Source organism: Pseudophryne corroboree, chromosome 2 (assembly GCF_028390025.1).
Source record: "Pseudophryne corroboree isolate aPseCor3 chromosome 2, aPseCor3.hap2, whole genome shotgun sequence".
Lineage (NCBI taxonomy): Eukaryota > Metazoa > Chordata > Amphibia > Anura > Myobatrachidae > Pseudophryne > Pseudophryne corroboree.
Window position 1 is genome coordinate 906,953,638 of NC_086445.1, and position 288,358 is coordinate 907,241,995.

General features: G+C 47.2%; 1 protein-coding gene across 4 annotated transcripts; it reads right to left on the minus strand.

Annotated features, from left to right (window-relative positions):
- Positions 1-62,617: 62,617 nt before the first annotated feature.
- On the minus strand, positions 62,618-222,316 carry INPP5K (inositol polyphosphate-5-phosphatase K). Of its 4 annotated transcripts, XM_063956083.1 has the most exons (14): positions 221,899-222,314; positions 215,911-215,980; positions 140,289-140,396; positions 136,358-136,466; positions 120,102-120,218; positions 117,623-117,798; positions 115,873-115,984; positions 100,240-100,349; positions 98,474-98,500; positions 94,365-94,557; positions 90,204-90,341; positions 74,235-74,318; positions 73,556-73,660; positions 62,618-62,908 (listed from the first exon to the last, which is right to left on the minus strand). In XM_063956083.1, exons 2-14 carry the CDS (start codon positions 215,970-215,972, stop codon positions 62,813-62,815), a joined length of 1,437 nt encoding a protein of 478 aa, XP_063812153.1. In that variant the 5' UTR covers positions 215,973-215,980; positions 221,899-222,314; the 3' UTR covers positions 62,618-62,812. The 4 variants fall into 4 exon arrangements, with proteins under 4 accessions (XP_063812153.1, XP_063812155.1, XP_063812154.1 ...); XM_063956085.1 differs by lacking the exon at positions 140,289-140,396 and having other exon boundaries at positions 221,899-222,316; XM_063956084.1 differs by lacking the exon at positions 98,474-98,500 and having other exon boundaries at positions 221,899-222,313.
- Between the last annotated feature and the right edge of the window lie 66,042 nt (positions 222,317-288,358).

Here is a 288,358-nt window from a genome sequence, read left to right on the forward strand (position 1 = left end):
GTTTCAGTATTAATGGACGGGTTAAAGGAGGCACTGAGAACAAGACTGCAGACCTCTCTACCTAACTGGAGAGGTATCTCGGTGGCTGCATTGAGAGAGTCCGCTATCAAGCACGATAGGAACATCAGTAAACACAGGGAGTCACAGGGGGATAAGCTGATGACAGTAAGTATACAGGCTCTTACAACAAAACCACATCAGCCAAGACCCCAGACCCCTGATGGTAAGTCACGTGTAGTAGTATGCTATAATTGTCAGAAGGAAGGACATTACCCAAGGGAATGTAGGAATAAAGGGACACATAATGTATACCGACCCCCTAGACCAGGATATGAACCGCGCTATAACACACATAATTGGGAACAGGGACCACACAGAGGGGAAACACGGAGGTATCCACCTAGGAGGGACTGACAGACCTCCAAAAACTCTCAGTTATCCCCTTCACATATTGTAGCTGCCAATGCGCTGCGAGAGGGTCCCACTACACAATAGGGGTTGGGCCACACCTGTAGTCTGCTGCCAGTGAAGTTGATTGCTAGCCTTGGTAGTGAACCTGAGTTCACGGTTGATGTAGCTGGTGTACCATTACCTTTTCTTGTAGATACAGGGGCGGCCAGGTCAGTGTTGAATTCCACATCAGGTGTAAAGACCACTGGAAAATTATTTTGGCAATGGGAGTAACAGGAACGGTGCAACAATAACCTTTGAGTAGACCTGCAGAGATTACGATAGGGCCCTTGCAAACCAAACATTCTTTTCTGCTGGCTGCATCGGCTCCGACTAATCTACTCGGCAGAGATCTATTGTGTAAAATGCGGTGTGCCATATACTGTACTCCTGAGGGTGTCTTTTTAGATATACCTGAGAGCCATGCTCAAGAAGTACAAGATTTACTAGACACCCCTCAAAGGCTAATGTCGCATTCTACTGTTATAGACACGTGTCCATCAAAGGTAGAGGAAATGATCTCGCAAATACCGGGTTCCCTTTGGACCAAAGATGGACAGGATACTGGATTGATGGCGAATGTAACTCCAGTAGCAGTACAAGTAAAAGATGGTAGGATAGCTCCAAAAATCCCTCAGTATCCTCTGAAGCCAGAGGTAGAGTTAGGAGTGTACACTGTCATAGAGCGGCTGCTACAGCAGGGCATCCTAGTCAGGACGTCCAGCACCGCCAATAGTCCCATCTTCCCTGTGAAAAAGAGTGGGGGAAGGGGTTACAGGCTAGTGCAGGATCTAATGGGGATAAACAAGATAGTTGAGAGCCAATTCCCCGTAGTGCCCAATCCAGCTGTCATCCTCATGCAAATTCCCTCTACTGCAAAATTCTTCACTGTCATTGACCTCTGTTCGGCTTTCTTTTCTGTCCCTCTTCACCCTGACAGCCAATACCTTTTTGCCTTTACGTACAGGGGAGTACAGTACACCTGGACTCGTCTTCCCCAAGGTTTCATTGACAGCCCGAGTATTTTCTCCCAGGCCTTGCATGACTGTTTACAATCCTTTCAACCTGAGAGTGGATCAGTGCTAATACAGTATGTCGATGACTTGTTGTTGTGTTCTGACTCACTCGAATCGTCCTTGAAAGATATGAAACAGCTTCTGTTTCATCTTTCCCATACAGGACACAAGGTTTCAAAGGATAAGTTGCAGTTGTGCCGGACCAGGGTCAAATATTTGGGACACTGCTTGACACAAGGACTTAGACACCTCACAGCTGATAGAATACAGGCGATTCGTCACATGACTTTGCCACAAACTCAGCAACAGATCCGCACTTTCCTTGGAATGTGTGGGCACTGTCGAAACTGTATTCCAGGGTTCTCTATACTGGCTTTACCTTTGCAAGAAATGGTCTCTTCGAACAAACCGGAACAGATCTCTCACACAGATAAGTCCGAACTGGCGTTTGAGAGACTCAAACAGTGTCTATCACAAGCACCTGCACTAGGTCTGCCAGATTATGAGAAGCCCTTCGAATTGTACGGTACTGAAAGTGCTGGGTGCGCAGCAGGAGTCTTAACACAGAGACATGGCGATGCCAGCAGACCGGTAGCTTACTACAGTGCACAGTTGGACACAGTAGCGCGGTCTCTCCCCACTTGCTTGCGAAGTGTTGCAGCGATAGCTTTGCTGGTAAGTAAAAGTGAGGACGTAGTGTTAGGACATGACCTGACCATCCATACACCTCATGCAGTATCAGCCTTACTAAACTCCGCCCAAACCAGGCATGTCTAATCTGCTCAGTTTACAAAGTGAAAATTATCACTGATGGCCCCGGTAAACATCACCATTAAGAGATGCAGCTCACTAAATCCTGCAACCTACTTGCCAAGTGTGCCTGGACAGGCACAAAGAGTGGAGGATGAGAATGATGGTGAAGGAGGATTTAGTGCAGATACTGATACGCATGATTGTATGGAATACCTGAATCAAACTTTTACAGCGAGACCTGACATCAGTGACAATCCACTGGAAGGAGTAGACTTTACCTTCTACACTGACGGTAGTTGCCACAGACAGACGGAATCAGGAGATTTGTGCACTGGATATGCAGTTGTAGATGACGAAGGTATCATAGAAGCTGAACCCCTTGGCCCACCGCACTCAGCACAAGTTGCTGCGCTGGTCGCCCTAACCAGAGCGTGTGAATTGGCCAAGGTTAAGTCAGCTAATATATACACAGACTCTAGGTACGCCTTTGGAGTGGTGCATGATTTTTGGGCCCTGTGGCGCCTCAGAAATTTCATGACGGCAGCTGGCACACCTGTAGCGCATGCATCCCACATCAAAAGGCTTTTGACAGCAATACAAGAACCAGACAGAGTGGCTGTTATCAAGTGCAAAGCACACACTTACAACCAAGACCCAATTTCACTTGGTAACAGCTGGGCAGACGAAGCTGCTAAATCAGCAGCAAGCACCCCCATACAGATGAACATCACATCACTGATGACATTTAACACGGTCAACACACAACAGTTAACTAAAATGCAAAATTTGTGTTCCCTACAGGAAAAGGCGGTCTGGAAGTCAAAGAGGTATGGTCAGGAGTCCTCAGGACTTTGGACAGGTGGACACGGTAAGCCAGTAGCCCCCAGAGCATATCTTCCAAGTCTAGCTGAGGCGGCACACGGTCTGACTCATCTGGGCAAAGAGGGTATGTGCAAGCTGGTAAGAGCCTACTGGTGTGCACCAGGATTCTCTTCTCATGCAGTTAAGAGAGCAATTACATGTTTTACTTGCTTGAGGAAGAATATTGGTAAGACAATACCAACAGAGCCATCCCATATCCCTCCGACAGATGGACCTTTTCAGGTAATACAAATCGATTTCATACAGTTACCATCCTGTAGGAATTTGAAATATGTGTTAGTATGTATTGATGTGTTTTCCAACTGGGTAGAAGCGTTCCCTGCTGCCACAAATACTGATACATTCACTGCAAAGAAAATTGTGCAGGAATTTGTGTGTAGATATGGTATCCCTAGAATGATTGAAAGTGATAGGGGTACCTATTTTACAGATGAAGTCTGTCAGGTCATGTGCAAACTGATGGGAATTAATAGCAAGCTGCATACTCCGTACCGGCCACAGGCGATTGCAAAGGTAGAGAGAGTGAACAGCACTATTAAGAACAAGCTGTTAGGGTCTCCTGCCCTGTGCTGCCACGTCGTCATGGCAACCGGGAGACAAGTGCTAGCGGAGTAACCTGAGCGCAGCTTATACTCCGGTTCGGGTCTTTTGCTGTGCAGTGGTTACAGGCTCTGTGCACGGCAGGGGATCCGGTGCTGGTTTTTGTGCTCACAGTCTGTGAGGTCTGAGTGGGGCGTGGACAGCACCTGCTTTATAAGGCCTCTTCTCAGGTTAAGCAGATGCTGCTGAATCTTTGTTGGTTAGTCAGTTCCTGAAAGTTAGCCAGTACTGTGTAGCTTTGTATTTGTTGTTGCTTACTGCAAATAGGCCTGGGGATTTGGTACTACACTCTGCCAATCCAGACCTAGCAGTAAGACTGGAGTCAGTCGTTTAGCTTGCTGGGGTTCTTTTACTACTCTGTGAACTTAGCAAGTTTGCGGCTGTATTCTAAGACTTGCCTGCCTAAATCCTGTCTCACTGTGCAAGGTGTCAGGTGTCAGTTTAGTGGCAGTAAGCTGAACCTGTGCACTGCAAGTGAGGATTAGGATTGTGGAGACTCTCCTTGTGTCTATCATTCCATCTCTGACCAAGGAGTTTACTGCCACACCCGTTGGTAACCCTTTAGGGTTTTGCTGTTGCCCTTAGCAACAGCATTTCGGGTTCTCTATGTATTAAAACACAACATCTTGCTTTTCCCATCTGAGCATTACTAATACTAGGGAGACACCCAGTTTCTTAGCCTCTGGGCTTCTCTGTTCACTTTGTGTTATTTTGTTACCCTATCACCTTCTGTGTAAGTAATGTCATATTCCCCAGTCTGTCTGTGAGTTCATTTGTTTTGCATACCTATCCGTTCAGACACCAGTACATTCCTGCAGGCACTGGTGTGCATAACAGTTCAAACACCAGTACATTCCTGCAGGCACTGGTGTGCATAACAATTCAAACACCAGTACATTCCTGCAGGCACTGGTGTGCATAACATATTCAGCAGCCTAATACTCCTGTTGAAATTTTGTGGGAATATGGAGCATACCCCTCAAAATACGTTGCAACAGGTGTTCGATCAGGTGCAGGTCCTGACTCGACAATTTAATGATTTGTCCATTAAAATGCACACCTCCCAGGCCGTTGGCGGAGCTCCCGCAGCAGCAGCACCTTCAGGGGTTAAGGAGCCGAAAGTAAATCTCCCGGATCGTTTTTCTGGAGATCGCTCGCAGTTCTTTTGTTTCAAGGAGAGCTGCAAGCTATACTTCCGGCTTAGGCTTCAGTCTTCTGGGTCGGAGATTCAGCGGGTGGGCATAGTGATTTCCTTGCTACAAGGAGACCCACAGGTCTGGGCATATGGGTTGCAGCCTGACTGTCCGTCGCTTAAAAGTGTTGATGCTTTTTTTACGGCACTGGGCATGTTGTATGATGACCCTGACAAGACGGCCTCAGCCGAGGCTCAGATTTCGATCCTTAAGCAAGGGCGAAGGCCAGTTGAGGTTTACTGTACGGAGTTTCGGATGTTGGCCCATGATACCCAGTGGAATGACCCAGCCCTGAGACACCAGTACCGAAGAGGTCTTTCTAACCAGATAAAAGACCAACTGGTACAATATCCCTTGCCTGATAGCTTGGATCAGCTCATGCAGTTATCCATCCGGGTGGATAGACGGCTGAGAGAGCGTAGGCTTGAAAGGGAGACTGAGGTTTCCTTCTTTCCCAAGGGAACCTCAGACTCTGAGGAATTTTCCGAGGAGCCTATGCAGATTGGGGCTACCCGCCTCTCCTCGCGTGAGAAGACGCGGAGGAGACAGCAGGGGTTGTGTTTGTACTGTGGGAATAAAGGTCATGTGGTAGTATCATGCCCAGAAAAGCCGGAAAACTTCAGGGCCTGAGGGTGATGGGAAATATCCTGTCAGGCCAGAAGTCAGAATTTCCCAAGAAGACTTTTATCATTCCGGTGACCTTGAAGATCCTCGGTCAAACTGTCAAGACTGAGGCCTTTGTGGACAGTGGGGCCGACGGGGTTTTTATGGACCGCCAATTCGCCCTGAAACACTCTGTTCCCTTAGTACCCTTGGCATCGGAAATTGAGATTTGTGGGTTAAACGGGGAACCATTATCCCAAGGTAAAATTACCTCTTGCACTAACCAGATTTCTTTGTTTATTGGAGCCACACACTCTGAAAAATTGTCCTTTTATGTGACTGTCTGTACTTTTGCCCCATTGGTGTCGGGGTTACCCTGGTTAAGGGCCCACAATCCTCAATTTGACTGGGTCTCTGGGGAGATTCTTAGTTGGGGTACTGATTGTTTCAGGAGTTGCTTGAGCCTTCCAGTCAGGCTCTCGCAGCTAAGTTTGCCAGGATTGCCAGGGTGTTATGCAGATTTTGCGGACGTGTTCTCCAAAAAAGTTGCAGAGGTACTACCTCCCCATCGCCCCTATGACTGTGCCATTGATTTGTTGCCAAATGCTAAGCTTCCCAAGAGCAGGTTGTACTCCCTGTCACGTCCTGAGACTCAGGCTATGGCAGAGTACATTCAGGAGAACTTGGCTAAGGGATTTATCAGACCTTCACAGTCTCCAGTTGGGTCGGGGTTCTTCTTCGTGGGTAAAAAGGACGGTTCATTGCGACCCTGCATCGACTTCAGGGAATTGAACCGTATCACGATTAAAAACTCATACCCACTGCCTCTCATTTCGGTCTTGTTTGACCAGCTTCGTACTGCCACCATTTTTCCTAAGATTGACCTACGCGGTGCGTACAATCTAATCCGAATAAGAGAGGGGGATGAATGGAAGACTGCCTTTAATACCCACTCAGGGCATTATGAATATTTGGTGATGCCTTTTGGGCTCTGTAATGCCCCGGCAGTCTTCCAGGATTTCATGAATGATGTGCTCAGGGAATATTTGGATAGATTCTTAGTTGTATACTTAGATGACATCCTAATCTTCTCCCATTCCCTGGAGGAACATCGGAAGCATGTACGCTTAGTCCTCCAGAAACTCAGAGACCACCGGCTTGTGGCGAAGCTGGAGAAGTGCGAATTTGAAGTTCAGCAAATCGCATTTCTAGGATATATTATCTCCCCAGAAGGTTTCCAAATGGAGGGTTCCAAGGTACAGGCAGTCCTGGATTGGGTGCAGCCCACTAGTTTGAAGGCGCTTCAGCGTTTCCTGGGCTTTGCGAATTTTTATAGACAATTTATCGCTGGATTTTCGTCTATAGTGGCGCCCTTGGTGGCACTCACTAAGAAAGGGGCGGATGTTGCTCACTGGTCTTGTGAGGCTAAAGCGGCTTTTGCCCGTCTCAAAAGGGCATTTGTATCGGCCAAGGTGCTGCGACACCCAGATCCAGAGCGTCCTTTTGTGGTGGAGGTGGATGCCTCTGAGATGGGTATTGGGGCAGTGCTTTCTCAGATGGGAGTGTCTGATAATCGCCTTCATCCCTGTGCTTACTTTTCCCGTAAATTTTCGCCTGCCGAGATGAATTATGACGTGGGTAACCGGGAATTGTTGGCTATTAAGGATGCACTCGAGGAGTGGAGACACTGGCTTGAGGGGGCTAAGTTTGTGGTCTCAATTCTCACCGACCATAAGAATCTGGCATATTTAGAGTCAGCGAAGCGTCTCAATGCCAGGCAGGCACGATGGGCTTTGTTTTTTGCTCGCTTTAATTTTTTGATAACATATCGCCCTGGGTCAAAAAACATCAAGACTGATGCGCTCTCGCAGAGTTTTGCTCCAATCCAGGAGACCACCGAGGAGCTGTTGCCCATTGTGTCCCCATCATATATTAAAGTGGGCATTACCCAGGACCTCTTATCATTAGTCCTTAGAGCACAGGAGCAGGCTCCTCCAGACCTTCCGGTAGGTCTTTTGTTTGTGCCTCCTAGGTTAAGACAGCGAGTGTTCCTGGAATTCCATGCCAAGAAGTCGACAGGTCACCCGGGTATTGCCAGAACTCGGGAGTTGCTATCTAGGGCGGTGTGGTGGCCCTCGGTGGCTAAGGATGTGGATCAGTGGGTTCGGGCATGTGACATCTGTGCCCGAAATAAGACTCCTAGAGGGGTTCCTGTTGGCCCATTACATCCACTCTCTATCCCATCTAAGCCATGGACCCACATTTCAATGGATTTTGTGGTGGACTTGCCCAAATCCTCGGGGATGACAGCCATCTGGGTTGTCGTTGACAGGTTTTCGAAGATGGCGCACTTCGTTCCACTGGTTGGGCTGCCATCGGCCAGACGCCTGTCTGAATTATTTATGCTGCATGTTGTGCGTCTCCACGGGTTGCCACTTGATGTGGTCTCTGACCGCGGATCCCAGTTTGTGGCCAAATTCTGGAGGGCATTTTGTTCCGATCTCCAGATTTCTGTCAGCTTGTCGTCAGGCTACCATCCGCAGTCTAATGGGCAGACTGAAAGGGTGAACCAGTCCTTGGAGCAGTTCCTCAGGTGTTATGTCTCCAAGTGTCAGACTGACTGGGTTGCTCATCTGTCCATGGCGGAGTTTGCCTATAACAATGCGGCTCACTCTGCTACAGGGATCTCTCCCTTCCTTTGTGTGTATGGGCATCATCCTAAGGCCAATTCTTTTGACCCCCTGGACTCCACGCCTGGTGGTTCCTCTGTGGTTTCGGTCCTTAGAGGTATTTGGCGGAAAGTGAAGAAAGCCCTTGTGTCTGTGTCATTAGTGACCAAAAGGGTTTTTGATAAGCGGAAAAGACCCTGCAGCCTCAAATTAGGAGACTTCGTCTGGTTGTCTACCAAGAATTTGAAGTTGAGACAGCCATCTCATAAGTTAGGCCCCCGGTTCATCGGCCCTTATAAGATCACCAGGGTTATCAATCCGGTGGCATTTCAGTTAGATCTGCCCCGTTCTTTGGGTATCAATAAAACATTTCATTGTTCCCTTTTAAAACGGGCGATTAGTAATCCTTCTTCCAGTGGAAGACCTTCCCCTCTTCTGATACGTGGCCAGAGGGAGTTTGTTGTTGAAAGGATTCTTGACTCCAAGATGGTTCGGGGTCGGCTGTCATTTTTGGTGCACAGGAAGGGGTATGGCCCGGAGGAGCGGTCGTGGGTGCGCAGTTGTGATCTTCATGCCCCCAGACTGATACGCTCTTTCTTCTCACAGTTCCCCGATAAACCCGGTGGTAGGGGTTCTTTGACCCCTCGTCAGAGGGGGGGTACTGTTAGGGTCTCCTGCCCTGTGCTGCCACGTCGTCATGGCAACCGGGAGATAAGTGCTAGCGGAGTAACCTGAGCGCAGCTTATACTCCGGTTCGGGTCTTTTGCTGTGCAGTGGTTACAGGCTCTGTGCACGGCAGGGGATCCGGTGCTGGTTTTTGTGCTCACAGTCTGTGAGGTCTGAGTGGGGCGTGGACAGCACCTGCTTTATAAGGCCTCTTCTCAGGTTAAGCAGATGCTGCTGAATCTTTGTTGGTTAGTCAGTTCCTGAAAGTTAGCCAGTACTGTGTAGCTTTGTATTTGTTGTTGCTTACTGCAAATAGGCCTGGGGATTTGGTACTACACTCTGCCAATCCAGACCTAGCAGTAAGACAGGAGTCAGTCGTTTAGCTTGCTGGGGTTCTTTTACTACTCTGTGAACTTAGCAAGTTTGCGGCTGTATTCTAAGACTTGCCTGCCTAAATCCTGTCTCACTGTGCAAGGTGTCAGGTGTCAGTTTAGTGGCAGTAAGCTGAACCTGTGCACTGCAAGTGAGGATTAGGATTGTGGAGACTCTCCTTGTGTCTATCATTCCATCTCTGACCAAGGAGTTTACTGCCACACCCGTTGGTAACCCTTTAGGGTTTTGCTGTTGCCCTTAGCAACAGCATTTCGGGTTCTCTACGTATTAAAACACAACATCTTGCTTTTCCCATCTGAGCATTACTAATACTAGGGAGACACCCAGTTTCTTAGCCTCTGGGCTTCTCTGTTCACTTTGTGTTATTTTGTTACCCTATCACCTTCTGTGTACGTAATGTCATATTCCCCAGTCTGTCTGTGAGTTCATTTGTTTTGCATACCTATCCGTTCAGACACCAGTACATTCCTGCAGGCACTGGTGTGCATAACAGTTCAAACACCAGTACATTCCTGCAGGCACTGGTGTGCATAACAATTCAAACACCAGTACATTCCTGCAGGCACTGGTGTGCATAACACAAGCTGAGCAAAGTGATGGCTGAGACTGGATTACTGTGGCCAGAAGCTCTGCCGTTAGTGTTGTACAGCATCAGAACCACTCCCAGGTCTCCGCATAACTTATCACCCTTTGAAATTCTTTTTGGTCGACAACCTCATGTAATGATAGACCCCCAGGATGATTTGAAATGCAATAATGAAGTGACTGTGAAATATTTGGTTGAGATGAGCCAGCAGCTGAGAAATCAACAAAGAAATCTAAAGCTGGTGATTCCTGACCTACTGAACATTAATTGTCATGACATTGAGCCTGGGGATTATGTGATGATTCGAAAATTTCTTACGCTCAGGTTGCCTCATAGACAGGTGGGAAGGACCGTACCAAGTTTTGTTAACCAGCACGAGGTCGCCGAAAGAGAGACTTGGGTCCACTCGTCCCACTGCAAGAAGGTCGCTGACCCGGAGAGAACTCGTGACAAAGAGCAGGGTGAAGAGAACCTCGTATCACTGGAGTGTTTGCTCTGGGAAAGTTGGGAGGCAGGACTGTTGAAAGGCACCTGAGCATGGAGAGCAACAAGATCTAGGACGGTTGTCGCACCAATCTTTTTTTTTCCACCCCCCCCCCTGCATTTTCCTTCCTTTTCTCCTCCTTATTTTCCTTCTTTCCCCTAACAAAAAAGACTGCGTTTCGGGTTCTATTAGTAATTCCATTTTTGATCAGGACAATTTGTTTCGGTGAGGGTCCCAGGGAGGTCGAGCAGGGATCTGGAATGGGTTCTGATGGCGAGTACGAATTTGTAGGATCTCAGGAGCAGCACATCACTTGAGTAAAGGCTGGTATCAGTAAGCGCTCTGGTAGTCATGGAGCTCGGAGGCAATGTGAGGGGTCATTGTCTGATGAATATTGTATTTGTAGGAATTGTGAGAACATAGTTGAAGATGGGTGCATCCAGAGATGTCAGTCTAACATTAATATCGACATGGACCGACATCCGTTGAGTGATTACCACTCATTAGTGGGTAAGGTCTTAAACCAGACAGAATGTTGGGTCTGCTCACATGTACCTCAAGGTCAGAGTAAGTCAGGATTAGTACCATACCCTTTAGCAATAGATGAGGTACTCGAATTACGGGGTGGGAGACCGGTGGACAAGAAATTCAATATCTCCAGGCCCCCTAGCCTGAAGCTCCACCAGTATCATGTAGACAGGTCCTTATTGTGTTTTAATATTTCCAATTACCGAAAACCAGGAAATTGGGAAGTGACATGGAATAACCAGACAATGACCTTTCCACACAGCTGATAAGATACCAATTGACTCTGAACTTGTACGCCAGATAGCCAACAGTGGGAGGTATTTTCGGTATAGGTATACATGTGGAAGCAAGACCATGTGGGTTGGAAAAGTATCGTCAGGGTATTGTGCCCATGTCATCCAGCCCGATACTTATACTGATCAAATGAGAGAACTAGGGATTGGTTTCTTTACATGGAAAGTTTGCAATATGGTGAGGTTACATTTTGTCCCCTATGTTCTCCCAGATGATGCCTATTTCATATGTGGGAGGAAAGCGTACAAGTGGCTTGCCCCAAGTTCTGAGGGATTGTGTTATATTGGGAGGGTACTACCGGAGGTCATGACCATAACCCACGATAAAATGAAAGACGTTCACCGCAGTGCTCAGGCTCCTTATACTCATAGGGGGTAATTCCAAGTTGATCGCAGCAGGAATTTTTTTTAGCAGTTGGGCAAAACCATGTGCACTGCATGGGGGGCAGATATAACATTTGCAGAGAGAGTTAGATTTGGGGGGTTATTTTGTTTCTGTGCAGCGTAAATACTGGCTGCTTTATTTTTACACTGCAATTTAGATTGCAGATTGAACTCACCACACTCAAATCTCTCTCTCTCTGCACATGTTATATCTGCCTCCCCTGCAGTGCACATGGTTTTGCCCAACTGCTAAAAAATTTCCTGCTGCGATCAACTTGGAATTACCCCCATACTCACTATGAACACATCATCAAGAGACACCTCATAGATAGGGCAGAGCACGCAGCCTCTGATTTGATCCACGAATCCACCGGGATTCAGTTCCTTCTCGCATTAGACATCACCCGTACTGCCAGAGGAACTATAAATTATAGGTATATCCATGCGCTAGCGAACTTGATAGATAATATCACTGAGATGTATGATGACGCCTTCAGGTATACGGGAATGGAGTTACAAGCCTACAAGAAGGAACTAATCCAGCACAGGATGGTCCTTAATTATGTTACAGCAGTGACAGGGGGGTACTGTGTTACTCTGGTGACTCAATATGGTGTGAAGTGCTGTACATATATTACGAACAGCACTGACGACCCCACGGAGATCATCGATCAGAAGATGGACGAGATCTTGCAGTTGAAGTGGGAGTTCAGGAGGAAGCACAACCTTACCTTAGCGACTGTGGGTAATGAACTGACCGGCTGGGTCTCATGGATGAACCAACGCAAATGGTTCTCAGGTTTAGGAGAGTGGGCTCAAAATGTCATTGTCACGATCCGGGTATCTGGACGCCATTTCTTACCCATCAGATGCCTCCTAAGGCTGGCTCAGCGCTCCAGGACCGGATCCCATCTGTTATCCTGATGTGTACATTCCTGTATCCTCTCCTGTCACTCTGGGACGCTGTCACAGTAAACGCCATATTACACCTGGCATGGCGTCTCCCGCGGCCTCCGCCGCCGTCCCTGAACTTCTGCATGCAGAGTGTCCGCGTGGTTGGATGTGCATCTGTCAGCCTGGCGCCTCCTGTCTCCGGTGGCCGGCGCCGCCATTACTGTTTTCATTACCACATGGATTACAAACCAAACTTCCCTCCAAGTGTCTGCATGGGCGCAGCCATCTTGGATTCAGTCAGCTGATCATTTCCACCAATCTGTTCTCAGTATTGATAATCTGCATAATTGCCTAGCCAATCCCTTCCTTGCTGCAGGTATAAATACACTGTGCCTGAGCAAGGAAGGCGTCAGTGCTTTGGTTGTCAAACCTAGTTCCTGTTTGTCTCTCTCCTGTGATTGTCTTCCAGGTTCCAGCTCCTGTCTCAAGACTTCCACCATAGAGACCCGCACCAGCATTCCACCTGCGGTGTAGCCTGACTCTCCAATCCATTGTGGATTCATCTGTTTCCAGCTACAACATTACCTGCTTCCAGCTCAGCTTCCAGCAGAGTACAGCTTCCCTTAAAGGGCCGGTGTCGTTTCTACACTTTACCACTCTCCACCGGTATTATTATTTCTCCGCTCTCAAGTTCTACATTTCAGTTCATATTTCATCGCTCCCAAGTTCATTTATTATTTAACTGGTTCCAGCCAGTATCCACTCCGTGCTAACAACAGTCTGGTTCCAGCCAGTATCCACAGCAGCTGTTTTATCTTCAGCAACCCAGCTTTTCCTGGAACACCAGCTGGCACAATCCTGGGTTATCTCCATTGCTACAGTCGGGCCTGGTAAGGACTTTCCATCTAGAAGATCTTAAGAACTATCTCACACTACCAGTGCCCTGTGGCTCCTGCCATCCTGTAGTACCCAGGAACTGTATTTATTCTTTGCTGACTTTTACATTTTCTTTTACTGCTGCTGTGTTGCGGAGTTGTCATAATAAACATCATTGACTTTTATCCAAGTTGTCGTGGTCACGCCTTCGGGCAGTTATTATTCATGTTACTTACATGTCCAGGGGTCTGATACAACCTCCCAGGTTCCGGTACATCTCAGCCCCTACAACTGAGGCTGCCTCCCGTCAGCTCAGGCCCTCAGTTGTGACAGTAAGCACTGACCTAATGAATCCAGCCGGAGACCAGGATCAAGCGGCCAGGCCGATGCAAGAACTGGCAGCCCGACTAGAACATCAGGAGGCTGCACAGGGCCACATCATCCGCTGTCTCCAGGATCTCTCTACTCGGCTGGGTGGGATTCAGACAACTCTCCGTAGATCAGGCGCGTCTGGTGCGTCAACCACAGTGACTCCAGCTATAACCCCACCCACCTTACCCATTTCTGCTCCACGTCTTCATCTTCCAACGCCAGCAAAATTTGACGGATCTCCAAGATTCTGCAGGGGATTTCTCAACCAGTGTGAGATTCAGTTTGAGCTACAACCTGGCAATTTTCCCAGTGACCGTACAAAAATTGCCTACATTATTTCTCTTCTCAGTGGCTCAGCCCTTGATTGGGCATCACCGTTATGGGAGAGGTCCGACACCCTGCTATCTTCCTACACTGCCTTCGTGTCAACAGTCAGGCGCATCTTCGACGAGCCAGGCCGGGTAACCTCAGCTTCATCCGAGATTCTCCGTTTACGCCAGGGGTCACGTACTGTAGGACAATATCTGATACAGTTCCAGATCCTGGCATCCGAACTGGCATGGAACGACGAGGCCCTGTATGCTGCATTCTGGCATGGCTTATCTGAGCGTATTAAAGATGAGTTAGCTACCAGAGACTTACCTTCTAAGTTAGATGAGCTAATCTCACTCTGCACGAAAGTTGATTTACGTTTCAGAGAGAGAGCAACTGAGCGTGGAAGATCATCTGCTCCAAAATCTTCTGCTCCTCCTCGTCAACTGTCACCATCTAAAGATGAGCCCATGCAACTTGGCCGTTCCCGTTTAACTCCTGCTGAGCGCCGAAGACGTCTCTCCGAGTTTCTCTGTCTCTATTGTGCAGCTCCGTCTCACACCATTAATGCCTGTCCCAAACGTCCGGGAAACTCCAAATCCTAGCTCGCCAAGGAGAGGGCCGGCTAGGAGTAATGATCTCCTCTCCATCTCCTCAAGATTGTAATCTCCCAGTCTCGCTTCAAGTTGCTCAACGTTATCGGAACGTCATTGCCCTCCTTGATTCCGGAGCAGCTGGGAACTTTATTACCGAAGCCTATGTTAAACGGTGGTCCCTACCCACCGAGAGACTTCCTTCGTCCATTTCTTTAACTGCCGTGGATGGCAGCAAAATTTTTGATGCAGTTATTTCTTTAAGGACTCTACCAGTTCGTCTGAGAGTGGGAGTTCTTCATTCCGAACTTATTTCTTTTTTAGTGATTCCAAGAGCCACACATCCTGTGGTCCTGGGCCTTCCATGGCTCCGTCTTCACAATCCTACAATTGATTGGACGACTACGCAAATCCTGGCATGGGGTTCCTCCTGTGCTGAGACATGTTTGTTTAAAGTATTGCCTGTCTGTTCTTCCTCCCCCAGGTCGTCTGATGTTCCACCTCCTCCATATCAAGATTTCACGGATGTGTTCAGTAAAGCTTCTGCTGATATCCTTCCTCCTCATAGAGAATGGGACTGTCCGATTGATCTCGTTCCAGGGAAGGTTCCACCTCGAGGCCGAACTTATCCGTTGTCTCTGCCTGAGACGCATTCTAAGGAGGAATATATTAAAGAGAACCTAGCAAAGGGGTTCATTCGACCTTCTTCTTCTCCAGCCGGCGCAGGCTTCTTTTTTGTAAAAAAGAAAGATGGTGGTCTGCGGCCGTGCATCGACTACAGAGGTTTGAACGACATTACCATCAAGAACCGTTATCCTTTACCCCTGATTACTGAGCTCTTTGACAGAGTTAGCGGAGCTACCATCTTTACAAAGCTGGACTTGCGAGGTGCATACAATCTCATCCGGATCCGTGAGGGTGACGAGTGGAAGACCGCCTTTAACACCCGTGACGGACATTATGAGTACCTCGTCATGCCCTTCGGATTGAGCAATGCTCCAGCTGTCTTCCAGCATTTTGTCAATGAGATCTTCAGAGACATTCTATACCGTCATGTCGTGGTCTATCTAGACCAGGGCTGGCCAAACCGGTCCTCGAGATCTACCAACGGTTCACATTTTCCAGACCACCTAGCTGGTGCACAGGTGTAGTCATTACTAATTAAGATGTGCTGCATTCATTCCTAACTGACAATTCTACAGATCTCCAGGAGGCCTGGAAAACATGAACTGTTGGTAGATCTCGAGGACCGGTTTGGCCAGCCCTGATCTAGACGATATCCTCATTTTTGCCAACGATTTAGAGGAACATCGTTTTTGGGTTAAAGAGGTTCTGTCCCGTCTCCGTATCAATCATCTCTATTGCAAATTAGAAAAATGCGTCTTTGAAGTCAAGTCCATTCCGTTTCTAGGGTACATTGTGTCCGGTTCCGGACTAGAGATGGATCCTGAGAAACTACAAGCAATCCAAAATTGGCCGGTACCCTTAACCCTCAAAGGGGTCCAGAGGTTCTTAGGGTTCGCCAACTATTACCGAAAGTTTATACGAGACTTTTCCACCATTGTGGCGCCTATTACTGCTTTCACTAAGAAGGGTGCTAACCCGTCCAAGTGGTCTGAAGAAGCCATGCAAGCATTTCATCTTTTAAAACAAAGGTTCATCTTGCGCCTGTTCTGAAACAGCCTGACATCGACTCTCCTTTCATCTTAGAGGTGGATGCCTCCTCCGTTGGAGTAGGAGCGGTGTTATCTCAGAGGGCTAAAGATGGCCATTTACACCCTTGCAGTTTCTTCTCCCGGAAGTTCTCCCCAGCTGAGCGCAACTATGCCATTGGCGACCAGGAGTTGCTAGCCATCAAGCTCGCTCTAGAAGAGTGGAGGTATCTGTTGGAGGGAGCTTCTCATTCAATCACCATACTTACAGACCACAAGAACCTTTTATACCTGAAGGGCGCACAATGTCTCAACCCTCGTCAGGCCAGATGGGCACTTTTCTTTTCCAGGTTCGACTTTAAACTCCAGTTCTGTCCGGGCTCTCAGAATCGCAAGGCCGATGCCCTTTCCCGCTCATGGGAGCAAGAAAATGAGTCAGAGTCTTCAGACAAGCATCCTATTATAAATCCGTTGGCATTCTCCACGGTAGGGATGGACTCTACGCCCCCATCAGGGAAAAGTTTTGTGAAGCCGATGCTAAGGAAGAAGCTCATGCATTGGGCCCATGCTTCCCGTTTTGCCGGACATACAGGTATCCAAAAAACCCTGGAGTTTATCTCTAGGTCCTATTGGTGGCCAACTCTGAAAAAGGACGTCTTGGAGTTTATTGCATCTTGCCCAAAGTGTGCCCAACATAAAGTATCCCGCCAGTCGCCTGCGGGGCAACTGGTTCCACTATCCGTTCCCCGTCGACCATGGACCCACTTGTCGATGGATTTCATTACAGACTTACCCATGTGCAACAAGTTCAATACCATCTGGGTGGTAGTTGACCGGTTCACCAAGATGGCACACTTCATTCCTCTCACCGGTCTTCCGTCAGCTTCCAAGTTGGCTCAAGTATTCATACAAGAGATCTTCCGACTCCACGGTCTTCCTGAAGAAATTATCTCAGATCGAGGAGTTCAATTCACAGCCAAATTCTGGCGAAGTTTATGTCAAGTCCTCCAAGTCAAGCTAAAGTTTTCCACGGCTTACCATCCTCAGACCAATGGTCAAACCGAGAGGGTGAATCAGAACTTGGAGGCCTTCCTCCGCATCTATGTGTCCTCCTCTCAAGATGACTGGGTTCAATTACTTCCCTGGGCCGAGTTCTGTCATAACAACCAGTATCATTCTTCATCTGCTTCAACACCATTCTTCACTAACTTTGGATTCCACCCTAAAGTCCCTGAGTTCCAACCGCTTCCAGCAACTTCTGTTCCCGCAGTGGATATCACCTTGCATCAGTTTGCCAATATCTGGAAGAGCGTACGATCAGCTCTGCTCAAGGAATCGTTCAGGTACAAGAAGTTTGCGGATAAGAAGCGTCGAGCAGTTCCTGCTCTCAAGGTGGGTGATCGGGTATGGTTATCCACGAAGAATTTGAGGTTAAGAGTTCCCAGTATGAAGTTTGCACCTCGCTATATCGGTCCTTTCAAGATTGAACAAGTCATCAATCCTGTTGCTTACAGACTCCAGTTGCCTCCCTTCTTAAAAATACCCAGGACATTCCATGTTTCCCTGTTGAAACCGCTGATCTTGAATCGGTTTCATTCCTCACTTCCTCCAACTCCGAAAGTCCAAACTCAACGAGGCGTTGAGTATGAAGTGGCCAAGATCCTGGACTCACGTCACCGTTACGGTCAACTACAATATCTTATTGACTGGAAGGGTTATGGTCCTGAGGAACGTTCATGGACCAATGCTTCTGATGTCCATGCTCCTGCCTTGGTCCGGAGATTCCATTCCAAGTTTCCTCAAAAGCCAAAGAAGTGTCCTGGGGCCACTCCTAAAGGGGGGGGTGCTGTCACGATCCGGGTATCTGGACGCCATTTCTTACCCATCAGATGCCTCCTAAGGCTGGCTCAGCGCTCCAGGACCGGATCCCATCTGTTATCCTGATGTGTACATTCCTGTATCCTCTCCTGTCACTCTGGGACGCTGTCACAGTAAACGCCATATTACACCTGGCATGGCGTCTCCCGCGGCCTCCGCCGCCGTCCCTGAACTTCTGCATGCAGAGTGTCTGAGTGGCGATTACGTCAGCCGCGGCCTCCGCTGTGTCCGCGTGGTTGGATGTGCATCTGTCAGCCTGGCGCCTCCTGTCTCCGGTGGCCGGCGCCGCCATTACTGTTTTCATTACCACATGGATTACAAACCAAACTTCCCTCCAAGTGTCTGCATGGGCGCAGCCATCTTGGATTCAGTCAGCTGATCATTTCCACCAATCTGTTCTCAGTATTGATAATCTGCATAATTGCCTAGCCAATCCCTTCCTTGCTGCAGGTATAAATACACTGTGCCTGAGCAAGGAAGGCGTCAGTGCTTTGGTTGTCAAACCTAGTTCCTGTTTGTCTCTCTCCTGTGATTGTCTTCCAGGTTCCAGCTCCTGTCTCAAGACTTCCACCATAGAGACCCGCACCAGCATTCCACCTGCGGTGTAGCCTGACTCTCCAATCCATTGTGGATTCATCTGTTTCCAGCTACAACATTACCTGCTTCCAGCTCAGCTTCCAGCAGAGTACAGCTTCCCTTAAAGGGCCGGTGTCCTTTCTACACTTTACCACTCTCCACCGGTATTATTATTTCTCCGCTCTCAAGTTCTACATTTCAGTTCATATTTCATCGCTCCCAAGTTCATTTATTATTTAACTGGTTCCAGCCAGTATCCACTCCGTGCTAACAACAGTCTGGTTCCAGCCAGTATCCACAGCAGCTGTTTTATCTTCAGCAACCCAGCTTTTCCTGGAACACCAGCTGGCACAATCCTGGGTTATCTCCATTGCTACAGTCGGGCCTGGTAAGGACTTTCCATCTAGAAGATCTTAAGAACTATCTCACACTACCAGTGCCCTGTGGCTCCTGCCATCCTGTAGTACCCAGGAACTGTATTTATTCTTTGCTGACTTTTACGTTTTCTTTTACTGCTGCTGTGTTGCGGAGTTGTCATAATAAACATCATTGACTTTTATCCAAGTTGTCGTGGTCACGCCTTCGGGCAGTTATTATTCATGTTACTTACATGTCCAGGGGTCTGATACAACCTCCCAGGTTCCGGTACATCTCAGCCCCTACAACTGAGGCTGCCTCCCGTCAGCTCAGGCCCTCAGTTGTGACAGTCATTATGAGTGTGGGGAAGTTTCTCCTTTGTATCCTGGGAGTCATCATAATTATTGGTTTGATATTTAGGTGTGTTCAAATTCTAACGCGGCGCAAGCACGGCACAAATTTGATGAGTCTAAGGAGCGAGGGCGCTGTTACAGCAGCAGATTCAATTTATGATCCATCCATAGAGACAGCGTTATGATAAGGATTGCAAATGAATATCATGGCCTGTTTCTTTCACCCGTTTTTCTTTGTCTCCCCCTCTGCCCAGATACATCCAACCGTAAAAGACGTCAGCCCTACCCAAAGTGTTTATGTGAATGTATTTTTATATATGTGTCTTATCTTCATCTCTGCAACCTCCAGTTAATGGCACACATAGTCGACAGGTGATAGCCACATATACTAGCACGCACATATGTTCCCCCTCCATGTATCATCAACTAAATGTGCACCCCATTTGTTGGAACAAGAAGCCAAAAAGAGCTCGGTAGTGTTTGTTTGCCCATTTACAGACCCTTAATACGGGATGAGAAGGATTTAATGTATACTTCGTAATACCTCGAAGCTTATTTAGAACATATACGGCACAATGGTACATGCCCCCCAGACATGGATTCATACATACATGCTTTTTACTATCCCACTAGGTCATACATTTTCCACCTACAACTCTTCCCCTATCATCCAAGCTTCTATATATATTGTATAGATATTTTTCTGTTTATTGATTAGTTAGTGGCAGTTATTGGTGACTGCCAAAGGGTGGACTGTCGAAGTCGAAAAATATTGCGGTACACACATCACGTACAAACTACACACAGATGGCCTCCGTGCACGTACTTATTCTGCCGTGCGTGTACATATTCGCAATTTGCGTATGGTCGCTCCCGCGGTCCTGCGTATTAGCACGTGGTATGAGTAATTGTGGTAGTGTTTGTAAACGCATGGAAAAGCCATAAAAACACATTACATATTTAATCCAAATAGTGCACAATGTACACATAGTCTCCCTGCACTACACCAGCAAGTTACACTAGTTTAAATGGTATCAGAACAAAGGGATTCACCTTTACAGGATAGGAGGGGATAGAACTAGGTTATAAGGTGGTGTTTGATATCCAGCTGTAGGGTATATTAAGGGCAATATTCTGGTGTTGGTTTGCAGAAGATCGCACGCTCCTGCGAATAGTTATACACAGGAGCAGAATATAAATATTAACTGTATTTACTGTACATTTGGTATGCGGCGGGAACCCAGAGGAGAACACCTGCAAGTGCACCTGGAACAGACATCGCCCACCTATTCAAACCGACCTATGACCTCTCCTGTACTGTAAATGACCATCCCTCTGTCCAATGGACAAAGAGATTACAGTTTCCATTGTGTTAGGTTTTGGACTATTGTATAAAAAGCCAGCTGCATGCCCGGTCCCGAACAGACTCTGAAGGTCATCTACCCTGATGACTGAGGACCGGGCCGGGAAGCGCAGGCGAAACCAAAACGTATGTATGTATGTATGTATGTATGTATGTATGACTGTAGCCATTTTTCTATTGTATTGTTGTTTATTGTAACCCCCTTTCAGCAATTATATGTTGGTGTGTCGGAACCCAGCATCTTAAATACAATCTGGTGTCGTGTCTCTTTTCCCTGCTAAGGTTATAAGTGTATTTCAGTCACCCGTGTAGCTGCAGAGTGCTCACGGCGTGTCTTTGGGTGTGTACGCACTGCGTGTACTTTGTACGGCCAGCGCGGCGTTTGTACGCAAAGTACGTACGCGGTATGGGGCTTTGTACGCTAACGGTGTAAAAAGTACGTAGGCTAAGGTTTGATCACAGCGGCCGCAGCGGCTACATTTTAAAGTGTATTTATAATGTGTTTTTAAAGTGTTGCTATTAGTCCTGTATGTAAATCAACATTTACACCCCCATAGGCGGATTCAGATTGCACGCAAGTCTGTTTTGCAGGAACTTACCATTTTTGATCTGTGCTTGCGTCCGAGCAGAGCGTACGCAACTTTGAGCGACCAAGGGGCCCATTTATCAAATAATATTTGCGGCTATGTCCCCGAAACTGCCCATTTTCGGGGCTTAGCCACAAGTATTATAGATCTACTGAATGTATAAAGGAGGGATCACAGCAGGTATCTCCACTCCATTTCATAGTTTTCTATGGGAGATGCAATGCTGCCCGATATTATCAATATCCGGTAAGATCTCGCACAGATCGCATCCATATGGGATCGTTGATAAATGGGCCTTCAAGTGGGATCAGAGCCATATACATCTCCATCGGCAGCTGAGTGGGTGTAACCGGGCGGCAACAGGGCATTTGAGTGTAGCATAAGTGTTCCGTGGCTGTGTAGATGGAATCTCTTACACAGAGGATAGGGCACATGCACTCTGATAGCAATGACTACTTTCATAAGCAGAAGGACAGGGGCAGGCAATGAGGCCGGCTTGTGTGCGACCTTTTAATCAGTATCTTATACGGGTCATGTAGTATACTATTAGAGTTGTTACAGACTAGTATGGCTGTTTGTTTTTTTACTGTTGCACACATATGCTATGGGCGGGATGTAATGAACTCCGAGTCCGGCGGCTGTGCTGGATGACGGCTGAACTCTGACTTTTTTTTTAAGGGGCAATCATGTACAAAGCATGGTTTAACTTGTACAAGATTGCCCCTTTAAAAAAACGCTGAGTTCGGCGGGCATCCCGCACAGCCGCCGGACTCGGAGTTCATTACATTCCGCCCTATATGTTTTATGTAGGCAATGCAGATTCACGTAGTGCCACACTACCATTCACTGAAGCTCGGGGCATGAGGCCACGCCCCCTACCTGCGAGGCAGCCCCTTTAATGCCATCGCGTGACTTCGCCGCGTGCATTGCATTACTCCCTCCACTCCGCTTCGGATGTCACCTGTGACAGTGACGCCTCTGGCCCTACTGCCAGGTCTGATTGTCATTGTGATTCTTCCAGTGACGTGCAGTGAGGTCAATGGCCAGGGAGGCACTGCTGCACTCACAGTATGCAGACAGCACACGTCCAGCCCAGCTGCCCCCTCTCTCACCTGAGTCCTGGGCAGACTTGTCCTGTGCAGAGACCCCCGTCCGGGAGAGAGCTGATGCTGCTGCCACTGGCTGGGACGGCTGAGGAGTCTGAAGGAAAGGGAGGATCGCAGCCGCACATCCTGTACTGCCTGGCAGGTGACTCACCACCATCTCCCGGGCCTCGTTGCCGCTTCCCCACGCCGCATATGACTGTGTTTGGAGTGGACCCCCATCCAGGAGAGAGCAGGTGTTGCTGCCGATGGCTGGGACGACTGAGGAGGCTGAAGGAGAGGAAGAGCGCAGCTGCCGCACATCCTCTACTGCCTGGTGGGTGATTCATTCTGCCATCTGCCGGGTCCCTTTGCCGCTTCCCCATGCCGCATATGTGTGATTGGACAGTGGATCCAGCACTGGATCCGCTGTCCAATCACATGTGCCTCGCTGACAGGGGCATGCTTTGATGTGAGCTCCCTGTCAGCGAGGCACTTGTTTAAGTGCCGCTTTCTCAACTTTTTTTAATCTTTGTATAATACTTATGACACACATTGCTGTAAAAAGCCCAGTACTTGGCCCCACCCCCCGTGTTATCCCCGTTTCCAGTGCCTCCCAATCTAATTTAATAGAACAAAATGATTAGATTAATATAAAGAAGGTACTTATGACACAGAATGTGTGTCATAAGTATCTTCTTTGTATTATTTTGATCATTAATGACAGTGGAGGCACTGCCTCCTCTGCCTCCCCTGACTGCACGTCCCTGGATTCTTCTAATTGTACATTGGGGGGGCGAGGGGCTGGACTGCAACAAGAGGTGCTACCATGTGGGATTTGTAGTTCCACACAGAAAAAAAGTGAGAAAATACCAGTGCACTCTCTAAAAATAAGAATTGACAGTTAGAACAATTATAATAAACTCTGAAATTTAGCATGGGGTAAAATGTAGGTTCTTAGCATAATTTTTGTACAAAAAAATAGGGGCCCACCTACCACGGCCAGGTATCCTCATCAGGTGGGTCCCTAACATTCCTAAGCAGGGATTAAAGTGAGCCGGAATGGGGCGGAACTGCGTTCCGACAGTTTCACTTGGAGACGGAACGCAGTTCCGCCTCCCCCGGCACACCTAACCCAATGTCCCGGCGCTGCAGGGAGATGCCGGGCGCCCGCTGAGATTGCGTTACCAGCGGGCGCCCGTCTCCCTCTCCACAGCGGCAGCCGGAGGCAGGAGCTCACTAATGAGCTCCTGCTTCCGGCTCTGTCAGTGCGCACTATGGGAGAGACGTCATGACGTCTCTCCCATAGTGCCCAGGAGCGGACGCCCAGAGAGGACTGTGGCGGGAGCGGGGCTTGGTGAGTATGGTGCCTCTCCCCCCCCCATATGTGTACTAGTAGCGACGCTTCTACTGTGGGCAAGTTACTGGGGGGGCTTTACTACTGGGGGCAAACTACAGAGGGGCAAACTACTGGGGGGCTTTACTACTGGGGCAAAATACAAAGGGGCAAACTACTGGGGGGGCTTTACTGCTGGAGGCAAACTACAAGGGGGTAAGCTACAAAGGGGCAAACTACTGGGGGCATTACTACAAGGGGGCAAACTACAGGGGGGCTAAACTACTGGCAGCATTACTACTGGGGGCTAAACTACAAGGGAGCATAACTAAAGGAGCTAAACTACTGGGGGTATAACTACAAGGGGGCAAACTACTGGGGGCATTACTAACGGGGGCAAACTACATGGGGGCTAAACTACAGGGGCCAAACAACTGGGGGCACAACTGCAGGGGGCATTACCACTGGGGGCTAAACTACATGGGGCAAACTACATGAGGGCAAAACTACTGGGGGCATTACCACTGGGAGGCTAAACTAAAGGGGGGGGTAAATTACTGGGGTCATAACTGCAGGGGCATTACCAGTGACGACATGACTACTGGGGCTAAACTACAGTGGGCTAAACGACTGGGGGCATTACTACAGGCAACATTACTACTGGGGGCAGTACTACACAGGGGCATTACCATTAAGGGCATTACTGATGGGGTGCACTGCTAATGAGGGCATTGTAAAGGGGGCACTTCATAAGGGGCACCACTCCTGGGGACATAAGGGGCACTACTATTGTGGGCATTGCATAAGGGGCACTACTACTGTGGGCATTGTATAAGGGGTGCTACTGTATGGGCCGACAAAGAAGCTGAGCTCCCGGTCCGCCCTCCGTCCCTATCATCGCCGCCGCACTGGAAGCCCTGGTTCCAGACTCCCAGCTGCAGTGGATCTAGGACCAGGCCGGCTTTTTTATCCCTGCCGCCGCATCGATCTCCTGTGACTGCGGCGCTACTAGTTAAAATCTGTCGCTGATTGGCTGCCGGTCCACAGCAGTTTTGAAATATTAGCGCCGTGGTCACAGGAGCTCGATGCGGTGGCAGGCATAATAAAGCCATCCTGGTTCCAGATCCACTGCAGCCGCCCTCAGCCTCCTCTGCCGCCCCGCCCTCGGACCTCTACATGCCCACAGCCTCCTCCTCCGCACTATCTCTGAGGCCCACAGCCTCCTCCACTCCACACCTACCACAGCCTACTCATCCACCGCACCGCAGACCACTGCCACTGCTAAACAGGTAATCTTACCCTGCTGCCTTTCTCTCCCTAGTCCCTACTGTATGCCCTTGCTGTCACTCTCCATGTCCCTGCTGTCACTTTCCATGTCCCTGCTGTCATTTTCCATGTCCCTGCTGTCATTTTCCATGTCCCTGCTGTCACTGTATAATGTGAATTTCGTCTCATACCGTGTGCTATAATGTGAATTTTGGCTCATTCTGTGTGCTATAATGTGAATTTCGGCACATACCGTGTGCTATAATGTGAATTTCGGCTCATACTGTGTGGTATAATGTGAATTTCGGCTCATACTGTGGGGTATAATGTGAATTTCGGCTCATACTGTGTGCTATAATGTGAATTTCGGCTCATTCTGTGTGCTATAATGTGAATTTTGGCTCATACCGTGTGCTATAATGTGAATTTCGGCTCATACTGTGTGCTATTAATGTGAATTTCGGCTCATTCTGTGTGCTATAATGTGAGTTTTGGCTCATGCCGTGTGCTATAATGTGAATTTTGGCTCATTCTTTGTGCTATAATGTGAATGTCGGCTCATGCCTTGTGCTATAATGTGAATTTCGGCTCATTCTGTGTGCTATAATGTGAATTTCGGCTCATACTGTGTGCTATAATGTGAATTTCGGCTCATTCTGTGTGCTATAATGTGAATTTTGGCTCATGCCGTGTGCTATAATGTGAATTTTGGCTCATACTGTGTGCTATAATGTGAATTTCGGCTCATTCTCTGTGCTATAATGTGAATTTCGGCTCATACTGTGTGGTGTAATGTGAATTTGGCTCATACTGTGTGGTGTAATGTGAATTTGGCTCATACTGTGTGGTATAATGTGAATTTCGGCTCATACTGTGTGGTATAATGTGAATTTCGGCTCATACTGTGTGGTATAATGTGAATTTCGGCTCATACTGTGTGGTGTTATGTGAATTTGGCTCACACTGTGTGGTGTAATATGAATGTGGCTCATACTGTGTGGTATAATGTGAATTTTGGCTCATACTGTGTGGTATAATGTGAATTTGGCTCATACTGTGTGGTGTAATGTGAATTTGGCTCATACTGTGCGGTGTAATGTGAATTTGGCTCATACTGTGTGGTGTAATATGAATGTGGCTCATACTGTGTGGTATAATGTGAATTTCGGCTCATACTGTGTGGTGTAATGTGAATTTGGCTCATACTGTGTGCTATTAATGTGAATTTCGGCTCATTCTGTGTGCTATAATGTGAATTTTGGCTCATGCCGTGTGCTATAATGTGAATTTTGGCTCATTCTTTGTGCTATAATGTGAATTTTGGCTCATGCCTTGTGCTATAATGTGAATTTCGGCTCATTCTGTGTGCTATAATGTGAATTTCGGCTCATACTGTGTGCTATAATATGAATTTCGGCTCATTCTGTGTGCTATAATGTGAATTTTGGCTCATGCCGTGTGCTATAATGTGAATTTCGGCTCATACTGTGTGCTATAATGTGAATTTCGGCTCATTCTCTGTGCTATAATGTGAATTTTGCTCATACCATTTGCTATAATGTGAATTTCGGCTCATACCGTGTGGTGTAATGTGAATTTGGCTCATACTGTGTGGTGTAATGTGAATTTGGCTCATACTGTGTGGTGTAATGTGAATTTGGCTCATACTATGTGGTTTAATGTGAATTTCGGCTCATACTGTGTGGTATAATGTGAATTTCGGCTCATATTGTGTGGTATAATGTGAATTTCGGCTCATACTGTGTGGTGTTATGTGGATTTGGCTCACACTGTGTGGTGTAATATGAATGTGGCTCATACTGTGTGCTATAATGTGAATTTCGGCTCATACTGTGTGGTATAATGTGAATTTGGCTCATACTGTGCGGTGTAATGTGAATTTGGCTCATACTGTGTGGTGTAATATGAATGTGGCTCATACTGTGTGGTATAATGTGAATTTCGGCTCATACTGTGTGGTATAATGTGAATTTCGGCTCATACTGTGTGGTATAATGTGAAAGGGGTCCTACTATTGTGGTGCATAATGTGTATAAGGGGTATATGGTGTGGTAAACTACACTGAAGGTCACGCCCCCTTTTGCATGGTCACGCCCCCTTTTCAGGAGCGCGCGCCTTCGGCGCGCACATAATTACAACCTTCACTTTTCCATACCCCCACTTCAAAATTTCCACTTGGGTGTTACTACTGTGGGCATTATTACTATTGTGTGACCACGTCCCTTTCTTTTTGAGACCACACCCCCTTTTTGCCAATACCTTTATCACATGGGCACCGTCGGGAGGGGGTGAGTTCCACCACCTCTCTAGGACCCCTTTAAGCACTGTTCCTAAGGTTCAGAACACGGGACTCCCGGGCTACCACAGCCCAATCGCCCCAAGGTATCACACAAGTGAGAAGTAGCAGCTTGGGTCTTCTCATTGAACTAGTGTCTGCCACATTACACTGTGTGAGGCAACTCACTTCTAGTGAAATCACGTCCCACTATTTCCTGAAAACATACTGTACATGTTGTCATGGCAATGACATTGGACAAACGGACAGGGAGCCACAACAGTCAGTTATCTCTGTTTCATCTATTATTTCAAGCTAGACAATGATAGCAAATATGTAATTGCTTTCTATGAGTTACAGGACATTATTATTATTATTATTATTATTATGTTTTGGAATGTTACAGGACATTATTATCTATTTGTAAAACAATGGTAAAATCAGCAAGGTAAAATGGCATGATGAAGCTGCTAACAGTGGTGTTCCTGTACTCATACTTGCATTAGTACCTGGTGTGTGCTGATGTTGTGACTGTCATCTGGCAGCATGCACTGAAGTCATAGCTGTCGACATAAAAAACACTGATGTGTTAAGCCTGGAGAAGGCATAAGGAAGTGTTAAAGCAGTGATAAGCGCAATGTGATAACGCACCAGCCAATCAGCTTCTGTCATTTTTCAAATCTGTAATGATTGGTTGGTGCGTTATCACCTTGCATTGGTTTATCACTTCTTTATCCCTTCCCCAGGTTAATACATCTGCCCCAATGCCCTCTATTAGATCCTGGATGGGATGTGCATGGGGTACAATTTGCATAATAGGGGTGTGATTAGAATGATGCTATTCATAAAAAAAATTGCATCATCAAGCCCCCAGACCACTCTCTGCACTGGGGAAGTGAGCAGATCCGGGAGCTGGTATACCCTCTATAGTTTGCGGAAATTTAGGAGTCTACTGGACATTCCAGAATAGGCAAATATGACTACAATTGGTACCTGTCTGGATTGCTGTGGCAACTGTCCAATAGGGTTCCACTCTTCAGGCCAGTACTCACGATTTGGGAGAGATGTGTGCTGAGCGAACTGCTCAGCACACATCTCTCCCACCACTCAGCACAGCGCGATGTGTGCTGAGTGTGCAGGAGGAGACGGGGGGGGGGGGGGGGGGGGGCCCAAGCAGGTGAAATGAGCGAACTGCTAGATTGGCGGCCTGTAAGAAAATGTGAAGGATATATTGGAATGTATATAATAAACATTTTATTTCAATAAAAAATACTTTACTAGCGTTCACTCGCACGGATGTCTGCTATTGCTCAGCAGAACTAATTTTACAAAGACAGTAGTGCCATCTAATAGTGATGTATATTTTATATTGTACACATTGGTTACAAAATGTCCTTGTAAACAACATTTGCAGTTTTTCCTTCAGGAATTGACACAAAAAGATGCCATAGTTCATAAACAGTCCAAAGAAGTATATTTCTCATAAACCCCCCCCCCCAAAAAAAAAAAAAAACCCCAACAACAACAGCAACTGTTTACAGACACAACCCTTACAGTTGTATTATGTGTATAGATAACAAAAAAATATATGTATATACTGTATATGTAGACACTCTCACAGGGCCGTAACTATGTACCGCACGTACCGCTGCAAGGTAGGTGGTGCTGTTGGCAGCTCTTGTCAATTATCTGTTTTAATTACTTTCACTTGTAGCTTCCTCCCTGTTTGAAGCCCAGCATCTCCTGACTGCTCCTATCTCCTACCCCCACCCCTTCTGTTGCTAATTCAACTTTCATGAACTTAACTTGAGAGTTGTTTGTTATTCAATCACACTGTACTTTATTACATTTCAAGATGCTGACATACCCGGGATTCAAACTCATTGCCCATGGTATTGCAGTCAGACACTCTATTCATTGAGCTATCTGCCCTTACATAGAAAGGTAGATGATTCTAACTATTTGAAGCTTACCTTGTACTGTGTGAAAAAATGATCAGCATTGCAACTGAGCAGATCTTTGTAGTGTGTGGCTGCAAGGGATTGGATGTGTAGTTGCATACGACATATATTTGCTCAATTGCAATGCTGATTATTTTTTTTTACAACTGGCAAGTAGCTTCATATAGTTAGAAATCTCATAGTTTGAGTGGAATGCAACAGGTTATGGGCTTGAATGGCAATATATTGAAATGGTATCCGTTTGATAGATAGACAGTGTCTAGTTAGACAGTCAATAGATAGACCCCATATGTTAGACAGACATTAGGTCGACAGGGTCAAAAGGTCGACATGAAAAAGGTAGACAATACAAAAGGTCGACAGGTCAAAAGGTCGACATGGTCAAAAGGTCGACATGAAAATGGTCGACATAAAAAAGATAGACACATGTTGTTTTTTTTATGTAACATGTTTTTGGACTATTTCATACTTTCTCTATCCATGTCGGCATAGAGTTGGTTATAAACCTTGTGGCGAGCGCAGCAAGCCACCGTGCCTGAAGCGTGGCGAGCGCAGCGAGCCCCGTGAGGGTATGCCTTTCTACAATTGGGGATCCCAGATGACAAAACTATCCACACAACCACAAAAATGCAAAAAACATGGCGTCTACCTTATTCATGTCGACATTTTGACCTGTCGATCTTTTGACCCTGTCGACCTAATGTCTGTCTAACATATGGTGTCTACCTATTGACTGTCTAACTAGACACTATCTATCTTTCATACCGGAACCATTGAAATGTGTTATTTAATAAAGGGGGGGGGGGGGGGGGGCATTAATTATCTTTCTGGCACAGCGACAAAGTGTCTAGTTACACTCAGAGAGTTAAGCTTATTTTTAGAGTACATCAAAGTGACAAGGTACAGTGATAGAAAGCAGCAGAAACCGCATCCCGATTATAGTATTACAACGATGTAGCATAGAGTAGTGGTGACTTCAGATCTTACACAACAGTAAATACTGCTTTTTAGTACAGATATCATGCAACACATATACAGAACAGCCACAAATTAAAGTCTTTTAATACGTAACACGGTGTGGAAGAGGACTTGTCAATGTGGTAATAATGCAGACTAAACAATGCAGACTAAACATGAATGTATTGTTTTATGCAATAGCTGGAAATGTCCTAGGAATATAATAGTCAACATACGATTTGGAAAAACATGTAGTTCCTTGTTGACTGTTTTCCTTATATTAAAGGAATATTAGTTCCAGTAATGGTGCAGGTATTAGCAGTGTTATACAGTAGGCGCCGTCCTCCTAGTACTAAAAGTAGAAATACATTACTGGTGAGGCTGGTGTGTTATGAGTTGGAGCTTCTATAGATGATTAGCAGGTGCACCGAGGTATCATGGATTTATCACATCTTTTTTCCTCCATCTGACTTTTACCCCTTAATTGGGATGGTATGGTCCTTTACTGGGCAGGAAGTGGTGACTTTTGGATGACTTCTGCACCTATGTGATACCTCTTCTGATGTGAATATTATGCCGGCATAATGTAGAGTAGTGGTCTATGTTTTACCTGAGCACTGACTTCTTCTTCAAACCTATGCGTTTCACCTGTAAAGGTGTGGGCTTCATCTGATTTGTGGAAGTAATGAGGAGACAGTGTTTAAGTAACTATTTGCCGACCAATAGACACGAACAGAAAGCCTAGCAACACTGGATTTCCACAGTTAGGATTAATATTACCCAATGGCTACATACATCCAGCTTTTTGGGGACGTTTGTAAATGGTGTTTCAGTTCCAACAGTGATTGCAAGGTAAGAGAAGGGGTGGGGCATAAAAGGCTTAATAGGGAAATGCCATTGTGAGTACATTCCTTCTATAAATTACTTATTGGCAGATGTCTTTTTTTTTTAAAGAATTCTACAAAATTTTAATAAATATAGTGCATTCCCTGCTAGCCGTTAACCACCTATAGATGTAGCCATGCTCATCTTACTGCGATACGGCATGCTGCATGGTGTGCCAGGCTGTAACTATTCACAGCCAGCAATCGCTTCATTAATTCCTTTAGGCTGTGAATAGTCGCAGCCTGGCATGCCATGCAGTAAGCTGTGTTGCAGCATGCACTATATTACTCGCCTCATGCCATGACAGATTATTATACATGTTAGCGCCGGGTGGCGCGCCTCCCAGCTGTTGCTTAGGAGCCGGGACACCGCACCTCCCGCTGACCCCCGCCCAGTGCCTAGGAATGCACGGACGCCGGGCGCAAAGCCTTCCAGTCCTAGCTCCTAACAACAGGCAGACGCCGGGCGCTGAGACTCGCCGGATCCATAGCAACGGGGACGCCGGAGGCAAATGGCAGCAGGGCATCTGCATGAAGTTGTTAATTTGAATTCAAGCATTCTGATTGGTGCAAGCACCATTTATATTCTCTTGTTGGTCACTCCCAAAACGCTGGTGATAGTTTCCTGCCCTTGTGAGAACTTGTCAGCTGTTATGAGAACCTGTCAGCCTGAGCAACACCCTTGATTCTGAGACCCTGCCTGACCGATTTCCTGATCTGATCCAGCTAGCCTTGCATTTAGGTTTTGGTGTGGAGTTTCCACACAGGCTCTGTCTTTGCCTACATTTCTTTATTGTCTACATCCTGTGCATCGTTGCATTCACAAATCATTTGTGTATACAGTCTCATTGTTAATAACATCCTGTTCATTGTTGCATGTGCATACTAATGTGTTAATTTGTATTTCAACCGGTGCACGGTCGCACTCACGTGCATAAGGTTGTCTCCCTGTCTGTGTGTGGGGCAGCGGTATCTAGGTAGGGTTCAGTGAACGGCTCACCGTACTGCAACCTACTCTTGCCCAGCCACCAATAGCCGCCTTGTCTATACATAAAACCTGGGGGCATCTGAGTACGGGGTGGACCTAATTCGCCCTGGAAAGGCGGCTGCTATAGGTGAAGTCTTTGGCTGCAGGAGGCTAAAAGACTGCTGGGCAAGGGTAATTGCGTGGGCGTCACCTAGAACCGTAGCAAATGGTAGTCCACGTAACAATACATAGTTACAAGTAGCATGAAGCAAAATAATACTTTAAGGGGCCCATACATCAGGCATCTATCTAGAGTCAGGGTCTTTTTTCATTCTGGAAATTGGTGGTGCCCAGGAAATCGCGATCATCAGAGTTGGATCAGCATTGGGGAGTCACCACTTAAGTTGGGTACACAATAGAGAATTTGTTTAATGATGTGGCAGATTCTGATGGATCGCGTCTATAAAATCGTTCACATCGTCTAGTATGTATGCTCTATTTGCGCACCCTCATGGTCATCAGCGATGTCTTCTGGCCGGCCCTACATGCAGCTTAATCTGAGGATATCGTCAGCGACAGCATGCTCCTGGAGGTGGCCACTGACGATACATTGCACAGTATGTACACACTATATAGTTTGTCCGGGAGTTCAAGTGAAATGGTTGACGACATCATATAATGTGGGGTGTGGCTTATTAGATCTACACTATAAAGGTCTACAGTCAATAGGTTTACGACTAATAGTAGACATGCATTAGGTCAACAGGGTCAAAAGGTTGACAAAGAATAGATAGACAGTAAAAAAGGTTGATAAGATCAACAGGGTAAAAAGTTCGACATGTAATTAGTCGACACAAAAAAGGTAGACAATTTTTTAAAAATGTTTTGGGGAATTGTGTCACTTTTCTGCCACAAACAAGTCCAATTAGTGTACCGCGTCCCCTCGCTTTGGGCATGGGCAGGTTATTATTCCCAATCGTAGTCCACGAGGATGGTGACGTATAAAAAAGTTGAAAAAAACTTGTGTCGACAATTGTCATGTCGACATTTTGACCCTGTCGGCCTTATGATCTGTCTACCTTTTACATGTTGACCTTTTGACCCTGTCGACCTAATGCATGTCTACCATTAGTGGTCGACCTACTGACTGTAGTCCTTTTTAGTGTAGATCTATAGGGGGTCATTCCAAGTTGAACGCTCGCTAGCAGTTTTTAGCAGCCGTGCAAATGCATAGTCGCCGCCCACGGGGGAGTGTATTTTCGCTTTGCAGGAATGCGAACGCCTGTGCAGCAGTGCGCCTGCAAACACATTTTGTGTAAAACAAAACCAGCCCTGTAGTGACTTATCCTGATGATTGCTGCGACGAGTGACACGGTAATGACGTCAGATACCCGCCCAGCAAACGCCCGGCCACACCTGCGTTTTTCCAAACACTCCCAGAAAACGGTCAGTTGACACCCAGAAACTTCCACTTCCTGTCAATCTTCTTGCGACTGCCAGTGCGACTGAAAGCGTTGCTAGAACCTGTGCAAAACACCGATGCTCAATGTACCTGTACGTCGCGCGTGCGCATTGCGGCGCATACGCATGCGCAGATTTGCCGTTTCTTTGTTCACTGATCCCTGCGCTGCAAAAAACGGCAGCGAGCGATCATCTCGGAATGACCCCCATAGACCGGATACCCTAATGTGTACCCAGATTTAGATGTATGACTGCATAACTGATTCCATGATTAAAGTATTAGCTAAATAGACAATTATCGTGATGTAAAAAAGGGACATTATGGGCAGCTATGTGCCCTGCCATCTTCCTGCCATATAGTGCCACTTTACAAAATACTTTGGTGTTGGTGTATGATGTCATCAGTTTAAAAACCATAATGTGAATTTATATTTAAAATAAAAATGCTTTTAACAGCTGCCTTAGTTTTCCTCATTCCAGACACACCCTTGAGTATGGGAAAAAAAAGGGGGCGTGGGAATTTAAACATGTTTTTTGGGCCCGAATACTTACCAAACCAAAATGACCCACATTCCAATATTATGAGTGCCTACAGTGTAACTGAGTGCTCAGGAATGAGAGGTTCTGTGCACCAGACACGCCTAAGCAAAGCTTCACACTGGAGACACAACACTGACCTCTGCTGGTCAGAGCTATGCTTCAACATTACACAAATTCAAAAGTATTTACTGTTGCTATAGAGCAGGCATTCCCAACCTCATTCCTCAAGATACACTAACAGTGCAGGTTTTAGCGATATCCAGACTTCAGTGTAGATGGTTAATTCAAAATAATGGAGGTACTAGTTGAACCACCTGTGCTCAAGTATGAATATCACCAAAAACCTGGACTGTTAATGTGCCTTGAGGATTGAGGCTGGGCATGCCTGCTATAGAGAAAGCCAAAATACATGACTGTCAGGAAACTCTGTATAATGGACCCTATGGTTGCTCAGAATGTCCGTCGCAGCTAAGCCACCAGGACCAGTGAAACTGTGTACAAGGACGCAGTCGTTGACTGCATTACATCAGCAAAATGGTCGTCACACGCTTGCATTTTTCTAGACAAACGGTCACTGTCTATCAATCATTCTGCGCCCTGATCCGCATCACGACCACCATCGCTGGTCATACACAGTGTGGCTCACGCGCATGATTCTGTCTGAGAATACCATGTATTATATCCAGTAATAGGACATGAATAGATTAAAAATACTATTGCAGGTAATCCACTGTCTTTGGGAACTTCTCCAGCTCAAAGCCCCATATCCAGCGACAAAAACTCTTCATACATACCAACAATACAGATTTGCTGACCTTTAAAGCTATGAAGCTTCTGAGGAAATGGGAGTCATTGAGTAGGAAATGTGCAAGATTTTGTGGAATGCTATACGGTTTCGCAGAGCCGTAACAAAACTTTTTGGTGGTCTGTGCCAGAGAGAGAATTGGTGTCCCCCCCCCAGATAGATAGATAGATTACACACACATTTATAGAACACTGCAAGTAAATGAATTTGGACACAAATCCTCTTTATACCACATTCATGCACTTACCTTGAGAGGTCGTTGTTATTCAGTTACAATACCCTTTATTAAATAACACTTTTCAATATACTGCCGTACCCAGGATTCAAACCTATAACCTGTTTAATTCTAATCAAACACCCGACTCATTGAGCAATTTGATCCTACTGTACATAAAAACTATGAACACTATATGAAGCTACCGGTACTTTGCAAAAATAATAATAACCAGTATTGCAATTGAGCAGATCTATGTAGTGTGCAGCCACACACTACATAGATCTGCTCGGTCGCAATGCTGATAATTTTTTCACAAAGTACATGCTAAGCTTCACATAGTTAGAATTCGCTAGCCTATATGTTGTATAGGTATTAGCGACAGAATGGGTCAGGGTAGGAGACAGGGGTGGTCAGGAAATGCTGGGCTTAAAAAGGGGGGAAGTTGTAAGTGAAAGTAATTAAAACAGATAATTGATAAGTGCCGCCAGCAGTGCCCCCTACCCTGCAGCGCTATGTGCTGTGCCCCCTCCACACACACCTAGTTACAGCCCTGCGGTTTTATACATTGGCGATGAGCTTTGATCAGGATGGGGCTTATTTTGGCCCAGTTTTGTGTTGTGTGGCTAGATATTGGGAAGTATGCTAAGGTAGTTATAGGCAACCTGCCGCTCTCCAGCTTTTGTTGAACTATGTGTTCCAGCATGCCGCCATAGAATACATCCTAGTTAACTGTGCATATATATTCATTTTGTATTTTTTGTGTCGGACATGATTGAGTAAATTCAATAAAATGCGATGTTGGATGCTATCTGCAGCTGCATACATTGATACTCACGGTCACCCAACATCACTCATTTACCATACCTCCCAACTGTCCTGTTTTTTTGGGACTGTCCTGCTGTCCCACTCGCGGGCCGCAGTGTCCCGCGATGGGGGGGGTCAGTTGGCAGGCTCTACAGAGCAGCAGTGAATAGACGCTATGCGCATAGCGTCTATTCACGAGTGACAGAGGGAGAGGGGGCATGCAAGCAGCTCACAGAGCGCTGGGCATGCCCTCTTCAGTGACAGAAAAGGGAGGTGCGGCTTACAATCACGGCATCACAAAACCACGTCCCTTTTTTGAGGGCACGCCCCTTTTTTGGTAGTGCGCAGGGCCCTCTTCATAGAAGAAGAAAGTTAGGAGGAATGCATTTACTCATACAAATAATGACAATATTTGCGCTAAATACTGTCACTTTTTGTATGTATATGATCGTTGATGAAAAGTTGGGTGACTTTTTTCCAGTGATAAGGTGCATACACACTGAGCGCTTTTCCCCCCTGGCCAGCGATGTCAGCGGAGGTGAGCGGCTTTCCATAGCAGGACGCTATGGAAAGCCGCTCACTCCGCCGTTCATCTACTGGTAATACCAGTAGATGAACGGCGGCCGCTTGAAGCGGGAGCGCGCATCAGCGCTCACCGCTCTTCGCTTGTGCATACACACTGGGCGGTTTTGAGCTGAAAGCAGCTAAACACACCAAAAGTGACCTGCTTTCAGCTCAAAATCGCCCAGTGTGTATGCGCCTATAGTGTGCAGCTGTTCCTTGTTATTGCGCCAAATAGTTCTGTTTCAACAACCTTTTTTTTTTTAACATATCACTAATTTTACTGCACCCCTCTATGGTGGTGTAAGGCAAAATGAGCAGTGTTGGGGTAACCACATGCTACCATTACGACCGTTCCTACTCAGTTCTAACAGCACATTGCCACCACTGCATTTAAATTAACTGAACTACTGTGCTGCAATGATAGCCTCAAACTCTGTCTTGTTGCTAACCTGAAATTGACAATGCTGAATTCTGTAGAACTTATTGAAGATTCAGTTGACTTAAACTTTATTAGGTTCTCTTTGGCTAATTGAGTGTTAATATTTTCTTTTACATGTCTGCCTAATCAAAGGGAATATTTCCAAGAAGTAAAAATAGCTTGGGGCTGCGGCCAGTAACTGGTGAGTCACAAAACGGAGACAGTGATTACAGAGGCTGAGATGAGTAAGCAGAGCACTATGTCCCATCAGAACATGCTTTTCCCAGGACATTTTTGGATACTGGGTTAAACAAGTACATCATAGTGTGGGCAGCATGGACGGTGTAATAGTTAGCATTACTGCCTCACAGCACGGAGGTCATGGGTTCGATTCCCACCATGGCCCTAACTGTGTGGAGTTTGTATATTCTCCCCGTGCTTGTGTGAGTTTCCTCTGGGTACTCCGGTTTCCTCCCACACTCCAAAAATATATTGGTAGGTTAATTGGATCCCAACAAAATGAACCCGAATGTGAATGTGTGTGTACATGTGATAGGGAATATAGATTGTAAGCTCCACTGGGGAATGGACTGATGTGAATGGCCAAATATTCTCTGTAAAGCGCTGCAGAATATGTGTGCGCTATATAAATAACTGGTAGTAATAATAATAATCAAACCACTGTATGGCAAACCTGCATCCTGATCAGTGTTTTAAACTGGCAGTATAATCTAGGAATTGGCACCATAGTTGCCTAATTATATGGACTGCTATAAAATGGCTTTGATCAATCAGAGCAGCAGTTGATAAAGTGGGGCTTGCTAGTTAAATCTGGACATTGGGCAACTAGGCTGTTATTTAAAGATTTACACTTCGAGTACACACAAGCAGAGCCGGATTAAAAGGGGTGCTCTGGGGGTAAGTACCCCGGGCCCCCCTGTCTGAAAGGGCCCCCTGCCACAGATCGGATCTCTGTGACCGATCTGCGGTGCAGCGCTGTGCTCCCCACTGACAGCTGATAATCACAGCCGCCGGCGCTGCGCTCCACCTACCCATGCCCAATAAGAACCCGCCCGCATGTTACGTGAAAATACTACGCCGTACGTGTTCCGCTTGTGTACAGCGTCTTGCCGTCTCTCCCGTTTAGCTCTCTCCTCCTTTGCCCTCTCCCCCCTATTCCAGCTCTCACTTCATGTGCTCTCTCTTCTGTACCCGCTCCTCCCAATCCTAGGATGCCAGCCAGGTAAATGGTAAATGTGATGCTATGGGGGAGTATGTGTAAGGGGAGGGGGAGGGGGAGGCGGGAGGGATTGTCAGAATTATTTTGTCGAAGGAAGTTTGATTTTCAGGCTAGTATGTAACTTTTGTGTGTGTGTGTGTGTGTGTGTGTGTGTGTGTATGTGTATATATATATATATATATATATATATATATATATATATATACTTTCAAACATAGTGTCTTTCCTGATACAAATGTCATGTCCCTGTATCTTTCCCTCAGCACCCTTCCCCACCCTGTAACACCCCCTCAGAGTCCCTGCCCTCAGCACCCTTGGTCTCACCCACCCTGTATCTCCCCCTCATCGTCCCTGCGCTCAGCCTCCTTGTATCTCCCCGTTAGCATCCCCGCCTTCACATATTTATATATATATATATGAACACTCTCTTTTCCAAAAGAAAAAGAAAATAGAACAGCACTCACGTTTTTGATGTAAGCAAAAAAAGGTTTATTCCTTACAGACCATCCATCTGGGTATAGTCCTGGTACTCAGGGCTGCCATTAGAAATTGTGGGGCCCGGGGCTGACAAAATAGGCAGGCTCCCCAAACCCCCCCCCCCCCCCCCCTCACCTAGTCAGATTGCTTAGAAATGAAGTAAAAATCGCTCCATGTGTACCCCGCTTAACAGACGGAAAAGTACATGAGGGAAGAGAGCCCTGCACGTTAAAGCTTACATGACAAATTTTAGATAACTTATTACACTGAGTAACATGAGCGACACTTAGTGAAAATGGTGCATCATAATGGTGTAACTGTCCCTGCATTAGTCACACACAGACGCCACCATAAACTCTGCCAGCGGCAACATTATCCCTACAACTTCCCAGAGCTCAGATATATTTTTGTACTTTTTCAAATCAGTGTTGTAGTCTTCCGCATGATCTCCTATAACTAATTACAATGTGCTACTGTATATTACATTGTGCTGTACTGTTACAGTAGATTATAAGGACTTCTATATGGAAAGCCAGACTCAGGAGCTGTACAGGGTGATCAGTGATGGCGGCCAGCGACTGACCGCTGTTACCAGGCAAATATTGTCAGTATCTTTTATTCATATATTCTACAGTGACTTTGGGTTCCATTAGGGCAAAGTAGATACATAAATGAGCTGAATATTGAAGGTCACATTGTTAAACAGCCAGGCTTACATATAATATATTCATAATGTGCATATTTCCCAAACAAGTTAAACTAGGTCACCTAGACCAGAGTCTCCCAAACTCAGCTATTACAGTTCAGGTTTTAAGGATATCCATGCTTGAATGCAGGTGACTTAGGGCCTAATTCAAACCCGTGTGCTGCAATGACAGTGATCGCAGCCTGATGCCCTTTGTGTTGTGAGTTGGGGTGTGCCAGCAGCATTTCAACAGCGTTGGGGAGGCACGGTCCAGACAACACAGGCATGTCTGGACCGTTGCTGGGGCGGGCCGCAGTGGCTGGTGATGTCACACGCAGCCACTGTGACCCAAAACATAGTGACATGAGACCCTGCGTAGGGAGGGACATATGAACCTGCGTAGCTACCTGCCGGGTCCAAAAGCAGCGCGGGGGAGGGCATGACTAGCCCTGTGCTGGGTGTTCCCACGCATGTCAGAGATTCTGATCGTAGATGTGCCTCTGAATTGGGCCCTTAATTAGTACCTCAGTCAATTGATTTAACCATGTTGACTCAAACATGGCTATCCTTAAATCCTGGACTGTAATGGTGGAGTTTGTGAAACTCTGCCCTAGACACAAACATGTCACACTCATTCTTCAGGCACAACTGCACAAATTGTACCAAACAAGTCACAAACCGCAGGCTTCTGGTGTCTGAAATACAGGACTGTCCCAGGAAAACTGGGCAAGTTGAGAGAAATGCTTGGAGTCCATCTTTTCATTTAAGAAATGTTTATTCAGCTGACAAAAATAAGATTTTACTCACCGGTAAATCTATTTCTCGTAGTCCGTAGTGGATGCTGGGGACTCCGTAAGGACCATGGGGAATAGACGGGCTCCGCAGGAGACTGGGCACTCTAAGAAAGATTTAGTACTACTGGTGTGCACTGGCTCCTCCCTCTATGCCCCTCCTCCAGACCTCAGTTAAGGAAACTGTGCCCGGAAGAGCTGACATTACAAGGAAAGGATTTTGGAATCCAGGGTAAGACTCATACCAGCCACACCAATCACACCGTATAACTTGTGATAAACTTACCCAGTCAACAGTATGAACAACAACAGAGCATCAACAATGGATGCCAACATAACATAACCCTTTATTAAGCAATAACTATATACACGTATTGCAGAAAGTCCGCACTTGGGACGGGCGCCCAGCATCCACTACGGACTACGAGAAATAGATTTACCGGTGAGTAAAATCTTATTTTCTCTAACGTCCTAGTGGATGCTGGGGACTCCGTAAGGACCATGGGGATTATACCAAAGCTCCCAAACGGGCGGGAGAGTGCGGATGACTCTGCAGCACCGAATGGGCAAACACAAGGTCCTCCTCAGCCAGGGTATCAAACTTGTAGAACTTAGCAAATGTGTTTGAACCCGACCAAGTAGCTGCTCGCCAAAGCTGTAATGCCGAGACCCCTCGGGCAGCCGCCCAAGAAGAGCCTACTTTCCTTGTGGAATGGGCTTTCACTGATTTTGGATGCGGCAATCCAGCCGCAGAATGAGCCTGCTGAATCGTGCTACAGATCCAGCGAGCAATGGTTTGCTTTGAAGCAGGAGCACCCAGCTTGTTGGATGCATACAGGATAAACAGCGAGTCAGTCTTCCTGACTCCAGCCGTCCTGGCTACATAGATCTTCAAAGCCCTGACTACATCAAGCAACTTGGAATCCTCCAAGTCACGAGTAGCCGCAGGCACCACAATAGGTTGGTTCAAATGAAAAGATGACACCACCTTTGGCAGAAATTGCGGACGAGTCCGTAATTCTGCCCTGTCCATATGGAAAACCAGATAGGGGCTTTTACATGACAAAGCCGCCAATTCTGACACACGCCTAGCCGAAGCTAAGGCCAATAGCATGACCACTTTCCACGTGAGATATTTTAACTCCACGGTCTTAAGTGGCTCAAACCAGTGAGATTTCAGGATCAACACCACGTTAAGATCCCAAGTTGCCACTGGTGGCACAAAAGGGGGCTGAATATGCAGCACTCCCTTTACAAACGTCTGAACTTCAGGAAGAGAAGCCAGTTCCTTTTGAAAAAAAATGGATAGGGCCGAAATCTGGACCTTTATGGACCCCAACTTCAAGCCCATAGTCACTCCAGACTGTAGGAAGTGCAGGAACCGGCCCAGCTGGAATTCCTCTGTATGGGCCTTCCTGGCCTCACACCAGGCCACATATTTTTGCCATATACGGTGATAAGTGTTTTGCTGTCACGTCCTTCCTAGCCTTTATCAGCGTAGGAATAACTTCATCCGGAATGCCTTTTTCCGCTAGGATCCTGCGTTCAACCGCCATGCCGTCAAACGCAGCCGCGGTAAGTCTTGGAACAGACAGGGCCCCTATTGCAACAGGTCCTGTCTGAGAGGCAGAGGCCATGGGTCCTCTGTGAGCAATTCTTGCAGTGCCGGGTACCAAGTCCTTCTTGGCCAATCCGGAACAATGAGTATTGTTCTCACTCCTCTTTTTCTTACGATTCTCAGCACCTTGGGTATGAGAGGAAGAGGAGGAAACACATAGCTGTGGACGCACTAGTAACACAGTGGGTGTTCCAGTCGGTCTATCGCCTGAGGGTCTCTTGACCTGGCGCAATACCTTTGTAGCTTTTTGTTGAGACAGGACGCTATCATGTCCACCTGTGGCAGTTCCCATCGATTTGTAATCTGAGTGAAGACTTCGTGATGAAGTCCCCACTCTCCCGGGTGGAGGTCGTGCCTGCTGAGGAAGTCTGCTTCCCAGCTGTCCACTCCTGGAATGAACACTGCTGACAGTGCTTGCACGTGATTCTCCGCCCAACGAAGAATCCTGGTGGTTCCGCCATCGCCACTCTGCTTCTTGTGCCGCCCTGGCGGTTTACATGAGCCACTGCGGTGATGTTGTCTGACTGAATCAGCACCGGTTGGTTGCGAAGCAGAGGCTCCGCTTGACTCAGGGCGTTGTATATGGCCCTTAGTTCCAGGATATTTATGTGCAGACAAGCCTCCTGACTTGACCGCAACCCTTGGAAGTTTCTTCCCTGAGCGACTGCCCCCCATCCTCGGAGGCTCGCATCCGTGGTCACCAGGACCCAGTCCTGTATGCCGAACCTGCGGCCCTCGAGAAGGTGAGCACTCTGCAGCCACCAGAGAAGAGACACCCTGGCCCTTGGGGACAGGGTGATCAGCCGACACATCTGAAGATGCGATCCGGACCACTTGTCCAACAGATCCCACTGAAAGATCCTCGCATGGAACCTGCCGAAGGGAATGGCTTCGTACGCTGCCACCATCTTTCCCAGGACTCGCGTGAAGTGATGCACCGACACCTGTAGAGTCACGAGCTCCTGAGCCTTCTCCGCCGGGAGAAACACCTTCTTCTGGTCTGTGTCCAGAATCATGCCCAGAAAGGGCAGACGCGTCGTAGGAATCAGCTGCGACTTTGGGATATTCAGAATCCAGCCATGCTGCTGCAACACTTCCTGAGAGTGTGCTACGCTGATCAGCAACTGCTCTCTGGACCTCGCCTTTGTGAGGAGATCGTCCAAGTATGGGATAACTGTGACTCCTTGCTTTCTCAGGATCACCATCATTTCCGCCATTACCTTGGTAAATATTCTCGGTGCCGTGAAGAGCCCAAACGGCAACGTCTGGAATTGGTAATGACAGTCCTGTACCACAAATCTGAGGTACTCCTGATGAGGTGGATAAATGGGGACATGCAAGTAAGCATCCTTGATGTCCAGAGACACCATAAAATCCCCCTCTTCCAGGCTTGCAATGACCGCTCTGAGCGATTCCATTTTGAACTTGAATCTTTTCAGATAAATGTTCAGGGACTTTAAACTCAATATGGGTCTGACCGAACCGTCCGGTTTCGGTACCACAAACATTGTGGAATAGTATCCCCTTCCCTGTTGAAGGAGGGGAACCTTTACCACCACCTGCTGGAGATATAACTTGTGAATTGCCGCTAACACCACTTCCCGTTCCATGGGGGAAGCTGGCAGGGCCGATTTGAGGTAACGGTGAGGGGGCATCACTTCGAATTCCAGCTTGTATCCCTGAGACACAATCTGTATAGCCCAGGGATCCACCTGTGAGCGAAAATACTGGTGGCTGAAATTTCGGAGACGTGCCCCCACCGGGCCAAGCTCTGCCTGTGGAGCCCCAGCGTCATGCGGTGGATTTAGTGGAAGCCGGGGAGGACTTCTGTTCCTGGGAACTAGCTGTATGGTGCAGCTTATTTCCTCTACCCCTGCCTCTGGCAAGAAAGGACGCACCTCTGACCTTCTTGCTTCTTTGTGATCGAAAGGACTGCATTTGGTAATACGGTGCTTTCTTAGGCTGTGAGGGAATATATGGCAAAAAATTTGACTTCCCAGCCGTAGCTGTGGAAACTAGGTCTGAGAGACCGTCCCCAAACAATTCCTCACCCTTGTAAGGTAAAACCTCCATGTGCTTTTTGGAGTCGGCATCACCTGTCCATTGCCGAGTCTACAGGACCCTTCTGGCAGAAATTGACATTGCATTTATTCTAGAGCTCAGTAGGCAAATGTCCCTCTGGGCATCCCTCATATATAGGACAGCGTCTTTTATATGCCCCAGGGTCAGTAAAATGGTATCCTTGTCTAAGGTATCCAGTTCCTCAGACAGATTATCTGTCCATGCTGCTACAGCACTACACATCCAGGCCGACGCAATTGCCGGCCTCAGTAGAGTACCTGAATGTGTATAAACAGACTTCAGGATACTTTCCTGCTTCCTATCGGCAGGATCCTTTAGGGCGGCCGTATCCTGTGACGGCAGGGCCACCTTCTTAGATAAGCGTGTCAGAGCTTTATCTACCCTAGGGGAGGATTCCCAGCGTAACCTGTCCGTTGGCGGGAAAGGGTATGCCATAAGTAACCTTTTGGAAATCAGCACTTTCCTATCGGGGGAATCCCACGCTTTTTCACATAACTCATTTAACTCATGTGAAGGGGGAAAAGTCACCTCTTGCTTTTTTCCCCCATACATATAAACCCTCTTGTCAGGGACAGGGTTTACCTCTGATATGTGCAATACATCCTTCATTGCTATAATCATGTAGCGGATGGCTTTAGCCATTTTAGGCTGCAATTTTGCATCATCGTCATCGACACTGGAGTCAGAATCCGTGTCGATATCTGTGTCAACAATTTTGGATAGTGGGCGCTTCTGAGACCCTGACGGCCTCTGCGCTGTAGGATCAGGCATGGGCTGAGACCCTGACTGTCCCAATGCATCAGCTTTATCCAACCTTTTATACAAGGAGTTTACATTATCATTTAACACCTTCCACATATCCATCCAATCAGGCGTCGGCGCCGTTGGCGGAGACACGTCATTCATCTGCACTTGCTCTGCCTCCACATAGCCCTCCTCGTCAAACATGTCGACACACGCGTACCGACACACCACACACACTGGGGATGCTCTATATGAGGACAGGACCCCCACAAGGCCTTTTGGAGAGACAGAGAGAGAGTATGCCAGCACACACCCCAGCGCTATATGACCCAGGAATCACACAGTAACTTAGTGTTTACCCAGTAGCTGCTGTATATATGATTAATGCGCTAATTATGTGCCCCCCCCCCCTCTCTTTTTACCCTCTTTCTACCGTGAGTCTGCAGGGGAGAGCCTGGGGAGCTTCCTCTCAGCGGAGCTGTGGAGAGAAAATGGCGCTGGTGAGTGCTGAGGAAGAAGGCCCCGCCCCCTCAGCGGCGGGCTTCTGTCCCGCGATTTTGTGTAAAATGAATGGCGGGGGCTCATGCATATTACAGTGCCCAGCTGTATATATGCTGCTTTTGCCAGGAGGTAATCAATTGCTGCCCAGGCGCCCCCCCCTGCGCCCTGCACCCTACAGTGACTGGAGTGTGTGGGTTAGTGTGGGCGCAATGGCGCACAGCTGCAGTGCTGTGCGCTACCTCATATGAAGACAGGAGTCTTCTGCCGCCGATTTTGACGTCTTCTTGCTTCAACCCGCCGGCTTCTGTCTTCTGGCTCTGCGAGGGGGACGGCGGCGCGGCTCCGGGAACGGACGACCAAGGTTAGGTTCCTGTGTTCGATCCCTCTGGAGCTAATGGTGTCCAGTAGCCTAAGAAGCGCAACCTAGCCGCAGTCAGTAGGTTTGCTTCTCTCCCCTCAGTCCCACGTAGCAGAGAGTCTGTTGCCAGCAGAAGCTCTCTGAAAATAAAAAACCTAACTAAAATACTTTCTTATTAGCAAGCTCAGGAGAGCTCACTAAAATGCACCCAGCTCTGTCCGGGCACAGATTCTAACTGAGGTCTGGAGGAGGGGCATAGAGGGAGGAGCCAGTGCACACCAGTAGTACTAAATCTTTCTTAGAGTGCCCAGTCTCCTGCGGAGCCCGTCTATTCCCCATGGTCCTTACGGAGTCCCCAGCATCCACTAGGACGTTAGAGAAAGTACAAACGTAATTTTATAAGGTGCAGAATGAAGTACTTTATTTGCCATAGAATATATGATAGTACCGGCACTACTCTGTTGCCATAACGATATTTTGATACAGATGAGGATGTTTCTATCTCTCGTCTGAGTATGAGAATGTGAGGCCCAGTGCAAAATACTGTGGATCACTGATGTTGCTGTATATGGAAAGGTGACCTGTTATAAGGAATGTGCTTCTCTGTATTTCATCACTCCGTTACATGGAGATCCAGGGCTTTTCTAAGTGGCTTCCCAGTCTCCTTTCAGAAACTCCATATAGAAATTGACGAGTACATGTGAAGGTCATGCTATGTTTTGTTATTTTTTTTAATAGCAACTCATTGTAATACACCCAAAACTTCATTTTCGTTGGAGTAATTATTTCAGATCACTTTCTTGGTACCAAAACAGTTAGTAACATTTGTGGCCCAGTAATATGATGGCTGCATAGTGAGTTTCTTACATAGAAAAACACATGCCTATGGGGGTCATGCAGAGTTGATCGCTCGCTAGTAATTTTTAGCAGCCATGCAAACGCTATGCCGCCGCCCACTGGGAGTGTATTTTAGCTTAGCAGAAGTGCGAATGTTTTTATCGCAGAGCGCCTGCAAACAGTTTTTGTGCAGTTTCAGAGTAGCTCAAAACCTACTCAGCGCTTGCGATCACTTCAGACTATTCAGTTCCGGATTCGACTTCACACACCCCGCCCAGCATTCGCCCAGCCACGCCTGCGTTTTCCCTGGCACGCCTGCGTTTTTCCGAACACTCCCTGAAAACGGTCAGTTGCCACCCAGAAACGCCCACTTCATTTCAATCACTCTGCGGCAACCAGTGCGACTGAAATGCATCGCTAGACCCTGTGCAAAACTGCATCGTTCGTTGTGCCAGTACGTCACGCGTGCGCATTGCCATTTTTTTAGCCTGATCGCTGCACTGCGAACAAATGCAGCTAGCGATCAACTCGGAATGACCACCTATGTACGGGAAACCACACAAATCTCCTACTAATCTGCAGATACATGAATACCATAAAATCGTTAAGGGTGTAGCACAATGGGGGTCATTCCGAGTTGTTCACTGCGCAGCGATCATTAAAAAAAACGGCTAATCTGCGCATGCACTGCAATGTGCAAGCACGTCGTACGGGTACGAAGTCCTTTGTGGTTTTGCACTGGTTCTAGCGATGATTCCAATCGCACAGCCGAACGCAAGGAGATTGACAAGAACAGGGCGTTTCTGGGTGTCAACTGACCGTTTTCTGGGAGTGTTTGGAAAAACGCAGGCGTGGCCGGGCATTTGCTGGGCAGGTATCTGACGTCATTACCGTGTCACTCGTCGCAGCAATCATCACACAGGATAAGTAACTACAGGGCTGGTCTTGTTTTGCACACAATGTGTCTGCAGGCGCACTGCTGCACAGGCGTTCGCACTCCGGCAAAGAGAAAATACACTCCCCCGTGAGTGACGACTATGCGTTTGCACGGCTGCTAAAAACTGCTAGTGAGCGATATACTCAGAATGACTCCTAATAGCTGTAAAGCTGGGTATAAATGATCAGTTAAATGCCTGTCATACTGACATTTTATCTGACAGCCAGAAACTGGCAGATACGGTGGCCATACATTGTGAAATATCTCATAGTGTTTAGCCACACGATATCTGGATTCCTCTCCTAGGGAGAAAACATTTCCCCATTCCTCCACTGTGAAGAAAAGGGAAATGTTGGGAGTCGTCCTGTAGCAGTGCATACACTGCCCGATCCGTTTGACTTGTGATCTGATCAGTCAAGTATGTTGAAAGATTTCACAAGCCTGACTGTCCAATCATAGCTGATCACTGTACACAATGGGTCTTGAACCTGTGGCCCTTCAGCTGCTGTGGAACTACACATCCCAGCATGCCCTGCCTCAGTTTTAGAATACCTTAATAGCAAAACTGTGGCAGGGCATGCTGGAATGTGTATTTCCTCAACAGCTGGAGGTCTGCAGGTTGAAGATCCATGCACGTACACTATTAGATTATCGACCCAATCCACTGATAACTGCCGGATAGGGCTGATAACTGCAGAATGAACGCCCAGCATAACTAGACAATGTAGTTAATTGTGATATATACCAAGGAAAAAAAAATGTCAATTGATTGAATGAGAGCAGAAGAATCTGTCACATGATCAGTTTTCATTCATTCACATGCCATCCACTTCAGACCCAAACAGGATGCAGTTTTCAATATTTACAATGTCATAGCCAACCATCTTAACTATAGCAACTGGTTGTTTAGTAATAGGGGGTAAAGGAGTTGTGCAAACAATTCCAGACAAGAAAATGAAAATGAAGACACATAAAGAAAAAACAAACTGATCAGTCAAAACGGTATTTTAATAGTTAGTAATCAATACAGCATAAAGGTCGAAAACAATGCATGAATTTGATAGAACATTTAAATCAGGGTTGCCTGCTTTAAATAGCTCCTCTCTGGGAGAAGCCCGGAGAGGAGACACAGCAGGAGACTTCAGGGGGCGGGGGCAGGCTGTGACATCATTAAGCCCCACCCCCACATCAGGAAACGTTGCGATTCGCGGGTCCTAGTGATGCGGGCAGGATGAAGAGATACACTGCCGTATTCGCGGGAAAAGGGCGGGGCTAAAATGACGTGATTCGCCTCATTTTAACCCCTTCCCCACCCCACGGAATCGCGAATATGGCAGTGTATCTCTTCATCCTGCCTGCATCAATAGGGTGCGAATAGGATGCGGGAGACCTGCCTACTCTTCCAGGGGTTTGGGGGGCTACCCAAAAAAACGGGAGCCTCCTGCAGCTTCCGGGAGAGTAGGCAAGTATGATTTAAACACAACATGAATCCTAGCTTAAAATGGTTTGAACCATTGTTTTAACTTGTGCATGAATACACATTTGCAAAAAGACAATAGAAGAGATTTGAGAGACAAAACAATAGCAATAGAAAAAATATAAAATATGTGCAGCATAGTCCACCGACCGTGAGTGCACAGACTGCTCTGCAGACCAGCCCCCCGGTCAGTCAGGCTATGTTCTATGCCATAGAAGACAACAGTGCCTTAGCTGATAGACAGCAAACTGTACTACCCAAAAGACATAAATGTGTGTGTGTGTGTGTGTGTGTGTGTATATATATATATATATATATAAAAATAAAATACTCTTAATATTGCGCTGTATGTTAAGCAGCACTTGAGATGGAACCCGTGAGAACCCAAGACAAGCATACACTCGAAACAATATCTCTGTGCACTAAATACAGTATGTCAAACTGTACATTCAGTCCAGAGTAGAGGTATTCGCCGCAATGGAATGATCCAAGGTTCAATATATCGAGGTTTTTCATGTAACCGGAATGTCAGAACAGGGGCCCTCATTCCGAGTTGTTCGCTCGGTATTTTTCATCGCATCGCAGTGAAAATCCGCTTAGTACGCATGCGCAATGTTCGCACTGCGACTGCGCCAAGTAACTTTACTATGAAGAAAGTATTTTTACTCACGGCTTTTTCTTCGCTCCGGCGAACGTAATGTGATTGACAGGAAATGGGTGTTACTGGGCGGAAACACGGCGTTTCAGGGGCGTGTGGCTGAAAACGCTACCGTTTCCGGAAAAAACGCAGGAGTGGCCGGGGAAACGGTGGGAGTGCCTGGCCGAACGCTGGGTGTGTTTGTGACGTCAACCAGGAACGACAAGCACTGAACTGATCGCACAGGCAGAGTAAGTCTGGAGCTACTCTGAAACTGCTAAGTAGTTTGTGATCGCAATATTGCGAATACATCGGTCGCAATTTTATGAAGCTAAGATTCACTCCCAGTAGGCGGCGGCTTAGCGTGTGTAACTCTGCTAAATTCGCCTTGCGACCGATCAACTCGGAATGAGGGCCAGTGTTCCCTAAAAATAGACCCTCTCACCAAAAGTCACCCAGAGAAAAGAAAAATCATGCATATGTAGTACAAAATTTTCTTTTACGTCTTAAAAAATTATTTAAAATGACATACACTTCATTATAAAACCAATACATCCATACACATGACTGAGTACATAAGTTGGAATTTATTCCACCCTCACCTTTAGCAAAAGGTGTGAACTCTGGGTGGAATTTACATACACCAAGACATAGCAGGTATTGATTGGTGAACCCTATGCATTTCGTCTCTATGACTTCATCAGGGGTATACAGCAGTTGAGTTTCAGGTTTACCGCGTAAACACACTTATTCCTTGAATGGGTCTCGGAGACCATAAATCAAAAGAAGTAGTGGCTCTGTTTCTCAATATTAAAGCTGCTGTAAGCGTAATTAGAGGATGGTACCCCTTAAAGATGTTCTATGTAAATATAGCACCTCTGATTTGGTGACCAGAAATAGTAATACACCAGTCTGGTGACCTGCACACAAGCTTAGACTTGGAGTCTGTTCATTGTAGCGTTGGCATTTCACTACAATTGTGACTGTTCTTCGGTATATTACTATTCCATTGAGGCGAAATACCTCTATTCTGGACTGAATTTACAGTTTGACATATTTAGCGCGCAGAGATATTGTTTTGAATATAAAGATAGATAGATAGATAGACTGATTTTATTTTAGTTTTTTTTGGTGGCAAAAGGGGCCGTGTGCTCCAAAGGAGTCAGAGATGCTCCAAAGGAGTCAGAGATGCTCCAAAGGAGTCAGGGATGCTTAGCTAGTAAGCCCAGGTAAAGTCATGCATTTGAAGGATAAAATGTGTGTTTTGTCTGTCTGTTGTTTTCACTATGCCCCTCCCTATAGTTTGGCAGCCTGACTGGTCCAATCAGAACACCTCTGAAAGCCTCTCTTTTAAAGACAAGGAGTGAGTGTGGGAGGAGGACTCTAAATGGATATAAGGCCTGTTTGTGCCAAGTGTCTGCATGACCTATACCAGATAGTGGCCGGTGACTAGGGAGTAGAACTCTGTTAGTGAGTGACAGGGCTGTGTACATTCTACTTTGTGAAAGTTACTATTTTTCTGTCATCCAAACAAAATAAAACAGTGGTGAAGGAGTCCAGAATCAGAGCGCGTGTGTCAACTGTAAGGCTACTTTACACTATACACACACACACACACATGTAAATATCTCTAAATACACACACACTAAAATTCAATAATAAGTACCATACAACTAATAAATAATAAACCTACTTTTTAAGAAAATAATTAATTCAATATTTCTATTAACGTAATAAAACAAATACACTGCAGACCATAGCTGTTACTCCAAAACGGCGACTGAAGTGTAGCAGGGGAATGTGATTTTTAATAACGGGCGAGATTCAAGTCACTGTGTGCAACAGAATGAGATAAGAGGCTAGAAATCTGCCGTAATCACTCTGCACTGACTACAAGTAGTGTCCCCATTTCTGTAATGTCAAACATGCGAGTCGTCAGATGTAATAGCCTGTGACTAGTAAACTTGGCAGAAAAACTCGTAGAATAAGAGTTGCCTCTGACTAGCGAGATTGCTGAAACTACATGCAATATATGTGATCTGTAAGGGCAGAACATAACATAGAGTAACATTAAACATACGTATTACTTTGTCACCACATAATACTTATCACTGACCTGGTTTGGGAGTGTTGTGGACTCGGGGCTTCTTCCGATGACCGGGAAGAGGAACCGCCACTGGGTCGTAGTAGAGATGGCCGGATGTAGGTCTTCCTCATGCAGAACTAAGACGGCAGGCGGGAGGCCCAGAGGAATTCTTGTAGGTCTCCTGTAAGACAAGACTTGTAGAAATAATGAAGGCTGGGGTACTGAGATATTGGAGACACTGTGGTATTGAAGGCACTGAGGTACTGGGAGTACAGGGAGTGCTGGGAGACCCTTGGAGGCACGGAGGTGTTTGGAGGCACGGAGGTGCTTGGAGGCACGGAGGTGTTTGGAGACACCGAGGTGTTTGGAGGGACGAGGTGCTTGGAGGCACGAGGTGCTTGGAGACACGGAGGTAACTGGAGGCACGGAGGTGCTTTGAGGCGCGGAGGTGCTTGGAGGCACGGGGTGCTTGGAGGCACGAGGTGCTTGGAGGCACGGAGGTGCTTGGAGGCACGGAGGTAACTGGAGGCACGGAGGTAACTGGAGGCACGGAGGTAACTGGAGGCACGGAGGTGCTTGAGGCGCGGAGGTGCTTGGAGGCACGAGGTGCTTGGAGGCACGAGGTGCTTGGAGGCACGGAGGTGCTTGGAGGCACGGAGGTGCTTGGAGGCACGAGGTGCTTGGAGACACGGAGGTAACTGGAGGCACGGAGGTGCTTGTAGGCACAGGATGCTTGGAAGCACAGGTTGCTTGTAGGCACAGGATGCTTGGAAGCACAGGTTGCTTGTAGGCACAGGATGCTTGGAAGCACAGGATGCTTGCAGGGACAGGATGCTTGGAAGCACAGGATGCTTGCAGGGACGAGGGAGCTCTGGATCATAGCTTCCACAGGAGAAACGAAGATACTCAGGCATCGGATCTCTGCCTGGTATCTGATTTTAAATTCCCCGCCCTAGCCTGATTGGCGGAGCAGGCAGGTGACGTCAGACCTGCTCCGCCTCCTTGCCCTTGCTTGTGATGGCGGCGCCCTTGCTTCCGGGAAGCCGCCGGAGAGCAGCGCCGACCCGCCGCTGAAGCCGGAGACTGACAGGGGAAGAGAGGCGCCGGGCAGACCAGGCCACCCGCAGGGACAAGCGCGGTCGCCGCTGCCCGAGGTTCGTGACAGTACCCCCTCCTCCAGGAGTGGCCCCTGGACACTTCCCGGGCTTAGTCGGATGTCTGGAGTGGAAGATCCGAATCAGACGAGGAGCCGTTACTTCAGTAGCCCCAATCCAACTTCTCTCCTCAGGTCCATAACCCTTCCAGTCCACCAAGTACTGTAATTTTTTATGAAGATAACGAGAGTCCAGAATAGCTTTGATTTCAAACTCCGCTCCAGCTTCTGCCACTACGGACGTTGGCCTTGGGAGTGCTGAGTGGAATCGATTCAGTATGAGGGGACGGAGTAGAGAAACATGGAAGGCGTTAGGTATGCGAAGATGGGCAGGCAAACCCAGTTTACAGACCACAGGATTTAAGACTTGTAGCACAGGGTAAGGACCGATGAACCTTGGAGCGAATTTCATGGTGGGCACCTTCAACCGGAGATTCCGTGTGGACAGCCATACCCTGTCCCCAACTTTATATTGAGGTGCGGCTTGCCGTTTCTTATCTGCAAAGAACTTGTACCGAACAGAAACCTGCTTAAGATTAGCATGAACCTTTCTCCAAATTTGTCCAAAGTGTCGTAGAGTGGACGCTACAGCAGGAACCTCTATTATCGGAAGGCTTGGAAATTCCGGAACACGGGGATGGAACCCGTAGTTGACGAAAAATGGTGATTCCCCAGTGGAAGAATGAAACAAATGGTTATGGGCAAACTCCGCCCAAGGCAACAACTCCACCCAGTTGTCCTGTGAAGGAGAGAGATACAACCGAAGAAAAGTCTCTAGATCTTGATTGACTCGTTCCGTTTGTCCATTTGTTTGGGGATGATAAGCCGACGAAAACTTAAGTTTAATGTGTAGAGTTGAACAAAGGGCTTTCCAAAACCTGGCGGTGAACTGTACTCCACGGTCAGAAACAATCTCTTGTGGCAACCCATGCAAACGAAAATGTTCTCGGATAAACAATAGAGCCAGTTTCGGTGCTGTCGGAAGACCAGTCAAGGGCACAAAGTGTGCCATCTTCGAAAAACGGTCAACGATAACCCAAACGGTGTTGCAACCCTTGGAACAGGGCAAGTCAGTGATGAAGTCCATGGAAATGTGAGTCCAGGGTCTCACAGGGATAGGCAGAGGACGAAGTAACCCTGCAGGAGGCAGACGAGGAGATTTATGTTGTGTACATTGGGGACATGAATTAACGCAATCTTGTACATCCTTCCTCATGGTGTTCCACCAGTAAGACCTTTGCAGAAACTTGTACATCTTCTGAGCGCCGGGATGACCGGAAAACTTGGAGTTATGGACCCACCGTAGTATTCCTGGGCGGAATCTAGCTGGTACGGACATTCTTCCAGGAGGAGGAGCTGGAGTAGTTAAAGCAGCAGAGACAGAAACTGGATTCAGAATTAAACCCCGCTCCGGAGGTTCATCCTCGTCTGTGGGAACCTGTGAACGGGAAAGCGCATCTGCTTTAATATTGAGAGTCCCGGCACGGTACTTGATAATGAACGAGAATCGGGAAAAGAAAAGTGCCCATCTCGCCTGGCGAGGATTCAAACATTGTGCGGATTTGATGTACAGTAAATTCTTGTGATCCGTGTAGATGGTAAACACATGTTTAGCCCCTTCTAGAAGATATCTCCATTCTTCCAAGGCAGATTTGATTGCCAAGAGTTCCTGGTCTCCAATAGAGTAATTTCGTTCGGCTGGAGAGAATTTACGAGAGTGGAAGCCACACGGATGTAATTTCTTATCAGAGGAATGCTGGGAGAGGACAGCCCCCACCCCGACTGAAGATGCATCAACTTCTAAGAAGAAGGGTTCCTCGAAATTTGGTTGTTGGAGAACTGGAGCCGTCGTGAAAGCTAACTTTAAGCGAGAAAAAGCTACAATGGCTTCCGGAGGCCACAAACTAGGATTAGAACCCTTTCTCGTCAGGGCAGTAATGGGTGCAACAATGGTGGAGAAACCTTTAATGAATTTCCTGTAGTAGTTCGCAAAGCCCAGGAACCTTTGTATTGCTTTCAGGGAAAGAGGCTGAGTCCAATCACGAATGGCCGACAACTTTTCCGGATCCATGCGAAGCTCCGTCCCCGAGATGACATAACCGAGGAACGGAATAGATGTTACTTCAAAGGTACATTTGGAAAGCTTGGCGTAGAGATGATTCTCTTGTAAACGGTGTAGCACCTCTTTGACTTGAGTCCTGTGTTCGACAAGATTCTTGGAAAAAATCAGTATGTCGTCCAGATATACCACAACGCTCTGATACAGCATATCACGAAAGATTTCGTTGACGAATCCCTGGAAAACCGCGGGAGCATTACTAAGACCAAACGGCATCACCAAGTATTCGTAATGCCCATCTCGGGTATTAAAGGCAGTCTTCCATTCATCCCCCTCTCGGATGCGTATAAGATTATAAGCTCCTCTCAAGTCGAGTTTTGAAAAAATGCGGGCACCACGAACCCTATCAAATAACTCTGTGATTAGTGGCAAGGGGTATTTATTCTTAATAGTAATGTCGTTTAGGCCGCGGTAGTCGATGCATGGTCTCAACCCCCCGTCCTTTTTCTTCACGAAAAAGAAGCCTGCACCAGCAGGGGAGGAAGAGGGGCGAATGAATCCCTTGAGCATATTGGACTTAATATACTCCGACATGGCTTGAGTCTCGGGAAGAGACAGAGGATATGTGCGACCACGAGGTGGCGTCTTCCCTGGGACAAGGTCAATAGGGCAGTCCCAAGGCCTGTGAGGTGGTAACAGGTCAGCAGCTTGTTCCGAAAATACGTCCTTGTACCCTTGATATGCCTCCGGAATGTGCTCTTCATCCGTTTTGGAGGTAACACGGAGCGGACAAACAGGAGTAAGACAATTAGTGTGACAAAAGGAACTCCAGGACAGAATTTGTGACGACTTCCAATCGATGTGGGGGTTATGACTTTTCAGCCAAGGCATTCCAAGAACCAGATCATGGGGCATTTCTGGGATTACCAAGAGTTCCAAATCTTCCTGATGTAGAGCCCCGACCCGCAGCTTAACTGGCCCCGTGCGCCACATTATGAGACCTTTGGAAATTCTAGTCCCGTTGATAGCCGTCAGTGAAATTGGCCGCTCGATAGGCCGTAACTTTAAACCCAAACTTTGGGCACAGAAGGAAGAAACGAAGTTCCCTGCAGCTCCGGAATCCAATAGGGCTTCACAAGACCTGGAGACTGAATTGGAGACTAGAGTTACTGGAAGCAAGCAGTCCGAAGTTGGAGAAGCTTTTGTCGTAACTCCCAGCTTGACTCCTCCGGAACAAGCTAGGTCTGCCCGTTTCCCGGACGGACTTTACAAGATTTAAGAAAATGATCTGCGGCTCCACAGTAAAGGCAGAGTTTACCCTCACGACGACGCTGTCGTTCTTCCGGAGACAGTCGGGAGCGGTTAATTTGCATGGGCTCATCTGAGCTAGGTGAGGCCACCGGCCTAGGAGTAGGATTCCGGAACCTGGAACGATCCGAACGGTTACGTTCTCTTCCACGCTCCTGCATCCGAAGATCCACCTTGACGCAAAGGGAAATCAAATCTTCTAATGGATCCGGCAGATCTCTAGTAACCAGCTCGTCTTTCAGCCGGTCGGAAAGACCGTTCCAGAAGGCAGCTCTCAGGGCATCATTATTCCAGCGTAGTTCGGAAGCAATGGTCTGGAAATGAACCACGTACTGGCCCACGGAACGGGCGCCCTGCCGAACACGGAGCAAATCGGAAGAAGCAGTGGTCATTCTGCCGGGCTCGTCGAAAATCCTTCGAAAGGACGAGATGAAGTTGGTGTAGTTGGAAACCATGGGATCAGATCGTTCCCATAATGGAGACACCCAATCCAAAGCAGAACCTTCCAACAGAGAAATAATATATGCTACCTTGGACCGGTCTGTAGGAAAGTTGTGTGCAAGTAGCTCGAAATGTACCTCGCACTGGTTCAAGAAACCACGACAATTTTTGGGATTCCCATTATAGCGGGACGGAGTAGGCAACTGAAGGCGTGGAGTGACACCGGCCGATGGTTGAACATTGCTGGCAACGGCAACTGGTGCGACTGCTGGAACAGGAGCCGGAATTACTGAGGCCAGAGACGCCTGAATCTGATCCAGACGCCCGGACAACTGCTGGAGGTACTGCATCACCTGACCTTGTGCTGCTTCCTGACTTTGCACTCGAGAAGCCAGGTTCTGGATGGCACTAGAGTCCGTGTTCCGATCCCCCGAGTCCATGAGGCCTGAGTATACTATCACTGACCTGGTTTGGGAGTGTTGTGGACTCGGGGCTTCTTCCGATGACCGGGAAGAGGAACCGCCACTGGGTCGTAGTAGAGATGGCCGGATGTAGGTCTTCCTCATGCAGAACTAAGACGGCAGGCGGGAGGCCCAGAGGAATTCTTGTAGGTCTCCTGTAAGACAAGACTTGTAGAAATAATGAAGGCTGGGGTACTGAGATATTGGAGACACTGTGGTATTGAAGGCACTGAGGTACTGGGAGTACAGGGAGTGCTGGGAGACCCTTGGAGGCACGGAGGTGTTTGGAGGCACGGAGGTGCTTGGAGGCACGGAGGTGTTTGGAGACACCGAGGTGTTTGGAGGGACGAGGTGCTTGGAGGCACGAGGTGCTTGGAGACACGGAGGTAACTGGAGGCACGGAGGTGCTTTGAGGCGCGGAGGTGCTTGGAGGCACGGGGTGCTTGGAGGCACGAGGTGCTTGGAGGCACGGAGGTGCTTGGAGGCACGGAGGTAACTGGAGGCACGGAGGTAACTGGAGGCACGGAGGTAACTGGAGGCACGGAGGTGCTTGAGGCGCGGAGGTGCTTGGAGGCACGAGGTGCTTGGAGGCACGAGGTGCTTGGAGGCACGGAGGTGCTTGGAGGCACGGAGGTGCTTGGAGGCACGAGGTGCTTGGAGACACGGAGGTAACTGGAGGCACGGAGGTGCTTGTAGGCACAGGATGCTTGGAAGCACAGGTTGCTTGTAGGCACAGGATGCTTGGAAGCACAGGTTGCTTGTAGGCACAGGATGCTTGGAAGCACAGGATGCTTGCAGGGACAGGATGCTTGGAAGCACAGGATGCTTGCAGGGACGAGGGAGCTCTGGATCATAGCTTCCACAGGAGAAACGAAGATACTCAGGCATCGGATCTCTGCCTGGTATCTGATTTTAAATTCCCCGCCCTAGCCTGATTGGCGGAGCAGGCAGGTGACGTCAGACCTGCTCCGCCTCCTTGCCCTTGCTTGTGATGGCGGCGCCCTTGCTTCCGGGAAGCCGCCGGAGAGCAGCGCCGACCCGCCGCTGAAGCCGGAGACTGACAGGGGAAGAGAGGCGCCGGGCAGACCAGGCCACCCGCAGGGACAAGCGCGGTCGCCGCTGCCCGAGGTTCGTGACAATACTCTATTAGGGGCCCCAAAAAATAAGACATAAATTGATGGGGGCATCATTTTTATTATTTATTATTAAGACAATAATGTTAAAAACAACATTTTAAAATTATTAAGACAATAATATTTTATGTTATCTGATTCCACATAAAATTAATGATATAAGTATATCTATGCTGGCACTTGTAGTGACACAAATTTATAATGCAATTGGTCGGTCTATCATTAATTAATATAGCCCAAACTGACATAAAGATATTATTGTACTTATCGTTTTAAATATTATTTTTAAACATTATTGTTTCCAATAATAAAATATTTAAATAATTATGGCTCATTATAATATTGGAGCAGTCCTTATTTGAGTAATAATTAGTAACAAAGTAATACATATGTGTTATGTGGTTCTTTAGCATATTCTGTCCGGATAGATAATGCTGTTTTACTGGCGAGTGTTCTAGTCTCAGGCTATTACATCTGACAACTTGTCAAAGGCTGAAGGACAAGCTGGGACATGTAGTTCCACCACTGCTGGAGGGCACAAGGTCTCCTTCTTCCTATACATGCTTATTTTGACACCAGGAATGTCGGCACATCGATTATTAATTATAAACCATTTACAGAATATCCAACTAAGAAAAGAAAATAAGTCAACCAAAATTCTTACCATTATTAAATATAATAGTTTAGCATCATCTCACTTTTAATCTCTAAATAATAAATAAAATAAAAACACTGGAATAAGCTTATTATCTGGATATGTCCATTATCTTATGGAGCATACAGAACATTGTCTACATAATGTTATTATGTTTCATGCAAGAGTTTATGTTTTGGGAAATACACATCTTCTGTGCAAACCAATGACAGTTTTGTTTCACATCATTCCAAAGCATCACAAATTAACTTTTATACAACAATTAATTTATTGTGTTACTATTATGCGGGTGAAAAGGTCATTCATTTAAACTGTAATTTTAAATGTTTACATTTAAAAGTTCATTTTAACCAAGTGCATGTATACAATCGTATATTGAAATATCTGCATACCATAATGTGATATCTCGGGGGTGGGGACCCAAGTCTAAACACAGAAGGCATTCATGTTTCATATTTACCTTATCCAATTTTATTTTGTAATTTTATAGAATATTTTTATTAATTTTGTGCATGAAACAAACTTTGTGTACACCGAACCATCGGAAAGTGAAGGTGTCACTATCTCAGTCACACAAAAAAAAATTGGGAATATTATAGATATCAGATTTTCTGATATGGGAAAGTCAACCTGTAGTAATATTGTAAAATAAATAATATTTACAAAATAAATCAGATTGGTATTTTGTTATGCAGCCCTTCCTCTTCAGCAGATGAGCTCACTAGATTATGATGATCTGAAGTATTAATTGCTAAAATAAGGTTTAAGGGAAAACCTGGATACAAAACTGTTTTGCACAGAAAGCAATTCCAACAGTGACACACTGAGGCTATTATAGGGTACTGCATCGAAAACATCATTACAGATTTGCAATGTATGAGTGATACATAATGTTCCAATACACTCCCGGCACTCAGCCCATCATAAATCTCCCTACAAATGCTCCACATCCCTCCTTGGTCAGCAACAACCATGTACAAATACAGGAGAGATAGGTGGCACTCAGGAGACTGTTCACTGCGGGATCCCGACAGACACTCAGAAGACTGTCCGTGAGATCCGATGGTCAGAATCTAGTCAGAACCCAGAGGTAAATACTGGAGTTAGGATTAGGCTACATGGGTGGGGGTGGGTGGGTGGTAGGTGCGGGGTGTTGGTGGTTAGGAGTAGGCAGTGAGAAGTGGGAAGTTAGGGTTAGGCTGCTGGAGGACTGGGTTATGGGTGAAAATACTTACGGGATCCGTCTGGATTCTGCCTGATGGGATTTTGTACATACGTATATGAGTATAATTTTTTTACATTATTTAAAATTGTTTTTGTAATCAGGAATCATTAACTGGTCAAAAAGAAGAGCAACATAAATGAAACTTGTATGTACTGAATAATCAAACAAACATAGAAGGGTTGGGTACGGGTTACTGGCAGCCAGGATCCCGACGATCAGTATCCAGATGCCAGCCGCGGAATGTCGGTGGGGAGTGCAGGCACGGTGGCGAGACATGGTTCTATTCCCACTCTATGGGTGTCGTGGACACCCATGAGTGGGAATAGTCCCTGCTAGTCGACTGTCGGAATTAGGGGCTGGCGGGATGTAGGTGCCGGTAATGTGACTGGTGGTCTCCTGACCGCCGGTCACATAACTACATCCCACATAGAAGTTTATTCATACATAAGGTATATCATTGTTAATCTACTGAGCACACAAACATTTATAGCACACTCCACTGAATGTTAAAATGTATATTGTAAAGCTGATCTCCAATCACAGCCACCGTCTCCCTGCAGCTGCTTCTAAAAGTGAAAAGAGGTGATGTCGCCTATAGCAACCAATCAGATTCTCACTATCATTTCCTAGGATGCAATAAATAAATGATAGGGAGAATGTAATTGGTGCTATGGGCAACATCTCCTCTTTTCACTTTTAGAAGCTTTAGTAAATGTACCCCCTAGTGTAAGAACAGCCAGACACTCTTCAATCAAACTTTGCGTGTTGAGCATGTTTTACAACACTCTACCTGAGGTGCATTAAGACTTATGGCAGGCAAATAAAGTAATTAAGCAAGCGTAGTGCTCACTGCTATGATCATGAACACACACAGCACTGTTGTTGGCTATAAGGCACAAAGGCTAGCTGGAGAGTGTCTGACCATTCTGATGCTCGGGTTGGTGCCTCCTTTACATGCAACTTTTCTCCTAGTATAAGGTATACAAACAATTAAACACATGTAGTACCATTCTATCCCATTATTATTAGATCTGCCAGCAATTTCTAAAGATCTCTATAGGCTACTATGGAACTGCATTTATATTTCATCCGTATATAGATTGCCTTCCCCCAAAGAATGCTGCCTCAGTTTGCTTTACACAGGTCCAGATCTTATGAATTACATTTCCAAATATATTCAAGCCTTTCACGCTGTGGTAAACACATTTAAACATATCATGTAAACATACCTATGAACTAGCCCTACACATATTCTACACACTACCCAAAGCTTACGGGAGAAAGGCATTAATTATCTTGTGGTCAAATTCCGCTAACAATCCAGATTTCTCCAAAACACTACAAGTGGAATAAACATAATCAGCGATAAAAGCATAATCTGGCCAGAACAGGCACATTGTGGAGTTGTGATAGCCACTCACAGCAAATAACGGTGTAGCTTTTCCCATTCCCCTCCAATAGATAAATGACTAGTAAATAGACAGATGGCATTCAGTCTATACCTGATGAAAGTACATTAAAACAATGAAACATAACCATCTTTGACAGCCCTACCGCCATTTAATTTTATCTCTCTCATCTCTATTCCCCCACCTTCCCTAATACCCGATCTTTCATTTCTACCCCACTCTTATCTCTGTCCCCTTCACCCCCGTCTCCCTGTATCTCATCTCTGTCTCTCCCCGTGCCCCCTTCTCTCATCTCTATTCTCTTATTTCCTCTTCTACCTGGTCTCATTTTTGTCCTCCTCATCGTCTCATCTTGTCCCCCTCATCTCCCTCCCCACCTCTCATCTGTTCCCTTCACCCCCATCTCCCTCTCTCGTCTCTGCCCTGTCGCCAATCTCCCCCATCTCTGTCCCTATTGTCAGTCTCTCTCATCTCTGTTTATCTTAAAAAAATGTACATTTATTAGTAACAGACCTGGCAATATCCTCTATTGTATATAATCTCAAGATATCATACTAGGTACAAACAAAGGACTTTAATATCAGGCCTAACACACTTGTGCGCCTGAGCTATGGTAAAAATAAAGCTGTATTTGAGCTGGATGCATCATGCATGTAAGGTCTTTTCAAATGAGGAAATAGGTATAATGTATATAGACAAGCCGCCAGGGGACAAACACAGAGCCACTTGGCAATGCTATGCCATTTGTTGCATGCATGCATTGATCTAAATCTGGACCTGGACCAATGCTTGATGGCATGCACTGGACCACTGGGTATGGGTCGTTGGGTCGACTCAACTTGGGTCGACAGTCATTAGGTCGACCACTGAAGGTCAACATGGGCACTAGGTCGACATGTACTAGGTCGACATGTGAAAAGGTCGACATGTGAAAAGGTTGACATGAGTTTCTGAACTTTTTATAGTGTCGTTTTCTTTGTAAAGTGACGGGGAACCCCAATTAGTGCACAGGTTACCGTTCCAATCATAGTCAAGTATGGAAAAATAAAAAAAAAATTAGAAAAAAAAAAAGTAAAAAACTCATGTCGACCTTTTGACCTGTCGACCTAATGACCATGTTGACCTTCAGTGGTCGACCTAATGACTGTCCACTTAAGCTGTGTCGAACTAACGACCGTATCCCGGACCACTAAGCCAAACCCTCCCAAAAAGAAGCAGCATGTACTGGACTGAAATGAGTTGGACATAAAGCACAAAGGACATTTTCTTAAAAAAGGATAAAGAGCTAAAACCCTGATTATTATTAGACAAGTGACTGCATCTACAGTATATATTTTGTCTGTACATTAAACACAATCCACTCAGTCAAGCATTCAGAAGTGTTAAAGAGAAAATATAAAATTACAATAAAAACTTGGTCTTATAACTGAAATAATCTAAAACAAGTATCTGTAATATAGGCCATAGCTTTAACCAGTGTCATTTCCATTGATGGAGTAAACAGATATTCTAGATGAGGAGCAGCACAATTAAGTACATTCTGTTTCTGCACTGCACATTCTCCAACACAGCAGGACATGTCATAGAAAGGATGACTGACAGGTTGTCTTATCACGCCACCAGAGTTCTAGAAGCCAGCTCCCATGAACATATCAGACTTGGCAGATTCATCATTCTTTTCTTGTATGCCGTCTTTGGCTGGTAAGGTCCGGCCTGGCTGTATCTGCATAAAATATAAACACAGACAGGATGTAGGGTAGGCAGAGGGAAGCCTACTATATGTGTGCCTATCACATACCATGTAACAAGCATTCATATACAATCTGGGCTGTCTTCACAGCATTGTAGGTCCTGGGCAAATAAATGCAATAATAACGTACCCCTACTGCAGTCCCACGCCATCTCTCCATGTTTCCATATAGTGAATGGCTGTCAGCACTCTGATTGGCCATCCATCAATTAGCAAGCTGACAGCCATTCACTGCCTGGCTGTAGGCTGGAAGGCAGGTAGAGAATGCTGCCTGTAACTCTGTAACTCACTATCAGATGACCCGGGTAGCAATCTCTACATTGGGGGTTTTTTATCTGCGCACCGAGTCCTGCTTCGGACAAGCTGCCGTACTAAATAGGTGACCACCTACGTACGTAAATCTATAGACAGGTAATTGTACTGCGCTCAGTCCTATGTTCATCTGTAGATGATGAAAGTTTATATATTGATAGTGTTCTGTGTAGTTGATAAGGGTAGTAGTAATAAACGATAACTGAAAAAGAGATTTTGTGTCTGTGTGTACCGTTTGTAAGTTTAATGAACAACAGACCTGAAAGAAGAAATTAATAGGATTTTATTCTAATCATAAACTGACCTCCGTTATGGTGAACTTTGGATACCAACGTTTAATAGACCTTTTTTTGAAAATCCACACTACCCCATCATTCCGGACTGTGAGCATTTGCTCAAGCACCATTGTTTTTTTCTATTTTTTTCTATTTTTGACCTGTTTTTTATTCTTGATTTATCTTTGTTTTTTCATTTTAGAAATTTGCATTAATATTTATCATTTATTATTATTATTTTTTTTTTTTATTTTTATGTTTTCATTTTCATTTTTTTCTGGTACTAAAACGCACCATAACGGAGGTCAGTTTATGATTAGAATAAAATCCTATTAATTTCTTCTTTCAGGTCTGTTGTTCATTAAACTCACAAGGCAAACGGTACACACAGACACAAAATCTCTTTTTCAGTTATCGTTTATTACTACTACCCTTATCAACTACACAGAACACTATCAATATATAAACTTTCATCATCTACAGATGAACATAGGACTGAGCGCAGTACAATTACCTGTCTATAGCAATCTCTACATGACTCCCAAGAAGCTCCGAAGGCAAATGCCCCCCAGGCCCGCCTGCCCCTGCACAAATGCCCCAAGAATTGTGGTGACCTGGTCAGCTGCCCAGTGTGCCTGTACGTTAAGATGGCCCTATATAAATTCCTTGCATGGATAAAAAGGAATTTAATACCTCCCGGTAATTCCTATTCTCGTACTCTGTAGGGGATACTGGGATGACATTAGTACCATGGGGTACAGATCAGGTCAATTGGAGCCTGGCACTTTAAGAAAACATTAGTGTGTGCTGGCTCCTCTCCTCTATGCCTCTCCACCAGACTCAGTCTAGGAAAACTGTGCCCAAGTAGACGGACATACCATGAGAGAAGGAATATATAACAAGATGGCGGTGAGGTAACGAACCAACACACAACAATAAGAAGGATAGCATCGCTAACCAGAACAGAGGACAGCAACGCTACCACAAACAAAGGCAGCAACACTGGCCAACATGGAACAGGGACAGCAACAGCAGACCCAACCAAGAACACTTACAACCAGGTAAGCAGGAACAAAAAGCACTGAGAGGGGCACCCAGTACCCACTACGGGAAAAGGAATTACCGGTATTAAATTGTATTAAATTCCTATTTTCTTTAACATCTTAGTGGATACTGGGGATGACATTAGTACTATGGGGAAGTCCCAAAGCTCCCAGAATGGGTGGGAGAGTGCTGAGATCCCGCAAAACGACCTGACCAAACTGAAGGTCATCTCTATCCAAGGTGTCGAACCTATAGAACTTAACGAATGTGTTCGAACCAGAACAAGTAGCTGCACGGCACAACTGTAAGGCCGAGACGCGCCGGGCAGCCGCCCAGGAAGAACCCACCGATCTTGTGGAGTGGGCCTGGATAGAACTCGGCAGTGGCAACGCTGCTGAAGAATACACTTGTTGAAAGGTCAACCTGAGCCAACAAGCAATTTATTGCTTAGAAGCAGGACGACCAATTTTGGTAGAGTCATAAAGAACGAAAAGGGAGTCAGATTTCCTGTGATGAGCTGTCCTTTTGACGTAAATTTTCAAAGACCTCACAACGTCCAAGGACTTTGGAGCAAGTGATGTGTCAGCCAGCACTGGAACCACTATCGGTTGATTTACGTGAAAGGCCGAAACCACTTTCGGCAAAAACTGCGGGCGAGTCCTGAGCTCTGCCCTATCTTCGTGAAACATCAAATACGGACTCTTACAGGATAAGGCCCCCAATTCTGACACACGTCTTGCAGAGGCTAATGTTAGCAACATGACAGTCTTCCAAGTAAGATATGTCAATTCCACCCTTTGCAAGGGCTCAAACCAGTCCAACTGGAGAAAGGTCAAGACCACATTGAGATCCCACAGAGCCGTGGGAGGGACGAAGGGTGGTTGAATGTGAAGAACAACCTTCAGGAATGTCTTTACTTCCGGCATTATTGCAAGTTGCTTCTGGAAGAAGATGGAGAGGGCCGAAATCTGGACCATGATGGAGCCTAACCTTAGGCCCATATCCACGCCTGCTTGCAGGAAGAGTAGAAAACGGCCAAGTCGAAACTCCACAGGAGAATATTTTCTACCCTCACACCAATAAACATATTTCTTCCAGATACGGTGGTAATGATTTGACGTGACCACCTTACGGGCTTGGACCATAGTGGAAATAACCTTGGATGGGAGACCTTTTCTGGATAGAATCTCCCTCTCAACTTCCAAGCCGTCAAACGTAGCCGCAGTAAGGAGGTAATTCAGAGTTGATCGCAGCAGCAAATTTGTTAGCAGTTGGGCAAAACCATGGGGGTAATTCCAAGTTGATCGCAGCAGGATTTTTGATAGCAATTGGGCAAAACCATATGCACTGCAGGGGAGGCAGATATAACATGTGCAGAAAGAGTTAGATTTGGGTGGGTTATTTTATTTCTGTGCAGAGTAAATACTGGCTGCTTTATTTTTACACTGCAAATTAGATTGCAGATTGAACACACCCCACCCAAATCTAACTCTCTCTGCACGTTATATCTGCCTCCCCTGCTGTGCACATGGGCCCTCATTCCGAGTTGTTCGCTCGGTAAAAATCTTCGCATCGCAGCGATTTTCCGCTTAATGCGCATGCGCAATGTCCGCACTGCGACTGCGCCAAGTAAATTTGCTATGCACTTAGTAATTTTACTCACGGCTTTTTCATCGTTCTGGCGATTGTAATGTGATTGACAGGAAATGGGTGTTACTGGGCGGAAACAGGCCGTTTTATGGGCGTGTGGGAAAAAACGCTACCGTTTCCGGAAAAAACGCAGGAGTGGCCGGAGAAACGGAGGAGTGTCTGGGCGAACGCTGGGTGTGTTTGTGACTCAAACCAGGAACGACAAGCACTGAACTGATCGCAGATGCCGAGTAAGTCTGAAGCTACTCAGAAACTGCTACGAGGTGTGTAATCGCAATATTGCGATTACTTCGTTCGCAATTTTAAGATGCTAAGATTCACTCCCAGTAGGCGGCGGCTTAGCGTGAGCAACTCTGCTAAAATCGCCTTGCGAGCGAACAACTCGGAATGACCTCCATGGTTTTGCCCAATTGCTATCAAAAATCCTGCTGCGATCAACTTGGAATTACCCCCCATGTGCACTGCAGGTGTGGCAGATTTAACATTTGCAGAGAGTTAGATTTGGGTGGGTTATTTTGTTTCTGTGCAGTATAAATACTGGCTGCTTTATTTTTACACTGCAATTTAGATTTCAGTTTGAACACACCCCACCCAAATCTAACTCTCTCTGCACATGTTATATCTGCCCCCCCCCCTGCAGTGCACATGGTTTTGCCCAACTGCTGACAAATTTGCTGCTGCGATCAACTCTGAATTAGGCCCTAAGTCTGGATAGACGAACGGTCCTTGTTGAAGAAGGTCCTTGAGAAGCAGCAGAGGCCAGGGTACATCCAGAGACATGGTCAGGAGGTCTGCATACCAGGCCCATCGAAGCCAATCTGGGGCAATTAGAATTGCCTGAACGCCTTCCCTTTTCAGTCTTTTTAGAACTCTGGGAATGAGAGGGTTTGGAGGAAACAGGTATACAAACTGGTAAGCCTACGGCGCCGTCAGAGCATCCACTGCTGCAGCCTGCAGATCCCTCGTTCAGGAACAGTAACGACGCAGCTTCTTATTGAGACGAGAAGCCATCAGGTCTATCTGTGGACAGAACCACCGGTTAACCAGTTGTTGAAACACCTGAGGGTGAAGGCCCCATTCCCCCGGATGGAGGTCATGCCTGCTGAGGAAGTCCGCTTCCCAATTGTCCACGCCTGGAATTAATATAGCCGAGATGGCCCTTGCATTGGCCTCCGGCCAGTGGAGTATCCTTGACACCTCTCGCATTGCGGCCCTGCTTCTTGTTCCTCCCTGTCGATTTATGTACGCCACTGCCGTGGCATTGTCCGACTGTACCTGGATGGCTTGATTTCCGGAGAAGATAGGAGGCTTGCGAAGAGCACTGTAAATTGCCCTGAGTTCCAGGACATTTATCGGGAGTGCAGATTCCTGACTCGACCACTTCCCCTGGAACTGGGTCCCCTGGGTCACAGCACCCCAACCTCAGAGGCTGGCATCCATTGTCAGTACAGTCCAAGACTGTGTACTGAAACTCCGACCCTCTACAAGGTGAGAGACGTGTAGCCACCATAACAGGGAGATCCATGCTTCTGGTGACAAAGCTATACTCTGGTGCATGTGCAGGTGAGACCCTGACCACTTGTCCAGCATATCCAGCCGGAACGGACGGGCATGAAATCTGCCGTACTGGATTGCCTCGCATGAGGCTACCATCTTGCCCAGTAGGCGGATGCAAAGATGGATTGAGACCCTGCGGGATCTGAGCACCGAGTTGACCATAGCCTGGATAGTCAGGGCCTTGTCCAGTGGAAGGAATACCTACTGCGACACAGTGTCCAGTATCATTCCCAGGAACTGAATTCTTTGTGATGGTTCCAGGTGAGACTTCTGGAAATTTAGGATCCACCCGTGGTCCGTAAGCAGGCGAGTAGTACAGTCAATGCTGTGTTCTTGGAATCAGCATCAGTACTACCTGAAAATAAACTAAATAAAAGTTTTGAAGAAAACTCTCTGGAGCTCCAGAGGAATGCACCCATCTCCTTGGGCACATTTTTCTAAACTGAGTCTGGTGGAGGGGCATGGAGGGGAGGAGCCGCACACACTAATGTTTTCTTAAAGTGCCAGGCTCCAATGGACCCGATCTATACCCCATGGTACTGTCATCCAAAGTATCCACTAAGACATTAGAGAAAGTAACTACAATGTCAATCATAAGGATAAGTCAATAGGTAATATGTTCTTTAGTTATATTAACATAGAAAAATTTATAAATATGTAGATTTTTATCTTGAAAAGCACAACAGTGACAATCAACCAGGGAGCTAAGGTACACTGTATTCATTCCACTTTCCAAGTTTTAAATGAAATAATAATGTTGGCATGCTTCCAATGCTGAATCCATGCTCTTCAGTCATCAACATCAAAACAGACCAAACCATAAATTGTTGCATTAATAAGTGTTAGTTCATTTTCAGCCATATGAACTGAAAATCGTTGGAACACAATGGAGGAAAAACAATTAGCGTCTATAAGGCCAGGCAGTAGTGGACCCTAGTGCTGTTACATGTGGATAGTGTGATAAGACCAGGGGCACAAACAGGTGACCACAGCCTATCACTATGTGATATGTTCTCAATTTACAAGTATCTATATTTCATTTCTCTGTGTTGTGAAGATTATAGAGATACTCCAAGTGCCTTAGCTAGGGTGGTGAGGCAGGTGCTACCGCACAGAGCGTAGGCTGCCCTGGGGCGGAACCAGCCACCACCACCACAATCTCTATTTGCCGGGTGCCTTGCGCCCGACTTCTTCCATGGAGTCCTGAGCTCCACCCCCAGCAGATCACTGGGCAATGGCAGCAGCAGGGTAGTGGGGCAGAGGCGGAGGGTGAAGCAATGGCTAACTGGTGAGATACATGGACTGGAGGAGTACGAGTGGGATAAGAGGAGGAAGAAACTAGCGGCTTCAGCAGCACAGCAGGTCACTGGCAACTGCAGTATCTCGTAATCTTCAGTATGGCATAATGTGTACAATATAAGGGCACTACTAATGTGTGGCATTATGTGTATATGGGGAACTACTTCTACGTGGCATTACGTGTATAAGGGGCATTATTACTGTGTGGTATAACATGAATAAGAGGTACTACTGTGTTATATAACATGAATAAGGGGCACTACTGTGTGATGTAATGTGAATAATGTTGCACTACTGTGTAGTGTCATTTCAATTTGGGGTACTATTGTGTAGTCACGTCCCTTCCTCATGAGACCACGCCCATTTTGAGTTATGTGCCTTTGGCGCACGCTGTCCTGTCTCTGTATGGGGTGGGGGGGGGGGAGGGGAGAGTGTCAAAACTCTTTCTGGCACAGGGCACTAAAATGTCTAGTTACGGTTCTGGATAGTCCCATCATCCAACTGCATGGGGGATGCTGTGAATCCTGGAGGGACTTTAAGTACTAGTACTGAGCACTAGGCTGGGGCTATTACTGAAATTCTATGGCACCAGAGAGGAAGTGATGCGGGGCTGAGGGTTAATACCAGTATTGGGTAAGCAGGAACACTGTACCCCAATCCCACAGTGCACCAGGTGGGGTCAGAATGAATAGCTCCTTCTCACATTACCTGATATGTTGGGACAGGGTCGGACTGGCCCACAGGAGTACCGGGGAAACCACCGGTAGGCCCCACTGCCTGAAGGCCCACTCCTTCCTCTAGGGATCAGGTTCCAGACTGTGCACTTGTGTTATACATGGTAGATATGTTGCATTACACTGCACTAAACTATTGTGTATTTCAAGCCTCTGTGGAGGCTGGCCACACACCCCTGTGGAGGCTGGCCACACCCCTAAGTATGGGCACCTATAACTGCATTCCCCCGGTGGGCCCTTCGTGCCCCAGTCTGACACTGTGTTGAGATAAAACTGTTTATTACCTCTTGACCCCATATATATATTCCTCTCCAGGTGGAGTCGGAGCTCTCAAGACCTGTCTGGGGAATTCTGTATAATTTTTCTACCATGCTCTACAGCAGTGGTTCCCAAACTGTGGGGCAGATGTATTAAGCCTGGAGAAGTGATAAAGCAGTGATAAGTGCAAGGTGATAACGCACCAGCCAATCAGATCCAATATGTAAATTTACAGTTAGGAGCTGACTGGCTGGTGCATTAACTGTAAATTTACATATTGGATCTGATTGGCTGGTGCCTGCTTTATCACTTTTCCAGGCATAATACATCTGCCCCTGGGTGCCTCAGGACACTTGCAGGGGTGCCTTGGATTGGTGATCCAGGACCAATTTAAATTATTTATGGTCAATGTAACAGGCAAAACAAGTGCTGGTGGCTGCCAATCATAAAATATGTGGACAAACAGAACCAATTCCTGTCCCACACCACACAATTGAACCTAAGGATGACATATAAACACAATTTACTTCATTTAATATTTATTCTAAATCTGTCAATAAAAAACTTTTGGCCTAGGGGTGCCGTGAAAAAAATTCTGATACTCTAGGGTGCCGTGATTCAAAAAAGTTTAGGAACCACTGCTCTACAATTTAACCAGCTCAACAGTATATAGAGACTACTAAAAAGTACAATATGAGGCAAAAGTTCATAGTAACACTGATCATGTACACTGCAGGGTTTTATCTCCGCACAGGTCATCATAACCTCTTCTGCAATGACCAGTATGGTGACACAGATTTCTCACTGCCCCTTTGTGTAAGGAACTTAAGTCTGCGTGGTCTCCTGCATTTATGTAATAACTAGGTGATTCATCGCGCCCTACGGGCGCTCTTCACACCATCGTAAGGGGCTACACCCCCTTAAACCTTGCACGACCCTGTGGCGTGCAATATTTGTATTATATGGAGTATTACCTCCAATCATAATTGTGTGAGTGGTTAAATATTGCATGTACAAAATGCGTGCGATGGTTAAGGGGTCATAGCCCCTTGCAACGGTGTGAACAGTGCACGCAGGGCCTGATGAATCACCTAGTAGGTGCTGTGGTAGGGGGAGTGGCGGGTGCGGGGAAGACGCGGATGGGGTCTGGGGGTGCTGCGGGTGTGGGAGGAGCAGTTGCAGGGGTGCTGCGGGTGGGGGGGGAGCGGGGGTGCTGCAGGTGGGGGAGGGGGTCCGGAGCCACCACGGGTGGTGGAGGGGTGTGTGTGGGGGTGCCGCGGATGGGGCCCGAAGGTACTGCGAGTGGGGGAGGGGCGTGTAATGGTTCCCCTGCTTCTCCTCCTGGAAGCAGCTAAGCTGCTGTCCTCCCTTTGGCAGTGGCTTTCCCGGACACTCGCACAGCAGCCAGTCACTATTGTTAGCACCGGTGTCCCAATGCACCGCATTACAGGGAAGAAGATGCACTCAATAAACTACAGCTCCTAGCAGCCCTTAATACCAGAATCCTTCGGCGCTAAGGGCTGCTGGGAGGTGTAGTTTATTTAGTGCGTCTACTTCCCTGTAATGCGGCGCGTTGGGACACCGGCACTAACAATAGTGACTGGCTGGCAGAACTGACTGACTCGCTGAATCAATGTAAAAGGTGAGAGTGCTGTGCAGTGTCAGTGACAATGCACACCCACTGCACTGCACAGCACTGTCACCTTTTACATTGATTCAGCATCCAGACATTACCCTCCGCGGTATCACCCACTCTATCCGTTACATTAGCCATCTCAGGGCTTGCAGGCCGGCAGCCCAGGTGCTGTGTTACAGAGTCAGGGCCTCTGGGGATATGGGTGTGGCTGTGGTGGGGAGGCACTTCTGTAGCATCACACGCAGAGGAGGCTCTGGTTGCGGCGCAGGGAGGGCTAGGAAAGCCTTCCGCTGCGCCGCTTTCATACACATCTATGCCAGTGGCCGCAGCAGCTTTTATTCCACCTGCGCCGTGGCTGGGGAGTGGGGATTGTTGATGCTGGAGGGGGCAGACGGACTGGCAGCAGGACATAGGACGTTGCAGTAAAAGTATTCCCCCCCCCCCTATCTACAGCGCAGAGGCTTGCTGCAGATGCAGTGGCATGCCCTCCAACTGTACCTTTTTGGCAGGTACAGTACCTTTTTTTTCATGGTCTGTACCGATTTTTGGATCTCCAAATTTCCATTGAAAGTATAGGAAAAGGGGCATGGCCACGCCACTTAACCCGTGGCCACGCCCCCTTTTCGAATTTGTACCGATTTTTTAGTGTACATTTTTGGAGGGTATGTTGTTGCAGATGCAGTGGGCCTGTTTTGGGGTGTGGACCTGGAGCTGCAGCTCCATCAGCCCCATTGTTAATCCTGCTCTGGGAACACACAGCAGCCAAAGGGCAGAGCCTTCCATTGGATGTAACCTGTGTGGGAGGGCGTTTCTCGCCCAATCAGCTGTGGACTGGGTGTGATAGACCTGCCGCTAACCCAATGAGAGCTCCTAGCCACGCCCAGCGTTATGCACACAGTTACTCTGGGCTATTATATAGGAGATTTACACCAAGAGGCAATACGTATATTCTAGGTAATGTTTATTATAGATACTGCATGGGTAATTGTGTAGGAGAAGTAGTGCTAGCCATTCCAATTAATTAGATGTTTGCTTCCATATTGTGGACTGTACTAGGAACAAATTATTTAGAACTAACTTTGGTAAATACAGTATGTAATGCCTTACTTTCTACACCGCCATCCACAGAAGGGGACAGAGTCATTATGTCGACATTAGCAATGTCAACATTCATAAGGTCAACAGCTGACATTGTTAAAATGCCGACAAGCAACAAAACATTCTCAGAATGTCACATTACGGTTAGGTTGCGGACAGGAGGGCTAGGGTAGGCTACATAGGGAAGTTAGGGTTAGTCTACGTGGGGATGACACGTATAGGCACTAGAGGGAGTGTTAGGGATAAAGGGACTGTACTTACCAGAATGCCGCTCCATTAGATGATTCCACAGGAAGTGACAGTCACATGACTGCTGGGACCCGGAAGATGCCGCTGGAGCCATTGCAGCCATTGGGATCAGGCAAGTCACCACTAGCTCACCAGGGACGATATGTCCCCATATTGACATTTCTACATGATGAATGTCGACCTGGTCAATGTTGACATTATGGGGTATATTTACTAAAGTGTGGGTTTATAGAAGTGGGGATGTTGCCCATAGCAACCAATAAGATTCTATTTATCATGTATCTAGCACCTTCTAGCAGATAATAGCTAGAATCACATCGCCCAATCTATAAGCCCGCACTTTAGTAAATCTACCCCTCTGACTGACAACATATCATACACACCCCACAGAAAACTTTTCATAAATCTCATCTACTGTAAAATAATATTAACATCACCAAGATTCTTTTGTATGGACACACAATAAACTTGTTACAGACCCTGTACTGTGCAAAGTGACGCAATGTACCTGGAAGGGATCACTGATGCCAGCCAAGAACTGCAAATTGTGGCAAAAATAGCACAACAGAAATTCACCTCCGTCAAGTGGAATCTCATCTGCGCTAATGTAAACCTGCAAGACAATTTGTGGTCAGTGAAAATAACAACAATTTGTTTGTAAGTACAATACATGAGAAGGACTTGTGTTATTTCAACGCATCAATTCATGAATTATAGCATTCAAGTCAGTATGTTATTAGGTATATTTTTGATCTATTAATCCCTTTTTTAACACTTTTTTTTAAATTTCTTAGGAAAACAAAGTCATTGGGTTCTCACATTTTGTACATAAGATCCTGTGATGTGCAGTCAGTGATTTCACTGAGACAATGGAAGGAAGCTCTTGATGCTCTAGGGAGAGACTCATTTCATATCTCCGACTCCTGTCAGCACTGCTAGATTCAGTGTCACTTGACCTCTGTGTGTGGACACTATACCTGCGTCATACTGTTCATGAAGTACATATACCTAGTAACCCATACTTAGCGTATCAAAATCTATTTGAGGTAACTTTGTAAGATACAAAAACTGAATCATAGTAACTACGGTATAAAATTGCCCCCTGACGAAGGTGTGCAAATATAGTTATATAAAATATGCAAGTCACAGAGAAACAAGTCAGACACTAATATATTGCATCTCTTTACCTGGTTACAGTCTTTACTGAAGGAAATCTCATCATCTTTTACCCAGGCATAGGTAACATAATCGTTTGCATGTCTGAAGCCAACCTAAAAAAATTAACATATATGAAAAACTCCTGTGGCGTAATGAGAGAGGGCGTGCCATGTATATTCCTTTTTTTATATGTGAAATATATGTAGGTATGGTAGGCTTACCGTCGATAACTCTAGTTCTCCTAAGTCCACAGTATCCACAGGATAAACATTGGGATATAAGGTAGCATCAGTGTAATGGCACCAATCGATCAAAGCTTTCGGCCTACCAGAATGCAACGGTCCAGTCTCCTATATCCCCCGCCTCCTAGCTCAGGCAATTCAGTTATTTTCCAAAGCTCAAGGCAGGAGCATCATAGAGAGCCCTAATCAGGCAAGAAAAACACACATGCACACCCTTCCGTACAAGAAGGAAGAGGTTAGTAGTTGAAAGGATCCTCAAATCAGGTGCGTCAGGGTAGGATCCCTGTGGATACTGTGGACTTAGGAGAAATATAGTTATCGACGGTAAGTCTACCATAACTACATATTTCTCCTGCAGGGTCCGCAAGGCAATCCCTGTCTTTCTCCGGCCACTGCCGGTCTTTGTTTGTTCCGCAGGTTATCCACAGGATAAACATTGGGATGTCACAAAGCAAATTTAGTGGTGGGGATGCTCCTGATGGGACAGGAGAATCCTTTGCCCAAATTCAGCATCCTGAGAGGCAAAGGTATCAAAGGTCTAATGAATGTGTTAATGGAAACCCATGTGGCTGCCTTACATATCTTTCATCTGAGGCACCACGTTGTGCTGCCCATGAAGGACCTACCTTATGAGTAGAGTGAACAGAGACTTTAGCCGGAATAGGGAGATCAGCTTAAGAGTATGCTTCTGAAATAGTCATCCGAAGCCACCTCGCCAGTGTCTGCTTATCAGTAGGCCATCCTCTCTTGTGAAATCCGCAGAGAACGAAGAGAGTGTCTGTCTTTCTGATGGCACTGGTATGATCCACGCAGATCCTTAACGCACGGACTACGTTCAATGATGTATCTCCCGCAGAGAAGTCTGGTCCCTGAGAAGCCGGAACAACAATCTCTTCATTAAGGTGTAATTTAGAGATAACCTTAAGAAGATAACCAGATCTAGTTTGGAGAACTGCTCTATCGGGATGAAATATCAGAAAAGGAGGGCGATATGATAATGCCCCTAAATCTGTGACTCTTCTAGTTGAGGCAATTGCCAGTAGAAAGAAACTTTTGTTGTCAACCATTTCAAATCCACTTTATTCAGTGGTTCAAATGGGGCAATTTAAAACGCCCTAAAGACCATTTCTAGCTCCCAAAGGGCTGTAGGAGGAACAAAAGAAGTCTGAATGTGAAGCATTTCTTGAAAAGAAGTGCAAACATCCTGAAGGTTAGCATTTTTCCTTTTGGAATCATACAATTAGTACCGACACTTGTACTTTTAAGGAATACACACGTAGACCTTTATCTATTCCTGCCTGAAGGAATGCTATAACTCATGAAACTCTTGAAGGACCTCGAGTCATCATTTCTGGCAGTGCATCACTGAATATAAGCCTGCCATAACCGGTAATAAATGCGAGCCGAGGATGCTTTTCTTGCCCTAAGCATTGTTTACATTACCTGTTGTGAAATTCCTTTCGCTTTCAGGATGGATGTCTCAAAAGCCACGCCATCAAAGACAGCCAATCCAGGTGTTTGTAATGACAAGGACCCTGAGACAATAGATCTGGACATTGAGGCGGTAGAAACGGAATATCCCCGGACAGCCTTTGCAGATCTGTGTACCAATGTCTTCTGGGCCATGGCGGAGCTATCAGTATCACGGCGCCATTTCCTTGTTTGATTTTCCAAATCACCCTGGGCAACAGGTAATTGGCCAGCTGAAACACCCATCTCACTGACAGAGCATCCACGAAGATGTGGGAACTTTGTTGTTCTGACGATAAGCCATGAGGTCTATGGCAGCCCCCACTTGTCTACCAGACTCTGGAAGACCTCTAGGTGTTAAGGTCATTTGATAACACGAATGGCATGTTGACTGAGAAAATCCGCTTCCCAGTTTTGGACTCCTGAAACGAACACTGCGGACAAGGCCGGATGATGAAGTTCTGCCCACCTTAACATGCGGCTTACTTCCTTCATTGCCTTTTGGCTGTGAGTTCCTCCTCTGATGATTGAGGTACGCTACTGCCATTGCGCTGTCCGAGCGAATTTGAACTAGTTTTCCTCGAAGTATGTCATTTACCTGAGTGAATGCCATACATATGGCCTGAAGTTCCAATATACTTATTAGCAGGCAACTGTCTTCCTGGGTCCACTGCCCCTGAAAGCAGCACTTTTCTGATACTGCTCCCCAGCCCTGAAGACTGGCGTCCGTTATCAGAATCTCCCACCCTGAGATCCAAAGGGTCGCCCTTTGTCCAGATGGGATAACTGTAGCCCCCAGACTAACGACCTTCGTACTTCCTTAGGAAGGACCATAGTCTGGGTTTTTATCGTCTAAAGCAATGCAATCCATCTGCAAAGCCTCAGACGTTAAAGGGGCCTCGAGTGGAATTAAGCATATTCCACCATGTCGAATTTAGATACCACAGATCCCATCACTTGCATTGCTGCCTAAATGGATACTCTTTGACTGAGTAGTAGCTCCTGAATCCTTGTCTGTATTATGGATATTTTGTTCAGAGGTAGAAAAACTCTGAAGCCTGGAATCCAATACAGCCCCCAGGTGCATCATGAGTTGTGACAGAACCAAGGAAGACTTCGCTCAATTTATGAGCCATACTTGGCTTCGTAAACAGGCTATTTGTAGATGGCACTGGAGAATTTCCTGAGACTGAGTCAGGTTTAACAGGTCGTCCAGCTATGGGAGAATCCTTATCCCCTGATGACTGAGATAGGTTGCCATCACCACCATCATTTTGGTGAACCTTCTTGGGACTGTAACCAGTCCAAATGGCCTGAAACTGAAAATGTTGACGGAGAATAGCAACCCCGAGATAGCACTGATGGAACAGTGCTATATGCACATGTAGGTAAGCATCCTGGATATCTAGATACCAAAAATCCTCCAGCTCCAAGCCAAGCCAATGGAATGTAAATTTCCATATGAAACCGAGGCATCCAAATGTATCTGTTCAGAGTTTTGAAATTGACAATGGTCCAGTTAAGACCCATTCAGTTTCTGTACTAGAAAACAGGTTGCAATAAAAACCTTGTCGCTGCTGAGCAGGAGAAACCGGTACTTCTGAACTGCCTCCAATAAAGCCCTGGCCTTCGTTTCCATTGAAGACAGGCTGTACAAAAAAAACCTGCGGAGGGTGTCTTTTGAAGGCAAACGCATCACCGTAAGATACTGCTTCTTGCACCCAGGCATCTGTGGTGGACTACTGCCAGTTCTGTGCAAATAAAAGAAGCCGGCCTCCCACCCTGGGATCCCCCAGGTGGAGGCTCGTGCCATCAGGCTGATGACATCTTCTGGTTTGGAAGCAGGCCCTCTGGTAGCCCAATGCTTTTTAGTCTTTCCAGACCTATCTGATTGGGACTGTTTGCCGTAACCCTCTTCCTTTTGCTTTTCCTCAGGTCTGAAAGGACTGAAAAGCTGGAAACTTAGGTTTAGACTTGTAACTGAAGAAACTTTACTTTCTTAGTCTGCTACAGACTCCAGAATATAGCTTTAATTCTTTACCAAAAAGAATATCTCCAGTAAAGGCAAAGACCCTTTTGGACTCTGAGTCAGCTTTACATGTACGTAGCCAGACTGCTCTGCATGCTGCTACTGCTGAGGCTGATGCTTGAGAAGCTACTTTACCGATATTCAAGGCTGCTTCTTAGAAAAAATAGCTGCCTGTTAATTATGTGCAATATGGGACTTTTGTTCTCTAGTTGCCTTGCATTAAGCCCAGGCCGCCACCTTTCGCTATCCATTCTGTGGCCATGGCCGGCCTCACCACTGCCCCTGACAGGGAAAAAACAGTTTTAAGAAAACCATCTATTTTCTTATCCGTTACATCATAGATGTTGAAGGCAGAGGTAATGCAGATTTGTGCATCAGTCGATTCCCATGCATATCTACTTTGGGAGCAACCTCCCTATTCAGACAATCCCCAGCCTGAAGAGGATACTTCTTACTGGGTCTGACCCAATCCTCTTGCCTGATTTCCATCAGCTGCTCTGACTCCGGAAATTCAGTTCTGACTGTTTTGGAACGTATAAACACAGGTGCCTTGAATTTATAACAAAGGCTCTGCTGCCTCCTCTAAGGATAGAATGGCTTTCATAACATTGACTAGCTCAGATATACCTACCGAACTGGAACCTTCGTCCTCATCTCTGTATGCAGACCCAGAATGTGAGGAATCCTCTCCGAAGTGTACCTTCCGAAACATGTGTAGACTGTGAAGATGTTACATGTTTGTTTGATTTAATTATCACAGGCCTTTCAGCCTGTTTTTGTTGAAAGGCTGCAGCTTCCTGAACTGGATGAGTCATAATCCAGGGGAAAAGTTGCATGTAAGGGTTAAAAGGGAAACCTTACCTGGTACTGGAGCTGGCTCTATTCGTTCAGCTATATTAGATAATGTTTGTGCAAATGATGCCCATGAAGGTTCTTTCTGAACCTGAGCCTGCCTTGGCATGTTAAGGAGGCTTTGATGCAAACTATAACAATTTACACATAACCCATTTTGAACCAGATCTTGAGAGGTTAACCCTGCTTTGCATGACAACCATGATATCAATGTAGGTACAGCTGTGGAGAGTGTATCCTCCTCACCCTTGCTTCTCTTTGACATGATAACCAAATCACACACCTGACTGGTGTTAACTACACAATTTGTGACTGAAATCACTTTAACGCTTGCTAAAGTGATATACAATCCGACCCCTCCCTACTTTGCACCAGCACTGAGGATTAGATATACAGTACAAGTATGAGAAAGCAAAACTAACAGAAACACAGTATAAGTCAGCAGCTATACTAGCAATCAGTCACATTGGTATACATTAGTATACATTGGCAATATGAGCACATATTCAACTACAGATACATTTAAGGTATGTAGGAAAAAATATATTACTGCATTACCTTATATAGGCCTTTTAACGTATTCAGGCGCACAGGCGAATGAAACAGTAGTAAACGTTTACAAGACTCATATGCAATAGGCACTTATACAACTACTCGTATCCCAATGGTAGGTAGAGACTCAGTGCTGTATCACCTGCCTCAGGATAGTGGGATACAGGGAGACTTAACCCCGCTTCCGGGATCGATCAATACGCTAGCAAATGCTGAGTGGATCCAGACGCTAATAGTGAACACAAACGCCCAAGTGAACACATCCGTTATCAGTGAACACAGACGCACTAGTGACACAGCCGCCTAAGCGGTAACTGGGTTAGTTAGAATCTAGCATCTCAGACGGAAGCGGGAAATCAGTTCATGGCGGGAAACTCAAAGGAAACTAGTCATGAACCGGGGGGAGGGGCGACCAGGGGAACGTCTTACTCCCCACTGCTGACATCAGCCCCAGGGATTGCGGCCTCATACTAACCCCTGGAGCCTATGATCACTGGGGCCTAGCGATGGTGCACACGAGGTGGCAGCTGCATCAGCGACTGTTCGATATTCTCCAACAGTGCGGCTGTGTCTCGCGTCTCCCCCGCTAAGTGGAACCGACGCCTTACCTTCTCCCTGTCCTCTGGCCACAGTCTGTTAAAGTCTGCTGGACTTGCTAGTACATCCTACAGACGCCTGCCGAAACAGCACTGTACACGTGCGTAAGCGTTGACGCAACCTGGCGGAGAGTTGTTGGAGTGACTCTTTCTAAGGTACGTAAAAGACGCTTTATAGAACGATCGCTTAAAAAAGAGTAAGACTATAAAAATAAAATAATAAAAAGCTTTTGGCTGCTAAAAACCAGCAGCCCATTGACCATGGTCCGGCACCTGCCGCACCAAACAAAAAACTGATTTGCCTGAGCCAGGAGACGGGGATATAGGAGACTGGCCCGTTGCATTCTGGGAGGCCGAAAGCTTTGATCGATTGGTGCCATTCATCTGATGCTACCTTATATTCCAATGTTTATCCTGTATTAAACCTGTGGACCCTGCAGGAGAATTTTTTAATTTTTATTGTACATCGTTCATTAATTGCCTGCAGAGACTATTGTTAGCGCCAATGACAAACGTCCTTATGTTTTGTATACATATATGGCATTAATACTGTCCCACAGCTGGTACAATGTTCAATATGAGTAAAACCTAGTATGGACATATTTATTTTCTGTATTGTTTCAAAATTGTGCCTAGCATTATCACTGCTACTTTCAAACGAGGCTACATAAGGCCTAGTTGTGTCTGGCTGACATGCCAGCCCTTGGGCTAAATGTAATGGCCTGTGAGATGCTGGAGGTGGGGGATTTTGTACGAGTCTGCTAGCATTTTTAAAGTGGTAATCAGGTTGGCTTTGCCTTGTAAATGATTACCACTTAAAAAATACGGGCAGACCCGCACAAAGTCTTGCACCTCCGGCAGCTTGCAGGTTATTACATTTAGCTCCTTGTCTGGATGTTACCTTCTGTACCTGAGAGGGGAAGCAGTTCACTAACCGATGGCCGGGATACCGGCGGTCGCTATACAGACGCCGGCATCCCGAAGGATGCTATCCCGGCGTCTACATACTGACGCCGGACCGGATGCTGACATCCTGAATATCCGGACATCGCGTCCTGCTGCGCGCAGGGAAGGTCAGGGTTAGGGACCGAGGAGGGAGAGTTAGGGTTAGGCACACAGAATGGGAGGTTAGGGTTAAGCATCAATCAGGAAGGGTTAGGTTTAGGCAGCGGGGAAGGGTTAGTGTTAGGCACCACCAGGAAGATTTATGCACCCGCAAGGGAGGGTTAGGGTAGCTAAAGGGTGAGGGTTAGGGAGCTTACTGGGAGACTGCCCGGATTATGATGGACGGGATGCCAGTGTCAGTATGCTGACCACCGGCATCCTGTCCATCGGTCATTCATACTGATCCCTCTGTGAGATATTTAGCTGTAATGTAGTGGTGTGCCAAGCATATATGCTAATGCAAGGATTTGCAAAGATTGTGGTCCCTTGACAAAGAGCTGCAAGCTTAAATGTTTTGATCACAATAAAACCAAAATATAATATAAACTAAATATAAACTATAATATAAACTATCTATATCTCCATGCTTTTATTTGCTAGATACACACAGATTTACAGTACTAATTATAGCACCGATAACAAAAGTCTTCATTAATTACTTATGCGCATGCAGTTTACAGTATATTTGATCATTTAAGTGTCAGTTAAAAGTGCTGTTGGGATCTTGCGCCTTCCACTTTCAAATTCTTAGCCTGTGGCATGCAACTTTTATCCACTCCTTTTCGCACATCATGACATACCCTATATCACAATTAGCTCTGTCCCTAGAGCATTGGCAGGTTACTGTCTAGAGCAAAACAGTTATAACTGCTGAAATACTCTGTGCTGCTGTAAGTATTCTGATGATCATCACTACAGGTTTTATATCTGCACCTATTTAAAAGCAGGTCCACCAGAAGCCTCAAAAGCTTCTTTCCCCTAGACGTACATGTAACTAACTTGTGTCCCTACGGTATACCTATCTGTGTGACTTTACTTGCCGCCCCCCCCAACACCTGCTTATCTGTTACCTACTTGGCTGTTGTATAGCAACCCGAAGACAAATTCCTAGTATACAGGTTGAGTATCCCATATCCAAATATTCCGAAATACGGAATATTCCGAAATACGGACTTTTTTGAGTGAGAGTGAGATAGTGAAACCTTTGTTTTTTGATGGCTCAATGTACACAAACTTTGTTTAATACACAAAGTTATTAAAAATATTGTATTAAATGACCTTCAGGCTGTGTGTATAAGGTGTATATGAAACATAAATGAATTGTGTGAATGTAGACACACTTTGTTTAATGCACAAAGTTATAAAAAATATTGGCTAAAATTACCTTCAGGCTGTGTGTATAAGGTGTATATGTAACATAAATGCATTCTGTGCTTAGATTTAGGTCCCATCACCATGATATCTCATTATGGTATGCAATTATTCCAAAATACGGAAAAATCCCATATCCAAAATACCTCTGGTCCCAAGCATTTTGGATAAGGGAGACTCAACCTGTACTAGTATACGCAAGTATACCTGGCCAATAAAGCTGATTCTGATTCTGATGAGCAAAAAGCCTGATAACCAAAGAATGCTCAGACCATAGTCAAACACACCTTAAAAGGGAACTGCCATAATGGCTTTTTGGTACTGTATGTCCTATTGCCAAGAAATAAAGGGGCGCGATGGCCCATGCAGCTATCTTGTCAAACCGAACTGAAATATCTCACGCATTTATTATTTTTTTACCCTGTATTCAGTTTTAAACATAAGAAAGCCTGCACAGATCACAGTTAATGCAGCAGATCTTACTGATCTGTGCAGTGCTTTCCATCTGCCGCTGATTGACAATGGATTTTACGGGAAAGGGGCTCTATCTGAAAGGGTGTTACAAAAAATATGCTGCACATCGCCGTCGTAGTCTAATTGAAGCTCAAATCCAATAGTGAATATTGTATTTTTAGACGTCAATCTGACGGCAATGTCCAGTGGATTGCAACAGAAGACAAACAAAATTCTTATTACATTTACCCCTAAACCTAATTATATAGATCTAACTGTAATAAAAATAAGATTTTACTTACCGGTAAATCTATTTCTCGTAGTCCGTAGTGGATGCTGGGGACTCCGTAAGGACCATGGGGAATAGACGGGCTCCGCAGGAGACATGGGAACTTTAAGAAAGAATTTGGATACTGGTGTGCTCTGGCTCCTCCCTCTATGTCCCTCCTCCAGACCTCAGTTAGAGAAACTGTGCCCGGAAGAGCTGACAGTACAAGGAAAGGATTTTGGAATCCAGGGCAAGACTCATACCAGTCACACCAATCACACCGTATAACTTGTGATAAACTTACCCAGTTAACAGTATGAACAACAACGGAGCATCAGATCAACCCTGATGCAACCAAACATAACCCTTATTTAAGAAATAACTATATACAAATATTGCAGAAGAAGTCCGCACTTGGGACGGGCGCCCAGCATCCACTACGGACTACGAGAAATAGATTTACCGGTAAGTAAAATCTTATTTTCTCTAACGTCCTAGTGGATGCTGGGGACTCCGTAAGGACCATGGGGATTATACCAAAGCTCCCAAACGGGCGGGAGAGTGCGGATGACTCTGCAGCACCGAATGAGCAAACACAAGGTCCTCCTCAGCCAGGGTATCAAACTTGTAGAACTTTGCAAAAGTGTTTGAACCTGACCAAGTAGCCGCCCGGCAAAGTTGTAATGCCGAGACCCCTCGGGCAGCCGCCCAAGAAGAGCCCACCTTCCTTGTGGAGAGGGCTTTTACTAATTTTAGAAGCAGCAAACCAGCCGCAGAATGAGCCTGCTGAATCGTGTTACAGATCCAGTGAGCAATAGTTTGCTTTGAAGCAGGAGCACCCAGCTTGTTGGATGCATACAGGATAAACAGCGACTCAGTTTTCCTGACTCTAGCCGTTCTGGCTACATAAACCTTCAAAGCCCTGACCACATCTAGTAACTCGGAATCCTCCAAGTCACGAGTAGCCACAGGCACCACAATAGGTTGGTTCATATGAAAGGATGACACCACTTTTGGCAGAAATTCTGCCCTGTCCATATGGAAAACCAGATAGGGGCTTTTATGTGACAAAGCCGCTAATTCTGACACATGCCTAGCTGAAGCCAAGGCTACTAGCATGACCACCTTCCACGTGAGAAATTTTTACTCCACGGTTTTGAGTGGCTCAAACCAGTGTGACTTCAGGAAACTCAACACCACGTTAAGATCCCAAGGTGCCACTGGAGGCACAAAAGGGGGCTGAATATGCAGCACTCCCCTTACAAACGTCTGGACTTCAGGAAGGGAAGACAGTTCTTTTTGAAAGAAAATGGATAGAGCCGAAATCTGGACCTTAATGGAACCCAATTTCAGGCCCAAAGTCACTCCCGACTGTAGGAAGTGAAGGAAACGGCCCAGCTGGAATTCCTCCGTAGGGGCATTCCTGGCCTCACACCAAGCAACATATTTACGCCATATACGGTGATAATGTTTAGCCGTCACGTCCTTCCTAGCCTTTATCAGCGTAGGAATGACCTCATCCGGAATGCCTTTTTCTGCTAGGATCCGGCGTTCAACCGCCATGCCGTCAAACACAGCCGCGGTAAGTCTTGGAACAGACAGGGCCCCTGTTGCAACAAGTCCTGTCTTAGAGGCAGAGGCCATGGGTCCTCTGTAAGCATTTCTTGCAGATCCGGATACCAAGACCTTCTTGGCCAATCCGGAACAATGAGTATTGTTCTCACTCCTCTTTTTCTTATGATTCTCAGCACCTTTGGTATGAGAGGAAGAGGAGGAAATACATAAACTGCCTGGAACACCCACAGTGTCACTAGTGCGTCTACAGCTATCGCCTGAGGGTCTCTTGACCTGGCGCAATATCTCTGTAGCTTTTTGTTGAGGCGGGATGCCATCATGTCCACCTGTGGCAGTTCCCACCGCCTTGCAATCTGCGTGAAGACTTTCTCCTGGGTGGAGGTCGTGCCTGCTGAGGAAGTCTGCTTCCCAGTTGTCCACTCCCGGAATGAACACTGCTGACAGTGCTCTTACGTGATTCTCCGCCCAGCGAAGAATTCTGGTGGCTTCCGCCATCGCCACCCTGCTCCTTGTGCCGCCTTGGCGGTTTACATGAGCCACTGCGGTGATGTTGTCTGACTGAATCAGCACCGATTGGTCGCGAAGCAGGGTCTCCGCTTGACTTAGGGCGTTGTATATGGCCCTTAGTTCCAGGATATTGATGTGAAGGCAAGTCTCCTGACTTGACCACAGACCTTGGAAATTTCTTCCCTGTGCGACTGCCCCCCACCCTCGGAGGCTTGCATCCGTGGTCACCAGGACCCAGTCCTGAATGCCGAATCTGCGGCCCTCGAGAAGGTGAGCACTCTGCAGCCACTACAGGAGAGACACCCTGGCCCTGGGGTTAGGGCGATCAGCCGATGCATCTGTAGATGTGATCCGGACCACTTGTCCAACAGATCCCATTGAAAGGTCCTCGCATGGAACCTGCCGAAGGGAATGGCCTCGTATGACGCCACTATCTTTCCCAGGACTCGCGTGCAGTGATGCACCGACACCTGTTTTGGTTTTAAGAGGTCTCTGACCAGTGTCATGAGCTCCTGAGCCTTCTCCATCGGGAGATAGACCCTCTTCTGGTCTGTGTCCAGAATCATGCCCAGGAAGGGCAGACGAGTCGTAGGAATCAACTGCGACTTTGGAATATTTAGAATCCAGCCGTGCTGTTGTAACACTTCCCGAGAGCGTGCTACGCTGATCAGCAACTGCTCTCTGGACCTCGCCTTTATGAGGAGATCGTCCAAGTATGGGATAATTGTGACCCCTTGCTTTCGCAGGAGCACCATCATTTCCGCCATCACCTTGGTAAATATTCTCGGTGCCGTGGAGAGACCAAACGGCAACGTCTGGAATTGGTAATGACAATCCTGTACCACAAATCTGAGGTACGCCTGATGAGGTGGATAAATGGGGACATGAAGATATGCATCCTTTATGTCCAGAGACACCATAAAATCCCCCCCTTCCAGGCTTGCGATGACCGCTCTGAGCGATTCCATCTTGAACTTGAACCTTTTCAGGTATATGTTCAGGGATTTTAAATTTAATATGGGTCTGACCGAACCGTCCGGTTTCGGTACCACAAACATGGTCGAATAATAACCCTTTCCTTGTTGAAGGAGGGGAACCTTGACCACCACCTGCTGAAGATACAATTTGTGAATTGCAGCTAACACTATTTCCCTCTCTAAGGGGGAAGCTGGCAGGGCCGATTTGAGGTATCGGTGAGGGGGCATCTCTTCGAATTCCAGCTTGTATCCCTGAGACACAATCTCTATCGCCCAGGGATCCACCTGGGAGTGAACCCACTTGTGGCTGAAATTTCGGAGACGTGCCCCCACCGGGCCAAGCTCTGCCTGTGGAGCCCCAGCGTCATGCGGTGGATTTAGAGGAAGCCGGGGAGGACTTCTGTTCCTGTGAACTAGCTGTGTTGTGCAGCTTCTTTCCTCTGCCCCTGCCTCTGGCAAGAAAGGACGCCCCTCGGATTTTCTTGCCTTTTTGTGATCGAAAGGACTGCATTTGGTAATACGGTGCTTTCTTAGGTTGTGAGGGAACATATGGCAAAAAAATTGACTTTCCAGCAGTAGCTGTGGAGTCCAGGTCCGAGAGACCTTCCCCAAACAACTCCTCACCCTTGTAAGGTAAAACCTCCATGTGCCTTTTTGAGTCGGCATCGCCTGTCCATTGCCGAGTCCACAGGACCCTTCTGGCAGAAATCGACATTGCATTTATTCTAGAGCCCAGGAGGCTAATGTCTCTTTGAGCATCTCTCATATATAGGACAGCGTCTTTTATATGCCCCAGGGTCATTAATATACTATCCTTGCCCAAGGTATCAAGTTCCTCAGATAAGGTATCCGTCCATGCTACTACAGCACTACACACCCATGCCGACGCAATTGCCGGCCTTAGTAAGGTACCTGAATGTATATAAATGGACTTCAGGGTACCCTCTTGCTTTCTATTCGCAGCATCTTTTAGGGTGGCCGTATCCTGTGACGGCAGGGCTACCCTTTTGGATAAGCGTGTGAGAGATTTGTCCACCCTAGGGGAGGATTCCCAGCGTAACCTGTCCGTTGGCGGGAAAGGATACGCCATAAGCATCCGTTTGGAAATCTGCAGTTTTTTATCTGGAGATTCCCAAGCCTTTTCACATAACTCGTTTAGCTCATGTGTCAGGGACTGGGGTTTCCTCTGTGATGTGCAACACATCCTTTAGTGCTATAATCATATAACGGATGGCTTTAGCCAATTTAGGCTGTAACTTTGCATCATCGCCATCGACACTGGAATCAGAATCCGTGTCGATATCTGTGTCAACAATTTGGGATAGTGGGCGCTTCTGAGACCCTGACGGCCTCTGCGACATAGGATCAGGCATGGGCTGAGACCCTGACTGTCCTAAGGTTTCAGCTTTATCCAACCTTTTATGCAAGGAATTAACATTATCATTTAAAACCTTCCACATATCCATCCAATCAGGGGTGTGGTTCATCAAATCGACAGTGTCTAGGTCGACAATGTCTAGGTCGACCACTGTAGGTCGACAGTCACTAGGTCGACATGGATGGAAGGTCGACAGGGTTTCTAGGTCGACATGTGCTAGGTCGACAGGTCTAAAGGTCGACATGAGGATTTTTTTTTTTTTGGTGTCGTTTTCTTCGTAAAGTGACCGGGATCCCAAATTAGTGCACCGCGTCCCCTCGCATGGCTCGCTTCGCTCGCCATGCTTCAGGCATGGTGCCTTCGCTCCGCTACCGCTTCGCTCGGCACACTTTACCGTTCCAATCGTAGTCCACGTGGATCGTTAAGTATGAAAAAAATGCAAAATTTTTTTTTTAAACTCATGTCGACCTTTAGACCTGTCGACCTAGCACATGTCGACCTAGTGACTGTTGACCTATAGTGGTCGACCTAAACATTGTCGACCTAGACACTGTCGATCTTCAGACCGGATCCCCCAATCAGGTGTCGGCGGCGGCGGCCCCACATTCATTTGCTCCCGCTCTGCTTCCACATAGCCTTCCTCGTCAAACATGTCGACACAAGCGTACCGACACACCACACACACACAGGGGATGCTCTTTTTGAAGACAGTTCCCCCACAAGGCCTTTTGGAGAGACAGAGAGAGAGTATGCCAGCACACACCCCAGCGCTATATGGCCCTCATTCCGAGTTGTTCGCTCGGTAATTTTCTTCGCATCGCAGCGATTTTCCGCTAATTGCGCATGCGCAATGTTCGCACTGCGACTGCGCCAAGTAAATTTGCTATGCAGTTAGGTATTTTACTCACGGCATTACGAGGTTTTTTCTTCGTTCTGGTGATCGTAATGTGATTGACAGGAAGTGGGTGTTTCTGGGCGGAAACTGGCCGTTTTATGGGTGTGTGTGAAAAAATGCTGGCGTTTCTGGGAAAAACGCGGGAGTGTCTGAAGAAACGGGGGAGTGTCTGGGCGAACGCTGGGTGTGTTTGTGACGTCAAACCAGTAACGAAACTGACTGAACTGATCGCAGTTGCCGAGTAAGTGTGGAGCTACTCAGAAACTGCTAAAAAGTGTCTATTCGCAATTCTGCTAATCTTTCGTTCGCAATTTTACTATGCTAAGATTCACTCCCAGTAGGCGGCGGCTTAGCGTGTGCAAAGCTGCTAAAAGCAGCTTGCGAGCGAACAACTCGGAATGACCACCTATGTCCCAGGAATCACACAGTAACTTAGTGTTAACCCAGTAGCTGCTGTATATAATGTTTTTGCGCTAAATTTATGTGCCCCCCCTCTCTTTTTACCCTCTTCTACCGTGTATCTGCAGGGGAGAGCCTGGGGAGCTTCCTCTCAGCGGAGCTGTGGAGAGAAAATGGTGCTGGTGAGTGCTGAGGAAGAAGCCCCGCCCCCTCAGCGGCGGGCTTCTGTCCCGCGTTTCTGTGTAAAATTATGGCGGGGGCTCATGCATATATACAGTGCCCAACTGTATATATGCCCACTTTTGCCAAGAGGTCTCTAATTGCTGCCCGGGGCGCCCCCCCCCTGCGCCCTGCACCCTACAGTGACCGGAGTATGTATGAGTATGTGGGAGCAATGGCGCACAGCTGCAGTGCTGTGCGCTAACTCAGTGAAGACTGGAGTCTTCTGCCGCCGATTTCGAAGTCTTCTTGCTTCATTCACCGGCTTCTGTCTTCCGGCTCTGCGAGGGGGACGGCGGCGCGGCTCCGGGATCGGACGACAAAGGGTGAGATCCTGTGTACGATCCCTCTGGAGCCAGAGGCGGATTGGTCATAGGGTTTACAGGTAAGATTCCCGGTGGGCCGACGCACCCGTGGAGCCTGTTTTGTTTGAGGACATGTGGTCCTTTTTATAGACATAATGAATAAGATGCAAAATAATTTGCATATATGAAAATTACTGCCACTTAGCCTGTGATTGCAGATGATCTAGTGTATGCTCTGTCTGACTGCTTGGCTGACATATAAGATTGAGTGAATAGTGATTGGGATACGGTTGGTGTAATAAGCAAGAAAATATATCTTTCTAAAGAATGATATAGTTTCCTAAATTCTGAAGGTGTATCATATAATGTGCTCATAATATTTAATTTTATTTCTTTTTAACTTCCCCCTTGATGCTGGACATGCCCACTATCTGGAAAGTCTTGGGGGGAGGGTGCTGCTGCCATGGCCCATGGCTAGACCTTACACCTCTGGTGCTGCCCATGTGGGGCCACTAGTACAAATTTTTCCAGGGCCGCTTTTTGTTCCCAATCCGCCCCTGTAGACTGGAGCTAATGGTGTCCAGTAGCCTAAGAAGCAGGACCTATCTTCAGTGAGTAGGGCTGCTTCTCTCCCCTCAGTCCCACGCTGCAGAGAGTCTGGTGCCAGCAGATCTCTCTGAAAATAAAAAAACCTAACAAAATACTTTCTTATAGCAAGCTCAGGAGAGCTCACTAAGTAGCACCCAGCTCGTCCGTGCACAGATTCAAACAGAGGTCTGGAGGAGGGACATAGAGGGAGGAGCCAGAGCACACCAGTATCCAAATTCTTTCTTAAAGTGCCCTGTCTCCTGCGGAGCCCGTCTATTCCCCATGGTCCTTACGGAGTCCCCAGCATCCACTAGGACGTTAGAGAAAAAGAAAAAAAAATACACTGATCACATGAGGCAACAACAATTGTTTCATACCCTGTAGACCCCAATCCAGTCCCAGGTGCTGCTGGGGAAATCCTTCGAGACAGAATAGCTGATGAGAGAGTCACGGTCAGCGTTCCATTCTCCCTCCGCTCTCAGGGTAACTGAAGGCTCTAGGATAAGAGGCTTCATCTACAAATACATTTACAATTCACTTTTAAAACATGGGAACTTGGATCAAAAAGAATCAATTTACTGTAACTAGTGCAGGGATCATGATTCATATTTTATTAATACTAATATAATACTATAGACAATATTAGAATTATTTAGTTACAGGTTAAAATAGATCAGAGAGGAGCAGAGGCGTCACAAGAGGATGCGGGCCGCACCTGGGTGTCACCCTTCCAGGGGGTGACACCAAAATGCCGGCTCCTCGTCAGTGATAGGAGCTGGGTGCTGCAGTGTGACATTATCCGGCAGCACTTGGCTCCTGTCACTGAGAAGGAGCCGGCAGTGCAGACACTAGATTCTTGGGGAAGCCCAGTATCTCCGAGTATGCTGGGCATGCCACCAGAGTGAAGTAACTGGGGGGCTTCCTGGGAGGCCACCCCCCCATAATGATGCAATCAGGGGATCCCATGAGACAACGTCCCCTATCTGTGAAGCCACACCCCTTTTCAGGTGCATGCAGGGAGGCTCTCGGCCACACCAGGTGTCACCGACCCCACTGCTGCCACTGGAGAGGAGACAAGAATAAGAATAGCTACAGCAAAGCTGTAGACTCCTGAACTACTTGTCCTTTGTGTTAGAGACTTCCCTGTCTCTCTTTCAGTCTGCAGTTTATACTAGGAACATTTGGCCATATTCAGAGTATTTGCAATCCTCGCATTGCAAAATGTCTTGTTCCAGGAGCAAATTGCAGCTTTTCTTGTTCTTTCTCCTTACTCTAAATCAGGTCCAATATTTACCTAAACCCTGGGCCACGTGGCTGGTGTAAAATCACACTGACCCGCACTCAGACTCTATCTGGCTGTCATATTCACTAATGAGGAGTAGGCTCCAACTCCCTCGGGCAAGACTGCTCTCTTTACTGAGTCCCCCAAAGATAGACAGCCATAGTCTGTGAACAGTCATATGGTCTCATTTGAACAGGGCAAACAGAGGTTTACATTATCAGATAGCAAAGATCATCTTTAATCTGAAGGAAAGACATAGGGGTAAATTTACTAAGATTCGTATTTTCCCGTTTCAGGTCAAAGTTCAATCACGAATGACATCGAAAGTGTAAAACTGCAACTTTTTGAATTTATTACGACTAATTTACTAAGCTGTCGTATTCGGATTTTTCTTTTGTTCCGATGTCGATGTCATTCGTGTTTTTTTTTTTTTTTACGGCAGTGATTAGCAAAACAATGCCGACTTTTTAAAAATGAATCTCGGCCGAATCTGTGTGATCCGTGCTGGGGTTCATTTTTATTTTATTTTTTAAATTAAACAGTGTAAAATAAAAAAAAAAATTGCGTGGGGTCCCCCCTCCTAAGCATAACCAGCCTCGGGCTCTTTGAGCCGATCCTGGTTGCAGAAATATGGGAAAAAAATTGACAGGGGTTCCCCCATATTTAAGCAACCAGCATCGGGCTCTGCGCCTGGTCCTGGTTCCAAAAATACGGGGGACAAAAAGAGTAGGGGTCCCCCGTATTTTTAAAACCAGCACCGGGCTCCACTAGCTGGACAGATAATGCCACAGCCGGGGGTCACTTTTATATAGTGCCCTGCGGCCGTGGCATCAAATATCCAACTAGTCACCCCTGGCCGGGGTACCCTGGGGGAGTGGGGACCCCTTCGATCAAGGGGTCCCCCCCCAGCCACCCAAGGGCCAGGGGTGAAGCCCGAGGCTGTCCCCCCCATCCAATTGGCTGCGGATGGGGGGCTGATAGCCTTTTTTGAAAATGAAAAGATATTGTTTTTAGTAGCAGTACTACAAGGCCCAGCAAGCCTCCCCCGCATGCTGGTACTTGGAGAACCACAAGTACCAGCATGCGGCGGAAAAACGGGCCCGCTGGTACCTGTAGTACTATTACTAAAAAAATACCCAAAAAAAGACAAGACACACACACCGTGAAAGTAAAGATTTATTACATACATGCACACAAACATACATACATACTTACCTTATGTTCACACGCAGGTCGGTCCTCTTCTCCAGTAGAATCCAAGGGGTACCTGTTGAATAAATTCTACTCACCAGATCCAGGGTCCCAGGGTCCTCGGGGCAACCATTTGTAATCCAGGTACTTGAATAAAATAACAAAACGGATACCCGAGCCACGAACTGAAAGGGGCCCCATGTTTTCACATGGGACTCCTTTCCCCGAATGCCAGAAACCCACTCTGACTTCTGTCTAAGTGGGTTTCTTCAGCCAATCAGGGAGCGCCACGTTGTAGCACTCTCCTGATCGGCTGTGTGCTCCTGTACTGAGTGACAGGCGGCACACGGCAGTGTTACAATGTAGCGCCTATGCGCTCCATTGTAACCAATGGTGGGAACTTTCTGCTCAGCGGTGACGTCACTTTAGGTCAACCGCAGGGCAGAAAGTTCCCACCATTGGTTACAATGGAGCGCATAGGCGCTACATTGTAACACTGCCGTGTGCCGCCTGTCACTCAGTACAGGAGCACACAGCCGATCAGGAGAGTGCTACAACGTGGCGCTCCCTGATTGGCTGAAGAAACCCACTTAGACAGAAGTCAGAGTGGGTTTCTGGCATTCGGGGAAAGGAGTCCCATGTGAAAACATGGGGCCCCTTTCAGTTCGTGGCTCGGGTATCCGTTTTGTTATTTTATTCAAGTACCTGGATTACAAATGGTTGCCCCGAGGACCCTGGATCTGGTGAGTAGAATTTATTCAACAGGTACCCCTTGGATTCTACTGGAGAAGAGGACCGACCTGCGTGTGAACATAAGGTAAGTATGTATGTATGTTTGTGTGCATGTATGTAATAAATCTTTACTTTCACGGTGTGTGTGTCTTGTCTTTTTTTGGGTATTTTTTTAGTAATAGTACTACAGGTACCAGCGGGCCCGTTTTTCCGCCGCATGCTGGTACTTGTGGTTCTCCAAGTACCAGCATGCGGGGGAGGCTTGCTGGGCCTTGTAGTACTGCTACTAAAAACAATATCTTTTCATTTTCAAAAAAGGCTATCAGCCCCCCATCCGCAGCCAATTGGATGGGGGGGACAGCCTCGGGCTTCACCCCTGGCTCTTGGGTGGCTGGGGGGGGGGGAACCCCTTGATTGAAGGGGTCCCCACTCCCCCAGGGTACCCCGGCCAGGGGTGACTAGTTGGATATTTGATGCCACGGCCGCAGGGCACTATATAAAAGTGACCCCCGGCTGTGGCATTATCTGTCCAGCTAGTGGAGCCCGGTGCTGGTTTTAAAAATACGGGGGACCCCTACTCTTTTTGTCCCCCGTATTTTTGGAACCAGGACCAGGCGCAGAGCCCGATGCTGGTTGCTTAAATATGGGGGAACCCCTGTCAATTTTTTTCCCATATTTCTGCAACCAGGATCGGCTCAAAGAGCCCGAGGCTGGTTATGCTTAGGAGGGGGGACCCCACGCAATTTTTTTTGAGAAAATAATCACTTTCCCACCCCTTCCCACTGATATACATGCACGGATCTCATGGATCCGTGCATGCCTATCCAATCACGGATAAAAAAAAGCAGGTCTGTTTTTTTAAAGCACTTTTTTACGAGTTGTAATTTTTCACGGCAGTGTTTTGTTTTTTTTGGCTTTGCACTTCTTAGTAAATGACCGAGATTCATACTTAAACAGCCGCGTTTTGACCGATGGTGTATTCATTCGTGATTATTTCCTAGGACTTCCAAATATTACGAATGCCCTCATCACTGCCGTGATTTGAGTTTAGTAAATTACCGAGATGACACTTTGATGAAAAAACGGCATCTCGGTCAAAATCGGGACCTTAGTAAATTTACCCCATAGAGTGTAACAATTGTGGAGGAAAGATTCAGGAGCTATGCCTGTTGCCTCCTTTCAAGTGCAATCTGGACTCTTGGAAAATGAAGGTGCCCTTACAGCTCCTGGTGGCTCAGCACCCTATTTGGCTTTTCATATTACATGGTAATTATGAGTAAATATTGGACAGATAACAGGCAGTACAGAAATGTTACTATAAAGAGGTAATTACCTGTAAAGTGAAGGTCCCGGTTACTGGTTTGTGGTCACTAATTCCATAACTCATGTGACTTGTGTATTTATCTAAATTAACTTTTAAGATATGCTCAAAATCTGATCCAATGGAATCTTCATATTCATTTGGTGAAATCTCCTTCAGTTTCCAAAGAATGCGATCAGTCCAGGCAGGTTTGCGCTTTTTCCCACTACAAAATAAAACATTTATCATAGGTGACTGCTATAACCAGTTATGTCTGCACAAAGCCTGCTCTGCTTTCCATCAGTGGACCAGTTACAGAACGACAGGACGAATGGATCACATAAAAGCCCTCAGCAACTGTTACCTTTAACAAAATAACAAATGATCTCCTACACAGAAAGATGATCAGTTACCACCGAATAATGTGGAAAACTCCCAGGTGCCATGTAGCTGTAATACCTAAACATCAGTCACTGATGTCTCTTTTTCATCGATTTTGATTATATATTTGGTGTAGCTTATACGTGGCTCTTTAAAGAAAAACTGAATGGAAACCTTAAAAAAACATATTTTGGATTAAGCGCAAAAAAAAGGAACATTTTACAATTTCTGCAATCCCTGGGGCCTTCTAGCTCTAATGGCCCCAGGACATACGGTTCTCCTATTAGTGATAAGCGTAAAAAAGGAGACTTATGTGAGAGCCATTCAGTTTGTTTAAGCAGATGATGTAGGGAAAGGAGAGAGGAGTGCTGTACTATTAAACACCTTCAAATACGGTTCATTTCATTCAAGTAACAATGTGGTCTGCTCCTGTTTACCTGAAGATACTTCCTAACTGCAATAACTAGGAAAAGCACCACTTGCCTGAAATCAAGGAGTTTACACAACCGCTATTTCCTCAGGTCTATCTTTATGGAGGGATGTCCACCACCATTTCCACATTGCAGCTAATCCCCAAAATACAGTACACTGAGTGTATGAGGTGAATCTTCGGGAGACAGTCCTGGAATGGGCCACACCGCTACAAATTAGAGCTGCCTCCTGAAAGCTGCAGCAATACTATCAGGAGTCAGCTGTTATTTCTACATGCGTGTTGGATCCTATTGTCAGGTCCGGACTGGCCCACAGGGGCACCCCCCGGTGGGCCCCACTGCATGAGTGTGGGGGGAATCAGGTTCCAGATTGTGCACTTAAATTATACATTATACATAAGTTACCTTATACTGCACAGGACTATGGTGTATTTTCTACAGTGCATTGTTGTTCTTAATCTGGTACATTGCTATGTGTGCACTAGTAATATTTATTATATATATATTTATTAAGGGGTCCAGACCATGCACTTGCTAATGTTTAGCCAAGCCTCTAAGCATGGGCCCTTATCACCGCATTTCCCCAGTGGGCCCTTCATACCCCAGTCCGACAATGCCTATTGCTTTCACACATACTGTTCCTCAAGCACCTTTCCCTGGCTCAATGCAGGTACTTCTTCCAAACTGACAGGTCATACATATCACAGAACCAAGTGTAATATCATGATCAAGCAAGCACAGGTTAGTTTAGGATAGCTAAACATTCTCCGGATGCAGTCATGCAGCTATATCACTGAGGTTGGACAGAAGTATGACAACAAACAATGGATGACTCTACAAGACAACATGCGGAGACTGAGCTGTGTAGGCATGTCCAGCTGCAAGATATATACATATATATCAAGCTAGGACATCTTAGATTGTTTTTTTAAGTCACTGCAATGGTATAGAATGTTTAGGAGAGTGAGAAAGTACTCCCTACAGAGCGCTGCTTTCTCACTTCCTAGTACTGTATGTCAGGATGGACACTTAGCACAGAAGGTGGATAGGGAAGACTTTCATGGATTTATACATACTACTTAGAATGCCCTAAGTTAGAAAAAATTTGCATTGTTTTTTTTTTTTTACCTGCACTATTTAATAAATATCACCCAAAGCGACAACTAAATGAATACATAGTAAACTTACAATAAAGGACTAGTAAATCAGTTAACAAAAGAAAATGAATCCATGCTGGATGTGTTTAGTCAAGGACAGATTAACAATTGGACGGATGGAGCTACAGCTCCAGGCCTCCAAATAAAAATAAGCCCATCATGATGGTAGCTTGATAATGAGCACCTGCCTAGTTCGCCACAGAGTAGGCCATAAATCATAAGTATTGAAATGGTCTAGTTTTCTTACAAAGTTATGCTACTTTTATGTATTTAGTGAGAGAGGTCTAATAGAGCATGGGGTGTACATGCCCAGATGGCACTGGCCAAACTCACACTGCACTGGCCACAGCTACTCCCTTTTTCAGTATACTGTAGGTCTTGGAACATTTTCAGCTCCAAGCCCATGTGGCCCTTAATCCGGCCCTGTGTTTAGTCTAATTACGATCTTTCTTCTTACCTGTAGCGCTTATTGTTAGAACTTCAAATTTGTAACTTGATACAGATGATATATTAATATTATTTTTTATTTAGTACAAATATTCCTTTTTCTTTAAGTAGCTCATTTGTTTTGGTTACTAGTCACTTCTTTGTCAGTAATAACCTATTTTGCCTCACATTTTAATTCAGAGAAGTTACCCAGTGATTTAACATAAGGGATAACTGCACTCTCATACTTCTTCCTAATGTTAGATATACATTATACCATTATCTGGGCGACATGCCTTATATTGGCGATTCGCCCAGGTAATTGTACTGTGTATGTGCACAACCAATCCGAAAATATTGATCGGTCGGACATGGCGAATCATTCAGCATGTCCGTCCGATGCAATATTTTTTAAGTTGAAAGCCGGCCACATCGGCGGCCAACTGGCGAACATTTCTCATTTCTTCACAGCAGAGCAACGGGGAGGAACGCAGATATCATGTGGCCATACACTGTGAGATATCTTGTGTGCCCATGACATCTGCTGGGTGTCAGATAAAATGTCTGTTGGTCTGATAGGCCTTTTATCTGACTGTGTATGCCCAGCATTAGATACCAAACTGGCTCTGTTTAATGACGATATCATTAATATCACATACATGGATACAGACATTTGTATGAGACAATCCAGTCACAGACTCTGGTATCAGCATGTATGCTGCCCTGTTATACCTGGTTCCCTACATACTACAATTATTAAACTTCCATTGTAGTAGAGGGATGGCCCATTGTAGTTTACACTCAGAAAAACACACTGTAGAACCGAAGTTGGTATTACTAGTGTTGTAGTGGTGTCTTTGGAGCATACCTACCTACTTTCAGGTCTCCCATCCGGGAGAAGCCTGGAGAGGAGACGCTTCTTGGCACTTTGGGGGCCAGGGCCGGCAGGGATGTGTGGTGAGGTAAATGGCTCAGGAGGCACTGGCTAGTACCACAGCCAGATTTACACACAATATATGAGCCAAAGGGTTCATGTGGGCATTATACACAGGTGCAGCAGTATAAACGGCTGGAAATTTGGTGGGAAGAGGGCACTGCCTCACCTGCCATAGACTTTTTGCTACAGAGTTTTGTCTATAAAAAGGATTAGAATAATGCAAAGAAGATACTTCTAATATATTCTTTGTATTTTTCATATACTTTATACAGTGCCAAAACTCTGGTGCAAATGTTAGTATGACAGGAAAGGCTCTGCCCCACCCCACAGCACGTCACTGGGGGCTGGGCTCTCTGGTCACTAGGTCCCACCCCCAAAATGCTGTGATTTGTGGGTCAACTGTCATTTAGTCCCACCCCTTCATTCGGCGCTGTGATTCCCTGTGTAATCTCCTCATCCTGCCTGCTTCACTAAGAAGAGGGTGGGATGCGGAAAATACGGGCACTCTTCCTTCGTTGCGGAGAACTGTCCCAAATATCGGGAGTCTCTCGCAACTTGCAGGAGAGTAGGCAAGTATGATATGGAGGTAAAAAGAAGAAACGGAAATGCAATACTACTATGAATTCTGTATGTGGGGATACAATAAGGACAAACAAATGCATCAAATCATTTTCTTTGCAAATGATTTAAATAAATACATTGCACAGACACTGCTGAATATGAGAGATTACATAGGTCAGTAAACTACTGGTATTTATATTAGTATAAACTACAACTAGTTTTAGTTGGTGCAAAAAGATTTACTCTTACTTAAATCCCAATAGTGACTTCTTCCATCTACAAATGAAGCACATAAATAAGTAAATAGCAAACAGAAGAACATGTTTCTATGATACAGTATACGATTCTATATATGTATAGACTCATAGATCTATACATAACACATACACACTACATGGCCAAAAGTATGTGGACACCTGAACACCACACCCATACATGATTGGTGAATATTTCTTCCAAAACCATGGGCATTAATATGGCGTTGTTTTCCCCTTTGTGACTGTAATGGCCTCCACTCCTCTGGGAAGTCATTCCACTAGATTCTGGAACATGGTTGTGGATATGTGCACTCAAGAGCATTCGTGAGTTTGAGCACGGATGTTGGGCTCACCGTTGCTGTTCCAATTCATCCTTATGGGCACTGTGCAGTCCAGTCAAGTTCTTCTACACCACATTCAGCACAGTATTTTTTTTTTTTATGGTCCTTGCTTTGTGCACAGGGGCATTGCCAGGGCTTATACAGAAAAGGGCCTTCCCCAAACTTTTGCCACAAAGTTAGAAGCATACAATTCTTTGGAGTGTCACTGTAAGCTGTAGCAGAAAGATTTCCCTTCACTGGAGCTAAGGGGCCTAGGCGAAACCCTGAAAAACAGCCCAGACCATTATCCCTCCTCCACAAAATTTTGCAGTTGGCAGTAAGTATTCAGCCAGGAAGTGTTTTCCTGGCATTCACCGAACATAGGGGGTAATTCAGACCTGATCGCTGGTAAGCTATTTTTGCAGTCTTGCAATCAGATAGTCGCCGCCTACAGGGGGAGTGTATTTTCGCTTTGCAAGTGTGCAAACGCATGTGTAGCAGAGCTGCACAAACTGATTTTGTTTCAGTCTCTGTGCAGCCCCGGACTTACTCAGCCACTGCGATCACATCAGCCTGTCCGGGACCGGAATTGATGTCAGGAACCCTCCCTGCAAACGCTTGTTGGACACGCCTGCGTTTTTCCAGACACTCCTTGAAAACGGTCAGTTGCCACCCACAACGCCCTCTTCCTGTCAATCTCCTTGCGATCGACGATGCGTTCGGAATTTTCGCACCATCCCGTCGCTGCCTGGCAATCCCTGTTGCTGCGGACCATCACGCCTGCGCATTGCGGTGCATACGCATGCGCAGTTCAGACCTGATCGCCCCACTGTGCGAAAACACACAGCAGCGATCAGGTCTGAATTAGCCCCATAGATTTGTCCAGCAGATTGTCAGATGAAGTGTGATGCCATACACACCGCATTTCCATTGCTCCAGTGTCCCAAAGCTGAAGTCTAGAGGCGGATTTAGGGGTCAGGCCTCCCACAGCCACAACATTATTATCCACCTCTCCCCCTACAAAAATAAAAAAAAGTCTCAACTGTTACCTTCCTCCATATGTCCCCATTGCCTCCTCGTTACCCCTTTCTTAGCTCTCTCCAGTTCCCTCCATATCTCACTCGCCAGCACATGTTTTCTGAGTGGCCTACCGCTTTGCAGCGGTATGTTCCGCTTCTCAATAAAATCACTTACAGTTGACAGGGACAGCGCTAGCAGAACACAAATATAATGAACTGACTGGTTTGAAAGGCGGCATCTCGTGACTGTGCCCAAGTTACTACCCATTCTACAGCTAATGTGCAAAGTTGTATGCTTCATTTTATGCAACTGTTAGCAACAGGTATGGCTGAAATGGCTAAACACAGTAATTAGAGGGGGTATCCACATACATTTGGCAATGTAGTGTATATAGATGTACGCTACTGTATAATTTTACCTTGTATCATAAACATCCGAGTTAAGGTCAAACTTGTATGTAGGTTTAAACTTCAAAGGCCCCTCCACAAATCCTTGGAGAAACCGTTCTTTCTTCTTGGCCATATTTAACTAAAAAGTCACAGGAAAAACAGAAATCACCTTACACAATTGGGGACTGAGTCAATGCAGTAATGGATGTGCACATCACAAAATACGTGATGCAGAACTACGGACTGCCATGGCACAAACGCAGGACAAACGTGGGACAAAACATGGAAAAATAGGATTTTAGTACTTACCAGGTAAATCCTTTTCTTTGAATCCATAGGGGGCACTGGAGTACTCTTGGGATATGGACGGCTTCCACAGGAAGAAGGCACTGAATAAATTAATTTTGAAACTACTCCTCCCCTCCATATCCCAGAGTACCGCAGTGCTTTTTACTGAGCCGAACAGGAGCGATAGAGAGGTTGACAATGGAGAATTACATATAACATAACGGACAACAATAAAGTTGACACAACATTACTGACAACTAAACAGTTGACACCATAACCGATTAGAACTTGTTAATTTGAACCAGTCGGTGAGAATGTGTTACCATAAGATCTACTGAACTTACCCCAAACCAGGTAAATTGCTCTGGGTGGGCGTCCAGTGCCCCCTATGGATTCAAAGAAAAGGATTTACCTGGTAAGTACCAAAATCCTATTTTCTTTTTCATCCACTAGGGGCCACTGGAGTACTCTTGGGACGTACCAAAGTTTCCCCCGTGGGCGGGAGAGCTGTGTGGCACCTGTAACACTAGGCGGCCAAAGCTAGATGCTGATGCCGCAAACGTATCAAACTTGTAGAAGCGCACAAACGTGTGCACTGAAGACCATGTAGCCGCCCGGCAAAGCTGTGTCGTAGAAGCTCCACGACTCGCTGCCTATGACGTTCCCACAGCACGTGTGGAATGAGCTGTTACTGATGTAGGCGGCTGTAACCTAGCATGAAGGTAAGCCTGACGTATGGTCAGTTTAATCCATCTGGATAAGGTCTGCTTAGAAGCTGGCCAACCCATCTTGGCAGCATCATAGAGAACAAACAACGTATCCGTCTTACGAACAGTCGACATTCGGGATACATAAATGCGTAATGCGCGTACCACATCCAACCTACCAGAGTCTCCTGTTAACAACACAGGAACTACTATTGGTTGATTGATGTGAAAAGATGACACTACCTTTGGTAGGAAAGCGGGATTCGTCCGAAGTTCCGCTTTGTCATCATGAAACACCAAATACGGTGGCTTGCACGACAAAGCACCCAAATCCGAAACACGCCTTGCTGAAGCTAAGGCTAAAAGAAAAATAGTTTTCCAAGTGAGAAATTTAATATCCACTTGTTGTAAGGGTTCAAAGTATAAGGACTGTAAGAAATCTAAAACCAGATTCAAGTCCCATGGCGCTGTAGGTGGAATGAATGGAGGCAGTGCCGTAACTACGTGTGTGCGAGGGGGCATTGCACACAGCGCAGTTAGGCTGTAGGCGCACCATCCGCTCCACACTAATTTCTCCTCACCAGCTGCAGCACTGCCCGCTGTAGTGTAATGTAATATTAGTAGCGCTGCGCCCGGCACCTTCCCTGCCGGAGGCAGCGCTGCTAATATACATTACATTAGTCACAGCAGGCAGCGGCGCAGCTCTCTCCCCACACTCAGTCCCCCTCTGCTCAGGCCGCCCCCCTCCTCCTGCTCTTCTAAGCACTGTGCAAACACTGCCGGGTACTGGAGATGACTCATCTCATAGACGGCTGCTGCTGCCTTCACAGGAGTGAAGTCTCTCTCCTCCTCTCTATCCCTCGTACAGACTCTTATCATGTAGGTACTGTCCATTATGTGTTTATTACTATTTCGGGCAGTAAACTAAATAACATTAACCACAAGGCCAGTCTATCTTACTCATCCTGGAATGTGTCTCAGTGATTTTTAAAACAAATCACTGTGTACAATTCAGTGGAAAGATTTGTAAAACAAAACCCAAAACCCTCCAAAAACTGCACATACATTAATCTAATGTGTTTGTATGTGTGTGTGTGTGTATACACATACACATGGAGTACTGCTGTCTGTGACTATCGGATGCTGCTGGCTGTGTAATGTGACTGATGGACGCTACCGTGCTGTGTAATGTGGCCGACGGATGCTGCCGTGGTGTGTAATGTTGCCGACGGACGCTGCCGTGCTGTATAATGTGGCCGATGGATGCTACCGTGCTGTGTAATGTGGCCGACGGATGCTGTGTAATGTGGCTGACGGACGCTGTGTAATGTGGCCAACGGACGCTGCCGTGCTGTATAATGTGGCCGACGGATGCTACCGTGCTGTATAATGTGGCCGATGGACGCTACCGTGCTGTATAATGTGGCCGATGGACGCTACCGCGCTGTATAATGTGGCCGATGGACGCTACCGTGCTGTATAATGTGGCCGATGGACGCTACCATGCTGTATAATGTGGCCGATGGACGCTACTGTGCTGTATAATGTGGCGACGGACACTGCCGTGCTGTGTAATGTGATTGACCGAAGCTATCGCACTGTGTATTGCCCCTAATGGACACCACCGCTCTGCGTAACGTGACTAATGGACACTACCATGCTGCATAAGGTGACTAATGGACACTACCATGTTGCGTAACGTGACTAATGGACTCTACCGTGTGGTGTAATGTGACTAATGGGTGCTACCATGCAGAGTGATGTGAGTAACAGAGGCTACTGTGCGGTGTAGTGTGAGTAACGGGCGCTACCATGCGGAGTTATGTGACTAATGGATGCTCCATGAAGCCACACCCCTAATTTTTGATGTCCGTAACTAGCATTGTGTGATTGATGGGTCGCGGGTGGATGAGAGGTGAAATTAATTTCAAAACATGGGAGGGGGGGGGGGGGGGGGCGGATGCTGTTTCTTGCACACAGTGCTAAATTGTCTAGTTACGGCACTGAATGGAGGCTGTACTCTGTGTACACCCTGCAGAAAGGTATGTACCGACGGCAATAGAGCCAATTTTCTTTGAAAATAAATTGTCAACGCAGATATCTACACTTTTAGTGTGGATAGCCACAGTCCTCCATCTAACCCCATCTGTAGAAATAACAAAAGACGAGATAACTTGAAAGATGATGTCGGAAACTTTCGAGCTTCAAACCAACCTATATAAGCACGCCAGATTCTGTAATAATGAGCTGCCGTAACAGGCTTCCTAGCTCGTAACATGGTTGGAATAACAGATTCAGGAATGCCCTCTCTTCTTAAGAGGGCGGTCTCAACAGCCACCCCGTCAAACGCAGCTGCGCTAAATAGGGGTAAAGGAACGAACCCTGTTGTAACAGGTCCGGACGTAGTGGGAGCGGCCAAGGATCGTCTGCGAGTAGTCCGCGGAGATCCGAGAACCAAACTCTCCGAGGCCAATGAGGCGCCACTAGTATGACTGACGGACTCTCTCTTGATCCATTTTAGCAACAGAGGGAGCAGCGGAAACAGTGGAAACAGATACACGAGGCTGTACGGCCACGCGACTGTGAGAGCATCCACCGCCACCGCCTTTGGATCTCTCGTTCTGGACACATACTGGGGCATTTGGTGATTGTGGCGAGATGCCATCAGATCCACTTGAGGGTAACCCCACCTCTGGACCAACATGTGAAACACTTCTGGATTTAATGCCCATTCTCCTGGATGAAAATCCAGACGACTGAGATAATCTGCCTCCCAGTTGTTTACTCCTGGAATGAACACTGCCGACAATATCACTTGGTGATATTCGGCCCACCTGAGGATCCGAGCTACTTCCCGCATTGCCATGCGGCTTCTCGTTCCTCCTTGCTTGTTGATGTATGCGACCGCTGTCGCATTGTCTGACTGCACCTGAACAGTCTGAAACTGAAACATGTGCACTGCTTGTCGTAGCGCATTGTAAATTGCCCGGAGTTCCAGGACATTTATAGACAGCAATCTTTCGTGATCTGCCCAGAGACCCTGGAGCCGATAACTTTGAACTACAGCTCCCCAACCTCTGAGACTCGCATCTGTCGATAGAATTATCCAATTCCAGATGCCGAACCGTTTCCCTGCGGTTAGATTGTGTACTTTGAGCCACCAGAGTAGAGACACTCTGGCCTGTGGCGACAACTTCACCCTGTGGTGAATCTGCAGATGCGAGCCCGACCACTGTGCGAGCACATCCAGTTGAAAAGGACGTGAGTGAAATCTTCCGAACTGAAGCGCTTCGAAAGCCGCCACCATTGTGCCTAAGAGGCGAATGCACAAATGTACCGAGACTGTGCGTGGCTTGAGTACTAATTGTACTAGATGACGAATGACCTGTACTTTCTGTTCTGGTAGGTAAATTCTTTGATTTACCGTATCGAGAATCATACCTAGGAATTGCAGTCGCTGAGACGGAACCAGATGTGATTTGTTGAAATTGACTATCCAACCGTGCCGAACTAGTACATTGTATGTTAGCAACGCCTGTTGGAGAAGCATCTGCTGAGACGGAGCCTTGATGAGCAAATCGTCCAAATACGGAACAATTATTACTCCTAGGGAACTGAGATGAGCTATCATCACCGACATCACCTTGGTGAATACCCGAGGCGCTGATGAAAGGCCAAACAGTAGAGCCTGAAACTGGTAATGGTCTTGCCGTATTGCAAACCGCAAGAACCTCTGATGAGGTGGCCAAATCGGAATGTGTAGGTACGCATCTTTGAGATCCAGCGCAATCATGAATTCCTGTGGCTCTAAACCTGCAATTACTGACCGCAGAGATTCCATCTTGAATCTGTAGTAAGTGACGTACTGATTGAGGCCCTTTAAGTTCAATATTGGCCTGACCGAGCCATCCGGCTTCGGTACCACAAACAGAATGGAATAATAACCCTGCCCCTGTTGTTGTACAGGGACCGGAATCAAAACTGCTGCATTCATCAGAGACTGAATAGCAATCTGCAGAACCGCCTTCTTGTTATCCAACACAGGCAGACCTGTCCTGAAAAACCGCATTGGCGGAAGACAATCGAACTCTATTTTGTAACCTTTTAACACTAAATTGCAGATCCGCCCATCTGTGGATGTCTGAAGCCACGCCCCCTGAAACGTCTGAAGGCGTGCTCCCACAATTGGAGATCCGAGATGGGCTGGGAGCCCGTCATGCCACTGTATTGTTGGCGACCTTAGCATCTTGACGACTTGTGTTGGTTTGTTGGGCACCACGTCCCCGACCTCTTCTACCAAGCGTAGCCGCTCCTCTGCCCCGCCCACGAAAGGACTGAGGTCTAAAGGATTTGAACGCCGGACCAGAGTATTTGCGTCTAGGTACCGTTGGAGGCAATGGTAAGAAAACAGACATTCCTCCCGTGGCCTCAGAAATCCATCTGTCCAATTCAGGACCGAACAGCTTCTCGCCACCGTAAGGTAACGGCCTCTATAATTTTTTTGACCTCCGCCTCCGCTTGCCAAGAACGCAGCCAAAGTGCTCGTCGTGCTGTGACTAGCGATGATGAAAGGCGAGAAGTGAGCTGACAGACGTCAGTAGAAGCTGTACATAGATAGTCAGCAGCTTCACAGATTTGATCAGCGAGAAGTATAAGATGATCGTCCTGTAGAGCCGACTTAAGCTCTTTTATCCATACCATTAGCGCCTTAGTTACCCAAATGCCAACCAACCCAGGTCTTAGCAGCACTCCTGCTGCTATATACATGGACTTTAGCATAGCTTCTATTTTACGGTCTGAAGGGTATTTAAGCGTAGTAGCAGTTGGTACTGGTATGGTTAATTTCTTTGTAAGCTTAGATACGGACGAATCCACCAATGGCGGATTCTCCCATGTAGCTGTCATGGATTCTGGAAACGGGTAACTCGACTTAAATCTGCGAGGTATAGAAAACCGTTTATCCGGATTCTTTCGTGTTTCTAGTAACATTTTATTAAGAGATTCCGATCAGGAAAACACATCGGAGCTCTCTGTCGTTTAGTAAAGACTACTTCATCATTTGTCAGAGGCTCCTCAGTTTCTGTAAACTTCAGAGACTGACGCACCGCTCTGATGAGATTATCAATGCCTGGGCTGTCAAAATCGTCACTATCTGACTGCTGGTCTATTTCGCCCTCCTCACCCTGATCCGCAGTGAGGTCTAGCATAGCAGAAACTGGCAAATTATAAGACAAAAGAAACTTATCCTTTCCACCCAAGGTGGACTTGGACTTTTGGTAAGATTGAGAACCCTCTGGTAACTCTAGCGGTCTCATCTTAGACTCAGATCTTGCCGCTTCCCGCTCTTGACGAGTGACGGCCAATTCTGATTGCAATCCAACCAGGACATTTGCAAGCATAGCCCATGGAGGGTCCAGAGATGAAACTGGCTTTAAAACTGGAGTGGAAATTGTATTTGTAGCTGAATTCACAAAACATACTGTACATGTGGTAGATCCATCAGGCAACACACTTTTACAGACATGGCAAGGAAATTGCTTTTTAGTCTTTGCTGGTGCCTTACTCATTATGCAGACAGACAATACAACTACAAACACAGACAATTCGCACGACTCAGTAAATAGAACTAAGGTTCTTGTATATATATATATATATCTGGCAAAGTGCAGTGCATGCCAGTAATATGAAAAACCTGATCCCAAATTCCCCTAACACCCCTGCGCCTTTAGTAGAGATGTAGTATAGGAACTCTTGAAACAGACAGGAAAAAAATCAGGAAGCATGGTTAAATATGCCAAGTTTCCAGTATAACACAAAAAATGCAGATTATCCCCACTAAACTGCAAATATATATATATATATATATATATATATCCTGATACAAGGCTTAATAGCCTACTAAAAACCCCTGCATCACTGTTGCACTTTCTTATGTGCCTCCCCCACCCCCACCCCCGTGCTCCGTGTACTGCTCTCTGTACACGGAGCCGGCTTACATGCCTGTGAAGAGGCCGGCAGGTGGCTAGCAGGAGCCGTGGAGCGCACAGCATAGAGCCATGGAGCGGCCTATGCACGTGTGGCTCCGGGACGGCGGGGCTTGTTAGATGCGGCGGAGCTGGAAGCGGCGGCCAGCGGGAGCCGGAGAGCGCACAGCATAGAGCCGTGGAGCGGCCTATGCACGCACGGCTCCGGGACGGGGGGGGACGGGGATCTCGTTCGATGCGGCGGCGGCTAGCGGGAGCCGGAGAGCGCATAGCATAGAGCCGTGAAGCGGCCTATGCACGCGCGGCTCCGGGTAACGGCGGGGCTTGTCAGCGGTGTCAGTGCTGGAAGCGGCGGCGGGCTCTCCCCCAGAGCCGGCCTTAGCTATAGGCAGGCTAGGCATTTGCCTAGGGCATTCAAGCATGTCTAGGGGCATCCAAGCATGTCCCTGCAGCATCTCATGCTGAGAGGGACAGTCCGCAAACTAACTGTTACTTTCCAAATGTATTCAATCAGTACTTGTATACACTGCTGTTTACATTTGTCAAAAAAAAATGCACACTGTGCCTTAAACTTCCTCTGACATGCTTGAATGCCCCTGACTTGTGAGACCTCAGACAGACAGCAGAAGCCCAGTAAATGCAATTCCTGGACCTGTGACATTTTTACTGACTATATAAGGTTATTACTGGATGGCTTCTTATGAGAACACATGTATTTTGGAAGACTGCTTCACAGAAACCTGACATCACCTATACTGCTTGTGCACATGGGGGAGGGGGACCCTGCCATCCTGTGTGTGTCCCTTATCCCTGTGCAAACCCCAGGTGTCTGCAGGGACATAACATGGGCAGTGTTCTCCCCACACTTTATTTCCTAGTCAGTCCATACCGTAAAATTCCCCTGCCATCTAGCACTGTAACGTGGTCAGTAAGTTGCGTTGTGCTATTTCTATATGAAACATCAGTGCAGCGTGACTTTTGGACACATCAGACTGGAGGGCAGAGCATTTAGCTCCCACAGTATAAAGTAAAGTGCATGCAGTTAACGGGAGTAACAGACACCAGCAAACACACTGAATAGTGAAGAGAATGGACAGTTTCTACATGTTTGATACTGATCTTTTTGTATAACCAGCAAGTGTGGCAGTATCTGTGGCAGTATATGTGTATTATGGGCATTACTAATGTGGGGCATATGTGTAAGGTGCATTACTGTGTGGCATTATGTGTATTATGGGCATTACTAATGTGGGGCATATGTGTAAGGTTCCTTTACTGTGTGGAATTATATGTATTATGGTCATTACTGTGTGGCATTGTGCAGAGTTGAACTGGCCCACAGGGTAACCCCCCGGTGGGCCCCACTACCTGAGCGTTGCAGGTACAGATGCAGAACTAGCGGCGCAGCTAGGGGGCACCAGACAAAATTTTGTCTAGGGCATCAAATTGGCTAGGGCCGGCTCTGCTCTCCCCAATACAGTTCCCCACACAGCGGGGCGGCAGCGTGAGCTGGCCGCCCCAACCCAACATACCTGGACTCCCTGTAGTGAGGGCTATGACGGGGCTTCTTGTTCAAGCTCCGTCTAGCTTCCTGCAGGCAGCCTGCACGTGGTGTGAGGGAGCTCTTTTTAGAGAGGCCCGACACCCACAGTTGCTCTGTAGCAGCTTCCACTATCCCGGACCCACGCCTATTGGAAGGGGGGAAGGGATGTGGAAATCGTTGAAAAAAGAAAATTCCAATGAATGTGGACAAACTCCACAAGCCTTCTAACTGTGTCGAGCACAGAAAAAACACTGAGGTACTCTGGGATATGGAAGGGAGGAGTAGTTTCAAAATTAATTTATTCAGTGCCTTCTTCCTGTGGAAGCCGTCCATATCCCAAGAGTACTCCAGTGGCCCCTAGTGGATGAAAAAGAAAGAGTTTTTTGTGTATCTCCATTCTATTCCGAGTTGGATGAAACCTGGCCGGTTATATCTTTCTGTGAAATAATGCGTTTTGGGGCAGGAGCTGGGTGTTGACAATGCAATCGCACAGGACCCCACAAACCCACACATTAGCCCTATGGATTCTTGCATTAGCATAAGGTAGGAAATCTGGCTTCCGTAGCTGTCGCAACTGTAGCCACTTTGCGTGCGACTCAAGATCGCCCATAAATGTACAGGAAGATTTTGTAATCCATAGCAACCACATGATTACTTCCTTTTTCTAAACTTTGTTATGAAAATAACACTTAGGATGTGATCGCTTGCTACGGAATACTGTGTGTATTTTAAACCATTATCTTTGCATGTTTTCAGAACTGTTCATTATAGTATTTAAAACAAACCCTTATAATGACTACATTTGTGAGGAGAACATATGAAAAATGCTGCTGGTCCGTAGTCCTTGGAGCTGGCCCAATATGAAGTAAACTTTCCAAGGTTTGGAAATCATTATTCTTATTAAATTGTTTTACACATACTAAAAATAAGAATTTACTCACCGGTAATTCTATTTCTCGTAGTCCGTAGTGGATGCTGGGGACTCCGTCAGGACCATGGGGACTAGCGGCTCCGCAGGAGACAGGGCACAAAATTTAAAAGTTTGACCACTAGGTGGTGTGCACTGGCTCCTCCCCCTATGACCCTCCTCCAAGCCTCAGTTAGGATACTGTGCCCGGACGAGCGTACACAATAAGGAAGGATTTTGAATCCCGGGTAAGACTCATACCAGCCACACCAATCACACCGTACAACTTGTGATCTGAACCCAGTTAACAGTATGATAAACGTAGGAGCCTCTGAAAAGATGGCTCACAACAATAAACAACCCGATTTTTTTGTAACAGTAACTATGTACAAGTATTGCAGACAATCCGCACTTGGGATGGGCGCCCAGCATCCACTATGGACTACGAGAAATAGAATTACCGGTGAGTAAATTCTTATTTTCTCTGACGTCCTAGTGGATGCTGGGGACTCCGTCAGGACCATGGGGATTATACCAAAGCTCCCAAACGGGCGGGAGAGTGCGGATGACTCTGCAGCACCGAATGAGAGAACTCCAGGTCCTCCTTAGCCAGGGTATCAAATTTGTAGAATTTTACAAACGTGTTCTCCCCTGACCACGTAGCTGCTCGGCAGAGTTGTAATGCCGAGACCCCTCGGGCAGCCGCCCAAGATGAGCCCACCTTCCTTGTGGAGTGGGCATTGACAGATTTAGGCTGTGGCAGGCCTGCCACAGAATGTGCCAGTTGAATTGTGCTACAAATCCAACGAGCAATCGTCTGCTTAGAAGCAGGAGCACCCAGCTTGTTGGGTGCATACAGTATAAACAGCGAGTCAGATTTTCTGACTCCAGCCGTCCTTGAAATATATATTTTCAATGCTCTGACAACGTCCAGCAACTTGGAATCCTCCAAATCGCTAGTAGCCGCAGGCACCACAATAGGCTGGTTCAGGTGAAGCGCTGATACCACCTTAGGAAGAAACTGAGGACGCGTCCTCAATTCTGCCCTGTCCGAATGGAAAATCAGATATGGGCTTTTATACGATAAAGCCGCCAATTCCGACACTCTCCTGGCTGAAGCCAGGGCCAGTAGCATGGTTACTTTCCATGTAAGATATTTCAAATCCACCGATTTGAGTGGCTCAAACCAATGGGATTTGAGAAAATCCAAAACTACATTGAGATCCCACGGTGCCACTGGGGGCACAACCGGGGGCTGTATATGTAGTACTCCTTTTACAAAAGTCTGGACTTAAGGAACTGAAGCCAATTCTTTTTGGAAGAAAATCGACAGGGCCGAAATTTGAACCTTAATGGACCCTAATTTGAGGCCCATAGACAATCCTGTTTGCAGGAAATGTAGGAATCGACCCAGTTGAAATTCCTCCGTCGGGGCCCTCCTGGCCTCACACCACGCAACATATTTTCTCCAAATGCGGTGATAATGTTGTGCAGTCACCTCCTTCCTGGCTTTGACCAGGGTAGGGATGACCTCTTCCGGAATGCCTTTTTCCCTTAGGATCCGGCGTTCAACCGCCATGCCGTCAAACGCAGCCGCGGTAAGTCTTGGAATAGACACGGTCCCTGCTGAAGCAGATCCCTTCTTAGAGGTAGAGGCCACGGATCTTCCGTGAGCATCTCCTGAAGTTCCGGGTACCAAGTCCTTCTTGGCCAGTCCGGAGCCACTAGTATCGTTCTTACTCCCCTTTGCCGTATAATTCTCAGTACCTTGGGTATGAGAGGCAGAGGAGGGAACACATACACTGACTGGTACACCCATGGTGTTACCAGAGCGTCCACAGCTATTGCCTGAGGGTCTCTTGACCTGGCGCAATACCTGTCCAGTTTTTTGTTGAGGCGGGACGCCATCATGTCCACCATTGGTCTTTCCCAATGGACCACAATCATGTGGAAGACTTCTGGATGAAGTCCCCACTCTCCCGGGTGAAGATCGTGTCTGCTGAGGAAGTCTGCTTCCCAGTTGTCCACTCCCGGGATGAACACTGCTGACAGTGCTATCACATGATTTTCTGCCCAGCGAAGAATCCTTGCAGCTTCTGCCATTGCCCTCCTGCTTCTTGTGCCGCCCTGTCTGTTTACGTGGGCGACTGCCGTGATGTTGTCCGACTGGATTAACACCGGCTGACCCTGAAGCAGAGGTTTTGCCAGGCTTAGAGCATTGTAGATTGCTCTTAGTTCCAGTATATTTATGTGAAGAGACGTTTCCAGCCTTGACCACACTCCCTGGAAGTTTCTTCCCTGTGTGACCGCTCCCCAGCCTCTCAGGCTGGCATCCGTGGTCACTAGGACCCAGTTCTGTATGCCGAATCTGCGGCCCTCTAACAGATGAGCACTCTGCAACCACCATAGCAGAGACACCCTTGTCCTTGTCGACAATTTTATCCGCTGATGCATCTGCAGATGCGATCCGGACCATTTGTCCAGCAGATCCCACTGAAAAATTCGTGCATGGAATCTGCCGAATGGAATCGCTTCGTAAGAAGCCACCATTTTTCCCAGGACTCTTGTGCATTGATGCACAGACACTCTCCCTGGTTTTAGGAGGTTCCTGCCGAGTTCGGATAACTCCCTGGCTTTCTCCTCCGGAAGAAATACCTTTTTCTGAACAGTGTCCAGAATCATCCCTAGGAACAGCAGACGTGTCGTCGGGATCAGTTGGGATTTTGGAAAATTCAGAATCCACCCGTGCTGTTGGAGCACTACTTGGGTTAGTGCTACTCCGACCTCCAGCTGTTCTCTGGATCTTGCCCTTATCAGGAGATCGTCCAAGTAAGGGATAATTAATACGCCTTTTCTTCGAAGAAGGATCATCATTTCGGCCATTACCTTGGTAAAGACCCGGGGTGCCGTGGACAATCCAAACGGCAGCGTCTGAAACTGATAATGACAGTTTTGTACCACGAACCTGAGGTACCCTTGGTGTGAAGGGCAAATTGGGACATGAAGGTAAGCATCCTTGATGTCCAAGGACACCATAAAGTCCCCTTCTTCCAGATTCGCTATCACTGCTCTGAGTGACTCCATCTTGAACTTGAATTTTTGTATGTACAGGTTCAGAGATTTCAGATTTAGAATAGGTCTTACCGAGCCGTCCGGCTTCGGTACCACAAATAGCGTGGAGTAATACCCCTTTCCCTGTTGTAGAAGGGGTACCTTGACTATCACCTGCTGAGAATACAGCTTGTGAATGGCTTCCAATACCGTCGCCCTGTCGGAGGGTGACGTTGGCAAAGCAGACTTTAGGAACCGGCGAGGGGGAGACTTCTCGAATTCCAACCTGTAACCCTGAGATACTACCTGCAGGATCCAGGGGTCCACCTGAGAGTGAGCCCACTGTGCGCTGAAATTCTTGAGGCGACCCCCCACCGCCCCTGAGTCCGCTTGTAAGGTCCCAGCGTCATGCTGAGGCCTTTGCAGAAGCCGGGGAGGACTTCTGCTCCTGGGAAGGAGCTGCTTGCTGCAGTCTCTTACCCTTTCCTTTGCCTCGGGGCAAATATGAATGTCCTTTTGCTCGCTTGTTCTTATAGGAACGAAAGGACTGCGGCTGAAAAGACTGCGTCTTTTTCTGCTGGGAGGTGACCTGAGGTAAAAAGGTGGATTTCCCGGCTGTTGCCGTGGCCACCAGATCCGACCCCAAATAATTCCTCCCCCTTATACGGCAATACTTCCATATGCCGTTTGGAATCCGCATCACCTGACCACTGTCGCGTCCATAAACTTCTTCTGGCAGATATGGACATCGCACTTACTCTTGATGCCAGAGTGCAAATATCTCTCTGTGCATCTCGCATATATAGAAATGCATCCTTTAAATGCTCTATAGTCAGTAAAATACTGTCCCTATCCAGGGTATCAATATTTTCAGTCAGTGACTCCGACCAAGCCACCCCAGCACTGCACATCCAGGCTGAGGCGATTGCTGGTTGCTGTATAACACCCGTATGTGTGTATATACTTTTTAGTGTATTCTCCAGCCTCCTATCAGCTGGATCCTTGAGGGCGGCCGTCTCTGGCGACGGTAACGCCACTTGCTTTGATAAGCGTGTGAGCGCCTTATCTACCCTAGGGGGTGTTTCCCAGCGCGCCCTAACCTCTGGCGGGAAAGGGTACAATGCCAATAACTTCTTTGAAATTAGCAGTTTTCTATCGGGGGTAACCCACGCTTCATCACACACTTCATTCAATTCCTCTGATTCAGGAAAAACTACCGGTAGTTTTTTCACACCCCACATAATACCCCTTTTTGTGGTACTTGCAGTATCAGAGATATGCAAAACCTCCTTCATTGCCGTGATCATATAACGTGTGGCCCTACTGGAAAATACGTTTGTTTCTTCACCGTCGACACTGGATTCGGTGTCCGTGTCTGGGTCTGTGTCGACCGACTGAGGTAAAGGGCGTTTTACAGCCCCTGACGGTGTTTGAGACGCCTGGACAGGTACTAACTGGTTTGCCGGCCGTCTCATGTCGTCCACCGACCTTTGCAGCGTGCTGACAGTATCACGTAATTCCATAAATAAAGCCATCCATTCTGGTGTCGACTCCCTAGGGGGTGACATCACCATTACAGGCAATTGCTCCGCCTCCACACCAACATCGTCCTCATACATGTCGACACACGCGTACCGACACACAGCAGACACACAGGGAATGCTCTGATAGAAGACAGGACCCCACTAGCCCTTTGGGGAGACAGAGGGAGAGTTTGCCAGCACACACCCAAGCGCTATAAATATATAGGGACAACCTTAAATAAGTGTGTTCCCCTTATAGCAGCTCAAATATTGTTAATATCGCCAAATAAGTGCCCCCCCTCTCTGTTTTTACCCTGTTTCTGTAGTGCAGTGCAGGGGAGAGCCTGGGAGCCTTCCTAGCAGCGGAGCTGTGTAGGAAAATGGCGCTGTGTGCTGAGGAGAATAGGCCCCGCCCCCTTTTCGGCGGGCTTCTTCTCCCGGTTTTTCTGAAAACCTGGCAGGGGTTAAATACATCCATATAGCCCCAGGGGCTATATGTGATGTATTTTAGCCAGAATAGGTATTTCTCATTGCTGCCCAGGGCGCCCCCCCCAGCGCCCTGCACCCTCAGTGACCGTTGGTGTGAAGTGTGCCGAGAGCAATGGCGCACAGCTGCAGTGCTGTGCGCTACCTCATGAAGACTGAGAAGTCTTCAGCCGCCGGTTTCTGGACCTCTTCTCTTTTCGGCATCTGCAAGGGGGTCGGCGGCGCGGCTCCGGTGACCCATCCAGGCTGTACCTGTGATCGTCCCTCTGGAGCTAGTGTCCAGTAGCCTAAGAAGCCAATCCATCCTGCACGCAGGTGAGTTCACTTCTTCTCCCCTAAGTCCCTCGTTGCAGTGAGCCTGTTGCCAGCAGGACTCACTGAAAATAAAAAACCTAATAAAACTTTTTCTAAGCAGCTCTTTAGGAGAGCCACCTAGATTGCACCCTGCTCGGACGGGCACAAAAACCTAACTAAGGCTTGGAGGAGGGTCCTAGGGGGAGGAGCCAGTGCACACCACCTAGTGGTCAAACTTTTTAATTTTGTGCCCTGTCTCCTGCGGAGCCGCTAGTCCCCATGGTCCTGACGGAGTCCCCAGCATCCACTAGGACGTCAGAGAAACTTATTTTTAATAATGTATTTTAAGTAAGACTAAAGGTGGGTACACACTTAGCGATATAGTGAACTATATCGCTCATTTTCCCACTCTGAGCGTGTATGCCAGTGCCGGTGAACGATGCGCGGTCCTGCGGATTGTTAACAACCCTCGGTGTCGGACGTGCATGTAGCTCAATTTGGACTCATCATCCAAAGCTGCATGCTCCAGCCGGCCGTGGCATGATGTCACTGTTCGGTATCATTAGTGATATCGCACAGTGTGTATGCCCGCCGTCGGTCAGCCCGGGAGAGAAACACTAGGCGATGTTGCTCACCGAGCACATTGCCTAGTGTGTACCCACCTTACCATACAAGGGATGCGTCTGAAAATAGTTTTGCAAAGCAAAAAAGAGGATGGAAACATGGAAGAAGTGGTGTGCGGTCCTCTTTCCTCAACAAGAACAAAGACTGCATGGTCACTAATACCTGTAGACAGCTTAGAACATTCCAATGTAGAGCAATCAATGCATGCTCAGCGGACAAGAGGTCACATGACTGCATGATGTTGAACTGGCTTACCTGGTCCTTTTCCCAGAGCAGATTATACCTGTTGCTATTTACAACCTCTCTTATGAAGTGGATCCCAAAGTCTGAAATCCGAAAGTTCAGGTCCCCAAACCAGAACACGAGACTGGCAGAAGAGAAGACAAGAATGTAATCATGGATTTCACAAAGAATATGATTAAACAGCATTGTCTCTAAAAACACATGGACAATTACTAATCAAAGTATTAAGCAAATTACTATAAGTGGATAATTAAATGTGGGGGTAAAAACAACTAAAATATTACATTTAATGTAACTGCATGTTTCAGGTTAGAAATTTGCTGATTATATTATATATCTTATAATACTTTGATCCGGACCCACATGCATCAGCTGCCTATTTTTTTAAAATCAGGTGTTTTATATTCAAATTTTTAGTAAACAATACAGAACAAAACAACAAACAAGTCGTCATCAGCAACGTACGCAGAACACAAATGCAAACAGAGCATTGCAGTTAGAAACCTACTACAGGTGCGCAGAGAAATAGTAACACAAACAACTCACCCGTCAAGAAAAACAACAAATGTGAAAATACAATGTAGAGAAAACTATCGGACAAATGAGCTGTTAACAAGGTGTTGAAAGCTGGCAAGGATACACAACACCACAACCTGAACACTGTAATAATACAGATAGTCTGGGAGTCCATCAATGAGCCCTCTCCCCTACCCAGCATGGAAAGACACCATCTATCTCACTTAGCATGTGTCAGAAGGATTAGGTGCAAACCAAGAACTTGCCACAATAACCTTAGCCATGGTGGTAGGGCATAAAGTTTAGTGGTAAGGCACCAGGGAATGTGTCTCCTCTAAATCTAAACCAAATAGACAAATTCTAGGTGATAATGGAGGAAGAGAGGGGGCTGTAGATAGAATACCACCCCAAATTTTGATCCAGAAGGGGACACCATACAGATGGAGCCCTCTTCATCTTTACCTTTAATAGGATTAATTGAGCCAGGGCAGTCGGAACTTAATCCCCTGCTGTATTGTTCTCTCTGTATTGTATTGCAGCTGAGAACAATAGATGAAGGGCTTATGCTAATAAACCATGGTGCACCTAGGTGCAGCAGAGAAGCCAAGATGAGCGTGGCTCCACCTGTAGGACAATCCCACAACAGGTGCCAAAAGCCTCAGTCTTCCACACCACATTTCAGGCAAGCAGCATTGGACTGCAGGTCAGCATGTTGTAAAGATAAATGGTGTACGATATACCCTGTGGAGGACGTAAAGACCTGCTGGTATCTAAAACAGGGAGTGGTATATTTACTAGAACCCAAGATCTGTCAGCTGCTTATTATTATAGCACCATATACACTTTTTTTCTAGTTAATATTGTGTACTGTAATCCCCACATACTGCAAGTTTATCTCTGAATTAGCCTGGCACATATAATTCTGGGTTTGCAGAACTGCAAAACTAATTTAAATAAAAAGACAAACAGCACCAAAGTGCTGTAATATACAAATGAGGGGCACAGAATAATTTGTGCACTTGTCAGAGTCGTCTGTACTTTGGGGTGAGGCTTTACTGAGATGCCCCTTTCAGTCTCAGACTGTACAAATGGAAAAGCTTTCAGAAACCATCTGCATAAACAGGCATAAATAGCATTTAATGGATGTGCATAGCAGAAAACTAGGCCCAATGTGCCGTGCTTACTGATAGCACACACAAACAGCAGCAGCCATGTTTTCCAGCCAGTTTACTTTGTAGATACTTACTCATGGTCCAAAATGCTACCCACACTTTCCCCATCAAACTGCTGTGCCTCCAGCATCCTCTCAAAGTCATCCAGCCTCTGGTCGGTGTTCTCCATGTGCGCAGGCAAGTGGCAGTTCATGAAGCACAGCATGTGTCCGTATACAGACATGCGCAGCGTCACCCCTCCTTTGTTGCCCTGCGACACATATGCAGAACATCAACCCCGGAAACACCAACAATTATTAGTAGGGTGTCGCAAAGCTATGTAGCACAGAGCAGCAGCTATAGCACATCATATAAATATATATATATAGTGTGTGTGTGTGTGTGTGTGGTTTTTTGTTGTTGCACTGTGCATGTGCAATGTTGTTCAAATCAGAACTGCAACCCCCATGTGGCTGGCGAAGTGACTCCCATCTGTAAAATCTGCAACCATGGCTATACAGCTTGGTCTATGTTAAAAACATGTTTAAATTGGGTTGGGTCACCACATTGCCGGCGGGGGGCGAGCACAACAAAGCCCATTTGCGAGTGGGTATAGTTCCTGTTAGTCGGCAAGGGATTTCAGCGTCGATATAGTGACCGTCGGTCGGTCACATAACCGTATCCTGTTTAAATGGTGGTTCAGGTGGATTAAGGGGCATTTGGAAGTACTGTGTTTCATGGGGACTGTGTAGTAAGTACGCCATCCACGGCTGCCCACTAGCCCCACTCCTTCTCTGACATCTGACATTCCTCACAGCATGCATGTTCACCGAATAATGCAAACCGTCGATCAAAGTAAAACGCTGATGGTCCGGTGTGTATCAGTCAGATCTACGTGGTACTGGGCAGCAGTGGCTCTGCTCAAGGTTTGCTTGAACCATGCAGCAACTAATCTGAAATAAGTCATCTACAAATACTATGCTCAGCACAATATGGGCTTAGGTATAATTTATGAAACTACATCTTCCAGTGGACCCTGGGTACCAAAATATTCTGATACTAATAGTTCCACAAGCAACAGGATACTATTGCACAAAAAGGCATGTCGGTGCTTGCAGGTATACAAGTGCCAGCATGTCCAGTCAACAGCCGTCAGGCTTGCTGAAACTTCTAGGTCCACAGTAGCGCTTACTGATTACCAAGTGCCTGCAGTGCCATACAAGGGGTAAACTTAAAAACGTATTTACTGATAGTTTTGTTGGGACCCTACTCTGAGCGTTAGGACACTGCAATCACCCCCATTTTGAGTCATCTCTTTTAGGGATAGACTATTCCACCCAGGGTAATCCTACGCAATGCGCCCAAGATGGCTGCCTCGCCTTGTACCTTGTAAGGCTGGAATACACAACCCATGGAAGTTATTACCCAAAATGCCTACACCAATCCTGCATTATTCTAACTCTATGCGTTCTAGGTTTTCATTTGTATGTCTGTGTGGCTCGTGTACTGATGTATTAAGCTTCTGTATTATGTGCATTGTTTTTGATGTCTGTAAAGCGCCTCAAATCCTGTTTGGAGCAAGAGCGCTATATAAATAAAATTATTATTATTATTATTATTACTACTCTGACAGTCCCCGCACCAGGTGTACTAGATCTGCTTCCCTATGGATTGCAAGCTTGCAAGCAGGGCCTTCCTACCTTTGTCTGTTATTACCCAGATTTATTCTATTACTGTTGTTCCAATTGTAAAGTGCAATGGAATATGCTGCGCTATATAAGAAACTGTTAATAAATAAAATAAATAAGAGCCACAGGGGTATGGCATGATTTTTGTGGACCTGATTTTCTGTAGGTAATTCTGCACTGTACCGAGCGGGCGGGTCTGGTTTCACATTATGACACTGGCAACCTGCGCTGTGATATCGTAGAACAAGGCCAGAGTGGCATATCCTGGTATTGGTTGTTGCTCTTGCAGGAGAATCCTGTGCATGTTGTTCCCATGCTTTACCAGAAACCAGCCCAAGCTACAGCACTGGAGCTGGTTACCGATGGTGGGTGGCAGAGCAAATCATTAATTCATTCTTTTCTTTTCACACCATATAGTTATGGCCATAATTATCATATTTGATGATAATGATGACTTCACTATCTTTACGCCAGCTGATTCTCGATACTCGCAAGGAGCCTAGTTCATGTTTAACAGTAATGCCTACGCAGCTGCGATTTTCTAGGCTAAGGGCTTGCTATGTTAAGCTGCCATCCGGAAAAGGATAGAGACGCTAACTGGAGCCAGCCACCTGATACTTATTCCAGTGTCATCTGCTGATGTAACTATGTTTATTTACCCTGTACTTGTCCTATACTGTCATCAACTGTAAGTTGCTGTTTTCCTGTTTAATTATTTATGTAAGCTGTAATTGGGCGCTGCGGAACCCTTGTGGTGCCATATAAATAAAGAATAATAATAATAATAATAATAATCGCAAAGTCCTCAGCACCTGTGTGCACCTGCACATAATGCTTCCCAAATACCAAAGGTGCTATAGGCCTTTTTTATCTGTACAGCACTTACCCAGTAGCCGTAGAGTCCAGTGCGGATGTAGTTGGTACGAATGTCCTGTATGAAGGGAATATGCTTGTGCTTTATAAAAGTTAATAGGAGGAGTCCTTGCATTCGTATTGATGAAAGCTGAGAGACAATACAGTTAAGCATTAGAGAGAGCGACAGAGTGAAGGTCATTTACAATACACAGAATGTGTTTATACATGTGGAACTGCTCTTACTTTTGTAAAATAATAGGCGTGCACTCGTTTCCATATTCATTTTATAAACATTTATAAACACCTGTGGTGCCACACGTCGCAAGTGCCTGTGACGGAGACTCCTGACCTCTTCCCATCCCCTAAACGGTGGCAACACGCCTCCGTTTTCATAAACAGACGTGATCGACACCCCTTCCTGGCCCCACAGACGACGTCAGCTGACGTTCAATCACTGATAGTCTGCTGCCGCTCTGCATCCTATGTAGCAAGGGCCCATTCGCGCTTGAGCAGAACAGATTCTGTGCATATACTCAAATTACAAACAATCGGTACTTTGCAACAGCGGCCGCAGCTCCGACCGGACCTAAATTAGACTGATAATGTGCAGTAACAATGTCATCACACAGTAACTGCTAGAGTCTCATTAGATTCTACGCCCTCACGCATTTATGTGCACTGGTGTTCTCCTACACAATCTCCACTGCTTTCAACTAATTAGAATATCCTCTTCAATAAAAAAAAAATCTTCTTTGTAGGCAAAAAGTAGATTTATGGTAAGGCTTACCATGGTTAAATCTCTTTCTGCGAGGTACACTGGATTCTACAGGGAATACATTGGGTGTAGAGATGGATCTTGATTCGAGGCACCAACAGACTAAAGCTTTTGACTGTTCCCAGGATGCACTGCACCGCCTCCTCTATATCCCCGCCTCCAGGCACTGGAGCTCAGTTTTGTTAACCAGTCCAATGCACTAGCAGGTAAAAGAGACGACAATAGTTAGTAGCCACAGATAACCACATTCTCACGACAGGAGAAGGTACCAGCGGCTAATGTCATAAAAACCCAAAGAAGCTAAGTGCGTCAGGGTGGGCGCCCTGTGGAATCCAGTGTACCTCGCAGAAAGAGATTTAACCATGGTATGTCTTACCATAAATCTCCTTTTCTGCAGCGGGGTACACTGGGATTCAACAGGGAATACATCGGGGATGTCCTAAAGCTGTTCCTCATGGGAGGGGACGCAGTGTAGCGGGCACAAGAACCCAGCGTCCAAAGGAAGCACCCTGGGAGGCGGAAGTATTATGAACGTGTTCACTGAGGACCACGTAGCCGCCTTGCACAATTGTTCTGGGGACACGCTCCACGTTTGTGAAAACCAAAAAGGACAAAAAGAGAGTCAGACCTTCTGATGGAGGCAGTCCTCTCCACATAGCTACGGAGAGCCGGTACCACATCCAAAGACCGCTCCTTGGAGGACAAACCAGGAGAGATAAAGGCCTTAACCACAATCTCCTGATTAAGATGGAAAGATGACACCACCTTAGGTAGATAACCAGGGCGAGTTCTAAGAACTGCACGGTCACGGTGAAAAATCAAAAAAGGTGAACGACAGGACAAAGCACCTAAGTCTGACACCCTCCTAGCAGAGGCAATAGCCAACAGAAAAACGACCTTAAGCTTAAAACAGTTAAGGTCAATAGACTCAAGAGGTTCAAATGGAGACTCTTGCAGGGCATTAAGAACTACCAACAGATCCCATGGAGCCACAGGAGGGACATAGGGAGACTGAATCCGTAAAACACCCTGAGTGAAAGTATGAACGTCAGGAAGAGATGCAATTTTTCTCTGAAACCACACCGACAAGGCAGATATATGAACCTTGAAGGAGGCCAAGCGAAGGCCTAAATCCAGGGCTTGTTGCAGAAAAGCCAAAAATCTGGCAGTGCTGAACTTGTACACATCTTAATTCTTATTAGCACACCAGGTGAAGTAAGAATTCCAGACCCTATAATAAATCTGAGCCGAAGCCGGTTTACGGGATTTCAACATAGTTTGAACGACCGCCTCTGAGAATCCTTTGGCCCTCAGGAGTAAAGCTTCAAGAGCCACGCCGTCAAAGCCAGTCTGGCCAGGTCCGGGTAGACACAAGGGCCCTGAACGAGGAGGTCTGGGCATTGAGGAAGTAGAAGAGGATGCTCTATCGAGAGACCCTGCAGGTCTGAGAACCAGTGCCGTCTGGGCCACGCTGGAGCGATTAGAAGTAGTATTCCTCCTTCTTGCTTGAACTTCCGAATTACCCTGGGCAGGAGGGAACACGTATGACAGCCAAAAGTTCCATGGAATCGCCAGTGCGTCCATGAACGCTGCTTGAGGATTCATTGTCCGTGCTCCGAAGACCGGAACCTTGTGATTGTGTCGAGACGCCATCAGGCCTACATCTGGTAGGGCCATTTGTCCACTAGGAGTTGAAAGACTTCCGGATGAAGACTCCACTCTCTGGCATGTACGTCATGACGACTGAGGAAGCCCGCTTCCCAGTTGAGGACCCCCGGAATGAACACTGCCGATATGGCTGGCAGATGGCGTTCCGCACATTGGAGGATCTTTGACACTTCCATCATTGCCATGCGACTTCGAGTGCCGCCTTGATGATTTATGTACGCCACTGTGGTGGCGTTGTCTGACCGTACTTGAACAGGCCTGTTCTGTACCAGAGGCAGGGCCAGTTTTAGCACATTGAACACTGCCCGCAACTCCAGAATATTTATCGGGAGGAGAGATTCCTCCTTGGTCCACCGACCCTGTAGAGAGTGTTGCTCCAGCACTGCGCCCCAACCCGCAGACTGGCATCCGTCATTATGAGGACCAAGTTGGGGATCCAGAAGGGATGACCCCTGCTCAATTGTTGGCCCTGTAGCCACCAGCTCAGTGACAGACAGACGTCCGGAGACAAGGAGATCATTTGAGACATGATCCGGTGGGGCAGGCCGTGCCACTTGGAAAGGATTAACCTCTGCAGAGGGCGAGAGTGAAATTGAGCGTACACTACCATGTCAAAAGCTGACACCATGAGGCCTAGTACTTGCATCTCCAAGTGTATCGACACTATTGGGTGAGAGAGGAAGCATCTTATCCTGTCCTGAAGTTTCAGGACCTTCTCTGGAGACAAGAACAAACGCTGTTTGTGTGTTTCCAGTAATGCCCCCAGGTACACCATGCTCTGAGCAGGGACCAGCGAGTATTTCTTCCAATTGATGAGCCATCCGTGGGCTTGTAGGAATTGGACTGTCAGTTCCAGATGACGGATGAGAACCTCTGGGGAGCTCGCTCGGATCAGCAAGTCGTCCAGATACGGCAGGATCCTGATGCCTTGACGACGGTGAATGGCCATCATGACTGCCATGACCTTGGTGAAGATCAGAGGAGCTGTAGTCAGTCCAAAAGACAAGGCTTGGAATTGATAATATAGGTTGCCAATAGCAAACCGCAGAAACTGCTGATGCGACACGGCAATAGGTATGTGTAGGTAAGCATGCTGTATGTCCAGGGATACCATATAATCCTTGGGCTCCAAAGCCAGAACAATAGAGCAAAGAGTTTCCATGTGGAACTTGGATACCGTCACAAATTTGTTCAACGATTTGAGGTTGAGAATGGGCCGGGAGGATCCATTCGTCTTCGGAACTAGGAACAGCTTGGAATAGTACCCCCTGCCTCTCTGAGACAAAGGCACTGGCACTATCACTCCAGTGTCCAGGAGGGATTGCACAACCAAATTGCTTTTAACGGATCCGAAGGGATAACCGTCGAGCAAAACCGGCGAGGGGGATGTTTCCTGAAAGAGATGGCGTATCCGTGAGAGACAACTTCCCGCACCCAGGCGTCCGAAGTGGTCTGTAACCATGCCTGGGCGAAGTGTAGAAGTCGGCTTCCCACCCTGGGGTCCCCCAGAGGGAGGCCCGCCCCGTCATGCAGCAGGCTTGTCCGGTTTGGAAGCAGGCTGACGGGCGGCCCAAGAACGTTTAGGTTTGGACTTAGAGGTTTTGGAAGCACGAGGTTGTCTCGGGTATGCCTGACCCTTTGCTTTACCTGGAGGCCGAAAGGAACGAAAGGTGGTACTCTTAGCCTTCGGAGTCGAAGGATTAGTACTTGGAAGAAACGCAGTCTGGGCAGAAGCCAAGTCAGTCACAATCTTGTTAAGATCTTCCCCAAATAGTATATCTACCTTAAAGGGGACCACCTCCAAGGTCTTTTTAGAGTCCAGGTCCACTGACCAGGACCGCAGAATCCGGCGAGCCAGAATGGACGTAGTAGACGCTTTGCCGCCATAACACCAGCATCAGAGGCCACCTCTTGAATGTAATGGGAGGCTGTGGTAATATATGATAGACATTGTCTGGCACTATCAGGAAAATTCAGAGGTAGCTCTGCTTCAACTGCTTGAATCCATGCTTCAATACCTTTTGCTGCCCAAGAGGCTGCCATAGTGGGTCTATGTACAGCACCCGCAAGAGTGTAAATAGACTTCAAGCAGCCTTCCACACGCTTATCCTTCGGTTCCTTCAGAGAGGTAACAGGCAGAGTAGACGACACCACCAGACGGGCTACATGTGAGTCCACTGGAGGAGGGGTTTCCCACTTTTTACTTAACTCTGCCGAGATAGGATAACGAGCTAGCATCTTTTTAGACACGGAAAATTTATTTCCTGGAGACTCCCAGGATTCCTGACGCATGTCAATTAAATGGTCAGAGTGTGGTAAAACTAATTTAGTAACCTCCTGACATTTGAACTTATCAGGTTTCTTAGACGTAACAGGAGGGTCTATCTCATCATCAATCTGAAGAATCAGTTTGATAGCCTCCACTAGGTCAGGAACATCAACCTGTGTTGCAGATTCCTCATCAGAAGCAGCTGAATCAGTGTCTGAGGGATCAGTATATTCCCCATCCTCATCGGAAGAAGTATCCGAAACATGAGTGGATTGCGAGGAAGAAATGGCCCGTTTAGATGACCCTTTGGTCCTAGGAGGGCGAGGGTTAGGCTTTTGTTTAACCAAAGACTGATTTAATTGCTGTAACTGAGACGACAGATTATCCACCCATGGCGGAATAACTACAGGGACGATATGTGGCTGTAATGGCACAGGAGGTCCCACAGGGGCGTAAGTCTTGTTACCAGCGTAGTCAGCATATTAGAAAAAAACAGCCCAAGGTGGGTCTTGGTGTGCCACCGGTGCTGCAGGCTGACTGGGGGGTGCAGAGCACCCTGTACCTGGACCCTCAGCTGAAATATTTTCCTCAGATAAATCCGTGGCGTCAGCACTGTATGACGCAGGAGCGTCCACAGATTTCCCGCCCTGTGCAGTAGACATTATTGGGAACATAGCTGTAGGGCGTAACAGTACAATATAGCCATACACAGTACCGGACAAAAACCCCATGTGTAAAGCGACTGCAAATGCAGAGCACCAACAGAGGATTTAAGTGATACAGGGTGACTGAAACACACAGAGAAAAAATAAGATTTTAAACCTACCGGTAAATCTTTTTCTCCTAGTCCGTAGATGATGCTGGGGACTCCGTAAGGACCATGGGGTAAAGACGGGCTCCGCAGGAGACATGGGCACTATAAAGAACTTTAGAATGGGTGTGCACTGGCTCCTCCCTCTATGCCCCTCCTCCAGACCTCAGTTAGAGAAACTGTGCCCAGAGGAGATGGACAATACGAGGAAAGGATTTTGTTAATCTAAGGGCAAGATTCATACCAGCCCACACCATCCACACCATATAACCTGGAATATACACAACCAGTTAACAGTATGAACAAAACAGTATCAGCTAAAGACTGATCTCAACTGTAACATAACCCTTATGTAAGCAACAACTATATACAAGTCTTGCAGAATTTGTCCGCACTGGGACGGGCGCCCAGCATCCTCTACGGACTAGGAGAAAAAGATTTACCGGTAGGTTTAAAATCTTATTTTCTCTTACGTCCTAGAGGATGCTGTGGACTCCGTAAGGACAATGGGGATTATACCAAAGCTCCAAAACGGGCGGGAGAGTGCGGATGACTCTGCAGCACCGATTGAGCAAACATGAGGTCCTCATCAGCCAGGGTATCAAACTTGTAGAATTTTGCAAAGGTGTTTGAACCCGACCTAGTTGCCGCTCGGCAAAGCTGTAATGCCGAGATGCCTCAGGCAGCCGCCCAAGAAGAGCCCACCTTCCTAGTGGAATGGGCCTTTACTGAATTTGGTAACGGCAATCCAGCCGTAGAATGAGCCTGCTGAATCGTGTTACAGATCCGGCGAGCAATAGTCTGCTTAGAAGCAGGAGCGCCAACCTTGTTGGCTGCATACAGGACAAACAGTGCCTCTGTTTTCCTAACCCGAGCCGTTCTGGCTACATAAATTTTCAACGCCCTGACCACATAAGGGACTCGGAATCCTCCAAGTCCTGCGTAGCCACAGGCACCACAATAGGTTGGTTCATATGAAAAGAGGAAACCACCTTAGGCAAAAATTGAGGACGAGTCCGCAACTCAGCTCTATCCACATGGAAAATCAGATAGGGGCTTTTATGAGACAAAGCCGCCAACTCAGACACTCGACTTGCCGATGCCAAGGCCAAAAACATGACCGCCTTCCAAGTAAGAAATTTTAATTCCACTGTTTGAAGAGGCTCAAACCAGTGAGATTTCAGGAACTGTAACACCACGTTAAGGTCCCATGGTGCCACTGGAGGCACAAAAGGAGGCTGGATGTGCAGCACTCCCTTTACAAAAGTCTGGACTTCTGGGAGAGAAGCCAATTCCTTCGAAAGAAAATGGATAGGGCCGAAATCTGAACCTTAATGGAGCCTAATCTTAGGCCCATATTCACCCCAGTCTTTAGGAAGTGGAGAAAACGGCCCAGATGGAAATCTTCCGGAGGAGCATTCTTGGTTTCACACCAAGAGACATACTTTCTCCAGATACGGTGATAATGTTTCGCTGTCACCTCCTTCCTAGCTTTTATCAGAGTAGGGATGACCTCGTCCAGAATGCCCTTCCCTGCTAGGATCTGGCGTTCAACCGCCATGCCGTCAAATGCAGCCGCGGTAAGTCTTGGAACAGACAGGGTCCCTGTTGCAACAGGTCCTCTCTGAGAGGAAGCGGCCACGGATCTCCTGTAAGCATTTCCTGCAGATCTGGATACCAGGCCCTTCGAGGCCAATCTGGAACAATGAGAATTGTCTGTACTCCTTTTCGTCTTATGATTCTCAACACTTTTGAGATGAGAGGAAGAGGAGGGAACACATAGACCGACTGAAACACCCACGGTGTCACCAGGGCGTCCACTGCTACTGCCTGAGGGTCCCTTGACCTGGCACAATACCTCGGAAGCTTGGGGACATGAAGGTATGCATCCTTTATGTCCAGAGACACCATATAATCCCCCCCTTCCAGGCTAGCGATGACCGCTCTGAGCGATTCCATCTTGAATTTGAACCTGTTCAAGTATAGGTTTAAGGATTTTAAATTCAGAATGGGTCTGACCGAACCGTCCGGTTTCGGGACCACAAACAGGGTTGAGTAGTACCCCGTCCCCTGTTGAAGCTGGGGAACTTTGACCACCACTTGTTGAAGACACAGTTTTTGAATTGCACTTAAAACTACCTCCCTCTCTGGGGAAGAAGCTGGTAGGGCCGATTTGAAAAACCGGCAAGGAGGCATATCTTCGAATTCCAGCTTGTAACCCTGGGAAACAATTTCTATTGCCCAGGGATCCACCTGTGATTGAACCCAGACGTGGCTGAAAAGTCGAAGACGTGCCCCCACTGGGGCGGACTCCCTCCTCACCCGGCTTCTATCTTCCGTCTCTGCAAGGAGGACGGCGGTGCGGATCTGGGACGAACGGCGAGGGTGAGACCTGCGTTCCGATCCCTCTGGAGCTAATGGTGTCCAGTAGCCTAAGAAGCAGAGCCTATCACTTAAGTAGTTCTGCTTCTCTCTCCTCAGTCCCACGATGCATGGAGCCTGTTGCCAGCAGGGCTCCCTGAAAATAAAAAACCTAACAAATTCTTTTAATCAGAGAAACTCAGGAGAGCTCCCCTGTAGTGCACCCAATCTCTTCTGGGCACAGGATCTAACTGAGGTCTGGAGGAGGGGCATAGAGGGAGGAGCCAGTGCACACCCATTCTAAAGTTCTTTATAGTGCCCATGTCTCCTGCGGAGCCCGTCTATACCCCATGGTCCTTACGGAGTCCCCAGCATCCTCTAGGACATAAGAGAAATACAAAATAGCATATCCTGTGGGACACTATAACATATATGGGACCCTGATGCACTTAGCCCCTCCCAGGGTACAGAATACAGTGATAGCAATATGTGGAGATACACAGAATGGAAACCACACAGCAGCTGTAGGCACACACAGTCACAAGCGCAATGCAGAGATTATCACATAAAACAATAAGACTGCACTGGACTAGTAATACTACATATAGTTATGTATTTATACAGATATAACAATGCACAGTAACCACTGGATGTATACCACAGAATACTTGTACTAAATATTCATATAGGTATGCACATGTTCTTAACTAACACTGTCTAAATGACATGTAGAATACTTAAGTGTCCTGTAAATACACAGCGCTGATGAGGCAGGCGGCTTTACAGAGGAGACAGTGCCCAGCAGTCCCAGGATCAGCGCAGCTCTGTGTTATGGCGCCCAAACGCTGACAGGGAGTGAGGGAGAGAGAGAGATGCAGCTCCAGGGTGGGAACATCTGCTGTAGATGGCGCATGGGGCTGGAGGTCAGCGCCTTATCCCCTCTGCTGGACTTCACCACCGGGTACTATGGAGCCTATTTGAAACGGATGTTAGTAAATCCGACCTGTGCTTCTTGCCCTGGTGGATATAGTAGGGTCCCTGCACGGCCACAGTGTACACGCCAGCGGTGCAGTCCGTCTCCGGGGACTGCGACCGGATCGCGATTTCATCGGGTGCTGCCTGGGGGACCCTCTTACCTCCTCCCTAGCTTGCGGCCACGCGATCCAGGAGAGCAGCGGCGGTGTGTGTGTGCCTGAGAGACCCGGAGCGCCTTCGCTTTAAGTACCCGGCAGCCACGGCGCGGGAGTATACAGCGCCGCTGGGGGAGGTGATGGAGCCGCAGCACGATATGTCAGTATGACATATAGCATCTAGTGCCTGTGCTGCAGCCCTTGAAGTCTTTTTTTTTTCTTCAAGAAAAGCTCTTATTAGGGCTGCCTAGCGCAGCCCTCCCTCTTAGCTGCCCCCACTGCAGGCACCACCTTACAAACTGAGCTCGTGTGCCTGGAGGCAAGGATATAGAGGAGGCGGTGCAGTGCATCCTGGGCTCAGTCAAAAGCTTTAGTCTGTTGGTACCTCGGATCAAGATCCAACTCTACACCCCAATATATTCCCTGTGGAATCCCAGTGTACCCCGCTGCAGAAAGGTATATCTTTAGCAGCAAGGACTACCTATCCAGACACCCAGGCCCACAAATCAGTTTACATTAGATCTGGACATTCTAGAACATGTGTCTTCAACCTGTGGCCCTCCAGCTGTTGTGGAACTACACAACTCAGCATGTCCTGCTACAGTTTTGCTATTAAGGCATGCTAAAACTGAGGTAGGACATGATGGAATGTGTAGTTTCACAGCAGCTGGAGGGCCACAGGTTGAAGACCCATGTTCTAGAATGTTACCCATCTTAATGTGAAAACTCATGCACAATCTTCTATTTCTAAGTACATGGCCTGTAAAACATTGCATAAAGTTACAGTGGCATTTGCAGGACAGATGAGCTGGTGGATGCGAAAAAGAGATTTATGGTAAGAACTTACCCTTGTTAAATCTCTTTCTGCGAGGTACACTGGATTCCACAGGGAATAACATCGGTGTGTAGAGTAGGATCTTGATCCGAGGCACCAACAGGCTAAAAGCTTTGACTGTTCCCAGGATGCATAGCACCGCCTCCTCTATATCCCCGCCTCCAGGCACTGGAACTCAGCTTTGTTAACCAGTCCAATGCAGTAGCAGGTAAAAGAGACGACAACAGTTAGTAGCCACAGACATCACATTCTCACGCCAGGAGAAGGTATCAGCGGCTAATGCCATATCAACCCAAAGAAGCTAAGTGTGTCAGGGCGGGCGCCCTGTGGAATCCAGTGTACCTCGCAGAAAGAGATTTAACAAGGATAAGTTCTTACCTTAAATCTCCTTTTCTGCAGGGGGGTACACTGGTATTCCACAGGGAATAACATCGGGGGATGTCCTAAAGCAGTTCCTCATGGGAGGGGACGCACTATAGCGGGCACAAGAACCCAGTGTCCAAAGGAAGCATCCTGGGAGGCGGAAGTATCGAAGGCATAGAACCTTATAAACGTGTTAATTGAGGACCATGTAGCCGCCTTGCACAATTGCTCAAGGGTCGCACCACGGCGGGCCACCCAAGAAGGTCCAAAAGACTGAGTAGAATGGGCTTTGATGGTAGCAGGAGCTGGAAGACCAGCCTGTACATAAGCTTGTGCAATCACCATTCTAATCCATCTGGCCAGGGTCTGCTTATTCGCAGGCCAGCCATGTTTGTGAAAACCAAAAAGTACAAAGAGAGAATCAGACTTCCTAATGGAGGCAGTCCTCTTCACATAGATACGGAGAGCCCGTACCACATCCAAAGACGGCTCTTTGGAGGACAAATCAGGAGAGATAAGGGCCGGAACCCCAATCTCTTGGTTAAGGTGGAAAGAAGATACCACCTTAGGTAGATAACCAGGGCGCGTTCTAAGAACTGCCCGGTCACTGTGTAAAATCAGAGAGGAAGACCTACAGGATAAGGCACCCAAGTCTGAAACCCGTCTAGCAGAGGCAATAGCCAGTAAAAACAAGACCTTAAGCGTAAGCCATTTGAGGTCCACAGACTCAAGAGGTTCAAACGGAGACTCTTGTAGGGCAACTGGGAGCCACAGGAGGAACATAGGGAGGTTGAATCTGAAGAACACCCTGAGTGAATGTGTGAACATCAGGAAGAGTCTAAATTTTTCTCTGAAACCAAACCGACAAGGCAGAAATATAAACCTAGAGGGAGGCCAGACGAAGGCCTAAGTCCAGGCCCTGTTGCAGAAAAGCCAAAAGATTGGCAGTGCTGAACTTTAAAGCATCATAATTCTTAGCTGCACACCATGTGAAGTAAGAATTACAGACCCTATGATAAATCCGGGTAGAAGCCGGCTTATGGGCCTTCAACATAGTTTGAATGACCGCCTTAGAAAAACCTTTGGATCTCGGGACTGAAGCTTCAAGAGCCACGCCGTCAAAGCCAGCAGGGACAAAATCTGGTAGACACAGGGGCTCTGAACAAGGAGGTCTGGTCATTGCAGAAGCAGAACAGGATGCTCCAACGAGAGACCCTGTAGGTCTGAGAATCAATGCCGTCTGGGCCACGCTGGAGCGATCAGATGTAGGATTCCTCCTTCTTGCTTGAGCTTCCTTATTACTCTGGGCAGGAGTGACACCGGAGGGAACACGTATGGCAGCCGAAAGTTCCATGGAATTGCCAGTGCATCCACGAACGCTGCGTGAGGATCCCTTGTCCTTGCACCGGAACCTTGTGACTGTGTCGAGATGCCATCAGGTCTACATCTGGTAGGCCCCACTTGTCCACTAGGAGTTGAAATACTTCTGGATGAAGGCTCTACTCTCCGGCGTGTACGTCCTGACGACTGAGGAAGTCCGAATCCCAGTTGAGGACTCCCGGAATGAACCCTGCTGATATGGCTGGCAGATGGCGTTCCGCCCAGCAAAGAATATTTGACACTTCCAACATTGCCATGCGGCTTCGAGTGCCGCCTTGATGATTTATGTACGCCACTGTGGTGGCATTGTCTGACTGTACTTGAACAGGCCTGTTCCGTACCAGAGGCAGGGCTAGTGTCAGCGCATTGAACACTGCCCGTAATTCCAGAATGTTTATCGGGAGGCGAGACTCCTCCCAGGTCCACCGACCCTGAAGACAGTGTTGCTCCAACACCACTCCCCAACCCCTCAGACTGGCATCCGTCGTCAGAAGGACCCAGTTGGAGATCCAGAAGGGACGGCCCCTGCTCAACTGCTGGTCCTGTAGCCACCATGTTAGCGACAGACAGACCTCCGGAAACAAGCATATCATGTGCGACTTGATCCGGTGAGGCAGGCCGTTCCACTTGGCCAGAAACAGTTTCTGGAGAGGGCGGGAGGAAACTGAGCATACTCTACCATGTCGAAAGCCGACACTTGCATCGCCAAGTGTATCAACACACACGGGCGAGACAGGAAGCAACTTATTCTGTCCTGAAGAGGTTCAGGACCTTCTCCTGGGACAAGAACAACCGCTGGTTGTGAGTGTCCAACAGTGCCCCCAGGTGCACCATGCTCTGAGCAGGGACCAGGGATGATTTCTTCCAGTTGATGAGCCACCCGTGGGCTTGCAGAAAATGGACCGTCAGATCCAGATGACGGAGAAGAACTTCTGGTGAACTGGCCAGGATCAGCAAGTCGTCCAGATACGGCAGGATCCTGATACCCTGACGGCGGAGCAGAGCCGTCATCACCGCCATGACTTTGGTGAAGATTTGCGGAGCTGTTGTCAGTCCAAAAGGCAAAGCCCGGAATTGATAATGTAGGTTGCCAATAGCAACCGCAGGTACTGCTGGTGCGACATGGCAATAGGAATATGTTGGTAAGCATCCTGTATGTCCAGGGATACCATACAGTCCCCGGGCTCCAAAGCCAAAACAATAGAGCGAAGAGTCTCCATACGGAACTTGGATACTCGCACAAATTTGTCCAAAGACTTGAGGTTGAGAATGACCTGTGAGGACCCATTCGGTTTCGGGACTAGGAATAGCGTTGAATAGTACCCCCTGCCTCTCTGAGTCAGAGGCAACGGCACTACCACTCCTGTGTCCAGGAGGGATCGTACCACCACCTGTAGAGCGTTTGCTTTCACCAGATCCGAAGGGATGTTTGTTGAGAAAAACTGATGAGGGGGACGCTTCTGGAAGGAGATGGCTTATCCGTGAGTGAGGACTTCCCGTACCCAGGCGTCCGATGTGGTCCGTAACCATGCCTGAGCAAACCCTAGAAGTCGATCTCCCACCCTGGGATCCCCCAGAGGGAGGCCCGCCCCGTCATGCAGCAGGCTTGTCAGATTTGGAAGCAGGCTGATGGGTGGCCCAGGCTCTTTTAGGCCTGGGCTTACTGGACTTAGAAGTGCAAGACTATTTCAGGTACGGCTGACCCTTTGCTTTACCCGGAGGTTGAAAGGAACGAAAGGAAGTACTCTTAGCCTTCGAAGCTGAAGGAGCAGTACTAGGCAGACATGCAGTCTTAGCAGAGGCAAGATCAGCAACAATTTTGTTGAGGTCTTCCCCAAAAAGAATATTCCCCTTAAAAGGGAGAACCTCCAGAGTTTTCTTAGAGTCCAGATCCACAGACCAGGACAGTAACCACAGGATCTGGCGAGCCAAAATGGACGTAGTAGCTGCTTTGGCCGCCAGAATACCTGCATCAGAAGCCGCCTCCTGAATGTATTGAGAAGCCGTAACAATATACGAGAGACATTGTTTAGCATTATCAGGAAAGTTAGACGGCAGTTCCGCTTCCACCTCCTGAACCCAAGCTGTGATGGCTTTAGCAGCCCGAGAGGCCGCAATAGTAGGTCTATGCTCCAGTGAGAGCATAAATAGACTTCAAGCAACCCTCCACACGCTCATCCATCGGTTCTTTCAGAGAAGTGACGGTAGTGACAGGCAGAGCAGAAGAAGCCACCAGCTGTGCGACTTGCGAGTCCACTGGAGGCAGTGTTTCCCAATTTTTACTTAGCTCTGTGGCAAGAGGATAGCGAGCTAGCATCTTCTTATGAGGTGTAAACTTTTTCCCTGGACACTCCCAGGATTCCTGACGTACAGTATGTCAACCAAATGGTCAGAATGAGGTAAAACAAGCTTAGCGACCTTCTGACGTTTGAACCTATCAGGTTTCTTAGAGGCCTCTTGAGGTTCTGTGTCATCATCGATTTGGAGAATCAGCCTGATAGCCTCCAAGAGGTCAGGAGCAACCACCTGTGAAACATCAGAAGCATCTGCATCAGTGTCTGAGGGGTCAGTATACACACACTTCATCAGAAAAGGTATCCGGAACAGGAGTGGATTGCGAGGAAGTAAGGGCCCACTTAGAGGGGCCCTTGGCCTTAGGCGGACGAGGGCCAGGTTTCTGTTTAGCCATTGTCTGATGCAATTGCTGTAACTGAGTGGACAGAGTATCTACCCATGGCGGATTAACCACAGGGACAAATTGTGGCTGTAAAGGCACAGGTGGTCCCATAGGGGGTGTGAGTCTAGTTACAAGCATATTCAGCAATATAGAAAAAGTAGCCCAAGGTGGGTCTGAATGTGCCCCCGTTGCTACAATCTGACTGGGAGGTAAAGAACCTTGAGCCCTCAGCTGCAATGTTATCCTCTAAGGCAGTGGTTCTCAACCTCGGTACTCAAGTACCCCCAACAGTTCATGTTTTCCAGGTCACCTAGCAGTTGAACAGGTGTATTCATTACTCACTGACACATTTTAAAAGACCCACAGATGGAGCTAATTATTTCACTTGAAATTCTGTGAGGAGACCTGGAAAACATGAACTGTTGGGGGTACTTGAGGACCGAGGTTGAGAACCACTGCTCTAAGGGGTCCATGATGTCACCACTGCGACTGGCGGGATCAGCCACGGAACCATCACCCCTTGTAGCCAACCTGATAGGAAGGCTAATCCAAAGGTAACGCAGAAAATTGTCCAAACAAGAACCCCCTGTACAGTATAATGCACAAACAGAGGATTCAAGTGGCAATGGTGACTGAAAAGCACAGAGAAAAATACTATACAAGTATATCCTGTGAAAAACACCTATATTAACCAAAAGCCCTAATGCACTTAGCCCCCCTCAGGGTAGAGAATACAGGGTTAGCACTTATGAGATACATACACGGAGTAGATATCACACAGCAGCTACAGTATATGCACACACACAGTCACGTATACAATGCAGAAGTTATGACAAACAATAAAACTGGACTAGCAATACTAAGTAATACTGAATAAAGCTGTACATGTCACTAGATATAACAATGCACAGTAAAGACTGGATGTATATCACAGGGAACTTGTACCAGATTACCCTGTCACAATGCACTAGTTCTTAACTAACACTGCCAAAAGACATGTAGAATACTTAAGTGTCCTGCAAATGCACAGCGCTGACTACAGAGGCAGCTTTGCAGAGGAGGTTTTGCCCATGCAGTCCCAGAGCAGCTGCAGCATGTGTGATGGCACCACACACTGCCACAGGGAATGAGGGAGAAGATATATGCAGCTCCAGGGCGGGAACATTTATATAAAATGGTGTCTGGGGCTGGGAAAGGGGCTACAGGCCGGAGCCATATCCCCTAACTGGACTTCCTCAACAGGTTAAAACCCGACCTGTGTCCTTGCTCTGGTGGTCTAGTGGGGTGCCTGTACCAACACAGTGCCCACGCCAGCGCGCACGGCCCGCCTCACACAGGCCACGCCAGATTGCGGTTTGTGGCGGGTCCCGTCTGGGGGACCCTCTTACCTCCTCCCTGATGCGGCCACACGATCCTGTAGAGCAGCGGTGGATGTGTGTGCTATGCACCAGGAACTGGAGTCCTCCGCTGTAAGTACCCGGCAACCAGGGACACGGGAGTATACAGCGCCGCCAGGGGAGGTGATGGAGCCGCAGCATTTAATGTCGGACTGACATACAGCACTTGTCAGTGCTATGCTGCGGCCCTTGAAGTCTTCAATCTTCAGAAAGAAAGCACTTTTCAGGGCTGCTTGGAGCAGAACACTGTTGGTGATCCTGCCTGCAGGGCACCAACTTACAAACTGAGCTCCAGTGCCTGGAGGCGGGGATATAGAGGAGGCGGCGCTATGCATCCTGGGAACAGTCAAAGCTTTTAGCTTGTTGGTGCCTCGGATCAAGATCCTACTCTACACCCCGATGTTATTCCCTGTGGAATACCAGTGTACCCCGCTGCAGAAATAATTATATAGCTCTCTGCTTTAGATTTTTATTTACTTTGTGAAGGGATGTACATAGCCTCCATTTTTATGCTATATAGTGTAAGGATTCTGCAAGCCCAGCCAAATAGGTGAAGCATGTTTTTATACCACAAAAGAGCTTTTGTTTGCACCATCACAACGAAAAAAAAAGCATAGCTACCTTGATATAGCCATGAGGAGCCAAAATGTCCATAAGAAACAAGCTCCATGGGTCATCAAAGGCCAAATCAGAGAGAAAGTTTATTATCTTAGAATTCACTTCCTGCAACCTAGAAAACAAAAAACAACTTTATTTAAATATTATACACATAGAATTTGATGGAAGATAAGAAACACTTGGACCATCTAGACTGTCCCTTTTTTATCCTTAGTTCTTTGTAAGGATATTCATATGGCTACCCCAAACATGTTTACATTGCTTTACTGTCTTAGCCTCTACCAACTCAGACGGAAGGCTATTCCATTTATCCACTACCCTTTCTCTGGTCATTTTTCCTTAAATTTCCCATGAGCCTACCTGCCTCCAGGTTCAGTGAGTGTTCTTGAGTTCTAATACTTCTCTCCTTTGAAGAATGTTTCTCTCTTGTACATTATTAAAACCCTTGGTATATTTGAAAGTTTCTATCATGCCTCGTTTTCTGTTCTCTGTAAACAATACATGTTAAGATCATTTAGTCTTTCTGGGTAAGTTTTTTGATGTAGGCCATGCACCATTTTATTTGCCCTTCTTTGTACATTCACTAATGTACTTATATCCTTCTGGAGATATGGTCTCCAGAACTGGACACAGTAATACAGTGGCATTATTACTTATTTTTTCCTGCTGATTCCTCTCCCCACGCAACCAAGCATCTGACTTGCCTTTCTCATTGCTTTGTTGCCTCACTTCCCTGCCAAAGGCCTAATTCAGACCCCGTCGCTGATGTGCATTTTTTGCACATCTGTGCATACACCGGTACGTGCATGTGCAAGGTCCTAAACTGCGTTCTCTTCAGAATGCAGTTCAAGATGTGGAAAGGTGGGGGGGTGACAGGGTGTCGATGCAGCGTTTTGTGGCGTCAATGCACCGTTTAAGGGGCGTGGTTCGGACAACAGAGGCGTGTCCGGTCCGTTGATGGGGAGGGTGTGATGTCACGCAGCCGTCACGACCCAAAACATGGCGGGTAGCTGTCTGCCTAGGCAGAAGGCTACTCGAAACATGCAAAAGCATTGTTGCCGTGCAATGCTTTTGCATGTCTGCGGGAGGGGGCAGGACCCGGCATGCGGGCCGGACTTGCCCTCTGCTGGGCATCCCCCTTGCATGTCTAAGAATATGATCGTAGATGTACGTTTTTTCACACATTACGATCAGGTCTGAAATACCCCCTAAGTCACTTGAAATAGTGACTCCTAAATCCCTTTCCTCCTCAGTAGTTTTCATTATAGTACCTTTGATGCTATATTTAGCATTTGGGTTTTTGAGACCCAAGTGCATGATTTTGCATTTTTTAACATTAAACTGTAGTTGCCACGTTCTTGACTATTCCTAAAGTCTACATAGATCACCAATCATTTGTTCTGCCCCTCCCGGTGTGTCTACCCTGTTGCATACCTTTGTATCATCTGCAAAAAGGCATACTTTCCCTTCAATACTGTTTGCTAGGACACCAACAAAGAAATAAAATAGCACTGGTCCAAGTACAGATCCCTGTACGCCACTATTAACATTTCCCTCCACAGAATGCACTCCATTTACCCCAACTGTTTCCTATCCTGCAACCAGATTCTTATCAAATGTTACAATCAGCTCTTCTGTCTTATTACAGCAACTCTTACACCTATGTTATTTATGGTAATAGATGCTACTTTATATTGGACTTATTAGGGAAGGTTGTTGTTCCATTTTCCAGACTTTTAAGTAATGTTTGTTGGTTTACAATTGGTAAACAAAGATAGTTGAAATGGAATAGTATTGGCTATGGGTTTAGAAAATCAAATTTCTGTGTATGAACTCTATAGCCATGTCTGAGGCTGCACTGCCCTGGTATAGACGCCGTCTCATTGCTGCATTTAGCTATCAATATTATGTGTTTTGACGACTTCCTCTGTGGAGGTGGGGTTTTTACGCTGCCTTAATGTAATTCCAGGGATAGGTGTGGGTAGTGACTTCTTTAATTAGGTAAAAAAAAAAATCATACTCATAATAAAGTTTGGGTGTAAATACAGAGACATTTAATTTACAGATATAGCAAGCTTTAGAAATTATGGCTTATCCGATCTGTGAACAGTTTGGCAGTTTTTAAATGACTTTAGTTATTATTATTACATTTTATTTATAAGGAGCCACAACTGGTTCGCAGCGGCATATACTGTCTAAAAGGCACACATTAGAACAATACAGGATAAAAAGAGCTTAACATTACAGTAACGGAGTAGGAGATAGCAGTAACTGTAAAGAGCGAGAGAAGAGGGCTGTGGAAGGAACAGGTGGGCTTTCAGTGCCCACTTGAAGCTTTGCATGGTCGGGGAGAGTCTAATAGAGTGAGGGAGCTTGTGTCAGTGAAGGGGGCAGCACGGGCAAAATCTTGGATTCGCGCATGGAATGCAGTGACTAGGGTAGAGGAAAGGAGATAGTCATTGGCCGAATGGGAGATAGTGAAGATTTTGTTGAAGGGAATTGGCAGATGTGGAGTGCGGGAGAGTAAGATAAGTCTAGCTGCGGAGTTGAGAACTGATCAGAGGGGAGCGAGATGGGAGTGTGGGAGGCCAGTGAGGCGAATGTTTCAACAGTCGAACCGTGAGATGACCAGTGAGTGGAGAGGCATAGTTGTGTATCATCGGCATAGAGGTGGTATTGAAGGCTGATGGAGCTTATGAGCACACCCAGGGAAGAGGAGTAAAAGGCAGAAGAAAAAGGGGCCAAGGACAGGACCCTGAGGGACACCGATGAGGAGGATGGAAGGGGGTGAGCCGGAGGCAAACACCAGGAAGAAGCGGTTTGCAAGGTAAGAGGTGAAACAGGCAAGGACAGTACTAGAGAGGCCAATGGCCTAGAGGGTGCGGAGGAGGAGACGATGACCCACAGTGTCGAAGGCAGCAGAGGTCTCAATCTGCATGTGCCCAAAATATCAGTGCTATAAAAAGGGACAGGCAGGCAAAGGACACGGTTATATATTCTGTCAGACCTGCCTTTCAGTAAGTAATGCAGCACTGAAAAGCTAAAGCTATAATGAAATTGAGTGCCTACCAGTACACTGTAGGCTGCATTTATTTTTCTAAATTGCATGCCATAATTGATCATTTGTTGGTCCAAATCTTGGCTAATAAAAACCCTAGTACCTCTATATCCCATGGGGTTTATACCTGGAATATAAGCCTCCGATAAAACTAGATGAACAATAGATTTTATTTAACTGCAAATAAATGGAAGCTTCCCACCCTCATGGTGGCCTTACAGATACAGAGAAAAACATTCATGCAGTTATACTGCGTTAAAAGTTCCAAACTTAATTATATGTGGATAAGGGCATGAGAAGATGTTGGCACCACAATGTCGACATGGGTCAACAAGTCCCCAGGCACCTCAGAATGTCGACATGTTAACAATATTGAACATCTGAAATGAGTCAGAATACCGACATTTTGACATGTCGGCATTTCAAATGTCAGTATTCTGACTATGTCAGCATTTTGAACATGTCGGCATTATGAATGTCGGTATTTTGACGTCTCTGTATTTTGACTGTCGGTCAATGGCTGTCCGGATTATGACCATCGGTATTGTGTCCGTCGGTAAATCAACTGCTACCCAAACATTGTGATTTGTTCTAATTCAATATTTGATACTATAGCATCTGCCGGAAAATTCTCACAGTATTTTCGTACATTTAAATGGACATTGGAATGTGAATGGTATCCATCATCACATTACAGTCTATGCGATAAAATATTTTAATAATGTCCATTTAAATGGACAAGGGGTCATAAAGGGTTAAGATTTTGCAGCTTTGTGGGATAAGGTGACATCAGGTAAGTTATGTACACATACGCTTGGGTTTATTTTTGGATGTATGTACTCCAGCTCTAAGAAGCACCTGACGAGTGACCCTTACCCAATAATGTACATATCAATATCTGATCCTGATGAGTCAAGCAGCAATAAGGAGCTGAGATCTCTAGGCGGGGGCGCAGTTCCCACATTCCATGTAACAACTTGCAATCTACAATTAAAAAGTAATGATTAGAATCATAGCCAGCAATCCATACAGTGCTAGATGAATAAAATCAGACACAGCATATATGTAATAAAATAAGTGCATACGAGGGAAGCAAAATAATGACTACGGATAGACCGATAAACATACAGTGCCGGAGAGACTGAGAAAAAGAGAATTAGACAGCGAGACACAAAAGCAGACACAAAAGAGTGACAAACACAACGATAGACATAAAACTTAGAAACATTATAGTAAATAAAGAGAATTCAATAATCCAATATACAGAATGAATAATAAACAAAATCAATAATCCAACAGACAAAAAAAAATACTAAAAATGTATCTAAACATTTTGCAGTTTCGGTTGGGTACACACACTGGCATACACAATAAACACCAAGTATCCTGTGCACAGTAACCTGAAATCCTGGACTTTAGGAGCCATCTTGAACCCGCAGATCAGAAAAGCTTGGTCAATGTAGCGAGACAGTTCCTCATGTGTGTCCTCGTCAGAGCTTGCATCTTCCACACAGGTCATCAGCTGAGCCACTCTGTGACGCAGGGCATACTTGCTGCATGAGCCAGTACTGCTCTGGCTGTCTGATCGTCCGCGGGTCTCTGTACTGGACAAGGCCAGTGACAAGAAATCCATATCGGAACGCTCTGGGCTGAGTCCTTCCATTCTGTTATAGGCAACCCGACAGCAATGGAGAAATCCAACAAGTGTACTAATCTTACAGTCCTAAGAACTCTCCTCTAGTCAGATCTTACGTTATACTAAGAGGCCTCAATAATCCCAACACAAATAAGGCCTTTGTGTGCGACACATAAAATCCTATGCCTAATGCCCTCTTTTCTCACAAAATAATCTTTTTTCATAACGCAACTTAGAAGTTAAATAATTTCATATGGGCAGAGGGTACCACAGGAGCACAAGTTCTATCTTATACACACAGGTACACAACATCTTCACTACTAAATATAAACATACACATGGACATACGTGAGCACAGCTGCTCACACACGTGTATAACTCATCATTGTTACCAGCATAAAAACAGGCACCAGCAATTTCCAATCTGGCACAACCCTTAAAACCACCATTCCTCACACACACACTGGCACAAACCCAACTAGACACCAAACCATGCAAATCCATCCCTGGCAAGTGTACACAATGACAATGCAATTTTCTAGCCACCCATAAACTTTGCAGTGCCCCTTTTCCCTCATACACATAAGTCCCCAAAGCTTTAATTAATCAGTTAAATTACTATAGGATAGATTGGCTGGGCTGCAAGATTCAATACTCCCTGCTCACTTGCTGATACCGGGAAAATAGGGAAAGCTTCTGAGAAAATAGCAGAAGATGTATCAAGCGTCCTAAAGAGTAGAAAAGTGGACAAGTTGCCCATAGCAACTTCTCCACTCATTAGAATTCTTAAAACATCTCCACCATCCCTTTTTATGTCAGAGAAATGTTGCGAGCTATTGTGTATTTGAGGACTATCCCAGTCTAGCATGGAGGTTACTGTGCTGTTATTGTCACATACATACAAACACACACCATATTTTGGTGCACTGTACCTTCCCAATAAGCCACTTTACATAAAGCTCTACATCTTTACCTCAGACACAACGGTGCAGATCCTTCTGTCACTGTCACATACAGACACCGCTGCCTTCTCTGCTCAGCCCCATTCTCACCACAGAAGGTCCTGCAACCATGGACATTATCAGGTATATGCAATTGCGGTCGAATTCGCGGCAATTTTCGCCGTTTTTTAATTCGACTCAATTCGACAGGTGAATCCCGGAAGGTGGCTTCCGGAATTCACCATATTCAATGAAAAACGGATTCGCCAGAGTCGCGGGCGAAAATCGGCCGATTTGGCGGATTTTGCCGCGATTTTAAAAAACGGTAAAAAAACGTGAAAAACCCGAAAACAAAATGGCGTGGGGTCCCCCCTCCAAAGCATAACCAGCCTCGGGCTCATCGAGCTGGTCCTGGTTCTAAAAATGCAGGGGAAAAATTGGCCAGGGATCCCCCGTATTTTTAAAACCAGCACCGGGCTCTGCGCCTGGTGCTGGTGCCAAAAATACGGGGGACAAAAAGAGTAGGGGTCCCCCGTATTTTTAACACCAGCATCGGGCTCCACTAGCTGGACAGATAATGCCACAGCCGGGGGTCACTTTTATGCCGTGCCCTGCGGCCGTGGCATTAAATATCCAACTAGTCACCCCTGGCCGGTGTACCCTGGGGGAGTGGGGACCCCTTCAATCAAGGGGTCCCCCCCCCCAGCCACCCAAGGGCCAGGGGTGAAGCCCGAGGCTGTCCCCCCCCATCCAATGGGCTGCGGATGGGGGGGCTGATAGCCTTTTGTGATAATAAAAAGATATTGTTTTTTCCAGTAGTACTACAAGTCCCAGCAAGCCTCCCCCGCAAGCTGGTACTTGGAGAACCACAAGTACCAGCATGCGGGAGAAAAACGGGTCCGCTGGTACCTGTAGTACTACTGGGAAAAAAATACCCAAATAAAAACAGGACACACACACCTTGATAGTAAAACTTTATTACACACTACCGACACACACATACTTACCTATGTTGACACGCCGACTGCCACGGTCTCCGACGATCCGAGGGTACCTGTGAAAAAATTATACTCACCTTCCAGCGTCCAGAGATAAATCCACGTCCAGAGAGTAAAATCCACGTACTTGTTTAAAAAAAAAAAACACGCAAAAACCCGCTCCATACCGGACTAGAAAGGGGTCCAATGTTTTCACATCAGACCCCTTTCTCCCGAATGCCGGGACATCACGTGACTCCTGTCACTGACGTCCCTTCAGCCAATCAGGAAGCGCTACTTCCGTGGCGCTCACCTGATTGGCTGTGCGCTGTCTGTACTGTGACAGCACATCGCAAAGCCGCTCCATTACTTTCAATGGTGGGAACTTTGCGGGTAGCGGTGGGGTCACCCGCCGGTCAGCCGCTGACCGGCGGGTGACCTTACCGCTAGCCGCTAAGTTCCCACCATTGAAAGTAATGGAGCGGCTTTGCGATGTGCTGTCACAGTACAGACAGCGAACAGCCAATCAGGTGAGCGCAACGAAGTTGCGCTTCCTGATTGGCTTAGAGACCTTTCTGTGACAGCTGTCACTGACAGGTCTCATTCGTGGAAAGGTGTCCCATGTCATGGGACCCCTTTCAGTCCGGCATGGAGCGGGTGTTCGGTTTGTTTTTTTGCCAAGTACGTGGATTTATCTCTGGACCATGGCTGAGGTGAGTATATTGATCTTTTCTTTTCAGGTATCCGTGGATTCTACATGGAGAAGAGGACCGATGTCGGCGTGTGAACATAGGTAAGTATGTGTGTGTCGACGTATGAAATAAAGTTTTACTGTCGACGGTGTGTGTGTCCTGTTTTTATTTGGGTATTTTTTTCCCAGTAGTACTACAGGTACCAGCGGGCCCGTTTTTCTCCCGCATGCTGGTACTTGTGGTTCTCCAAGTACCAGCTTGCGGGGGAGGCTTGCTGGGACTTGTAGTACTACTGGAAAAAACAATATCTTTTTATTATCACAAAAGGCTATCAGCCCCCCCATCCGCAGCCCATTGGATGGGGGGGGACAGCCTCGGGCTTCACCCCTGGCCCTTGGGTGGCTGGGGGGGGGGGACCCCTTGATTGAAGGGGTCCCCACTCCCCCAGGGTACCCCGGCCAGGGGTGACTAGTTGGATATTTAATGCCACGGCCGCAGGGCACGGCATAAAAGTGACCCCCGGCTGTGGCATTATCTGTCCAGCTAGTGGAGCCCGATGCTGGTGTTAAAAATACGGGGGACCCCTACTCTTTTTGTCCCCCGTATTTTTGGCACCAGCACCAGGCGCAGAGCCCGGTGCTGGTTTTAAAAATACGGGGGATCCCCTGTCAATTTTTCCCCCGCATTTTTAGAACCAGGACCAGCTCGAAGAGCCCGAGGCTGGTTATGCTTTGGAGGGGGGACCCCACGCCATTTTTTTTTATGATTTCACCGTTCCAGCATAAAAAAATAAAAATAAAAAAAAATAATATTTTAAAAAATATATAAATAATATTTGTGCCTCCAAAAAAAAAAAAAAAAAGTACCTAATCCCTTCTAATATAAATAGATCTGCTATTCCCCCCCAAAAAAACACAAAAAAAAACATGTTTAAAATTTTTTTATTTGTTTTCACCCTCCAAAGTGTGGCGGATTGAAAATGACGAATTTGCTGTCTAAAAGCACTGCTGTCGAATTTCCAAACTTGAATTGAATATGCTTTGGTCGAATTGCAGCACTTGTATCATTGCAGAAAAGTCGAATTTGCAAAAAGTCGAATTTCAAAAAGTCGAATTTCAAAAAGTCGAATTTTGAAAGTCCGTTTTTTGGTCGGAAAGCACTGAATCGCATAGGCGATTTTTTTTTTTGGTCGAAAATGACCCGAAATTCGACAATTTCGGGAATTCGACCGCAATTGCATATACCCCTATGTGTCTGCCATCCACACGGGAATTACTGCTCTCCATACCTAAAGGTGCATACACACGGTGCTATGTGTGCTTACAATTTTGACTATGGGGTATATTCAATTGAAGTTGAAAGCTGCCGCCTGTCGAAAAGACGGTAGTTTTCGACTTTTTTAGGTCGGAAGGGGTTCCAACCTATTCAGTCTAACCCCAAATTATTCGACAAGTCGAGGAATTCAACTTGTCGAAAAGCACGTGGATCAGTGGAATAGCTGCCGATCCGCGTGCTTGTGTCGAAATTTGAAAAAAGTCGAAGTGAGATGCGGGAGCAGAGACAGGGAGAGCCACAGGCAGACGGGGAGAGCAGCGCTGGAGGATGTGTCACAACCGCCGCTCACAGCAGCGTCCACCTGGCTCCAGCAAGCCAGACCTCGCTTGCTGGAGCAGGGTGGACGCTGTCGTGAGCGGAGACTGTGATGCGGAGACGGGGAAAAGCAGAGACGGGGGCGGGGGAGACGGGGGGGAGGGGGGGGGTGCCGCGGCAGAGCAGCGCTACAGCAGCGGCTATATAGCCACTGCTGTAGCGCTGCTTTCCCCCAGCTGCCCGCGGCTCTCCCGTCTCCCCTCCCGCATCTCGATTCGACTTTTTTTTAAAGTCGAATTGAGAATGCGTTGAATAGCCCAGGTCGGATCCATTCCGACTAATGAATGTCGGAATGGATCAGACTTCAATTGACTATACTTCTATATAGTCAAAATCGTAAGAAAAGTTAGCATATATCGCACCTAGTGTATACAGCTTGCGATACCGATGCTCGGTCCCGCGGGGTCGGTATCGCAACAAAAAACAGACTGTGCAGGCAAGGCAATTTTGACTATATTGTGTACAATCTAGTTTTTAGCATAGTCAAAATTGTATATAGTCAAAATCGCAAGTATAGTCAAAACTGGTGGTTCTGGGCTTTAGGGTGTTCAAGGGAAATCGCATAGTCAAATTGGCATATAGGGCCTAATTCAGAGTTGATTGCAGCAGATATAACATGTGCAGAGAGAGTTAGATTTGGGTGTGGTGTGTTCAAACTGAAAACTAAATTGCAGTGTAAAAAATAAGAATTTACTCACCGGTAATTCTATTTCTCGTAGTCCGTAGTGGATGCTGGGAACTCCGTAAGGACCATGGGGAATAGCGGCTCCGCAGGAGACTGGGCACAACTATAAAGCTTTAGGTCTAACTGGTGTGCACTGGCTCCTCCCACTATGAGACTTCAGTTAGTATACTGTGCCCGGAGGAGCTGACACAATAAGGAAGGATTTTGAATCCCGGGTAAGACTCATACCAGCCACACCAATCACACCGTATAACTCGTGATACAATACCCAGTTAACAGTATGACAACAACTGAGCCTCTCAACAGATGGCTCAACAATAACCCTTTAGGTAAACAATAACTATATACAAGTATTGCAGCCCAGCATCCACTACGGACTACGAGAAATAGAATTACCGGTGAGTAAATTCTTATTTTCTCTGACGTCCTAAGTGGATGCTGGGACTCCGTAAGGACCATGGGGATTATACCAAAGCTCCCAAACGGGCAGGAGAGTGCGGATGACTCTGCAGCACCGAATGGGCAAACTCTAGGTCCTCCTCAGCCAGGGTGTCAAACTTGTAGAATTTAGCAAATGTGTTTGACCCCGACCAAGTAGCTGCTCGGCAAAGTTGTAAAGCCGAGACCCCTCGGGCAGCCGCCCAAGAAGAGCCCACCTTCCTTGTGGAATGGGCTTTCACTGATTTAGGATGCGGCAGTCAAGCAGCAGAATGTGCAAGCTGAATCGTACTACAGATCCAGCGAGCAATAATCTGCTTTGAAGCAGGTGCACCCAACTTGTTGGGCGCATACAGGATAAATAGCGAGTCAGTCTTTCTGACTCCAGCTGTCCTGGAAACATAGATTTTTAGGGCCCTGACTACGTCCAACAACTTGGAAGCCTCCAAGTCTTTAGTAGCCGCAGGCACCACGATAGGTTGGTTCAGATGAAAAGCTGATACCACCTTGGGGAGAAACTGGGGACGAGTCCTCAATTCTGCCCTATCCATATGGAAAATCAGATAAGGGCTTTTACATGACAAAGCCGCCAATTCTGATACACGCCTGGCCGAAGCCAAGGCCAACAACATGACCACTTTCCACGTGAGATATTTCAATTCCACGGTTTTTAGTGGCTCAAACCAATGTGACTTTAGGAAATCCAACACCACGTTGAGATCCCAAGGTGCCACTGGAGGCACAAAAGGGGGCTGAATATGCAGCACTCCCTTAACAAAAGTCTGAACTTCAGGTAGTGAAGCCAGTTCTCTCTGGAAGAAAATCGATAGAGCCGAAATCTGGACCTTAATGGAACCCAATTTTAGGCCCATAGTCACCCCTGACTGTAGGAAGTGCAGAAAACGGCTCAGCTGAAATTCCTCCATTGGGGCCTTCCTGGCCTCACACCACACAACATATTTTCGCCAAATGCGGTGATAATGGTTTGCGGTAACTTCTTTCCTAGCTTTAATTAGCGTAGGAATGACTTCCTCCGGAATGCCCTTTTCCTTCAGGATCCGGTGTTCAACCGCCATGCCGTCAAACGCAGCCGCGGTAAGTCTTGGAACAGACAGGGCCCCTGCTGCAGCAGGTCCTGTCTGAGCGGCAGAGGCCATGGGTCCTCTGAGATCATTTCTTGAAGTTCCGGGTACCAAGCTCTTCTTGGCCAATCCGGAACAATGAGTATAGTTCTTACTCCTCTTCTCCTTATTATCCTCAGTACCTTTGGTATGAGAGGAAGAGGAGGGAACACATAAACCGACCGGTACACCCACGGTGTCACTAGAGCGTCCACAGCTATCGCCTGAGGGTCTCTCGACCTGGCGCAATATCTTTCTAGCTTTTTGTTTAGGCGGGACGCCATCATGTCCACCTGTGGCTTTTCCCAACGGTTTACAATCAGTTGAAAAACTTCCGGATGAAGTCCCCACTCTCCCGGGTGGAGGTCGTGTCTGCTGAGGAAGTCTGCTTCCCAGTTGTCCACTCCCGGAATGAACACTGCTGACAGTGCTAACACGTGATTTTCCGCCCATCGGAGAATCCTTGTGGCTTCTGCCATCGCCGTCCTGCTTCTTGTGCCGCCCTGTCGGTTTACATGGGCGACTGCCGTGATGTTGTCTGACTGGATCAGTACCGGCTGGTTTTGAAGCAGGGGTTTTGCCTGACTTAGGGCATTGTAAATGGCCCTCAATTCCAGAATATTTATGTGTAGGGAAGTCTCCTGACTTGACCATAGTCCTTGGAAGTTTCTTCCCTGTGTGACTGCCCCCCAGCCCCGAAGGCTGGCATCCGTGGTCACCAGGACCCAGTCCTGTATGCCGAATCTGCGGCCCTCTTGAAGATGAGCACTTTGCAGCCACCACAGCAGAGACACCCTGGTCCTCGGAGACAGGGTTATCAGCCGATGCATCTGAAGATGCGATCCGGACCACTTGTCCAACAGGTCCCACTGAAAGGTTCTTGCATGGAACCTGCCGAATGGAATTGCTTCGTAGGAAGCTACCATCTTTCCCAGGATCCGCGTGCAGTGATGCACCGACACCTGTTTTGGTTTTAGGAGGCCTCTGACTAGAGATGACAGCTCCTTGGCCTTCTCCTGCGGGAGAAACACTTTTTTCTGTTCTGTGACCAGAACCATCCCCAGGAACAGTAGACGTGTCGTAGGGACCAGCTGTGACTTTGGAATATTTAGAATCCAGCCGTGCTGTTGTAGCACCTCCCGAGATAGTGCTACCCCGACCAACAACTGCTCCCTGGACTTCGCCTTTATCAGGAGATCGTCCAAGTACGGGATAATTAAAACTCCCTTCTTTCGAAGGAGTATCATCATTTCGGCCATTACCTTGGTAAATACCCTCGGAGCCGTGGATAGACCAAACGGCAACATCTGGAATTGGTAATGACAATCCTGTACCACAAATCTGAGGTACTCCTGGTGAGGATGGTAAATGGGGACATGCAGGAAAGCATCCTTGATGTCCAGTGATACCATGTAATCCCCCTAGTCCAGGCTTGCAATAACCTGAGCGATTCCATCTTGAACTTGGAAGTTTTTTATATATGTGTTCAAGGATTTCAAATTTAAAATGGGTCTCACCGAACCGTCCGGTTTCGTTACCACAAACATTGTGGAATAGTAACCCCGTCCTTGTTGAAGTAGGGGCACTTTGACTATCACCTGCTGGGAATACAGCTTGTGAATTGCCTCTAACACTGCCTCCCTGCCTGAGGAGTCCCAGCATCCACTTAGGACGTCAGAGAAATAGGATTTTAATTACCTACTGGTAAATCCTTTTCTCTTAGTCCATAAGGGATATTGGGGAGACATGGTACGATGGGGTATAGACGGGGTCCAAAGGAGTCTGTGCACTTTAAATTTCTTCACTGGGTGTGCTGGCTCCTCCTCTCTATGCCCCCTCCCACAGGCAGTTATAGGTAAAATAGTGCCCAAAGGAGAAATTACATATATGAGAGAAGGAACATGACAACAAAGAGTGGTGAGATTTAACACCAGCACACCACGAACACATAACAACCAGCATCGGCTGGTAACAATAACAGCAACAGCTGAACAGGTAACCACATAACAGAGAACCTGCAGAAAAGTCAACGCACTGAGGCGGGCGCCCAATATCCCTTATGGACTACGAGAAAAGGATTTACCGGTAGGTAATTAAAATCCTATTTTCTCTAGCATCCATAAGGGATATTAGGGAGACTTAGTATGATGGGGACGTCCCTCAGCTTCCAGGATGGGCGGGAATGTGCGGAGACTGCCTCGTTGGGCAGGGTATCAAACTTGTAGAACTTCACAAAGGTATTCTCCCCCGACCAGGTAGCAGCTCGGCATAGTTGCAAGGCCGAGACTCCTCGGGCAGCTGCCCAGGAAAAGCGCACAGATCTTGTAGAGTGGGCTTTTAGAGACTTAGGAACAGGTAAAGCTGCCGATACATAGGCCTGTTGGATAGTAAGCCTAAGCCAACAAGCAATGGACTGCTTCAAAGCAGGACAACCCTTCTTCTGTGCATCATAGAGCACGAACAAGTAATCCGTCTTTCTGATCTGAGCCGTCCGCTTGACATAGGTCTTCAAAGGCTCGCACCACATCCAATGCCTCCGGAGGAGAAGTGTCAGAACTGGACGGAACCACAATAGGGTGATTCAGGTGAAACGCAGAGACAACCTCCGCTCTGTCCACGTAAAAGACCAAGTATGGACTTTTACACAATAAGGCCCCCAATTCTGAGACACGACTAGCAGAAGCCAGGGCCAGTAACATCACTGTCTTCCACATGAGGTACCCCTTGCAAGAAGGTCTGAACTTCTGGCAACAGCGCCAATTTCTTCTGGAAGAAAATGGAGAGAGCTGAAATCTGGACCTTAATGGAACCCAGACGCAAGCCATTATCCACACCAGCCTGCAGGAAACGTAAGAAACGTCCCAAGTGGAACTATGAAGGTGGATACGTGCGTTTCTCGCACCAAGAGACATATCTGCTCCAGATATGATGATAGTGTTTTGACGTCACAGGTTTCCTGGCCTGAACCATGGTAGCAATAACCTTTTTGGAAAGGCCCTTGTGAGCTAGGAAGTTCCGCTCAACTTCCATGCCGTTAAACGAAGTCGCCGTAAGTCCAGGTAGACGAACGGTCCCTGTTGAAGATTACTTCTTAGTGGTAGAGGCCAAGGGTCTTCGAAGAACATGTCCAGAAGATCCGCGTACTACGCCCTCCAAGGCCAATCTGGGGCAATCAGAATTGCCTGGACTCCCTGATTTCTGATTCGCTTGAGCACCCTTGGGAGCAATGGAATCGGAGAAAACAGGTAGACCAGCCGGTAAGGCCAAGGCGACATCAGTGCGTCCACTGCCCTTGCCTGAGGGTCCCTGGTTCAAGAGCAATACCAGCGAAGCTTCTTGTTGAGACGAGAAGCCATTGAGTCTATCTATGGGCAGCCCCACAGGTGGGTGATCTGATGAAACACCTGAGGGTGGAGTCCCCACTCTCCCGGGTGGAGGTCGTGACGACTGAGGAAGTCCGCTTCCCAGTTGTCCACTTCCGGAATGAAGATCGTTGACATTGCTCTTGCATTTCTTTCCACCCAGAGGAGTATCTTTGACAACTCTCGCAAGCAGGCTCTGCTTTTTGTCCCTCCTTGCCGATTGATGTACGCCACTGTTGTGGTGTTGTCCGACTGAACTTGGATTGAGTGATTCGCGAGCAGAGGAGAGGCCTGAAGTAGAGCATTGTAGATCGCCCGAAGTTCCAGAATGTTGATCGGAAGGAGGGCTTCATGGGCTGACCACCTGCCCTGGAACTGTGTCCCTTTGGTGACAGCACCCCATCCTCGCAGACTCGCATCCGTCGTGAGGAGGGTCCAATACTGAATCCCGAAACTCCGGCCTTCCAGGAGACTGAAGGACTGCAGCCACCACAGGAGGGAAATCCTGGCCAAAGGTGACAGCCGAATCATCCGGTGCATCTGTAAATGTGATCCGGACCACTTGCTCAGGAGATCCAATTGAAATGTTCTGGCATGGAACCTCCCATATTGGATCGTCTCGTAGGAGTCGACCATCTTTCCCAGCAATCTGATGCAAAGATGGATGGATACACGAGCAGGTCGGAGCACCATGCGGACCATCTCCTGAAGTGTTTTTGCCTTGTCCTCTGGGAGGAACACCTTCGGTGCCACCGTATCCAGTAACATCCCCAAGAACAGGAGCCGCTGAGTCGGTTCCAGGTGGGACTTCTGTAGATTGAGAATCCACCCATGGCGTGACAGAAGTTGGATAGTGCGGTCGATATGGAGCAATAAAAGCTCCTTGGATCTTGCTTTTACCAGAAGATCACCCAGGTAAGGGACAACATTGACCCCCTGGACCCGAAGTTGGAACATCATCTCCACCATCACCTTCGTGAATACCCTCAGAGCCGTGGACAGGCCAAAGGGTAGTGCCTGTAACTGGTAGTGATCGTCCAGTAGGGCAAACCTCAGAAAAGCCTGATAAGGTGGCCAAATTGGAATATAAAGGTAGGCGTCCTTGATATCCAGGGAAACCATGAATTCCTGTTCTTCCAGACCCGCAATCACTGCCCTCAGGGATTCCATTTTGAAATTGTAAACCTTTAGGTAAGGATTCAAGGACTTTAGGTTCAAAATGGGCCGTACCGAGCCGTCCGGCTTTGGAACCACAAACAGGTTGGAGTAATAACCCCTGCCTCGTTGTGGTATCAGTACTGGGACAACGACATGGGACTGGACCAACTTTCGGATGGCATGTTGCAACGTAACCTGCATATCCTCCAAAGCTGGTAAGCTTGATTTGAAAAAATCGTTGGGGAGGAGCACCGTCGAACTCCAGCTTGTAGCCCTGCGAAATGAGGTCTCTTACTCAGGTATCCTGGCAGGAGCTTTCCCAGATGCGGCTGAAGTGACGCAGTCGGGCTCCCACCTCGAGATCTCCTCGGGGTGGGTGGGCACCGTCATGCTGAGGACTTAGTGGAAGTAGAACTGGTGCTCTGTTCCTGAGAACTGGCGGTTGCAGGTCTTTTTGACTTAGCTCTGGTGCCTCTATTTGCATTAGAGGCACCTCTGGCCCTAGAACGAAATCAGACCGTTAGGACTGAACAGACGGCCCCGGGTAGGAATGCCTAGCCGTTGGGGACCCAGAGGGGAGAAACGCGGATTTCCCAGCAGTGACTTTGGAAATCCACGTATCCAACTCAACCCCAATGAGCCATTCCCCTGAAAAAGGGAGGGATTCCACACTGTGCTTAGATTCTGCGTCCGCTATCCACTGACGCAACCACAAAGCCCTGCACGCCGACACTGCCATGGCAGAAGTCCTAGCACTTATATTCCCCATCGCCTTGAGTGAATCACACAGGACGCGTGTAGTGTCCCGAATGTGCCTTAGGAGGGTCACCGTAGTGACAAGAGGCATAGCCCCTGAGAGGCCCTCCTGAATTTGAGTGGCCCATGAATGAATAGCATGGGTCATCCAGCAACCCGCTATGACCGGCCTTTGCAATACACCTGCTGCCATGTAAATAGATTTGAGTGTAGCCTCTATTTTTCTGTCCTCAGGATCTTTTATAGTAGAGATGAGCGGGTTCGGTTTCTTTGAATCCGAACCCGCACGAACTTCACTTTTTTTTCCACGGGTCCGAGCGACTCGGATCTTCCCGCCTTGCTCGGTTAACCCGAGCGCGCCCGAACGTCATCATGACGCTGTCGGATTCTCGCGAGGCTCGGATTCTATCGCGAGACTCGGATTCTATATAAGGAGCCGCGCGTCGCCGCCATTTTCACTCGTGCATTGAGATTGATAGGGAGAGGACGTGTCTGGCGTCCTCTCCATTAGAATAGAGATAGATAGATTAGATAGAGAGAGATTGTGCAGAGTCGCAGACAGAGTTAGTTTACCACAGTCAGTGACCAGTGCAGTTGCTAGTTAACTTTTATTTAATATAATATATCCGTTCACTTCTCTCTGCTATATCCGTTCTCTGCCTGAAAAAAAAAACGATACACAGCACAGTCAGTCACACAGTGTGACTCAGTCTGTGTGCACTCAGCTCAGCCCAGTGTGCTGCACAGTCATCAATGTATAAATTAAAAGCTTATAATTAATTGTGGGGGAGACTGGGGAGCACTGCAGGTTGTTAGCAGGAGCCAGGAGTACAATTATATTAATTAACAGTGCACACTTTTGCTGCAGGAGTGGTGACCAGTGCCTGACCACCAGTATAGTATTGTTGTATACTACTAATATCTCTTTAAATATCAACCAGTCTATATTAGCAGCAGACACAGTACAGTGCGGTAGTTCACGGCTGTGGCTACCTCTGTGTCGGCACACGGCAGGCAGTCCGTCCGACCAGAATTGTATTATTTATTATTATATACCTACCACCTAACCGTGGTTTTTTTTTCATTCTTTATACCGTCATAGTGTCATCCTAATTGTTACGAGTATACTACTATCTCTTTATCAACCAGTGTACAGTGCGGTAGTTCACGGCTGTGGCTACCTCTGTGTCGGCACACGGCAGGCAGTCCGTCCGACCAGAATTGTATTATTTATTATTATATACCTACCACCTAACCGTGGTTTTTTTTTCATTCTTTATACCGTCATAGTGTCATCCTAATTGTTACGAGTATACTACTATCTCTTTATCAACCAGTGTACAGTGCGGTAGTTCACGGCTGTGGCTACCTCTGTGTCGGCACACGGCAGGCAGTCCGTCCGACCAGAATTGTATTATTTATTATTATATACCTACCACCTAACCGTGGTTTTTTTTTCATTCTTTATACCGTCATAGTGTCATCCTAATTGTTACGAGTATACTACTATCTCTTTATCAACCAGTGTACAGTGCGGTAGTTCACGGCTGTGGCTACCTCTGTGTCGGCACACGGCAGGCAGTCCGTCCGACCAGAATTGTATTATTTATTATTATATACCTACCACCTAACCGTGGTTTTTTTTTCATTCTTTATACCGTCATAGTGTCATCCTAATTGTTACGAGTATACTACTATCTCTTTATCAACCAGTGTACAGTGCGGTAGTTCACGGCTGTGGCTACCTCTGTGTCGGCACACGGCAGGCAGTCCGTCCGACCAGAATTGTATTATTTATTATTATATACCTACCACCTAACCGTGGTTTTTTTTTCATTCTTTATACCGTCATAGTGTCATCCTAATTGTTACGAGTATACTACTATCTCTTTATCAACCAGTGTACAGTGCGGTAGTTCACGGCTGTGGCTACCTCTGTGTCGGCAGTCGGCAGGCAGTCCGTCCATCCATAATTGTATTATTATTATTATAATATATACCACCTAACCGTGGTTTTTTTTTCATTCTTTATACCGTCATAGTGTCATACTAGTTGTTACGAGTATACTACTATCTCTTTATCAACCAGTGTACAGTGCGGTAGTTCACGGCTGTGGCTACCTCTGTGTCGGCAGTCGGCAGGCAGTCCGTCCATCCATAATTGTATTATTATTATAATATATACCACCTAACTGTGGTTTTTTTTTCATTCTTTATACCGTCATAGTGTCATCCTAATTGTTACGAGTATACTACTATCTCTTTATCAACCAGTGTACAGTGCGGTAGTTCACGGCTGTGGCTACCTCTGTGTCGGCACACGGCAGGCAGTCCGTCCGACCAGAATTGTATTATTTATTATTATATACCTACCACCTAACCGTGGTTTTTTTTTCATTCTTTATACCGTCATAGTGTCATCCTAATTGTTACGAGTATACTACTATCTCTTTATCAACCAGTGTACAGTGCGGTAGTTCACGGCTGTGGCTACCTCTGTGTCGGCACACGGCAGGCAGTCCGTCCGACCAGAATTGTATTATTTATTATTATATACCTACCACCTAACCGTGGTTTTTTTTTCATTCTTTATACCGTCATAGTGTCATCCTAATTGTTACGAGTATACTACTATCTCTTTATCAACCAGTGTACAGTGCGGTAGTTCACGGCTGTGGCTACCTCTGTGTCGGCAGTCGGCAGGCAGTCCGTCCATCCATAATTGTATTATTATTATAATATATACCACCTAACCGTGGTTTTTTTTTCATTCTTTATACCGTCATAGTGTCATACTAGTTGTTACGAGTATACTACTATCTCTTTATCAACCAGTGTACAGTGCGGTAGTTCACGGCTGTGGCTACCTCTGTGTCGGCAGTCGGCAGGCAGTCCGTCCATCCATAATTGTATTATTATTATAATATATACCACCTAACTGTGGTTTTTTTTGCATTCTTTATACCGTCGTCATAGTGTCATACTAGTTGTTACGAGTATACTACTATCTCTTTATCAACCAGTGTACAGTGCGGTAGTTCACGGCTGTGGCTACCTCTGTGTCGGCAGTCGGCAGGCAGTCCGTCCATCCATAATTGTATTATTATTATAATATATACCACCTAACCGTGGTTTTTTTTTCATTCTTTATACCGTCGTCATAGTGTCATACTAGTTGTTACGAGTATACTACTATCTCTTTATCAACCAGTGTACAGTGCGGTAGTTCACGGCTGTGGCTACCTCTGTGTCGGCAGTCGGCAGGCAGTCCGTCCATCCATAATTGTATTATTATTATAATATATACCACCTAACCGTGGTTTTTTTTTCATTCTTTATACCGTCGTCATAGTGTCATACTAGTTGTTACGAGTATACTACTATCTCTTTATCAACCAGTGTACAGTGCGGTAGTTCACGGCTGTGGCTACCTCTGTGTCGGCAGTCGGCAGGCAGTCCGTCCATCCATAATTGTATTATTATTATAATATATACCACCTAACCGTGGTTTTTTTTTCATTCTTTATACCGTCGTCATAGTGTCATACTAGTTGTTACGAGTATACTACTATCTCTTTATCAACCAGTGTACAGTGCGGTAGTTCACGGCTGTGGCTACCTCTGTGTCGGCAGTCGGCAGGCAGTCCGTCCATCCATAATTGTATTATTATTATAATATATACCACCTAACCGTGGTATTTTTTTTTCTTTCTTTATACCGTCATAGTGTCATACTAGTTGTTACGAGTATACTACTATCTCTTTATCAACCAGTGTACAGTGCGGTAGTTCACGGCTGTGGCTACCTCTGTGTCGGAACTCGGCAGGCAGTCCGTCCATCCATAATTGTATTATTATTATAATATATACCACCTAACCGTGGTTTTTTTATTGCGCCTCATTGCACCTCTTTTTTTCTTTGCGTCATGTGCTGTTTGGGGAGGGTTTTTTGGAAGGGCCATCCTGCGTGACACTGCAGTGCCACTCCTAGATGGGCCCGGTGTTTGTGTCGGCCACTAGGGTCGCTAATCTTACTCACACAGCTACCTCATTGCGCCTCTTTTTTTCTTTGCGTCATGTGCTGTTTGGGGAGGGTTTTTTGGAAGGGACATCCTGCGTGACACTGCAGTGCCACTCCTAGATGGGCCCGGTGTTTGTGTCGGCCACTAGGGTCGCTTATCTTACTCACACAGCGACCTCGGTGCAAATTTTAGGACTAAAAATAATATTGTGAGGTGTGATGTGTTCAGAATAGGCTGAAAATGAGTGTAAATTATGTTTTTTGAGGTTAATAATACTTTGGGATCAAAATTACCCCCAAATTCTATGATTTAAGCTGTTTTTTAGGGTTTTTTGAAAAAAACACCCGAATCCAAAACACACCCGAATCCGACAAAAAAAATTCGGTGAGGTTTTGCCAAAACGCGTTCGAACCCAAAACACGGCCGCGGAACCGAACCCAAAACCAAAACACAAAACCCGAAAAATTTCAGGCGCTCATCTCTATTTTATAGTAAAGGAGCCCGGGGCAGGCAGCACCACCTTTTTGGATAGTCGAGAGACCGATACATTCCCAAAATTTCCTATCTTCAGGAGCAAATGGGAAAGTGCGCAAAAACTTTTTTTTGACACTTGGAACTTTTTGTCTGGAGTTTTCCAAGCTAATTTAAATAAGTCATCTAACTCTGCAGAATCAGAGAAAGTGACATTAGGCTTGTTTTGTGTAAAGAAAAACGACTGCTGTGACGCAGCGTTCTCTAGAGGGAGCTTTAACACGTCCCATATAGCCAGTGTGAGGGGTTCAATACCATGAGCAGAATCGGAGTCTCCATTAACGGGATCCAAGTCCTCCCCATCCTCCTGTATTTCCTCATCTGAATCAGAGAGTAGAGCAGGCAAACCATGCTTCTGTGGTACTGCATGAGGGGGGGCGGGGGGGGGGGGGGGGGGGCTGTGTAACATCTGCCTTAGCACCTAAATCTGCAACAGCCTGTTGTAGTAGCTGAGATTTGTGTACATTTGCAGTGAGCTGGGATGACATATCAGACATCATAGTTTTAAGAGACCCTAGCCAGGAGGGCCCTGACCCTCTCCGCCAGCCCCTTCCCTGATTTGTGAAGATTGGCTGCATTGTTCACAATAAACAGAATCAGATGACACTGGAGAGAATCTAATGTGACATACACTGCACAGCTTGTGTTTACCCATGTTTCACAGTAAGCACAAGAACATACACATACAGTAATACTTTTCAAGCCTGCCCTTACTGTGAGAGGAGAGAGAGAGAGAGAGAGAGAGAGAGAGAGAGAGAGAGAGAGACCAGCACACCCCTAGCTGCACAGTCCCAGTAAGGCTGACAGCTAATTATATCACAGTAACACTAATAATTTCTGTCCTGTAGAGGACCCTGATAGTGTACAATAGCGGCTCTCCCCCTTTGCTACACCCTGTACCAGTTTTCCAGCGTGTCTTGTGAGGCAGGAAGCGCTGTGTGTGCTGTCTGTGGCTGCATAAAGCAGAGGAAGGCGCCAAAATGCCTCTGGTCCCGCTCTGAGGTAGCTCCGTCCCCTCCAATGGCGCCAGAGTTACAGTGATTTTTTATACTGGCATTGTCTCCTGTTTGCTTAAAAACATGACACAAGTGCTAGTTCAAGTTGTTTGAAGCCAGTCTATACGGGGGGCTCTAGCGGGTCCCACCGAGGAAGGTCCCGTATACTGCGCCGGCATTCAGCAGCACCTTGAACTGGGGGACCCCCGGTTCAAGGTGCGGCTGAATGCCGGCGCAGTATACGGGGCCCCCGGTTTGTACTCTCCACAGTTGCCACCTTCAGGCATATGTTAGGGGTGTGTGGTGTGCTGCGGTTGTGACAGCCAAGGCACAGTGCCCCGCTGAACAACAAACCCTTAGGACGGTGGTCCTGCAGCGGGGAAGCGGCTCTGCACCTCGCAAGGCCAGTGACCGCTCCCCCCCCCTCCCAACTCCCACAGTGCAGGCATACTGTTGCCCAAACAGCATACCGAAAATAACAAACGTTGAAAAGAAATTGAAGAAAACTCTCTGGAGCTAGCAGAGTGTGCATCCTCTCCTGAGGGCACTTTTTTCTAAACTGCCTGTGGGAGGGGGAAGAGGGGTGGAGCCAGCACACCCAGTGAAGAAATTTAAAGTGCACCGGCTCCTTTGGACCCCGTCTATACCCCATCGTACTAAGTCTCCCCAATATCCCTTATGGATGCTAGAGAAACTAAAGTAGCCAGTATTTACCCTGCACAGAAACAAAATAACCCACCCAAATCTAACTCTCTCTGCAAATGTTATATCTGCCCCCCCCCCTGGCCCCCGCAGTGCACATGGTTTTGCCCAACTGCTAACAAATTTGCTGCTGCGATCAACTCTTAATTACCCCTATAGTCAATATCTCACCGTGTGTATGCACCTTAAGAGGCAATGTGGGAGAGATCTGATGACCATAGGATCTCTGATACTAATGGACTGTTTGCCTCCCAGTTCCCTTACTTCTTCCATTGCCATCTTTATAGACTGGTTGCTATGTGTTTTTTAATCATCAGTTTGGAAGGAGGCCATCTTGGTATTACAGAGGATTGTTGTAAATGGTTTTTTTTTATATATATAGGGGGTAATTCCAAGTGGATCGCAGCAGGAATTCTGTTAGCAATTGGGCAAAACCATGTGCACTGCAGGAGAGGAAGATATAACATGTGCAGAGAGAGTTAGATTTGGGTGTGGTGTGTTCAATCTGCAATCTAATTTGCAGTGTAAAAATAAAGCAGCCAGTATTTACCCTGCACAGAAACAAAATAACCCACCCAAATCTAACTCTCTCTGCAAATGTTATATCTGCCACACCTGCAGTGCACATGGTTTTGCCCAACTGCTAAAAAATTTCCTGCTGCGATCAACTTGGAATTACCCCCATAGTTTCTCTAAGTGTGTTTACTGTTATTATGACTAAATAAAAAATAAGATTTTACTTACCGATAAATCTATTTCTCGGAGTCCGTAGTGGATGCTGGGGTTCCTGAAAGGACCATGGGGAATAGCGGCTCCGCAGGAGACAGGGCACAAAAAGTAAAAGCTTTTTCCGATCAGGTGGTGTGCACTGGCTCCTCCCCCTATGACCCTCCTCCAGACTCCAGTTAGGTACTGTGCCCGGACGAGCGTACACAATAAGGGAGGATTTTGAATCCCGGGTAAGACTCATACCAGCCACACCAATCACACCGTACAACTTGTGATCTAAACCCAGTTAACAGTATGATAACAGCGGAGCCTCTGAAAGATGGCTTCCTACAACAATAACCCGAATAAGTTAACAATAACTATGTACAATTTATGCAGATAATCCGCACTTGGGATGGGCGCCCAGCATCCACTACGGACTCCGAGAAATAGATTTATCGGTAAGTAAAATCTTATTTTCTCTATCGTCCTAGTGGATGCTGGGGTTCCTGAAAGGACCATGGGGATTATACCAAAGCTCCCAAACGGGCGGGAGAGTGCGGATGACTCTGCAGCACCGAATGAGAGAACTCCAGGTACTCCTTAGCCAGAGTATCAAATTTGTAAAATTTTACAAACGTGTTCTCCCCTGACCACGTAGCTGCTCGGCAAAGTTGTAATGCCGAGACCCCTCGGGCAGCCGCCCAAGATGAGCCCACCTTCCTTGTGGAGTGGGCCTTTACAGATTTAGGCTGTGGCAGGCCTGCCACAGAATGTGCCAGTTGGATTGTGCTACAGATCCAACGAGCAATCGTCTGCTTAGACGCAGGAGCACCCATCTTGTTGGGTGCATACAATATAAACAACGAGTCAGATTTTCTGACTCCAGCTGTTCTTGCAATATATATTTTTAATGCTCTGACAACGTCCAGTAACTTGGAGACCTCCAAGTCACTTGTAGCCGCAGGCACTACAATAGGCTGGTTCAGATGAAATGCTGACACCAGCTTAGGGAGAAAATGCGGACGAGTCCGCAGTTCTGCCCTGTCCGAATGGAAAATCAGATATGGGCTTTTGTAAGATAAAGCTGCCAATTCTGACACTCTCCTGGCAGAAGCCAGGGCTAGAAGCATGGTCACTTTCCAAGTGAGATATTTCAAATCCACCTTATTTAGTGGTTCAAACCAATGAGATTTTAGAAAATCCAAAACTACATTGAGATCCCACGGTGCCACTGGAGGCACCACAGGAGGCTGTATATGCAGCACTCCCTTCACAAAGGTCTGGACTTCAGGGACTGAAGCCAATTCTTTTTGAAAGAAAATCGACAGGGCCGAAATTTGAACCTTAATAGATCCCAATTTGAGACCCATAGACAATCCTGATTGCAGGAAATGTAGGAATCGACCCAGTTGAAATTCCTCCGTCGGAGCACTCCGATCTTCGCACCACGCAACATATTTTCGCCAAATTCGGTGATAATGTTGCACGGTTACTTCTTTCCTTGCTTTAATCAAAGTAGGAATGACTTCTTCCGGCATGCCTTTTTCCATTAGGATCCGGCGTTCAACCGCCATGCCGTCAAACGCAGCCGCGGTAAGTCTTGAAACAGACAGGGACCCTGCTGAAGCAAGTCCCTCCTTAGAGGTAGAGGCCACGGATCTTCCGTGATCATCTCTTGAAGTTCCGGGTACCAAGTCCTTCTTGGCCAATCCGGAACCACTAGTATCGTTCTTACGCCTCTTTGCCGTATAATTCTCAATACTTTTGGTATGAGAGGCAGAGGAGGAAACACATACACCGACTGGTACACCCAAGGCGTTACCAGCGCGTCCACAGCTATTGCCTGCGGATCTCTTGACCTGGCGCAATACCTGTCCAGTTTTTTGTTGAGGCGAGACGCCATCATGTCCACCATTGGTCTTTCCCAACGGGTTACCAGCATGTGGAAGACTTCTGGATGAAGTCCCCACTCTCCCGGGTGAAGATCGTGTCTGCTGAGGAAGTCTGCTTCCCAGTTGTCCACTCCCGGGATGAACACTGCTGATAGCGCTATCACATGATTCTCTGCCCAGCGAAGAATCCTTGCAGCTTCTGCCATTGCACTCCTGCTTCTTGTGCCGCCCTGTCTGTTCACATGGGCGACTGCCGTGATGTTGTCCGACTGGATCAACACCGGTTTTCCCTGAAGCAGAGGTTCTGCCTGGCTTAGAGCATTGTATATTGCTCTTAGTTCCAGAATGTTTATGTGAAGAGACGTTTCCAGGCTCGTCCATACTCCCTGGAAGTTTCTTCCTTGTGTGACTGCTCCCCAGCCTCTCAGGCTGGCGTCCGTGGTCACCAGGATCCAATCCTGTATGCCGAATCTGCGGCCCTCCAATAGATGAGGACTCTGCAACCACCACAGAAGAGACACCCTTGTCCTTGGAGACAGGGTTATCCGTAGGTGCATCTGAAGATGCGACCCTGACCATTTGTCCAACAGATCCCTTTGGAAAATTCTTGCGTGGAATCTGCCGAATGGAATTGCTTCGTAAGAAGCTACCATTTTTCCCAGGACTCTTGTGCATTGATGTACAGACACCTTTCCTGGTTTTAGGAGGTTCCTGACAAGCTCGGATAACTCCTTGGCTTTTTCCTCCGGGAGAAAAACCTTTTTCTGAACCGTGTCCAGAATCATCCCTAGGAACAGCAGACGAGTTGTCGGCATTAACTGGGATTTTGGAATATTCAGAATCCACCCGTGCTGTTTTAGCACTTCTTGAGACAGTGCTAATCCCATCTCTAGCTGTTCTCTGGACCTCGCCCTTATTAGGAGATCGTCCAAGTATGGGATAATTAATACGCCTTTTCTTCGAAGAAGAATCATCATCTCGGCCATTACCTTTGTAAAGATCCGAGGTGCCGTGGACAATCCGAACGGCAGCGTCTGAAACTGATAGTGACAGTTTTGTACAACGAACCTGAGGTACCCCTGGTGTGAGGGGTAAATTGGAACGTGGAGATACGCATCCTTGATGTCCAAGGATACCATAAAGTCCCCCTCTTCCAGGTTCGCTATCACTGCTCTGAGTGACTCCATTTTGAACTTGAACTTCTTTATGTACAGGTTCAAGGACTTCAGATTTAGAATAGGCCTTACCGAGCCATCCGGCTTCGGTACCACAAAAAGAGTGGAATAATACCCCTTCCCTTGTTGTAGAAGAGGTACCTTGACTATCACCTGCTGAGAGTACAGCTTGTGAATGGCTTCCAAAACCGTCTCCCTTTCGGAGGGGGACGTTGGTAAAGCAGACTTCAGGAAACGGCGAGGTGGATCCGTCTCTAATTCCAACCTGTACCCTTGAGATATTATCTGCAGGATCCAGGGATCTACCTGCGAGTGAGCCCACTGCGCGCTGTAATTTTTGAGACGACCGCCCACCATCCCCGAGTCCGCTTGAGGAGCCCCAGCGTCATGCTGAGGCTTTTGTAGAAGCCGGGGAGGGCTTCTGTTCCTGGGAAGGAGCTGCGTGTTGCTGTCTCTTCCCTCGACCTTTGCCTCGTGGCAGATATGAATAGCCCTTTGCTCTCTTATTTTTAAAGGAACGAAAGGGCTGCGGTTGAAAAGTCGGTGCCTTTTTCTGTGGGGGAGTGACTTGAGGTAGAAAGGTGGATTTCCCGGCTGTAGCCGTGGCCACCAAATCTGATAGACCGACTCCAAATAACTCCTCCCCTTTATACGGCAAAACTTCCATATGCCGTTTTGAATCCGCATCACCTGACCACTGTCGCGTCCATAAAGCTCTTCTGGCCGAAATGGACATAGCACTTACCCGTGATGCCAGTGTGCAGATATCCCTCTGTTCATCACGCATATAAAGAAATGCATCCTTTATTTGTTCTAACGACAGTAAAATATTGTCCCTGTCCAGGGTATCAATATTTTCAATCAGGGACTCTGACCAAACTACCCCAGCACTGCCCATCCAGGCAGTCGCTACAGCTGGTCGTAGTATAACACCTGCATGTGTGTATATACTTTTTTGGATATTTTCCATCCTCCTATCTGATGGATCTTTAAGTGCGGCCGTCTCAGGAGAGGGTAACGCCACTTGTTTAGATAAGCGTGTTAGCGCCTTGTCCACCCTAGGAGGTGTTTCCCAGCGCTCCCTAACCTCTGGCGGGAAAGGGTATAATGCCAATAATTTCTTTGAAATTATCAGTTTTTTATCAGGGGCAACCCACGCTTCATTACACACGTCATTTAATTCTTCTGATTCAGGAAAAACTATAGGTAGTTTTTTCATACCCCACATAATACCCTGTTTAGTGGTACCTGTAGTATCAGCTAAATGTAACGCCTCCTTCATTGCCAAAATCATATAACGTGTGGCCCTACTGGAAAATACGGTTGATTCGTCACCGTCACCACTGGAGTCATCGCCTGTGTCTGGGTCTGTGTCGACCGACTGAGGCAAAGGGCGTTTCACAGCCCCTGACGGTGTTTGAGTCGCCTGGACAGGCACTAATTGATTGTCCGGCCGCCTCATGTCGTCAAACGACTGCTTTAGCGTGTTGACACTATCCCGTAGTTCCATAAATAAAGGCATCCATTCCGGTGTCGACTCCCTAGGGGGTGACATCCTCATATTTGGCAATTGCTCCGCCTCCACACCAATATCGTCCTCATACATGTCGACACACACGTACCGACACACAGCAGACACACAGGGAATGCTCCTAACGAAGACAGGACCCACTAGCCCTTTGGGGAGACAGAGGGAGAGTTTGCCAGCACACACCAAAAGCGCTATATATATATCAGGGATAGCCTTATAATAAGTGCTCCCTTATAGCTGCTTTGTTATATCAAATTATCGCCATAAATGTGCCCCCCCCTCTCTGTTTTACCCTGTTTCTGTAGTGCAGTGCAGGGGAGAGACTTGGGAGCCGTCCTGACCAGCGGAACTGTGAGAGGAAATGGCGCCGTGTGCTGAGGAGATAGGCCCCGCCCCTTTTCTGGCGGGCTCGTCTCCCGCTATTTAGAGAAATTAGGCAGGGGTTAAATATCTCCATATAGCCTCTAGGGCTATATGTGAGGTATTTTTAGCCTTTATAGGTAATCATTTTGCCTCCCAGGGCGCCCCCCTCCCAGCGCCCTGCACCCTCAGTGACTGCCGTGTGAAGTGTGCTGAGAGGAAAATGGCGCACAGCTGCAGTGCTGTGCGCTACCTTTTGAAGACTGCAGGAGTCTTCAGCCGCCGATTCTGGACCTCTTCTGTCTTCAGCATCTGCAAGGGGGCCGGCGGCGTGGCTCCGGTGACCATCCAGGCTGTACCCGTGATCGTCCCTCTGGAGCTTGATGTCCAGTAGCCAAGAAGCCAATCCATCCTGCACGCAGGTGAGTTGACTCCTTCTCCCCTCAGTCCCTCGCTGCAGTGATCCTGTTGCCAGCAGGAATCACTGTAAAATAAAAAAACCTAGCTAAACTTTTTCTAAGCAGCTCTTTAGGAGAGCCACCTAGATTGCACCCTTCTCGGCCGGGCACAAAAATCTAACTGGAGTCTGGAGGAGGGTCATAGGGGGAGGAGCCAGTGCACACCACCTGATCGGAAAAAGCTTTACTTTTTGTGCCCTGTCTCCTGCGGAGCCGCTATTCCCCATGGTCCTTTCAGGAACCCCAGCATCCACTAGGACGATAGAGAAATCACAATTCTTTATTACGATTCCTTTTTTCTTTTGGTGAAACATGCGCTTCAGTTAGAGTTCCTAAGAACCGTGAAGGGAACATCTCAGAATGCACCGCTTCAGATTACACATCTATTTGGAAGAGGAACTGGAAGCAAATGTACTAACCAGTGGCAGATTTTTATAATGGGCTGCAGGCCTGCAGTTCCCACAGTAAAATCCACCTCCTCAGCTCACGTCAGTGAGCCAGATACAGTCCAGGAGACTACACTGGCTTCTCTGTGACTGGCAGTGACTTCCTATTGGACATCCTACCTGTCAGCCACAGACACACAAGGTAATCCCATTAGGAGGAGTTTCCTCACACTAGGACTGCCAGATCTGGCTGCGATTAGGAAGCCACTCTGTTTTTCAGGCAGCTTCTATGGGCTGCAGCCAATGCAGTCCATAGAAGCCAGAGTTTTGCGCATGCGCACTACTGTTGCTGCTGCTGGACCTAGCATCTGTTGAGTCACAATGAATCAAAAACGCATGCAGGAGGTGTCTACATATATCAGAACCCTCCTGCTGCATTACCATATCTGTGCATCGCTGCTGCTTCCAAGTAAGCTGCAGCGATGCACCCTCCAAACACATCTGAATTAGGCCCCATGTTACAATATCTTCTGGTGGCATAGTTGGAATTTTAGCAATCAATTTATTTATTCATCTCCTCTCGGGGGTGGTCATAATAAAGAATTTGATTTACTGCACTATAATGCCTTGTATTCCTCGTAGTTATGTAAAATGTAATCCGTGGTATATGACAAAAATTACCACCTATTTCTATTATAGCATTTAATATTTGTTCTGCCTTCTGCTATAGACTACTATTTATGAAGTTTTGTTAATGAATGTCAGGTATTACTACCCATTTTCTTTTGGTGATTGGTATTCGAATACAAGTGTACAGAAATGTCTGGGGTTAATATTAGGCAGCAGTCTACGAGGGAGGCAATCATGAGACTGCCTGTCGGGATCCTGGCAGTCACAATGCCGATGCCGGAATCCCAACAGGCGGTGAAATGCCGCCGGCGAAATACCTGCGCCACAGGCTATTCTCCCTCTATGGATATCCACAACACCCATAGAGGGAGAATATAACCTGTGGCGAGCGCAGCGAGCCGCCGTGCCCGCAGCGTGGCAAGCGCAGCAAGCCTGCAAGGGGCTTGGTAGCGCTTACCCTGCAGCCGGCATACTGGCGGCCGGGATCCCGCGCCAGTAAAACATATGTATTCCGTCTATGAGGCAGTAGGGAGTACTTGTAATACTATTTTAATGTACCTTTGCCATTTCTCATTAAAAGCAAAAATAGGATTTTAATCACCTACCGGTAAATCCTTTTCTCATAGTCCATAGAGGATACTGAGGTTCCATTTAGTACCATGGGGTATAGACGGGTCCACTAGGAGCCATGGGCACTTTAAGAATTTGATAGTGTGGGCTGGCTCCTCCCTCTATGCCCCTCCTATCAGACTCAGTCTAGGAAACTGTGCCCGAGGAGACGGACATACTTTGAGAAAAGGATAGATAAAGATAGTGGTGAGATTCCAAACCAGCATACACAAATAGAGGAAAGCTAAGCTGACCCAACTTTAAACAGGAACAGCAACAGCTGAACCAACAATACTTAACCAAGTAACAGTGCAGGAAGAACGAAGCACCGGGCGGGCGCCCAGTATCCTCTACGGACTACGAGAAAAGGATTTACCGGTAGGTAATTAAAATCCTATTTTCTCTTACGTCCTAGAAGATGCTGAGGTTCCATTTAGTACCATGGGAAAGTACCAAAGCTACCAAACCGGGTGGGAGAGTGCTGAGGTTCCTGCAGAACTGATTGACCAAACTGAAGGTCCTCAGAAGTATCAAACTTGTAGAACTTAGCAAACGTATTCGAACCTGACCAAGTAGCTGCTAGGCAGAGCTGTAAAGGTGAGATAGCCCGGGCAGCCGAGTGGGCCTGTATAGATTTTGGAACCGGCAAGCCTGCCGTGGAATAAGTATGCTGGATAGTGAGCCTGATCCAGCGTACAATTGTCTGCTTTGAAGCAGGGCACCAAATTTTCTTGGGATCATACAGGACGAACAGCGAGTCTGATTTCCTGTGACGAGCTGTATGCTTTACGTATACCTTCAATGCCCTCACAACATCCAAAGACTTTGAAGTAGTGGAAGTGTCGGTGATAACCTGAACCACAATAGGTTGGTTGATGTGAAATGCAGACACCACTTTTGGAAGAAATTGCTGACGAGTACTGAGTTCAGCTCTGTCCTCATGGAAAATTAAATAGGGGCTCTTGTGAGACAAAGGCCCCAGCTCCAACACACATCTTGCTGAAGCCAAGGCCAACAGTGTGATGGTCTTCCACGTAAGATATTTTACATCCACCTCCTGTAATGGTTAAAACCAGTCCGATTGGAGGAACCAAATTGAGATCCCAAGGTGCCGTGGGAGGCACAAAGGGAGTCTTGGTGCCTCCCACGTCCACCTCCTGTAATGGTTAAAACCAGTCCGATTGGAGGAACCAAATTGAGATCCCAAGGTGCCGTGGGAGGCACAAAGGGAGTCTTGATGCGCAGAACACCTTTCAAAAACGCCTGGACCTCAGGGAAAGAAGCCAACTGTTTTTGAAAGAAAATGGACAACGCTGAAATCTGGACTTTTATGGAGCCCAGACGTAGGCCCACATCCACACCTGCTTGCAGAAAAAAATAGGATTTTAATTACCTACCGGTAAATCCATTTCTCGTAGTCCGTAGAGGATGCTGGGGTCCATACTAGTACCATGGGGTATAGACGGGTCCACCAGGAGCCATGGGCACTTTAAGATTTTAATAGTGTGGACTGGCTCCTCCCTCTATGCCCCTCCTACCAGACACAGTCTAGAAACTGTGCCAGAGGAGACGGACAACGGTCGAGAGAAGGACTTTACACAGATAGTGGCGAGATTCACACCAGCTCACACATACAAGGCAAACCAAGCTAACCAGCTTGAAAACTCAGCAACTGCTGAACAAGAATACTTAACCAAGTAACAAAACAGTACTTAACCAAGAACAAAGCAGTACTGAACGAGGTAACCACTGCAGGATCACGAAGCGCTGGGCGGGCGCCCAGCATCCTCTACGGACTATGAGAAAAGGATTTACCGGTAGGTAATTAAAATCCTATTTTCTCTTTCATCCTAGAGGATGCTAGGGTCCATATAGTACCATGGGGATGTACCAAAGCTCCCAGACCGGGAGGGAGAGTGCGGAGGCTCCCGCAGAACCGATTGAGCAAACCTTAGGTCCTCCATGGCCAAAGTATCGAACCTGTAGAACTTAGCAAACGTGTCCGACCCAGACAAGTAGCCGGTCGGCAAAGCTGTAAAGCCGAGACACCCTGGGCAGCTGCCCAGGAAGAACCCACCTTACGAGTAGAGTGGGCCTTAACAGATTTGGGACACGGCAATCCTGCCGTAGAATATGCATGCTGGATAGTGACCCTGATCCAGCGAGAGATCGTCTGCTTAGAAGCAGGACACCCAATTTTCTCGGGATCATACAGGACAAACAGAGAGTCCCATTTTCTGTGACGAGCAGTCCTCTTCACATAGATTGTCAGAGCCCTTACAACATCCAAAAACTTTGACGAATTTGAGGAGTCAGTAGCAACTGGCACCACAATACGTTGGTAGATATGAAAAGCCGACACAACCTTTGGAAGGAACTGCTGACGTGTCCGGAGCTCAGCTCTATCTTCATGGAAGATTAAGTAGGGGCGTTTACAAGACAAAGCCCCCAACACACGTCTAGCAGAAGCTAAGGCCAACAAAATGACCGCCTTCCACGTGACAAATTGACCTCCACCTCCTGTAGAGGCTCGAACCAATCCGATTGGAGGAACTGTAACACCACATTAAGATCCCAGGGCGCCATAGGTGGCACAAAGGGAGGCTGGATGTGCAGAACCCCCTTCAAAAGTCCGAACCGCAGGGAGGGAAGCCAGTTGTTTCTGGAAGAAAATGGATAAGGCCGAAATCTGGACCTTTATGGATCCTAAACTCAGGCCCATATCCATACCTGCTTGCAGGAAGAGGATAAACCGTCCCAGTTGAAACTCCACCGTAGGAAACTTCTTGGATTCACACCAAGATACATACTTTTTCCAAATGCGACGGTAATGTTTAGACCTTACTCCTTACCTACCCTGGAATAACCTTGTTCGGAATGCCCTTCCGAGCTAATATCTGGCGTTCAACCTCCATGCCGTCAAACGTAGCCGTGGTAAGTCTTGATAAGCGAATGGTCCCTGTGCAGAAGGTCCTCCCGAAGAGGCCTCGGCTCTTCCAGCAGTAGATCCAGAAGAACCGCGTACCAAGCCTTTCTTGGACAGTCCGGAGCAATGAGGATTGCCTGAAATCTTGTTCTCTTTATGAGTTTTAGAATCCTTGGAATGAGTGGAAGTGGAGGGAAACACGTACAGTGACTGTAACACCCACGGAGTTACCAAGGCGTCCACCACCGCTGCTTGTGGGTCTCTTGACCTGGAACAGTACCTCCGAAGCTTCTTGTTGAGACGGGAGGCCATCATATCTATTTGAGGTACCCCCCCAAAGATTTGTCACCTCCGTGAACACCTCCGGATGGAGGCCCAACTCTCCTGGATGGAGATAGTGTCTGCTGAGAAGTCCGCTTCCCAGTTGTCCACTCTCGGAATGAAGATTGCCGACAGCGTGAACGCGTGCCTTTCTGCCCAGAGGAGTATTCTTTTCACCTCTGACATTGCAGCTCTGCTCTTCGTTCCGCCCTGTCGGTTTATATAAGCCACCGTCGTTACATTGTCTGACTGCACCTGAATGGTCCGATCTTGTAGAAGATGTGCCGCTTGTACATGGCCTTTAGTTCCAGAATGTTGATTGGAAGAATGGATTCCAGACTTGACCACCTTCCTTAGAAGGTTTCCCCTTGGGTGACTGCGCCCCAACCTCTGAGACTTGCATCCGCGGTTAGAAGGATCCAGTTCTGAATCCCGAACCTGCGGCCCTCTAGATGGTGAGGCAATTGTAGCCACCACAGTAGTGAAATCCTGGCTTTTGGCGACAGACGTATCCTCTGGTGCATGTGCAGATGAGACCCCGACCGCTTGTCCAGGAGATCCAGTTGGAAGGACCGTGCATGAAATCTTCCGTACTGAAGAGCCTCGTAGGAGGCAACCATCTTCCCCAGAAGACGAATGCACTGATGAACCAATACCCGGGTAGGCTTCAAGACATCCCGGACCATAGTTTGGATCACCAACGCTTTCTCCACCGGTAGAAATACCCTCTGCATTTCCGTGTCGAGGATCATCCCCAGGAAAGACAATCTCCTTGTCAGCTCCAAATGTGACTTGGGAAGATTCAGGATCCATCCATGTTCCCTGAGCAGTTGAGTCGTGAGAGCAATGGACTGCAACAACCTCTCCCTGGAAGATGCCTTTATCAGCAGATCGTCCAGATAAGTAATTATATTCACCCACTGCCTGCGGAGGAGAATCGTAATCTCTGCCATTACCTTGGTGAATTCCCTCTGTGCTGTTGAGAGGTCAACCGGCAGTGCCTGGAACTGATAGTGACAGTCCAACAGTGCAAATCTGAGATAAGCCTGGTGTGGCAGCCAAATCGGAATGTGGAGGTATGCATCCTTGATGTCTAAGGACACCAGAAACTCTCCCTCCTCCAGCTCTGAGATCACTGCTCTCAGAAACTCCATTTTGAACTTGAATTCCCTCAGATAAGGGTTTAGCGACTTCAGGTTCAAAATTGGCCTGACTGAACCATCTGGTTTCGGTACCACAAATAAGGTTTGAATAGTAACCCTGGTTTACCAGATGAGGTGGAACTGGAACAATTACATCTGACCTTTCCAATTTTTTAATGGCTTCCTGAAGGATAGCCCTTTCTGTCAGCAAAGCTGGCAAGCCTGATTTGAAGAACCTGTGGGGTGGGAGCTCTTGAAACTCCAGTTTGTACCCCTGCAACACAATATCCTGTACCCAGGGATCCAGACCAGACGACACCCAGAAGCAGGTTTCTGGTCTTGGGAACCCGCAGGTGCCAGGTTTTTTTATTTTGCTCGTCCACCTCTGAAGAAAGTGGTAGGAGTCTTGGACTTTTTAGCTTTTGCAGACCGAAAGGACTGCAAAGAGGACGTAGAAAAAGGTTTCTTCGTCGTCTGAGTGGCTGAGGGAAGAAAGGTTGACTTACCTGCGGTAGCCATGGAAATCCACGCATCCAATGCTTCCCCAAATAGAGCCTGACCTGTGAATGGTAGGTTCTCCACACTTCTCCTAGATTCTGCGTTTGCAGACCATTGGCGTAGCCAGAGTCCCCTGCATGCGGAGACAGCCATGGACGATATCCTTGCAGTCAGATTACCCAGGTCCTTCATGGCCTCCACCCGCCGAATTTTCCCAGGATTTTTCAAATAATGCATTTAATTCCTTAGATGCAGGGAAGGTCAGGGAGGCTTTCTTATTGTCCATAAAGTAAGCCTCCTCTACCTGTTCAGGTAGTTTGTCAGTAATGTGTAACACATCCCTAATAGCCTCAATCATGAGTTGCACCCCTCTTGCCAGGGAAGCCTCACCTCCCGCATATCCGCATCACCCTCTGCCATGTCAGAGTCGGTGTCGACTTGCATAATCTGAGCAAGCGCAAGTTTCTTGGGGTACACACCAGGGGGTTTTGAGGTAGTGGGGACAGAACCAGACAAAACCTCCACAGATTGTTTTAAAATCTGTGATTCAGTCTCATAATGCGCAATCCTAGTAGAAATCTGGGCTATCATTCCCTTAATAGGAGCTACCCACTGGGGATCGGATTCGGAAAGCTGAGAAAAAATACTGTATTACATTCCTGTGTACATGGAATGGATTCCTCTGGAGAAGATACATATTCAGCCACACAAGACACAGAGTCCCTGGACATGGTTATGTGAGAAAGTTACACACACACACACACACACACACACACACACACACACACACACACACACACACACAAATGTGAGACACAGTTTCACCCAAATACCTTCAGAGAAACACAGAGCTTGGAGCCAGCACACACACCGCCCCAGTAGGCAGTTATAGAATAATTGCCTGGCGTCGACTGTGTACCCTTAATAGAACTACACAGTTAATAGATACAGTAGTCTCCCCACCTTCTACAACCCCCATGGTACCGCACAGGATAGCTGGAGTCATGGAGGGTCAGCGCTCCCTGTTAGCGCCTCAGAGTGTGGACCTGCAGGGAGAAAATGGCGCCAGTGAGCTGCTGGGTCCGCTCTGAGGAGAAGCTCCGCCCCCAAACATGGCGCGTCTTCCCGCACTTTGATTATATATACTGGCCTGAGGAAATGGCGCTAGCGGCTTTACCGAACTCCCTGATAGCTTGAATGACCAGTTGCAAGGGTATTGCGCTGGCCCAGGCCACCCCTCACAGTGCCGCAGTTGTTGCCGCTGAGCCTTCCGGAGCGCTCCAACCCTGTAGCCGCCATGCACACTAGCTCCCCGCTTATCGGGTCACCGGTGACACACTCATCACCTCGATCTTCTGGCTCTGTTAGGGGGTGGCGGCATGCTGCGGGAGTGAGCAGTCGCCTCGGAGGCTAACGATCATCACCCTCAGGAGCTCAGTGTCCTGTCAGCGGAGATAGTGACCAATAACCTCAGAGGGTTGGACACTACTCCCCCCCTAAGTCCCACGAAGCAGGGAGGCTGTTGCCAGCAGCCTCCCTGTGCCTAATTACTCTTAAAAAAATAAAATAAAACCAAAGAAGCTCCAGGAGCTCCCCTAGCTGTGACCGGCTCCTCCGGGCACATTTTCTAAACTGAGTCTGGTAGGAGGGGCATAGAGGGAGGAGCCAGCCCACACTATTAAATTCTTAAAGTGCCCATGACTCCTAATGGACCAGTCTATACCCCATGGTACTAAGTGGAACCCCAGTATCCTCTAGGACGTAAGAGAAATAACACACGGATGTGGAGGGCAGGAGAATTACATGTTGTCACCATCTAGACATTCCCACCAGCACACACTGAAGGCACTGCCACCTCCCACAAGCAGACACCCCTCCTTTCCTTGCAAACCCTGTGCCAAGTATATCTGCCTTTAATACACAGTGAGTAGCAGAGCCGGCCCTAACCAATATGATGCCCTAGGCAAGATTTTGACTGGTGCCCCCTAGCACCACCGCTAGTTCCGCCTCTGAACCTGCACCCCTTTCCCAGCACCATCACCCCCCACCCAAAGCAGTCCTTTTTTTTTGTTTTCCTACCCCCTGTAATTTAAATAAGAACAGTGTGCACATTCGGCGCACAGCCCAAAAAGGTATGTGCTTTTGCTGGCAAGGGGCATGGCCACACAATAGTACCCCCAATTCAAATTATGCCTCACAGTAGTGCAACTTTATTCACAATTTATCATGCGATAGTGTCCCTTATTTACATTACATCACACAGTAGTACCACTTTACCTTATATACCTTACTCCTCACAGTGGTGCCCCTAATTCACGTAACATCATACTGAATTGCTCCTTATTCACATTACACCGCACCATATTGCTCTTTATTCTCATTACACCACACCATATTGCTCCTTATTCACATTACACCTCACCATACTGCTCTTTATTCACATTAGACCACACAGTAGTGCCCTTTCTATACGTTACGCCGTGGCCACACAGTAGAGCACCTTATACACATAATGCCACACATTGGTAATGCATTTATATACATAATACCACACAGTAATGCCCCTTAAACATATGATACACATTATTAATGTCCTTATAAACATAATGCGCCTTACACATTATGCCAACCTTTATTAATGCCCTTATACATGTAATGTCCCTTACACATATGCCGCACATTATTAATGCCCTTATACACATAATGACACACATAGTGCCCCTTACTCATATGTTGCACATTATTAATGCCCTTATACACATAATGACACACATAGTTCCTGGCGTGAGTCAACTGGCAGCTCTGCTAATGTCGGGTGCCTATTTTTTATGAAAATGCATCTTATTTGCATTGCTATGTGGCTAGGACACACAAGCAGCTGCTGCTGATTAAAATTATATGCAGCATGCCTATATACTGTGTGCGACTGTGGCTGTATCTGCATACGAAATGCTACACACAGAATATAGGCATGCCGCATATCATTTTAATCAGCAGAAGCTGCTGGTGCCCCTAGGCATACCAGATGCCCTAGGCAATTGCCTAGTTTGCCTATGCCTAGGGCCGGCTCTGGTGAGTAGTATACTGAAGCACATAAATACTGGCATTTTACAACCCCATGTAGCAACATCATTCTACATGGCATTAACCATTGCCATAACATCTGTGTTGCTATAATCTTGATTTTAATAATTTTAAATGTAATGCCCTCTCAATTCTAAGCCTTCAAGCTTACTTCTCAAACACCACACACACAAACAACACACAAACAACACACAAACAACGCCATGGGATGTCAGTATTCTGCTGGAGGAAGCCGTACTGCGGCAATAATTTTTTTGGTACTTTAAAAGCAGATAAACACATTTTCCCTGCTGATGTTCCCTTAATTTCAGTGACCAGATAACTGGATGCGGAACCATAAGGTTTCATTATAGAGTGAAATCTGAATGCATGAGTCTGGTCACTGCTGGGGTTACACAGAAGACTGGACAAATATATAGCGGGCAGAACGAAGGGGTTAAAAATTCTAAAGAAAGAAACCAAAATGCAAATATCAGGCACAATAATAAAATGCAAACAGGCGTATGTCTGCACTCCAGACACATCTAAGGCATAAACACTTAGGTTTATCTGCAGGAAGTAACGCAACAAGGCGTGCCGTTCCATTTTTTGGATCTACTATTGAATTTTGTTCTGGTGCCCAACTCAAAATTGGATTGCAATTTGTTAGGGAGTGCCCGACATCATAAACTTCTATATATAGTATTTCCGTATGCACCCAGTTCTTCCTATCTTCATACTGAAAGACGGCAAAACCAGTTTCTGGGTGCAAATAAATGTGTTGTGGACAAAGGGGGTAATTCAGACCTGATCGCTAGGCTGCGTTTTCGCACAGCGGGCGATCAGGTCTAAACTGAGCATGCGTATGCACAGCAATGCGCAGGCGCGTTGCACGGGTACAAAATGGATTGGCGCTTAGCGATGGGTTTGTGCGAAGAATCCATTCGCATGGGCAATCGCAGAGATTGACAGGATGTATGTGGGTGGTAACTGACCGTTTTCTGGGAGTGTTTGAAAAAACGCAGGCGTGTCTACACGTTTGCAGGGCGGGTGTCTGACGTCAATTCCAGTCCTGAACAGGCTAAAGCTATCGCAGCGGCTGCGTAAGTCCTGGGCTGTGCAGACACTGCACAAAAGGGGTCATTCCGCGTTGATCGCTCGCTGGCTAGTTTTAGCAGCCGTGCAAACGCTATGCCGACGCCCACTGGGGAGTGTATTTTAGCTTAGCCGAAGTGCGAACGCATGTGCAGCCGAGCTCTGCAAAAACAGTTTGTGCAGTTTCTGAGTAGCTCTGAACCTACTCAGTGCTTGAAAACCCGCCCTGAAAACGGTCAGTTGACACCCAGAAACGCCCCCTTTCTGTCAATCTTCTTGCGGCTGTCAGTGTGACTGAAAACTTCGCTAGAACCTGTGAACAACCACAATGGGCTTTGTACCCGTACGTCACGCGTGCGAATTGCGGGGCATACACATGCGCACAAATGCCGTTTTTTAGCCTGATTGCTGCGCTGCGAACAACGGCAGCTAGCGATCAACTCCTAATGACCCCCATAATCAGTTTGTACAGCTCGGTAGCACATGCGATCGCACACTTGCACATCTAAAATACACTCCCCCTGTAGGCGGCGACTATCTGATCGCAGCAGTGCAAAAGTCGCCTGCTAGCGATCAGGTCTGTATTACCCCCAATGAGCTTGTAACAGTGGCACAACGCGACAGCAACAGAGCCACAGTGGTATGTAGTAAAATGAGTACTGGTGAAGTGTTCAGTTTCACACTGCAACCCAACATAACATTGAATTGAATCACAGCCATGATTGGGAAAGAACAGTTCTGCTGTCAGACTCCTGTGCAGTGGGCTTGGGACCTCCCCCCTACACTGGATACTCTGGCAGCTCTTACCTTGCTGACTGCCCAGTGGAGGAGGGGTCACAGGGCCACACTGCACCATTCCAAGAGGGAGGAGATATGGGTATTTGGTGGGACAACGTGGTGGGGAGAGAGGAAGGGGGAACACATGTGACAAAAGCTGCTAAATAAAGGGTTATATTGATTGTGATAGAACTTTTTTCACTTAGGGGAAGATTAGGGGTTATGGAAGTTGGTGGGCACTGTAACTGTATTGTTTTCTTAATCCAGACACCACACATACGTACGCCGGAATCCCAACAGCCTGTATCTTCAACGTATACCTTTAATACAGCACTGTTGGTACCCAAAGTGTCAATGTGGTATCAAAGTTGTGGTTCTACCCATTCTTCGGATGGCAGTTTTCACGGTTGTAAATACAGGTTGAGTATCCCATATCCAAATATTCCGAAATACGGAATATTCCGAAATACGGACTTTTTTGAGTGAGACTGAGATAGTGAAACCTTTGTTTTTTGATGACTCAATGTACACAAACTTTGTTTAATACACAAAGTTATTAAAAATATTGTATTAAATGACCTTCAGGCTGTGTGTATAAGGTGTATATGAAACATAAATGAATTGTGTGAATGTAGACACACTTTGTTTAATGTACAAAGTTATAAAAAATATTGGCTAAAATGACCTTCAGGCTGTGTGTATAAGGTGTATATGGAACATAAATGCATTCTGTGCTTAGATTTAGGTCCCATCACCATGATATCTCATTATGGTATGCAATTATTCCAAAATACGGAAAATTCCGATATCCAAAATACCTCTGGTCCCAAGCATTTTGGATAAGGGATACTCAACCTGTATAAATGAGTGTCAAAAATTTGGTAAATCTATACAGATGTAAATTTGAGACGTCTTAATGTAAGTAAATATTAATACATGGTTCTTTGCGTTATTTGAGGAGTACCCGTAGCAGATACAGTAAAAAATTACAGGACAATTTTTGTAGTTTATTAAATCTACACACTGGAGGTGCTATCCAAATTTTGATCTGATTCTCTGTTTGGGTATTATCATTTACGCAATTAAAGTCACTTATAGGTAATGACGTCATTATGTCAAGCCCCTTTTTATCCTCTTAGGGGAGGTTTATTAAAATTCTAATTACTAGGTTTTCCTATTTCCCACCTGCAGAATAACCATGTTAAATTTCATCTTCCTAACATATTGGGAAGTAAGAGAATTAGTGATGAGTCAATGAGTGAGTAAGTGAGGGCTTTTGCATTTTTGTAGTTTATTAAATTGTACACACTGGAGGTGCAATCCAAATTTTTATCCGATTGTCCGTTAGGGCGTTATCATTCACGCAACACAAACCACATATCGGTAATAATGTCATTATGTCAAGCCCCTTTTCATCCATTTAGGGGAGGTTTATTAAATTCTAATTACATAGTTCTCCTACTTCCCACCTGAAGAATACATATGTTAAATTTCAGCTTCCTAACATATCGGGAAGTAAAAGAATTAGTGATGAGTCAGTCAATCAGTGAGTGAGTGAATGAATGAGGACTTTCGCATTTATGTACAGGGTGATTCAAAAGTCGCAGTACACCCTTTTGTTTCAAAAACTGCAGGAGATGGGAAAACTGAATACTCCAGTAAGGTATGGGTGAGGTGGGCTATCTTTTAGGGTATGTACCAAACAGGGGTGCCATCTTGAAATCAGCCATCTTAAATCTGTCAGTTTTTTCAAATGGAAAGGGGGTCGTGTAACATGTCAAACAACATCAGAATTTGCTGAAAAGTTTATTGCTGTAAACAGATTTGAAAATAGGATTTTAATTACCTACCAGTAAATCCTTTTCTCGTAGTCCGTAGATGATACTGGGGTCCACATTAGTACCATGGGGTATAGAGGGGTCCACTAGGAGCCATGGGCACTTTAAGAAATCAATAGTGTGGGTTGGCTCCTCCCTCTATGCCCCTCCTACCAGACTCAGTCTAGAAACTGTGCCCGAGGAGATGGACATACTTCGAGAGAAGGATTAAACTGAACAGTGGTGAGATTCGAACCAGCACACACAAACAAGAGGAAAGCCAAGCTATTGCTAACCAACTTGAACAGGAACAGCAACGGCTGAACCAACAATAAAACTTAACAAGAAACGGTGCCGAAAAACGAAGCACCGGGCAGGCGCTCAGTATCCTCTACGGACTACGAGAAAAGGACTTATTGGTAGGTAGTTAAAATCCTACTTTCTCTTACATCCTAGATTATATTGGGGTCCACATTAGTACCATGGGGATGTACCAAAGCTCCCAAACTGAGTGGGAAAGTGCTGAGGTTCCTGCAGAACTGATTGACCAAACTGAAGGTCCCCAGAGGCCAAAGTATCGAACTTGTAAAACTTAGCAAACTTGTTCGATCCTGACCAAGTAGCTGCTCGGCAGAGCTGTAAAGCCGAGACACCCAAGGCAGCCGCCCAGGAAGAACCCACCGACCTAGTAGAGTGGGCATGTCAATGAATAAGCCTGCTGGATAGTAAGTCTGATCCAGCGAGCGATAGACTGCTTTGAAGCAGGACACCCAATTTTATTGGGATCATAGAGAACAAACAGCGAGTCAGATTTTCTGTGACGAGCCGTCCTCTTCACGTAGATCCTCAAAGCCCTCACCACATACAGAGATTTAGAGGTAGCAGAGGTGTCCGGAAACACCGGAACCACAATAGGTTGGCTGATGTGAAACGCAGACACCACCTTAGGGAGAAATTGCTGACAGGTTCTGAGTTCAACGCCCCCAGTTCTGACACACGCCTTGCGGAAGCCAAGGCCAACAGTGTGATGGTCTTCCACGTAAGAACCTTAACATCAACCTCCTGTAAAGGTTCAAACCAGTCCGATTGCAGAAAACGCAATACCACGTTATGGTCCCAAGGTGCCGTGGGGGGCACAAAGGGCGGTTGGATGTGTAGAACACCCTTCTAGAACGTCTGAACCTCAGGAAGGGAAGCCAATTGTTTTTTGAAGAATATGGACAAGGCCGAAATCTGGACTTTCAAGGAGCCCAAATGTAGCTTACATCCACCTTTGACTGTAGAAAAAGGAGAAAACATCCCAGTTGAAATTCCAGTGCAGGAAATTTCCTGTTTTCACACCATGAGACATATTTTTTCCAAATACGGTGGTAATGTTTAGACGTAACCCCTTTCCTAGCTTGGAGCAGGGTCGGAATAACCTTGTTCGGAATACCTTTCCAGGCTAAAATCTGACTGTCAATTTCCATGCTGTCAAACGTAGCCGCGGTAAGTCTTGACAGATGAACGGCCCCCGGCTGCAGAAGATCCTCTTGCAGGGTAGAGGCCACGGGTCCTCCAGGAGCAGCCCCAGTAGATCTGCGTACCAGGCCCTTCTCGGCCAATCTGGAGCAATGAGAATTGCATGAACCTTTTCCCTTTTTATTCTTTTGAGAATTCTTGGGATCAGTGGTAGAGGTGGGAACACGTAAACCATCCGGTAAAGCCATGGAGTCACCAAAGCGTCCACCGCCACAGCTTGTGGGTCCCTTGACCTGGAACAATAGCGCTTTAGCTTCTTGTTGAAACGAGATGCCATCAGGTCTATCTGTGGAATTCCCCACCGACGTGTTAAGGACTCGAACACCTGTGGGTGAAGGCTTCACTCTCCTGGGTGGAGGTCGTGCCTGCTGAGGAAGTCTGCTTCCCAGTTGTCTACTACCAGAATGAAGATTGCTGACAATGCCACAGTGTGTCTTTCTGCCGAGAGGAGCATTTTTGTTACCTCTGACATCACAGCTCTGCTCTTCGTTCCTCCCTGTCGGTTTATGTACGTTACAGCCGTCACATTGTCCAACTGAACCTGAATGCCTGAAAGATGTGACGCCTGAAGAAGGGCGTTGTATATGGCCCTTAGTTCCAGAATGTTGATCGGAAGAATGGCCTCCTGACTTGACCATTTTCCTTGGAACTGTTCCCCTTGGGTGACTGCTAGTAAAACAACAACCAAGCACCCAAGTAGTGCTTATAATATGTACACTGTTCCCCTGAGCTGCGCATCCCTTGTAATGCTGCTGTGTCTGAACTGCAGAGAGAAATGGCGCTGGAGAGCCGCTGGATCCGCTCAGTGGGAAGCCCCGTCCCCCTAAACTGGCGCGCCGCTTTCCACACTTTACAATATTTATACTGGCCCTGAGGATTTAGTAGTTTGTGCTAACCAACTGTAGAGACACCTGTTAGCAAGTGTGGCCAGTGTGGGTACGATGGGTGGCTCAGCGCGCCCCTCACAGCAGGACCCTGCCGCAGCGCGTGTCCTGTCTGAGAGTCCCTGGAGTGCAGCCTGCACTCAGAGCTGCGCTCCTATCCTAGTGCCACCATTCTTGCCAGTGACTCGCTAACCGGGACGCCGGCGCTGTACTCACCACTCTTCAAACTTCAGGCTCTGTTAGGGGGTGGCGGCTTGCTGCGGGAGGGTACGCTGCACCATGGTGTGGCTTGAGAATAGCTCCCTCAGGAGCTCAGTGTCCTGCCAGCAGAGAAACGGGACCATTAACTCTATAGGAAGTTGGGCCGTTCTCCCCCCCTAAGTCCCACGTAGCAGTCAGGCTATTGCCTAAACAGCCCTGACTGAAAATAACAAACATTAAAAATAAAAGTAGAAAACTCTTCAGGAGCTCTCCAAAGCATGACCAAAGCATGAGTCTGGTAGGAGCGGCATAGAGGGAGGAGCCAGCCCACACTATTGATTTCTTAAAGTGCCCATAGCTCCTAGTGGACCCGTCTATACCCCATCAGAATCAGCTTTATTGGCCAGGTATACTTGCGTATACTAGGAATTTGTCTTCGGTTTGCTATACAACAGCCAAGTAGGTAACAGGTAAGCAGGTGTGTGTGTGTGTGTGTGTGTGTGTGTGTGTGTGTGGGGGGGGGGGGGGGCAAGTAAAGTTACACAGATAGGTATACCGTAGGGACACAAGTTAGTTACATGTACGTCTAGTCAGTCAATGTTCAGGAGTTCAGCAGGCGGACCGCTTGGGGAAAGAAACTTTTGAGGCTTCTGGTGGATCTGGCGGGGACAGCCCTGTAACGCCTGCCTGAAGGAAGCAAGTAAAACATGCCGTGGCTGGGGTGTAGCTGGTCTTTTACTATCTTCATTGCCCGCTTTTTAGCTCTGGACAAGTACAGGTCCTGGACTGAGGGAAGGTCGGCCCCGATGATCTTCTCTGCGGTTCTGACCACCTTTTGGAGCCTGCATCTGTCCCTCGCGCTGGCGGAGCTGTACCATACGAGTATCGAGGAGCACAGTACCGACTCCACAATCACGGAGTAGAAGAGGAGCAGAAGCTTCTGTGGGATGTTGAACTTCCTTAGTTGCCTGAGGAAGAACAACCTCTGCTGCGCTTTCCCAACAGTGGCGTCAGCGTTGGATCCCCATTTAAGGTCCCTGGAGATTGTGGTCCCTAGAAACTTGAAGGAGTCCACTAGCGATACCACACTGTCAGCAATCGTTAGCGGAGGTGCACTAGATGACTTCTTCCTGAAGTCCACTATCATCTCGACAGTTTTGAGGGGGTTGAGCTCAAGGTTGTTGTGGATGCACCACTGGGCCAGCCGGTCTACTTCCCGTCTATAGGCTGATTCGTCCCCATCCTTGATGAGGCCGATGACGGTGGTGTCATCGGCGAATTTGATGATCCTTACTGATTGCGCCTCTGAGGTACAGTCATTTGTGTACAGGGAGAAGAGCAGGGGTGAGAGGACACAGCCCTGAGGGGCCCCTGTACTAATGGACCGCGCTTGAGAGGTGAATTCCCCCGCTTTCACCACCTGTGTCCTATCTGTCAGGAAGTCTATTATCCAGGAACAGGTAGCTTCTGGGACCCCTAGGCGAAGTAATTTGGGGTGGAGGATGCTGGGGACGATTGTATTGAAGGCCGAGCTGAAATCGACAAACAGGACCCTCGCGTAGGTACCGGGAATGTCTAGGTGCTGTAGAATGTAGTGCAGGCCCAGGTTGACTGCATCCGCGACACACCGATTCGAGCGATAGGCGAACTGCAGGGGGTCCAGTTGGGGGCCAGTCACAGTTTTCAGGTGATTCAAAACCAGACGCTCGAACGTTTTCATGACTACAGACGTCAGTGCTATCGGCCTGTAGTCGTTTCTTGGGGACCGGGACTATAGTAGACCTTTTGAGGCAGGAAGGGACTTTCTGTAGCTCCAGCGATTTATTGAAGATCTTGGTGAATATGGGGGCGAGCTGACCCGCACATGCTCTTAGGGCAGATGGTGACACTCCGTCAGGACCCGGAGCTTTCCTGGTTTTGGCCCTTTTGAACAATGCCTCCACCTCTTCTTGGGTGACTTGCAGTGCCTGGGGTTGGCCGTCGGTGTTCGGGGCATCGTAGAGGTGATTGTTTGGGTTGCAGGGGACTTCTTTTGCGAACCTGCAATAAAAGTGGTTCAGTTCATCTGCAAGGTCTTGGTGCATGGCGGTGGACTTTGATGTTTTCCTATAGTTGGTTATGGATTGCATTCCTTTCCATACAGATACGGGGTCATTGGTGGAGAGATCGTTTGTCAGCTTGTCCGAGAACCGCTTTTTTGCTAGCCTGATTCCTTTAGTCAGAGAGTTCCTAGTACGGTTGTATAGTGCTCTGTCACCGCTGCTATAGGCCTCCTCTTTGGCTCGACAAAGTTGCCTGAGCTGGGCATTGAACCAGGGCTTGTTGTTGTTGTAAATGCGGTAAGTCTTGGTAGGTACACACATGTCCTCACAGTAGCTGATGTAGGATGTGACAGTGTCTGTCAAGTCCTTCAGGTCGGTTGCCGAGGCTTCAAAGACCCCCCATTCCGTGCAGTCAAAGCAGGCCGGGAGCTTCATCTTGGCCTCATTGGTCCATTTCTTAACAGTCTTAACGACAGGCTTAACTGCTCTCAGCTTCTGTGTATAGGTAGGGAGTAGGTGGACGAGGCAGTGGTCAGATAGGCCGAGTGCAGCATGCGGGATAGACCGGAAGGCAGACTTGAGGGTAGTGTAGCAGTGATCAAGGGTGCGCCCTTCTCTAGTGGGACACGTGACTTGTTGTTTGTACTTAGGTAGCTCCTTGCTCAGGTTAGTTCTGTTGAAGTCACCCAGTACTATAAGCAGAGAGTCTGGGTGTTTTTGTTCTATGTCGGATATACATATGGCCAGGTGGTGCAGGGCTTCTTTCGCGCAGGCGAGGGGGGGGGGGGGGTGTACACTCCCACAAGGACAATTGAGGCAAATTCCCGGGGGGAATAGAAGGGGTTGCAGTTGATACTCAGCATCTCCAGGTGAGGGCTGCATGATTTGCCTATGATCGTGACATTGGTGCACCATCCGTCGTTGATGTAGAAGCAGATGCCACCACCCTTCGTTTTTCCTGAGTACTTTCATGGTACTAATGTGGACCCCAGTATCCTCTAGGACATAACAGAAATAGCAGTTATGGTTCAAAAGTTACAACACTTTTTTGTTGCAGGTAACTGAAGATGGCTTTGACAAAAGAGGAGATGATTGAGGTCATTTTGATGTCTGGAGAACGAAGTTTCCATGTCATAGCGAAATGCTGCAAGAAGTGGTGTTCCCCTGAGTTCTGAATGAAGATGGCAGCTTCCCCTGTTACTTTCAACAGGTGGGGCTCTACCAAACTATGGAGCAGCTGTTCGTCAGTGGTTAGATGGTCAATTTCCTGGTCATTGGATTTGCCGACGTGGTTCTGCGGAATGGCCACCCATATCACCTGACCTCACACCACTTGACTTTTATCTGTGGGGTCATTTAAACCAACTCGTGTATGCGGAGAAAATAAGAAAAAGACATCATCTCCAGCAACGCATTGAAGAAACGTGCCATAATTTCTTTGGAAATCCTTCTGCGGGTGCATGACGATTGGATCCAGCACCTTCGAATTTGTGTTGACCAAGAGGGACAACAAGTTGAACACATTAAATGACTGTCCTTTATGGAGAACAGTTCAGCCTGTAATTCCAAAAAAAAAAAAAAGTGTTGTAACTTTTGAACCATAATTGCTATTTTAATTCTGTTTACAGTAATAAACTTTCCAGCAAATTCAGATGTTGTTTGACATGTTATACGACCCCCTTTCCATTTGAAAAAACTGAAAAGCAACCTCAAACTTAGAAAGCGCTAAGCTCTTGTGTGTGTCAGCTGTACAGCTCCTTAATATTAAAATACACCTCCTCCCAATTGTGCACTGCTGCTTTCAATAATGGGTAGTTGAATCCCAATAGTTATTATATAAATCAAAAGACAAAAGGTTGAAAGCGCTGTCCACAATAAAAGAGTTTTTTTATTTTGTTAAAAAGTTATAAAATCATTAGTTCACATATAATCACTAATCAATACTAATCTAAAAGTTAGACATCAAAGCATATTGCGGACCATAACTATTTTTCAGTGGTACCTAATACTGAAACAGTTTAAACACAGTGGATACACTTGCATTAAATTGACACACTCTATTCCAAGTGAAACAATTGTATCAGATGTCATATATTACTCCACTCAGTACCAGAGGGGAAAACACTGAGTGGAGTAATATATGACATCTGATACAATTGATACATTTGAAAAAACTGACTTAGATTCAAGATAGCCGATATGAAGTTGGCGTCCATGTTCGGTACATACCCTACCTCACCCATACCTTACTGGAGTATTCAGTTTTCCCATTTCCTGCACAATTTTTGAAACAAAAGGGTGTACTGCAACTTTTGAATCACCCTGTATATATATATATATATATATATATATACACACACTGCACAAAAAAATAAAGGGAACACTTAAGCAACACTACCTAGATCTGAATGAATGAAATATTCTTATTAAATACTTTGTTCTTTACAGAGTTGAATGTGCTGACAACAAACTCACACAAAAATGATCAATGGAAATCAAATTTATTAACCCATGGAGGTCTGGATTTGGAGTCACACTCAAAATGAAAGTGGAAAAACACACTACAGGCTGATCCAACTTTGATGTCCTTAAAACAAGTCAAAATGAGGCTCAGTAGTGTGTGTGGCCTCCACGTGCCTGTATGACCTCCCTACAACGCCTGGGCATGCTCCTGATGAGGTTGCCGATGGTCTCCTGAGGGATCTCCTCCCAGACCTGGACTAAAGCATCCGCCAACTCCTGGACAGTCTGTTGTGCAACGTGGCATTGGTGGATGAAGCGAGACATGATGTCCCAGATGTGCTCAATTGGATTCAGGTCTGGGGAACGGGCGGGCCTGTCCATAGCATCAATGCAGAGCCGGCCATAGGCAAACTAGGCAATTGCTAGGGCATTTGATATGCCTAGGGGCATCATCAGCTTCTGCTGATTAAAATGATATGCGACATGCCTATATTCTGTATGTAGCATTTCATATGCAGATACAGCCACAATCTTACACAGTATATTGGCATGCTGCATATCAGTTTAATCAGCAGAAGCTGCTTGTGCATCCTAGCCACATAGCAATGCAAATAAGATGCATTTTCATAAAAAAAAGTGCCCGACATTAGCATTGATGCAAGATTTGTGAGGACACATCTGTATCCAAGCAGAGGCTGAGGTCACAGTGTTAGTGGAAGTGTGAGTGCTGAGTGCATGTGAGTGGGTTGGTTGTGCAGTAGTGTTCAGAATATGTGTAAGGAGCATTATGTGTGTCATGTAAAAATGCATTAATAATGTGCAACATATGTGTAAAGGGCCACTATGTGTGTCATTATGTGAATAAGGGCATTAATAATGTGCGGTATATGTGTAACAGGGTACTACTGTATGTGTGTCATTATGTGTATAGGGGCACTAATAATGTGCAGCAAATGTGTAGGGGGCACTATGTGTGTCATTATGTGTATAAGGGCATTAATAATGTACGACATATGTGTAAGGGACATTATGTGTAAAAGGGCATTAATAAAGGTTGTCATAATGTGTAAGGTGCATTATGTTTATAAGGACATTAATGTGTCTCATATGTCTAAGGGGCATTACTTTGTGGAATTGTGTATAAATGCATTACTAATGTGTGGCATTATGTGTATAAGGTGCTCTACTATGTGGCATTGCAAATAGAAAGGGCACTACTGTGTCGTCTAATGTGAATAAAGAGCAATAAGGTGTGGTGTGATGTGAATAAGGAGCAATTCAGTGTGATGTAATGTGAATAAGGGGCTCTACTGTGAGGAGTAACGTTTATTAAGCAAAGTGATACTACTGTGGGATGTAATATGAATTATGGACACTATCGCAAGATAAAATGTGAATAAATTTGCAGTACTGTGTGGCGTAATTGGAATTGGGGTTACTATTGTGTGGCCATATCCCTTCCCAGCAAGAAGATGCCTCTTTTTGGGCTCTGCGTTAAATGTGCGAACTGTCCCTATTTAAAATATAGGGGGTACAAGGACTGTTATGGGTGAGGGGTGATGGTGCTGGGAAAGAGGTGCAAGGTCAGAGGCAGAACCAGCAGTGGTGCTAGGGGGCACCAGCCAAAATCTTGCCTAGGGCATCATATTGGTTAGGGCCGGCTCTGCATCAATGCCTTCGTCTTGCAGGAACTGCTGACACACTCCAGCCACATGAGGTCTAGCATTGTCTAATGGCAGTCAGGCTACCTCTGGCGAGCACATGGAGGGCCCCCAAAGAAATGCCACCCCACACCATTACTGACCCACTGCCAAACCAGTCATGCTGGAGGATGTTGCAGGCAGCAGAACATTCTCCTTGGCGTCTCCAGACTCTGTCACGTCTGTCACATGTGCTCAGTGAGAACCTGCTTTCATCTGTGAAGAGCACAGGGCACCAGTGGCGAATTTGCCAATCTTGGTGTTCTCTGGCAAATGCCAAACGTCCTGCACGGTATTGGGCTGTAAGCACAACCCCCACCTGTGGACAACGCGCCATCATACCACCCTCATGGAGTCTGTTTCTGATCATTTGAGTAGACACATGCACATTTGTGGCTTGCTGGAGGTCATTTTGCAGGGCTCTGGCAGTGCTCCTCCTGTTCCTCCTTGCACAAAGGCGGAGGTAGCGGTTCTGCTGCTGGGTTGTTGCCCTCCTACGGCCTCCTCCATGTCTCCTGATGTACTGGCCTGTCTCCTGGTAGCGCCTCCATGCTCTGGACACTACGCTGACAGACACAGCAAACCTTCTTGCCACAGCTCGCAGTGATGTGCCATCCTGGATGAGCTGCACTACCTGAGCCACTTGTGTGGGTTGTAGACTCTGTCTCATGCTACCACTAGAGTGAAAGCACCGCCAGCTTTCAAAAGTGACCAAAACATCAGCCAGAAAGCATAGGAGCTAAGAAATCGTCTGTGGTCACCACCTGCAGAACAACTCCTTTATTGGGGGTGTTTTGCTAATTACCTATAATTTCCACCTGTTGTCTATGCCATTTGCGCAACAGCATGTGAAATTGATTGTCAATCAGTGTTGCTTCCTAAGTGGACAGTTTGATTTCACAGAAGTGTGATTGACTTGGAGTTACATTGTGTTGTTTTAGTGTTCCAACTTATTTTTTTGAGCAGTGTATATATATATATATATATATATATATATATATATAGAGAGAGAGAGAGAGAGAGAGAGAGAGAGAGAGAGATAGATAGATAGATAGATAGATAGATAGATATAGATATACTGTGACAATTACATGGCAAGTAAAAGGTAGTGGGGACATACTTGGCATTGCTATTATTATTTTTAATTGAATAGTGTCAAAAGGTGTCTGTAGCACTATTCAGGCTTTAAACAACAACACATCAATACATGGGATAACTTATAGGCCCTACACACATGCCGATTTGTTTGTAAGATATGAACGATCTCGTTCATAAATAAACGAGAACTCGTTCATATCTTTCAGTGTGGAGGCTCCAGCGATGAACGATGCGCGGCCCCGCGCTCGTTCATCGCTGGTTCCCCGACGGCTGTGCATCCAGGCCAATATGGACGATCTCGTCCATATTTGCCTGCACTTCAATGGAGCCGAGTGACGGGGGGAGTGAAGAAACTTCACTCCCCCCGTCACTGCCCCCCCGCCGCCGGGTCGCTCGTCGGCCGTATCCGCCGTCGGGCAGCTCGGCGGCGGATCGGCCAGTGTGTAGGGCCCTTTAGGATCACATTTGATACAATTATGCAACCAAAGGCAGGGTGACAGATATGAAGTGTAGGGGAGAGCAACTCACTGTGCTAGTAACAATAAGATGCATGTGGATAGGTGTGGGAAGTAATCAGCACTCAATGGGGTCAATTCTTCTCTCATCCCCGGGGGAAGAAACCTGACAAAAGTGCTGCCGCGCGGCCGGCGCGAGGCTGATTCTGTTGGGAATCAGCATCGCCGCGGGTAGTTAAGTTAGAGAATGCCCGTTCTCCCGACAAAACTACCTGTTAAGTCGGCGAGAACGGGCCATCGCCGACTTAACTGGAGCTGAATTGAATAGCGTCGGGAGCTAAATCCCGGCGCTATTCAACTGTTGCCGAATTGAATCGACCCCAATGAACCTCAGAGCCGTAACTAGACATTTTGGTGCTATGTACAGAAATAGAATTAAAACAGGGACACTGTGCGCCGAAGGTGCATGGCAAAATATAGGGGTGTGGCTTCATGGGGATGGGGCGTGGTCACAAAATAATACCAATTCATATAACGCAGCACAGTAGTCTCCATCATTTAAATTATGCCACACAGTAGTGCCACTTACACACATTACACCAGGTAAAGCCCCTTATATAGATTATACCACAGTAGAGCCCCCTTTCACACATTAAACCACAGTAGAGCAGAGCTCCTTCTATACATTACGCCAGGTAGAGCCCCTTTTACACATTACAACAGGTACAGCCACCTTTTACACATTACTCCAAGTACAGCCCCTTTTACACATTACGCCAGGTACAGCCCCCTTTTACACATTACGCCAGGTACAGCCCCTTTTACACAATACTCCAGGTAGAGCCCCTTTTACACATTGTGCCTTGTAGAGCCCCCTTTTACCCATTGTACCAGGTAGAGTCCCCTTTTATACATTACGTAAGGTAGAGTACCCTCCAGTTCTTGCCCACTTTACCCCTGATCAGACCATACTCATGCTCTGATCCTGTGACACAGAGGGGCAAGTCTAAATCTGGGTACACACTGTATGGCCGATACGTATTTTGCAAGCCCATCGGCAGTTGTGTATCCCTGATATGTCTGTGAATGACGTTGTTCACAGACATATCACATCGGCCCTGCAGCACAGCCAATGCCCAATATATTCATAGATATATCGGCGTATCTGGCTGTGTGTACGGACTTGCTGCAAGGACTGCCAGTGACTGACATCTCAACTGGGAGGGTGCATTTAAATGCCCACCCAGTTGTGAGGTCTGGTCATTGCGGAAGCAGAAGAAGACGCTCTAGCGAGAGACCCTGTAGGTCTGAGAACCAATGCCGTCTGGGAGCTATTAGAAGAAGGATTCCTCCTTCTTGCTTGAACTTCCTCACTACTCTGGGCAGGAGTGACACCGGAGGGAACACGTACGGCAGCCGAAAGTTCCATGGAATTTCCGAAAGTTCCTGACGACTGAGGAAGTCCGCTTCCCAGTTGAGGACCCCCGGAATGAACACTGCCGATATGGCTGGCAGACGGCGTTCCGCCCATTGAAGAATCTCTGACACTTCCATCATTGGCATACGGGTTCGAGTGCCGCCTTGATGATTTATGTACGCCACAGTGGTGGCATTGTCTGACTGTACTTGAACAGGCCTGTTTAGTACCAGATTCTGGGCCAGTTTCAGAGCATTAAACACTGCCCGCAATTCCAGAATGTTTATCAAGAGGAGAGACTCCTCCCTGGTCCACCGACCCTGATGAGAGTGTTGCTCCAACACCGCGCCCCAACCCCTCAGACTGGCATCCGTCGTCAGAAGGGACGACCCCTGCTCAATCGTTGGTCCTGCAGCCACCAGGTCAGTGACAGACGGACCTCCGGAGACAAGGAAATCATTTGAGACCTGATCCGGTGAGGCAGGCCGTCCCACTTGGCAAGACTCAGATTCTGCAAAGGGCGGGAATGAAATTGAGCTTACTCCACCATGTCGAAAGCCGACACCATAAGGCCTAGTACTTGCATCGCCGAGTGTATCGACACACGCGGATGAGAGAGGAAGAAACGTATCTTGTCCTGAAGCTTCAGGACTTTCTCCTGTGACAAAAACAACTTCTAGTTGTGTGTGTTCAACAACGCTCCCAGATGCACCATGCGCTGGGCAGGGACCAGGGATGATTTCTTCCAGTTGATGAGCCACCCATGGGCTTGTAGAAACTGGATCGTCAGATCCAAATGACGAAGGAGAACTTCTGGGGTATTGGCCAGGATCAGCAGGTCGTCCAGATACGTCAGGATCCTGATGCCCCGACGGCGGAGTGAAGCCGTCATAACTGCCATGACCTTGGTGAAAATTCGCGGAGCGGTGGTCAGACCAAACGGTAAGGCCCGAAATTGATAATGGAGATTGCCAATAGCAAACCGCAGGTATTGCTGATGTGACATGGCAATAGGGATATGCAGGTAAGCATCCTGTATATCCAGGGATACCATATAGTCTCCTGGTTCCAAAGCCAGGACAATAGAGCGAAGGGTCTCCATATGAAACTTGGAGACCCTCACAAACTTGTTCAAAGATTTGAGGTTGAGAATGGGCCGGGAGGAACCATTCGGTTTGGGAACTAGGAACAGCGTTGAATAGTACCCCCTGCCCCTCTGAGCCAGAGGCACCGGCACTACTACTCCGGTGTCCAGGAGGGATTGTACCACTAAACGGAGAGTTGTTGCCTTCACCTGATCCGAAGGGATGTTCGTCAGGCAACAGCGTGGAGGGGGACGTGTCTTGAAGGATATAGCGTATCCATGAGTGACGACTTCCCGTACCCAAGCGTCTGAAGTGGTCTTCAACCATACCTGGGTGAACTGTAGAAGTCGGCCTCCCACCGTGGGATCCCCCAGGAGGAGGCCCGCCCCGTCATGCCGCAGGCTTGTCAGATTAGGAAGCAGGCTGACGGGCAGCCCAGGCACGTTTAGGCTTGGGCTTGGTGGTTTTGGAAGTGCGAGACTGTTTCGGGTACGCCTGACCCTTTGCTTTACCCGGAGGGCGAAAGGAATGAAAGGAAGTACTCTTAGCCTTCGGGGCCGAAGGAGTAGTACTAAGTAGACATGCAGTCTTAGCAGACGCCAAGTCAGCGACAATCTTGTTGAGATCCTCACCAAAGAGGATGTTTCCTTTAAACGGGAGCACCTCCAGGGTTTTCTTAGAGTCCAAGGCCACCGACCAGGACCGTAACCAGAGAATACGGTGAGACAAAATGGATGTCGTAGCAGCCTTAGCCGCCAGAACACCGGCATCTGAAGCTGCTTCTTTAATGTAATGAGATAAAGTGACAATATAAGAGAGACATTGTCTGGCATGTTCAGGAAAATCAGCCTCCATTTCCTGAGCCCACGCCTCAACAGCTTATGCGGCCCAAGTAGCCGCAATGGTGGGCCTATGCACAGCCCCTGCAAGGGTATAGATAGCTTTTAAGCAGCCCTCCACACGCTTATCCGTCGGCTCCTTGAGAGAAGTGATGGTAGTGACATGCAGAGATGATACCACCAGCCGAGCGATTTGCGAGTCCACCGGCTGTGGCGTTTCCCAATTTTTACTCAATACTGCCGCAAGGGCATAGGGGGCTTACATCTTCTTGTGCGGGGTGAATTTCTTTCCTGGGTTCTCCCAGGAATCCTGACATATGTCAACCAAGTGGTCAGAATGAGGTAAAACCAATTTAGTAACCTTCTGACGTTTGAACCTGTCCGGTTTCTTAGATGTAGTAGCAGGCTCAGGATCATCATGAACCTGAAGAATGAGCCCGATAGCCTCTAAGAGATCAGGAACATCCACCTGTGAAACAGATTCCCCATCAGAAACGTCATGATCCGAGTCTGTGGGGTCAGTATACACGGCATCTTTATCGGAAGAGGTATCCGGAACATGCGTGGATTGAGAGGCAGTAACAGCCCGCTTAGAGGACGTCTTAGGTTTAGTCTTAGGAGGGCGAGGGTCAGGAATACGTTTATCCAAAAAGTTATTCAAGTGCTGTAACTGAGTGGACAGAGCATCCATCCATGGCGGATTAACCGCAGGGACCATATAAGGCACAGGAGGTCCCACAGGGGGCGCAAGTCTAGTTACCAACGAAGTCAGTAAATTAGAAAAGGCAGGCCAAGGCGGGCCCTGATGTGCCCCGTTGTTACAAATTGACTGGGGGGTACAGAATCCCCAGAACCTGAACCCTCCGCAGCCATGTTATCCTCAAATGCATCTGGGAAATCATAACCGCACACGGCGGAATCAGTCCCAAACCCATTGGCCCCTGCAGCTGACATAATATGAAAGCGTAAACCACGGGCGACACAGCACAATGTCAGGAGACAGAATACCTAACACAAACGTCCCGTGCAGTGTGACAGCACAGAGGATTTCTGATGTGAAATGTGACTGAAAAACACAGAGAAAAATACAAAATACGTATATCCTGTGAAATACCTATATTATCTAATAACCCTGACGCACGGAGCCCCATCAGGTTATAGAATATAGGGATAGCAGTAGGAGTGAGATACACGGAGTAGAGATCACACAGCAGCTATATGCACACACACAGTCACATGTACAATGCAGGAATTATGACAAACAATAAAACTGCACTGGACTAGCAATACTATTACTTAGTAAAGCTATGTATATAAACAAATATATCAATGCACAGTAAAAACTGGATGAATATCACAGGGTACTTGTACTAAATAACCCTGAAGTATGCACTTGTTCTTAACTAACACTGTCTAAACGACATGTAGAATACTTAAGTGTCCTGTAAATGCACAGTGCTGATGATGCAGGCGGCTTTACAGAGGAGGCATCACCCAGCAGTCCCAGAATCAGCGCAGCTATGTGTAATGGCGCCCAAACACTGACGGGGAGTGAGGGAGACAGAGAGATGCAGCTCCAGGGCGGGAACATTTACTCTAAATGGCACCCAGGGGCTGGGGGAGGGGCTACAGACAAAAGCCTTATCCCCTTGCTGGACTTCACCACCGGGTGCTGCGGGCCTTAATAAAATGGATTATAGCCTAATCCGACCTGTGCCCTTGCTCTGGTGGTCTAGTGGGGTTCCTGTATGGCCACAGAGTCCACGGCAGAATGCGCAGCCCACCTCCTAATGGCCGCGCGAGATCGCGTTTCCAGTGGGTCCCGCCTGGGGGACCCACTTACCTCCTCCCTGTGTGCGGCCACGCTATCCCGGAGAACTTTGGTTAGTGTGTGTGCCCTGGGTGAAGAACCGGAGACTCCGCTGTAAGTACCCGGCAACCAGGGACGCGGGAGTATACAGCGCCGCTGGGGGAGCTGCAGCAGGAGATATCAGAATGATATCTAGCACTAGAGTGCCTCTGCTGCAGCCCTTGAGGTCTTCTATCTTCTTTAAAATACTCTTCTTAGGGCTGCTGGAGCAGCCCTGCCTGTTATCTGCCTGCACTGCAGGCACCAATTTACAAACTGAGCTCCTGTGCACGGAGGCGGGGTTATAGAGGAGCTGAGCACCTTGGGAACAGTGAAAGCTTTTAGCCTGTTGGTGCCTCGGATCAAGATCCTACTCTACACCCCGATGTTATTCCCTGTGGAATACCAGTGTACCCCGCTGCAGAAAGATGGTTAGGGATTAGGAACAGACTACTTACCGGAACTCCGCTACTCAATCGCCTGTGCTGGAACCTCATGTCACGTGACCAATGGGACCAGGAAGACGACACTGGTGCTGCTGCAGCTGCCAGGAGAAGGTGAGACACCGATAGACCACCAGGGTCGGCTTGTCAACAGTTTATCATGTTGATATATTATCAGTGTAGACATGGTCACTGTCGACACAATAAGCATGTAGACAGTTCAGCAATGCTGACAATCTCATATCATCCTGATGCATGTTAACATGATAACGGTCGGCCAAACATACCACAACCAGCTAACCACAGGATTACTTTACTGTAAGTGTAAGGACAGAAGGCTCCCTACATGCAAACCAGGCAGGCAGTTTAGTTTCACAGATTCTTTATCCCAAGACCAATGGATGGTATTTTTTCAGTTATATTTTATAAACATACTTATTGTATTCGACTGATGTCCTTAATATAAAAAATCTCCAAGGATTTGCTATAATTACTGTTACACACTGTGACATTTTTCCATAGTGTTCTATGACTAATGTTTGCAGATGCTTGTTAGGAGGCCAAACATTACTTTTCCAGAGATGGAGCAGATCAAATTATGAAATAAGAAAATGTTAGGTCGACAGGTACAAAAGATCGACAGGTGAAAGGTTGACATGCATTTAAGTCGACAGGTACAAAAAGTTGACATGACAATGGTCGACACACACAAACTGTTGACACACATCATTTGTTTACATGTTTTCCCAACTTTTGCTAGATGTACTATTCACGTGGACTACGACTGGGAATAGTAACCAGCCTGAAGTGTGACGAGCAAAGCAAGCCCTCAGGGGTAAACATTTCCACTGATTGTGATCACATACCATATGACGAAACATACCAAATGATACCCCAAAAAAGTTCTGTGACATACATAGAATTTGACAGCAGATAAGAACCACTTAGCCCATCTAGTCTGTCCCATTGTAATGTCGACCATTTGATCCGTTTACCTCCTGTACCTGTCGACCTTACCCACTGCCTACCTTTTACCTGTCTCCCTAGACACTGTAGATCTTCTATACCCGCCAATTGTGTGACGGAGGTGTGGACAATGCCCATTATAATTTGCAGTTTGTGCAATCATCGTCCTGTACTGAGCATTTCAGTATTGCTTTATTAGTAATATGTTTTTCACAAGGATTGAGCTGTTTCTATTTCTGTTTTCAAAACCACTCTTTTGAGCACAGAAAAATAAATATCCAAAAACTGACAAAGCGAAATAATTCAAACAAACAATGTTCCTATTTTCTGCTTTCCTAATGTAAGCAAATAAGTTTACATGCTGATATTTGCATCTGATGTTTACAAAGGGGATATTTTGCATACCAGTTTCATGTTCAGCATTTATAGTTTAACAACAATCTGCCGGCTGAAAGAATTTCCTAAACAGGTCTGGAAAATAATTGACTGACATCTGATTACTGGCACTGCATCCAATTCATGAGGTTGCAGATTTGTAGCATTTTGCAGATATGTGGACTCCACACAAAAAATGTGTTGTAGCCCCCCACTGTATTATGTGTACTGACTGCAGTATACAGACAGGCTTATCCAGGAGACATTGGCCCTCATTCCGAGTTCATCGCTCGCTAGCTACTTTTTGCAGCCATGCAAACGTATAGTCGCCGCCCACGGGGGAGTGTGTTTTCACTTTGCCGGACAGTCCTTGCGATCACTTCGGCCTGTCCGGTCCCGAAATTGATGTCAGACACCCGCCCTGCAAACGCCTGGACACGCCTGCGTTTTCCCTACCACTCCCAGAAAACGGTCAGTTGACACCCATAAACGCCTTTTTCCTGTCAATCTCCTTGCGATCGGTTGTGCGAATGGATTCGACGCTAGAAGCATTGCATAGCAACGATGCTGTTTGTACCCGTACGAGGCGCGTGCGCATTGCGGTGCATACGCAGTAGTAATCTGATCACTGCGCTGCGAAAAACGGCAGCGAGCTATCAAATCGGAATGAGGGCCATTATGCTACTAGCGGCTGGAATGTGGACACTTTCAGGGACAGGAAGTTATGAAATGAACAAGACATCAATGCCCCAGCAGAACCACCATTTCTCTGTCTGCTGTAGGACCACCACTGAGGGAGGACGGGGGAAGAGCTGGCAAATGAATTGACTCCTTAAGAATAAAAATGCAGCAAACACGTTTCTTTTCTGCCTCACAAAGACAAATGGAAGCCTTTAAAAAAAAAAAATAACAGGAAAGAAATACACAGAAGGAAAACAAGGGATAAGAGAAAGACCAGGAAACTCACAACTTCTCATATTCAGACTCAGTATGATTTACCGGCGGACGGGATGCCGGCTCTCAATATCCCAACATCGGCATCCTACCCACCAGAACTCCGGGAAACGGGGGTGAGTGCAAAGAGTCCCTTTGCGGGTTCACTGCACTCGCCATCCTGCTGGCTCGGTGGCTCGCCACGGGATCTATTCCCACTCTAAGGGTGTCATCGAAACCCACTAGTGGGAATAGTCCTGTTGCACCGGGATTCCGGATGGTGGCATTGTCAGCTGTCTGGATTCTGGCGTCAATATCCTGACCACCGGAATCCTGACAGCTGGCAAATTAAATGCATTCCTCATATTCATAGGTCCAGATTGTACAAGAAGACAAGGTGTGACCGGGATGTCATAAACCCCTCAACCGCCCCAACCCCCCCCCTCCATCCCCAACTACACCTCTGTGCATTGTACCCTCACCATCAGCTTCTTGCATTAGGAGAGGTCAAGTGAGGGCAGAATCCACCATTCATCAAAATGGGCACGTGGGGCTTTAGTGGTGACATCCTAGCCAAGCCAATGGCCAAAGCACCTTTTAGAAGGGTTATTCCAAATTACTACCTCAGATGAGACAGGAAGAAAAGGAGGTGGGTGGGTATTGGTGTCACAATTCATACTGTCAAGTGTGTACAGGTCTAGATTAAGGGCCAGATGGGCCTCCACTTATCCTATTGTGGGAAGTGGAGGAGGTGTGATCAGTGTTGTGTGGGTGTGGCCGGTGACATGTAGGTGTTGCTAGCCAGGTGGGCATGTACATCCCTATAATATCAGCCCCAAGTTCTCACTAAATAATTAAAAGTAGAAGAATTTCATACTTTTTTGAGGAACATAGAAAATAGGATTTTAATACCTACCGGTAAATCCTTTTCTCTTAGTCCGTAGAGGATGCTGGGGACACTTCAAGAACCATGGGGTATAGACGGGATCCGCAGGAGACATGGGCACTTTAAGACTTTGAAGGAGTGTGTACTGGCTCCTCCCACTATGCCCCTCCTCCAGACTCCAGTTATAGGAACTGTGCCCAGGGAGACGGACATTTCTTTTTTTTTTAACTTCAATAATTTTTATTGCTTTTTATATGAATTTACAAAGAAAAAGGGGGGGGGGGGGTACAGAAAAAAAAAAACCGGGTGGGGAGGGATGTACACGTCAAATGAAATACAAAATACATGAGAGATAGTTAACATAGTACTAGGTAGGTATTCAGGTATCCTAGCCATATTAACATATAAGAGTATGCAGGGCTAGGTCAATTCTATAAGGGAGGCAATTGATATCGTATAGACATAATCACTAGTACAAATCAAAAGGGATAGCATGGGAAATGAAACATTCAAGGAGTAACAGATTCCTCATTCAGGCTAAATTGTATAGGGGATGTCTTCCCTGGGTGTGATATGAGAGCAGAACCTTCCCCCTCCGTAACGTATTCATGCCATTGGAACCATCGCATAATGGGAGAGGAAGCTGAGGATGAATAAGGCACACATTCCGTTTCCATGATATAGTGGAAATGAACCTTATGAAATACTTTTAGAGCAGGGGGTACTACCGCTTGTTTCCAGGCCTGGGCCAGGGTTGCCCTAGCTGCTATACAAATATGTCCCAATACGTATCTTTGGGAGGCTGAAACCTCTAGTGGGTACATATGTAGGAGAGCTAAGGTTGGGGATGGGCTTAAGGATAGACACAGCACTTTATTTATCAGCGTAAATACTTCTGCCCAGAAAGATTGGAGGAGCGGACATGTCCAAAAAATATGATACAAATGTCCTATTTCTCCGCAATTTCTCCAACATAATGGTGAGCAGGAGGGCCAAAATGTGTGCAGTCTGTCCGGGGTCAGGTATAACCTATTCAACAGTTTAAAATACATTTCTGAATGGTTTAAGCAGCGTGACATGCGGAATGTTAATCGATATAACTGCTCCCATTGTGTCTCTGCTATGGAAATATTCAAGTCCCTCTCCCAACGCTTCTGAGCATTAGACTTTTGGTGTGGGACCAGTGATATGAGTGTATTGTACCAATAAGTGATATCTTTAGTTGATGTAGGCATTCCTACGCGGGATCGGATAGACTGAGCTAGAGAGCTGGGGGGGGTTTGTACAGTAGGTAGACTCTTAAACCAGTGACTGATTTGGAAGTAGTGAAATAGTTCAGTACTCGGGAGGAGGAATTTGTCCTGCAATTGGGGGAATGAAAGGAAGGCAGTACCGTCTAGTAAGTCTCCAAGGGTATGAATATTACATGCATTCCATGTAGAAATATGTAGGTTGGGAATTAATTTACTTATTGCTTTAAGTGAAAGGGCATTGTATGGGGTAGCGATGCTAGGAATTTTACTCATCAAACTATCCCATATTCGTAAAGAGGAAGCTGTAGAGGGGAGGGTGGTCATGTCATTGGGACGTAGGGCTTTAGGAGTCCACAACAAATCTGCTAATGGATATCTTGTGCAGCTGACATCCTCAATGTGGGCCCACAAGGATATGGGATTGGAGGAGTTCCAAGATTTCAGTTGTGCAAGCACACATGCTTCCTGATACATATTTAGGTCGGGTAATGCGAGACCACCTCTGTGTCGAGGGAGTATCATTCTAGCGTGTGCTAATTTTGGAGGGTGCGATTTCCACAGGTATTTTGTCAAGACGATTCTGCATTTATCGAGATAATGTTTGGGAAAAGTATAAGGTATAGTGCGAAATAAATACATAAGTTTGGGTAATAGGGACATCTTAAAGGCAGCCAACCGACCCAGCCAGGATATCTCATATAAGAGCCATGAGGATGTCAGGGTCTGGAGAGTGAGTATCAGGGGAGGGAGATTTAAATCGAAAACAGTAGATGAGGTAGGGGGAATATGTATCCCTAGGTACGTAAGTGAGTTAATTTTCCAGTTGTATGGGTATTGAGATCGTAAAGCAGTCGTGAGTGTATCTGGTAGGTGAACAGGTAAAGCGTCAGTTTTAGTTGTGTTCAGTTTGTAGTAAGAGGCCTCACTGAAGTCGTGTAGTATGGAATGTAAGTTCGGGAGGGAAGAAGAGGGTCGAGATACAAAGAGAAGAACGTCGTCGGCAAAGAGACACAACTTATGGGAGAGTCCCCCAAGGGCCAGGCCGGGAAAAGCATCATCTGCTCTGATTTTAGCCGCCAAGGGTTCAATGCTAAGAGCATAAATCAAAGGTGAAAGGGGGCATCCCTGGCGGGTTCCATTAGTAATTGGGAAGGCGTCCGACAGGAATCCATTGCTGAGTACCCTTGCTGACGGTAGCGTGTATAATGCTAAAATTGAGGCCAGGATCTGGGCTGAGAAGCCAAATTTAACTAAAACGGTACGCATATACAGCCAATTTAATCTGTCGAACGCCTTCTCAGCATCCAATGAGAGTAACAAAAATCCCTCTGAGTCAGAGGCCCTATCGATCAAATTGAAGACCCTGCGGGTATTGTCAGAGGCCTGTCTTCCAGGTACGAATCCAACCTGGTCAGGGTGAATCAACATTGGTAGGTAAGCACTAAGTCGGGATGCTATCATTTTAGCATAGAGCTTAACATCACTATTAAGCAATGCAATTGGTCTGTAGTTGTGGCAGTGAGCAGGGTCTTTCCCAGGCTTGGGAATAGCTACCACCCGTGCCTCCAGCATTTCCTTAGGGAAGGTACCAGTACTAGTTATATCATTAAACAGAGTAGTCAAAATGGGGGAGAGGCGATCTGTGAAGGAAGTATAAAAATCGTTAATAAACCCATCGGGGCCAGGGGCCTTATTCTTTGGGAGGGATTTAATCGTGGCTTCGACCTCTAGTGCGGTCCAAGGGGCATTTAAGGCATCTAACTGGTCAGGGGTCAGGGTGGGAAGGTTGACCGAAGAAAGGAATGCTTGTATGGTGTCAGGAGTAGGCTGGGATGTGAGGGGGTCCGAATGTAAATTATACAATTTAGTGTAGTAGTTCGCGAATTGGTTAGCGATATCAAGAGGGTTGGCAAGCTTAGAGCCGGCAGGGGAGAGAATGTGTTTAATTCTATTGCGAGCTCGTTGGGCACGAAGTCTGCGGGCAAGCATTTTGCCGGGTCTATTACCTACCAAGTAGAATTTCTGGCGTAGTCTATTCATGGCTGCTTGGGTTCTAAAAACCAAAAGTTTTTGTAATTGGCTGCGAATGTCAGATAGTTCCTTACGCAAAAGCCGAGTGGGGTGTTTCTTATTCTTATCTTCAGCTATTTTAAGTCTCTGCTCCAGATCTAGTTGGAGTTGTTTAGCTTGCTTTATGAGCGTAGCTCCCGCCTGAATAGCGGAACCACGGACAACTGCTTTTAACGCACACCAGTAATTTGGTAAAGAGGTATCTGAAGGGGAGTTAGTGTCTATATACAGGGACATGCAATCAGAGATAATTTTTTTGGCCAGCGTGTCATGTAATAGATGGGGGGAGAATCGCCATGATCTGGGGGGGATGGGAGCAGATTTAATGTGCCATTTCCAATAAATTGGAGCGTGATCTGACCAGGTGATAGGGAGAATGTCGACCATACCAGAATCCTGTAGGGTCCATTTATCACATAACACAAGGTCAATTCGTGAGTATGAATTGTGAACCGGAGAGAAGAATGTGTAATCTCTACCTGAGGGGTTGCGGATGCGCCAGATGTCATATAGGTCGAACTCCGCTAAGATATTGCGTAGCGCTAATGAGGGGCCAGGGCGGGTTTTAGATGTAGATGAAGAGGGCTGGGACGATTTATCAAGTTTGGGATCTAATACTAAATTGAAGTCTCCTAGGAGGATTAGGGAGCCTACCCGGACCTTTTGAATAAGCAAGCAGAGCTTCCGAATAAAGGCCACCTGGTTCGAGTTAGGTGCGTATAGAGAGACTATAGTGACATATCTATTTTCCAGCACACCCGTGAGAATCAAGTACCGGCCTGCTTTATCTGCAATTTGGGAGTGGAGAGTAAAAGGAACATTATCTCTAAACAGCAGAGCTACTCCATTTCTTTTAAAGGGGCCGTTAGCGAAATATCCTATAGGGAACCTGTGATCTTTCATTACAGGGGGGTTGTGGGAGGAAAAGTGAGTTTCCTGTAAGGCGACTATATCAGCTTTATACTTATGGAAGGAAGATAAGGCTAGTCTCCGCTTGTTGGGAGAGTTTAAACCCTTCACATTCAATGAAAGAATACTAACCATAATTATTCAGTGAAAATACTATGCAAGTGACGGCATCCCATCCTGATGGGAGGGGGGAGGGGGGGGATAGAAAAAACGAGTAAAAGGAGCAACAGACTCAAAAATCGTGAATCAAAGGGGGAGGAAAAGTAAACCGACCCAGTACATCGGGTCTGCATGGCTACTGCAGGGGAAAAATAAATGCAGTAGATAAACGGGGGGCAGGCGGACTCTTCAGTCCACCCAGAGTCAGTGTAAGACAAATATCTAATGCATAGGGAAAGTAAATACACATCTCCTTCTTAACATAGGTGGGACGAGGGAAATAAACAAATATTAGAGAGGCATAAACGGAGCCTAAATTGGTGTGGCCTATCTTGCTAGCGAAAATTCCTCCGTCGGGAGTGATCAGCGTGTACTATAAAAATAGGCCCTTAAACAGATAAACAGGTAAACTAGGAAGTAAACTGAACAGTCCCATCTATATAGGAGAGTATTAACTATGGTAACTAGCAGGGCGAAGATATAACTCGCCCAGAGGGATTCTATAACCAGAAATGCAGCAGTAAACAGAAATGTAATAAAGTCAGCATCTCTAACTAAATAAAGAAAGGCATGATTGAACGTTCATTATTTACGTAGTGCGTTCACTCAGTGGCCCATTCCGAGCGAGGTGGGGGACGTCTCTCCTGCGAGGATGGTAGTTTCACCGATATGTCCCAGTCCTCGAGCAACTTTGCTCCGGCTTCCAGGTCTGATATGGTAAACGAAGAGCCGTCATAGGAGACAATCAGCTTCACTGGAAAGCCCCATCTATATCTGATATCTTGGGCCCGGAGGGCGGAAGTGATCGGAGCTAAACTGCGTCTCTTAGAGAGGGTGAGTGCTGAGAAGTCCGGGAACAACTGTAATCCTCCTAGGGTGTCGGAGTTCTTTGCAGCTCGAGTAGCTTGGAGAATACGTTCTTTAACGGTGAAGAAGTGTACCCGGAGTAGCGTATCTCTAGGTAAGGAGTTGGAGATAAACCGAGGTTTAGGAAGGCGATGGATTCGGTCGATTAGTAGTTCCGCATCAGGTGTTCCAGGTAGCAGTTTGCGGAACAGGGCCATGGCATATTCAGTTAGATCCGAGTTGTCGACCGAATCGGGTATTCCACGTATTTTAATATTGTTCCGTCTGGAACGATCTTCCATATCTGCCATTTTGTTTTTAAATGTGTCCAGCTCGTTTTGTTGTTGGTCATGAGCTGTGATAAGATCGTTATGCGACGTCACCAGTTCTTCCATTTTGCGCTCTAGAGTGTCGGTTCTATCCCCTATGGCTGTCAGCTCAACTTTGACTTCACGTATAGCAGCTGTGAGATCGTGCGTTAAGTCCGATTTGAAGGCCTTCAGGACCTGGCAGAGGGTCTTCACAGTTAGGGGAGCATCAGAATTCGGGTCCACGTCCGGCCCTGAAAGCGAGCTGGACAGGTTAGGTGAATAGGGGCTTTTTGCGGAAGGGGCCGACACTCCTCGTGGTGACGGGGATGTCTGATGTTGTTTCCTGATCGGAAGGGACACCCTAGGGGGCAGTGTGCCTTTTGTTTTTCTAGGTGCCATAATGGAAGAGAAAAAAAAAAAAAAATGGAGAGAAAATGAATAATCTGAGAGTGATGCAGCAGTCGGGTCCCTCTAGGCTAGTGTGTTATAAAGTAGGTAGGATGCCTGTTTTAAAACGTATTCCCATGTTAAACGGTAAGACTCTGGGTGGAAAAGGCCCACATCAGGGGTCACATTGCAACGATCTGTAGGAGTGTAGAGACGAGGGTCGTCTCAAGCCCGGTATTGATGATAAGAAAGCACTGGACCGAGCTTAAAAGATTAGTATGAGAGGGCACAGTTCAAAAGTAATGTTGCTCTTTAAAATGTACCTTTTTTTTTTTTTTTTTTTTTTTTTAGTATGGTAAGGTAGAATTAATTTGCAGAAAGTATTGCTGAGGTTGCAATCAACAGCTTATTATATGTCTTCAATAGGTAGAGGTGGATGCAGCTATAGAGCATGCAGGATAGGTGGGCTCAGAGAATGTCACAGAGCAGCTATGTAGTAACTCTGTGTTGTATTGCCTGTGATCTCAGGAGCTGTTAGGAGAAATCCAAGATGGCCGCCGCCAGAATCATCAGGCCAGAGACTTCACTACCTCTGGCTTTAGCGTGCACAGGGAGGCAGCCAGCGGTATTTAGAAGGTACCTGAGGGTGTGGGGAGGGTCTCCGCCGCTCAGGCTGAGTGTTGTGAGCCCACAGGAGGTCCGGCGGGTCCCGCCGCGGCCGCGAACGGGTCCCGGAGCTCGGCGCCGGGCTGTCTCCAAAATCGAGGCCCCGGCTTCTGGAAGATGTGTAGGCCCCGATCTCGGAACTGCAGAGTTCAGCTCCCAACGTTACCGGAGGTCACTCCGGGCAGCCCCCAGCAGGTAGCAGCTCACTGGGGGGGATCAGGAGCCAACAGAGGCAAATATAGGGAGATTTTGGCTATTTTAGAGCTTTTATGTTCAGGAGCTCCAGCCCAGCGTGACTGTTCAGGCCAGTGTCCAAGCCACGCCCCCGGAGACGGACATTTCGAGGAAAGGATTTACTGTTAACTAAGGTGGGACATATACCAGCTCACACCTCAAACACGCCGTACAACATGGCATTTAACAGAAAACTCTAGTCAACGGCATGAACAACGTCAGCAACAGGCTGACCATAATGTAACACAACCCTTGTGTAAACATAACTAACAACTGCAGATAGAGTCCGCACTGGGACGGGCGCCCAGCATCCTCTACGGACTAAGAGAAAAGGATTTACCGGTAGGTATTAAAATCCTATTTTCTCATACGTCCTAGAGGATGCTGGGGACACTTCAAGAACCATGGGGTTTATACCAAAGCTCTAGAACGGGCGGGAGAGTGCGGATGACTCTGCAGCACCGATTGACCAAACATGAGGTCCTCATCAGCCAGGGTATCAAACTTGTAAAATTTCGCAAAAGTGTTTGAACCCGACCAAGTAGCTGCTCGGCAGAGTTGTAATGCCAAGACTTTCCTGGTAGAGTGGGCCTTCACTGATTTCGGTAACGGCGATCCAGCCGTAGAATGAGCATGCTGAATCGTATTGCAGATCCAGCGCACAATAGTCAGCTTTGAAGCAGGCGCTCCAATCTTGTGGGCAGCATACAGGATAAACAGAGCTTCCGTTTTCCTAAGTTGATCTTCAAGGCCCTGACAACATTGAGAGATTTTGACTCCGCGAAGGCGTCAGTAGCCACTGGTACCACAATAGGTTGGTTCATGTGAAACGATGAAACCACCTTTGGCAGAAATTGCTGACGAGTCCTCAACTCCGCTCTATCCTCATGGAAGATTAAATAAGGACTCTTGTGAGACAAAGCCGCTAACTCAGACACCCGCCTTGCGGATGCTAAGGCCAATAGCATGACCATTTTCCAAGTGAGAAATTTCAACTTAAACCTTCTGTAAAGGTTCAAACCAGTGTGATTGAAGAAAATGCAACACCACGTTAAGATCCCATGGTGCCACAAATGGAGGTTGGATGTGCAAAACTCCTTTCACGAAAGTATGAACTTCTGGAAAGGAGGCCAATTGTTTTTGAAAGAAAACCGATAAGGCCGAAATTTGTACTTTAATCGAGCCTAACTTTAGGCCCGCATCCACACCTGCTTGCAGGAAATGGAGAAAACGCCCTAGCTGAAATTCTTCCGTAGGAGCCCTCTTGGATTCACACCAACACACATATTTTCTCCAAATACGGTGATAATGTTTAGACGTTACTCCTTTTCTAACCTGAAGAAGTGTGGGAATAACTTCACTGGGAATACCCTTTCGGGCTAGGATCCGGCGTTCAACCGCCAAGCAGTCAAAGGTAGCCGCGGTAAGTCGTGGTACATGCATGGACCCTGCTGTAACAGATCCTCTCGTAGAGGAAGAGGCCAGGGATCTCTTATGAGTAATTCCTGAAGATCTGGATACCAAGCCCTCCTTGGCCAGTCCGGAGCAATGAGGATCACCTGAACCTTTGTTCTTCTTATGATCTTTAGCACCTTTGGAATGAGTGGAAGCAGAGGAAACACGTACACCGACTGAAACACCCATGGTGTTACCAGCGCGCACACCACTATTGCTTGAGGGTCCCTCGACCTGGCACAATATCTCTGAAGTTTCTTGTTGAGGCGAGACGTCATCATGTCTATTTGAGGAATTCCCCAAAGACTTGTCACTTCTGTGAAGACCTCTTGATGAAGATCCCCCACTCCTGGATGGAGATCGTGTCTGCTGAGGAAGTCTGCTTCCCAGTTGTCCACTCCTGGAATGAAGATTGCTGACAGAGCGCTTGTATGTTTTTCCGTCCAGCGGAGAACTTTTGTGGCCTCTGGCATTGCTGCCCTGCTCTTTGTTCCGCCTTGGCGGTTTATGTGCGCTACTGCAGTTATATTGTCCGATTGTATTAGGACTGGTCGGTTGCGAAGAAGACGTTCCACTTGAAGAAGGCCGTTAACTCCAGAACGTTTATGTGTAGACAAACTTCCTGGCTTGACCATTTTCCCTGGAAGGTTTCCCCTGTGTGACTGCTCCCCAGCCTCAGAGACTCGCATCCGTTTTTTCTAGGATCCAGTCCTGGATCACGAACCTGCGTCCCTCTAGGAGGTGAGAGCTGTGCAGCCACCACAGGAGTGAGATTCTGGTCTTGGAGGATAGGATTATTTTCCGGTGTATGTGCAGATGGGATCCGGACCACTTGTCCAATAGGTCCCACTGAAACACTCTGGCATGGAATCTGCCAACGTGAATGGCCTCGTAGGCCGCCACCATCTTCCCCAGCAACCGAGTGCATTGATGAATTGATACTCTCGCTGGTTTCAGAATTTGTTTGACCAAACTCTGAATTTCCAGAGCCTTTTCTTCTGGAAGAAAAACCCTCTGTAATTCTGTGTCCAGAATCATTCCCAAAAACAACAGCCACTTCGTTGGATTCAACTGTGACTTCGACAGGTTTAGGAGCCAACCATGTTGTTGGAGAACTGTCAGGGAGAGCGCAATGTCCCACTCCAGCTTGTCTTTGGACCTCGCCTTTATCAGGAGATTGTCCAGGTAAGGGATAAATGTGATTCCTTGCCTGCGAAGGAGAACCATCATTTCCGCCATTACCTTGGTGAAAATCCTTGGAGCCGTGGACAGACCAAACGTCAGCGTCTGAAATTGGTAATGACAATCCTGAGTAGCAAACCGCAGGTAAGCCTGATGCGGAGGATATATGGGGATGTGTAAGTAGGCATCCTTAACACCATGAAATTCCCTTCCTCAAGACTGGAGATCACTGCTCGGAGAGATTCCATCTTGAATTTGAATTTTCTTAGGTAAAGATTGAGGGACTTTAGGTTCAGAATTGGTCTGACCGAGCCGTCCGGCTTCGGGACCACAAACAGGCTTGAATAAAAGCCTTCTCCCTGTTGTGCCGGGGGAACCCTGACAATGACTTGATTCAGACACAACTTTTGTATTGCATCGCATACTACCTCCCTGTTCGGAAGAGAAGCTGGTAAGGCTGATTTGAAAAAACGTCGAGGGGTAACGTCTTGAAACTCCAGTTTGTACCCCTGGGACACTATTTCTAAAATCCACGGGTCTAGGGCCGAACGAGCCCAGAATTGACTGAAGAGCTTGAGACGTGCCCCCACCGGTACGGACTCCCGCAGAGGAGCCCCAGCGTCATGCGGTGGATTTGGCAGAAGCCGGGGAGGACTTCTGCTCCTGAGAACCTGCCACGGCCGGAGATCTTTTACCTTTTCCTCTTCCTCTATTAGCAAGGAAGGAATAACCTCGGCCTTTTTTGTATTTATTTGGCCGAAAGGTCTGCATCTGCAAGTGGTGAGCTTTCTTTTGTTGTGGAGGAACATAAGGCAAAAATGACTACATGCCCGCGGTAGCCGTAGATACCAACTCAGCGAGACCTTCACCAAACAATACACCACCTTTATACGGTAGAGACTCCATAGCTTTCTTAGAGTCAGCATTCCATTGATGAATCGACAATGCTCTCCTAGCTGAGACTGCCATGGCATTAGGTAGGCTGCAGCGTCCCTGATATAACCCAGTGTTAAAAGGATGGTATCCCTATCCAGGGTATCTATATCAGATGACAAGTTATCTGCCCACTTTTCGATAGCACTACTCACCCACGCAGATGCTATGGCTGGTCTGAGTAGTGTACCTGTGGTGACGTAAATGGATTTTAGCGTATTTTCCTGTCTACGATCCGCAGGATCCTTAAGGGCTGCCGTGTCAGGAGACGGCAAAGCCACCTTTTTAGACAACCGTGATAGCGCCTTGTCCACAATGGGAGGTGACTCACACTTTTCTCTATCCCCAGAGGGGAACAGATACGCCATTTGAATCCTTTTGGGAATCAGAAACTTTTTGTCAGGATTTTCCCACATTTTCTCAAAGAGGGTATTCAGTTCATGAGAGGGAGTGAACGTTACCTCAGGTTTCTTTCCCTTGTACATACAGACCCTAGTATCAAGGGCAGCAGGGTCCTCGGAGATATGCAATACGTCTTTTATTGCCACAATCATGTACTGAATGTTCTTTGCCAATTTTGGGTCTAATCTGGTATCACTATAGTCGATACTGGAGTCAGTGTCCGTGTCGGTATCTGTGTCTGCTAACTGAGCAAACGAACGTTTATGTGACCCCGAGGGGGTCTGGACCTGTGATAACACATCCTCCACCGATTTTTTCCATACCTGGTTCTGAGACTCAGATTTATCTAATCTCTTATTAATAAGAGCCACATTAGCATTCAAAGCATTTAACACATTTACCCAGTCAGGAGTCGGCGGTGCCGACAGGGTCACTCCCATAGCCGTTTCTGCCCCTAACACAGTCTCCTCCTGGGAAGAGCACTCCACCTCAGACATGCCGACACACCTGTACCGACACCCACAGACACACTGGGCCAAAAAGGGGGACAGACCCACAGTAAAGCCTGTCAGAGAAACACAGAGGGAGTTTGCCAGCTCACAACCCAGCGCCTGTCCTGGTTCTGAAACCTTAATATATAATGCCTCAGACCCTGCAGCGCTTTTTAATCACTTAATATAGCACCAAATTTGCTGTGCCCCCCTCGTTTTGCACCGTTACTTGTATATAGCAGTGGTGAGGAAGGACCAGCGTCTCTGCAGCTCTGGAGAGAAAATGGCGCTGATGAGAGCTGTGAGGGCTAAGCTCCGCCCCCTTCATGGCGCGCTTCAGCCCGCTCTTTTTTAAAACTAACAATGCTGGCGGGGGTAAGAATTTAGTGCCAAGGCACTCCAATTTGACTTTGCCATCTTAAAAAGAGGATTTTTATGCTGCCCAGGGCGCCCCCCCACCCCCACGCGCCCTGCACCCTACAGTGCCGCTGTGTGTGGGAGCATGGCGCCGTCACCTCAAAAGCCGTCACTGAAGTCTTCTTTTCTTCTTCAACTGACCTGTCTTCTGACTTCTGGCTCTGCAAGGGGGGTGACGGCGGGCTCTGGGAGTGAACCCCTAGGCATACCTAGTGTTCCAAACCCTCAGGAGCTAATGGTGTCCTGTAGCCAGGAAGCAGAGCCTTTAAACTCACTAGAAGTAGGTCTGACTTCTCTCCCCTAAGCCCCACGATGCAGGGAGACTGTTGCCAGCAGTGCTCCCTGAACATAAAAAACCTAACATAAAGTCTTTTCCGAGAAACTCAGTAGAGCTCCTCAGTGTGCATCCAGTCTGGCTGGCAACAGATTCTAAACTTCTAAACTGGAGTCTGGAGGAGGGGCATAGAGGGAGGAGCCAGTTCACAACCCTTCAAAGTCTTAAAGTGCCCATGTCTCCTGCGGATCCCGTCTATACCCCATGGTTCTTGAAGTGTCCCCAGCAACCTCTAGGACGTATGAGAAATACAATTTTAATGGCCGACGATGTGACTACTGGATGGCTAGTAGTCTTCATGCTGTCAAGATGATGGGCCTACTTTAGTAGTTTTAATACACACCAACCCCTAATATAGGCTGCATTGTTAAGCAGCAATAAATAAATTTTTATCTAAAGTTCCCTTGTTTTAAACAAGCTGTATGGCCCACTTAGGCTTGGTAACACCAGAGTATCCTCTAGATCAGTGAATTTAAACCTTTTTTTACTCGCGGCACACCAAGCAATATTTTAAAATTGCCAAGGCGCACCATCAGTTCCCCACAGAAAAAAAACAAAAAAACACACATTAGCCCTCACAGTAAAAAAAACAACACACATACATTGAAAAGAAGGAAAAAAAATCGGCTGCGCTTAGGGTGCTTTACAAATGGGTATAAATCATGGAGAGTTGACAAACTTCTATGTAGAGTGGATTTATTATGATATAAAATACATCAACAACAAATAAAATAAATCATGTACAACATAATAAATAAATGACTATACTCTAAAACACCATTATATAAACACACAGTATCAATCGAGATCTATGTATAATGTTCCCCTGATTCAGGGTTAGGGATTGATACTTATTGACAATTGTCACAATGATGGAACTTAAGTAGTTACAATTTAACTCTGCAATGTATTATGGCTAGGAATAGATGGAAACAGCAAAGCTTTTTCTCCAATACTCGGAGACAGAAAGAAAGGGCCCAGCGGTCGGCAATGAAATAAATAGTATACAGTTTTACCTCTCCTATGGGCTGGTACGACCGAGCGTCCTCGGTACAGTCCTTTCTTTCTGTCTCCGAGTATTGGAGAAAAAGCTTTGCTGTTTCCATCTATTCCTAGCCATAATACATTGCAGAGTTAAATTGTAACTACTTAAGTTCCATCATTGTGACAATTGTCAATAAGTATCAATCCCTAACCCTGAATCAGGGGAACATTATACATAGATCTCGATTGATACTGTGTGTTTATATAATGGTGTTTTAGAGTATAGTCATTTATTTATTATGTTGTACATGATTTATTTTATTTGTTGTTGATGTATTTTATATCATAATAAATCCACTCTACATAGAAGTTTGTCAACTCTCCATGATTTATACCCATTTGTAAAGCACCCTAAGCGCAGCCGATTTTTTTTCCTTCTTTTCAATTACTGCATCCATAGGCACACGCACAGTGCCTATTTTCGGCAGCGCTCAGGTGCGGTTGCATTTCGGTAGACTGATCCATTATTTAGGCGCTGTCAGTAAGGTGTTTTGGTACACATACATTGGCCTACACAGAAAAAACAATCACATTGCACCCCACATAAGTCATGTTGCTCTCTACATAAGTCCTATTGCTCCTCACATAAATCAATCACATTGCTCCCCACATAAATCATGTTGCTCACACATAAATCAATCACATTTCTCCCCACATAAATCCTATTGCTACCCACATGAATTATTCACATTATTCCCCCCATAAATCCTTATTCTCCCCACATAAATCCTATTGTTCCCCACAGGAGAAATAAAATAACAAATATTAGCCCCTTTCCGGTCAGCTGTCCTCCTCCCTGTCTCTCAGTGGCGGGGGTTGTTCATAGTGGAGTGCTGCGGATACTGAGCAGCGGGCGGTCGGGCAGGTGTGGATGTGGGTGGGCAAGGAAAGCTGTGTATGCAGGCAGGAACTGGAAGATATATATACAGGCGGGTGGGCTGGCTGGGTGGTGAGACGCAGCGTCCGTGACCTATGATATCACACCGCCGCGTCTTCAAGGCATAGGTAACGGTCGGAGCATGACTGATCCTCTAAGAAGAGCACGGGCCAACAGTTCACTCTGAAGGCGCAGGAACCTGCTCTGACTCCGCGGCACACCTTGCAACTGGTCGCGGCACACTAGTGTGCCACGGCACGCTGGTTGAAAAAGCCTGCTCTAGATGCAGCCATATACAGTAAAACCATTGCAGAACTTCTGTCGGCCTTTTTAATGGACATCACATTTACTAATGTTATTTTTCATGAAATAAGGGCTGCATCTAATCTGTATAAAGAACCCCTTACACAGTATTCCTGCCAGCAAGAGTAGACAGACAGCTGTTGGTGCTTAACTAAGTCTGCAGACACCACAACACCGCAGCCGGTACTGTGGGTAACACTTTGCCCCAGATTCCACGCTAAAACTCTAGTAAATGTAATCCTTCTCTTGTGATTTCCCACCCTCCATACTACAATCTAACCGGCTAATGAGCAACTGAAAAGGAATAGCACCAGAGACCTTAATCACACGCCTCAGTTAATACGCTTCTTACACAACTCAACAATGCATTCCACAGCCTTGTGCAGGTCATGTATGAGATCTATTATGTCCTGTGCATATCTGTCAGTTTTCTACAGTGCTGGGAACAAGCGTAACAGCACTGCGTTGTATTTATGCCTTTGTCTGGCTAATCAGATAAAGAAATTAAAAAGTGAAAAATATATTAACAGTAGGGTATCTAAAGTAAATAGTTTGAGGGTTAGGAGGAAAAGTAGTTTGCTGCAACGTGTAAAAAACAGGGAACACATCCTTTTAAAAACACCCCTGAAGATCTTAGTATTTTATCAAAACAAATTATGCCACTGGTCATAATGTTATTCAATTAGTTTACTGCATTTGTGACGACTTTTACCTAGGATCCCTGGGAGATGTCAGAGGAGGAGGGCGCAAGTGTGAGGTATGGGGGCCGTGACAGCTCATTGCGTTCCCAGCTATACAATACTAAGATGTGCGACATTGTGCAGTGGGTGCGGGGCCATGATGAGATGATTCACTGCGTACCCTGTCAGCAGGGCCGGCTCCAGGCCTACTAGCACCCTGAGCGAGAAAATGTAAAAGCGCCCCCCCCCCCCCCATGCGCGCGCCGAAGGCGCGCGCGCTCCCGGAAAAGTGGGTGTGGCCTCTGGAAAAGTGGGCGTGGACTCGTAACTTCATATCATCAAACTGTAAAAATATTTTCACACAATTAGCATCCTTACACATAGCCACAGTAGTGTTCCTTACACACAATGTCTCCAGTATAGTGCCAGATACACATAATGTGCAGTGCCAGATAGACATGACATGCCTCCCAGCAGTGCCAGATAGACATGACATGCCTCCCAGCAGTGCCAGCTACACATGACATGCCCCGCAGCAGTGCCAGCTACACATGACATGCCCCGCAGCAGTGCCAGCTACACATGACATGCCCCCCAGCAGTGCCAGCTACACAGGATAGTGTTCACTTTTTAGGGCATGGTGCTGATCACAGGGAGGGCACATTTTTAAGTTAGGAGGGCAAAATGATGTACATACTGCTTGTTGTTCCCACACCTATATGTCAAAGCATGGACAGTGCGCGCCGAAGGCGCGCAGCAAAAATTAAGGGGAGTTACTTCGTGGGGAAGGTACGTGGCCACATAATAGTGGCAATTTGCATTACACCACACAGTAGTGCAGCTAATACACACTGCACCAGGTAGAACCTCCTATACACTTTGCGCCAGGCACAGCACTGAGACACATTGCCTAGCCACAGACGCCTAGCGGGAACACTACATGACATGCCCCCCAGCAGTGCCAGCTACACGTGACATGCCCCCCAGCAGTGCCAGCTACACGCGACATGCCCCACAGCAGTGCCAGCTACACGCGACATGCCCCCCCCAGCAGTGCCAGCTACACGCGACATGCCCCCCCCAGCAGTGCCAGCTACACGTGACATGCCCCCCAACAGTGCCAGCTACATAAATGGCCACACAGTGCCAGATATGCACCCACAGTTCAGATACATAAATGCCCCCAAAGTGCCAGATACATAAGTGCCTCCACAGTGCAGATATGCCCCCCACAGTGCCAGATACATGATGCCCCCGCAGTGCCAGATACATAAGTGCCCACACAGTGCCAGATATAAAAATGCCCACACAGTGCCAGATATGTCCCCACTGTGCCATATATAAAAATGCCCGCACAGTGCCAGATATGCCCCCATAGGGCCAGATACATAATGCCCCCACAGTGCAGATATGCCCCCACAGTGCCAGATACATAATGCCCCCACAGTGCAGATATGCCCCCACAGTGCAAGAAACATAATGCCCCCACAGTGCAGATATGCCCCCACAGTGCCAGATATATAATGCCCCCACAGTGCCAGATACATAATGCCCCCACAGTGCAGATATGCCCCCACAGTGCCAGATACATAATGCCCCCACAGTGCAGATATGCCCCCACAGTGCCAGATATATAATGCCCCCACAGTGCCAGATACATAATGCCCCCACAGTGCAGATATGCCCCCACAGTGCCAGATACATAATGCCCCCACAGTGCAGATATGCCCCCACAGTGCCAGATATATAATGCCCCCACAGTGCAGATATGCCCCCACAGTGCCAGATATATAATGCCCCCACAGTGCAGATATGCCCCCACAGTGCCAGATACATAATGCTCCCACAGTGCAGATATGCCCCCACAGTGCAAGAAACATAATGCCCCCACAGTGCAGCTATGCCCCCACAGTGAGTGCCAGATATATAATGCCCCCACAGTGCAGATTTTAACTTACATGGCATTGTCACTGCAGACTGCGGTGCTGGGAGCCGGGAGGGGGAGTACTGCTGTGGGCGCAGGCAGGCGGGCGGGCGGCTGGATGGATGAACGATTCCGTCTGCGCTGCGCGGCGCCGGCGTCTAACGTCAGACGCCGGCGCCGCACAGCGCGCTGCGCACACACACACAGTTTGAAGGCTGGCTCCAGGCAGGAATATGGCGGCCGCAGCGTGCGGCGCCCTATAAGAGTGGCGCCCCGCGCGGCCGCTCCAGTCGAACATGCCTGGAGCCGGCCCTGCCTGTCAGAGCCCTGGGACTGACTGTTTCTCTAAAATGAATGGGTTGGAATAGAGGGGACTATACATGTCGTAGTGGAAATTCCTTTATCAGTGATAACAGGGTGTTTTACAGCTTCATCCTTTTCAGAGAAGGGGTTACTGTGGGGAAATCTCAGATTTGATTTGGTGTAGACACCGCTTCACCATACATTAGAAGCTCTACTTTCCTCTTCGCTCATCCAGAATCCTTTGCCATCTAAGAATGGCATAAGGAGGCTTAAGAGCAGTGAAGACAGCTGTCAAAGGAGCCCAGGACACATCCTCCTGACTGCCGCTGCGCCAATTCCCCTCTCCCTTTGCCCCGACTCTCGCCACCATTAGTACGGTGACTACGTCTTAACTGCCTGTTGCCACCTCGTTCTGCCCCACACCTGCTGCCACTATATCTTAGTTTGGTGACCCAACATATGCATATGCTTGGTCACCATCTCTTAACTGCCCGCTGCCCCCCACTCCCTGCCTAGCACTGCCCACACCCGCCACAGTACTGACGTGAGATGACCCAGCAGCTGGCACATATGCAGAAGGGTGAGTATTACTGAATGCAGAGGACCGCAAAAGACTGCATTGCTGGAGCCCTGGTTACCGGATTGCATAGCAGGAAGGGTAAGTATACATGAAATTAAATTAAACAAAGCTACATATTGCATCAAAGTGATGCGATATATAGTGAAAAGTTAACATATTTATATATGAATAGACCCCATAGTGCATATATAAACACGCTAATTAATGCATTAAAAGTAACCATCTTAGCCAGGAATTCAATTAGTGCAGATGGCTGCGACGTGCCAATGAAAAAAATCAGAATGCCCGTACCTCGCAGTCACCGGCATTGCATATTTTCCCTCATACAATATACAGTTGACAGGAAAATGTGTGATGTTGGAGTACTGTAATTCTCTGGACTGTGCACAGCTAACCATCATGACGACACATTCCGATAAATGAATTGCCCCTTCAGTGTCAGGTATTTCCCAAGTCCTATCTTACATCTGCCGAAATACAACAAATGCAGTTACACTCTCAATGCCACACAAAAACATAGTTACCGAAAGTTCAGCTGATTGGGATCTAGCGTCAGGGAATGAAGGCACAGATTGTCAGGATCCATTTCCAATCCTAAAGGAGGATAAAAGAAAAACAAATGTAATACCAGTTCCAGGAAATGTATTTATTTATTACCAGTTACTTATATAGTGCACAAATATTCCGCAGGGCTTTACATAGAATATTTGGCCATTTACATCAGTCCCTGCCCCAGAGAAGCTTACAATCTATATTCCCTATCACATGTACAAGCAGACATTCATGCTAGGGTTAATTTTGTTGGGAGCCAATTAACCTACCAGATACTTTTGGATTGTGGGAGGAAACCGGAGCACCCGGAGGAAACCCGTGCAAATACGGGGAGATTATACAAACTCCACACAGTTAGGGAAATGAGTGTCTAGAGCAGTGGTTTCCATACTACGGCGCCCTAGAATATCAGAATTTTTTCACGGCACCCCTAGGCCAAATATTTTTTATTGAGAAATTTAGAAAGAAATATTACATTAAGTAGATCGCGTTTATATGTCATCCTTAGGGTCAGTTGTGTGGTGAGGGACAAGATTTGCTTCTGTTTGGCCACATATTTTATGACTGGCAACCACCAGCACTGATTTTGCCTATTATATTGACCATGATTAATTTGAATTGGTCCTGGACCACCAACCCAGGGCACCCCTGCAAGTGTCCCGAGGCACCCCGGGGTGCCACGGCACACAGTTTGGGAACCTCTGGTCTAGAGATAAAAGCTGTACCATTTTATCAAATCGACACTGGCACTATGCCAACATTGTGAATGTAGCCAATGTGATTTCACATTCACTTTGAATGTAAAGCTAACCCTAATCTAACCGGGAGGAATTTTATATGCCGGCTGTCGGGATCCCGGCGCTCACCATACCGACGCCAGAATCCTGACAGCCGGCATACCGATGACTATTCTCCCTCTTGGGGTGTCCACGAAACCCCTGGAGGGAGAATAAATAGCGTGGGGCACGTAGCGTGCTCGCAGTGTGGCGAGCGCAGCAAGCCCGCAAGGGGCTCTTTTGCACTCATCCCACTGCCTGCATGCCAGCGGTCGGGATCCCAAGCGCCGGCATAACATACTACACCCAATCTAACCATATAATTGCCTGTCAATATTCAGACCATGGGCCTAATTCAGATCTGATCGCAGCAGCAAATTTGTTAGCTAATGGGCAAAACCATGGGCCTAATTCAGAGTTGATCGTAGCAGCAAATTTATTAGCAGTTGGGTAAGACCACATGGTTTTGCCCAACTGCTAACAAATTTGCTGCTGCTATCAACTCTGAATTACCACCCGTGTGCACTGCAGGGGGGGGGGGGTGAGGAGGGGGGGGGGGGGGGGGCGATATAACATGTTCAGAGAGAGTTAGATTTGGGTGGGGTGTGTTCAAACTGAACTCTAAATTGATCAGATCTGAATTACCCCATATCGGCATTATGACTGCATACTGCGCTGAGATCGGTCTCAGCTGGCTGTTACCTCTTACACCAACGTATGACACTGTCTTTAGCTTGTATCAAAGAATAATCAAGTGACGTTAGATAGGATTATTTATTAACATTTATATTCAGTGGCCAATCCGCAGCTCTTCCATCCTCCGCATGCGGCTCGGTCGGCTCCCGGTCACACGTCCGTCCCCCCCCAAGTGTTGCTCACTGCGCTGCTGTGAGGGAAGGAGAACGCAGCGTGCGCCTCTCCTCCCCCTCAGTGTCTGTCTTCAATTCTGCGCCAGCCCGTGAGCCAATCAGAGCTCGCAGACCGGCAGCTAAGGCTCCTGATTGGCTCACGGACCGGCACCTAATTGAAGCAAGACACCCGCACCTCCGCTGGAGACCATGGGGCAGGAAAGGCGCACGCTGCGCTCTCCTCCCCTCACAGCAGCAGCACGTTGAGCAGCACACTGGCACTGTGGGGACATGTGTACCTGGTACTGGGGGCATATCTGGCACTGGGAGCATATCTGTGTATGGCACTGGGGGCATATCTGGCACTGTGGGGACATGTGTATCTGGCACTGGGGACATTTCTGTATCTGGCACTGGAGAGCATATCTGGCACTGTGGGGACATGTGTATCTGGCACTCGAAGCATATCTGTATCTGGCACTGGGGGGACATGGGCATCTGGCACTGGGGGCATATCTGTATCTGGCACTGGGGGCATATCTGGCACTGTGGGGACATGTGTATCTGGCACTGGAGGCATTTCTGTATCTGGCACTTGAGGGCATATCTGGCACTGGGGGCATATCTGGCACTGGGGGGACATGGGCATCTGGCACTGAGGGCATATCTGTATCTGACACTGGGGGCATATCTGTATCTGGCACTGGGGGCATATCTGGCACTGTGGGGAGGACATGTGTATCTGGCACTGGTGGCATATCTGTATCTGGCACTGTGAGGGCATGTGTATCTGGCACTGTGGGGTATATGTGTATCTGGCACTGTGGGAACATATGTGTATCTGGCACTGTGGGAACATATGTGTATCTGGCACTGTGGGAACATATATGTATCTGGCACTGTGGGGACATATGTGTATCTGGCACTGTGGGGCATATATGTATCTGGCACTGTGGGGCATATATGTATCCTGCACTGCGGGGCATATATGTATCTGGCACTGTGGGGACATATGTGTATCTGGCACTGTGGTGGCGCCCATTTTTGGCGTTTTTATATGTATGTGGCACTGTACTGGGGCACTATATGTATGTGGCACTGTACAACATGACTAGAAACGGGGTTATGACACAAGGTCATACTCCTACAAATGTCATACTGAAAGGTGTGCGCACAAAAATGGGGTGTGGCTTTGTGACAACTAGGTCATGCTCGGCACGCGCATAACAGTGGCTCTTGCCCTTGACTACAGATCCTTTCTGGCTCTTTGCCTGTGACTGCTTGGCCACCCCTGCTTTACATAGTGAATAGTATGACCCTGAGTAAAGCCTCATCCACAATATAATCTTCTCACATGTTAACCCACTGCGATCAAAAGCTAAACCATACAAAGTTATTTTTCGTGTTAAAGTTCAATAAATGTACAATAAATGTACAGTATGCCATTATTCCAGTTTCATGGGTTTGGACATGCAGATTCTTTTAGTCAAAAGATTAGACATGGTAACAACAGATTAAATCTCCTCACTGAAACCATGTGGGATTATGATAAGTGAAGTAGAGCCCATTCACACATTCATCAGTCACACGGATTTCAGGTTTAGGAATAAAGGGGTTTATTCAGAGTTGTTAGCAAACCCAAAAAGGTAGCAATTGGGCAAAATCATATTGCACTGCAGGTGGGGCAGATGTAACATGTGCAGAGAGATTTAGGTTTGGATGAGTTATATTGTTTCTGTGCATGTTAAATACTGGCTGCTTTATTTTTACACTACACTTACAATTTAGATTTCAGTTTGAACACACCCCACCCAAAACTAATCTCTCTGCATGTTACATTCTGCCCCACCTGCAGTGCAACATGGTTTTGCCCAATTGCTAACAACTCTAAATAACCCCCTATGTGTAGATGCACTACTACTATATGAGATGGGAAACCTGCGTTATACAGTGTATGAATTAGAACACAGGAATGTTTGCCTGTTTTATATAAATTACTAATACGTATAATTTACTGCATACAATTTACCCCCCCCCCCCCCAAAAAAAAAAATACACGTGTAAGCACGTGTGAAAAGGCTCTTTAAATCTGGCATCCTGCTCTGCTCTATAATATATAACGGCGTACAATATCCTGCAATAAAGCAGCACAAGCAGCTGTCATGTGTGACTCAGCAATAACAGCATGTGCCATGTTAAAGTAATATGGTTCCGGTATGAATGGTCGACCATGTTATGGTCGACAGTCATTAGGTCGACCACTATTGGTCGACATTGACATGGTCGACATGGACACATGGTCGACACATGACAATGGTCGACACATGAAAGGTCGACACATGAAAAGGTCGACGTGAGTTTTTTTACTTTTTTTGGTGTCGTTTTTTGCGTAAAGTGACTGGGAACCCCAATTAGTGCACCGCGTCCCCTCGCATGGCTCGCCATGCTTCGGGCATGGTGCCTTCGCTCCGCTACCGCTTCGCTCGGCACAGATTACCGTTCCAATCGTAGTCCATGTGGATCGTAAAGTATGGAAAAGTTCCCCAAAAGAAAAAAAAGTTAAAAAACTCATGTCGACCTTTTCATGTGTCGACCTTTCACGTGTCGACCATTTTCACGTGTCGACCATGTGTCCATGTCGACCATGTCAATGTCGACCAATAGTGGTCGACCTAATGACTGTCGACCATAACATGGTCGACCATGTGAACGGATACCAAGTAATATAGGGGATCATTCAGGTGCAGATGCAATGCAGCGGTTGTACGCATATCGATCTATGTTTTTGCACTGCGCATATGTATCAGATTTACGAGTGAGGTCGCAGCAAGATTTTAGTTGCACAGTGAGTGACAGGAAGTCAGCAGCCTATTCCATTGTTATATAAGCTGCGTTCATAGTAGCAGAACAATTTGGGGCTTGAATGCATTGCTCTTCAGGTACCAAAGCTGCCCATGCATTGGCCGTATTTTCTTACTTCTTAGCAGTAAAAAAACAAGGACTGGCATTGGAAAACATACTTCATTTCCTCTGACAATCCTGTATATGCTCTAAATTGGAATGTCCGATGTCTGATTAACTTTGCCCAACTACTGTATGCCATTATACCCTATTAAAGTTAAGGGGTTACTTTACAGGTAACAACAAAGAGGTAATTCACATGAGGAGAAAGCCTACAGCACCAAAGCAAGTACAGTCACAGTGGATCAGAGTAGGAAGTCTATAACAACACATAAAGCAGAAGTTCTATTTACATCTAACCACAGTAAAGATATAAGTGACAAGTATTGTGAATCTCCTTTGTGGAAGCATTTCTAATCATATTATCCATGAACAATAACTGGTTTGTTGCAATGTCTTTGTAGTTATGACAATTTTCATTTCAAATCTAAATGAACATAATATATGTTGATTGAGACTAGTTTAAATTTTAATCTCTAAATTGGCAATCCATGGAATAAACACCAGCTGCATCTATGTATTCGCCTATCTTTACACTGTCCATAAGGCACTACTGGCATGCAAATGCTAGGATCAAAACCAACCTGGTTTTGCCTTGCCGCTTTAAAAATACGCCCATTCTCAGACGAAATCCTGGACCTCCGGCAAACTCGGAGCCTATTACATTTACCCCCAGAGCTGACAGGAGTCGTTTCCTACTGAGGCACAGACCAGTCACTAGGAGACAGCCTACATTCACATAAAGAATCTTTTATACCTGTGTTACGGTTTTCTATGTTTACCCTGTGCAGCGCTACGGACATCTTGTGGCGCCTAATAAATAATAGTAAATAATAATATAATGCAGGTACAGCAAATTACACTGACACAGCCAATTTCTGAAATACCACACCTACCCCACAGACTATGGGGAACATGCCCTATATAAGGCTAGCTGTACAAACCCTGACGAATCACACACTACACCAGTATGTACAAGTACACAGATTATACAATACCAGGATAGCTGTACATGCACATCACACACTGTCAGTATAGAGGCAGAGGTACACTGATAACACAATGCCAGGCTAGTAGTACATACACAGACACACAACACACTGTACCAGTACAGAGGTACACTGATGACACAATGCTAGACTAGTTGTACATACACATCACACACTGTATCAGCATAGATGTAGAGGTACACTGATGACACAATGCTATCACACACTGTATCACTATATAGCTGTACACATATTATACAATGCCAGGATAGCTGTACAAGACACATCACACTGTGTCAGTATAGAGGTAGAGGTACACTGATGACACAATGCCAGGCTAGTAGTACATACACAGACACAAAACACACTGTATAATGAGCTATTACCGGTCCCCTCTACGCCCCTGGCAGCTCCAGTCTCCCGTACAGCGTTACTCCAGTTTGTTTTGGTTTTCCCCCTGTCACACAGACACACTCCCTTCCGTGGGCGGGGCCGAGGCTTTCAGTTAGCATAAAGTCACATGACCGACGCTCAGCGTGGTGAGAAATAGATCCGGGATTCGATGAAAGCCCCACCGGAACACATTCCGGAACGCCGGACGAGCCCTTCTTCCTGCAGCCACCCTTGCCGCTGATGAGCTCTGTATGCGCGTGCCGGTCCGGGAGCGTGTCTGACAGGCTGTCAGCGGGGAGAGAGAGCTTAGAACCGGCTCCCCTAGGAAGCTGCGGCTGCGGCTCCCATTGCTGTCAGTCCTGCACAGCGGAGGGGTCCGTGCGCTGCTGTGAGCGGGGAGACAATGACATTACAGCCTCCTAACCCGCTGCTGCTGCCCCCGGAGAGAGAGAGAGAGAGAGGGGGCGGGATGTACTAATGGGAAAATGCGGTAAAACCCCCGTTTTCGGGGGTTTTACCGCATTTTCATATGTACTAAGGCCCCACCGCTTGGTTTACGCCGCCGGGGGTATCTCCATCTTTTGTTGGCGATACCCCATAGAAGCCTATGGGCTTCTTACCGCCGCCGCCGACCTGCGCCGCTCACGGCAATCTCTCTACCCCCGGACCCCCTCCTCCTTCTCCCCCGGAGCACAGCCTTGTCTCCTTTCAGCTGCAGGGGGGAGAAGGAGGATCATGGGGACTCCCTGCACGTCACCTCCCGGAGCTGGGAGGTGAGAAGCCGCCACAAACCCTGTCCTGCGGACCATCACTGATCGCAGGACACCCCTGGCATCGCTCTGTGATACTGATCGCATATGTTAGTACTAGTGATGAGCGGGTTCGGTTCGTCGGAATCCGAACCCCCCCGAACTAAACCCTTTTTACACGGGTCCGAGGCAGACTCTGATCCTCCCCCCTTGCTCGGTTAACCCGAGCGCGCCCGAACGTCATCATCCTGCGGTCGGATTCTTGCGAGATTCGTATTCTATATAAGGAGCCGCGCGTCGCCGCCATTTTTCACTCGTGCATTGGAAATGATAGTGAGAGGACGTGGCTGGCGTCCTCTCAGTTTTATTCAGGTGGCTGCAAATATCTGTGCTCACTGCTTTATTGTGGGGACTGGGGACCAGCAGTATTATATAGGAGGAGTACAGTGCAGAGTTTTGCTGACCAGTGACCACCAGTATTATACGTTCTGTGCCTGAAAAACGCTCCATATCTGTGCTCAGTGTGCTGCATATATCTGTGCTCACACTGCTTTATTGTGGGGACTACCAGTATTATATAGGAGGAGTACAGTGCAGAGTTTTGCTGACCAGTGACCACCAGTATTATACGTTCTCTGCCTGAAAAACGCTCCATATCCAGGCTTGGACTGGCTCACAGGGGTACAGGGGAAACCACCGGTGGGCCACAATTCCTGGGGGCCCACCTCCTGCTCTAAAGATCAGGTTCCAGACTGTGCACTTGAATTATACATCATACATATGTTACCTTATATTGGACTATGGTGTATTTTCTACAGTGTATTGCTGTTATGAATCTGTTATTAATCTGGTACATTATCATGCATGCAGCAGATTAATTTACTTATATATTTATGAAGGGTTCCAGAAGTTGCACTCTCTAATGGTTAGAGAGTGGTTAGCAGGCCACACATCCTCTGCAGACTGGTCACACCCCTAACATGGGCCCCTACCGCTGCATTCCCCCCGGTGGGCCCTACATGGCCCAGTCCAACACTGTCCATATCTGTGCTGCATTGTAGTATATAGTAGGAGTACAGTGCATAATTTTGCTGACCACCAGTATATAATATATAGCAGTACGGTACAGAAGGCCACTGCTCTACCTACCTCTGTGTCGTCAAGTATACTATCCATCCATACCTGTGGTGCATTTCAGTTTTGCACAGTTTGCTGACCACCAGTATATAATATATAGCAGTACGGTACAGAAGGCCACTGCTCTACCTACCTCTGTGTCGTTAAGTATACTATCCATCCATACCTGTGGTGCATTTCAGTTTTGCACAGATTGCTGACCACCAGTATATAGCAGTACGGTACAGAAGGCCACTGCTCTACCTACCTGTGTGTCAAGTATACTATCCATCCATACCTGTGGTGCATTTCAGTTTTGCACAGTTTGCTGACCACCAGTATATAGTATATAGCAGTACGGTACAGTAGGCCACTGCTCTACCTACCTCTGTGTCGTCAAGTATACTATCCATCCATGCCTGTGGTGCATTTCAGTTGTGCGCAGTATATATAGTAGTAGGCCATTGCTATTGATACTGGCATATAATTCCACACATTAAAAAATGGAGAACAAAAATGTGAAGGGTAAAATAGGGAAAGATCAAGATCCACTTCCACCTCATGCTGAAGCTGCTGCCACTAGTCATGGCCGAGATGATGAAATGCCATCAACGTCGTCTGCCAAGGCCGATGCCCAATGTCATAGTAGAGAGCATGTAAAATCCAAAAAACAAAAGTTCAGTAAAATGACCCAAAAATCAAAATTAAAAGCGTCTGAGGAGAAGCGTAAACTTGCCAATATGCCATTTACGACACGGAGTGGCAAGGAACGGCTGAGGCCCTGGCTTATGTTCATGGCTAGTGGTTCAGATTCACATGAGGATGGAAGCACTCATCCTCTCGCTAGAAAACTGCAGTGCCACTCCTAGATGGGCCAGGTGTTTGTGTCGGCCACTTGGGTCGCTTAGCTTAGTCACACAGCTACCTCATTGCGCCTCTTTTTTTCTTTGCATCATGTGCTGTTTGGGGACTATTTTTTTGAAGTTCCATCCTGCCTGACACTGCAGTGCCACTCCTAGATGGGCCAGGTGTTTGTGTCGGCCACTTGGGTCGCTTAGCTTAGTCATCCAGCGACCTCGGTGCAAATTTTAGGACTAAAAATAATATTGTGAGGTGTTCAGAATAGACTGGAAATTATGGTTATTGAGGTTAATAATACTATGGGATCAAAATGACCCCTAAATTCTATGATTTAAGCTGTTTTTGATGGTTTTTTGTAAAAAAAAACACCCGAATCCGACAAAAAATTTTCAGGGAGGTTTTGCCAAAACGCGTCCAAATCCAAAACACGGCCGCGGAACCGAATACAAAACCCGAAAAATGTCCGGTGCACATCACTAGTTAGTACATATGCGATTAGCATCATTGCGTTGACCGGCGATGACCCGCGATCAGTGACAGTATATCCCACCTAGAAAGAGAGCGAGTGAGCACAGGAAGATGCTGGAGGCAGTGCCGTCACTAGCAGTGTGCGAAGCATGCCTTGCACACAGCGCACTTTGCCTGGGGGCGCATCCAGTCACTTCAGTGATCCGAAGTTACCCTTCTACATCTACCTCCTGACTCCAGCAGTCAGAGGTGTAGCTAGGTGCTATGGTGCCCGGAGAAAGAGTATGTCTCGGCGCCCCCTCCCCTGTACTGAATTGGGTGCATGTTACATTTGAAAAGAAAAAATATTTAAAAATAGTAAATCGGTGACAGGGCCAGTTCTAGACCTTGTGGAGCTCAGGGTAAAAGCTTTCTTTAGACGCCCCCTTGTTTAAAATAGGGACAGTGCGCAACAAAGGCGCGCAACAAAAATATAGGGGCATGGCTTCATGAGGAAGGGGTGTGGCCACACAATAGTACAAACTCACATTACACTGCACAGAATTGTCTGTTATTCACATTACACCGCACAGTGGGGGTAATTCCAAGTTGATCGCAGCAGGAAATTTTTTAGCAGTTGGGCAAAACCATGTGCACTGCAGGGGGGGGCAGATATAACATGTGCAGAGAGAGTTAGATTTGGGTGGGTTATTTTGTTTCTGTGCAGGGTAAATACTGGCTGCTTTATTTTTACACTGCAATTTAGATTGCAGATTGAACACGCCACACCCAAATCTATCTCTCTCTGCACATGTTATATCTGCCTCCCCTGCAGTGCACATGGTTTTGCCCAACTGCTAAAAAATTTCCTGCTGCGATCAACTTGGAATTACCCCCAGTATTGTCTGTTATTCACATTACACCACACAGTAGTAGCCCTTATCCACTTTACGCCACAGTGGAGCCGCTTACACGCTTTATGCCACACAGTACAACAATACATGTTACTCTGCAGCTACTAATGCAGAGAGAGTTGCTGCAGCATCAATTTAGAGAGAGGTGCTGTTGCAGCCGGGCAGAGAGGGGTGCTACGACAGCCAGGTCAGAGCATACTTGCCTACCCTCCTGCAATGGCCGGTAGGCTCCCGAAAATCGTGTGGCCCTCCTGGCCGCCCGAAAAGGTGGGCAAGCCTCCCGCTTTCCGTGCTGCCCCTCCACGACCCTTCTCGGCCGCCCGCAGCAGAGAACAAGTAGGGGGTCCGATGACGCGATTCATGCTGAATCGCGTCATCGTAGCTCCACCCCCCACTATACAGCGCCTCTTTTCTCAGCACTGCATAGCGGGGTGCGGAGCCACGATGACACAGTCCTGATGTCACGCCCCCCGGACTGTCCACTACCCTATTGGCCACGCCCCCAGAATGCCCATGCTGCTGCTGGCCACGCCCCCGTGCACCTTCACCGCTGCCTCCTCCCGGAGGAGGGGGCAGCAAAGTAGGTAAGTATGGGTCAGAGAGAGGTGCTGCAGCAGATGGGCTAGAAAGAGGTGCTGCAGCAGCTGGGGCAGAAAGAGGTGCTACTGCAGCAGTTGGGACAGAGAGAGTTGCCGGGGCAGAAAGAGGTGATGCTGGGGCAGAGAGTGGTGTAGCAGGATAGAAGTAACCCTGCTTCACAGCTACAAGCAGACAGCGAGACACATAAAGAGGGCGGGCAGAGCTGCGGCATGTGCCGGCTGTCAGTGTCTCCTGCCCTGTTTCCTACCTAGACTCCGAGTCAGGGGCGTCGGAATGGGGGGGGGGGGGGGCAAGGGGGCAGTTCGTTCTCCCCAAACACAAGAGAGGCGCCACCCACCCGGACCCGCGATTGGCCGCCTGACTCTGAACCTGCAGCCGCCGCCACTAGCGGCATCGCTACCCGCTGTGTAAAGTGATAGCAGCGGTCAGTGCAGGCGCAACCCACTGAGCAGAAAGGTATGCAAAGCAGGGAGGCGCTCTCCCTGCGCTGCTACCTTTCTGCTGACGTGCAGTGCTGCAATGCCGGCCGTCGCTGTTACACACTGGAAGTGGCGCCGGCATTGTGAAATGTTCCAGTTCCGCTCGTAGCCACACTGGGGAAGCAGGCAGGCAGCTTAATGGAAGCCCTGTCAGAGCTGCCCAGTGGTGCTAGTGTGTTGGTACGCCGTACCACGTCGCCCCGCAGTCATTTAGTTTTCTCTTGCGTCCTAGAGGATGCTGGGGACTCCGTAAGGACCATGGGGTATGGAAGGGCTCCGCAGGAGACATGGGCACTCCAAAGAACTTTTAGTATGGGTGTGCACTGGCTCCTCCCTCTATGCCCCTCCTCCAGACCCCAGTTAGATTCTGTGCCCAGAGGAGAATGGGTGCACTACAGGGGAGCTCTACTGAGTTTCTCTGATAAATGAATTTTGTTAAGTTTTATATTTTCAGGGAGCACTGCTGGCAACAGGCTCCCTGCATCGTGGGACTGAGGGGAGAGAAGCAGACCTACTTAAATGATAGGCTCTGCTTCTTGGGCTACTGGACACCATTAGCTCCAGAGGGATCGGAACGCAGGTCTCCCCCTGCCGTCTCAGAGCCGCGCCGCCGTCCTCCTCACAGAGCCGGAAGATAGAAGCCGGGTGAGTATAAGAAGAAAGAAGACTTCTAAGGCGGCAGAAGACTTCAGATCTTCCCTGAGGTAAGGCCATTGCTCCCACACGTTACACACACGGACAGGCACTGATGGGTGCAGGGCGCAGGGGGGGCGCCCTGGGCAGCAATATATACTTCTGTTTTGGCATGTTATTACACATATGGGCTGCGGAGTCAGTGGATATGTTCATCCCCCGCCATTAATTGTGAATTTGAGCGGGACCGAAGCCCGCCACTAGAGGGGGTGGAGCTTGTCGCACAGCACTAACCAGCGCCACTTTCTCAACAGTGTGCTGAAGAGAAGCTGGCTCCCCGGACTCTCCCCTGCAGAACCGTGATACAGGGCTGAAAAAATAAGATTTTACTCACCGGTAAATCTATTTCTCGTAGTCCGTAGTGGATGCTGGGGACTCCGTAAGGACCATGGGGAATAGACGGGCTCCGCAGGAGACTGGGCACTCTAAGAAAGATTTAGTACTACTGGTGTGCACTGGCTCCTCCCTCTATGCCCCTCCTCCAGACCTCAGTTAAGGAAACTGTGACCGGAAGAGCTGACATTACAAGGAAAGGATTTTGGAATCCAGGGTAAGACTCATACCAGCCACACCAATCACACCGTCTAACTTGTGATAACATACCCAGTTAACAGTATGAACAATCAACAAAGCATCAACCACGGATGCCAACATAACCCTTTATTAAGCAATAACTATATACACGTATTGCAGAAAGTCCGCACTTGGGACGGGCGCCCAACATCCACTACGGACTACGAGAAATAGATTTACCGGTGAGTAAAATCTTATTTTCTCTAACGCCCTAGTGGATGCTGGGGACTCCGTAAGGACCATGGGGATTATACCAAAGCTCCCAAACGGGCGGGAGAGTGCGTATGACTCTGCAGCACCGAATGGGCAAACACAAGGTCCTCCTCAGCCAGGGTATCAAACTTGTAGAATTTTGCAAAAGTGTTTGAACCCGACCAAGTAGCTGCTCGGCAAAGCTGTAATGCCGAGACCCCTCGGGCAGCCACCCAAGAAGAGCCCACTTTCCTTGTGGAATGGGCTTTTATCGATTTTGGATGCGGCAATCCAGCCGCAGAATGAGCCTGCTGAATCGTGTTACAGATCCAGCGAGCAATAGTTTGCTTTGAAGCAGGAGCACCCAGCTTGTTGGATGCATACAGGATAAACAGCGAGTCAGTTTTCCTGACTCCAGCCGTTCTGGCCACATAAATCTTCAAAGCCCTGACTACATCAAGCAACTTGGAATCCTCCAAGTCACTAGTAGCCGTAGGCACCACAATAGGTTGGTTCAAATGAAAAGATGACACCACCTTCAGCAGAAATTGTGGACGAGTCCGCAATTCTGCCCTGTCCACATGGAAAACCAGATAGGGGCTTTTACATGACAAAGCCGCCAATTCTGACACACGCCTAGCCGAAGCTAAGGCCAATAGCATGACCACCTTCCACGTGAGATACTTTAGCTCCACGGTCTTAAGTGGCTCAAACCAGTGGGATTTAAGGAAACCCAACACCACGTTGAGATCCCAAGGTGCCACTGGTGGCACAAAAGGGGGCTGAATATGCAGCACTCCCTTAACAAACGTCTGAACCTCAGGAAGAGAAGCCAGTTCTTTTTGAAAGAAAATGGATAGGGCCGAAATCTGGACCTTTATGGACCCCAACTCTAAGCCCATAGTCACTCCAGACTGTAAGAAGTGCAGGAACCGGCCCAGCTGGAATTCCTCCGTAGGGGCCTTCCTGGCCTCACACCAGGCAACATATTTTCGCCATATACGGTGATCGTGTTTTAGAAACATAGAAACATAGAATTTGTGGGCAGATAAGAACCACTTGGCCCATCTAGTCTGACCCTTTTTTTTTTTTTATATTATTTTTATCTCTAACCTTATTTGATCCTTATTTCTTTGTAAGGATATCCTTATGTCTATCCCATGCATGTTTAAATTGCTCTACTGTCTTAGCCTCTACCACCTCTGATGGGAGGCTATTCCACTTGTCCACTACCCTTTCTGTGAAATAATGTTTCCGCAAATTTCCCCTGAACCTCCCCCCCTCCAGTCTCAGTGCATGTCCTCGTGTCCTATTGCTTCTCTTCATTTGGAGAATGTTTCCCTCCTGGACTTTGTTAAAACCCTTGATATATTTGAAAGTTTCTATCATGTCCCCCCTTTCCCTTCTCTGCTCCAAACTATACATATTGAGATTTCTTAGTCTTTCTGGGTATGTTTTGTGATGTAGGCCATGCACCATTTTAGTTGCCCTCCTTTGTACAGTTTCTAATGTATTAATATCCTTTTGAAGATATGGCCTCCAGAACTGAATACAGTATTCTAGATGAGGCCGTACCAATGACCTATACAGTGGCATTATTACTTCTTTCTTTCTGCTGCTGATTCCTCTCCCAATGCAGCCAAGCATCTGACTAGCCTTCCTCATTGCCTTGTTACATTGCTTACCTGCCTTTAAGTCATCTGAAATAGTGACTCCTAGATCCCTTTCCTCCTCAGTAGTTTCCAGTGTAGTGCCATTAATACTGTATTTAGCTTTAGGATTTTTGAGACCCAAGTGCATGATTTTGCATTTTTTGGCATTAAACTGTAATTGCCAGACTCTTGACCATTCCTCTAGTCTACCTAGATCCTCAATCATTTGTTTTACCCCACCTGGTGTGTCTACCCTGTTGCATACCTTTGTGTCATCTGCAAAAAGGCATACTTTCCCTTTAATGCCATTTGCAATGTCACTAATAAAGATATTAAAAAGCACTGGTCCAAGTACAGATCCCTGGGGTACTCCACTGGTAACATTTCCCTCCTGTGAATGCACTCCATTTACCACAACTCTCTGTTTTCTATCCTTCAACCAAGATCTTATCCATTCAATAATCCTAATATCCAATCCCAAACTTTCAAGTTTATTTAGCAGTCTGCGATGTGGAACTGTGTCAAAAGCCTTACTAAAGTCTAGATAAGCTATATCCATGGCTCCACCTTTATCCATCACTTTAGTCACACAATCAAAAAAGTCAATAAGATTTGTTTGACATGATCTCCCCCCAGTGAATCCATGCTGTTTGGGATCCAGTAAATTGCCGGATTTGAGATAATCTACAACTCTTTCTTTTAAGAGTGTTTCCACCAATTTCCCTACTACTGATGTAAGACTCACTGGTCTGTAGTTGTTTGCCTCTTCCTTGCTTCCACTTTTGTGCAGTGGGACTACGTTTGCTCTTTTCCAGTCCCCTGGAATTACGCCTGTAGCTAATGACTGGTTGAATAATTCTGTCAATGGTGCTACCAGCACCTCTTTAAGTTCTTTTAGTATCCTTGGATGTATCCCATCTGGCCCCATAGATTTGTCCACTTTCAGCTTTGAGAGTTCTGTTAGGACCTTCTCCTCTGTAAATGTACTTGTTTCATTTTCCTGAATATCCCTGCAACTTAACTGTGGCCCCTTCCCCTCTCTTTCAGTAGTAAATACTGAGCAAAAATAATCATTAAGATGATCTGCTATTAAATTGTCTCCTTCAACAAGACTCCCAGTGTCCGTCTTTAGTTTTATAATTCCGCCTTTTGTTTTTCTCCTTTCGCTTATATACCTAAAAAAAGTTTTGCCTCCTTTACCCACTGACTGGGCCATTTTCTTGTGCCTTTGCACATCTGATTACCTTCTTTGTCTCCTTCTGTCAAACAAGATATATCTTTTTGTCTTCATTATTTTGTGTCTGCTTATATTTCCTAAAAGCCATCTTTTTTGCTCTCACAATATTTGCTACTTCTTTTGCAAACCACACTGGCTTCCTTTTCCTTGTGTTTTTCCTAACAGTTTTGATACAAAGGTCTGTTGCCTTCAATATTGCACATTTCAATGTTTCCCACCTCTCCTGCACTGTTTCCAAGTTCCTCCACTCTGCCAAAGAATCGCTTACACATTTTCCCATCCCTACAAAATCAGCCTTCCTAAAATCCAACACCTTTGTTTTTGTATGGGACGAGTCAGTCTCTGTCTTAATGCTGAACCATACTGCTTGATGATCACTGGATCCCAGGTTTTCACCCACTTTTACGTCCGATAATCTGTCTCCATTTGTAAGTATTAAGTCTAATATTGCGTCTTTCCGAGTGGGCTCCCTCACCAATTGGTGGAGGGATGCTCCCTGAAGGGAATTTAAAATGTTCCTACTTCTAGTGGAACTAGCAACAGACACCTCCCAGTTTACATCAGGAAGATTAAAGTCTCCCATGATTATTACCTCTCCTTTTAATGCCATTTTAGTTATGTCCTGCAATAGTTTCTTGTCAAGTTCCTCTTCCTGACCTGGTGGCCTGTATATCACGCCAATACGAATAATCACCGCCCTGAGCGATTCCATCTTGAACTTGAACCTTCTTATATAAGTGTTCAAGGATTTTAAATTTAAAATGGGTCTCACCGAACCGTCCGGTTTCGGTACCACAAACATTGTGGAATAGTAACCCCGTCCTTGTTGAAGGAGGGGTACCTTGATTATCACCTGCTGAGAATACAGCTTGTGAATCGCCTCCAGCACTGCCTCCCTGTCCAGGGGAGCTGTCGGCAAGGCAGATTTGAGGAAACGGCGAGGGGGAGACGTCTCGAATTCCAGCTTGTACCCCTGAGATACTACTTGTAGAATCCAGGGATCCACCCGTGAGCGAGTCCACTGGTCGCTGAAGTTCTTGAGACGGGCCCCCACCGTACCTGGCTCCGCCTGTGGAGCCCCAGCGTCATGCGGTGGACTTAGAGGAAGCGGGGGAGGACTTTTGTTCCTGGGAACTGGCTGCATGTTGCAGCTTTTTCCCTCTACCTCTGCCTCTAGGCAGAAAGGACGTGCCTCTAACCCGCTTGCCTTTCTAGGGCCGAAAGGACTGTACCTGATAATACGGTGCTTTCTTTGGCTGTGAGGGAACATGGGGTAAAAATGCTGACTTCCCAGCTGTCGCTGTGGAAACGAGGTCCGAGAGACCATCCCCAAACAACTCCTCACCCTTATAAGGCAAAACTTCCATGTGCCTTTTAGAATCTGCATCACCCGTCCACTGCCGAGTCCATAATCCTCTCCTGGCAGAAATGGACATTGCGTTTATTTTAGATGCCAGCCGGCAAATATCCCTCTGTGCATCTCTTATGTATAAGACAGCGTCTTTAATATGCTCTACGGTTAGCAATATAGTGTCCCTGTCTAGGGTATCAATGTTTTCCGACAGGGAATCTGACCACGCAGCTGCAGCACTGCACATCCATGCTGAAGCAATAGCCGGTCTCAGTATAATTCCTGAGTGTGTATATACAGACTTCAGGATAGCCTCCTGCTTTCTATCCGCAGGCTCCTTTAGGGCGGCCGTGTCCGGAGACGGTAGTGCCACCTTTTTTGACAGACGTGTGAGCGCTTTAACCACCCTAGGGGATGTCTCCCAACGTGACCTGTCCTCTGGCGGGAAAGGGTACGCCATTAGTACTTTTTAGAAATTACCAGTTTCTTATCGGGGGAAGCCCACGCTTCTTCACACACTTCATTTAATTCATCAGATGGGGGAAAAACCACTGGTAGCTTTTTCTCCCCAAACATAATACCCTTTTTTGTGGTACCTGGGGTAATATCAGAAATGTGCAACACATTTTTCATTGCTGTAATCATATAACGAGTGTCTCTATTGGAATGTACACTAGTCTCATCGTCGTCGACACTGGAGTCAGTATCCGTGTCGACATCTGTGTCTGCCATCTGAGGTAGTGGGCGTTTTAGAGCCCCTGATGGCTTTTGAGACGCCTGGGCAGGCACGGGCAGAGAAGCCGGCTGTCCCACATCTGCTATGTCGTCAAACCTTTTATGTAAGGAGTTGACACTGTCGCGTAATTCCTTCCACATGTCCATCCATTCAGGTGTCGACCCCGCAGGGGGTGACCACATTTATCGGCACCTGCTCCGCCTCCACATAAGCCTCCTCATCAAACATGTCGACACAGCCGTACCGACACACCGCACACACACAGGGAATGCTCTGACTGAGAACAGGACCCCACAAAGTCCTTTGGGGAGACAGAGAGAGAGTATGCCAGCACACACCAGAGCGCTATATAATGCAGGGATACACACTACACACAGTGATTTTTCCCCTATAGCTGCTATAATACACAGTTTGCGCCTAAATTTAGTGCCCCCCCCCCTCTCTTTTTTACCCTATTGAGCCTGGAAACTGCAGGGGAGAGCCTTGGGAGCGTCCTTCCAGCGGAGCTGTGAGAGGAAATGGCGCTGTGCTGAGGGAGATAGCCCCGCCCCCTTCACGGCGGACTTCTCCCGCTTTTTTCAGGATATTTTTGGCAGGGGATTTTACACATATATAGTCTTACTGACTATATTACGTGTTTTTTTGCCAAGCTAAGGTACTCTTATTGCAGCCCAGGGCGCCCCCCCCCCAGCGCCCTGCACCCATCAGTGACCGGAGTGTGTGGTGTGCATGGGGAGCAATGGCGCACAGCTGCAGTGCTGTGCGCTACCTTAATGAAGACCGGAGTCTTCAGCCGCCGATTTCCTGGACGTTCTTCTTGCTTCTGGCTCTGCAAGGGGGACGGCGGCGCGGCTCCGGGACCGGACGACCGAGGCTGGGCCTGTGTTCGATCCCTCTGGAGCTAATGGTGTCCAGTAGCCTAAGAAGCCCAAGCTAGCTGCAAGCAGGTAGGTTCGCTTCTTCTCCCCTCAGTCCCTCGTAGCAGTGAGTCTGTTGCCAGCAGATCTCACTGAAAATAAAAAACCTAAATATACTTTCTTTTCTAAGAGCTCAGGAGAGCCCCTAGTGTGCAACCAGCTCGGCCGGGCACAAAATTCTAACTGAGGTCTGGAGGAGGGGCATAGAGGGAGGAGCCAGCGCACACCAGGTAGTCCTAAATCTTTCTTAGTTGTGCCCAGTCTCCTGCGGAGCCGCTATTCCCCATGGTCCTTACGGAGTCCTCAGCATCCACTAGGACGTCAGAGAAAATACTTTGTGGCCCCATAATTTAACAGCCAAACTTGTGATTGGCTGCCTTTCCTTGTGCTTTCCAGCAGACAATCAGTTTGTCCCCTGTGTATGTCCCTCTGTCTCCCTGTATATATGTGCTGCTGTCACCCTGTGTATGTCCCTCTGTCTCCCTGTATATACGCGCTGCTGTCACCCTGTGTATGTCCCTCTGTCTCCCTGTATATACGTGCTGCTGTCACCCAGTGTATGTCCCTCTGTATCCCTGTATACACGTGCTGCTGTCACCCTGCGTATGTCCCTCTGTCTCCCTGTAAATATGTGCTGCCGTCACCCTGTGTATGTCCCTCTGTCTCCCTGTATATATGTGCTGCCGTCACCCTGTATATACGCACTGCTGTCACCCTGTGTATGTCCCTCTGTATCCCTGTATACAAGTGCTGCTGTCACCCTGCGTATGTCCCTCTGTCTCCCTGTATATATGTGCTGCTGTCACCCTGTATATACGTGCTGCTGTCACCCTGTGTGTGTCCCTCTGTCTCCCATACGTGCTGCTGTCACCCTGTGTATGTCCCTTTGTCTCCCTGTATATATGTGCTGCTGTCACCGTGTATATACGTGCTGCTGTCATCCTGTGTATGTCCCTCTGTATCCCTGTATACACATGCTGCTGTCACCCTGTGTATGTCCCTCTGTCTCCCTGTATAAATGTGTTGCTGTCACCCTGTGTATGTCCCTCTGTCTCCCTGTATATATGTGTTGCTGTCACCCTGTGTATGTCCCTCTGTCTCCCTGTATATACGCGCTGCTGTCACCCTGTGTATGTCCCTCTGTCTCCCTGTATATACGTGCTGCTGTCACCCTGTATATATGCACTGCTGTCACCCTGTGTGTGTCCCTCTGTCTCCCATACGTGCTGCTGTCACCCTGTGTATGTCCCTCTGTCTCCCTGTATATATGTGCTGCCTATACCCTGTGTATGTCCCTCTGTCTCCCTGTATATATGTGCTGCTGTCACCCTGTGTATGTCCCTGTCTCCCTGTATATATGTGCTGCCTATACCCTGTGTATGTCCCTCTGTCTCCCTGTATATATGTGCTGCTGTCACCCTGTGTATGTCCCTCTGTCTCCCTGTATATATGTGCTGCTGTCACCCTGTGTATGTCCCTCTGTCTCCCTGTATATATGTGCTGCTGTCACCCTGTGTATGTCCCTCTGTCTCCCTGTATATATGTGCTGCTGTCACCCTGTGTTTGTCCCTCTGTCTCCCTGTATATATGTGCTGCTGTCACCCTGTGTATGTCCCTCTGTCTCCCTGTATATATGTGTTGCTGTCACCCTGTGTATGTCCCTCTGTCTCCCTGTATATATGTGCTGCTGTCACCCTTTGTATGTCCCTCTGTCTCCCTGTATATATGTGCTGCTGTCACCCTGTATATATGCACTGCTGTCACCCTGTGTGTGTCCCTCTGTCTCCCATACGTGCTGCTGTCACCGTGTATGTCCCTCTGTCTCCCTGTATATATGTGCTGCCTATACCCTGTGTATGTCCCTCTGTCTCCCTGTATATATGTGCTGCTGTCACCCTGTGTATGTCCCTGTCTCCCTGTATATATGTGCTGCCTATACCCTGTGTATGTCCCTCTGTCTCCCTGTATATATGTGCTGCCTATACCCTGTGTATGTCCCTCTGTCTCCCTGTATATATGTGCTGCTGTCACCCTGTGTATGTCCCTCTGTCTCCCTGTATATATGTGCTGCTGTCACCCTGTGTATGTCCCTCTGTCTCCCTGTATATATATGCTGCTGTCACCCTGTGTATGTCCCTCTGTCTCCCTGTATATATGTGCTGCTGTCACCCTGTATATACGTGCTGCTGTCACCCTGTGTATGTCCCACTGTCTCTCTCTCTCTCTATATATATATATATATATATATATATATATATACACGTGCTGCTGTCACCCTGTGTATGTCCCTCTGTCACCCTGTGTATATACTGACCGTGGGGTAGGGGTAGGGAAGTGGAGCACAGGAATGAGAAGGAGAGGAGATCTGAATGAGGAGGAGGCGCTCTACAGTGTATATAATGGGTTCTACCAGACATGTATATAAGGGGCCACTCACTCCAAGCTGCTCCATAGAGTTCCGTACAGGTACTAATGACCCGTCTAAGGTGGCCTGTAATCAGGGGCGCCAAACTGAGATTTTATCTTGCCCCCCCCAACAGAAAAACGTTCTGACGCCCCTGCTCCGAGTCCAAGTCAGTGTGTACCCCCTCTGCTTCTCCTCCTCCTGCTCTGCGGCTGCCTGTACAACAGCCCGTGGTTTAGCAGGTAGAGGGAGCGGGCAGGCAGCGGCGCGCCCTCTAACCTTTCCGGCGGCCGGAGCTTGCGCTCCACTGGAGCCACCTTCGCTACACCCCTGCCAGCAGTCCTATGCATACAGCTATATCAGAATGTAGTGTGGAGACGCAGGACCTGGGTGACTGTATATAAATCAGTGAGTGTGTGCCTGGCAGCACGCAGAACCCCCGCTCTGCAGCTGCTAGTCTGACTCTTCAACAGAGAGGATCTGTCACTAATTCCATGGTTGATTCTATATCGGAGTGGGAGAAGGGACCTTCTGACGTACCTAGGGGAGGAGACACGTCACCAGGGGGAGGAGCTACGGGCGAACAGGGTACCTGAAAAGTACCCTCGCGAGCTCGGTGACTCGCTTCGCTCGCCACCTGATTACTAAAGGTAATAGTTGGTGGCGTGGATAGTAGAGGAACGATCCCGCTGGCATAGCTCCTCCCCCTTGAGTCGTGGCTCCTCCCCCAGACGGAAAAGGTTCCTTAGCCCACTTGATTCTAGCATCTACCCTAATTCCATCCATTGCACTTACTTCCTGGTACCGTAATTCCACTAATAGCCTGCACACTGTGTAATTTCTAATACAAGCTCATTCCTCATGGAGCAGCATCGTGAGTTGTTCTGCAGCTTTTTACATCAATCTTTTTATTCAAAGAGAAGGTACTTTTGCTCTGATCCTTTACAGATTATTTCAGAGGCATAAAATATGCGGTTCACATCTCGCTTATACAGCAATTCAAAGAGTCCCACATTTATTTTTATTTATAAGTTGTGTTAGTGCAAGAAAATAAATGTAAAAATGCTGCATGTGCCTGCGGTGCGTTGCCTACAGCGCATCTGCACTGTGGGTGCATTCCGCTGGCACACACGTGCCACATAGGGCTGCGCCGCACAAGGGAGACCAGCGTGCAGCCGACAAGCTGCAGCACCCGGCAACCTTGTCATCGTGTGATATAGATTTGTTGCCAGGCACTGCAGCTTGTGGTCTCCATGCTGGTCTCCCTCGCTGTGTCAGGGGTAGCTGCTCCCCCTGTTGTCCAATGGCGCCGGGCTCTAGGAGCGGTGACTCCCCCGTGCTGTGGGCTCACCGGAAAAGAGTGGCGGCTCCCCCAATGGCAAGCTAGTCTCTCCCTCCCTCTCTCTCCCCCTGCCTAATGTGTAAAAAGGGGGACTTGGCTACTGTAATGTATAAAAAGGGAGACTCTGCCTGCCTAATGTGTAAAAAAGGGGGACTCTGCTGTAATGTGTTAGAAACGGGGACACTCCTGCTGTAATGTGTAAAAAGGGGACTCTGCCTGCCGTAATGTGTAAAAAGGGGGTTCTGCCTGCCGTAATGTGTAAAAAAGGGACTCTGCTGCCATAATGTGTAAAAAGGGGACTCTGCTGCCGTAATGTGTAAAAAGGGGGACTCTGCCTGACGTTATGTGTAAAAAAGAGGGACTCTGCTGTAACGTGTAAAAGGGGGTAATACCTGGCATAATGTGTGACAGGGGCTCTACCTGGTGTAATGTGTGTAAGTGGCGCTACTGTGCTGCATAACTTAAAATTATGGAGACTACTGTACCGCGCAATATTAAATTGGTATTATTTTGTGGCGAAGCCCTTCCCCATGAAGCCACGCCCCTATAATTTTGGCTCCCACCTGCGGCTGGCACTGGCCCTGTTTTGTATATGGGGGGGTGCGCCGATGCCGTTTCTTGCACACAGCGCTTAAATTGTCTAGTTACGGCACTGCCGACTGGGGAACTATACCACCGCTGGAATACCAGCGAGGCAGGTCATTCCCCTTCTATGGGTGTCCATGATACCACAGTGTGGTGAGCACAGTGAGCCCACTCAGCCCCCTGCCGGCATACTGGCGCACGGGATTCCTGACATTCGGCATTTCCATGCGGCAGTATCACATACCGATCCCGTGTGTGTGTGTGTGTGTGTATATATATATATGTATATACACACATATACACACAAAACATACACAAAGCAGTTGGGCAGCACTAATCGAGCTTCCAATAAAGGGAAGACAGCTACACCAGCTTCATATTGTCAACGTTTCAGGTGCTTTTAATATACACCTTTCATCAGGATAAACGTATAACAAACAAATCTTACCTTACATAGAAATTACTCCTGTGATCCGGCACTCCAATGTTAGCATCAACCTTAACTTTCCAGGGTGCACTCCTAGGGGCTGGCAGACTTCACCCATAGACATACACAACAGGGGTGGCACTCCTGGACTCGTTGCTAAGTGAAACAAATGTGCTTTAATTCAACATTTCGGGGTGTTTCCCCCGTTATTAGGACACACAAAACTACAAATTCAAACAGTGAACATTTAAATACATACTCACATGTATTGGTACCCTCTAGCAGCCAAACAGCGTATGATCGCGGCTCACTTCCGGTTTCGGGCGTGACGTCACACTGGAAGTGACGCCCGCCGGGTCACATGACCAATGCTGCCCAGGTCTCTATGGTAATGCAGCAGAAAATGCATACCTGGAGAACCTGAAAATACAAATGTACAAAACTTAATAGTGCAAAGTGTTTAAAGTGTGCTTCAAGTCACCTCCTTAACTTTTGTACAAACTTATAGCTAGATGCATCATCGCTTAGAAAGTGATAAAATGGAGAGTGAAAAAGTGCCAGCCACTCAGGTCCTAACTGCCATGTCACAGGCTGTGTTTGAAAAATGACAGTTAGGAGCTGATTGGCTGGCACTTTTTCACTCTCCATTTTATCACTTTCCAAGCGATGATTCATCTAGCCATACGTATTATTTCGTGAAAACATTATCAAGAGCATCTATGTATCCCACCTAGGGAGGCCAATCCCGGGCCGTTTTTTCAATCCCGAGATTCGGGATTGAAAAACGCTGAATCCCGGGATTGCAGTAGGGATCAGTGAAGAAGTGTGTAGGGAGCAGCGCTGGAGGGTAGGTAGCGGTGCAAGAGGGTGTAGGTAGCGGTGCGGAAGGGGGGGAGGGTGTAGGTAGTGGTGCGGGAGGGTGTAGGTAGCTGGGCGGGAGGATGTAGGTAGCGGTGCGGGAGGGTGTAGGTTGCGGTGCGGGAGGGTGTAGGTTGCGGTGCGGGAGGGTGTAGTTAGCGGTGCGGGAGGATGTAGGTAGCGGGGAGGGTTGGTAGCAGCGCTGGAGGGAGGCTGTTAGCACTGCACGGAGGGAGGGTGGATGTAAGTAATACTACTTACAATTAGGCGGGCAGCAGCCATAGACAAACGCTGAACTCGGCGGCACTTCAAATGTGGCGCCGGCCGCCAGCCAATCAGAGCTGGTGGCCGGCAGCCAATCAGGGAAGCGGCCGCAGCAGTCGCTCCTGATTGGCTGCCGCTGCTGCAGCAGCTTCCCTGATTGGCTGCCGGTCCGCCAGCTCTGATTGGCTGGCGGCCGGCGCCACATTTGAAGTGCCGCCACGTTCAGCGTTTGTCTATGGCTGCCGCCCACCTAATTGTAAGTAGTAATACTTACACACCCTCCCTCCCGCACATGCACAGTGTAATCCCGGGATAGGATGCTCCAATACCGGAATTCAAATCCCGGCATTTTTGGGCCCAAATCCCGGATTGGCCTCGCTAATCCCACCTACTACTAGCTCCACAATTGCTTTTGAGCCCATATCACCATCTAGTGGCCATATTTCAGATGACACCTGTATAAATCTGTAAAGTGCTAATTGTATGAAAAACACTCTGTCAGGCAGTTTTATGAAGTGGTACACATAATAAAACATCTACAACACAGTGTCTCAAAAGCCAAACCAAACATGTTAAAATAATTTACAAAAAAAATCTAAAATGCTACAAAATATCACATATATATGGCTAGAAAAATAAATGAGAGCAATCCACAAAAAGGGGGGCTCCCTTCTATTCTGGGCCATTACCCTAATGCACAGGTTCTCAAACTCAGTTTTCGGGACCCCACACAGTGCATGTTTTGCATGTCTCCTCACAGAATCACAAGTTAAATAATTAGCTTCAACTGTGGACCTTTTAAAATGTGTCTGAGTAATTAATACACCTGTGCACTTGCTGGGTTACCTGCAAAACATGCACTGTGTGGGGTCCTGAGGACCGAGTTTGAGAACCACTGCCCTAATGGATTAATATGCCTTATGTGCTCAGTATATGCTTATAAGAAGCAACGTAAATTTAAGGCTTCATTTAAACTATGTAGACTCACAGTGTTCAACATGTGAATCCACTTGCATTCCATATGCAACAGGCGTTTATCCCTGTCACCTCCTCCCATACTTGCCTACCTGACCCTCTCCATGAGGGAGAAAATGCTCTGTTCCTGGACTTTTCTGGTAAAGTATGATTGCCATCACATGTGGTGAAACACCTTTCTTATCAATTAACTAGCTCACCACAGGTGATGGCAATCGTACATTACCAGGAAAGTCCAGGAACAGAGCATTTTCTCCCTCATGGAGAGGGTCAGGTAGGCAAGTATGCCTCCTCCTAGGCTTGTGGGAACCTGGTCTATGATCCGATATCTCAGAGTGGCCATCCAGTTGCCTGCCACTGCAAAGTGATGAGCCACTGCTTGGTCACTGTTTCCCTCGCTAATGGCTGCTCGAATGGCAGCTCTGTGCTGCGTCATCCTCTCTTTGAACTGCCTCTTGGTTTTGCCCACGTAGTTCAACCCACATGGGCATGAGAGTAGATACACAACTGTTAAGTTCGTTTAACTTTCAGGAAAAAGCAGTACCTTATTACACAAGGGTTCGGGCTGCTGCGGACGCTAAATGTATGCGATAAACCTCTATGAAATGTATGCACGTTGCGTAGGCACGCCGACACGCTGTGAGCACAATGCAGCTACACGTGTGGCTGAATACACTTTAAACGCCTAACAGGAATGGAATGCAACACCCATTGTATATGTTATGTTGTGGTCCAACGCAGCAACAAATATTTACTAAAAAGGGGATACACACAGAAATACAACAATAATACAAGAGAAGAGCTACAACCAATAGTACATACATTTGTTCGCCTGCGCCACCCGGATCCGGTCCTCAGTCATTCTAGTAAGATGACCTTCAGAGAATTAGACTGGGAACGGCCAGGAGGCCCTGCTTTTATACAATAGTCCAAAACATAATACAAAAGAAACTGTAAGCTCTTCTTTCATAGGTCAAAGGGCTGGTCATTTACAGTACGTGAGGGGTCATAAGTTGGTTTGAATAGTTGGGCGATGCCTGGTCCAGGTGTACTTGCAGATGTCCTCCAAAGGGTTCCCGACGAATATCAGGAGTACAGTAATTACAGTATGATATGAACATTATTTCTCTAACGTCCTAGAGGATGCTGGGGACTCCGTAAGGACCATGGGGAATAGACGGGCTCCGCAGGAGATAGGGCACTTTAAGAAAGACTTTGGATTCTGGGTGTGCACTGGCTCCTCCCTCTATGCCCCTCCTCCAGACCTCAGTTTTTAGACTGTGCCCAGAGGAGAATGGGTGCACTGCAGGGAGCTCTCCTGAGTTTCCTGCATAGAAAGCATTTTTGTTTGGATTTTTTCTCTTTTTCAGGGAGCACTGCTGGCAACAGGCTCCCTACATCGAGGGACTGAGGAGAGAGGAGCAGACCTACTTAAATGATAGGCTCTGCTTCCTCGGCTACTGGACACCATTAGCTCCAGAGGGAGTGAACACAGGTTCGTCCTGGGCGTTCACCCCCAGAGCCGCGCCGCCGTTCTCCTCACAGAGCCAGAAGAAACGAAGCCAGAAGACGTCTAAGGCGGCAGAAGCCTTCGGTGCTTCACAGAGGTAACGCACAGCACTGCAGCTGTGCGTCATTGCTCCCATACACCTCACACACTCTGGTCACTGTACGGGTGCAGGGCGCAGGAGGGGCGCCCCGGGCAGCAATAAACACTTCTCCTATAGCAAAAGTCTATATGCATGTACAGGTGGGCACTGTACATGTATATAAAAGAGCCCCCGACATTTTTTAGTAAGTTTGAGCTGGACAGAAGCCCGCCGCCGAGGGGGCGGGGCTTCTCCCTCAGCACTCACCAGCGCCATTTTCTCTCCACAGCACCGCTGAGAGGAAGCTCCCCGGACTCTCCACTGCTTGGCACACGGTGTAAGGGGGTTTTAAAGTAGAGGGGGGGGGGGGGGGGCACATTATTGGCATTTACTCATTAAGCAGCGCTACTGGGTAAACATTCTGTGTGTTTCTCCTGGGTCATATAGCGCTGGGGTGTGTGCTGGCATACTCTCTCTCTGTCTCTCCAAGGGGCCTCAGGGGGAACCTGTCTTCAGAAAAGAGATTCCCTGTGTGTGTGAAGTGTGTCGGTACGTGTGTGTCGACATGTTTGACGAGGAAGGCTCACCTAAGGAGGAGGGGGAGTGCATGATTGTCAGGTCGCCGTCGGCAATGCCGACACCGGACTGGGTGGATATGTGGAATGTCTTGAATGCAAATGTAAATTTACTGCATAAACGATTAGACAAGGCTGAAGCTAGGGATCAGTCAGGTGGTCAGACCATGCCGGTCCCTGTGGCACCAGGACCTTCGGGGTCTCAAAAACGCACCATATCCCAGATCACTGACACAGATACCGACACAGATACTGACTCTAGTGTCGACTATGAGGATGCAAAATTGCAACCAAAGGTGGCAAAAGGCATTCGTTACATGATGATTGCCATTAAAGAGGTTTTGCATATCACTGAGGAACCCCCTGTCCCTGACACGAGGGTACACATGTATAAAGGGAAAAAGCCTGAGGTCACTTTTCCGTCCTCATTTGAGCTAAGCGACTTGTGCGAAAAGGCTTGGGAATCTCCAGATAGGAGACTACAAGTTCCCAAAAGGATACTTATGGCGTATCCCTTTCCACAAAAGGACAGGATACGATGGGAATCTTCGCCTAAGGTAGACAAGGCGCTGACACGCTTATCCAAGAAGGTGGCACTGCCTTCTCAGGATACAGCTTCCCTCAAGGATCCTGCTGATCGTAAGCAGGAGGTTACCATGAAGCACATTTACACACATTCCGGTACTATCGTTAGACCGGCTATGGCGTCGGCCTGGGTTTGTAGTGCTGTCGCAGCATGGACAGATTCCTTATCTACGGAACTTGACACCCTAGATAAGGATACCATTCTAATGACCCTAGAGCATATCAAAGATGCTGCTTTATATATGAGGGATGCCCAAAGAGACATTTGTTTACTAAGCTCCAGAATAAATGCTATGTCTATTTCTGCTAGGCGACTCTTGTGGACCCGACAGTGGACGGGGGATGCCGACTCAAAGCGGCATATGGAGTCGTTGCCTTACAAGGGGGAGGAGTTGTTTGGAGAAGGCCTCTCGGACCTTGTCTCTACTGCTACGGCCGGTAAATCGAATTTCTTACCTTATGTCCCCCCGCACATACTAAAAAGGCACCTCATTATCAAATGCAGTCCTTTCGTTCCAATAAAAGCAAGAAGGTACGGGGATCGTCCTTCCTTGCCAGAGGAAAAGGCAAGGGAAAAAAGCTGCATGCAGCTAGTTCCCAGGAGCAGAAGTCCTCCCCTACATCTGCAAAGTCCACCGCATGACGCTGGGGCTTCCCGGGGGGAGTCAGCTCAAGTGGGGGCGCATCTTCGCTTTTTCAGCCAGGTCTGGGTTCACTCACAGGTGGATCCCTGGGCTATAGAGATTGTTTCTCAGGGATACAGGCTGGAATTCGAAGACGTGCCTCCTCGCCGGTTTTTCAAATCGACTCTGCCAGCTTCCCCGTCAGAGAGGGAGTTAGTGTTGTCTGCAATTCAAAAATTGTATCTTCAACAGGTGATAGTCAAAGTTCCTCTTCTCCAGCAAGGAAAGGGGTATTACTCAACCCTGTTTGTGGTCCCAAAACCGGACGGTTCGGTCAGGCCCATTTTGAATCCCTGAACTTGTACTTGAAAAAGTTCATGTTCAAGATGGAATCGCTCAGAGCGGTCATCGCCAGCTTGGAGGGGGGGGATTGGATGGTGTCCATGGACATAAAGGCTGCATACCTTCATGTTCCGATTTTCCCTCCTCACCAGGCGTTCCTGAGATTTGCAGTACTGGACTGTCATTACCAATTTCAGACGTTGCCGTTTGGGCTTTCCACAGCCCCGAGAATTTTCACCAAGGTGATGGCAGAAATGATGGTGCTCCTGCGCAAGCAGGGGGTCACAATTATCCCATACTTGGACGATCTCCTCATAAAGGCGAGATCTCGGGAGAAGTTGCTGGACAGCGTGTCGCTGTCGGTGAGAATGTTGCAAAGGCACGGCTGGATTCTCAATATACCAAAGTCCCAGCTAGTTCCTACAACACGCCTGACCTTTCTGGGCCTGATTCTAGACACAGACCAGAAAAAGGTTTTTCTTCCGATGGAAAAGGCTCAGGAGCTCATAGCCCTGGTCAGGAACCTATTAAAGCTAAAAAAGGTTTCAGTGCATCACTGCACGCGTGTCCTGGGAAAGATGGTGGCATCGTACGAGGCCATCCCCTTCGGAAGGTTCCATGCGAGGACCTTTCAATGGGATCTACTGGACAAATGGTCCGGGTCCCATTTACAAATGCATCAAAGGATTCACCCTGTCTTCCAGAGCCAAAGTATCTCTCCTGTGGTGGCTGCACAGTGCTCACCTCCTAGAAGGCCTTAGGTTCGGAATTCAGGACTGGATCCTGGTGACCACGGACGCAAGCCTCCGAGGTTGGGGAGCAGTCACACTGGGAAGAAATTTCCAAGGTCTCTGGTCAAATCTAGAGACTTGTCTCCACATCAACGTCCTGGAGTTGAGGGCCATATACAATGCCCTATGCCAAGCGGAGGCATTGCTTCGGAACAAACCGGTTCTGATTCAGTCGGACAATGTCACAGCAGTGGCTCATGTAAACCGCCAAGGCGGCACAAGGAGCAGAGTGGCCATGGCAGAAACGACCAGGATTCTTCGCTGGGCGGAAGGCCATGTAAGCGCACTAGCAGCAGTATTCATCCCGGGGGTGGACAACTGGGAAGCAGACTTACTCAGCAGACACGACCTGCATCCGGGAGAGTGGGGACTTCATCCAGAAGTCTTCGCACAGATCGTGGGTCGGTGGGGATTGCCTCAGATAGACATGATGGCGTCCCGTCTCAACAAAAAGCTAAAGCGGTATTGCGCCAGGTCAAGAGACCCTCAGGCGGTAGTGGTGGACGCTCTAGTGACACCTTGGGTGTTCAGGTCGGTCTATGTGTTCCCTCCTCTACCTCTCATACCCAAGGTGTTAAGAATAATAAGACTAAGCAGAGTCAGAACAATCCTCATTGTTCCAGATTGGCCACGAAGGTCTTGGTATCCGGATCTGCAAGAGTTGCTCACAGAAGATCCGTGGCCTCTTCCTCTAAGACAGGACCTGCTGCAGCAGGGGCCCTGTCTGTTCCAAGACTTACCGCGGCTGCGTTTGACGGCATGGTGGTTGAACGCCGCATCCTAGCGGAAAAAGGTATTCCGGAGGAGGTCATCCCTACGCTAATAAAGGCTAGGAAGGACGTGACATTGAAACATTATCACCGTATATGGCGAAAATATGTTTCTTGGTGTGAGGCCAGGGCTGCTCCTACGGAGGAGTTCCATTTGGGTAGTCTGCTTCACTTCCTGCAAACAGGAGTGAAATTGGGCCTAAAATTAGGGTCCATAAAGGTCCAAATTTCGGCCTTGTCCATTTTCTTTCAAAAAGAATTGGCTTCTCTTCCTGAAGTACAGACATTCGTGAAGGGGGTGCTGCATATTCAGCCTACTTTTGTACCTCCGGTGGCGCCGTGGGATCTTAATGTGGTATTAAGTTTTCTCAGGTCACCTTGGTTTGAACCACTCCAAACAGTGGAGTTGAAATATCTCACTTGGAAAGTGGTCATGTTGTTGGCCTTGGCTTCGGCAAGGCGTGTTTCGGAATTGGCAGCTTTATCACATAAAAGCCCCTACCTGGTTTTTCACGTGGATAGAGCAGAGTTGAGGACACGTCCTCAGTTTCTGACAAAAGTGGTCTCATCTTTTCATATGAACCAGCCTATTGTCGTGTCTGTGGCTACACGGGACTTGGAGGATTCTGAGTCCCTGGATGTGGTCAGGGCTTTGAAGATTTATGTGACCAGAACAGCTAGGATCAGGAAGACTGAAGCTCTGTTTGTTCTGTATGCAGCCAACAAAGTTGGCGCTCCTGCTTCAAAGCAGACTATTGCTCGCTGGATCTGTAACACGATCCAGCAGGCGCATTCTACGGCAGGATTGCCATTGCCTAAATCGGTTAGGGCCCATTCCACTAGGAAGGTGGGCTCTTCTTGGGCGGCTGACCGAGGGGTCTCGGCACTACAGCTATGCCGAGCTGCTACTTGGTCGGGGTCAAACACCTTTGCAAAGTTCTATAAGTTTGATACCCTGGCTGAGGAGGACCTCCTGTTTTCTCAATCGGTGCTGCAGAGTCATCCGCACTCTCCCGCCCGTTTGGGAGCTTTGGTATAATCCCCATGGTCCTTATGGAGTCCCCAGCATCCTCTAGGACGTTAGAGAAAATAAGATTTTACTTACCGGTAAATCTATTTCTCGTAGTCCGTAGAGGATGCTGGGCGCCCGTCCCAAGTGCGGACTTCTTCTGCAAGACTTGTATATAGTTATTGCTTACATAAGGGTTATGTTATAGTTTCATCGATTTGAACCGAGACTATTGATAAAGATGGAAACCATCTTTGTTCATAGACTCCATATTGCTAAGCTGTTTATAATCGTTTATCAGATCAGAGTTGATATTGGAAAAAACTGCAAGGCGTTGCACTTTGAGTGAACTATATTGAAACCTTCTTATGATCTATTTTTATTACTTTTCTGAGTAAAATGTAAATGTCAGCAGCTAGACATATAGGCTTCACAGGTGTCCAGTAGTTTGCGGTAAGGGAGGTGTGAAAAACATAACTAGACATAGCATGTCTCACTGTTAGTAAAATTCCCCTAACTAACCCATTTAAAAGCACATACAGTATAAAAAATATAGGCGTTGGCAAATATATTACGTATAAGATAGGAGTTTTATTAACCAATAGGATTAAGCTTTGTGTAAGGAAATTACGACACTGTATGCAAATATGTATTCCTTTATAATATGCTGTTTCCAGGAAATAAAACCTGCTTCTGCATCTGCTTCTGTTTCTGCTATTTCCTACTTCACTCTATTTAACTGGTAACTGGCTGCAGCCATGAATGAACCTGATGCTGACCGATTGAGTGTGTGCTTGAGCTTGGATCAGCGAGGGGTGCCCTGTCCTGGGTTCACCTTTATCAATTTGGAGGTTTCCAGCGAGATCCTCATCACCTGTTGAGTAACGGACGGCTGGGTGGATAGTTGCTGGACTGAGACTCACAAAAACCATGCGCATGGTACGTAGAGATATTTTATCTCCAGACTATCATTCCTTTAACTATCCATCTGTTCAGTTGTCAGACAGGGATCGGGGATTGTGCACAACGATCACTCACTAATCAGGTTGATTTTTTTCATTTTCCTTCTATTCTCTTATATGTGCTTATATGTGTTATAAAGACGTAAGAATGTATGAATGTGGAAGTAAATGAATTCTGAGTATTTAGAGTGTGTCTGCATATAACCAACTGATGGTTTACTAAACGTTGCTGCGACCACTGTCTTGTTTTGTCTTATATTGAGAATTAGAACTTATGTTAAGTTTGTGTTACTGCAGTCTATATGTGTAGAATATTGTAGAAAGACTTTAAAAATAAGTCAGAGTTATGAAACAAACATGTCCCCTTTGTAAGTGTGTAGTACTCTTAGTAAAGGCACACCACGATCAGAAATTTTATTTACATTATATTTGTAATCCAGGAGAATCACCCTTATTCTCTGAACCGTGGGAAGAGGGGTTTAACATTTTTGTACCAATAGGTTGTCATTTTATTCTTAAAGTAAGAAATATTGGAAAGGATTGGTCAGATATACTGTCTGAATTGGAAGGTTCAGAACAATATATTGTACATAATATAAAAGTCTAAGTTGTACTCACAGTAAAATATCATTGCTAGGAAACGTCTGACTTGCATATATTGCTAGCACCTCAACAAAGTACGTCCTGTCGCTTTAAAAATTATAGCGTACAGAGTTTAAGGAAAAAAAAACAGGAACGGAAGCCGTTTAAAATTTTTTTTTTCTCTCTCTTCCGTGAGCTGTAACCACAGACTAGTGCGAGCACTGAATGCAAGTTAAATTTCCTGTCAGGATTGTGTCTGCATAGTTATCATACATAAGTTAGGAGAAGGATATTCATTTATTTTAAAAGCCATAGTGTATACCGCAGAAGAAGGGGTTTGGGAAAATAGAGAAAACACAGATGATGTGTTCATATTAATGAGATGTCATTTCATTCCAAAGGATAGTGACATAGGTAAAAATTGGTTACAAATCACCTCTGTTTCAGGCAATTTTCCTCACAGTTATATCTCTGAGGATCTGTTAGATCCAGGCTACTGATATTTCCCGGATTTTATTGAATACTTACTGGCCATAAGTATTGGGAAATACAAATACTTATCCTTCGGATGAAGCACCTCGGAGTGCCATGGACATTATGAAGAATGTACATGGTGAGCAATGCTTGAAGGGTATGAGACGATTGTTTCAATGGGCAAAAGTGACTACTAATGGCACTAGACCCGGATAGGTTGAAACAAATTAAAGTAACCTATGGGAGATATATGAAGGATAATAATCTGGAACAGAGTCTTGATTTGTGGATTAAAACAGGTAAATTACTTCAGTATAAGAAAAAGTTAGAAGAGTTAGGACAAACTCAAAAACAAATGGCTCTAACTAATATGGATGATTTTAAAGATGCAGACATATCTGGACAGGGAACAATTAGACGTAAAGGTCCCAAGAAAACCAAAGGCTATCCGTACTGGGCATGTCCAAATTGTAGACATTGTAACCCACCAGATGATACACTATGTCCAATTAGTCAAACACCTTGGTACTATAAATGTAAGCCCTGTAAAAAAAAAAAACAAATGTTAGGAAATCTGTTAAATCTAAAAAGTTAATCAGTAAATGGTTGCCAGTGTTAAAAAAATAAAAGACCTACTAATTATACCTGAAGATGTGCATGCCACAGACTAATATATTGGCAGACTAAAAATTGTACAGCATGTAATGTCAAGAGACCAAAAATGTCTCCTAAGAAAAATGTATGTATGGTCTCAAGTTTGGCATCTGCACCTCCAGTGTATAATTTACTTAAGGATTTGGTCCCTGCAAACTATATCCGGTGTGCACATAAAATGCTGTCACACCTGGTGTAGTTGCTGACGGACCTAATCCAGTGCGCCAAGAGTTGCGCTGAACCACTGCATAATATAAAAAATTCAGAACTGTTAACATAACAGTTACAAAACTCCCTGATGTTAAACAACAATTTATGGAGTTCATCAAACATGTAAACAACTTATATCCTTTTAGGACTAATCACTTATTGCAAAGAGTGGATTGTAGGCGCATCACAGAAACTACAAGTGTTATATGATGCCCTAAATGGACAAAATGCACAAGGTGCATTACTCATGACACAAGAACAGCTAGATGCTTTTTGTCAACTAAAAACAGACATAATATCAGCACCAGCATTAGGACTTCCTGATTATGCAAGGCCTTTCAATTTGTTTTGTTGTGAAATTTCAGGCCATAAAAAAAAAAAATATTAACGCAAGTACATGGTGACAAACAGCGACCCCTAGCGTATTACTCAGTACAGTTAGACCCAGTCATACGGGCAGCACCAACATGTGTCAAGTCAGTAGCAGCAGCAGCGTTCTTGTTAGACAAAGCTGCTGATATTGTTCTGGGTCATCCCTTAACTGTACAGGTGCCTCACTCAGTGACTGAAATTCTGAACCAAGCGCAGACTAAACATTTATCTGCTGTTAAACTAACCAAATATGAAGTAGCATTGCTTACACCATCCAATGTCACTATCAAACGTTGTACTTCTTTGAACCCAGCTACATTATTGCCGCTGGTTTCAAAAGAGGGGAATGGTGCGAGTAATGATGAAATGACAGGCACAGAAAACCAATCAAATTTTTCAGTTTCTACACATGATCAAAAACATGATTGTATAGAGTTAATGAATCTTGAAGCCGCAAGTACACCAGAAATACAGGAACATCCTCTACTAAATGCAGATTTACATTTATTTGTGGATGGCTCCAGGTACTATGTGGATGGGGAACCTCATACAGGTTTTGCAGTTACCACAGAGACAGACATCTTAATACAAGAACCCTTGCCATCAGGTAGTTCAGCATAGGAGGCAGAGCTTAGGGCACTAATGGCAGCCTGTATTTATGCTGAAGGTCAAACAGTTAACATTTATACAGACTCAAGGTAATGCTTTGGTATTGCCCATGACTATGCAGTTATCTGGAAGAGCAGAGATTTTATAGGTTCTTCAGGAAAGCCAATAAAACATGCAGACTGTATTAGGGCATTATTTGCTGCCTTTCAATTGCCAAAGAAATTAGCAGTTATAAAGGTCAAAGCGCACACTAAAGAGGATACTGCAGAGGTCAGAGGAAACGCTCTAGCTGATCAGGCTGCAAAAGCTGCAGCAGTCCAGCCTCTGCCAGACACTCAGGTGATGTTAACTGTCACATCAGAGTCATTAGACTTACAGTTATTGTGCAAATTACAAGCACAGGCCTTAGGCAAGGAGAAAAAGGATTGAGAAAAATTAGGTGGGCGAATACACGGTGGATGGTGGAGAACCGTATCTGTTTACCACGCTCACTTTACCCAGTCTTAGCACAAATATTGCATGAAAAAACGCACCAATCCAGAGATGCAATGGTGAGGATTCTAAACCAGCATTGGGTAGCACCAGGTTTCACACAAGCAGCACATGCTTATGTTGCAGGGTGTGTAACTTGTGCTTTACACAACCCAGGAACGGTTGTAAAGGTACCAGCAAAAAGTACCCCACAAACTTGCTACCCCTTTCAGAGATTACAAATAGACTTTATCCAGTTACCTAAATGTTCTGGGTATAAAAATGTACTTGTGTGCAAAGACCTATTCTCAAATTGGGTTGAAGCTTGGCGTTGTAAAGCAGCAAACGCCAAAAACAGTTGCAAAGAAGTTAATGCAAGAAGTAATATGTAGATATGGAGTACCTTAAGTTATTGAAAGCAACAGAGGTACCCATTTCACAGGAGAAGTATTAGGCAAAATTCTGTCAGATTTAGGTGTTACTCAGGCCTTTTACACTCCCTATAGGCAAAGTAGTAAACATGTAGAAAAACGTATCTATTACCTTAAAACTAAAGCTATAAAAATAAGTTACAAAAACAGGCAAAACATGGCTAGAAGGTTTACCCATTGCTTTGTTCTCACAAATACTTCAAGTGGAAAGCATGGGTTAATACCATATGAAATCTTATTTTGGTATTGTTGCTAGGACAGTATGCTATTTTCCACAGCAACTGCAACATGAGCATGGTAACTTAACTTATTATGTAATGCATATATAACAGCAACTAACCAAATTGCATGGCAAAGTTTTTAATTCTATTCCAGATGCCAACTGTTCCCAAGACTCACATAAACTAAAGCAAGGTGATTGGGTGGTCACTAAGAAAAAGAAAGTCTCTTGAACCCAGATTCAAGGGACTGTTTTAAGTTCTGTTGACTACCGCCACTTCAGTCACGTTGAGTGGAAGAGACTCGTGAATAGACGCATCTCATTGCAAGAAAGTGACAAAGGAAGTATTATCCAATCACGATACATAATAAAAATATATAGATACAATTTAAGAGGCCCCAGGCCATATAAGGGTCTGGGGGATGTATAATGTGTTACTCAGTTCTTCTTGTTAGCATGGTTATTCTTATATAAACAGTAATGATTGAACCTTACTTATATGAGTCAAGTAATAGTGCAATAATCAGTAACTATGCCAAAAATAACAGAACAAAAAGGAATATATATACACAACTAACTACCCTTACTCCACCTGAAATGTCTACACATAGGATGTCAACAATTACCCAGGTAAAGACATATAGGCATAAAAGATGCTAGTCATTAAATGTAAAACAGGACCAATATAAACAGTTGTCACCAATTGTTTACTGTATCTGCAGGCTAGTATGTCACTTTGCAGACCATCTATAAAGTAAAATGTTGTACTTATTTAATAAATTATACTAGCCCAGAAGATATTATTGATGAAAAGATGAATGAAGAAATACAGTTGAAAAATCAGTTCGCTACTAATCATAATTATACCAGTGTATTTCCAGATTCTTTCTTTTCTTGGTTTTACAAACACTATACAACCAATTGCTTTTCAGAAATATTATCTATTGTTGCTAAGGAACTTGTTTTGCTATTAATTGCATATTTTAAGGCTTATTATGTGGATACTGACACTAAAATGTTTTTCTACCTAAGGCATTGCTGAAACTGCTAAACCGCAACCAATTTATATGAAACTTATTGGAGGAGCTATAATATACAATTCCACATTCTTCTACTGTGAGACCTGCCATACCAGATACACAGAAGCTTCCAGCTGTCTCTACTGTTATGATGACGTAATCTAATGAACTTTGCTGACACAATATTGAGTCAAAAAGACTTTCAAGGACTATTGAGCAAGGACTATGAACATTATAATGATTCCATCCTCAAAAGACTCCTCTGCTTTATGAACTTTCTCTTGTGGTTAGGAATAAGAGAATAGGGAACATTGGTTCTGCCCGAGCATAGGGATGTTGAATGGATTAGCCCATGCCTGGAGTGCCCTTATGGTACACCAGTCGTGAAAGTAGGTGTCCCTATAGAATCAATGACCAGGTAAAGGAAGGGTAAAATAGAGGTAAAAATTGTAAACAAAGAGGGGAAATTGATAAAGATGGAAACCATCTTTGTTCATAGACTCCATATTGCTAAGCTGTTTATAATCGTTTATCAGATCAGAGTTGATATTGGAAAAAACTGCAAGGCGTTGCACTTTGAGTGAACTATATTGAAACCTTCTTATGATCTATTTTTATTACTTTTCTGAGTAAAATGTAAATGTCAGCAGCTAGACATATAGGCTTCACAGGTGTCCAGTAGTTTGCGGTAAGGGAGGTGTGAAAAACATAACTAGACATAGCATGTCTCACTGTTAGCAAAATTCTCCTAACCCATTTAAAAGCACATACAGTTTAAAAAATATAGGCGTTGGCAAATATATTACGTATAAGATAGGAGTTTTATTAACCAATAGGATTAAGCTTTGTGTAAGGAAATTACGACACTGTATGCAAATATGTATTCCTTTATAATATGCTGTTTCCAGGAAATAAAATATGCTTCTGCATCTGCTTCTGTTTCTGCTATTTCCTACTTCACTCTATTTAACTGGTAACTGGCTGCAGCCATGAATGAACCTGATGCTGACCGATTGAGTGTGTGCTTGAGCTTGGATCAGCGAGGGGTGCCCTGTCCTGGGTTCACCTTTATCACTATGTTGTTGTTCATGCTGTTAACTGGGTAGTTTATCACAGGTTATACGGTATGATTGGTGTGGCTGGTATGAATCTTGCCCTTGGATTAACTAAAATCCTTTCCTCGTACTGTCCGTCTCCTCTGGGCACAGTTTCCCTAACTGAGGTCTGGAGGAGGGGCATAGAGGGAGGAGCCAGTGCACACCCAGAATCCAAAGTCTTTCTTAAAGTGCCCTATCTCCTGCGGAGCCCGTCTATTCCCCATGGTCCTTACGGAGTCCCCAGCATCCTCTACGGACTACGAGAAATAGATTTACCGGTAAGTAAAATCGTATTATTCCTGCGCATATCTAGCATGCTATAATCTGCAAACTGCGATCGGAATGTAGCCCTTGAAATACTGTACATCTGGATCAGTGGCGTGCGGTGAGGGCAGTGGCTGGTGAGGCATGCCTGCTAAAGCCGCCCCTATGGCTGCCGCCAGCGGATTTAGCCCTCATGGGGCCCTAAGCAAGACACCAATTTAGGGCCCCCTTCCTCATAGAATCCATAGCACTATATACTGTCATCTCCGCCCCTGGCTGTGCCTGCTGTGCTTTTGTCTCCTATCTGCACTACAGCAGTAGGGGGTAGATTCCGGAGCCTTCTCTCAGGCAGCATGGGGACAGACTCTGCTCGACTCCATCCTCCGCCAGCAGCAGCAAGTCTCCCAACAGCTGCGCTGCTGCTGGGAGAGCTGCTACTTGTGGTGGAGGCTGGAGATTAGCAGAATAATCCCTGAACAGCAGCACCAGCAGGGGCAGATCTACACTTTTATTTTAGGGGGAGCTGGCAGTGGACACAAGCCTGCTGTGAGAGGATTGTGTTGCTGTCAGAGGTTTGTGTTACAATTTTGAAGGGAAGAAAGCCAAAAGGACCAAGAACAGGGTCAGGCTGCAGGCAGAGAGGGTTGGGGGGGGTTGGAGATTAGGGTTAGGGCAATAACCTAACAGTCGTCGGGATCCTACACATCGGGATGATGCTGTCAGTATTCTGACTGTTGGCATCTCGAATGCCAGGACCCCAATACCATCCCTCACAGTGGCAGAACAAGAGAGTGGTGGGCCCAGGTGCAACAATATGCATTGAGCCCCCTGCCCCCCACCCATATTCAAAATAGGGACAGCACGCGCCACCTAAAAAAATGGGGTTTTGTCTCATTAAGGGTCATCACCACACAATAGTACCAACAATAAACTTCCCCACACAGCAGCGCTCCTTATACACGTTACGCCTACAGAGCTCATTATACACCTTACGTCTACACAGCTCCTTATACACCTTACGTGTACACAGCTCCTTATACACCTTACACCTACACAGCTCCTTATACACCTTATGCCTACACAGCAGCGCTCCTTATACACCTTACACCTACACAGCTCCTTATACACCTTACGTCTACACAGCTCCTTATACACCTTACGTGTACACAGCTCCTTATACACCTTACACCTACACAGCTCCTTATACACCTTACGCCTACACAGCAGCACTCCTTATACACCTTACACCTACACAGCTCCTTATACACCTTACGCCTACAGAGCAGCGCTCCTTATACACCTTACACCTACACAGCTCCTTATACACCTACATAGCAGCGCTCCTTATACACCTTCCACGTCTACACATCAGTGCTCCTTATACACGTCACGCCTACACAGCAGCACTCCTTATATACCTTCCATGCCTATACTGCAGCGCTCCTTATACACCTTGCATGCCTATACCGCAGCGCTCCTTATACACCTTCCACGTCTACACAGCAGCGCTCCTTATACACCTTACACCTACACAGCTCCTTATACACCTTACCCGTACACAGCTGCGCTCCTTATACACCTACACAGCTCCTTATACACCTTATGCCTACACAGCAGCGCTCTTTATACACCTTACACCTACACAGCTCCTTATACACGTTACGCCTACAGAGCTCATTATACACCTCACACCTACACAGCTCCTTATACACCTTCCATCTACACAGCTCCATATACACCTTACACCTACACAGCTCCTTATACACCTTATGCCTACACAGCAGCACTCCTTATACACCTTACACCTACACAGCTCCTTATACACCTTACGCCTACAGAGCAGCGCTCCTTATACACCTTACACCTACACAGCTCCTTATACACCTTACACCTACACAGCAGCACTCCTTATACACATTCCACGTCTACACAGCAGTGCTCCTTATACACGTCACGCCTACACAGCAGCACTCCTTATACACCTTCCACATCTACACAGCAGCGCTCCTTATACACCTTCCACGTCTACACAGCAGCGCTCCTTATACACCTTCCACGTCTACACAGCAGCGCTCCTTATACACCTTCCACGTCTACACAGCAGCGCTCCTTATACACCTTCCATGTCTACACAGCAGCGCTCCTTATACACCTTCCACGTCTACACAGCAGCGCTCCTTATACACCTTCCACGTCTACACAGGAGCGCTCCTTATACACCTTCCACGTCTACACAGCAGTGCTCCTTATACACGTCACGCCACACAGCACCTTACACCTATAGATAAACATATACACACACAGAAAAATATCCATAGTAAAACACACACACACTACAAAATAAACATAGACAGCAAAACAAACACACACATACATATATTCTCTATCTCTCTCTCGTATTTAGTTTTTTTGTCAACACTTCCCCCCCCCCAACATACTCGCCCCTCCTCTGAATTAGGCCCATAGTGGCATATAATGTAAACAAGTACAGGTAACTCTCCATAGAGCAGTACAGTCAGGGCTGGTGCTACTATTAGGTGACTCTAGGGTTAGGGTTACCTAAAACACAGAATGAGTGATATGTTATACCCCTTTTCCACTAGCTCAAAAAACACGGGTAAATGTGCGCGCCCCCGTGCATTTACCCGTGTTTTCTCTAGTGATGAGCGAGGTTCGGTTTTACTCGGTTTTACTCGGTTTTACTCGGTTCTCAAAACGGCATCTTATTGGCTATCCAAAACACGTGACATCCGTGAGCCAATAAGATGCCGTTTTGAGAACCGAGTAAAACCGAGTAAAACCGAGTAAAACCGAATCCGCTCATCACTAGTTTTCTCTGACGTCCTAAGTGGATGCTGGGACTCCGTAAGGACCATGGGGAATAGCGGCTCCGCAGGAGACTGGGCACAACTAAAAGAAAGCTTTAGACTAACTGGTGTGCACTGGCTCCTCCCACTATGACCTTCCTCCAGACTTCAGTTAGAATCTTGTGCCCGGCTGAGCTGGATGCACACTAGGGGCTCTCCTGAGCTCCTAGAAGAGAAAGTATATTTTAGGTTTTTTATTTTCAGTGAGATCTGCTGGCAACAGACTCACTGCTACGAGGGACTAAGGGGAGAAGAAGCGAACCTACCTGACTGGAGATAGTTTGGGCTTCTTAGGCTACTAGACACCATTAGCTCCAGAGGGATCGAACACAGGACCCGACCTCGATCGTTCGGTCCCGGAGCCGCGCCACCGTCCCCCTTACAGAGCCAGAAGCAAGAAGTGGTCTGGAAAATCGGCGGCAGAAGACCTCGGTCTTCAACAAGGTAGCGCACAGCACTGCAGCTGTGCGCCATTGCTCCTCATGCACACCTCACACTCCGGTCACTGATGGGTGCAGGGCGCTGGGGGGGGGGGCGCCCTGAGCAGCAATAAAAACACCTTGGCTGGCAAATCATCACAATATATAGTCCCAGAGGCTATATATGTGATAAATTACCCCTGCCAGAATTCCTGAAAAAAGCGGGAGAAAGTCAGCCGAAAAAGGGGCGGGGCTAACTCCCTCAGCACACTGGCGCCATTTCTCCCTCACAGCTCCGCTGGAAGGATCGCTCCCTGGCTCTCCCTTGCAGTATCAAGCTACAAAGGGTAAAAAAGAGAGGGGGGGCACTAAATTTAGGCGCAGTATAACTTATATAGCAGCTATAAAAGGAAATAATTCAGTTAATCCCTGTATTATTATAGCGCTCTGGTGTGTGCTGGCATACTCTCTCTCTGTCTCCCCAAAGGGCTTTGTGGGGTCCTGTCCTCTGTCAGAGCATTCCCTGTGTGCGTGCGGTGTGTCGGTACGGCTGTGTCGACATGTTTGATGAGGAGGCTTATGTGGAGGCGGAGCAGATGCCTATAAATGTGATGTCACCCCCTGCGGGGCCGACACCTGAGTGGATGGTTATGTGGAAGGAATTACATGACAGTGTCGACTCCTTACATAAAAGGTTTGACGACATACCAAATATGGGACAGCCGGCTTCTCAGCCTGTGCATGCCCAGGCGTCTCAAAAGCCATCAGGGGCTCTAAAACGCCCGCTACCTCAGATGGCAGACACAGATGTCGACACGGATACTGACTCCAGTGTCGACGACGATGAAACTAATGTAACTTCCAATAGGGCCACACGTTACATGATTGAGGCTATGAAAAATGTGTTGCACATTTCTGATGTTACCCCAGGTACCACAAAAAAGGGTATTATGTTTGGAGAGAAAAAACTACCAGTAGTTTTTCCTCCATCTGAGGAGTTAAATGAAGTGTGTGAAGAAGCGTGGGCTTCCCCCGATAAGAAACTAGTAATTTCTAAAAGGTTACTAATGACGTACCCTTTCCCGCCAGAGGATAGGTCACGTTGGGAAACATCCCCTAGGGTGGATAAAGCGCTCACACGCTTGTCAAAGAAGGTGGCACTACCGTCTCCGGATACGGCCGCCCTAAAGGAACCTGCTGATAGAAAGCAGGAGGCTATCCTGAAGTCTGTATATACACACACAGGTATTATACTGAGACCAGCTATTGCTTCAGCATGGATGTGCAGTGCTGCAGCTGCGTGGTCAAATTCCCTGTCAGAAAATATTGATACCCTAGACAGGGACACTATATTGCTAACCGTAGAGCATATTAAAGACGCAGTCTTATACATGAGAGATGCACAGAGGGATATTTGCCGGCTGGCATCTAAAATAAGTGCAATGTCCATTTCTGCCAGGAGAGGGTTATGGACTCGGCAGTGGACAGGTGATGCAGACTCTAAAAGGCACATGGAAGTTTTGCCTTATAAAGGTGAGGAGTTGTTCGGGGATGGTCTCTCGGACCTAGTTTCCACAGCAACAGCTGGGAAGTATGCATTTTTACAGCATGTTCCCTCACAGCCAAAGAAAGCACCGTATTATCAGTAGAGATGTGCACCGGAAATTTTTCGGGTTTTGTGTTTTGGTTTTGGGTTCGGTTCCGTGGCCGTGTTTTGGGTTCGAACGCGTTTTGGCAAAACCTCACCGAATTTTTTTTGTCGGATTCGGGTGTGTTTTGGATTCGGGTGTTTTTTTCAAAAAACCCTAAAAAACAGCTTAAATCATAGAATTTGGGGGTCATTTTGATCCCAAAGTATTATTAACCTCAATAACCATAATTCCACTCATTTTCAGTCTATTCTGAACACCTCACACCTCACAATATTATTTTTAGTCCTAAAATTTGCACCGAGGTCGCTGGATGACTAAGCTCAGCGACCCAAGTGGCCGACACAAACACCTGGCCCATCTAGGAGTGGCACTGCAGTGTCACGCAGGATGGCCCTTCCAAAAAACACTCCCCAAACAGCACATGACGCAAAGAAAAAAAGAGGCGCAATGAGGTAGCTGTGTGAGTAAGCTAAGCGACCCTAGTGGCCGACACAAACACCTGGCCCATCTAGGAGTGGCACTGCAGTGTCAGGCCGGATGGCCCTTCCAAAAAATACTCCCCAAACAGCACATGACGCAAAGAAGAAAAAAAAGAGGCGCAATGAGGTAGCTGTGTGACTAAGATAAGTGACCCTAGTGGCCGACACAAACACCTGGCCCATCTAGGAGTGGCACTGCAGTGTCACGCAGGATGGCCCTTCCAAAAAATACTCCCCAAACAGCACATGACGCAAAGAAGGAAAAAAAGAGGCGCAATGAGGTAGCTGTGTGACTAAGATAAGCGACCCTAGTGGCCGACACAAACACCTGGCCCATCTAGGAGTGGCACTGCAGTGTCACGCAGGATGGCCCTTCCAAAAAACACTCCCCAAACAGCACATGACGCAAAGAAAAATGAAAGAAAAAAGAGGTGCAAGATGGAATTGTCATTGGGCCCTCCCACCCACCCTTATGTTGTATAAACAGGACATGCACACTTTAACCAACCCATCATTTCAGTGACAGGGTCTGCCACACGACTGTGACTGAAATGACGGGTTGGTTTGGACCCCCACCAAAAAAGAAGCAATTAATCTCTCCTTGCACAAACTGGCTCTACAGAGGCAAGATGTCCACCTCATCATCATCCTCCGATTCATCACCGTGTACATCCCCCTCCTCACAGATTATCAATTCGTCCCCACTGGAATCCACCATCACAGCTCCCTGTGTACTTTGTGGAGGCAATTGCTGCTGGTGAATGTCTCCATGGAGGAATTGATTATAATTAATTTTAATGAACATCATCTTCTCCACATTTTCTGGAAGTAACCTCGTACGCCGATTGCTGACAAGGTGAGCGGCGGCACTAAACACTCTTTCGGAGTACACACTTGTGGGAGGGCAACTTAGGTAGAATAAAGCCAGTTTGTGCAAGGGCCTCCAAATTGCCTCTTTTTTGTCACGAACCTCGGGCAGCGGCGACCGCGCTTGTCCCTGCGGGTGGCCTGGTCTGCCCGGCGCCTCTCTTCCCCTGTCAGTCTCCGGCTTCAGCGGCGGGTCGGCGCTGCTCTCCGGCGGCCTCCCGGAAGCAAGGGCGCCGCCATCACAAGCAAGGGCAAGGAGGCGGAGCAGGTCTGACGTCACCTGCCTGCTCCGCCAATCAGGCTAGGGCGGGGAATTTAAAATCAGATACCAGGCAGAGATCCGATGCCTGAGTATCTTCGTTTCTCCTGTGGAAGCTATGATCCAGAGCTCTCTCGTCCCTGCAAGCATCCTGTGCTTCCAAGCATCCTGTCCCTGCAAGCATCCTGTGCTTCCAAGCATCCTGTTCCTGCAAGCATCCTGTGCTTCCAAGCATCCTGTCCCTGCAAGCATCCTGTGCTTCCAAGCATCCTGTCCCTGCAAGCATCCTGTGCTTCCAAGCATCCTGTGCCTACAAGCAACCTGTGCTTCCAAGCATCCTGTGCCTACAAGCAACCTGTGCTTCCAAGCATCCTGTGCCTACAAGCACCTCCGTGCCTCCAGTTACCTCCGTGTCTCCAAGCACCTCGTGCCTCCAAGCACCTCCGTGCCTCCAAGCACCTCCGTGCCTCCAAGCACCTCGTGCCTCCAAGCACCTCGTGCCTCCAAGCACCTCCGCGCCTCAAGCACCTCCGTGCCTCCAGTTACCTCCGTGCCTCCAGTTACCTCCGTGCCTCCAGTTACCTCCGTGCCTCCAAGCACCTCCGTGCCTCCAAGCACCTCGTGCCTCCAAGCACCCCGTGCCTCCAAGCACCTCCGCGCCTCAAAGCACCTCCGTGCCTCCAGTTACCTCCGTGTCTCCAAGCACCTCGTGCCTCCAAGCACCTCGTCCCTCCAAACACCTCGGTGTCTCCAAACACCTCCGTGCCTCCAAGCACCTCCGTGCCTCCAAACACCTCCGTGCCTCCAAGGGTCTCCCAGCACTCCCTGTACTCCCAGTACCTCAGTGCCTTCAATACCACAGTGTCTCCAATATCTCAGTACCCCAGCCTTCATTATTTCTACAAGTCTTGTCTTACAGGAGACCTACAAGAATTCCTCTGGGCCTCCCGCCTGCCGTCTTAGTTCTGCATGAGGAAGACCTACATCCGGCCATCTCTACTACGACCCAGTGGCGGTTCCTCTTCCCGGTCATCGGAAGAAGCCCCGAGTCCACAACACTCCCAAACCAGGTCAGTGATAGTATACTCAGGCCTCATGGACTCGGGGGATCGGAACACGGACTCCAGTGCCATCCAGAACCTGGCTTCTCGAGTGCAAAGTCAGGAAGCAGCACAAGGTCAGGTGATGCAGTACCTCCAGCAGTTGTCCGGGCGTCTGGATCAGATTCAGGCGTCTCTGGCCTCAGTAATTCCGGCTCCTGTTCCAGCAGTCGCACCAGTTGCCGTTGCCAGCAATGTTCAACCATCGGCCGGTGTCACTCCACGCCTTCAGTTGCCTACTCCGTCCCGCTATAATGGGAATCCCAAAAATTGTCGTGGTTTCTTGAACCAGTGCGAGGTACATTTCGAGCTACTTGCACACAACTTTCCTACAGACCGGTCCAAGGTAGCATATATTATTTCTCTGTTGGAAGGTTCTGCTTTGGATTGGGTGTCTCCATTATGGGAACGATCTGATCCCATGGTTTCCAACTACACCAACTTCATCTCGTCCTTTCGAAGGATTTTCGACGAGCCCGGCAGAATGACCACTGCTTCTTCCGATTTGCTCCGTGTTCGGCAGGGCGCCCGTTCCGTGGGCCAGTACGTGGTTCATTTCCAGACCATTGCTTCCGAACTACGCTGGAATAATGATGCCCTGAGAGCTGCCTTCTGGAACGGTCTTTCCGACCGGCTGAAAGACGAGCTGGTTACTAGAGATCTGCCGGATCCATTAGAAGATTTGATTTCCCTTTGCGTCAAGGTGGATCTTCGGATGCAGGAGCGTGGAAGAGAACGTAACCGTTCGGATCGTTCCAGGTTCCGGAATCCTACTCCTAGGCCGGTGGCCTCACCTAGCTCAGATGAGCCCATGCAAATTAACCGCTCCCGACTGTCTCCGGAAGAACGACAGCGTCGTCGTGAGGGTAAACTCTGCCTTTACTGTGGAGCCGCAGATCATTTTCTTAAATCTTGTAAAGTCCGTCCGGGAAACGGGCAGACCTAGCTTGTTCCGGAGGAGTCAAGCTGGGAGTTACGACAAAAGCTTCTCCAACTTCGGACTGCTTGCTTCCAGTAACTCTAGTCTCCAATTCAGTCTCCAGGTCTTGTGAAGCCCTATTGGATTCCGGAGCTGCAGGGAACTTCGTTTCTTCCTTCTGTGCCCAAAGTTTGGGTTTAAAGTTACGGCCTATCGAGCGGCCAATTTCACTGACGGCTATCAACGGGACTAGAATTTCCAAAGGTCTCATAATGTGGCGCACGGGGCCAGTTAAGCTGCGGGTCGGGGCTCTACATCAGGAAGATTTGGAACTCTTGGTAATCCCAGAAATGCCCCATGATCTGGTTCTTGGAATGCCTTGGCTGAAAAGTCATAACCCCCACATCGATTGGAAGTCGTCACAAATTCTGTCCTGGAGTTCCTTTTGTCACACTAATTGTCTTACTCCTGTTTGTCCGCTCCGTGTTACCTCCAAAACGGATGAAGAGCACATTCCGGAGGCATATCAAGGGTACAAGGACGTATTTTCGGAACAAGCTGCTGACCTGTTACCACCTCACAGGCCTTGGGACTGCCCTATTGACCTTGTCCCAGGGAAGACGCCACCTCGTGGTCGCACATATCCTCTGTCTCTTCCCGAGACTCAAGCCATGTCGGAGTATATTAAGTCCAATATGCTCAAGGGATTCATTCGCCCCTCTTCCTCCCCTGCTGGTGCAGGCTTCTTTTTCGTGAAGAAAAAGGACGGGGGGTTGAGACCATGCATCGACTACCGCGGCCTAAACGACATTACTATTAAGAATAAATACCCCTTGCCACTAATCACAGAGTTATTTGATAGGGTTCGTGGTGCCCGCATTTTTTCAAAACTCGACTTGAGAGGAGCTTATAATCTTATACGCATCCGAGAGGGGGATGAATGGAAGACTGCCTTTAATACCCGAGATGGGCATTACGAATACTTGGTGATGCCGTTTGGTCTTAGTAATGCTCCCGCGGTTTTCCAGGGATTCGTCAACGAAATCTTTCGTGATATGCTGTATCAGAGCGTTGTGGTATATCTGGACGACATACTGATTTTTTCCAAGAATCTTGTCGAACACAGGACTCAAGTCAAAGAGGTGCTACACCGTTTACAAGAGAATCATCTCTACGCCAAGCTTTCCAAATGTACCTTTGAAGTAACATCTATTCCGTTCCTCGGTTATGTCATCTCGGGGACGGAGCTTCGCATGGATCCGGAAAAGTTGTCGGCCATTCGTGATTGGACTCAGCCTCTTTCCCTGAAAGCAATACAAAGGTTCCTGGGCTTTGCGAACTACTACAGGAAATTCATTAAAGGTTTCTCCACCATTGTTGCACCCATTACTGCCCTGACGAGAAAGGGTTCTAATCCTAGTTTGTGGCCTCCGGAAGCCATTGTAGCTTTTTCTCGCTTAAAGTTAGCTTTCACGACGGCTCCAGTTCTCCAACAACCAAATTTCGAGGAACCCTTCTTCTTAGAAGTTGATGCATCTTCAGTCGGGGTGGGGGCTGTCCTCTCCCAGCATTCCTCTGATAAGAAATTACATCCGTGTGGCTTCCACTCTCGTAAATTCTCTCCAGCCGAACGAAATTACTCTATTGGAGACCAGGAACTCTTGGCAATCAAATCTGCCTTGGAAGAATGGAGATATCTTCTAGAAGGGGCTAAACATGTGTTTACCATCTACACGGATCACAAGAATTTACTGTACATCAAATCCGCACAATGTTTGAATCCTCGCCAGGCGAGATGGGCACTTTTCTTTTCCCGATTCTCGTTCATTATCAAGTACCGTGCCGGGACTCTCAATATTAAAGCAGATGCGCTTTCCCGTTCACAGGTTCCCACAGACGAGGATGAACCTCCGGAGCGGGGTTTAATTCTGAATCCAGTTTCTGTCTCTGCTGCTTTAACTACTCCAGCTCCTCCTCCTGGAAGAATGTCCGTACCAGCTAGATTCCGCCCAGGAATACTACGGTGGGTCCATAACTCCAAGTTTTCCGGTCATCCCGGCGCTCAGAAGATGTACAAGTTTCTGCAAAGGTCTTACTGGTGGAACACCATGAGGAAGGATGTACAAGATTGCGTTAATTCATGTCCCCAATGTACACAACATAAATCTCCTCGTCTGCCTCCTGCAGGGTTACTTCGTCCTCTGCCTATCCCTGTGAGACCCTGGACTCACATTTCCATGGACTTCATCACTGACTTGCCCTGTTCCAAGGGTTGCAACACCGTTTGGGTTATCGTTGACCGTTTTTCGAAGATGGCACACTTTGTGCCCTTGACTGGTCTTCCGACAGCACCGAAACTGGCTCTATTGTTTATCCGAGAACATTTTCGTTTGCATGGGTTGCCACAAGAGATTGTTTCTGACCGTGGAGTACAGTTCACCGCCAGGTTTTGGAAAGCCCTTTGTTCAACTCTACACATTAAACTTAAGTTTTCGTCGGCTTATCATCCCCAAACAAATGGACAAACGGAACGAGTCAATCAAGATCTAGAGACTTTTCTTCGGTTGTATCTCTCTCCTTCACAGGACAACTGGGTGGAGTTGTTGCCTTGGGCGGAGTTTGCCCATAACCATTTGTTTCATTCTTCCACTGGGGAATCACCATTTTTCGTCAACTACGGGTTCCATCCCCGTGTTCCGGAATTTCCAAGCCTTCCGATAATAGAGGTTCCTGCTGTAGCGTCCACTCTACGACACTTTGGACAAATTTGGAGAAAGGTTCATGCTAATCTTAAGCAGGTTTCTGTTCGGTACAAGTTCTTTGCAGATAAGAAACGGCAAGCCGCACCTCAATATAAAGTTGGGGACAGGGTATGGCTGTCCACACGGAATCTCCGGTTGAAGGTGCCCACCATGAAATTCGCTCCAAGGTTCATCGGTCCTTACCCTGTGCTACAAGTCTTAAATCCTGTGGTCTGTAAACTGGGTTTGCCTGCCCATCTTCGCATACCTAACGCCTTCCATGTTTCTCTACTCCGTCCCCTCATACTGAATCGATTCCACTCAGCACTCCCAAGGCCAACGTCCGTAGTGGCAGAAGCTGGAGCGGAGTTTGAAATCAAAGCTATTCTGGACTCTCGTTATCTTCATAAAAAATTACAGTACTTGGTGGACTGGAAGGGTTATGGACCTGAGGAGAGAAGTTGGATTGGGGCTACTGAAGTAACGGCTCCTCGTCTGATTCGGATCTTCCACTCCAGACATCCGACTAAGCCCGGGAAGTGTCCAGGGGCCACTCCTGGAGGAGGGGGTACTGTCACGAACCTCGGGCAGCGGCGACCGCGCTTGTCCCTGCGGGTGGCCTGGTCTGCCCGGCGCCTCTCTTCCCCTGTCAGTCTCCGGCTTCAGCGGCGGGTCGGCGCTGCTCTCCGGCGGCCTCCCGGAAGCAAGGGCGCCGCCATCACAAGCAAGGGCAAGGAGGCGGAGCAGGTCTGACGTCACCTGCCTGCTCCGCCAATCAGGCTAGGGCGGGGAATTTAAAATCAGATACCAGGCAGAGATCCGATGCCTGAGTATCTTCGTTTCTCCTGTGGAAGCTATGATCCAGAGCTCTCTCGTCCCTGCAAGCATCCTGTGCTTCCAAGCATCCTGTCCCTGCAAGCATCCTGTGCTTCCAAGCATCCTGTTCCTGCAAGCATCCTGTGCTTCCAAGCATCCTGTCCCTGCAAGCATCCTGTGCTTCCAAGCATCCTGTCCCTGCAAGCATCCTGTGCTTCCAAGCATCCTGTGCCTACAAGCAACCTGTGCTTCCAAGCATCCTGTGCCTACAAGCAACCTGTGCTTCCAAGCATCCTGTGCCTACAAGCACCTCCGTGCCTCCAGTTACCTCCGTGTCTCCAAGCACCTCGTGCCTCCAAGCACCTCCGTGCCTCCAAGCACCTCCGTGCCTCCAAGCACCTCGTGCCTCCAAGCACCTCGTGCCTCCAAGCACCTCCGCGCCTCAAGCACCTCCGTGCCTCCAGTTACCTCCGTGCCTCCAGTTACCTCCGTGCCTCCAGTTACCTCCGTGCCTCCAAGCACCTCCGTGCCTCCAAGCACCTCGTGCCTCCAAGCACCCCGTGCCTCCAAGCACCTCCGCGCCTCAAAGCACCTCCGTGCCTCCAGTTACCTCCGTGTCTCCAAGCACCTCGTGCCTCCAAGCACCTCGTCCCTCCAAACACCTCGGTGTCTCCAAACACCTCCGTGCCTCCAAGCACCTCCGTGCCTCCAAACACCTCCGTGCCTCCAAGGGTCTCCCAGCACTCCCTGTACTCCCAGTACCTCAGTGCCTTCAATACCACAGTGTCTCCAATATCTCAGTACCCCAGCCTTCATTATTTCTACAAGTCTTGTCTTACAGGAGACCTACAAGAATTCCTCTGGGCCTCCCGCCTGCCGTCTTAGTTCTGCATGAGGAAGACCTACATCCGGCCATCTCTACTACGACCCAGTGGCGGTTCCTCTTCCCGGTCATCGGAAGAAGCCCCGAGTCCACAACACTCCCAAACCAGGTCAGTGATATTTTTCCTGCCAGTATACGTACGGACTGTCTGACGTGCCTACTTGGATGCGGTCACTCATATAATCCTCCACCATTCTTTCAATGGTGAGAGAATCATATGCAGTGACAGTAGACAACATGTCCGTAATCGTTGGCAGGTCCTTCAGTCCGGACCAGATGTCAGCATCAGCAGTCGCTCCAGACTGCCCTGCATCACCGCCAGCGGGTGGGCTCGGAATTCTGAGCCTTTTCCTCGCACCCCCAGTTGCGGGAGAATGTGAAGGAGGAGATGTTGACAGGTCGCGTTCCGCTTGACTTGACAATTTTCTCATCAGCAGTTCTTTGAACCCCTGCAGACTTGTGTCTGCCGGAAAGAGAGATACAACGTAGGTTTTAAATCTAGGATCGAGCACAGTGGCCAAAATGTAGTGCTCTGATTTCAACAGATTGACCACCCGTGAATCCTTGTTAAGCGAATTAAGGGCTTCATCCACAAGTCCCACATGCCTAGCGGAATCGCTCAGTGTTAGCTCCTCCTTCAATGTCTCCAGCTTCTTCTGCAAAAGCCTGATGAGGGGAATGACCTGACTCAGGCTGGCAGTGTCTGAACTGACTTCACGTGTGGCAAGTTCAAAAGGTTGCAGAACCTTGCACAACGTTGAAATCATTCTCCACTGCGCTTGAGACAGGTGCATTCCACCTCCTATATCGTGGTCAGTTGTATAGGCTTGAATGGCCTTTTGCTGCTCCTCCAACCTCTGAAGCATATAGAGGGTTGAATTCCACCTCGTTACCACTTCTTGCTTCAGATGATGGCAGGGCAGGTTCAGGCGTTTTTGGTGTTGCTCCAGTCTTCTGTACGTGGTGCCTGTACGCCGAAAGTGTCCCGCAATTCTTCTGGCCACCGACAGCATCTCTTGCACGCCCCTGTCGTTTTTTAAATAATTCTGCACCACCAAATTCAAGGTATGTGCAAAACCTGGGACGTGCTGGAATTTGCCCAGATTTAATGCACACACAATATTGCTGGCGTTGTCCGATGCCACAAATCCACAGGAGAGTCCAATTGGGGTAAGCCATTCTGCGATGATCTTCCTCAGTTGCCGTAAGAGGTTTTCAGCTGTGTGCGTATTCTGGAAAGCGGTGACACAAAGCGTAGCCTGCCTAGGAAAGAGTTGGCGTTTGCGAGATGCTGCTACTGGTGCCGCCGCTGCTGTTCTTGCGGCGGGAGTCAATACATCTACCCAGTGGGCTGTCACAGTCATATAGTCCTGAGTCTGCCCTGCTCCACTTGTCCACATGTCCGTGGTTAAGTGGACATTGGGTACAACTGCATTTTTTAGGACACTGGTGAGTCTTTTTCTGAGGTCTGTGTACATTTTCGGTATCGCCTGCCTAGAGAAATGGAACCTAGATGGTATTTGGTACCGGGGACACAGTACCTCAAACAAGTCTATAGTTGGCTCTGCAGTAATGATGGATACCGGAACCACGTTTCTCACCGCCCAGGATGCCAAGGCCTCAGTTATCCGCTTTGCAGCAGGATGACTGCTGTGATATTTCATCTTCCTCGCAAAGGACTGTTGGACAGTCAATTGCTTGGTGGAAGTAGTAAAAGTGGTCTTACGACTTCCCCTCTGGGATGACCATCGACTCCCAGCAGCAACAACAGCAGCGCCAGCAGCAGTAGGCGTTACACTCAAGGATGCATCGGAGGAATCCCAGGCAGGAGAGGACTCGTCAGAATTGCCAGTGACATGGCCTGCAGGACTATTGGCATTCCTGGGGAAGGAGGAAATTGACACTGAGGGAGTTGGTGGGGTGGTTTGCGTGAGCTTGGTTACAAGAGGAAGGGATTTACTGGTCAGTGGACTGCTTCCGCTGTCGCCCAAAGTTTTTGAACTTGTCACTGACTTATGATGAATGCGCTGCAGGTGACGTATAAGGGAGGATGTTCCGAGGTGGTTAACGTCCTTACCCCTACTTATTACAGCTTGACAAAGGCAACACACGGCTTGACACCTGTTGTCCGCATTTCTGTTGAAATACTTCCACACCGAAGAGCTGATTTTTTTGGTATTTTCACCAGGCATGTCAATGGCCATATTCCTCCCACGAACAACAGGTGTCTCCCCGGGTGCCTGACTTAAACAAACCACCTCACCATCAGAATCCTCCTTGTCAATTTCCTCCCCAGCGCCAGCAACACCCATATCCTCCTCATCCTGGTGTACTTCAACACTGACATCTTCAATCTGACTATCAGGAACTGGACTGCGGGTGCTCCTTCCAGCACTTACAGGGGGCGTGCAAATGGTGGAAGGCGCATGCTCTTCACGTCCAGTGTTGGGAAGGTCAGGCATCGCAATCGACACAATTGGACTCTCCTTGTGGATTTGTGATTTCGAAGAACGCACAGTTCTTTGCTGTGCTTTTGCCAGCTTAAGTCTTTTCATTTTTCTAGCGAGAGGCTGAGTGCTTCCATCCTCACGTGAAGCTGAACCACTAGCCATGAACATAGGCCAGGGCCTCAGCCGTTCCTTGCCACTCCGTGTGGTAAATGGCATATTGGCAAGTTTACGCTTCTCCTCCGACGATTTTATTTTAGATTTTTGAGTCCTTTTTTTACTGATATTTTGTGTTTTGGATTTTACATGCTCTGTACTATGACATTGGGCATCGGCCTTGGCAGACGACGTTGATGGAATTTCATCGTCTCGGCCATGACTAGTGGCAGCAGCTTCAGCACGAGGTGGAAGTGGATCTTGATCTTTCCCTATTTTTGGAACCTCAACATTTTTGTTCTCCATATTTTAATAGGCACAACTAAAAGGCACCTCAGGTAAACAATGGAGATGGATGGATACTAGTATACTTATGGATGACGAGTGACTGACGACACAGAGGTAGCTACAGCCGTGGACTACCGTACTGCGTCTGCTAGTATAGAGATGATAATGATATAAAAAATATATATATATATCACTACTGCAGGTATATATAATATAATGACGGACCTGCTGGACACTGTCAGCAGACTCCTAAACTACTAGTATGAAGAAGATAGAAAAAAAAACCCCACCACAGGTAGGTATACAATTATGGACGAGCACTGACGACACAGAGGTAGCTACAGCCGTGGACTACCGTACTGCGTCTGCTAGTATAGAGATGATAATGATATAAAAAATATATATCTATCACTACTGCAGGTATATATAATATAATGACGGACCTGCTGGACACTGTCAGCAGACTCCTAAACTACTAGTATGAAGAAGATAGAAAAAAAAAACCCACCACAGGTAGGTATACAATTATGGACGAGCACTGACGACACCGAGGTAGCTACAGCCGTGGACTACCGTACTGCGTCTGCTAGTATAGAGATGATAATGATATAAAAAATATATATATATATCACTACTGCAGGTATATATAATATAATGACGGACCTGCTGGACACTGTCAGCAGACTCCTAAACTACTAGTATGAAGAAGATAGAAAAAAAAAACCCACCACAGGTAGGTATACAATTATGGACGAGCACTGACGACACAGAGGTAGCTACAGCCGTGGACTACCGTACTGCGTCTGCTAGTATAGAGATGATAATGATATAAAAAATATATATCTATCACTACTGCAGGTATATATAATATAATGACGGACCTGCTGGACACTGTCAGCAGACTCCTAAACTACTAGTATGAAGAAGATAGAAAAAAAAAACCCACCACAGGTAGGTATACAATTATGGACGAGCACTGACGACACAGAGGTAGCTACAGCCGTGGACTACCGTACTGCGTCTGCTAGTATAGAGATGATAATGATATAAAAAATATATATATATATCACTACTGCAGGTATATATAATATAATGACGGACCTGCTGGACACTGTCAGCAGACTCCTAAACTACTAGTATGAAGAAGATAGAAAAAAAAAACCCCACCACAGGTAGGTATACAATTATGGACGAGCACTGACGACACAGAGGTAGCTACAGCCGTGGACTACCGTACTGCGTCTGCTAGTATAGAGATGATAATGATATAAAAAATATATATATATCACTACTGCAGGTATATATAATATAATGACGGACCTGCTGGACACTGTCAGCAGACTCCTAAACTACTAGTATGAAGAAGATAGAAAAAAAACCCCACCACAGGTAGGTATACAATTATGGACGAGCACTGACGACACAGAGGTAGCTACAGCCGTGGACTACCGTACTGCATCTGCTAGTATAGAGATGATAATGATATAAAAAATATATATATATCACTACTGCAGGTATATATAATATAATGACGGACCTGCTGGACACTGTCAGCAGACTCCTAAACTACTAGTATGAAGAAGATAGAAAAAAAAACCCCACCACAGGTAGGTATACAATTATGGACGAGCACTGACGACACAGAGGTAGCCACAGCCGTGGACTACCGTACTGCGTCTGCTAATATAGAGATGATAAAGATGATAGAGATGAACAAAAAAAATATAACACTACTGCAGGTAAATATTTATATAATATAATGAATGACGGACCTGCTGGACACTGTCAGCAGAATGCGTTTATAGAATAAATAAAAAAAACACCACAGGAGTGTTTAACTTTTTCAGGCAGACAATATACTGGTGGTCACTGGTCAGTCACACTGGCAGCAAAAGTGTGCACTGTACTCCTGCTATAACTGCACCCCAGTCTCCCCCACAATTCAGCTGTGTGAGCAGTGAGCACTCAGCACAGTCAGATATACATAGATGATATATCATGCAGCACACTGAGGCTGAGCACAGATATGGTATGTGACTGTGTATCGTTTTTTTTCAGGCAGAGAACGGATTATATTAATTAATAAATAAAACTGGTGGTGGTCACTAGTAACTATCAGCAAAACTCTGCACTCTGAGTACTCCTAATGCTCCCCAAAATTACTAAGTTAGTAGTAAATCAACTCAAGTGTCTCTATCTATTCTAACGGAGAGGACGCCAGCCACGTCCTCTCCCTATCAATCTCAATGCACGTGTGACAATGGCGGCGACGCGCGGCTTTTTATATAGAATCCGAGTCTCGCGATAGAATACGAGCCTCGCGAGAATCCGACAGCGGGATGATGACGTTCGGGCGCGCTCGGGTTAACCGAGCAAGGCGGGAAGATCCGAGTCTGCCTCGGACCCGTGTAAAAAGGCTGAAGTTTGGGGGGTTCGGATTCCGAGGAACCGAACCCGCTCATCTCTAATTATCAGGTACAGTCTTTTCGGCCCCATAAGGGCAAGCGGGTTAGAGGCGCGTCCTTTCTGCCCAGAGGCAGAGGTAGAGGGAAAAAGCTGCAGCATACAGCCAGTTCCCAGGAGCAAAAGTCCTCCCCCGCTTCCTCTAAGTCCACCGCATGACGCTGGGGCTCCACAGGCGGAGCCAGGTACGGTGGGGGCCCGTCTCAAAAATTTCAGCGATCAGTGGGCTCGCTCACGGGTGGATCCCTGGATCTTTCAAGTAGTATCTCAGGGGTACAAGCTGGAATTCGAGACGTCTCCCCCCCCCCCCGCCGTTTCCTCAAATCTGCCTTGCCAACAACTCCCTCAGGCAGGGAGGCAGTGATAGAGGCAATTCACAAGCTGTATTCCCAGCAGGTGATAGTCAAGGTGCCCCTACTTCAACAAGGATGGGGTTACTATTCCACAATGTTTGTGGTACCGAAACCGGATGGTTCGGTGAGACCCATTTTAAATTTGAAATCCTTGAACACATATATAAAAAAATTCAAGTTCAAGATGGAATCGCACAGGGCGGTTATTGCAAGCCTGGACGAGGGGGATTATATGGTATCACTGGACATCAAGGATGCTTACCTGCATGTCCCCATTTACCATCCTCACCAGGAGTACCTCAGATTTGTGGTACAGGATTGTCATTACCAATTCCAGACGTTGCCGTTCGGTCTATCCACGGCTCCGAGGGTCTTTACCAAGGTAATGGCCGAAATGATGATACTCCTTCGAAAGAAGGGAGTTTTAATTATCCCGTACTTGGACGATCTCCTGATAAAGGCGAGGTCCAGGGAGCAGTTGTTGGTCGGGGTAGCACTATCTCGGGAGGTGCTACAACAGCACGGCTGGATTCTAAATATTCCAAAGTCACAGCTGGTCCCTACGACACGTCTACTGTTCCTGGGGATGGTTCTGGACACAGAACAGAAAAAAGTGTTTCTCCCGGAGGAGAAAGCCAAGGAGCTGTCATCTCTAGTCAGAGGCCTCCTAAAACCAAAACAGGTGTCTGTGCATCACTGCACGCGGATCCTGGGAAAGATGGTAGCTTCCTACGAAGCGATTCCATTCGGCAGGTTCCATGCAAGAACCTTTCAGTGGGACCTGTTGGACAAGTGGTCCGGATCGCATCTTCAGATGCATCGGCTGATAACCCTGTCTCCAAGGACCAGGGTGTCTCTGCTGTGGTGGCTGCAAAGTGCTCATCTTCAAGAGGGCCGCAGATTCGGCATACAGGACTGGGTCCTGGTGACCACGGATGCCAGCCTTCGAGGCTGGGGGGCAGTCACACAGGGAAGAAACTTCCAAGGACTATGGTCAAGTCAGGAGACTTACCTACACATAAATATTCTGGAACTGAGGGCCATTTACAATGCCCTAAGTCAGGCAAAACCCCTGCTTCAAAACCAGCCGGTACTGATCCAGTCAGACAACATCACGGCAGTCGCCCATGTAAATCGACAGGGCGGCATGAGAAGCAGGACGGCGATGGCAGAAGCCACAAGGATTCTCAGATGGGCGGAAAATCATGTGTTAGCACTGTCAGCAGTGTTCATTCCGGGAGTGGACAACTGGGAAGCAGACTTCCTCAGCAGGCACGACCTCCACCCGGGAGAGTGGGGACTTCATCCAGAAGTCTTCCAACTGATTGTAAACCGTTGGGAAAGGCCACAGGTGGACATGATGGCGTCCCGCCTAAACAAAAAGCTAGAAAGATATTGCGCCAGGTCAAGGGACCCGCAGGCGATAGCTGTGGACGCTCTAGTGACACCGTGGGTGTACCGGTCGGTTTATGTGTTCCCTCCTCTTCCTCTCATACCAAAGGTACTGAGGATAATAAGGAGAAGAGGAGTAAGAACTATACTCATTGTTCCGGATTGGCCAAGAAGAGCTTGGTACCCGGAACTTCAAGAAATGATCTCAGAGGACCCATGACCTCTGCCGCTCAGACAGGACCTGCTGCAGCAGGGGCCCTGTCTGTTCCAAGACTTACCACGGCTGCGTTTGACGGCATGGCGGTTGAACACCGGATCCTGAAGGAAAAGGGCATTCCGGAGGAAGTCATTCCTACGCTGATTAAAGCTAGGAAAGAAGTAACCGCAAACCATTATCACTGCATATGGCGAAAATATGTTGCGTGGTGTGAGGCCAGGAAGGCCCCAACGGAGGAATTTCAGCTGGGCCATTTCCTGCACTTCCTACAGTCAGGGGTGACTATGGGCCTAAAATTGGGTTCCATTAAGGTCCAGATTTCGGCTCTATCGATTTTCTTCCAGAGAGAACTGGCTTCACTACCTGAAGTTCAGACTTTTGTTAAGGGAGTGCTGCATATTCAGCCCCCTTTTGTGCCTCCAGTGGCACCTTGGGATCTCAACGTGGTGTTGGATTTCCTAAAGTCACATTGGTTTGAGCCACTTAAAACCGTGGAATTGAAGTATCTCACGTGGAAAGTGGTCATGTTGTTGGCCTTGGCTTCGGCCAGGCGTGTGTCAGAATTGGCGGCTTTGTCATGTAAAAGCACTTATCTGATTTTCCATATGGATAGGGCAGAATTGAGGACTCGTCCCCAATTTCTCCCTAAGGTGGTATCAGCCTTTCATCTGAACCAACCTATCGTGGTGCCTGCGGCTACTAAAGACTTGGAGGCTTCCAAGTTGTTGGACGTAGTCAGGGCCCTGAAAATTTATGTTTCCAGGACAGCTGGAGTCAGAAAGACTGACTCGCTATTTATCCTGTATGCGCCCCACAAGTTGGGTGCACCTGCTTCAAAGCAGACTATTGCTCGCTGGATCTGTAGTACGATTCAGCTTGCACATTCTGCGGCTGGACTGCCGCATCCTAAATCGGTAAAAGCCCATTCCACGAGGAAGGTGGGCTCTTCTTGGGCGGCTGCCCGAGGGGTCTCGGCTCTTCAACTTTGCCGAGCAGCTACTTGGTCGGGGTCAAACACGTTTGCTAAATTCTACAAGTTTGACACCCTGGCTGAGGAGGACCTAGAGTTTGACCATTCGGTGCTGCAGAGTCATACGCACTCTCCCGCCCGTTTGCGAGCTTTGGTATAATCCCCATGGTCCTTACGGAGTCCCAGCATCCACTTAGGACGTCAGAGAAAATAAGAATTTACTCACCGGTAATTCTATTTCTCGTAGTCCGTAGTGGATGCTGGGCGCCCATCCCAAGTGCGGATTGTCTGCAATACTTGTATATAGTTATTGTTTAACTAAAGGGTTATTGTTGAGCCATCTGTTGAGAGGCTCAGTTGTTATCATACTGTTAACTGGGTATTGTATCACGAGTTATACGGTGTGATTGGTGTGGCTGGTATGAGTCTTACCCGGGATTCAAAATCCTTCCTTATTGTGTCAGGTCTTCCGGGCACAGTATCCTAACTGAAGTCTGGAGGAGGGTCATAGTGGGAGGAGCCAGTGCACACCAGTTAGTCTAAAGCTTTCTTTTAGTTGTGCCCAGTCTCCTGCGGAGCCGCTATTCCCCATGGTCCTTACGGAGTCCCAGCATCCACTACGGACTACGAGAAATAGAATTACCGGTGAGTAAATTCTTATTTTTTGCTAGTGGAAAAGGGTCCCCCCGCAAAAACCTGGATCAAGTGACCCGTGAATCCTACCCGGGTAACTACCTGGGTAGGACACGGGAATGATCCGGGTAGGGTTGTAGTGTAAACTGAAGCCGTGTCGATACGACATGGCTCCCGTTTACACTGTATGGAAGGGCGGCGCTGGGAGATCATGTGATCTCCCAGTGCCGCCCCTGCCGCGTCACCAACCTGGCAATATGTCGATTGGTGAGCGCAGTGGGAAAGGGGGCTGAGCACAGGCCGTAGCCGGGTAGCACCCGTGTCAGGCTCCCGGCTGCGACCCGTCCTCAGTAGTGGAAAATAAGAATTTACTTACCGATAATTCTATTTCTCATAGTCCGTAGTGGATGCTGGGAACTCCGAAAGGACCATGGGGAATAGCGGCTCCGCAGGAGACTGGGCACAAAAGTAAAAGCTTTAGGACTACCTGGTGTGCACTGGCTCCTCCCCCCATGGCCCTCCTCCAAGCCTCAGTTAGGATACTGTGCCCGGACGAGCGTACACAATAAGGAAGGATTTTGAATCCCGGGTAAGACTCATACCAGCCACACCAATCACACCGTACAACTTGTGATCTGAACCCAGTTAACAGCATGATAACAGAGGAGCCTCTGAAAAGATGGCTCACAACAATAATAACCCGATTTTTGTAACAATAACTATGTACCAGTATTGCAGACAATCCGCACTTGGGATGGGCGCCCAGCATCCACTACGGACTATGAGAAATAGAATTATCGGTAAGTAAATTCTTATTTTCTCTGACGTCCTAGTGGATGCTGGGAACTCCGAAAGGACCATGGGGATTATACCAAAGCTCCCAAACGGGCGGGAGAGTGCGGATGACTCTGCAGCACCGAATGAGAGAACTCCAAGTCCTCCTCAGCCAGGGTATCAAATTTGTAGAATTTAGCAAACGTGTTTGCCCCTGACCAAGTAGCTGCTCGGCAAAGTTGTAAAGCCGAGACCCCTCGGGCAGCCGCCCAAGATGAGCCCACTTTCCGTGTGGAATGGGCTTTTACAGATTTTGGCTGTGGCAGGCCTGCCACAGAATGTGCAAGCTGAATTGTACTACAAATCCAACGAGCAATAGTCTGCTTAGAAGCAGGAGCACCCAGCTTGTTGGGTGCATACAGGATAAACAGCGAGTCAGATTTTCTGACTCCAGCCGTCCTGGAAACATATATTTTCAGGGCCCTGACTACGTCCAGCAACTTGGAATCCTCCAAGTCCCCAGTAGCCGCAGGTACCACAATAGGCTGGTTTAAGTGAAACGCTGAAACCACCTTAGGGAGAAATTGAGAACGAGTCCTCAATTCTGCCCTGTCCGTATGAAAAATTAGGTAAGGGCTTTTATAGGATAAAGCCGCCAATTCTGAGACACGCCTGGCTGAAGCCAGGGCTAACAGCATTACCACTTTCCATGTGAGATATTTTAAGTCCACAGTGGTGAGTGGTTCAAACCAATGTGATTTTAGGAACCCCAAAACTACATTGAGATCCCAAGGTGCCACTGGAGGCACAAAAGGAGGCTGTATATGCAGTACCCCCTTGACAAACGTCTGAACTTCAGGAACTGAAGCTAGTTCTTTTTGGAAGAATATCGACAGGGCCGAAATTTGAACCTTAATGGACCCTAATTTTAGGCCCATAGACAGTCCTGTTTGCAGGAAATGCAGGAAACGACCCAGTTGAAATTCCTCTGTAGGGGTCTTCCTGGCCTCACACCACGCAACATATTTACGCCAAATACGGTGATAATGTTGCACAGTTACATCCTTCCTGGCTTTGATCAGGGTAGGGATGACTTCATCCGGAATGCCTTTTTCCTTCAGGATCCGGCGTTCAACCGCCATGCCGTCAAACGCAGCCGCGGTAAGTCTTGGAACAGACAGGGTCCCTGCTGGAGCAGGTCCTTTCTTAGAGGTAGAGGCCACGGGTCCTCCGTGAGCATCTCTTGAAGTTCTGGGTACCAAGTCCTTCTTGGCCAATCCGGAGCCACGAGTATAGTCCTTACTCCTCTCCTTCTTATGATTCTCAGTACCTTGGGTATGAGAGGCAGAGGAGGGAACACATACACTGACTGGTACACCCACGGTGTTACCAGAGCGTCCACAGCTATTGCCTGAGGGTCCCTTGACCTGGCGCAATATCTGTCCAGTTTTTTGTTGAGGCGGGACGCCATCATGTCCACCTTTGGTTTTTCCCAACGGTTCACAATCATGTGGAAGACTTCTGGGTGAAGTCCCCACTCCCCCGGGTGGAGGTCGTGTCTGCTGAGGAAGTCTGCTTCCCAGTTGTCCACTCCCGGAATGAACACTGCTGACAGTGCTATCACATGATTTTCCGCCCAGCGAAGAATCCTTGCAACTTCCGTCATTGCCCTCCTGCTTCTTGTGCCGCCCTGTCTGTTTACGTGGGCGACTGCCGTGATGTTGTCCGACTGGATCAACACCGGATGACCCTGAAGCAGAGGCCTTGCCTGACTTAGGGCATTGTAAATGGCCCTTAGTTCCAGGATATTTATGTGAAGTGACGTTTCCATGCTTGACCACAAGCCCTGGAAATTTCTTCCCTGTGTGACTGCTCCCCAGCCTCTCAGGCTGGCATCCGTGGTCACCAGGACCCAGTCCTGAATGCCGAATCTGCGGCCCTCTAGAAGATGAGCACTCTGCAACCACAACAGGAGAGATACCCTTGTCCTTGGAGACAGGGTTATCCGCTGATGCATTTGAAGATGCGATCCGGACCATTTGTCCAGCAGATCCCACTGAAAAGTTCTTACGTGGAATCTGCGGAATGGAATCGCTTCGTAAGAAGCCACCATTTTTCCCAGGACCCTTGTGCATTGATGCACTGACACTTGGCTGTCAGGTCCGGGTGTTTTTGTGAATCCGTTAACCCGGAACCAACCACAGGTGTAGGTGCTGGGCTATGAAGAAAGCAGGGAGGACGAAGAAAGTTCCGATTCATATATTTATTCAAAATAACAATTCAGTAAAGGGTTAACTGACAAGTTGTTAATCATCATATTATACTGAAGTATTGCAGGAATAATATGCAAGAGAAAACTCAAAAATAAATAAAAGAAATGTTCATGGAAACATATGCAAAACAAGCTGATGAATAAATGTTGGATTGTCCAAATATAAACAAGCTTTGATGCTGAACTGCAGAATGTGATTAACTGGATAATGCAGACATGAAGAGATAACTGTAAGGATTTGCAATGGAGTTTTGAGAGTTAACTGAGAGACTGTGAAGAATTATCCTTGTTATGACAACATAGCAAATATAAACAAGCTTTGATGCTGAACTGCAGATTGTGTTTAACTGGTTAATGCAGACATGGAGAATTAACTGTAAGAATTGGCAATGGAGTTTTGAGAGTTAACTGAGAGACTGTGATGAATTATCCTTGTAATGACAACATAGCAAATAAAAGTACTGAATTGGGTTACTTGCGGGTTCCGGAGATCACTGTGAAACTGTAGTAGAAGACAAGGTGATGAATGGGTTAAATGCAGAGTTGAACAAACGAACAGCTGAGAGAAACGGAATCCTCCAGACTTTGAATGATAGGCAGACTGACAAGGTAACCTCATGCAGGACACTGGGAATCCAACTATTTCCAATAGGAGTGCAATTAACTGACAGCACAGCGGAGAGCCGGTGGATCTTTCAGCAGTGAAGGCTGCAGACGGACCTCTGGGAATGGAGGCGATATCTGGACCACGGGAATCACACAGGAATGCACGGAGAGAGCTCAGAGCTAGAGCACAGCTTTGATACAACAAAGCACTGGCTCAGAGTAACATAATCCCAGCCTACTTAAAGGCAGCACAAGCACGGGATTGGCTTACACCTGCCCACAGGTGTTTTCACAAGTGCTCAGTATTAGCTATTTGGTCTCCAACATGGCCACCTCCTATACAGCAGACACACCGCAGTGCCTTAGGCCATTTGGTCCCCGCACTCACAGTTCCCAGACTCTGCATTACCTGTGCCATTGATCACGCCGTGTCCCCACACGGGCGCACAGCACCGCGAGCAACCGCACTGGCAACGGATGAACCCCAGAACCCGCAAAGGAGAGAGACCGGTTCGTGACAGTACCCCCTCTTCTACGGGTGGTCTCCGAACACCTTTGAACCTTGTCAGGATTTTTGGAGAAGTATTTCTGTACCAGACTTGGAGCTTGAACATCTTCAGAGAAAACCCAGGATCTCTCCTCCGGACCGTAACCCTTCCAGTCGACCAGAAACTGTAAACGTCCATATCGGAAACGTAAGTCCACAATCTCTTTAACTTCAAATTCCTCATTCTGCAAAGAGTGAACTTTAGGAGATTTGGACTGGGTAGTACGGAACTTATTGAGAATCAAAGGCTTCAGTAAAGATGTATGAAAGGCGTTAGGAATTCTCAAAGACGGTGGCAACTTGACTTTGTATGACACAGGGTTGAGTACCTTTACAATGGGAAATGGACCAATGAACTTGGGAGCAAATTTCTTAGAAGGAACTTTGAACTTGAGATTGCGCGTAGAAATCCAAACTTGGTCTCCCACTTTGTAATTCGGTACAGTTTTACGTTTTCTATCTACAAAAGATTTATAACGAGCGAAAGTTTTGACCAAGGACTTACGTACACAACTTCAGATGCTAGATAGACGTTGAAGCTCTTGATCTGCTGCTGGAACCTCTAGGGCTGGCAATGGATGAAACCCTGGTGGAGAACTTCTTGGACTCTTATGTTGGGCACATTTAGGACATGCTGCTATAAACTCTTGGACATCGGCTTTGAGACGTGGCCACCAATAAGACTGTTGAATAAATTTGAGAGTCTTTAGAACCCCAGGATGACCCATGAAGGAAGAGGAGTGAGCCCAGGTAAGCAGCCGTTTTCGGAGACTTGTGGCGACAAAGGTCTTGCCAGGCGGAGGAACTGGAGAGGTTCGAGTCATTAAAAAGGACGTAGGATTCACAATGGCTTGATTCGTGGTAGCATCATTTAATTCAGAAGAAGCAAAGGACCGGGAAAGGGCATCTGCCTTTTTGTTCTGAGACCCTGGACGATAGGTGAGTTTGAAATCAAATCGTGAGAAGAAAAGCGCCCATCGAGCTTGTCGTGGATTCAAACACTGAGCTGACTGCAGATACAGAAGATTCTTATGATCAGTATAAACTGTAATGCGATGTTGAGCTCCTTCTAGAAGGTATCTCCACTCCTCAAATGCCAACTTGATGGCAAGTAACTCTTGCTCACCGATTGCATAATTACGTTCTGCCGGGAGGAACTTACGGGAGAAATATCCGCAGGGATGGACCTTTTTATCTTCAAAGACTTGTGACAACACAGCTCTTACTGCTTCTGTAGATGCATGCACCTCTAGTAGAAAGGGACGATTCAAATCAGGCTGTCGAAGAATGGGGGCTGACACAAAGGCTTGCTTTAAATCAGAGAAGGCTTTGATTGCTTCAGAAGACCAGTTCGTAGGATTTGCTCCCTTGCGAGTTAGGGCTGTGATAGGAGCAGCTAACGTAGAATAATTCTTAATGAATCTCCTATAGAAATTAGCAAAGCCAAGAAATCGCTGAATCCCCTTGAGAGTTGTAGGAGTGGACCAATCCCGGAAAGCTCGCGTCTCTGGGATGGATAGCGGATGAATTTGTCCCCTAGGAGGGGTCTTGCCCGGAACCAGGACGACTGGGCAGTCCCATTCACGATGAGGAGGTAGAGAGTCTGCTGCTTGCTTACTGGAAACATCCGCAAGGGATTGATACACCGGAGGTAGATCGGAAAGGCTAATTGACCGAAGAGGTACAATTGTAGCTACACAGTCCTTGGTACAAGATTTACCCCATGAAAGGACTTCCATGGTTTGCCAATTAAGTTGAGGATTATGTTTCTGCAGCCAAGGTAAACCAAGTATCACATCTTGAGAGGCTTTGGGAATCACGTAGAAGGAGAGGTATTCGGAATGGAGCTCACCAACTTTCATCTTGAGACATACGGTTCGATGAGTAATTATACCATCTGGAATTCGACTTCCATCCACTGCTGTAACGGCAACTGCTGCTTCCAGAGGCATGGTTTGAACTTTAGACCGTATGACAAAGGCTGAGGAGATGAAGTTCTCGGCTGCCCCGGAATCTAGGAGAGCTGAAACTTTCACTGTAGAACTTGGAACTTCTAATTGAATAGACAAGGTCGGCTCTTTCCCAGAACGTGATTCTAAAGTAACTCCTAGCTTAACCTCTCTTGAATAAGCTAGGAGGTGAGAGTTTCCCGGTCGGAGTTTGCAGAATTTAACTAAATGTTCGGAGGACCCACAGTACATGCAGAGGTTACCCTGTCGACGACGAAGTCGTTCCTCCTCTGTGAGGCGAGAGCGCCCAATCTGCATAGGTTCTTCAGTCATTACTGGAGACTGTGATGGAGAAACTTGTCGAGGTCTAGGATGATCACGTGGACTGGATCGCTCTGCCCTGGATTTCTCTAAACATCGCTCCCTGTAACGTAGATCAAGTTTGTTACAGAGAGAAATCAATTCATCCAGTTTAATTGGCACATCCCGGATAGTTAAATCATCCTTGATTCTTTCTGAAAGTCCATTCCAAAACGCGGCGATCAGGGCCTCCTCATTCCAGTTTAACTCTGAAGACAACGTGCGAAACTGAATAATATATTGACTGACAGGACGTAAACCTTGACGTAGACGGAGAATCTCCAAGGATGCTGAGGTGGTCCTGCCTGGTTCGTCAAAGATTCTCCGGAAGGAAGATACGAACTCTTTGTAATTCGAGAGGATAGGATCACCTCTCTCCCATAATGGTGATGCCCACTCCAGAGCCTGACCGGAGAGGAGGGCAATAATATATGCGACCTTAGAACGAGCTGATGGGAAACTGGCGGACATCAGTTCGAACTGGATCTCGCATTGATTCAGGAATCCTCTGCAAAGTTTTGGAGTTCCGTCAAACTTACTCGGAGAGGGTAACTGCAAGCGGGACGTAGGCAGCGTCACAGGAGAAGCTGTAGTGGTAACTGGGACATCCGGGGTTGGAATCTGGACTTGGGACGTTTTAATAGCCGTATGGAGAGTCTCTAAACGGTCTGCCATAGTTTGCATAAACTGCACTATTTGTGTCTGTATAGACTCCTGGTTTTCCAGACGGGAAAGGATATCTGACGTAGCACCGCCTCCTGCGAATTGGTCACTTGACGGATCCATGTGGCCAGTGCTTACTGTCAGGTCCGGGTGTTTTTGTGAATCCGTTAACCTGGAACCAACCACAGGTGTAGGTGCTGGGCTATGAAGAAAGCAGGGAGGACGAAGAAAGTTCCGATTCATATATTTATTCAAAATAACAATTCAGTAAAGGGTTAACTGACAAGTTGTTAATCATCATATTATACTGAAGTATTGCAGGAATAATATGCAAGAGAAAACTCAAAAATAAATAAAAGAAATGTTCATGGAAACATATGCAAAACAAGCTGATGAATAAATGTTGGATTGTCCAAATATAAACAAGCTTTGATGCTGAACTGCAGAATGTGATTAACTGGATAATGCAGACATGAAGAGATAACTGTAAGGATTTGCAATGGAGTTTTGAGAGTTAACTGAGAGACTGTGAAGAATTATCCTTGTTATGACAACATAGCAAATATAAACAAGCTTTGATGCTGAACTGCAGATTGTGTTTAACTGGTTAATGCAGACATGGAGAATTAACTGTAAGAATTGGCAATGGAGTTTTGAGAGTTAACTGAGAGACTGTGATGAATTATCCTTGTTATGACAACATAGCAAATATAAACAAGCTTTGATGCTGAACTGCAGATTGTGTTTAACTGGTTAATGCAGACATGGAGAATTAACTGTAAGAATTGGCAATGGAGTTTTGAGAGTTAACTGAGAGACTGTGATGAATTATCCTTGTAATGACAACATAGCAAATAAAAGTACTGAATTGGGTTACTTGCGGGTTCCGGAGATCACTGTGAAACTGTAGTAGAAGACAAGGTGATGAATGGGTTAAATGCAGAGTTGAACAAACGAACAGCTGAGAGAAACGGAATCCTCCAGACTTTGAATGATAGGCAGACTGACAAGGTAACCTCATGCAGGACACTGGGAATCCAACTATTTCCAATAGGAGTGCAATTAACTGACAGCACAGCGGAGAGCCGGTGGATCTTTCAGCAGTGAAGGCTGCAGACGGACCTCTGGGAACGGAGGCGATATCTGGACCACGGGAATCACACAGGAATGCACGGAGAGAGCTCAGAGCTAGAGCACAGCTTTGATACAACAAAGCACTGGCTCAGAGTAACATAATCCCAGCCTACTTAAAGGCAGCACAAGCACGGGATTGGCTTACACCTGCCCACAGGTGTTTTCACAAGTGCTCAGTATTAGCTATTTGGTCTCCAACATGGCCACCTCCTATACAGCAGACACACCGCAGTGCCTTAGGCCATTTGGTCCCCGCACTCACAGTTCCCAGACTCTGCATTACCTGTGCCATTGATCACGCCGTGTCCCCACACGGGCGCACAGCACCGCGAGCAACCGCACTGGCAACGGATGAACCCCAGAACCCGCAAAGGTGAGAGACCGGTTCGTGACATTGGCCTGGTTTTAGGAGGTTCCTGACTAGGTCGGATAACTCCCTGGCTTTCTCCTCCGGGAGAAACACCTTTTTCTGGACTGTGTCCAGAATCATCCCTAGGAACAGCAGACGTGTCGTCGGAATCAGCTGCGATTTTGGAATATTTAGAATCCACCCGTGCTGTCGTAGTACTACTTGAGATAGTGCTACTCCGACCTCTAACTGTTCTCTGGACCTTGCCCTTATCAGGAGACCATCCAAGTAAGGGATAATTAAGACGCCTTTTCTTCGAAGAAGAATCATCATTTCGGCCATTACCTTGGTAAAGACCCGGGGTGCCGTGGACAATCCAAACGGCAGCGTCTGAAACTGATAGTGACAGTTCTGTACCACAAACCTGAGGTACCCTTGGTGAGAAGGGCAAATTGGGACATGGAGGTAAGCATCCTTGATGTCCAGAGACACCATATAGTCCCCTTCTTCCAGGTTCGCTATCACTGCTCTGAGTGACTCCATCTTGAATTTGAACCTTTGTATGTAAGTGTTCAAGGATTTCAGATTTAAAATAGGTCTCACCGAGCCGTCCGGCTTCGGTACCACAAACAGCGTGGAATAATACCCCTTTCCCTGTTGTAGGAGGGGTACCTTGATTATCACCTGCTGGGAATACAGCTTGTGAATGGCTTCCAATACCGCCTCCCTGTCGGAGGGAGACTTTGGTAAAGCAGACTTCAGGAACCGGCGAGGGGGAGACGTCTTGAATTCCAATTTGTACCCCTGAGATACTACCTGCAGGATCCAGGGGTCCACTTGCGAGTGAGCCCACTGCGCGCTGAAATTCTTGAGACGGGCCCCCACCGTGCCTGAGTCCGCTTGTAAGGCCCCAGCGTCATGCTGAGGACTTGGCAGAAGCGGGGGAGGGCTTCTGTTCCTGGGACGAGGCTGCCTGCTGCAGTCTTTTTCCCCTTCCTCTGCCCCGGGGCATATATGAGTGGCCTTTTGCCCGCTTGCCCTTATGGGGACGAAAGGACTGAGCCTGAAAAGACGGTGTCTTTTTCTGCTGAGAGGTGACCTGGGGTAAAAAGGTGGATTTCCCAGCCGTTGCCGTGGCCACCAGGTCCGATAGACCGACCCCAAATAACTCCTCCCCTTTATACGGCAATACTTCCATATGCCGTTTGGAATCCGCATCACCTGACCACTGTCGCGTCCATAACCCTCTTCTGGCAGAAATGGACAGCGCACTTACTCTTGATGCCAGAGTGCAAATATCCCTCTGTGCATCTCGCATATATAGAAATGCATCCTTTAAATGCTCTATAGTCAATAATATACTGTCCCTGTCCAGGGTATCAATATTTTCAGTCAGGGAATCCGACCAAGCCACCCCAGCACTGCACATCCAGGCTGAGGCGATTGCTGGTCGCAGTATAATACCAGTATGTGTGTATATACTTTTTAGGATATTTTCCAGCTTCCTATCAGCTGGTTCCTTGAGGGCGGCCGTATCAGGAGACGGTAACGCCACTTGTTTTGATAAGCGTGTGAGCGCCTTATCTACCCTAGGGGGTGTTTCCCAACGCGCCCTAACCTCTGGCGGGAAAGGGTATAATGCCAATAATTTTTTAGAAATTAGCAGTTTTTTATCGGGGGAAACCCACGCTTCATCACACACCTCATTTAATTCATCTGATTCAGGAAAAACTACGGGTAGTTTTTTCACACCCCACATAATACCCTTTTTTGTGGTACTTGTAGTATCAGAAATGTTCAAAACCTCCTTCATTGCTGTGATCATGTAACGTGTGGCCCTACTGGAAAATACGTTTGTTTCCTCACCGTCGACACTGGAGTCAGTGTCCGTGTCTGGGTCTGTGTCGACCATCTGAGGTAACGGGCGCTTTAGAGCCCCTGACGGTGTTTGAGACGCCTGTACAGGTAATAACTGATTTGCCGGCTGTCTCATGTCGTCAACAGTCTTTTGTAAAGTGCTGACACTATCACGTAATTCCTTCCATAAGACCATCCAGTCAGGTGTCGACTCCCTAGGGGGTGACATCACTATTACAGGCAATTGCTCCGACCCCATACCATTTTCCTCCTCATACATGTCGACACAACGTATCGACATACAGCACACACACAGGGAATGCTCTGATAGAGGACAGGACCCCACTAGCCCTTTGGGGAGACAGAGGGAGAGTTTGCCAGCACACACCAGAGCGCTATATATATACAGGGATAACCTTATATAAGTGTTTTTCCCTTATATAGCTGCTGTATAGATTTATCTGCCAAATTAGTGCTCCCCCTCTCTTGTTTTACCCTGTTTCTGTAGTGCAGGACTGCAGGGGAGAGTCAGGGAGCTTCCCTCCAACGGAGCTGTGAGGGAAAATGGCGCCAGTGTGCTGAGGAGATAGGCTCCGCCCCCTTCTCGGCGGCCTTTCTCCCGCTTTTTTAAGGAAAAATTGGCAGGGGTTAAATGCATCCATATAGCCCAGGAGCTATATGTGATGTATTTTTTTCCATCTAAGGTGTTTTTATTGCGTCTCAGGGCGCCCCCCCCCCCAGCGCCCTGCACCCTCAGTGACCGGAGTGTGAAGTGTGCTGAGAGCAATGGCGCACAGCTGCGGTGCTGTGCGCTACCTTATTGAAGACAGGCCGTCTTCTGCCGCCGATTTTCTGGACCTCTTCAGTCTTCTGGCTCTGTAAGGGGGCCGGCGGCGCAGCTCTGGGACCCATCCATGGCTGGGCCTGTGATCGTCCCTCTGGAGCTAATGTCCAGTAGCCTAAGAAGCCCAATCCACTCTGCACGCAGGTGAGTTCACTT

Bases quoted from the DNA above. Each gene is read 5' to 3' on its own strand.
- INPP5K (XM_063956083.1), bottom strand. From the start codon at position 215,972: ATGGATCCTGACAATCTGTGCCTTCATTCCCTGACGCTAGATCCCAAT. The intron at 94,558-98,473 runs GTAAGAGTAAAT...TTTATTTTGTAG, and splicing joins AAGTCACTATTGGGATTTAA to TGGGAAAAAGCGCAAACCTG. The intron at 90,342-94,364 runs GTAATTACCTCT...ATGTATTTGTAG, and splicing joins CCGGGACCTTCACTTTACAG to ATGAAGCCTCTTATCCTAGA.